This window comes from Colias philodice, chromosome 21, assembly GCF_061535455.1.
Source record: "Colias philodice isolate Cphi_HAF_F1 chromosome 21, ilColPhil1 Martin Lab GWU primary, whole genome shotgun sequence".
Taxonomy (NCBI): Eukaryota; Metazoa; Arthropoda; class Insecta; order Lepidoptera; family Pieridae; genus Colias; species Colias philodice.
Genome location: NC_143106.1, coordinates 8,072,636 through 8,360,993, shown reverse-complemented (window position 1 = coordinate 8,360,993; position 288,358 = coordinate 8,072,636). Strand labels below are relative to the sequence as shown.

General features: G+C 33.1%; 12 protein-coding genes, 2 long non-coding RNA genes and 3 other non-coding genes across 19 annotated transcripts; 6 read left to right on the top strand and 11 right to left on the bottom strand.

Moving 5' to 3' along the window:
• Positions 1-18,603: 18,603 nt before the first annotated feature.
• On the bottom strand, positions 18,604-41,665 carry sand (potassium two pore domain channel sandman). Its single transcript, XM_089708861.1, has 11 exons — positions 41,508-41,665; positions 36,054-36,208; positions 31,230-31,377; positions 30,288-30,424; positions 27,969-28,070; positions 27,497-27,600; positions 26,965-27,083; positions 26,442-26,633; positions 23,600-23,689; positions 22,550-22,679; positions 18,604-18,755 (listed from the first exon to the last, which is right to left on the bottom strand). Exons 2-11 carry the CDS (start codon positions 36,169-36,171, stop codon positions 18,687-18,689), a joined length of 1,209 nt encoding a protein of 402 aa, XP_089564987.1. The 5' UTR covers positions 36,172-36,208; positions 41,508-41,665; the 3' UTR covers positions 18,604-18,686.
• LOC149479089 (uncharacterized) lies at positions 31,912-33,886 on the top strand. The gene is made up of 2 exons (XM_089708873.1): positions 31,912-32,095; positions 33,098-33,886. Exons 1-2 carry the CDS (start codon positions 31,912-31,914, stop codon positions 33,844-33,846), a joined length of 933 nt encoding a protein of 310 aa, XP_089564999.1. The 3' UTR covers positions 33,847-33,886.
• LOC149479088 (uncharacterized) lies at positions 37,352-38,205 on the bottom strand. Its single transcript, XR_016317350.1, has 2 exons — positions 37,846-38,205; positions 37,352-37,592 (listed from the first exon to the last, which is right to left on the bottom strand). It is a non-coding gene; the product is annotated as an uncharacterized LOC149479088 (long non-coding RNA).
• A 12,017-nt stretch (positions 41,666-53,682) lies between the features above and the next one.
• RpLP2 (ribosomal protein LP2) lies at positions 53,683-57,622 on the top strand. Its single transcript, XM_089708897.1, has 5 exons — positions 53,683-53,825; positions 54,033-54,205; positions 55,106-55,198; positions 56,062-56,148; positions 57,529-57,622. The coding sequence occupies exons 2-4, from the start codon at positions 54,034-54,036 to the stop codon at positions 56,133-56,135; spliced, it is 339 nt and encodes a 112-aa protein (XP_089565023.1). The 5' UTR covers positions 53,683-53,825; position 54,033; the 3' UTR covers positions 56,136-56,148; positions 57,529-57,622.
• On the top strand, positions 55,917-55,994 carry LOC149479086 (small nucleolar RNA Me28S-Am982). The gene has a single exon (XR_016317393.1). It is a non-coding gene; the product is annotated as a small nucleolar RNA Me28S-Am982 (small nucleolar RNA).
• Positions 57,623-66,784: 9,162 nt separating the features above from the next.
• Positions 66,785-102,130, bottom strand: LOC149479084 (alpha-tocopherol transfer protein-like). Of its 2 annotated transcripts, none has more exons than XM_089708875.1 (7): positions 101,998-102,130; positions 82,190-82,328; positions 75,230-75,383; positions 72,846-72,950; positions 71,209-71,356; positions 69,211-69,427; positions 66,785-67,011 (listed from the first exon to the last, which is right to left on the bottom strand). In XM_089708875.1, the coding sequence occupies exons 2-7, from the start codon at positions 82,323-82,325 to the stop codon at positions 66,857-66,859; spliced, it is 915 nt and encodes a 304-aa protein (XP_089565001.1). In that variant the 5' UTR covers positions 82,326-82,328; positions 101,998-102,130; the 3' UTR covers positions 66,785-66,856. The 2 variants fall into 2 exon arrangements, with proteins under 2 accessions (XP_089565001.1, XP_089565000.1); XM_089708874.1 differs by lacking the exon at positions 101,998-102,130 and adding an exon at positions 93,122-93,196.
• LOC149479083 (uncharacterized) lies at positions 102,009-105,036 on the bottom strand. Its single transcript, XM_089708887.1, has 2 exons — positions 104,539-105,036; positions 102,009-102,235 (listed from the first exon to the last, which is right to left on the bottom strand). The coding sequence occupies exons 1-2, from the start codon at positions 104,909-104,911 to the stop codon at positions 102,009-102,011; spliced, it is 600 nt and encodes a 199-aa protein (XP_089565013.1). The 5' UTR covers positions 104,912-105,036.
• A 1,880-nt stretch (positions 105,037-106,916) lies between these two features.
• Positions 106,917-116,743, bottom strand: LOC149479081 (alpha-tocopherol transfer protein-like). The gene is made up of 7 exons (XM_089708879.1): positions 116,318-116,743; positions 114,691-114,838; positions 114,147-114,300; positions 113,349-113,453; positions 112,935-113,082; positions 107,697-107,913; positions 106,917-107,093 (listed from the first exon to the last, which is right to left on the bottom strand). Exons 2-7 carry the CDS (start codon positions 114,815-114,817, stop codon positions 106,939-106,941), a joined length of 906 nt encoding a protein of 301 aa, XP_089565005.1. The 5' UTR covers positions 114,818-114,838; positions 116,318-116,743; the 3' UTR covers positions 106,917-106,938.
• Positions 108,003-108,109, top strand: LOC149479082 (U6 spliceosomal RNA). Its single transcript, XR_016317391.1, has one exon. It is a non-coding gene; the product is annotated as a U6 spliceosomal RNA (small nuclear RNA).
• A 3,834-nt stretch (positions 116,744-120,577) lies between the features above and the next one.
• Positions 120,578-129,473, bottom strand: LOC149479080 (alpha-tocopherol transfer protein-like). Its single transcript, XM_089708880.1, has 7 exons — positions 129,417-129,473; positions 128,483-128,630; positions 124,627-124,780; positions 124,246-124,350; positions 123,843-123,990; positions 120,907-121,123; positions 120,578-120,748 (listed from the first exon to the last, which is right to left on the bottom strand). The coding sequence occupies exons 2-7, from the start codon at positions 128,607-128,609 to the stop codon at positions 120,594-120,596; spliced, it is 906 nt and encodes a 301-aa protein (XP_089565006.1). The 5' UTR covers positions 128,610-128,630; positions 129,417-129,473; the 3' UTR covers positions 120,578-120,593.
• A 4,874-nt stretch (positions 129,474-134,347) lies between these two features.
• Positions 134,348-154,254, bottom strand: LOC149479079 (alpha-tocopherol transfer protein-like). Its single transcript, XM_089708877.1, has 7 exons — positions 154,208-154,254; positions 146,844-146,974; positions 145,280-145,433; positions 136,668-136,772; positions 136,146-136,293; positions 135,256-135,472; positions 134,348-134,873 (listed from the first exon to the last, which is right to left on the bottom strand). Coding segments are annotated over exons 1-7 (912 nt in total). The 5' UTR covers positions 154,210-154,254; the 3' UTR covers positions 134,348-134,718.
• A 1,504-nt stretch (positions 154,255-155,758) lies between these two features.
• Positions 155,759-180,455, top strand: LOC149479078 (uncharacterized). The gene is made up of 4 exons (XM_089708550.1): positions 155,759-155,864; positions 177,700-177,892; positions 179,050-179,250; positions 180,130-180,455. The coding sequence occupies exons 2-4, from the start codon at positions 177,700-177,702 to the stop codon at positions 180,291-180,293; spliced, it is 558 nt and encodes a 185-aa protein (XP_089564676.1). The 5' UTR covers positions 155,759-155,864; the 3' UTR covers positions 180,294-180,455.
• A 1,070-nt stretch (positions 180,456-181,525) lies between these two features.
• On the bottom strand, positions 181,526-183,117 carry LOC149479077 (uncharacterized). The gene is made up of 3 exons (XR_016317381.1): positions 183,029-183,117; positions 181,990-182,080; positions 181,526-181,613 (listed from the first exon to the last, which is right to left on the bottom strand). It is a non-coding gene; the product is annotated as an uncharacterized LOC149479077 (long non-coding RNA).
• A 1,935-nt stretch (positions 183,118-185,052) lies between these two features.
• On the bottom strand, positions 185,053-198,807 carry LOC149479076 (clavesin-1-like). Its single transcript, XM_089708878.1, has 7 exons — positions 198,601-198,807; positions 193,825-193,955; positions 190,703-190,856; positions 189,372-189,530; positions 187,625-187,718; positions 186,977-187,193; positions 185,053-185,245 (listed from the first exon to the last, which is right to left on the bottom strand). The coding sequence occupies exons 2-7, from the start codon at positions 193,952-193,954 to the stop codon at positions 185,094-185,096; spliced, it is 906 nt and encodes a 301-aa protein (XP_089565004.1). The 5' UTR covers position 193,955; positions 198,601-198,807; the 3' UTR covers positions 185,053-185,093.
• Positions 198,808-204,167: 5,360 nt separating this feature from the next.
• TRNAV-CAC (transfer RNA valine (anticodon CAC)) lies at positions 204,168-204,240 on the bottom strand. The gene has a single exon. It is a non-coding gene; the product is annotated as a tRNA-Val (tRNA).
• An 11,679-nt stretch (positions 204,241-215,919) lies between these two features.
• Gld (Glucose dehydrogenase) lies at positions 215,920-285,169 on the top strand. 2 transcript variants are annotated; one of them, XM_089708835.1, is made up of 11 exons: positions 215,920-216,074; positions 244,164-244,313; positions 246,745-246,865; positions 254,052-254,197; positions 255,778-256,036; positions 256,883-257,144; positions 257,929-258,164; positions 258,570-258,813; positions 259,761-260,025; positions 264,653-264,793; positions 284,427-285,168. In XM_089708835.1, exons 2-11 carry the CDS (start codon positions 244,164-244,166, stop codon positions 284,511-284,513), a joined length of 1,911 nt encoding a protein of 636 aa, XP_089564961.1. In that variant the 5' UTR covers positions 215,920-216,074; the 3' UTR covers positions 284,514-285,168. The 2 variants fall into 2 exon arrangements, with proteins under 2 accessions (XP_089564961.1, XP_089564962.1); XM_089708836.1 differs by lacking the exon at positions 264,653-264,793 and having other exon boundaries at positions 284,427-285,169.
• On the bottom strand, positions 265,758-269,424 carry LOC149479074 (acetyl-CoA acetyltransferase, mitochondrial-like). The gene is made up of 2 exons (XM_089708865.1): positions 269,168-269,424; positions 265,758-266,881 (listed from the first exon to the last, which is right to left on the bottom strand). Exons 1-2 carry the CDS (start codon positions 269,324-269,326, stop codon positions 265,862-265,864), a joined length of 1,179 nt encoding a protein of 392 aa, XP_089564991.1. The 5' UTR covers positions 269,327-269,424; the 3' UTR covers positions 265,758-265,861.
• Positions 285,170-288,358: the final 3,189 nt, after the last annotated feature.

The following is a 288,358-nucleotide window of genomic DNA, read 5'->3' as shown; positions in this document are numbered from 1 at the left end:
CCGCTTTGTCTAAAACATAATAAATTATATACTGAAACCTTCCTCTTGAATCACTCCATCTATAAAAAAACCGCATCAAAATCCGTTGCGTAGTTTTAAAGATTTAAGCATACATAGGGACATAGAGACAGAGAAAGCGACTTTGTTTTATACTATGTAGTGACAAATGTAAATGTTAGTGCAGGTCTTTTCATATTGTAAAAGTAGGTAAGTTGATTAATTTATAATAGAAAACACAATTGAAAAGGTTATATATTACAATATGAAACTGTAACCTAAATTTAATATAAATGGTACCTATATATCAAATTCAATGCTGAGAACTAGGTTTCCCCATAGACATAGATATACACAGACTGAGAAACAAAACAGTTGTATGTTCGTCATGAATGCTTTTGTTTCCGATATTGCGGGTTCAACATGACCTGAAAACAAATGACTGTGTGTCACGCAGTTTCTAGTAGTTTCTATTTTGCCTTATGTATAGTATGCACGCATGTCTCTTGTTATGGGCTGGAATCCTGGATGAAATGATAAAACATCTCCGTATAGGGTATAGAAGAGTAAACGTCTAATTGTCTGTAATATCAAATCAAATCAAATCAAATCAAATTGTAATATAATTTTGCGATAATTAAGGTAAGAGGTTTGTAACAGTGCTTACATAATATTATGCACACAATATTATATAAAGTGAAATCATGTTACATAAAGACGAATATAAGAACGAATGTTTTTGGATTCATTTTATGTAATTTAGGAGATTATGATTATAGTTAAGCTATTCCAATTATGTTGATTTATGTTGCGTATAGTATGCATCTGCTTTCTGCCAGCGAGAAGTCATTTAACAAATTATATAGGTACTAAAACTTTTCTGGAGAATTTGCTATGCATAGATGAAAACAGAAAGAAAATCGGGGCAGTAGTTTTTGACTTTATCGCGAACAAACAGACAGACAAACGCGGCGGAGGGGACTTAGATAATACTGAAATGTTGAATTAATTCATCTAGAATTCTATGACGATAAGAATAAAAAAAATCTGTTGCGCGTCACACCTTTATAGGTTAACTTAAAATTCTATGTGTACAACAATAGGGAAAAATCTCTTTTATCAACGTTAAACCTCGGGGAAATATCTTCCGCACTATAATTACATAGCTCACCCCTTTCCTTAATCGAGTCTAAATCCGCGGCAATTTTTCACAAGCTGTCAAATGTCAGGAAGCATCTGTCATTTGTCAAATTGTCAGTTGCGACAGTGACGTCACTGACACTATCTTCATGTCACTGAATACAGATACGGTTTTGTGTTTGAGCTTAAATACATTATACTAGCTTCTACATGTGGTTTTACTCGTATGTACGGAACAGTATTAAACTGAGACCCATACTTTGTAAGAAGTGTAACATCATTTGAATACTGCATTTTTGTTTTTACCTTATTTTTAATTCATCAACTATTGTGTTTTTAAAGTATCAATAGTACCAAGTTATTCTATTTTTAATATCTTCATTCCTACTGGTTTATTTGTAATGAGTTTTCCATTACTCGATCATTCTAAGTATATCAGCATTACAATATATAAAAAAAAACAGTTTTTTTATATTTATATTATTCAGTTAACCAAAACCTTTAATCTCGTTCCTGGCAAAACCGAGGGAACTTTCATCCATGGAATAATTCAAAACGTACGACTATACCCCGGTGTATTGTGTTTTCCGGGATGAAATGTTACCTGTCACTCTGTGTCCCATAAACTATTTCATAAAACAATTACCGGTCCGTGTGTTAGAGGATAACAATTTGTTTTTAAAAGGTCGGATTCTGGTCAATTTCGTTAGATTTGCTTTGAATATTAAAAAAGCAAAATAAAAATAATGTAAAATAAATAAAAGTAAAGCACCTTAATTTCTTTTCACTTTCTGGAGCCGAGTCTTCAGATTTGCAGCGTTCTGTCTTGGACACAAACGAAGAACTCCCATAAGGTCGTCTTAGGGCCTTTGGAATCTCCAATTCAAACTAAGTTCTTAAGATTACTTCATTCACATAAATAATCGATCTCCTCAACTTTATACTATACTACTTACAGATAATACAGGGTGTCCCAAAAAGTAGTGATATACTGAAGCTGGGAGGTAGAGGACTTAGAGTGCTATCCGAATCACCCCCATGTGTGTTATGCGATTTTTCGTATTTTCGGAGTTATTACATTTTTTTCAATTTTTCATCTATCGCCGAGTACGATGAGATTTTTATTTATGGTGACGTGAATTATTGCGCTAGATGCTTGATTTTTTTTTGTGTGCTAAGCTGAAAGATAGGCCAATTCAGTATGGTAACATTTACTATCGTTAAATCTTCGAATAGAATAAAAAAAAGAATTAAATGCCAAGAAAGATAAAATTACCCAGTATGTTCATAACTTCAAGGGCCCATAAAAAAATAAAATCACATAAAAAAGGTTTTCCATTTGGCTTTTAAAAACTTGCTCTATCGATCAGGTAGCTACCCTAAAAATTTTATTTTATTATTCTGAAGGCTTCAATCGAAAAATTGAAATCTAAATGTGGTAAGTGGAAAATTTTTATTAACATGATGATCATTAAAACCAATAAATAGGTGTTAAATTACCAGATTTTTTTTAAAATAGCCCCGCTGTTGCTCAATGCAAGTGCGACATCACCGTAAAAAGTTGTTTTTTTAATGTCTGAATGCTCTTTTATCATTTTAAATGGTTTCTTCTGCAACTATGAATTTCCGGGTTATTTCGTCCAAATTGTGGCAGTCTCTCGTCTTTGTAGTATTCCCACGGAAAAAATTCAGTAGGGTTTATGTCCGGAGATCGTGGAGGCCAGGCTAAAGGGCAAAAATACTCTGAAAGATGGATTGGTCGTTGCAGCCTGCGCATGCGCCGGTGATGCCTGCTTTAAAGCCTGGCCTCCACGGTCCCTCGACCTAAACCCCATTGATTTGTTTTAATGGGGATACTAAAAAGACCTTGGCCACTTGAGAGAATGCCACAATTTGGACGAAATAACCCGAAATTCATAGTTGCAGAAGAAACCATTAAAAATGATAAAAGAGCATTCAGACATTAAAAAGACAACTTTTTACGGTGATGTCGCACTTGCATTGAGCAACAGCGGGGCTATTTTAAAAAAATTCTGGTAATTTAACACCTATTTATTGGTTTTAATGATCATCATGTTAATAAAAATTTTCCACTTACCACATTTAGATTTCAATTTTTCGATTGAAGCCTTCAGAATAATAAAATGAAATTTTTAGGGTAGCTACCTGATCGATAGAGCAAGTTTTTAAAAGCCAAATGGAAAACCTTTTTTATGTGATTTTATTTTTTTATGGGCCCTTGAAGTTATGAACATACTGGGTAATTTTATCTTTCTTGGCATTTAATTCTTTTTTTTTATTCCATTCGAAGATCTAACGATAGTAAATGTTACCATACTGAATTAGCCTATCTTTCAGCTTAGCACACAAAAAAAAACAAGCATCTAGCGCAATAATTCACGTCACCATAAATAAAAATCTCATCGTACTCGGCGATAGATGAAAAATTGAAAAAAATGTAATAACTCCGAAAATACGAAAAATCGCATAACACACATGGGGGTGATTCGGATAGCCCTCTTGGTCCTCTACCTTCCAGCTTTCGTTCATCACTACTTTTTGGGACACCCTGTATATTAACAAATATAAGCATAGATTATTATGTACATAGATCACGACAGATGTACCCATTTAAGGCCAGGACACATTAAGTGTCAGCGATCAATATTGCACACATCCTAATCTATTAAGGCAGTGACTTCAATTTAGTGACCAATTAACCGAGTGCTCCTGTTGAATTGCTCTTGATAAACGTTATTACAATTAGTGCTTTTGTTGTAAGATATTAATATTGTAAAAGGGAAGATTTTGTCGTAATGAATAACTGTTAACGTATCAAACTCAAACTTATATGTATGTTTCAAATTAATTGTTTACACTTTGTGCTGACTTTAACGTCCATCAACAATTCAATACAATTTCCTAAATTACCTATTCAGTAAATTGTAAGATTTATAAATAAAATACGAAGAAATCTTTACGGGTTATTTATATTAATCCTGTCTCCCATTATATCAAGCATAACATTTACATCATAACCGCGCAAAGAAAGGCCTTACATAATATCGCAGCGAACACATGAAGTCTTTAAAACACGTATTATCACGCTCTGTAAGCAAGGTTTTTGATTAAAGCATCTATTAATCATTCAGAGGAAGGCTGCACCCGAAACTGGCACAGATTCTCTACATAGCAACGGCCTATATTCCTTTAAGGCCAGCTCGATGCTTGAATAGCAGTCTTGCAACCTTTTCGTTTGAATAGGACGTGTTTCTATGCGTTGTTTGATATTGTACATGCTCTTTACAGGAACATTGGTTGAACAGAGCGTTTTGATCTTCTGAAACGAGGTCTGGACCTTCTTGGTGCTTCTGAAATTATCGTTAGAATTCGTATAATACAGCCCAGAACATACTTAATGCTGTAGTAAAACGCATTGCTGTCAAAAGAACCTCTAAATTACTACACACAGCTGTCACTTAAAAAACTATTCCATTGAAATAACTAACCCGACCGAAATTCTTCCATTACACGTAGCTGGAACATTACCTTCACTTAGAATTACGTAAAACTTCGCGAAATTCCTTCTAATTTACGCTGAAGCTCCTCCAGGCTGTTGAATTATTCAGCAAACGAGCGGAATGCGACGTTCTTGACAAATGTGTGAGGAACTTGTTGATACATGCCTTAGTTTACCGGTTTCAATTCGAAGCATCCGTTGTTTTACGACTTTGTTCTAGATGTATAGACAATAAATTAGCCAATTGTTTGGCAATTTCAATGTAAAACTGGTTATCTTGAGCGTCTCATGATCGTTTAGTTGAATAGTAATGTAGGTATCAAAATTATAAAGAAATTACTACTCGAATTACTATAATGAAGAATACAATAACACTATCAGATCTCATCTGAAGTCTGAATCCAGGATTGCAAATAACTGGTTAAATTAAGATACCTACGTAATAAAGGAACAAAAAGACTACGCTGACCTTTTTCTAGTATCTATAGATATTATTATTTTATCATCTTTAATTCTTTATAACCCTATAATTGTACTCGTAATAGTAAAATGATAAACTACTAAGTTTTATTGTCCTAAAGATAATTTTCCGATACTATTCGGGTTTTTAAGTAAACTTATCAAAAAAGAAGAGCGTGTGTACTGTGTACCGAGCATACGTATCAGAAGTCAAACGTCTTTGACAAAATATATAAGATAACAAAATCGTCGCCTTACTCCATGACGTGACGGTATTGCCATGACCTTGAAATTTTTCTCTCAATGCGCCTAAAGAAGATTTACCTACTTCAAAACATTTGCCATAGCAAAAACTAATAATATATTTTATCTCCACTACACAATTTGGTTACAAATAAAAACTCGGCGTCCTCGTGAAAAGGGTTGACAGTTGACAGTGCTTTTTCATTTTATGTATTAAAGAAAGGTAACCAAGCAAAAACATGTGTCTTGGAAGTATTAACAAGTTACTAACATTGGAACCTTTTGCAGGAATTCTTTTATTTTGTTCGGTCAGTTAGGAGTCTGGACATGGGCAAATAGAGCAAAATGGACTTATTTCAATTGTATTTATATTCGTTCAGCCTTTGCTAGCTTTCGTTTATTTTCTCTTCGTTTTGTTATTGTTATTGTTAAGGAATATTCTCAATGATTTTTTCTTTCTCAATTATCTCTATGACATAAAAAATGTTGTGTGGTTTTATGAAACCACGGTAAAAGTGAAACTGTTCGAACGGTTCCGAACGCTGCCTTCCTCGATAAATGGGCTATCACACCGAAAGAATTTTTCAAATCGGACCAGTAGTTCCCGAGATTAGCGCGTTCAAACAAACAAACAAACAAACTCTTCAGCTTTATAATATTAGTATAGATAAGTATTCAGCTGAATACTCCTAACACCTACACACTAACAATTTTCTCCCTAAAATCTGTACACTGTGTTTACAATATTCGCAACACAGACGGTTATTGTCGGCAATTTACTTCATTACGCTCTAATGTACAAACTTGGTGCTCTAAGAAATCTTGCTTATGACGACAAAATGTTCGGGCACCCTAAAAATGAAAACAAACGAGAAGAGTTAATGGATCCTAAAATCCTTCTATTACACCGAACTTTAGTACATAAAATTGACAAAAGCAGCAGCGATAAAGAAGTTCGATAGCACATTACGGTTACGGTAGTATCTCTTATTATTACCGTACTATTGACAAAGATAAGATCTACCGGTAAGTAACCATTCATTACAGCTTTAATTTGCAGTGAATTTAAAAAAATTGGAAACCAATGCTTACGATTTACATACCTTCATGAAATATGTACATTAGGTAATTGTTTTAAATAATTTTCATCTCTCAACAAGTTTTTGATCTTATGACAGAAGTTCGTCTTCGTACGTCTAGATAACGTAGTGTCTGCTTCTGGTAAATATACATATAACTAAAAGAGTAAATATAATGTCGCTGATTCTATGAATATATTTTATTATTTCCAATATTGTATTATTTTCTTTTATAACGCCCAGTATACTAGTATATATGAGTTTTTTAACAACACGGTGTAAGTGGCAGCCATTTTAATTAGATTCACGTTGTAAATGTATGCCGTAATAAACGCTTTGTCTACTATAACCATATAAATTCGCGGACATCGTGCGACTTTTACCGTTCTTTATTGAACATTATTTATGACTTGGTTTTGTAACTTCGTGTTTGTTCATGTAGTAATTTCACCCGAAAGAGTTTTCAGAATGTTGACAGAATTGCATACATTGAGCGCAGTACACTTGATACTTTCAATTTCAAAGATAGTGTTTTCTGGTGACCAGTTGTTCATATGAAAATATGTAATGTATAAACAGTATGCTTAAAGAATGATTAGGTATTATATTTTATAAATTTATAAGAATGATTATGTTAATTGTCCTCCTCATACTAACAAGCTCAGTTTTGACCTACTTAGACGTTTTAAATGTCCAGTTATATTTATTTTTATTTAAAACTAAAGAAAACGAAATACGAGTACGCTTAAAGTTAATTGTGTAACATTAAACAATTTTACATTTGACAAATAATAAAGATAATATGTATTACAATTTTAAATCTGACTATTATTATAATAATTAACATTAGCTACTCATTACAAACCTGACTAAAGACTAAAACATAGGTATACTGAATTTCCAAATAATAGTCACATTAAACATGATATTGTTTAACTATTTCTAAAAACAGACAAGCCAAAACTCAGATAGACACTGTTATGGCACAAGGAACAGAAATAAAATTGAAATGCCATTTTACCGGTTAGCTAAAGTTGAAATTCATTTATGGGCCAAGGTATACTTTTTTACAACAGAATTCCTCATAGTATTAAAGAGTTTAGTAGTGCTAAATTTAAAAATTATGAAAAAAAACGTATTAGTTCAGAGAGCCTATTACAGAATTAAGGAATATATGGAAGATAAAAACCAATAGAGGGTTGTCGCGTAAAAACCACAGGACAGTTCTTTGGCATATTATGATAATATACAGTTACATATTTTGTAAAATTAAATTGTAATACTGAAATGATTTAAAAGAGCAACTATGGAGTTTCTTGCCGGTTCTTCTCCATAGATACTGCTTTCCAAATTGGTGGTAAATGTTAAAAATATGTATTGACGTTTCAAAAGCGCTTCTCGAAGAAGTCTAATTGAACCAATAAATGTTTGAGTTTGAGTTTGAGTTCAGGTAATTTGATTTGAATGCTTTATCTTCCGTGATATGTACAGTACCGTTACCTGTACAGAAACTTTTGGACAGCACAGTTAAACTGGTGATGTTAATATATGTTTAAGGGATAATTAGCAGACTCGTATGTAAGAGAACAGTTCTGTTGTTTATGTTGTTGTATTTGTAGAAGCTGTGTGCTTAAAGTTTGGTCGTTTCGAAGACAATGATCATTGGGGAGACGTAGCGGGATGCATTAGCAATAAGTCGTGGCTAAACGTTCGTCTTAGGAGAATTATAGTGTGTTTAAGGGAATTCATGGTTGGTGGCAAAATCTATACGAATATTATAAAGCTGAAGAGTTTGTTTGTTTAAACGCGCTAATCTCAGGAACTACGGGAAAAAATATTACGGTGTTAATAGCCATAAAACGCTAAGACCAACAGAAGCCACGCAGGTGAAACCGCGAAGCGCAACTAGTAAGTGTGTAAAACAATATTATATTGGAATGAAGTAGGTCATAGTTTGAGTGCCTAGCATCGACAAAATGAACACTTATAAACGTTTGTTCAAACAACTATTATTAATTTTACATGAAATAAGGAATTCCAATTCCGTTTTCCGCTTTCATCATTGTTTTCCGTATAAAGGATTGAATAGAATACGAAACACTATTGATCCTATTGACTATATATTGAAGACAAGACCAAATATTAAAGTACTTAATTGCATAATAATTATTATAATTTTAGATATATTGCACGCCTCATAAGCGAAGCGTTGAGGTGGGTACTACTGTCACTTCGCGCAAAACATCTGATTTTTCAAACTTAAAATGTCTTTATGTATCATACATTGCACTTGTAAGATAATACATACACACACATATTAAGAAAAAACACTATTTTTAACGTTCATGATATTTTTGATGTCATTTTTGTTATTTAAACTAGTTAAAAAACAGTTTAAAAAAGTTCTGTCTTGGACGTCCGTGTGTCTGTATGTGCGGATCCTTTTTCTTGTTAACACGATAGCGACCGAAATACTTTACTAATCGAGTCTTTTTTTTTCTCTTACGCTTGAGTATGCTCAGGAATAGAACCCTTTCATTTTTCAGGGTCTGATTCGATGTGGTTTAATTGTTATTAAATAAACAAAAATAATACTTAATTAATAAATATTTATTAAAAAAAAATTATGAGGCGTGCACTTTTGGATTTTCCAAATTATTTTTTAATACAATTAAGCAAGCTCCATCGCGAGTGGTTCCCATTAACTTGTTAAAAACAACAATAGCGTCAAGCAATCTGCCCCAAAATTATCATTAATCAATGCTAAACCTAACCCTTTCCATCAAACAAATCCTCAATGATCGGAGGGAAAGGCTTTTCATGAATTATTTATTACTACAAGATTTAAGGGATCTTAAAAGGCAGATGGTTGAGTTCAGGTCTGTTCTCTGTTACCCATAAATCTGAGGGAACGTTAATCATAGTTTTTCGGCAAAGCCCCGAAAAGATTTATCTTAAACGCGGATTAATAAGTTTGTTCAGGCATTATGGTGCCTGTAATACCGGGAAGATTTAATATACAACAAGTTTTATTTATAAAATGAATTATTTTATGAGGTGTTTCGGAACAGAAGATAATTATTTTAGTATCTTAGAGAAAACACCTGCATTGTCGTTGGATTATTATGCTCTTTAATATAAAAGAAAATTCGTATTGGGCGACAATTGAACAATGAAAGTACGCTAATTCGAAAGACTGGCAATCAATCATATCAATTATCACTACATGGTATAAAACAAAATCGATTCCTCTATCCCTATATCCCCTATGTATGCTTAAATCTTTTAAGCTGCCCAACGTTTTTTGATGAGTTTTTTTTTTAATAGATAGAGTGATTCAAAGGCGAAAGTTTGTAAGTATGTATGGATGTTTGTTACTCTTTCACGTAAAAACTACTGAACCGATTACAATGAAATTTAGCACACATATAGAGGGTAACTTGGATTAACACATAGGATAGTTTTTATCCCGGAAATCCCACGGGAATGGGAACTATGCGGGTTTTCCTTTGCAAACGCGGGCGAAGCCGCGGGCGGAAATCTAGTACTATGTAATTTATTAGGTTTTAGACAAAGCGAGCGAAGCCGAAATAGTTAGAAGTAGCTAGTACAATATATTTTGTTCGCCATAGATCATAACTACGCTCAATTATTTAAGATCTGACAGCAAAATATACACATCGTGGAATCGCACTAGGCTGTAGAATTAAAGCATATAAATATAGAGTGCAATGCATCATGTAAATACTGTATGAAACTAATCATCTCAGAACCAACATCTCTTCCACAAACGTACATGGCTTGTGGGAACGCCTTATTTACATCACAAACTGCAGACCGCTGGGTGAGAGGACTATTTAAATAATTCTATTGTAAAACAGCGATGACAACTGTGTGCTCTGTACTGAATTTTGTACAATGTATTTTGAGCTATAGTGTATTTTTAGTGACTTCTAAAACGTAAATTCTAGCTTTGTATTTAGAATTAAAGTTGAATCATTGAATAAAACACGAGAACATTCTATTTTGTGTAGAATTTGTTATTTTTTTCATTAAACTAACTATTGTTATCCGTTTAAATATACGATTGTTGTAATTTCCTATAAGTAAAGAAACATATATTGTTATTATACGATAAGCAATTTTAGTATTAAGAGTTTTTAAATTATGTTTTCTTTGTTGGAAATTCTTAATAAAAATAAATAAATAAATAAATAAATAAATTTTAAATACTTTAAAATACAGAATGTTGTAGAACAGAAAATAGTTTAAGGAGACTGTGAGGTTATGCTTTATGAATTTGTGCATGGAATTTTGAGGCTAGAGACAGTGGCCAGCTTTGTTTGGCCAACATTGCTAAGATTAATAATAAAGTTAAAATTATGCATTTTATATGCAGTTTTAATTTCTTAAAATAAAATTAAATGTAGTGAGTCCTTGAGCGAATTTGAAAAGAAACCATTGTTCCGCACTCAGGAATACACTCAGAAGCTTATAACTTTTTCATAGTTTTTATATATGAAGTGAAAGCTTTAAAAGAGCCCTATGAACTAAAATAAGGATTATCTTATGTAACTCCTGAACATGAGCATATAAAATGTCAGTTAACATACATAAAGAAAATTGAAAAACCTCATCAAATACACATTATGTTTATTTAATTTTGAAATATGAAAGTAACCCTTTGACCCATTTAAATCAGTTATAAGCCCCTATTGTAATATACAATGCAAGTTCCTATTTTTAGCCCTTTGTTGATCACGTAAGGTTCGTATTGTCCCCAAATGTCGAATAATAAGCGACCTAAACGAGACACAAGAATAGACTGATCTTTATTAAAACCTTTTATTGTCATATACAAAAATACATAAAATTGGGGGTGGATTATATTGGTACTTGACTTCAAAGAAGCCAACTCTATTCTTGCAAAAAGATATTTGAATATAAAATATATTAAGGGGAAATACAATATCAGCTGATGATAAATTAATAATATCCATCTTAGTGCGTAAAATCCATACTAATATTATAAATGTGAAAGTAACTCTGTCTGTCTGTCTGTTACTCAATCACGCCTAAACTACTGAACCAATTTGCATGAAATTTGGTATGGAGATATTTTGATACTCGAGAAAGGACACAGGCTACCTTTTATTGTGAAATATGTACCACGGGCGAAGCCAGGGCGGACCTCTAGTAGTTTATAATTTATGCCTCAATATTGTAAAAAGGAGAAACAGCTTCTGCATAATTTAGTGAATTAAAAGATAAATTTTTGAGATAATATCATTGTAATGTATAGCAAGCTGATACAAGCGACTCTACAATCAACATATTATAATGTTAATTTAAGGAAGTTTATAGACTACATATTAAAATAGTGAATTATTGATAAACTCGAAAACTATATAACTGATTAGATTAGTAAAATCTTTCACCATAAAAATGCTATTCCTCAGAGACATAGGCCATCTTCTTATCACAGTTCTTATTCCGGACAGAGTCGGGGCTACAGCCTAGTAATAAATAAAGCCTTACCGTTCAATATACAGATTTACTCTATAGCTTGAAAGACAGATTATTCTCCCAATAGCCAGTACAGGCCATTCTTCGCAAGCTTCTATAAGGCCTGCCGCAGACATAGTTGTTAGGTAACATCCATAAATTGTTTGACAATTTCTAAGCTTCGTATGAAGATACTAAAATAACTCTACTCAAATTATAAATAGATGTCTTGCAAGAGTAATTGTAAAATTAAATTGTAATTAACAAAAAACTTCTAGACTGCAAATTATCCACATCATCACTGTACACAAATCGGTGTATAATAACATATTTAGGAAACCTAAATATCAAAGGAACTAAAGTTTAACATTTTACATACTCGCATTTAGCCTAAAAAAGAACTTTGCTGTGTTTAAAACGCTTTATTGTGTTATCAATACATCAACAATAGGTGCAATAAAAAATTATTGAGTGCTGCAATGAAAATGTGGATGGATATTGATTAAACGAAATGAAGATACCTAGTAACAAAAAACAAGAAATAAAAACTTACCACCACGATCACGTAGCGTAGAGAGACGTAGAAAAAAAACACAATATTTTATCTCACAATTCAACTTTGTAAAATCAAACAGCGCAATAGTAACTGCCATATTTTTTTAAAACCAGGAGTAAAGAATTCCCAATTTTTTAAAGTGCTGCTGTTAGCTTTAATTAAAATAAAAGCCTAGCAAATACTGTGTTGATTAACACGAGGTATATTGTTGTGATCAACTTACAATCAATTCGTTTATTGCATTAATATTATTAACTAAATTATGGCTTTCTTTGTTAAATATTTATAATCTTCTTAGACTAATAAGTATGGCATTCTTTTACATTGTACTTTTAATATTTGGTAGAGAAGCAAAAAAGGTAGATCACAATAGTGAAATTCATTTGCCTCAAACCCCCCAATGACGTCACTATAATACCTAATACACATTCATACATTTACAGATTTACTTTGCATATTATTAACGTGTTTATACCTCTAAATAGTACACTCCAAATTTTACTATACTTACGAACTTACGAATTTAAGTAACCGAAAAGATAACTTAATAAACACCATTATATTTAAAAAAAATAAATTTGGGTGGTTTTATGAAACCACGGTAAAAGTGAAACTGTTCGAACGGTTCCCCACTATATAAAAAAAAGGTATACCTACTCGGCAGCCGCGATACACGCGACATGCGCTACACAGACCAAAAAGTTTGAGACGATGTAATAAAAGTTTCACTTTAATAATTTATATGATTAATCTATAAATTAAAACCCCTAAATAATCCATACATGTACCACAGAACACGAACCATCCATTTAAATAACAGCAGAGAAAATGAACGCAAAAACGTAAAGATGCACTCAAAGGCATTAGCGAAAATTCTCTACAAAAATAGCTTTGTCCTAAAATCTTGTCGGAATGCGGAACTAACTGCGCTCACAAAATGAGATGCATTCAGCTAGTGTCAGAAAGAATTACGTACATTTATTACCTCAGGCTTACTTGCGCTATTTGTTAGAAAACTTCGTCCTAATGAAGGCTGCGATTGAAATATGAGCTAGTTTCAAGCAGATTATTGATTTGGGATGCATTTTGGACGCGTTCGGTATTTTTTTGACATGTTTCAGTAAATCGAAAATTGTACTCGAATGATTGTTTGAATGATGAGTAATCCAGTGTTCTGTAATAAGTATTTGGTGTTCAATTGATTTCGTAAGTAACTGCGAGCATTCGAAGTACCTATGCATTATGCAGAATCTTATAAAAATAAGTACCGTTGCATTCATGAATAGGTTTGGTTTTTTTCAGTAATAATCATGACGTTACATTAATTATTATTTTAAAATAAAAAGATAATAGATTGCGACATTTGTGTTATAATTATAATAAATAAATGATTCAAGATGTATTTGTAATCGTATTTGTAATTGCTTATTTTGAAATATGTCTCGAATAAAATAATAAGAAGTTCAAATATTCTGATGAGATAATGCAAATAATACACTGTTTTGAATATTAAGCCACGGTTTGGAATAAACAAGTCACAGATAATAAATTCAGCAATCTGATCGTTTGAGACAGTTACAGCCGCCCATGTGTCTTCCTTGATATTCCTTATTTATAACTATTCGACTGTCTGTTTTCTTATCTTTTTGGTATAATGAAAAGTTAAATATTGTATGTTAATTTAACGGAGAAAGGTTTTTCATGGAGTTAATAGTAACATAACCATTTTTGATACGACGATCAAAGACTCATTTAAAAAGCTACTTGAAATAAAGGAAAATTCAGCTTTAAATATTTATTATTCGTATTTTTTTTTTCATTTTAACCAGAAAAGCGTTTTCCCTTAACACAATTAAGCTTTTCCCTTAATACAATATGCTTTAATAAGGACATAAAAGAACCTTCTCAACTCAAGGAAAGAAAACCCATAAAATTGAATTATACACATGCCAAGACCCTAAAAACAATTGGTACAGGCTTAACCCGAGTTTCCAACATCCACAATAATATTATGAATGACCGTTTTGAATTGTGGTTCAAATCGTATTCATATAAAAGATTTATTCGGCACATGTCCCCCAATAGGGCCCGCATAAAATTGGTCTTTGCCGGACACGTCAAGTTTTACGGCTACCCTCGTAAATATAAAACGTATTAGAACATCAAATTTGAAATTGGAACGCGATACGTGTCGATTGCAATATGATCGGAATACTGGTAGTATATTAAATGACGACTGGAGGAATGCCATTCTATCGAAAACGGGATTGAAATGTTCCTCTTACATAGAATATGTCTTTTTTTTTTTTAGTGTAAGTCTTACAGCTATGAAACGTTGGAAATGAACGAATGGTATTTAATAATAAGGTAGATAAATTAAAAATTATTGGGTTTGATTTATAATTAACATTTAATATAATTTATAATTAATTGTTAAAGCAAACTTATTAAAAAATTAAAAGAGAAATTATTGCCGCTTTTCTAATGTTTATGTTTTGGTGGATTAAAAATGTTGAATAAATAAGCAACCACCTTCAGTATCTCCTTTGAACTTTATTAAAAATAAATTTACAAAGGATTTTACTTTACTGTCGTAAACACTGAGTAAGGTTGTTGGAAGTTGCAATATTTTCATTAAAATTGTAAATAATATGAATTTTCCTTAATTTTAGAAAGACTGTTATTATTTTTGTTAGTTGTTGTATGTATATGTTATTGTTTGTGAATAAATGTTTGTACGTACCTGTGTCTAAATTTAATAGTTTATTTCAAAAGATCTACTTATTTAGAATGTTAGAGCCTTTAAACTACATACATAAATACTACATACATATTTCGTAAGGGACAAAAATACCCCAAAATAACTCATGGTCACTGTAGTGAGATATTGCGGTAATCTTTATAAGGTGATAACAGATGTGTCACTCAGATTAGGGTCACCTGTTCATTGCAATTCCACATAAAATATGTTTTATTCCTTCGTTCATAAATTCGCGAGGGTATTGAGGAAAGGTTTACATACATTATGAGCCATTGTACGCTTTTGTTGAAGCAAAATTCTGTTGGATTTTGTAAGTTTAAAGTAACGGACTTTGAAAATATTGGTTATGGTTTTTGGACATGTATTTTGTTGGCCGCCAATTGTGCAAAATGTTTGTACCTCATTAATATGACCGCCAATTGTACTACATTTCCTACATTGTTTTGTACAAAGTGGTATAAATAAAATATAAAATAATTAAATGTATTCTTGGAGCAGTAAATGTAATGATTAGCTTATTTTGTTTTCCCTGCGATGGAGAGGAAAGAAGTCAATTGTTATGATTATGGGCTAAAGTTTTGTAAGATTATGGATAGTATTACAGAAAGTATCTGGTTTTAAGGTCAGAATTCACAGTCATGTGCCGGTTAGGTTATATTGCGATATAAGAAAAAAAGAAACAAATAGATTGAACATTTAAATTGAAACTTAGATATGTATACTGTATATCTCTTCAGCTTGCTAAATAAACCCTGTACCATGGCGGCCTTAATAATATTATAGATAAAATTACTTTCAAGTTATTCGTGTCTGTCGTTAAATTCCCATTAATCTTACCTAAACCTTGTCTAGCTCACTGGAAAGTACTAGAACGTCGTAGTTCCAAATCCTTACGGGGAAGTTCTATTATTAGCCATAAGATATCAAGTCCTATTCGAGGTATTACAGAATGATTTACTAGTATAATATCATATTTATAGATATTCTAAAAGAATTAATATAATATTGACTGTCATGGTTTCCTGTTACCTACAATTATGATTTCTTTTAGGAACTCTGCATAAAATATTAAATAGGAGTTAAAGGGAAAATATTATAAAAAAAGTCTTAAAACTATTTTATACAATACGATTCTTTAAGAGGAAAGAGTAATTCTTTCTGCAATTTATTTAGAACAGCAATCCAGGAGCAAATAAAAGGGTTTATTTTGAAAAATTACTGTAAACAAATACGTTCACATTTGTTTTCATATCGGTTTCTTGGCTAATAAATATTTACTTGAAAAAAACTGGCTTTGTAGCAGAAGGTTCATATATTTGAATGTTTTGTTTTATACCGTTCAAATGCTATAAATGAGATTTTTTTAAAGAATATAAAAAATTCTATCACGAGGAAGGATTCGCACCGCGTCTTTGTCGCATGATGTCTCGGCCACCCTTAACAATTTCTCAAAGCAAAGCATATTGTTATGTCAAAACTAATTAAATACAACCTTTCACCTTCGGCACAGAATATACACTATACAGGGTTACTTGTAAAACACCAGCAACCTCGCAGTACAAGATAGCTAAACATCATAAGTAACAACATTATTTTGTTCTACGACTTTTGATAATTTGTTAGATTTTATTTTCGACAAAAATAAGTATTCATTTAATTTTCCGTAAATATACGTAATTTAATAACACAAAAGTTGCTTATAATTAAAAGATTACGTACCTAAACATAGTTTTATTTTAAAATAAATAACAAGAAGAATTCCAAAGCGTATAACGTAAGTGCCTTGTGGATTGCAAACTCGTTTTTTGCCTCGAGTGTTCCTTCTTTCAGAGGATTAGCTACTTCTTGAGTACTACAGCACATCTATTTTCTTCGCGAAATGAATGTGAACAGGGCCGGACTTAGCGGTAGATTTTTGTGATAATCAATATAAGGTAGTTGCAAAAATATCTAAAAAATGTATGCCATTTTATGTGTTTTATTTGAATTATGATTTATCACGAGATTATCGCCTTGTGTAGCGAATAGCGAAGTATTTAATAAAATGAATGAAGAATAATTAGTACAATTATTCTAAACTTGTTTTCATTGGTTTTAGTAGATACTCCTACTTATTTAATTACTTCTGCTTGTTTTATTTGAAAAATAATTTTAATTAATATGTTACATCAATTTAATCTGTAAATATTATGTAAATAAAAATTATAAGAGATAGAAAATTAAGGTTTTAACTGTAACTATTTTGGTTAAATTGATGAACAGAAAATGTTTTTGCTAAGCTTCTCTACCGATTTAATGCTGGAAAAGGATAGAATACTAAGTAAGAGGCTCGGTAGGATTACTCTTGGTAAAGCGATTACAATATTGTCCACAACAGATTCTATTCCGGAATTAACATGTATAATGTATTACAGCCGGAAAAGTAGTATTGTACCCTTAATCGAATTAGTGACAATTAAATCAAATAGCATCTTGTCACATAGAAAGAGTATTATATTTTAATTATGTCATAAGCTTATATCAAACACCGTGTTGCTACAATTTATATTATAGCTTTCCACTTACCCTACTAACTTTTAAATACTCTACGTTAAATCTCCATTTCTTAGAGTATTGTTTATCACTTTAAGCAATGTTCCTGCAAACCTGTTCAAGCTACCATTATACTTATTCTACTAAAATTTAAATACAGTACGTTGAATCACCAAACTCGAATCGTTAATATCATAAAACCTATACAGGTATTAAAAAATAAATCTTTAAAATCCGGTCCTGTGATTGCACGTACAATCTAACTTATCTGTGAACCACGTCCTAACCGCCCGGAAGACAAAGCGGATGTATTGAGTAATTCTCTGTTTTATTTTATTTATTGTGTTTGCAATTCGATTATAGAAACATATTATGTATATAAGCTTTTTAGATTAGTTTGTTATCAACTTTTATTTGTAAACTAGCTTTCCGCCCGCGGATTCACCCGCTTTGTCTAAAACCTAATAAATTATATACTAAAACCTTCCTCTTTAATCACTCTATCTATTACAAAAAACCGCATCAAAATCCGTTGCGCAGTTTTAAAGATTTAAGCATACATAGGAACATAGGGACAGAAAAAGCGACGTTGTTTTATACTATGTAGTGATCAACTTTTCTAAGGTCCCATTAAGGCAAATCGCGTTTATAAAATTTATATTTTTTTACATGATGGCAAATAAAACGCTTTCAATTTCTATCTCTATTTTTCTATTTATTAGTTGTTTGCAGTGTTTGAAATTTAACTTAAAACTTAATTACGGTTCCATTATGGCCATTATTTCGCAGTTCTTTAAAATAAAACAACATAAGCTTTCATAATTCTTATATTAAATGTTAATTCAGTACTCTAAAATTACATAATTATTCTATAATATATTTCAAGTAATGTTGTCATCTTTTACACCGACATATCCTTTTCATAGCTCTTTTTAGACCAGCATAGTAGTGTATTACTTGTTCCTGAAAAATAAAAATTAATTAATATTCTATACAGGGTGTCCCAAAAAGTAGTGATGAACGGAAGCTGGGAGGTAGAGGACCTAGAGGGCTATCCGAATCACCCCCATGTATGTTATGCGATTTTTCGTATTTTCGGAGTTATGACGTTTTTTTCAATTTTTCATTTATCGCTGAGTAGGATGAGATTTTTATTTATGGTGACGTAAATTATTGCGCTAGATGATTGATTTTTTTTGTGTGCTAAGCTGAAAGATAGGCCAATTCAGTATGGTAACATTTACTATCGTTAGATCTTCGAATGGAATAAAAAAAAGAATTAAATGCCAAGAAAGATAAAATTACTCAGTATGTTCACCACTTCAAGGGCCCGTAAAAAATAAAATCACATAAAAAAAGTTTTCCGTTTGTCTTTTAAAAACTTGCTCTATCTATCAGGTAGCTACCCTAAAAATTTCATTTTATTATTCAGAAGGCTTCAATCGAAAAATTGAAATCTAAATGTGGTAAGTGCAAAAATTTTATTAACATGATGATCATTAAAACCAATAAATAGGTGTTTAATTACCAGAAATTTTTAAAATAACCCCGCTGTTGCTGATTGTAAGTGCGACATCACCATAGAAAGTTGTCTTTTAAATGTCTTAATGCCCTTTTATCATTTTTAATGGTTTCTTCTGCTATTATGAATTTCCGGGTTATTTCGTCCAAATTGTGGCATTATCTCAAGTAGCGAGGTCTTTTTAGTATCCCCATTGAAACAAATCAATGGGGTTTAGGTCGAGAGACCGTTAGGCTAGGCTTTAAGGCAGGCGTCACCGGCGCATGCGCAGGCTGCAACGACCAATCCATCTTTCAGGGTATCTTTGCCCTTTAGCCTGGCCTCCACGGTCCCCGGACATAAACCCTATTGATTTTTTTTTCCGTGGGGATAACTACAAAAACGAGAGACTGCCACAATTTGGACGAAATAACCCGGAAATTCATAGTAGCAAAAGAAACCATTAAAAATGATAAAAGGGCATTCAGTCATTTAAAAGATAACTTTTTACGGTGATGTCGCACTTGCACTGAGCAACAGCGGGGTCATTTTAAAAATTTCTGGTAATTAAACACCATGTTATTGGTTTTAATTTGTTTTTATTAATCATCATATTAATTCAATTTTTGCACTTACCACATTTAGATTTCAATTTTTCGATTGAAGCCTTCTGAATAATAAAATGAAATTTTCATGGTAGCTACATGATAGATAGAGGAAGTTTTTAAAAGCTAAACGGAAAACCTTTTTTATGTGATTTTATTTTTTTACGGGCCCTTGAAGTGGTGAACATACTGGGTAATTTTATCTTTCTTGGCATTTAATTCTTTTTTTTATTCCATTCAAAGATCTAACGATAGCAAATGTTACCATACTGAATTGGCCTATCTTTCAGCTTAGCAAGCAAAAAAAATCAAGCATCTAGCGCATTAATTGACGTCACCATGAGTGAAAATATCATCGTACTCGGCGATAGGTGAAAAATTGAAAAAAAACGTCATAACTCCGAAAATACAAAAAATCGCATAACATACATGGGGGTGATTCGGATAGCCCTCTAGGTCCTCTACCTCCCAGCTTCCGTTCATCACTACTTTTTGGGACACCCTGTATACATAATATAATAAGCAAATATAATATATATATATAATAATATAATAAGCAAATATTCTCGTGTCGCAATGTTTATCTGGAAATTCCCCTAAACCGCTTGACCGCTCCATGATTTTTGTGCGGCGTTGCGGAATAATGGATTAAAAGCAGTATTGAAATAGTATGACACAAATGCCGTACAAAATAAAATGACCAAATTTACCCCGGCAATTGTCGGAAAATAAAAATAAATTCCGACTTTGTGGACCACCATTTTTGTACGGCATCTGTGTTATACTATTTCAATACTGCTTTTAATCCATTATTCCGCAACGCCGTACAAAAATCATGGAGACAAGGGGAAAAAATCTCTACCTGTACTTTCGAATTCTCATCTACGGCATAGTGCTGAATCTTATTATTTTATGCTCTTATACAAATTGTATAAATTAAATATATACAATTATATATAAGTAAACGTATAAGTATATATATATATATATATATATATATATATATATATATATATATATATATAATAGTTAAACCAGTAGAAAAATAATATAAAAAAAAGACGGGTTGCACTCCGGGAGTGCCGGCAAAAGTGAAAACTTGATTATTAACGTTCAGCATGTTTGATATTTTGGAATGGTATCCGTCTTACGCATGGAATATAAGGGCTAAAAAAAACCGTCTTAGGCGCGGGACATATACAAGCGGCGCGGCGCGCATCGGGCGCACCGCGGGCGCACTGCCGGCGCGCCGCGGGCGCGCTGTTGGCGTCCGAAAATGATATTTATATAGAGTGGTTAAATGCATTTTCTTCATGCATAATTCAGTAAAATTATGTTTTTTGTGCTAAAAGAGATTAACATTAATTTGAAAGTAACGATTTTGTTTTGATAATTCCTTGTAAGTAAATAGCGAGGATAACCCCACGATTGCAAATATATCTTTGTTGGAAATGTTGGAATTTACTTGGAAAATTTTATAGTACTTTTAACCCATTGACCACCGTAAGCCCCGATCGGGGCGCGACACAATAGATTTTCTATTGTGTCTGTGATTCCGAGGACTGATGGATTAAAGTAATTTTAAAGTAGTACTGGTGTAATGATGGAAGAAAAGAAGGTTAAAATAACACAAAATTTATATTGTACTAGCGGTCCGCCCCGGCTTCGCCCGTGGTACATATTTCGCAATAAAAGGTAGCCTATGTTCTTTCTCAGGGTCTAAAGATTATCTGTGCCAAATTTCATCAAAATCGGTCCAGTACCTAGTTTATGCGTGAAAACCATACATACATACATACATACATACAAACCTTTCCTCTTTATAATATTAGTATAGATAAAATATGGTTTTCAAACACAGGTTTACATTTAAACCATATAAATCTTATCATTAAAATCTCAGTTCAAAAGTATTTACAGTACTGATCATTCCACAATATTATTACAATTACAAATAAATAAAAAACACAATCAAAATCAGGATTATCTTTATTTCTGACATTGTAAATACATGGGAACTTTCATTATGCTCTTCTTCATTTTCACTTTCCCTACTGCCATCACCTGTGTAAATCATTTCATCGATTAATTCAATTCACCTTTAAAAACAAAACGAAGAAGGGTATGTAAAAGCAGCTCTATATAATTCCACACAGAGAGAACACATTTTTGACTGACAGGCTACCGTCTCCTACCACCCGATTTGTTTTTGATTGTGTATGACCGTGAATTGACCTCTATTTGGATGCGATGGGGGAAGCGCGCCTGCGGTACGCCTGCGGTACGCCCGCGGCGCAACCGTGGCGTGCCGCCTCGTCGCCTTTCCAAAATTCTTTCATACAAAATGTATAAGAAGGACGTGGTGCAAAACAGATTCAAGAGGTGCGCTTATGGCACGCCCGCGCCCGCGCCGCTTGTGTTTGACCCGCGCCTTACGCTTTTTCGATCAGGTCACGTGTCCTGACGCGAGTTTAAGATTTTATACCCAACGCCGCTAAAGAAGTTTTCACTTCAAAAAAATTAAAATATGTATTTATATATAGTTCTACATAGGTCACCTGGTGGTTCAAATGACCCATAATTTTTTCAACATGGGCCTGTAATCTATCAATAACAACCAATAACCCAAAATAAACGAAAATGACCCTTACCTGCATTAAATTAAAGCACATAGCGACTAGCGCCATTCCCAGCATCAAATACAGAGAGCAAACTATAAAAGATGTCTCTATACGAGGCGTGTATATTCGCTCGCCGGGAACGAAGTCGCCGAAACCGATGCTATTAAATTAAGAAATAAAATAAATTAATAAAAAAAAGACGGGTTGCACTGGGGGAGTGCCGGCAGAAGTGAAAACTTGATTATTAACGTTGAGCATGTTTGATATTTTGGAATGGTATCCGTCTTACGCTTTTTCGATCAGGTCACGTGTCCTGACGCGAGTTTAAGATTTTATACCCAACGCCGCTAAAGAAGTTTTCACTTCAAAAATTATCAATTAATAAATCTTGTTATATAAAAATTACGTGTCACAATGTTTGTCCTCAATGGACTCCTAAACCACTTAACCGATTATAATAAAATTTTTCATCAAGTTCGATCCAACTTGAGAGATAGGATAGTTTAAACATGTAGGTACCACGGGCGAAGCCGGGGCGGACCGCTAGTTTTTATATATAAAAAGTACATGTAACTTTGTTTGTCCGCGATGGATTCCAAAACTACTGAACTGATTTTAAATTTGATTTGCACCCCATGTGCAGTTTGATCTAACTTAAAAGATAGGATATGTTACATTTCATTTTTTAGTCGCAAAATAATTTGATTTCAAATTTTTATAATTGTCTTTTATTTGACAGTAACAATCATCTGTTAGCTACAAACTATTCTTAGATAATATTATGGCGTCAAGAGCCACAATAATAATAATCACTTATAATACCACAAGAGCTTCAAAATTATCGGGTATTTTCCGATAGGTTCGTTGCAAACAAATGAAGGAGTCAAGTTTTTAGTCAAGGTTAAAAAATCACGAGCGCGAAGCGCGAGTGATTTTTCCTGAAAAACTTGACGACTTTATATGGTGCAATTCTATTGGTCGATATTTGGGTCGGAAAAATAATCTTCAAAAATCATGACATTTTGAATTAAAATGTTGATAACTTTTTTTATTTATATAAAGTACAAAATAAAGACAAACCTGCTTAAAGATATAAAACAGAAGTAAGCACCATCTAACTTGTCCCATCTCTCCCAAAGGCCGAATATCATTGATCCAAACATGAGATATCTGAAAAAAATAAATTTATTACATACTAAAACGTATTATTAATTTATCACCTCTAGAAAAAAGAGCGTATGTGGTGAGCACACATGTCAGAAGTGAAACTTCTTTGGCAACATTCAAAGATACCAAAACCGTCGCCTTACTCCATGACGTGACGGTATTGCCTTGATGCGACCTTGAAATTTTACTCTCAACGCGCTTAAAGAAGTGTCACTTCAAAAACATTAACAAAAAAAGACGTGTCGCACTCTGGGACTGCCGCGGTAAAGCTATTGCATGCTATGCCTTCAAGCCACACCTCCGTGCCCGTCGGAGTGGGGAGCGTGAGGTTTTTTCGTTACGGAATTTCTGGATTCGGTACCCGCGCTCAAGGCCCGGCCGCGATAGAATAGCTTAAAAAATATTTTCTAAAAATTTCTTGATTCCTCTAGCTGTCGTGATAAAATATTTGCTTTATTTTACAAAATTAAGTACAGTGCGACACAAAAGAGATGAAAATAAATGAGGGCGCCACCGTCGCTCATATAGCAACACTGATACTGCGACGCAAGCGATCTTGATACTATAGAATAAAAATCCAAAAATCTATATAATATAGGGCCGATTTTTCAATGCTTGGATAAAACTTATTCGTCGAATAATGTATAAAACTACCATTTTAAAAACGTATTCTAATTGCCCGTATTTGACAGTTTACGTGACATTTTAATATTATCGTGTTATACTTTATTGGACGGATAAGTTTTATCCAAGCATTGAAAAATTGGTCCATAATCTAAAATAAATACCGCGATTTAAACCGTTATAATTTTTCATTGTAGCAATAGTGTAATTTAAGACAAAAATACATTAGTATTTTAATTGACCTACCTAGGTCAAATTTTACTTGAATGTATTTGGAATTAGTTATTTTATAAAAATCGGTCAAGTGTTTAGACTGCAGAGGCGCACATAGAATCAAACATACAAACAAACAAGCATACATGCAGCTCAAACACATTACCCTCTTTCTGGGTCCGTCGGGTAGAAAAAAACAAGGCGATTTGAAAACCACATATTTTTATTTTTTTTGTAGATAAATTTTGTACATTAATATAATTCATCAAAATCTAAATATTCTACTCCTTCAAAGGACTGATCATCACTCTGTTTCGAAGTACTGGCAAGAGGGTACGGGGCATCTTCAGTATCTGTAAATATGATACAGTAAATATGATTTTTTTCTTATGGTTTGATTGATTAATAGATAGATAGCTGTATGAAAACAGTTATCACTATACTATGTAGTAAAATCTAAACTAGGTACTTTATTTGAGGCTGGTTGGATTGGATATAACTTCTTGACTCAAATTGTGCTGGTCGCACTATAAAAACTAGTTTTTGTTTACATACAAATAACCTCAAATTAAATTGCGAAAACGTAATAATCGCCATACATACATACATTAAACACTCGTCACTAATGGAATATTCTATTTTACGTAGTACTGAGCAAAAATAAATGGAATCTCACCGGTATATTCTGCTGTACGTTTGTAAACGTTTTCCAAATCAGTCAATAAATTTCCAGCTTGAAATTCGGACAAACACCGAATAAAAACTGTATACACCACATCACGGACACCGCTACGTTTAACCTTTTTCGTAATGTCTCCTTTTTTATTTAAATTTCTTGTTCTAAATAACAATTTTATCTCAATAATTCTCCACTTCACGAAAAAAACAACAAATTTTTATTCAACTTGACAGCTACATTGCCAATTCAGGGTTGCCAGGTAATGAAAAACGAATTAGTTCCAAAATAATTAATTTCATCTCTTTTATGTCGTACTATAACGTATAAATAATCCTAAAATGTGACGTTGTTAAGAATGTAATTTATTTAAGTATTTAATATAATGTGATGGTACTGAGTTTGAGCTAGATGAATGTATGAAATGTGATTCCCATTAATTAAAATATTTCGTTACATTCGTGGAAATAACTTTGAGGTAAGAACGTTGTAATGTAATAAACATCTTGCTTATACAAGTTGTTTAGGGAATGCTTTATGGAAAGTGTAACGGCTTTTGTATGTATTTTTTTGACGTGACAACGTCTTATAATTCGATAGAGCCGGATGCACGCACGAAAAAACATGACTCATGCGGCGTTACCTATTCCTCTGAGCTCTGAGGCGTTCCATGTAAGGCTTGAAGTGCGAGCGAGAGCGCGGAACGAGCGACAAAGAAGCACAATCGGACGTTGTCGACTTTACAGACAACCTATTTTTTTTTAAATTTGCCAAAATTCGGTGTTTTATTATTCATTCTTATTTACTTAAACACTCATGAAATTATAGTTTCGTGGATGATAACGTGATATCGGCGAAAGCGCATAATATCCATATAGCAACAAACTTCAACAAAAAATATTTTTGACATTTTTTGTGTACATAAGATGAAAGACTTTTCTATAATTTTCAGCACAGATAAAATATAAAACTTACTAAATGGTGACATAGGTGAAGTCGCTATCGCTGCTAACAGTTTGTTGGATGGGTTCCCACATATAACCACAGATAATATAATTAACTAGCTGTTCCCCGCGGTTTCACCCATATTGCTCCGTGATGATATATAGCATATAGCCTTCCTCGATAAATGGGCTATCTAACACCGAAATAATTTTTCAAATTGGACCAGTAGTTCCTGAGATTAGCGCGTTCAAACAAACAAACTCATCTTTATAATATTAGTATAGATTAATAACTTACCCGACCATGAAGAACACGCAAACACTGATGGGCACAGTTATAGACTGTGCATCGAAGGTCACATAAGTGAAGTCACTATCGCTGCTGACAGTTTGTTGGATGGGTTCCCGCAGAGGTTCGGAACAACCCCGTACTTGTAGGGGGTATCTGGAGGGTTGGGGGAGGGTGTTGGGGAGGTAGGGTCTTCTTTCTCTGGAAAAAATGAGAAAAAATTATTTTTTTTGGTAAAAATGGATGAAGAAATGGAAAAGTAAATTGAGAAAAAATAATAAGAACACAAAATTTCATAATAGATGGCAACATACACCTAATGGTAAAGAAAACATAATTTGTAACATAGTTTTTATAAATCTAGTTTTTGGCCTCATTCTTAGCCTACAATATTAATTACAGTACCCATATTATTTATAAAACATAATATGTCGCTCACCAAAAGTCTGGTTTTACAGTATTTTAAAAATTACTAGTGAATAAATCAAATATATTATAATGAAAAATTCACTATTTTATTATTACTTCTCACCTTGGATAATATCCCCTTAAATATGGATCATAAGGTATAGCTACATCAGTGATTTCTGACTCTGAATTGTCAGTCCAACCCGCTGGCCTTTCTATACTTTCTGCTTCGCTTATTTCTAACTGTAATTGTACAAAAAAAAGTAAAATAACTCCTCTATCCATGATAAAATAGTAATAAATTCAATATTCTTTATTTTGCCACAAAAAATTGAGCAACTCAACTCAAACTAGCCAGAAAACAAATTGTGTCAAAGGGAAGCTTTGCTATGTAGTTACATATTTACCTATGGAAAACTTGATTAGGGGTGAAAATGTGAAATAAATCCTGGCAAGATAGAATAACAATGAAAATCTTTATTAAACACAACAAAAATATAATAACTCAAAAATCAAGGAGTAAAAATATTTCTTGAGATTTAAAATAATCTGAGAAAAAGTTCAAGCTCAGGTTATAATTTTTTTGTCCGAAATTAAAGGCTGACAAACTACCAAAAATTATCATCTAATCCAAAAATATAAAAAAATCCATAAACCTGTGATCTAAAATGCACAACTCGTCGTCTAGTGAAGCCGGGACAACCCCGACAAAGGCATATTAGTGCATAGATGCATTTAAACCAGCTGGCTAATAACTCACCTGGGAACAAAATTATTAACTTAAGAAAAAGAAAAAATCATAAAAAAAATATATTTTTTTATCATTAAAATAAAATTCCTATCGACCTATAAGTATTCATGAATCTTAACTGTTATTTTTTAAATTAATATTTACCCACATTAATAAAAAATAATTATGTAATTTTTTTTTCGAATCAAGAGAATCATAAAATTCAGTAAAAATATTTTTTGTTAATATTATGTAGTATGAATTACACAGGTACATAATATTTGTAAGCCCTGATTTTCATTCTAATTTTATAAATCTATTGAATTAAGCAAAAAATGTGTTTTCTACGTTTTATAAGAGATACATATAGATATTTATATTGTATAATAATAACTTACCAACGTTACTCAAATATAGAAGAAAGAGCGGCATACCAAGTAGGGCGTAGAAAATGGTCACTATTTTACCCCATGACGTTCTTGGACTGAGGTGGCCATAACCTGAATAATTTTAAAGAATTAATATAAATCGAATAAATGTAAAAATAACTTTTTAATGACCGTAAAATTATATTTATTTGTTTATTTAAACACTTTAGCTAAGAAAACATTCAATAGGTACAAGAAAAAAAAAAGACGGGTTGCACTCCGGGAGTGCCGGCAGAAGTGAAAACTTGATTATTAACGTTGAGCATGTTTGATATTTTGGAATGGTATCCGTCTTACGCTTTTTCGATCAGGTCACGTGTCCTGACGGGAGTTTAAGATTTTATACCCATTACAGAAAAAGTGCTCAACGCCGCTTAAGAAGTTTTCACTTAAAAAAAATTTTTCACGTATAATAGGAATCAAACACAAAACTTAAATGCACGTATGTACAGGGTTTCCCACTATCGGTATACTAAGCGCGAAGGGACTTGTAGTTTTGCATACACTGATCACGTAAAAAATACTTACACAAAAAATTACGTCAAAAATTTTTTGCTAAATTTTTCCTTAAAATCCATGGTTTCTTCTCTAACTTCGCGCAGCCGGCATTGACCGCTTCGCTAATGTGAGCATTTTGTGAAAACATAGATAATCTTTAAAGAAAGCTCACGTGCGGGTGGCAAAGTTGCTTGTTATGGGTGTACACATAGAGTTTTAAGAATTCATCTATTTGAAAAAAAATGCGTCTGGAATTTTATAAGTATTTTTTACGAACTCAGCGTATGCAAATCTATAACCTCCTTTGAGCTTAGTATACCAACGTTGGGACTTGGGACACCCGGTATAATACGATTGATCGGTTTTGATAATTTTGAGATGAGATTATGTTTATTGCTAAAAACTACTACAGGAGGTTGAAATTTGTTATGCAAATAGATTATCCTGAATTACCATTAATACATTCAATGTGACCTTGAAAGCAAATCTATAGACTGAAGATTAATTATACACCTACATATTAAATTAACATACAATTTCCCATTATATAAACAAACAGTTCCTGTATCTTCAATATAATGAAAATGTATCATCGTATGTAAATCGCAAATGTATTTGGATTGATTAATTACTCTTGATATATTAATAGACTAGCTTCCGCCCACGACTTTGTACGTGCATCCCCGTTTTTCCCCGTTCCCGCAAGAATTTCGGGAAATCCTTTCTTAGCGGATGCCTACGTCCTAACATCTACCTGCATGCCAAATTTCAGCCCGATACGTCTAGTGGTTTGGGCTGTGCGTTGATAGATCACTATATCAGTCACCTTTGAGTTTTATATATATAGATGATTTATGTCTAAGATGCCTGTTGTATATTGTATGTTATATTTATATGTAATATAAATTGCTTTGTTGGCAATGGATTCTAGGTTAAGGACTAACCACTTTTCCCGGCTTCGCCTGTGTTAACAGGAATTTAAATACAGTCGTTACTCGGTATGATGTAAAAGAAGGTAATGGTAAAATAATAATTTTTATAATAGATTTTTATAAAATACTGTTTTTTTAATGAATAAAATATTAATATGTAGGTTGTAGTCTGTCAACTTTGTATTAATTTTTACTTTTTAAGTAGGTACGTATCTAATATTTGGTAGACAAAACACACTATTAACTTAATTAACAAATCAAATCAAAAGAAATAACCGATTTTATATCAATTTTTCTGTTTAAGAAATTCGAAATAAACTCCTCCGAAAATAGAAATTTAATATCACAAAATTACAAGTCCTTTCTATGTTACTCCATTGTAATAAACATTATGAATTTTCGATATTAAATTTTGAAATTGTATGCAATGCGATTTCAATTAAAATTTTACAAATGAAAGGTTTTTCGTACATTGTCAGAGTTTTCATACACCAGTCTTTGAAACTACATATATAATATTTGAGTTTTAGTTTCAGTTTTCAGCTAGCTGCTGCCCGCAACTTCACCAACGATCATAAATTTTCATAGTACAAACTTTCATCTATACGTCAGTCAGTCAGTCATACTTGCATTTTTTAAACTATGATGTTATAGTACGTCTATACTATTATTATAAAGTCCGATTTGAAAAATTATTTCGGTGTTAGATAGCCCATTCATCGAGGAAGACTATAGGCTATATAATATCATCACGCTGCGCTAAGACCAACAGGAGCGGAGCCACGCGGGTGAAACCGCTCCGCAGCTAGTATAATATACTTTTGTGTTTGTGTAGTATCGTGTCGTGTCGTATACTGACCTATAGTAGTGATGACAGTCAAAGAATACAAGAAGGCAGAAGAGAAACTCCATTGCCTGGAGGATCGGCTGCCATCCCACCCGCGGCGGACAGCAAAAACTATCTTACGCTGATAGTGTAGTAGTTCTATACTAATTCTGTAATATAGGTAAGTATGAAAATTAATAAAATAAAAGACGTGTGGCTCTCGGGGACTGCCGCGGTAAAGCTATTGCATGCTATGCCTTCAAGCCACACCTCCGCGCCCGTCGGAGTGGGGAGCGTGAGGTTTTTCGTTACGCAATTTCTCGCGCTCAAGACCCGCGATAGAAGCTATACAATAGCTTAAAAATATATAGTGTGTCGAAAATAAAAATAAAAATGATCACAAAAATGTTGTGTGGTTTTATGAAACCACGGTAAAAGTGAAACTGTTCGAACGGTTCCGAACACTGCTTTGTGTAGCGCATGTCGCGTGGCGGTCATACACGCGGCGATACACGCGACATGCGCTACACAGACCAAAAAGTTTGAGACGATGTAATAAAAGTTTCACTTTAAAAAAAAGCACACGTGTCAGAAGTGAAAATTCTTTGGCAAAATTCAAAGATACTGAAAACGACGTTACTGCCATGACGTGACGATATTGTCATGACGCGACCTTAAAATTTCACTCTCAACTCGGCTAAGCAAGTATCACTTGCAAAATTATGACTTACACTGTAAGTGTAAGCAAAGTTTATCGTTATAAATAATTTAATTATGTTGACATTTTTTTTTAATTTTTACGCCACAATCTATGTATTTGCAAAAGTACCCTCCAATAACTTTGACATGACTTCTTATAGTACAGTAGAATATAACATTATTTTTACTATAAATTTCCAACTGAAAAATACTAAATAGAGATTTTAAACACCGTTTGAATTAAACAAAGATTCTATAGATAAAGCACACACATACCTCTCTTTAAGAGCAGTATCATTGAACAAATTGAGCGTCAACGTGACATTTTGCCACAAATACTGTGCAGTGTTGTCCCTTTCCCTCGCCATATTGTTCACTCTCTCCATCTCGCTCGCACCTTCTATTGCTTGAAACATGAAAGCGCCTGAAATCAAACGAATATATCTCAACACTTATGGCTTTGGCAGATAGAATGCTTTTTAGCACGCGTTAAAGCGCTAACCTGACGCCCCGCTATGACGACGTGTACCTACACGCGTCATTGCCTTTTTTGGGAAGTGCTTCTACAGCTTAACCGGGCTTATATTGGCTTTGTCAGATAGAACGCGTTCTTGGCGCGCGTCAGAGCGTTGTCACTCTGTTTAACAGTATGTCACTGTGTGATCAAACACAATTCCGCGTCATAGCGCGGCATCAAGTTAGAGCGAGGCCACATTAGTACGTTGCGTTGCGCTGCGACGTCGCAGCGTTGACGCTGCGTCATTTTTCATATATTTTTTATGATATGCCACATATGCGTTGCGTCGTCGCATGCGACGTTTCAACGGATCGACGGACAAGCGACGAAGCGGGGGGAGAGTGATGCGCTGCGCTGTCGGAGCTCCGGTGTAATAACGGATAGTGTTTCGCTGCTAGAGGAGCAAGCTAGACGTGCGCAACGATATTTTTTATCTTTATCATGAGTGTGAACGATATCGATATAGATTTTCTCATATCCCTGGTGCAAGAAAGACCGATCATATGGGATAAAGGACATGAACATTTCAGTGATAAATTCCGGAAAGCAAACGAATGGGCAGCTGTTTGTAAAAATTTATTTGAAAATTACGACGAATTTGAGGATGCTAAAAAGAACAAAATTGGTAAGTTATCATATGTCATAATTACTTAGTTATATAATTTGGTACTTATGTTAATTTAAATCTTCTTCAACTGCCATGGTAAAGCGCCTGCGGGACTCATAAAGTAATTAGCAAATTGGTCTCTGATAAAATTTTGAGCTAATGATTCTCCGATGATGTGGGGTCGCAATTGTGGGAACTTACTTATTGTTATCTTGTCTTGTTGCCGTAAACCATCGTGTTCTGTGACAAAATTGTGTAAAACACAACAAGCTTTCACAATATCAATAGTTAAATCATATGCTGTATCGATTGGCCTGTGTAAAATACGCCATTTATTTGCCATGATCCCAAATGCACATTCCACGTATCTACGGGCTCTGCTAAGGCGATAATTATAAATTCTTTGTTTCACATTGAGATTTTGGCCGCCATATGGACGCATAACATGCTTACTTAAACTAAAAGCTTCATCACCGACGAGTACATATGGGATTGGCGGCTCATTACCATGATCATTTACGAGTGGTTGAGCATCGGGCAATGGTAGTTCATTTCTCATTAAAACTTCGTACAGTTTCGAATTTCTAAAAATGGTAGAATCACTTTCTTTTCCATATGCGCCCATGTCGACAAAAACAAACTTATAATTGGAATCTACAACCGCCAGCAAAACAATTGAAAAATAATGTTTATAATTATAAAACAGAGAGCCGCTATTCGCTGGTTTTGTTAAACGTATATGTTTCCCATCAATTGCCCCGAAGCAATGGGGAAAGTTAGCTTTGCGATCAAAATCTAATGCAATATTTTTTAGTTTTTCTTCTGTGATTTCTTCTATGTACTGTGGTCGAAGATATTTCCAGATAGCTTGACAAACGGACGAAATAATAATAGAAATTGTTGACCTTCCACGTTTAAATTTGAAATGCAAGTCCCTCATCGAATTTCCACTGCCCAAATACCTGCAATACAAACAAAGGGTATTATTACCTACCTACATATTTTTTTCTCTCTTTGCAGGTAACGAAGTTGTAAAAAAATGGAGAAGCGTGAAGGACAACTTTTTACGATACGTAAAAAAAATAAAGGATAACAGTTCATCAGGATCAGAGGCAAAACAAATGAAAAAATATCATTATTACAATCAATTGCTGTTTTTGCTGAAAGTTGCTCAAAATAAAACTGACAGTAGCCTTGATAAAGGAGTGGAACGAAACGAAAACACAACATCATCTCCACGTGCGACAAAACAAATGTCATCGTTACCTCCAGGTCCTTCTCGCTACGTACCTGCTAATCGCAAGAGATCAAACCAAGCAATAGATGATGTCGAGGCGCAAATGTTAGAGGCGTTGCAGGAAAAAGAAAATCGCCATCTATCATTTTTTAAAGGTATTCTGCCTTCTTTAAACGACTTTACGGAATTACAAACGTTGACATTTCAAAGCAAAGTTATAAATATCATTACCGAAATGCGGTTCGGGGAACAGACTCAATCAACAACATGGCAGCTACGCGGATATCATACGGGACAACAATATCAATCGACAACAATGCAGTCACGTGGATATCAAACTGGACTACAGGCCCAGTCACCATCGCCATCGGAGTATCAGACAGGACTACAGACCCAGTCCCCATCGCCATCGGGGTATCAAACGGCTGAATTCGAAACTACTTATTTATCAAACACTTCAGTTAGTAACTTTACTGATGATAGTCAAGAAGAAGAATATAACTTTGCTGTAATCTCTAATACTGATCCTTAAATAAAACTGTATTAAAACACAATAAATGAATAACTGATTATTATGTTGTTTCTTTTACTTACCTCAATGTGATACCAATCATTTCAATTGGTTCTATTGGATTCCTGAAATTGGTATACTGCTTCTTTAAATGTGGTTCTAAGGTTATCACCAAATAATTAAAGCTGGCCACACTCATTCTAAAAAATGCGAAAAATTTATCTTCATCTAACAACAACTCTCTATATTCCTGCATAAAAAACTGACCATCACTATTTCTTAATGCAATCACGGGAGATATCCAGAATCTTTTTTGGTTTCTACGTTTGTTTCGGCGGTGGCGTAATAAAAGCAACAAAAGAACACGTTTGTATCGATCCATTGCGAGGGCTGAACTGAGACGCTTCGTCGCCCTTCTGCGTTGCGACGACATGCGTCGACGCAACTCTGGTGTGGCATACAATGCGTTGATCCGTTGCGATGACGCGACGCACCGCAACGCAACGTACTAATGTGGCCTCGCTCTTAGCGCTCTGACGCGCGTTAAGAACGCGGTCTATCTGGCAAAGCCCTGACTGCCTTAAGAATATTAGATATCTGTCGAAAAAGTCCTCAAATAAAGTTCAGAACAAAAACCACTAGAGATCTCCAAGACGTTCCCTCATAATATTTTTAAATTCGAATCTATATTTAGTACGAATTTCAAAGGACCTTTTACAGAAGACCTTCGAAATTAATCTAGCATAATGAAGGCCGACCTTGGCACACGATGACTAGCGAAGCTATTGAAATTCAACCAAGATTAACGCTCCATTTCCCCAAAGACAGGAGCTGAATCTAATCCTATTATTTTCACACAATAATAGAATGAATAATCAATAATTATGTGACGTAATGAATCTTTTCAGAACATTTAATTCAGTCAAATTACAAGTAATGGTTCTAAGGGATAATTATGGTTGCTGACATAACAATCTCTTAATGTATTTTTATTTAGATAAGCATGAGTATAATATTGCATAGTGCCTTCTCCCGGCTTCACCCGAGTAAGAGAAAACTCGAGAAAAATATAGCTCTCAATCTCAATGGCAATTTGTCGAGTAGTTTTTAATTCTTCGCAAGCAACAATCAACTATTACCTCTTTAGAATATTAGTATAGATGTTTTTGTTATAATGTATAATCAATGTTATTTCCGAAAATAAATTGGGATTAGAATCACCCCCTCTCATATTTTCTTCATAAGCTTTTTGCTAGACTGTAATTACTGGCCAAAGACCGAAAAGAATGGAAAAAACATGAGGAGGCCTATACCCGACTATGGGTGAATTAAGGCTTGAAAGAAAGAAGAAATTACTGTCCGAAAACAAGAAATAATTGAAATAAACACGAGGGAAATCAAATACGTATTAACGTGATTATCTATCCAATATCAAGGTTAACATAGTTAATGGTGAAATATTATGTTGACCTTTACGTTATATATTTCTATTTTGACTTTATGTATAATTTCTGAACCAAAGTTTCGAGAGCCGAGAGGCAACTACTTGGTACTTTTAATACATGGTACTTTTAATAAAATTTGTGACTTTTTTTATTTCATCGTTTATTATAAAAATTGTTTATTTATAATGTCAACTCTATAATATTGATACATTCTTAGCACAGCAATATATATAATTATCTAAGAAGATAAATAACACAGAGGAACAAAAGACGCTAATTGTCCAGGCTATCTCGTTTAAAAAAAAAAAACAGAAAAAAATTGTAAAACAATTTCTATTTCAATTTCTTCAAAGACGCAGATTCAATAGGTATAAAGGTAAGGAAAATAAGAACAATTTTAAGCAAATTCAGTTTTATTTGTAGGCATAAAGGCTACGCTCCATTTGGTTATAGCAAAAGGGTGTAAGTTATTTATTATGGGTAATAGAAACCTTACCTGAAGGCAATTCGTGTCACTTTATAAGGCTTTACACCTTGTTATATTTTGTGTTTTACTTCATTCCTATGGCAGCTGTTTGTAAAATAATTTCCTGAAGACGTTAAAATTATTAATTACTGTTTTTTATTGTAATTAATAATTATGGAAACCTTTATTAACAGTAGCTGTGAAAGCTAGCAAAGATACTGGCTAGAGCTTCCTTCCTATCCCATTTTAGCCTGAGTAGCGAAGTCATATTCTATTTCTCACCTCCTACCAACCTATAGAATACAATAAATACCCACCAGCGATAGTATACGCGACCACCAGCACCACGATGCCCACGTTGCTGAAGAGAAAGGCGAGGAAACCGCGCACGTAGTCCCGGAGACGGGACCCGAAGCGGCGCTTACGACGCGCCATCTTGGCTCATCCTGGGGACGCCATTGGCGGGGTGTCACTGTAAGGAAAAATGTCTTATGTGCAGGATAGTTTAATTATATGTATGTTGCAGGCTTTTATATATTTTCTCCGACCTAGTAAATTTTCGAACGATTGTAACTGAGCTTCTTCTTATAAAATATCACAAAATTCTTCATAGATTTTTAAATATTTGATGAAATACAAATTACCCTAGATTTTGTTAAAGTGTGTTTTAACAAGCACACAGATATTAAACAAATTAATTACAAGAATAGGTATCGTTTTTCAAAGATAATATTATTAGAATTACGATGTATATGTATGTACCTATAGATCCAATGAATATTTTAACTTATTAAATTAAATTAAATTTTATAATATTCGATCACCGTTAAATAATAAAAATAAAAATAATATAAAAGTTTACAATACACGGTAGGTAGGTACCGTAGACAGAGAATCCAATAGACACCGGCAATGCGTGTCGCAGAAAGAGATAAAAAAGAATACGTCACAATATTTAGGGTTACCATGTGAGGGAAAATTTACCCCGCAATTTGTAAGATACAAATCTCTCAATATCATTATTCACATAACATAAGTGGATAATAATGAGATATCCACATTACATACTTACATGTTTATACTAATATTATAAAGAGAAAATGTTTGTAATTATGTATGTACATATGTATGTATGGTTTTCGGAGCGCAGCTAGTATATAATAAACATATTACTTTTAGATGGGTAATACATATTATGTATATACACATACCTATATATTATATAATCCATACTATATAATATTATAAATGCGAAAGTAACTCTGTCTGTCTGTCTGTTACTCAATCACGCCTAAACTACTAAAACAATTTGCATGAAATTTGGTATGTAGATATTTTGATACCTGAGAAAGGACATAGGCTATCTTTTATTGCGAAATATGTACCACGGGCGAAGCCGGGGTGGACCACTAGTATATATAGTGTATAATATATATCATTATCATAATCCCATATAAAAATGTGTATGTAATGATAATGTAGATGAAAACTCGATTGTTCATTATTTTTTATAAAATAAAATAAAAAAAATAAAAGAATGTTTATTTTCGTAAGTATTAACAGATACACACGTTAATTATATTGACCGACCCGCGAACGCGCAAGAAAAACGAAATTTACTTAATAATAATTTATTGTAATAAAAAAATTACATTTAAATTATCTCTAACTTAATTAACTACGTCCCTCCGGTTCAATGTTGGAAGTTGGAACCAAGAGTGTCCATTGTCTTCGGCGGGGCAGCGTCGCGGTGGTGGTGATTGCCGTAATACTTTCTAACCTTCGGTTTTGGTTTCCAATCTGTTCATCCTGTAGCTACAATCCAAATTTGTCGTAAATTATCCGGTTCAGGAAAACTGGAACAAGCCATTGAATATTTCAGATATTTAATTAAATACACACTGCAGAATATATATTATTATTTCCCATAATAGTGGGTAACAATTTGTAGAAAAGTTGGCAACACAAAATTTTTTAGGTTAAAATTTATAATTGTTATTTTTGTGGTTTTTAAACAATGTATTCAAGTCAACAGCACGTGATACACAATATATTAACACGCTGAAATATCATGAAGGCCTATAAACTGATAAAGAGTTGTATACTTACGAGTGAAAAGACAATCCAGGCATTTTCGTTCCACTATCACTTTAACACCCTTTAACGCTACACCGCACCATGGTATTATTTTATAAGGTATTAACAGTAAGTCTAAATCATTAAAAACCAAACATACCATGAATTACGTAACTTAGAACATGTAAAAACTATATTTTTAGGGAAGACGATAGTTAGCTGTCAAACTTTGTTTAGCAAAGTAGGTTTCTTTTCTTGAAAAAAGTGGCACGCTGGGTGAAACAAAAAATTTTATCGTTCTCTCTCATTTCTTTACACAACACCGGCATAAGTTGCTCTTTTTCTTGTGTGAATGCGACATAAACTATCAATTTGTCTATTGGTTTCTCTGTCTACGGTAGGTACACTCGCTAGTTTCAAATTCAACAAACATACTGAGATCTTGCATGCTATTTACTTAAATGTAAATTATCTGTGTAATAACTAGAAGCTACAATTGTTTACACAATGCAAGTTATTAATTTTATTTATGTACTGTTTATACAGTAAATCCTCGATATATAAACAACTGCTCTAAGCTGCAATATGCAGTTTGGTATTAACTAAACTAAAATTGCAACCGTTCCTTGTCTGAATATCCAACCCCTGAAACAAGTCTATGTCCTTCGTCAATACTTTTATACAATACAATCTATTGAATTCGAGTTTAGGGAGAGAGAATTTATGTTGGATACAGAAAAGATAAATTAACCCAACAAAAGAATACGTAAAAACTTAACTTTATATTACTATCTCAGTAGATCGAAATTTATCATTTTCATTACCTTTGGCAGTAACAAGTTAAAGTCTTCGCTTTATTTGCATGCTAAACCTAAATAAAATTCTTTTTGCTTGATAATTCAACGTAACTTATAATTCATTATATTATAATATAAATAAATTGTACATTGCTCCCAATATAGCCCTACATGTCGTAATTTACAGTTAAATATTAGAAATATAACCCACTTTTAAAAATACGTTTGCGTTCATAATTATTAATCTTCAATAATAAATGTCATAAACATTTCGCAATGAGCATGAATTTATGATATTTCATACACTCAATTAATTTTATATTTTAAATATTTACAAGAGTTTTGGGCTTTGGCGCCGTTACTTATAATGTGTTTAGGCTGGTTATATACGTGCGACATAAAATTTTAAAGCTTAGCAACGCAGAAATAAATGTTAAATTGCACGTGCATTCAAACTAAACGTGTATTTATAAATTTAAAAGTGAAAAATAATCTGCTGATAGAAAATGGTTTATATTTACATTATTTTTATTAGAACGCATGAAACAGTCAGTAATTGTATCGCTAGTAATATTCATAAAACAATTAATGAAAATTTTATTGAAAAGAAAAGTTATACAATTCTTACTGTGCCCCTATTTTGCTAGGGAATAGATCAATCGATAAACGGAAAATTGGTCTGAAAGAAAGAGTTTCAAGTAATATGTGGGAGTACATTCTCTGATATAAACTCTCATTTCAAATGAATTTTTTACGATTAAAAATATTTTACATTTTTCTTAAAAACGCAGTTATTTATTATTATCATATACAAAAAGTCGCCTTGTTAAACCATGCGACACGACAATCGTACGTTGTTAAAAAGCTTTACATCTACACAGTTCGCGTATAGCAGCAAATCATTTTTATTGTCCAACATCTCCGGTATACGATTAATATCGGGTCGCAACGACGCAGACAATATGTCACGATTTTATTATTTTTATGGTCGTACGATAATTAGATCACCGGATTTCATAGTTTTATGAAAAGCCAAAAATCGATATTAATTTTAACTGCCTAGGTGTACGTGGTTATAAATGAGATGGCTTGGGTTTAATATCGGTAAAATTATGTAAAATAGTAAGTTCTTTTTAAACATGGAACAGGTAATGTTTCTTATTTCTATCCTACATACAGCAAGACATCGATTACAATATAGATAGTAATAAATACAAATATTTCTAAATATTCCAAATAAGGCAAGGTGAAGTGCGAACGTAGATACACTAATATTTTTTGCTCCTAATATCTAGAAGGGCTAAAACTATTATAGTGAATTAAACGAGTTTATCAACAACGAACGCACTCGGAAAAGAAAGTCTCTCGGTTTTCACGTGTCACAACTCACAATGATAAGGGCTTACGTAGAAACGACTCGAAAATGTGGCCTTTTAAAATTACGTTTATCATTATACTAGCGACCCGCCCCGGCTTCGCACGGGTGCAATGCTGATACCTACTAAATACACTACAGAAAAACTGTGAACGTTGTATATAAAAACATAGCGGCCCGCTCCGGCTTCGCATGGGTATAAAATATATTATAGCCGGGCGGCCGGCCGGTACCGCCGCAAACGCTACATCCCGCAATTTTTAAATCTGTAATATCTTTGAAAATATTCACTTAAATCATACGGTGTAACGGGCCATATAGATCTATATTAAATGAACAATGTATTCAAGGTATTTAATTGGTTAAGGATTAATGCTGTATTGGTTAAAATCGCTTCGAAAATTAGCCATTATTTGTCGTAAAAAGTAATTGACAAAAAAAAGTTATTGTGGGTTATCCATAAGAGATAGATATATACCACCGCGGACTTTTCTGTAGACCTGTTCAGTGTGTATAATACTTAGTACATTATTTTGATAAAACTCGTAGGGTTCAGCCTGCGTTTGCAACGTAAGCGGAAAAAATGTAATTTTTTACGACATCACATTAGAAACCTCAAAAATAACAGTACTTCTCCACTATTTGATAGATGTTATTATACATATAAACCTTCCTCTTGAATCACTCTATTTATTAAAAAAAACCGCATCAAAATCCGTTGCGTAGTTTCAAAGATTTAAGCGTACAAAGGGACATAGGGATATAGGGACATAGGGACAGAGAAAGCGACTTTGTTTTATACTATGTAGTGATACGATTTTTCAGTATACAATATTCATAGAGCTACCGCTAGTACAACCGATATCACGAAACAATGGATATACCATTCGAATTTATAAAATAAATTAGGTGTACCTGAACATGAAACGGATATTAAGATCTAAACAATAAATTCAGATAATTAGAGACTGGATAATTACACGTACACCGTTTAGGTTAATGACCTCTTTGTGTACTAAAATATTTTTAACAAAACAAATTTTAGGTAAATAAAATGATTTGATTTTAGAAATAGAAATAGAAATAGAAAACACTTTATTGTACAGTGCACACAAAAACAAAATTTACAGAAACAATTTAGAAAGAAAGAATAAAAGATTAACATTTATTGTTTTTCTCTTATATTGCGATGGAATATATGGATCTAAATATACATCGGAACAGTTTTACGACAGAAATCTGAACTACAATAAAAAAATATGAATCATAAATCTTGCTAAAATAGAAACATTCAATCGATCTCTGCCACGAACATAAAGAGAGACATTTCAATTAGCCTATAAAACGTATAATTAACCATAAACACACGTGATACCAATAATAAAACTATAGCGCATATTATGGCGAACGAAATTCTTCAGTCATATTTAGATTGCCTTTAAATCTTTCACCGCCACTCATAGTTTTACTACAATACATAAAACTTACTCACTTAGAAACCGTAATATTATTTATACACTCACCCACACGAATATACACTGAACACACATTTTACACAACACTAATAAATATCCTGTTCCCAACTTATTGCTATGTCTACATTCATATCACAATTATGTATTATGTTTATATTAAATTTGGTAGAATGAAGCAGAATGCTTGACTTACAATTGAGGACTAACGAGGAGCCAATGGTAAAAAGCATCATAGATAAGGTAATATACAGATGTGCAACAAATAACATGTTTTAGGAATGATACTATCTGGATCTAACTTTTCCATTCTTTACGTCTACCTAAAGGAATTAAGCAGTATGATCTAAACAGACGACATTGCACAAGATGCTAAAGTATGCTATAAAATTTTCCTAAATATAACTCACCATTAACTGACTTTAACCTGTGCTTTAACTCAGTATTTAGCTGTTTCTCTCCTTATTTCTTAACCCCTTGACCACCAAGCGGCCCGATCGGGCCGCGACACAATAGATTTTCTATTGTGTCTGTGATTCCGGGGACTGAACAAACATTTTCAGCACAAGTTGACAAGGATCTCAACGATAAACTACGATAAAGAGGCAGGATAATAGCAACCGTAAGCCGTCAGTACTCATGTTATTTATTTCACTACCCTCTTTCTTTTTAAACTTAAGCTAGCAAATGATTATTTGATATTTTGTTCCATTACACATTAAAGTACAGTATCTGTATTCATAATCTTTGGCAGTCTAGTCTAATATTAGATGCGCGTGCGACGGCGTTCCCGTATCAGTTATAGTTTTTATTGTACCACCGTCCGGTGTATTTCGGGAATGCTTCTAACTGACTGCACTTGTTAATAGTATTGCTGGCCGTTTAACTTGTATATGGATATTTTTATATGGTTTTTTAATCTGTCAAAGATTATACGATTGGTGATTCCAAGACACGATTCTTTGCGTAAATTGGAAACTACTCTATCTCCGAGTACATTAATTAGAACGATTGACTTGTAATTTAGCATTCATTGTTTAATCATCATCTTTTGTGATACAAATATTTTTTTTTGTTTCAAGTAGATTCCTGACTTTTTTTAATTTCCTTCCGTTTGGGACACGTGCATTGAAAATTACAAATGATATTAATGTTAGCTGAATCAATTATATTTAAATACTTACAATCTGTCCTTACAAATCCTTCTTCGTAATCACGTATTAGCTATAACAATAATAATAACTAGCGGTCCGCCCCGGCTTCGCCCGTGGTACATGTTTACGTTTTCTCTACATAAGAACCATCCTCGTACTTCAAGGAATATAATAAAAAAAGAATTATCGAAATCGGTTCAGCCGTTCTCGAGTTATGCGCTTACCAACACATTTTGCGATTCATTTTTATATATAAGACTAGCTTTCCACCCGCGGCATCGCCCGCGCAGTCAAAGAAAAACCCGCATAGTTCCCGTTCCCGTGGGATTTCCGGGATAAAACCTATCCTATGTCCCGGGATAAAAAGTAGCCTATGTCCTTTCTCGGGTATCAAAATATCTCTATACCAAATTTCATGCAAATTGGTTCAGTAGTTAAGGCGTGATTGAGTAACAGACAGACAGACAGACAGAGTTACTTTCGCATTTATAATATTAGTATGGATTAAGAAAAGGACGTATCTAAAATATCACATGACTGAATGATTAGTTACAAATCTCAAATATGCTCTTTGTTTCAAAATAAACTGAAACACGTTGAAAATGTCCCATCCATCACTTGAGATGGCACGTTTTTACATATCTTTGGCCAAGAACCATTATTTCTCTGAAAAATTTAAAGTTTTTCTACTAATTTCTGTAAAACTTTTTAAAAGAATATATCAACACGTCATGTGAACAAGTCTCAAACTAATTTGTAAAGTAAACACATATTTTGTGACATTGGTATGTTTTTCGTGTCGATGACTAGAATGTTGGATTGTAGAATTTTTTATCAGAATTTCAAGAAATAAACATTTTATACAGATTTCGTTGTTGTATTATTTTAAGTTGAATTTAATTAAAACTAATAGAAGAAAAATTACAGTGCAATAAATTCCTAAACGAAGGAAGAAAATTAGGATTGTTAGGAAAAAAACGCAAAGTATACCTAACGTATATTTTTTTTGATCTAAGATGGATAATATCATAATAAGTACCTACACACCTATATAAAAAAAGCAATATCCATCACATTCAATCGTTAGGGCATCGAAACTACTCCATGCGGGGAAAATCAAGGTAAGTACCTAATAAACAACTGCACCGCTGAAAAAGGCAAGTCTTGAAGTTAAATAAAAGCCATAGTACTGCGATCCTGTTGAAAAGGAAGCCATTTACCTAGCAGATTTATATCAATGGCAAAATGCTAACTAAAATAAGTTTTATAAGAGAAATTATAACAAAAACGATTTGAATATCAAATGTTACAAAGACTATTATTTAGTTTCAATTAATTATAATTTCTATTACAATACAGAATGAAAATTATATTCCGCCTACATTTATTGTTTTCAGTAATTTCCATTTAGCTGTAATATGAGAACTATTTAATTAATTAAGGCTATCCAGAAAGTTACTTCTCTAATTAACTTATAAGGATGCGAAACTCACCAAAGTCTATCATAGTTATTTAGTTAAACTGTAATTATTATAGTACATAATATTAGGTAAGTATATCTAGATAATAGATATTATTAATTGTTACGCGTCTTCGCTATTCTATAATTCTATCACATCCTACATCCTTTAATAACATAAACATCATCATTACTTATATCAATAGTTTAAAAACATATTTATTATATTCGCTATATAATTTTGGTATTCGAAAAAATTGTTAATCGTGTTTGAAAATAGAACACACTTTTAAATCTCAACGATTACATGTATCCATAAATATTGCCCTATATAAAAATAATTTCAGGGCAAGACATAAATTTCTATTTATTCTAATGCGTTGAGAGCCATTTCCTCTTAAAACTTGTTGAGAGTTTCATGTAAATATTAAATATACGGTTTTAAAACCTACTATCAAACATACGTTTTGAAATATTCATGTTATATTTATAGGTAAACATTTTTGTGTAATATCAAAGGATTATTCATAGATTAAGGATTGGTCTCCGCGCGCGCGCTACGACTAGATACCGCCCCACCTAAAAACAATAGCTCTGTGAGTGCGGCAACTCATTTCTGTAGTGTGTGTTAGGCAATTTGTAAAGACGCTAGTGTGTGTGAAGAATTGGGCTGCCAGCTACATAAATTTTACCTCATAAATGGGAAATCTGCCATCTTGGAAAGAAGTTTGAAAAATATATTTTTTCATCCTGACCTGGCCGGGAATCGAATCCATGAACGATTTGAGTCGCATGACTCAAATCCACTTGCGACGCTACTATACTATAGTCACAAAGGTTGATTAAAAGTAAAAAAGCGGAAATAAAAAAATAACATACTAAATGAGTCAGTTAAACATGGTTTAACAGAAATAAATTATTGTTATTATACTCTTTTATATATGTATTAGTAATAGTATTGAAAAAAAAAGTTCAAATTATTGCTAAAAGATTTCCTCAACCACGTGTATTTTTTTGGATATGCAATACGGCATGCGACGCTACTATACTATAGTCACAAAGGTTGATTAAAAGTAAAAAAGCGGAAATAAAAAAATAACATACTAAATGAGTCAGTTAAACATGGTTTAACAGAAATAAATTATTGTTATTATACTCTTTTATATATGTATTAGTAATAGTATTGAAAAAAAAAGTTCAAATTATTGCTAAAAGATTTCCTCAACCACGTGTATTTTTTTGGATATGCAATACGGCAACACTGAATGGCGTCGTATTTTCGTAGAAAAAAATTTCGAAGTAAAGGAGAAATTTCGAACCATACGATACTTAGTGATGGTACGTGATCCCAGTGTCTTTCTTATTTTTTGTTGTATTATTTTTAAATAGTTTTATGGCACAAATAGGCATTTTACTTCAGATTTTGTTCAAAATCTTTATAAACTATCGGTTCGCCCTCTCCACACAATGCTTGTGACACGACTGGCTTGGGTACGCCGAATTCGGCGTACTTTTAGTTGCCGCATTTTTCAAATACGCCGGCGGCATCTAGTCGTAGCGCGCGCGCGGAGACCAATCCTTAATCTAAGGGATTATTCTATGAATACATTTTTTGTAGTAGGTTCTTGAACGCAGTCTCGATTATCCGCATTACTAGTTACATACACTTTATTTCACCCGTGGCCGTGATACAAATGATTATTATACTATAATATATATAGCTTTCATAGTCTTCTTATTATAAGTTCACTAGCTTTCCGCCCGCGGCTTCGCCCGCTTTGACTAAAACATAATAAATTATATACTAAAACATACGTAGTATATTATTATTAGTCTGTGCTAAAACCTTCCTCTTGAATCACTCTATCTATTAAAAACCGCATCAAAATCCGTTGCGTAGTTTTAAAGATTTAAGCATACATAGGGACATAGGGACAGAGAAAGCGACTTTGTATTATACTAAGTAGTGATGATAGTGATACTCTATATAGCAGGGGTTCCCAAACTGTGCGCTGCGGCGCCCTGGTGCGCCGTGGAAAGTGAAGAGGGGTGCCGTGAGTCGAGCTGCTTATATTCGCGAGTACCTTTTTTCCTTTTCAAATAGCTAGGTTGGGTGGATAGGGCCCCGGCCGTGACAAAAAACTTAACATGAAACTGCACCGCGAGCTGAAAAAGATTGGGAACCCCTGCTCTATAGACTATAGCATTCAGTAATTTAAAGAATTTTTTAAATCGGCCCAGTTGTTTCGGTTCAAACAAACATACAAAGTTATTTTTCACTAGTTTTAAATTGAGAAAATTTTTAAAATTAATATTTCACGGTAATCAAAGTACCTAACTAGCTTAGATTACTATAGTCGAGCCAATTTAATAGGCAACATTTGACGTCTATCAATTTTATCTTCGAAGAGAGGTAACCTGCTTAAAAACATCGATTAAAGTGAATTAATCGATACGGATTTGAAACATTTGTCAATCGAATTTATTAATTTATGATGATTTTTATTCACAAGTAATCAATGCATTCGATTCTAGATGTCAGATTTCGATTTTTAGAGTAACGTCTCTGGTATTTAAAAAGAAAAAAGGTTTATTGACACAAAATTGTAGCGACGTCAGTTCTTCAATTCAGAAATTGTTTATTATGTTTAGAATGGTTTATCAGTAAAATGAAATCTTAAAATTACTTGTATCGGTCATTATTATTATAAATATGTGATCGTAATTGAAAAAAGTTAAGCAAATGTGCAGTTCTAACAAAACGAAATATCATGTTATTCTATGTTGTCGTTACTAGGTTACGTTGTTGAAGTTTGTTGAACTGTCAAATGTTGCCTATTAAAATGGCTCTACTATAGTCTAAAAATAAAGGAATAGAGAATTGTCATTTTTGGGAATTATTAAAATTTAAAATGAACAGGGAGGCTTGAAGTACGTCGAAGATTAAAAAATGTTTGTAACCAGTGTTTTGTAAAACCAAGAATATGGATACTTAAACTTTTATAAGTACCGTTTTTCTTGGACAAACGACCGCTCTAACCAAAACGTTTAATATGTTAAAAGTTGCAACTTTAGGCTTTTATAAACAACACCATCTGTCGAAACAAAATTAATTCTTTATGGCCTGTCATGAAAATGTGGCAAATTGAAACGAGATTTATTTCTCTCGACCATAAACTAGCTGTTGCATGTGGCTTTGTTCGCTTTTGATTCAATTCAGTTTTGAATTGATAAGTAGATTGATTTAATTCACAATATCCTTGACTTATTTTTGGAATTGTAATTTGTACAGATAAAAATCAAAAATTGATATCCACCTAATAGATACCATTTGGTCAGTGATCTAATTCTGATTTAACTAACTAATTGTTTTAGTTTTTATAGTGAAACTTTTATTACATCGTCTCAAACTTTTTGGTCTGTATAGCGCATGTCGCGTGTATCGCGGCTGCCGAGTAGGTATACCTACGAGTAGGTATATAGGTCTACCAGAATCTGATGGCATATTTATATTTAAAAAATAAAAGATTTTCATGTGGCAACTTTATTTGACAACTATCAAATTGTTTGTCAAATTATTTGTGTTGATGTTTAATTTTTAGGATTTTGTCTTCAAAATCTTCGAAATGTCGATAAAACCGCTGCGATTACAAGCAAGAGGTGTTGTTTACAATGTGTATAGAAAAATATTCGATGAAGAAGGGTCAAACACATCACAATTTTCAATTTTAAAGCACGTGAAAGATTTTATTGCTAAGTTGGACTTACCCGTTTTGATACTTTAAATTAAAAATGTTATAAATAGGTAACTATAATATTGTTTGTTGATTAAAATATAATTTTATGAAAACTTATTACAGGAGTTTCCAATTCGGCTATTTGTCAAGTCTAAGGTGTACAAGTCAATTTTATAATGTGTTAATACTTACGAAAATAAACATGATTTCATTTTATTATTGTTTTATTTTATAAAAAAATATAAATTTTAAACAATCGTTAAATATAGTAAATAAGTTTTGATCTGCATTATATTCATATTTCTCTGCATCCATATTTTTACATGCCATAATGATAAATATATTCAAATATATTATGTATGTATTACCTTTAGAAAAGTAATATGTATATTATACATACAGTAATAAGTACCTACATAATATTACGTGGATATCTCATTATTAAATACATTATTATCCACTTGTGTAATGTGACTAATGATATTGAGGACAAAATAAAAAATACGCAGTATCAAGATCGTTCAGTCCATTTTCCCTAGGGTTGCACACTCAAAATTTTGATTTCCCTAATTGCCATCAGATTCTGGTTTACCTATACCTACTCGGCAGCCGACCGTCACGCGACATGCGCTACACAAAGCAGTGTTCGGAACCGTTCGAACAGTTTCACTTTTACCGTGGTTTCATAAAACCACACAAAAATTTTTTTTATAAGTAAGAAATAAATAAATTCACACCAAGAAAGAAGATCTCTTTTTTGTGAAAGAATTTCTAGAATAATTCTCAATTAAAAATTTTCAAATTGTATGTTGCCATACCTAATATACCTACACATTGTCTACACTCTACAGCTTCGAACTTTTATTAAAATTATTTTTACTAATTTATGAAAGTAAAATATTGCATTTCAGATCATTTTTAGCAGAACAAAAAAAAATGTGAGTTCTTATCGCGTGCAGTTGAGTTCTACAGTTCCTGATACTTTTTAGAAATACTCGCGTAAAATGAAACACTAGAAAATTTATTTATGTCATATTTCATCACGCCGTAGCACCATGCCGTAGCATCACGCCGTAGCATCACGCCGTAGCATCATGCCGTAGCTTCATGCCGTAGCATCATGCCGTAGCATCATGCCGTAGCATCATGCCGTAGCATCATGCCGTAGCTTCATGCCGTAGCATCATGCCCTAGCATCATGCCGTAGCATCATGCCGTAGCATCATGCCGTAGCATCGCGCCGTAGCATTACGCCGTAGCATCACATTCACACCAAGAAAGAAGATCTCTTTTTTGTGAAAGAATTTCTAGAATAATTCTCAATTAAAAATTTTCAAATTGTATGTTGCCATACCTAATATACCTACACGTCATTGTCTACACTCTACAGCTTCGAACTTTTATTAAAATTATTTTTACTAATTTATGAAAGTAAAATATTGCATTTCAACGTGGAAAAACAACAAACACAAGAACACATCTATTTTGGCGTGTACAAATCTTGTACAAATTAATTTATTGTCAGACTTGAAATATTCGTTTGTCAAGATTATCGCGGAGCTAATGTACAGCAATTTATCTTAGGAAGCCGTAAGAAATCTTAATATGTATTATCTCTTTTTATTTGACGTAAAAATACATAAAAAGAACCATGTAGGTATAAGGTAAGTACCCTATCTTGACTCGATATGAAAATCACAAAAACCACGAAAAAAATGTTGATTGCTGAATGGTGGTGACAAAATACGAAATAGGATGACTTTATTTTACTCTTGTTTTACTATTATTCGAATAAAAATAATTTCCTGAAAGGTAAGGTAAGGTAATTTACCGTAAGTACCTAACCTAACTTAGGTTAGGTTAGGTACGATGATTTATATCGACCGGGCAGTGGCATGCATTAGGAAATGTATATTCCTGTGGTATATTCAGTCAAACATACAACCTTTTTTTGAGTTAATAATTAAAAATACTAATATTATACCCTCCAAGCTCCGAGTACGGAGTATCAATTTAATATAATTTTCAAAATTGAGTTATCAGCGATATATCGATAAATTCACCCAACACAAAGTTATAAAATAGGTACCTAATAAAATTATATTCTCAACTAAGTAAAATTATCATCATTCTTAAATTCGATAACTAATAATAATTATATTAAGTATTAATATAGTGCACAGCAGTGCAGTCAGACGAATTACGAATATTATATTGGTATAGCGCCATCTTTGATAAATGTTAAGAACAAACGAAAACGGTGAAAGGTCAAATTTTGGACCGACTACTAGTTACCAGAACATATACTAGATGGCAGTAATTTTAGCAGTTTGAATAAAATGTGAATATTATGTAAACTGTACATTTTAAAATGATTTAATTTATTTAATTATTAAATTTTATTTTCTTACCCCATAATCTTTAATTCGCGCTTCTTGAGGCAGATAGAACAATTTACAATGACCATAGATAATACATTTTTTTATTTTTTTATTGCTCCATAGAAAAAGAACCGAAGAACCTGTGCGAAGAACTTATTATTTTATTTTTTTTGTGGCAAGAAGTTAATATAATGTTAAGTATCTTTGCCAGAGTTCGCTAACCAACTTCCTATCCGATCCAACCAAATTGGAACGTCTGGAAGCTTTGTTCCGACCAAATCGGCTCATTCCATAGAGTAATATAGGTAATTGGCTCATTCACATTCGCAACGCCGCCGGTGTAGGACGTCAACATGAACGCCGAGGGAGTTACGGTCACCGAACGTGACATATTAATAAAATTGCTGGAACTATATAAAGACTTTCCCTGTTTGTGGGACTTAAGTAACAAAGATTACGCAAATAGAGATGCCAGAAATCAAGCGTATTTTATTATGTTAGAAGTATTAAAAAAAATTGACAGTGCGGCTACATTAAAAACCTTAAAAAATAAGTTGTAAGTGCCGCATATGACTGTAATTTTCTCTATTTCTATAGTAGAATTTAGCCCATTCTCTTCGTACTATGGTCAACTGACATATTACTCTATGGTCAACTGACGGCTGGAAGGCCAACCGTCGGACAATCTGTAGCAATGTTGGAATGGTTGCCTTGTCGGTTCCGATATGGTTGGCACCAACCAAATCGGAGCGTCTGTAGATACAAGCCCAGTATGCAGAGCGGATATTATGATAACGTGTTTTCATAGTGCCTAAATCGCCAGACTTTATTTCTTCTTTGACTTTGTATGGTTATTGACATGAAATAAGATTAAAATCCATTTTTGGAAAAATAAATTTTGAGTTTTCGAGAATTATAAACTACAGCGTCTTATTCACGGTCCATCCCCGACGTACGTCGGCTCAAGGCCGCGGTGCTGGATGTATCCTACTGACGATCGTGCGCGCATCAAGCATGGCTAGGGTTGCCAACTTTTATTTGAAAAAATAGAGTATATCTGATTTTAAAGGAGGTAAATAAAGAGTAAATAAATATTTTAAAAAATGTATTTTTTTGTACTTTTTGCAGTACCTAAGAATTTTTCATTATTTTTAAATGAATTATATGAATTCAAACATTCCAAATTTATATATTTCAAGAGCTAATTTTTAATTAATTTTTAATGAAGCTCGGTTTCTCTCTTCCCGCCACATCACATTCATGACCGAAAAGACTCTTTCATGCTAAAGTGGCGGGAACAGAGAGTATATACCTAATCATTTTTTTATAAACAAACAAATTCGACAAGATATTTATTTTAAATAAATTGCCATTTTTCTGCAGTGGACTTTTGCATAAAATAAGTGTTATTCAACAATTCACCTTGGAGTTCTTTTAATATAAACTGTCCATTTGTGTTCCTGTTCTTCTGAATATAAACTGTCCATGTGTACTTTTTAATATTGATTATCATTACTTTTGGATCAACCTATGTAGGTAATAGGTATGTTTAGTCTTCGTAAATTAAGTTTTCCTTCTATAATTTGTTCTAAATTATTAAATTCAATAATATTTTTTAAAGATATTGTATTTAGTGAAGATATAGAGTTATCACTACTAAAATCAAACCATTTTTCTAAATAAATCAAACATTTGTCTTGGGGAATTGGGGATACAGACGATACAGTAAATAGTCGGCTTTTTTGGTTTGCATAATATTACATGACTGGCACTCACTTATAGTAAAAATTGTGTAAAATAGAGTATTTTAGCATTATAGATTATAGAGTATGCCTGCATGATAGTACAATACTCTATTTTATCACAAAAAAATCATATCAATAGGCTTAGAGTATATATATAGTATATAGAGTGCGAACAACCAAGTGGGAACAGTAGGCACAGGTGGGAACAACACGACGTTCCCGCCGCGCGCGCTCGTAGTCGTGGTTGAGTGCTGACGAAGTGCGTTGCTCTGGAATTTTATTCATATTTACGAATAAACATGGTGAAATATGCAGTTCTCTCTTGCAAAAATGATACTATAAAATACACAAAATTGAAATCCATTATCACATTTCATCAGTAAGTCGATTGTTATACTTATTTTTATGAAAATAAATCTAGCATCGCGGGGGTGAAGAGGAGGTGGGAGGCGGACACGCGCAGTCTCGCTCGCGCGCCTTACTGCCGCCACGTGATCGTAGTGATGTGACTTGACCAACGCTGTACTCGATAGTTTACTAGAAGAACTATATTTTAACTTATTATTTATTTTACTTTAAAATTAAAACTCTTCTAGAAATGTAATATAAATAATTTTGTGGTGTGTTTGGTATGATACAATTTCTAATATTATGAATGCGAATGTATTATAGTGTAAATGAAAAGTATGTAATGTTACGATATATGGACCGCTAAATTGATTTTGAAGATTTTGGTAGGTATAGAATGGATAAAATTAAATAAAAAATTATTAATATTATTTATTAGTTATTTCATTTAAAATTATTAATTATTTCTCATTTTAAAACATTATTATTATTGTTCTATTTATTATTGAAAAAATAGCACTAAACCCGATCTTTTATTTTATTAATTTTAATATTTAAGAAGTGCATACGTTTTTCTGATATTCCAATTAAACATATTTTTTTAAAGTACTTATAATTAATACAAAAAAATATTCAAATGGAATAAACACACTTTATTCACTTGGTAAACAAATTTAAAATTACATATTTATACTTTATTCATACATTTCTCCTTTATTATCATATTGAACATAAAATTTACATAATACTAGCGGCCCCCCCGGCTTCGCCCGTGGTACATATGAAAAATAGATGTTGGCCGATTCTCAGACTTACCCGATATGCACAGAATATTTCATGAGAATCGGTCCACCCGTTTCGGAGGAGTATGCAGACTAACATTGTGACACGAGAATTTTATATATAAGATGATACATATTTATTTACATAACTTATCGATAGCTCATCACGCAATGGATATCTATCCATCCCTATTTGTCACACACACATCTATATAGTATCTATAGCTCATCTGCCTACGATGTGCACAAAGCAATTTGTGCAATACACGCGCTCTATACTATATCTATACTCTAAGTCAATAGGCCACGTTTCCAAGTATTTACATTAATTTCTGTTGGCAACACTGATCTGCTGTACGTCCGCGCTATTCACTGTCCATCTGCACGACGTTCGCGGTGGTGGGGGTGCTCGCTGGATGAAAAGTTGGTCGTGCACATCCAGCAAGATAATAATAATAATTATTGACGTACGTCAACACTATTCACTGTCGTTTTGCGTCGTGCATCGTGTATGACCTTGGCGGGACGTACGTCAAGATGGACCGTGAATACGACGCTTACCGTACCTTCAAATAAATGGTAACCCTGCATCCTGCATCTGTCGACTGTCACGGTGTCACCTGTCGGCTGTCACTTTTCAATTAATCAAAAGTCAAAACTCGAAACGAGAGTCGAGAACCCGCCATCTCTCTTTTGCTTTGACATTTCGTTCAAGCAAACGTTTATTTCACGGCAATACACGTTTCGTGTCATAAGACTTAAAGTAAGTGGTATAAATAGAAAATAAATGTGAATTAATGAAATCTACTAATCCAAATACACGTAAATAAGTATAAAAATGTAATAAGTGTTAAAATTTCCAAGATATGTTTGGATTAAAAGTGCGGAGTGTAACATAACCTATGTGTTAAACACCCGTAAGGGTATTTTAACGCGGTGTAGTGTAATTCGAGCATTTTATTACTTTCAGAATGCGTTACGTGGCCGCGTATTTGTTAGCCGTTTTGGGCGGTAAGGCGTCACCAGCTGCTGCTGACATCGAAAAGATCCTCAGCTCAGTCGGTATTGAAGCTGATGGCGAGAAACTAAAGAAGGTTATCGCCGAGCTCAATGGCAAGACCATCGATGACTTGATCGCCGAAGGTACGCACGTGTTCTTTTATTTTGGTAACTTCGACTTATAAAATGCTGACCACGCTTATTTGTTACCGACACGTGGTTAAGGCTATATTTACCTTATAAAATTAGTCATTTTATAGTTACTAGCTGACAGCTGTATAGTTTAGGTACAGGTGCAGTTAGAACTTTCGTTTCTATCGCATCTTTGTTTACCAATATCTAAAAGACATCACATTTGTACACAATAGTGTGTCCTGTCATCTGCAGATAATAACTTATACAGTTCTCCTCAGAACATATTCTCTAAAATGTGAATTTGCATGTTTAAAATATATATTCCATAAAAAAAGCTGTTGATGTGATATTTAAAACAGGTACAATCTGCCTACTTAGGTGTATTTAATCATAGCATTGAGGATATTTTTTATATTTTGACTTCTCAAAACATGAAATACCTATACTTAGGTCTCTTTGTTAGTATTTCACCTTCCCATTAATGTAACTTTATTAATAACATGATGATACAAATCAAACACCATCTTTCGTCTGAACGACATTGCTGTTCCACACCATACTGAAGCACCAAACTGCTCGCTATCCCCACCTACATGTATATCCCACTATAACAATACAAACATTCAGGACACGAGAAGCTCCTACTGCTTAATAAATAAAACGATTGGAATGTACATGGAGGATACGCTTTTATATTTTGACTTCCCAAAACATGAAATTGTGCTACATTTCACCTTCTAGTGAATGAAATAATAGTTTGAATAACATGAAATACTTTTAACATGATGATACAAATCAAACACCATCTTTCGTCTGAACGACATTGCTGTTCCACACCATACTGATGCACCAAACTGCTCGCTATCCCCACCTACATGTGTATCCCATTATAGCAGTACATATATTCAGGTCGCGAGAAGCTCTCGTCAATGCCAGCTGGTGGTGCGGCTCCGGCTGCCGCTGCTGCTGCCGCGCCTGCTGCTGCCGCTGAGGAGAAGAAGGGTAAGGGATATGCTTTAATATTATTGTTTCTTCGTTTGTGATAGTTCTTATGCTGTAGGGATTTAGCTAACACATTTCACAATACTTGTTTATATTATAACTAGCTGCTCCACGCGGTTTCACCCCCGTGGCTCCACTCTTGTTGGTCGTAGAGTGATGATATATAGCCTATAACCTTCCTTGATAAATGGGCTATCTAACAGCGAAAGAATTTTTCAAATCGGACCAGTAGTTCCCGAGATTAGCGCCAAACAAACAAACAAACTCTCCAGCTTTATAATATTAGTATAGATTTATGAGTTTGCAATAATGCTATTGAAGTATAGAGATTCCCTCGTGTGATTTGAGGCAATGAATAAGGAAAATGATTTGATGTTTCATTTTCAATTTGCAGTCATGTGTTTATATTGGAAACGAATTAACGCTACAAAGTAGTAGTTTAGTATCCCCGTCAAGGGGGGACGCCCTTGCGCATGTCGCTACCAGGGTGAACCTTCAGTTAACCCACATGTCTGCGTTAAATTGTTGAAGCCCTTTTGGCTAACATTGAGAGACACCACAAAAAAAAGTATTTTTAGTGGATATTCAGAGTTAAATATTGAATTAAATAAATAATAATGATGAAATGTACCTCTTTATTTAGCATAATATTAAAAAATGTGTTTAGTCTAAATTATTTTCAAAAAACGGTCAATAGTGTAAATGTTTGAAATTCTAATTTATATGATGAATAACTTTATCACCATCTTTCGACTGAGAAACAGTGCTGTTACCAACTTATAAACTGATTATATTGTCATACAATTCTAATGACTAAATCTTATTCTTATAAGTACTAATATGTAATTAATTTATACTTGCAGAAGACAAGAAGGAAGCCAAAAAGGAAGAGTCTGAATCTGAGGATGAAGACATGGGCTTTGGTCTCTTCGATTAAACACATAGCTGTGGTAAGGATTTATTGTTTTTGACGTGACGTCTTATAATTCGACTAGCGACCCGCCCCGGCTTCGCACGGGTGCAATGCTGATACTAAATACACTACAGAAAAACTGTGAACGTTGTATATAAAAACATAGCGACCCGCTCCGGCTTCGCACGGGTATAAAATAGATAGCCGGGCGGCCGGCCGGTACCGCCGCAAACGCTACGTCCCGCAATTTTTAAATCTGTAATATCTTCGAAAATATTCACTTAAATCATACGGTGTAAAGGGCCATATAGATCTATATTAAATGAACAATGTATTCAAGGTATTTAATTTGTTAAGGATTAATGCTGTATTCGTTAAAATCGCATCGAAAATTTGCCATTATTTGTCGTAAAAAGTAAATGACAAAAAAAAGTTATTGTGGGTTATCCATAAGAGATAGACATATACCATCACGGACTTTTCTGTAGATCTTTTCAATGTGTATAATACTTAGTACATTATTTTGATAAAACTCGTAGGGTTTAGCCTGCGTTTGCAATGTAAGCGGAGAAAATGTAATTTTTTACGACATCACATTAGAAATCTCAAAAATAACAGTACTTCTCCACTATTTAATGGATGTTATTATACATATAAACCTTCCTCTTGAATCACTCTATCTATTAAAAAAAACCGCATCAAAATCCGTTGCGTAGTTTCAAAGATTTAAGCGTACAAAGGGACATAGGGACATAGGGACAGGGAAAGCGACTTTGTTTTATACTATGTAGTGATAGAGCCGGCTGCACGCACGAAAAAACATGACTCATGCGGCGTTACCTCGCACTGAGGCGTTCCATGTAAGGCTTGAAGTGCAAGCGAGAGCGCGGAACGAGCGACAAAGAAGCACAATCGGCCGTTGTCACGTTCAACTATCGTCAGTAAACTGACTTTACAGACAACCAATTTTTTATAGGGCATATATTCATATATAGTAATTGTTAGCAACTCCTCAATGTGGATTCAACTTAGGTCTTAGATATTTACCATGAAAACAGCATTAGTATTGTCAATCAAATTAAAAATATGGTTGTCGAAATAAATGAAATTGTGCACAATGCTATTGAAATACTGCACTTTATTTTTGGCAATCATTTATTCAGTGTTTCATAGTTATCATTCTGCTATGAATTTATATAAAATAGTGATCTTTTCTAGTAAAGGGTGCTAATATGAATGGACCCTTATTAGTAATGGTCTTCAAATTAACAATGTCATCATTATTGCAAATATGTAACCTTATATTAGTAGCTAAGGAATATTATTTTTGAATATGATATTGTAGTTTTATCAAATGCTTCATAATTTATTAATACCAAATGTATTAAATTTCTTCTATTTTTTTCTTTTGTTACAGTTGGCGCGGAGTACGCGGTTTTTATTCCAATTTTTGGTATAAGTGTAACGTGACAGCGAGTGTGTTTCTATGAAATATAGCTTGCTATAAACAATTGTTGTTTTTATTTATTATCCTGTTATTTATGTATGTACGTTTGACTAGAGGTCAGAAATGATGAATTGAATAGATTTGATTGGATATTATCTCCATACAACACTCAGAAATTTTGATCATAATTTTTTTTTAATATTAAATATCAACTTCTTTCACACGTTTTCTTTTTTTGATGATGAGTATGAAAATTAACAATTACTATGAAGAAAGAGGCACAATATAATATAACAGTATCCTTATTCAGTTTAAAATTATTTTTTAAATTGTTAAATAGAGGAGGAAGGAATAGTCAACAACCTAACGGCTAACCTCTGAATAGGACTTTACAAATGAATAAATGCTTAGTTGTTCACACCAAAGAAAAAATAAGTAAAAATGTACATATATCAATAACTTGTGCTCTACAGATACCTAGCATCTGTTCTTATCCATAAGGAACACCTACCTACTTGATGATTGACAGCAATAGTTTTTTATATACCCCATTTACAAAAGCGTAACATAGCAATTATATGGAGTTCCTCCATAGATACTGCTTTCCGAATCAGTGGTAATTGTTAAAATATGTATTGACGATTCGAAACTGGTTCTAAAAGAAGTCTAATTGAATAAATAAATGTTTCGATTTTAAGTAATTCTATAATCTATTGAATCATAAGTTTTCAATTATTTTACAAAACGAACTCAAAAAATTACTCCAAATATCTATCAATTTAATTTTTTTTTTCTAAACCGTTCTGAAGCAGCTGGGCAATTTTTTTATTTTGAAGTACATATCAATAAGGTCATAGAATCTACCAACATCTATTTTTCATACCCCAAAATGATGTAAAGTACCTAGAAAGTTTGTGAGCTTGTGTATCAATACAAAGTCCTTTGAGAATTTTAAATATAAAAAAAGTTTTGAAATTAGTTGGTACTAGACCATGTACCAACATCACAATATCCATGAGCAGTGGCAAACAAAGGCACTACCTTATTTAGAAACAGGTTATTAGCTGTTATTATTACATTATAGTGTAATATAAATTTTATGGAATTTTCTCATTGACTGTAGGGTAAATAAAAGCAGGCAATTAACAAATAGTTAATACTTTTATTAAATTCTTAAACACAATTAAAAAAGCTACTTGTACACTGTAAAAATATAACAATTTAAAAAAATATATGTTTTTATAGTGTTAAATAGATATTCTCTTCAAATAAAACATTGGAATAATCTCTTCAAATTAAAGAATGGAATCTTCTTACAATCTTAATTCTTTAACAACATACCATTGTCAGATACAAAGTTGGAACCAGTTATGCCTTTAGCTTTGTCGCTGGCTAAAAACAAAGCAAGATCGGCAATTTCTTCTGGCTCGGATATTCTATCCAAAGCAGTTTTCTTCTGAAAATCATCCCATGTAATAGGAGTTTTTGTATTCTCCAAAATATCTGTCCGCACTGGCCCAGGGCTAATTGTATTAACTCTCACTTTGTGTGGAGCTAATTCTAATGCCACATCTTGAGCAAAATGGTTAACAGCAGCCTTTGAAACACAATACATCATTAAAACTGGTGCCGCTGATGCTCTCTGTCCACCGATTGCAGAAATGTTTATAATATTCCCCTTTGTTTCAATTAAATGAGGTGCCGCCAACTTTGTTAAATGAACAACTGCTTTGAAGTTCACTTTCATAACTTCTTCATACGATTTCAACAAATCACCATAGAGGACACTAGCCAGTACCGAGGTTGCAGCATTGTTTACTAAAATATCAATTTTGCCGTATTTCTTCTTAGTCTCGTCAATAATTCTTACAATGTCTTCATCGTTTCCCAGTTCTGCTTTGATTACAAGAGGGTCTTTGCATCTGGCTGCCACAGCGCTTAGTTTACTTTCGTTTCTTCCAACCATAACTACGTGGGCTCCTTCATTGCTGAATTTTTCAGCAATTGCTGCTCCGATTCCAGAACTTGCACCCGTTACAATAGCAACTTTGTTATTTAGACTCATTTTATCTCTGTAATTTAGAAATGAATTGAAAACGAAACACTAACTCATGCACTTACAATGAATGAATAACTGCCAAACTGATTTAGAGTTGCATCTAAACAATGTTAAAGTTTAAAAGTAATAAGTTAATGATTTCAAATGAATTTATTTAAATTGTTGATAATGACACTGATGAGCGATGTTATGGGTTTGACGCATTTGGTGCACTTCTCAACTTGTACACCATGCTCAAATGGTGAACTTAGCAACTGGTGCACTTCTCAAATGGTACACTTCGCAACTGGTGCACTTCTCAATTGGTGCACTTCGCAAAATGTGCACTTTTTATGATGAGTGGAGATTTGGAAAAATTGTTTAAAAATGAAAGAATCTTTAGTTTTGCGTAGGTTATTTTTAAAAAAAAATATTATCAACCTTTTAAGTAGGTACACTCTTACTTAAACAATTTTCGATGATCATATAAAAATTCACACGAAAGTTTAAAAAAAAAATTGTTTTTATTACTTTCGGGTGACTTTTATATGATCATTGAAAATTATTTGAGTAAGATTGTACCTACCTACTTAAAAGGTTGATAATATTTTTAAAGAAAATAAGCTACGCAAAACAAAAGATTCTTTCATTTTTAAACAATTTTTCCAAATCTCCACTCATCATAAAAAGTGCACATTTTGCGAAGTGCACCAATTGAGAAGTGCACCAGTTGCGAAGTGTACCATTTGAGAAGTGCACCAGTTGCTAAGTTCACCATTTGAGCATGGTGTACAAGTTGAGAAGTGCACCAAATGCGTCAAACCCGATGTTATCTCTTCGTTTTCGTTGACCGCGATAAAGCGTCTTATTTACGGTCCATCTTGACGTACGTCCCGCCAAGGTCATACACGATGCACGACGCAAAACGACAGTGAATAGCGTTGACGTACGTCAATAATTATTATTATTATCTTGCTGGATGTGCACGACCAACTTTTCATCCAGCAAGCACCCCCACCACCGCGAACGTCGTGCAGATGGACAGTGAATAGCGCGGACGTACAGCAGATTAGTGTTGCCAACAGAAATTAATGTAAATACTTGGAAGCGTGGCCTATTGATATGATTTTTTTGTGATAACTTAGTGAGTACATGAGCAAGCAAAAAACGGTTATTTTTGATTTTTATGTACACAGGAAATCCCAATTATCATTACTTTTGGATCAACCTTGTACACATGGACAGTTTATATTCAGAAGTTATTATTTTAAAAGAACTCCAAGGCGAATTGTTGAATAACACAGATTTTATGCAAAAGTCCACTGCAGAAAAATGGCAATTTATTTAAAAAAAATTCTTGACGAATTTGTTTGTTTAAAAAAATGATTAGCTATATACTCTCTGTTCCCGCCACTTCAGCATTTATTGAAAGAGTCTTTTCGGTCATGAATGTGAAGTGGCGAGAAGAGAGAAACCGAGCTTCATTAAAAATTAATTAAAAATGAGCTCTCGAAATATATAAATTTAGATTTGGAATGTTTGGATTCATATAATTCATTTAAAAATAATGAAAAATTTTAGGTACTGCTAAAAGTACAAAAAAATACATTTTTAAAAATATTTATTTACTCTCCTTTAAAATCAGATATACTCTATTTCTTCAAATAAAAGTTGGCAACCCTAGCCATACTTGATGTGCGCACGATCGTCAGTAGGATACATCCAGCACCGCGGCCTTGAGCCGACGTACGTCGGGGATTGACCGTGAATAAGACGCTTCAGTAGGATACATCCAGCACCGCGGCCTTGAGCCGACGTACGTCGGGGATGGACCGTGAATAAGACGCTTAAGATGGTATTCGACAATCGGCGCCAGCGCAGAAATTGCTTTTATTTTCTTTGTCCGCTTTGATTATTATGATACAAATTATTTGTTTATTGCTTAGGTTTATTGCAAGAAGCCTTAGATCATTAAAGCAAAAAGCTTATATCTAATACACTGGAGATTTCAGTATGAACATTAACTTGTAACAAGAAAATATGACCTTGAATGACGCCCGTATGTTTTTTATCCCTTTCACACCTAACTTGGCAAGTGGGTGTGAAAGAGATAAAACTACTTCATTATGGTACCTAATTATTGACGTATAATTTCACTATCATGCATGCATGTTAATACTCTGTGGCAAGTAGTAACAAGACAGTATTTTGGTCTTTACATTCCAGTCCAGTAACCCGATGATAGCGCTGGACTGGTTACCGGAATGGACCGGACTTGCGATATCGTCTACAGTCTACACTCTTGACTCTACAATTTTACACGATTCCAGTCATTTAAAAACTTTTCAAGCGTCTACTGTGACAATGAGTTGTACACGTTATTGATGTTATTATAAAATGTGTTACTTACAATAAGTTATGGATGAGGTTGATATGTAGCTAAAAAAATTTAGTTAATACATTGGATCAGCGAAAGAGATAAAAACAGTAGAGGTAATGCTTTTACAACAACTATGATGGCAGAAGATTCTACTACATATTATTATAGATTAGCCATGAGAAAACGAACTGCTGTCATCAGTTTCTTTTTCATCCTTAACACTTTCTTCGCAATCCTATAATCGGGAAAAACCAAGGAGCTCATGTTTCCTCTACAATTATTTTTCTGATAACATTGGATTGGCCGTTTACATGATTCCAGTAGGGCTGGAATGGCCGTGCTGGATTCAAAAGTTAACCGTCAAAAGAAAAAATTTATATAAATAAACAATCCAATATAGTATCCAGCTGTTACTATATTAGATTGTTTATTTATATAAACTTTTTCCTCTTAGTTAACTTAAATATAAACTAAAATAATTACTAAATAAAACAAACGACGGTCTTATCGCTGAATAGCGATTTTTCCAGACAACCAGACGTACGAAGGAAATTGTTCAATGGATTGAGTGCATTCCAGTCACGGTTTACATTATTCCAATAGTAAACTAGGGCCAGATTCGATCTGGTCTGGGATGCTGGACTGGAATAATGTACTGGCACAGGTACTGGCATTAAACAAACAAGCCGGCACGCACACATTCACACCAGTCAGACCACAATAATTACAGCCGCTCGCCGCGCCATTACCATTATTGTGCCATTATGTACCAATATTATTTGCTCTGAGGCCATTACTACCAATTGCGCCCGCGTGATGTTATTCAAAATAATAAGTAACTAGCAATAAATTAATCATTCTTTAAATATAAGCGAATACTTTATTTAGCACCAAATATACCTATAATTAGGTATACTTACACCAATACAGTATTATCTATGCTTACACCTAAAATAGATATTATTTTTCTTATCTAAAACCGTGCACATTTGAAATAATTTATTATTGTTCCGTTACATAACAATTTTATTATATATTATCTCATAGCGATAAAACATTAACAAACACAGGTAAAAATCCGATAAAAATATGCACTTTATACTCCTACTATCGTAATCATTGCGAACATTGATTATACTTTGAACATCATACCATTATCAGACACAAAGTTAGCACCAGTAATTCCTTTCGCCTTGTCGCTCGCTAAAAACAAGGTAAGATCGGCAATTTCTTCTGGTTCAGAAACTCGATCCAAAAGAGTCTGTTTCTGCAAAGCTTCCCACGTGAAAGGGCTATTAGTATTCTCCAAAATATCAGTTCTTACCGGCCCAGGGCTTATGGTATTGACTCTCACCTTATACGGAGATAATTCTATCGCAACGTCTTGGCCAAAATGATTGAGAGCAGCTTTCGAAATACCGTACATCATAATACCCGGGGATGCTTTCTGGCCAGCGATACTAGATATATTAATAATATTCCCTTTTGTTTCAATCAAATGTGGTGTCGCTAGCTTCGTCAAATGAACTACTGCTCGGAAATTTACTTTCATAACTTCTTCGTATGATTTTAACAAGTCCCCTGTGAGGACACTGCCAGGAAACGATGATCCTGCGTTGTTAACTAAGATATCTATTTTGCCGTATTTGTTTACTGTCTCTTTGACTATTCTTACAATATCTTCATCGTTTCCCAGTTCTGCTTTGATAACAAGAGGGTCTTTGCATCGGGCTGCCACAGCGCTTAGTTTACTTTCGTTTCTTCCAACCATAACTACGTGGGCTCCTTCATTGCTGAATTTTTCAGCAATTGCTGCTCCGATTCCAGAACTTGAACCAGTAACAATAGCCACTTTGTTTTTAAGACTCATTTTCGTGACAAACGTTGACGTGAATGCACTGTAGGTAAGCGAATGATAAGAAGTTGAAATTTTTTATCAGTAGGTACATTATCGTTTTGCATACATTAGCGTACAAATAAAAGCATTTAATTACCTATAGATTCTTTTCTCGACATTACTTTTGGTTAAGTAAAACGAGATCATCATATTTTTATATCATGATGACGAGACACATAAATTAGGTAATTTATAAAATAGCTGTCCCAACGTTGTGCAAACGTTGTTCTGCATTTCTCATATATGTAGGTGTATGAAAAATATTTGTTGTCGGATTCTCAGATCTAGTCGATATGAACATACAAAAAAAAAATTCATGAGATGGTCCTTTCGGAGGAGTCTACAAACACCGCGACACGGAAATTTTTATATATAAGTTAACTTACGTTACACTTTTATTAATAAATCACGACGCAAGGAAATAACCATTTCGAACTCATGCTGCATACAGATTACAGAAAGTAAATAAAAGGGCTTTTTGTCAAGTGACGGAAATTGGGATCCATTTGGACTATACCTTCCAATGGATTGTTGCAAGCAAGGATTAATGTATTAAAGATGAGATGACTTCATAAAGATTAACAACATTATATTATTGAGTTTGGCTCTTAGTGTATGGACAACTTTATATGTAGGTTAAAGGAAGTTGTGTCCTTCAGACATATTTTTATATATAAATGTGTTCAAACATTGATAAGCACACAAACAGAATATTTACCACATTTTCGATAATTTGCTTGCAACAAATTTTAGTATCTAACTTTTGAGTATTGTTTAAGTGTAGGTCATCAATATACCTAACACTGGAGAAACAAGGTTTAAATATATTACTTATTTTAAAACCGCCACTATAGGTACTACGAACGTAATTAGATTATTTAGTATATTAATTATTTACTTATACCATATTATAATTAATTTTAAACACAATACACTGCACTATCTATGAAATTGAATTATCTAAAGTTTTGTATAGTTAGGTACTTAAATATTATTTTTTCAACAATTCTCCATTATCAGCTACAAATACAGAACCAGTGATTCCTATAGCTTTATCGCTGACTAAAAACAACGCAAGTTCTGCAATCTCAACTGCTTCAGATACTCTATTTAGTGCAGTCTGTTTTGGCACGTCCTCCCAGCTTATAGGAGCATTTGTATTTTCCAAAATATCAGTTCGGACCGGTCCAGGGCTTATAACGTTGACTCTTACTTTGTAGGGAGCTAATTCCTTAGCCACGTCTTTAGAAAAATGGTCTAATGCAGCCTTCGAAGCTGAATACATCATTAAAATAGGTACTGGCGATGGTTGCTGAGCGTTTATGCTTGAAATGTTGACTATGGATCCTTTAGTTTTTATCAATTCAGTCGCCGCTAGTTGCGTCAAGTGTACGATGGCACGGAAGTTTATTTTCATCACTTCATCATACGATTTCAAAAGATCTCCGTGTAAAATACTGCCCATTACATTTGTTCCAGCGTTATTGACTAAAATGTCTATTTTATCGAATCTCTTTAGCGTTTCTTTTACGATTCTCACTGTGTCGTCTTCGTTGCCGAGTTCTGCTTTGATTATTAAGGGTTCTTTGCATTTTGCGGCTACAGCAGCGAGTTTCTTTTCGTTTCGTCCAACCATAACAACTTGTGCACCTTTATTGCTGAACTTTTCAGCTATAGCAGCTCCTATGCCAGAACTGGCTCCAGTAACTATAGCAACTTTGTTTATTAAACTCATTTTCCTGCGAGCGTTTACAACAATTACCAAAGTTGAACTGAATTAAGCACAATTGGTATTTGTATGTATGAATTAATACATGTTTCTTCCTTTATGGTTTTGTCAGAAATATAATTGGTCGGCATGCTGCCTACATGAATTGAGTTCAATTGCGGTCAATATTTTCCTATTTCTATCGGTGGTATGTTTCAAAATAATTTTATTTAGGCTTAGAGGAGGTAATGTAATACGTATACTGTGCAACTCAGTGAACGCATTTTTATATATTATCGTTTTAATAAGGTTTGACAAAGTAACTAAGTAATTTAAAAGTAGTCTAGCTGTTTTTAGATGTTTTTCGATATATCTATAGGAATATAATATTATAATCAACAAATGAATATAATCCGTCCAATTGTACCCTAACTATAAATGAGTTTTAATTTCAAGAACGTCGCAATATATTAATAAGTATTGCGACGTTCTATATATGACTATCATCCATTTTTATTTGAAGCAATGAAGATTGACCTGATGCGTAATACATATTTATTAATGCAAGTCTCAAATTATACGTTTGCAGAATATTTACAAGTTCAATAACTAAGCAGTATTTTTAAGAATTTATAATTTGTACGAGTTTTTGGTGGGCTGGAATTTATAATTTTTACATTTCCGACAAAACAGTAAATATTATTATCGTATTAAATATGTGTAAGCATTAATTATATATATTAATACCTATGAATTAGGTGAGGGGCTTGTATAGTGGTGATTTTACGATCTGATAATATTGTACGCCTGCTGCAAAATTATAGCTAGCTGGTGTAACGCATAACATACATTTTGCTCATATTTTTTTGTACGTTTCTTCATGTTATTGTTTAATCTGTATTCTATATAACTAATATCATATAGCTAAAGAATTTGCTTGTCTGTTATTTGGTTGAACGCGCTAATCTTAGGAACCACGCGTCCGATTTGAAAAATTATTTCACCGAGATAGTCAATTTATCGAGGAAGGCAGGCTATAGGTAGTGTTAGCTACTAGATATTATTCTATTACTAGTATTCTGTGCCTATAGGCACAGACTAATAATAATATACTACGTCTATAGGTATATCATCACACTCAGACTAATAGGAGCGGAGGAATGCGATTAAAACCGCGGGACACAGGTAGTAAATAATAAATCATTCAAATTTTGTACTCATTTAATTCCCATACATTTATATTTTATACACAGTATTTTATCACAGACAGTTTCCTTAATCAATATCAAGTTTTTTGAAAGAGCCTTCTAGACCGCCGAATATATCTGAAATTGTTTTCGGTTTTCCAGGCCTTAGTGACTCTACTACTCGTTTCTTATTTTCATTTTCGAAGTAAGATGCGTTGGCTCGAAGTTTTGATATCAGCTCATCTGCAAGAAACAGAGAAAAGTCAATAACGTACAAATTTTTCCTCTATCTATAGGTATTTAAAAATTAATCTGCTTTTTTATGAGCTTGGCTTAAACGATATAAAAATGTACAGATAGCCAAATTATTTTATATACTTAATTCGTTTATATTATAATTATGCATACTGATATTTTTCAGTAGATTATTAACTTACAAAAAATAATTCGTTCAATTGTATATGGTTTGGTTAACACTTTTTCTCAGTTTTTAATCCCTCGAGTTATACAGGGTGTCCCAAAAAGTAGTGATATACTGAAGCTGGGAGGTAGAGGACTTAGAGGGCTATCCGAATCACCCCCATGTGTGTTATGCGATTTTTCGTATTTTCGGAGTTATTACATTTTATTAAATTTTTCATCTATCGCCGAGTACGATGAGATTTTTATTTATGGTGACGTGAATTATTGCGCTAGATGCTTGATTTTTTTTGTATGCTAAGCTGAAAGATAGGTCAATTCAGTATGGTAACATTTACTATCGTTAGATCTTCGAATGGAATAAAAAAAAGAATTAAATGCCAAGAAAGATAAAATTACCCAGTATGTTCATAGCTTCAAGGGCCCATAAAAAAATAAAATCACATAAAAAAGGTTTTCCATTTGGCTTTTAAAAACTTGCTCTATCGATCAGGTAGCTACCCTAAAAATTTCATTTTATTATTCTGAAGGCTTCAATCGAAAAATTGAAATCTAAAAGTGGTAAGTGCAAAATTTTTATTAACATGATGATCATTAAAACCAATAAATAGGTGTTTAATTACCAGAATTTTTTTAAAATAGCCCTGCTGTTGCTCAATGCAAGTGGGACATCGCCGTAAAAAGTTGTCTTTTAAATGTCTGAATGCTCTTTTATCATTTTTAATGGTTTCTTCTGCTACTATGAATTTCCGGGTTATTTCGTCCAAATTGTGGCATTCTCTCAAGTAGCCGAGGTCTTTTTAGTATCCCCATTGAAACAAATCAAGGGGGCTTAGGTCGAGGGACCGTGGAGGCCAGGCTTTAAAGCAGGCGTCACCGGCGCATGCGCAGGCTGCAACGACCTATCCATCTTTCAGGATATTTTTGCCCTTTAGCCTGGCCTCCACGGTCTCCGGACATAAACGCTATTGAATTTTTTCCGTGGGGATACTACAAAGACGAGAGACTGCCACAATTTGGACAAAATAACCCGGAAATTCATAGTAGCAGAAGAAACCATTAAAAATGATAAAAGAGCATTCAGACATTTAAAAGACAACTTTTTACGGTGATGTCGCACTTGCATTGTGCAACAGCGGGGCTATTTCAAAAAAAAATCTGGTAATTAAACACCTATTTATTGGTTTTAATGATCATCATGTTAATAAAAATTTTGCACTTACCACATTTAGATTTCAATTTTTCGATTGAAGCCTTCAGAATAATAAAATGAAATTTTTAGTGTAGCTACCTGATCGATAGAGCAAGTTTTTAAAAGCCAAATGGAAAGCCTTTTTTATGTGATTTTATTTTTTTATGGGCCCTTGAAGCTATGAACATACTGGGTAATTTTATCTTTCTTGGCATTTAATTCTTTTTTTATTCCATTCGAAGATCTAACGATAGTAAATGTTACCATACTGAATTGGCCTATCTTTCAGCTTAGCACACAAAAAAAATCAAGCATCTAGCGCAATAATTCACGTCACCATAAATAAAAATCTCATCGTACTCGGCGATAGATGAAAAATTGAATAAAATGTAATAACTCCGAAAATACGAAAAATCGCATAACACACATGGGGGTGATTCGGATAGCCCTCTAAGTCCTCTACCTCCCAGCTTCAGTATATCACTACTTTTTGGGACACCCTGTATATTATTAACCAACGGTGTTTATGATCTAACAGTGGCATGTATATACTAAATTCTTATCAGGAAGACTCATGATGATGATGATAATTATTAATTAACAAACCAAACTTTTTGAAGTGAAAACTTCTTTAGCGGCGTTAAGCACTTTTTCTGTAATGGGTATAAAATCTTAAACTCGCGTCAGGACACGTGACCTGATCGAAAAAGCGTAAGACGGATACCATTCCAAAATATCAAACATGCTCAACGTTAATAATCAAGTTTTCACTTCTGCTGGCACTCCCGGAGTGCAACCCGTCTTTTTTTTAGTCAATAATGCTTACACACCTCTACATTCCAACGACGACTTATAACTGCCACCAAAATCCTTAGGCAGCGCTTCAATAGGGAAATGCTTCTTAACACTCTCAGAACCAACAGTATGGATGCCGAGGATGTCCATCATCTCCTTCTTTAAGAACGGCTTCATCATCATCACCACTCTGTCGATGAAGGATGGTGCGTTGATGAATTGAAGACCCATTAGTTTGACTAGCATTGCTTCCTGGAAATTGTTTTGTTAGAATAAGTAAAGGAAAGGAAACGATTTTTGAAATATTTGCGTTCATGTACAATTTATCTCTACACTTCATTACATAGTATTTTTATACAAAGTCGCTTTCTCTGTCCCAATGTTCTTAATATGTCCCAATATCTTTAAAACTACGCAACGGACTTTGATACGGTTTTTTATAGATAGTGAATCAAGAGGAAGGTTTTAGTATATATTATATGTATTTATTAGGTTTATTAGGTTTAGTTTATTAGGTTTTAGTCAAAGCGGGCGAAGCCGCAGACGGAAAGCTAGTAAGTTTATATACATATTTGAATGGGCTAATCTCTGGAACTACTTGACCGATTTTATACCGATTACCGACCGATTTCACCGTTTGATATATTATGTAGGTAAGTGAACCTTGAGTGCTATAAGCTATGTATTATTTACCACGGGTGAAGCCGGGGCAGACTGACATAATATAATATTTATGTATTCTATATATTATACGTAGTATATAAATAGTTAAATACATATTTTATGTATATTAATTATTAATATAACCATCCATACAATTACATTTTCGTGATCACCAGTCCATGAAGAAGTCGTAAAGTTTATATATATAACTATGTTTATATATATATTTTTTATTATTTATATGTAAACTTATACATATAGTTAGTTAACTAATTAAAATAATAAATATTTACAAAAAGATAAAATTTAAAATATTACACCAGAAACGTATTAATATTTATTATGTATTTATTTAGTTTAGAACTTTAGATATCATGAAGACTACATAGGTATATGATTAATAAATGATTATTATGTTTTTTCGGTAACGTTTAATTAATCTTTTGCAGTAAAGGTCAGAAGAGATCGAGAATGAAGATAATAATATTTTAGGCATCACGTCCGCATTATTGTGTGATGTGTGTGCAATGAGCCAATGAATGATAATATATAACTAGCGGTCCGCCCCGGCTTCGCCCGTGGTACCTACACGTTTAAGTTTTTTTCATAAGAACCATCCTCGTACTCCAAGGAATAGATTCCGCAGCGCACGCGATGACAGAATTTTTACTAAGGAATTTTTTACACCTTGGGTTACATTATTGCATTTTTGGTAAGGATCTCTAATTTTTTTGATAATGCAATATAGCCTATGTTGCTCAGTGAAGATGCAGCTTTCTAATGGTGAAAGAATTTTTGAAATCGGTCCAGTAGTTTATGCGTGAAAACCATACATACATACATAATTATAAACCTTTCCTCTTTATAATATTAGTATAGATAATCAGTATTTAATGATAGGTAAATAATATTGCAATGCGATGATTGTAAACACATGGAAAAGAGAAGACCATTTTGTAAAAAAAAATCTACTGAATATTCGCATACCTAACAAAAGTATATATCAAATTATTCTATAATCATCATATCTTTAATGTATCCGACTCCTTTCGGCTCTATTTTGACCCGCTTTAAACGGACAGATTTAATTCAAACTTTGTATGTACACTTATCAAGGATCTGTGACGGTACAATTACTTCGTGACTTTAACCGTGTTTCTTTAAGGGCTGATTTTTCAATCCTTGGTTAAAACTTATTCGTCGAATAATGTATAAAACTACCATTTTAAAAACGTATTCTAATTGCCCGTATTTGACAGTTTACGTGACATTTTAATATTATCGTGTAATACTTTATTGGACGGATAAGTTTTATCCAAGCATTGAAAAATCGGCCCTAAGTTAAAACAATTATTTATATATAACCTAACCTGTAAATAGTACAAAAACTGCTGCAGATTGACCAAGTCAATTCTAGTGACATGCCCTAGGGTCATTCCTTCGAAGTCAATCACAAAGGTGATGCCGGGCCACGTTCCTTCCTCGTATTGATAGAAATCCAGTACCATGAGGCATGCTCTGAAAAGAGTTTTTTTTATGATTAGGTACCTATTTTTATATCTGTACAAATAGCACGTTAGAAATTTCTACAGCTTATAGCTATGTAATACTGGTATATGTAGGTATGTACACATCCTTTATATGATAATATGTCCGTACATTCCTATTTTTACCTTTTTATTTTGAAGTCAAACTTCATCAGGCGCGTTAAGAGTAAAATTTCAAGGTCGCGTCATGGAAATACCGTCACGTGGTGGAGTAAGGCGACGATTTTGGTATTTTTGAATCTTGTCAAAGAAGATTCACTTCTGACACGTGTGCTCGGCACACATGCTCTTTTTTGGATTACTAGGATAGGATTTATTAGCCTATTTTATTAGGCACATAATACAGAAGAAGGCATATAATTGAAGGCAGGAATAATGTAAGGGACGAGGAAGACTAGGAAAAGCTTTCGTTGCTAATCCGTGTTCGCGCAAATCTACACTAATATTATAAAGAGGAAAACTTTGTTTGTTTGATTGTAATGAATAGGCTCATAAACTACTGGACCGATTTTAAAAATTCTTTCACCATTCGAAAGCTACATTATCCACGAGTACCTAATATAGGCTATATATCATCATGCTAAGACCCACAGGAGCGGAGTAATGCGGGTGAAACCGCGCGGCACAGCTAGTATATCATAAGTTAAAATTTGACCTTTTGGTTTTTTTCTGGCCGGGCTCGAAAAAGAACAAGGTCGGTTGAGTCTTTAAAATCAACAAAAAGGTCCAAACAGTCAGGCACAGTCTCCTAAACTGTGCCTCAAATCAATAAATAGAGCGTTTCGCTCACACAATGACCCGCCCGTGTTGACGGGCGGCGCTTGAAACCCACTGCAGGGGGCTTCCCGCCCCGAACAGTGTTCCCCACGCAGCCTCCTTGCGGAGGCTGCGTGTGCGAAGATCCCAGTCGTCGCCTTTTGGTTTAAATGGCTTCCACCCTTAGACTTCCACCTGACATGTTTTGCATTTAAATATAGATTCGACAAATCTGCATTGTAATGCAAAAAACAGGTTGTATCTAGGTATTAAATATAATGTATAATCATGGTACGTGGATAGAAAACTCTAAAATACGAAAAGACGATTGATTATTAATACTGTACCATTCTGATTTAGACATGTAGATTATCAAAGGTATGATTTGAAGGATAAAGTATACTAACTTTTCTTCCGCGGCTTCGCCCGCGTTTCCAAAGAAAAACCAGCATAGTTCCCGTTCCCATGGGATTTCCGGGATAAAATCTATCCAATGTGTTAATCCAAGTTGCCGTCTATGTGTGTGCTAAATTACATTGTAATCGGTTCAGTACTATTTGCGTGAAAGAGTAACAAACATACATACACATAGGTACACATCATCCATCCTCACAAAATTTCGCATTTATAATATTATAGTAGGAGTAGGATAGGATAGGATACTAAAACTGAAATTATTGTACCTAGTTTTAAGGTAAACTTACTTGATAGTCTCAGAAAAAACAAATACTTTGGGGTCTGTGTTTAGGAAGTGTGTGTAGAATATAGCATAACCCTCTTTCGTTCTGGTGGGTAGAAGTGTGAGTAATCTGAAACATAACACATACTTAATAAATAATAATTTAAATAGAAATGTTAGTTTGTAATATAGTTTGATTAATTGCCGATTTTTCAATCGTTGGTTAAAATTTATCCGTCCAATAAAGACAACAAAACACGAACATTTTAAAATGTCACCTGTATACTGTCAAATACGGACAAATCTATACTAATATTATAAAGAGGAAAGGTTTGTTTGTATGTATGTATGTATGAATGTATGGTTTTCACGCATAAACTACTGGAGCGATTTTGATGAAATTTGGCACAGATAACCTTTAGACCCTGAGAAAGAACATAGGCTACCTTTTATTGCGAAATATGTACCACGGGCGAAGCCGGAGCGGACTGCTAGTATAATTTATATTTTTTAAATGGTAGTTTAATACGTTATTCGACGAATAAGTATTAACCAAGGATTGAAAAATCAGCCCTAAAAAAATTAAAGATTGATTAAACAATTAAACAATTAAACAATTTATTTATTGTTCAGCATGGCGGTGTGGTCACAATCATTTGGAACTTCCCTTTTAAGTCATATAGACCTGTAGTAGGGAAGTTCCCTCTTCCTTACTGAAATATAGCTACATGCTAACAATACAACACAAAGATTATTTAATTTATATGGTACTAAGTAATAATAAATATATAAATATATTATATAAGTAATAAGTAAATAAATACAATAAATAAAAACAGAATATTTTATATTAAGATATACAATATACATACATATATATAAATAAAATAGAATAATTTATATAAACAAAATCATGTTAATTTTATTATTATTATGTTTCTCTGTTCCATAATACTCGGGTACCACCAGAAGGACGGTACCCGGATCTTTGGAAGGCTTACGTGGGGACAGGGGTCCAACACGCAGAGGCCCTTTCGAGAATTTTAATGTGTTGTGGGACACCAGCCGCAGCCTGCCCATGACTGCACTATAGAGATACAGCCCTAGGCAGTCCGCGGCCGATGTAGGACTATTGCAAGATAAGGGAATAAAATAAACTGGGCTATGGAATGGGATGTTAATGGACCGGAATTAAGGACTATGGAAGACTATGGCACCTGCCTTTCTACTAAGATATAGCAAAAAATTGTTGGCAGGTGGTGACTCGCCCTCTCACTGTATGGGCCCCCGAAATAAGTCGCTGCAATAGTGCGACAAGGGGGCAACATATTGTGAGCAGCTAAGGGTGGAGAGGCGTCCCTGGACTTTAAACTACGATCACGCGCTCCCTGAGGGTCCAGCATCACGTGCCCACTCGCCACTTACGCTTCGCATCCACCCTTCGAGCTAAAAGCTCTCGCGACTCCACTCTGGCCGGCCGGTTAAGGCAAGCCAGAGGTGGGGGTCCTGTCCTCGTCAGGCTTCACTCCGACCGGCCGGTGAAGGCGAGCCGGAGATGAAGACAGGGGCCTCCCCCGGGAGCACTCGGTTCCCGCGGGGTCGCTACTCCCCGACACCCCGCCACAAGGTGTCCTGCGGGTTGACTGATTGCACGGGTGGAATATCTATTGTCACGTAGACAATAGATATTCCAACCGTGGGCGATGGGGTCGTCACATCCCTACGCCCTTATTATTATTATTATTTTTTTTTTTCAATAGCAAATCTCCCGCATCATCATAAGTGATGGTTTTGAGCCATTTATGCACTGTTTTTTTACAGTCTGCAAAGGACATTGAGTATATATTTAGAGTTCTTTTCATTTTGTTATATAATTTAATTGATTGCGAATAAAATTGTCTGGAGGCAAATAGTGTTTTATTATTTATTTGTGGTAGAACGGAGAATGGTATTCTTTTTTTTAGAATGTTTGGGTCGACTTTTATGTTTTTATGAGTTTTAAGTATACATTGCTGAATATATAGTTTTCTTACCGTAAGGACATTTGCTTCTTTATATAGGGTATCGGTTCTATATCTCTTTTTCTTAAATAGCGCAATTTTAATAATAGATGATTACATGATGATTACATGCATGTAGAATGTAGATTGTGGAAGTACCAACTTCCACCAGCAAAATACCTAACTATAGTTTCGTATAATGAATATTTTTGCGTATGTATGTAATTATACGGCTAAACTGATTTCTATGATACTTGCCCTATTGCAAAATTAGAGCCTGGTAACGTTAGGCAATTAGACAATTATATTTTATTAAGGAAATAAAAGGCTTTTTATTTATTTATTTATTTAACGTTAGGCAAACGTAAAAAAATTATAATGATAAATATCTGTATAAAAGTATACTTACAAATTGTTCAAAGTCCGTTCAACGCCAGCGTCGAACTTGCGATCCTTAAAGTATTGTATAAATAGCGTCTTCAATGTTAGGTTTAGATCTAGTACTTGCTTCGTAACACCTGTACTTCTGTTGCAAGAGTGGTAAGCCAGGATGAGGTCCATGTCTGTAATGGTATTTAGTTTTTAAATGACTGCGAATGAAAAGTTTTTGTGATTTTTGTATGATTGCGTGTGAAAGGGTTTTCGTTATATATTACATGTATATAACATGTATATAACACTAGCTGCAACCGCGGTTTCACCCCCATGACTCCGCTTCTGTTGGTCTTAGCGTAATGATATAAAGCCTATAGCCTTCCTCGATAAATGGGCTATCTAACACAGAAAGAATTTTTCAAATCGGACCAGTAGTTCCTGAGATTAGCGCGTTCAAACAAACAAACAAACTCTTCAGCTTCATAATATTAGTATAAGTAGACATAATGTGCATTATAAAATATGATGATAGTACTGTTTCCATGGTTTAATAATTATTGTGTCGTTTAACCCATTGAGCCCCGAACGGCCCGATCGGTCCACGACACAATAGATTTTCTATTGTGTCTGTGATTCCGGGGCCTGAGTTATTAAATTCGTTAAAATTATATCATCTCAATCAAACTAGAGGAGGAAAGCCGAAAAGTTGGATTATCTGTACCTTCATAATGTATAAACTAAACAACTTCCTACTAAATCGATTATGACAATTCTTTCACCAGCAGAAAGCTATATTTTATATCAGATATTAATATTTACTTATATCTGAGTACCAATGTTTCAAACAAAGCGGAGTCGGAGCGAGAAGTTAGTTACTCAATGGATCGTTGACACAATAGTAGTCATTCCTAAAAATTGCAAATGCTTCAATCAAAACAAATTACACACAGATGGTCAGCATAATTGTTCTATAATAAGACATATTACAACACGCTCGTTTGTCCATTTGAATACACGTGGACTACAAAGATGGATAAAATTACTACTAGGTAGGTACCTTCTTACTAAGTCCACAAATAATAATTATGTTATACTAGAGGTCCGCCCCGGCTTCGCAGTTCGCCCGTGGTACATATTTCGCAATAAAAGGTGGCCTATGTCCTTTCTCGGGTATCAAAATATCTCCATACCAAATTTCATGCAAATTGGTTCAGTAGTTTAGGCGTGATTGAGTAACAGACAGACAGACAGAGTTACTTTCGCATTTATAATATTAGTATGGATTAACTGTGCTACTACTTACTAATTCCACAAATAACTACATTGTAAGATGCAATTCGCGTGCGAAAGTTATCGTAAAGAGTAACTACTAAACTAGTACATTTTTGTGTTTCAGGTTTTAAGAAAAATTACCCTACAACAGTTTTCCAGAATATTTTACTTATTTGTATGGCTTAAGTACTGAAGTCGGAGCAGATCGCTTATTGATAGGTATAGTGATGGCACCTAAATAAATACATAAAATCATTGGCTTGATATAAATTTTCAGTTTCATTATTTGCCATTCATAATTTAAAATTGTTATTTTGTCGTTACAAAGGCATGTTAATTTTTATTTCTTTGTTTGTGTCTCCAATAAGGAAATAACTCTTTAATTTATTACCTACACGTGTTTTGAATTCTCCGCTTTTCCTGTTTTGAAATTATAATGATGCATTTAAGATTTTAATGGAATTTAAGATCACTTTGTTTAAAATTAAATAATAATAGTAAATAATAAAATTATACTATCTGTGATAATCTTAGATGATAATAATTAATACTTGAGAGGAGAAAATACTATAAATACTAATATTATAAAGCTGATGAGTTTGTTTGTTTGTTTGAAAATGCTAGTCTCAGGAACTGGTCCGATTGAAAAATTCTTTCGGTGTTAGATAGCCCATTTATCGAGGAAGGCTATATTATAGGCCTTCTTCGTCTATTCTTAATCATAATGTACAACTTGCCTCTACTGTTAAAAATCTTTCTACCATTTCTACTCCTGATTTTCCCCCGTTTATTTTCAAGAAAAGTTCTGTAGATGAAGTTAAGAAGACAATCCTGTCCATATCATCGAATGCCATTGGTACTGACCATATCAGTCGTAATATGATCATTCCTATCCTTGATATCATTATTCCCGTCATAACACATATCCTTAATTTTTCAGTCACCTCCGGTTCTTTTCCTAGTTCCTGGAAGGACGCTCATGTCATTCCCATGCCCAAAAAATCTAATCCTTTGAGTTTACCTGATTTTCGTCCTATCTCCATCTTACCATTCCTTTCTAAAGTACTCGAGCGTCTTATCCACTCCCAGCTTACCAGTTTCCTTAACACTAATAACATCCTTAGTCCTTATCAGTCAGGCTTTCGTCCCGGTCATAGTACGACGACAGCCCTGGTTAAAGTTACCGATGACATTCGTCATGGTATGGACAACAAGCAACTTACTGTTCTAACTCTCTTAGATTTTAGCAATGCTTTTAACACGGTAAATCACAATATCCTTCTGAGTTTGCTACGACTTCTTAACTTTTCATCGACAGTTCTTAACTGGTTTCAAAGTTACCTGGGCGACCGGCGGCAGCGTATCCTGATGGATGACAAACATTCATCTTGGTGTGCAGTACCCGCCGGTGTGCCACAGGGTGGCGTCTTGTCACCTCTCCTATTTGCCATATTTATTAACAATCTCACATCTCAATTAACTTCTCCCTACCATATGTTTGCCGACGATTTACAGATCTACACGCAATCAACCCCTGATAACCTACCTAACGCAGTTCATTCCATCAACAACGAACTAACCAACATAGTAACATGGTGTGATCAATTTGGCCTAAAAATCAATCCGTCGAAAAGCCAGGTCATCGTTATCGGTAGTCCTTACCAAATATCGGAGGTTGATTGGGGTATACTGCCTTCTGTACAGATTCGGGGAGAAATCATACCTTATAGCGAGCACGTCAAAAATTTAGGTGTCTACCTGGATCAGACACTATCTTGGTCGCATCACATTCAGGAACTGAGTCGGAAATTTTATGCTGCTTCCAGTTCATTGCGGCGTCTTCGTAATTTCTTACCCATATCGACCAAAGTTATGCTAGCACAGTCCCTTCTCCTTCCTATTATTGACTACGCTGATGCTTGCTTTCCTGATTTATCAGTCGAGCAGATAGAAAAACTTGAGCGCCTCCAGAACTATGGTATCCGGTTTGTATTTGGTCTTCGCAAATACGACCATGTCTCTTCCTTCCGCAAGAAGCTCAAGTGGCTCCCAGTCCGCTTTCGCCGGAATGTGCATTACTTGCAGTTACTTTATCGTGTCCTTTTTGACCCTAAGACTCCTTCATACCTTAAAAATAAATTTGACTTCCTACACTGTGAAAGCTACTCCCTTCGTTCAGTGGATAGGCTTGTCCTGTGCACACCTTTCCATCGCACGCGCTTTTATGGTGATTCTTTTATTATTACGGCCATTAATCTATGGAATTCCTTACCTATACCCATAAGGCAAGCTCAAACTCTATCTAAATTTAAGAGCCTCATACGTGACCACTTTTTAAATCTTGCGTTTGAATCGATATAGTATTTTGTATTTGTAGTATATTTTATAGTATATTATGTTTATATTTTTATGATGTATTTATATACTATTATATTTATTTTATTTATAGCATTATATTATTATATGTATTGTATATCTTTTGGTATGGTATATTTTATCTTATTTTAGTGTGTATATTATGACTGTATTTTTAGTAACATCTATTTATGTTTAACTTTTTACCTACCTCCGCTGTAGTAATATTGTTTTTCACACAATCTGTTGGTTGCCTGGAAGAGATTACTTGTTAGTAATAAGGCCGCCCTCTGTGTTGTTTGTACTAGTTTAAGTCCTATTGTACCCACTTTTGTTATGTTGGCAGCACAATAAAGTGTATAAAATAAATAAATAAAAATAAATATATTATATCATCGACCAAGAGCGGAGCAATGCGGGTAAAACCGCGGGACACAGCTCTAAACACAGCTATAATCTATGAGCGGCAATAACGAAATATTAGATTCATACAGAATCGAGATAAATAACTAATAATAAATAAATAAATAAATAATAACAACCAAACAGGATTTTGAATGTTATTAATGCTTTTCTATTTCTATTAAGTAATCAAATAATCTATATATTTTGAAAAATTTATATACAGGGTGTCCCACTGTTGGTATACTAAGCTCAAAGGAGGTTATAGTTTTGCATACGCTGAATACGTAAAAAATACTTGTAAAATTCCAGACGCATTTTTTTTCAAAAAGATGAATTCTTAAAACTCTATGTGTACACCCATAACAAGCAACCCGCCCAACTTTGATACAAAATGCTCACATTGGAGAAGCGGTATATGCCGGCTGCGCGAAGCTAGAGAAGAAAACATGGATTTTCAGGAAAAATTTAGCAAAAAAATTTTTGACGTAATTTTGTAGTTTAAGTATTTTTTACGTGATCAGCAATATCAGTATATACAAAACTACAAGTTCCTTCGCGCTTATTATACCAATAGTGGGAAACCCTGTATAGGTATACGTATCAGGTAAGTATATTGCATTGAACGAATATTAGTATATTTTTTTGGGAACTATATTTTCTATCACCAAAATTTATATTTGTCATCAAGTTGTATCACCTAATAAATAGATCTATCACCACGAAATATTTTCGTTCTCAGATAAACAAAAATTGTTCCCAGGTATGAATTATCAAATTAATGTTAATATATGTGTAAAATAAGAGATCGATAACCAATAAAATTATATTGCATTACATGAATATAAACTTCGTTCTTATAATAACAGTTTTGTTACTTAAATAATAGCTCTGTGCTCAGAATGGTAGATCTGTCACCAAATAAATCGATTATCGATCCCTGACTGCGACTCCTTTTTATTTGATATTTTGTCACCAATACAGTAGTAACATTTTATTTCGTTCAGATATTAAATTAATAGTATTCGTTACCAATTTAATACATCAATTTATAATTTTAATGAAAAAATGATCAAAGGGGCGGAGACAAATTGGCGCGCTTAAAATTTGAATAAATATTGATTATTTTAACTTTAATTAAGTGTTTTATCTACTATTCTGCTAGCCATAAGCCAGCTATTTTAAACCAGCGCTGATTGTTCAGTGGTAATTATTTTAAACAATAAATATTGATTATTTTGACTTTAATTGTTTTATTTACTAGTTAGTTACTCTGCTAAAAATGTTATTTAAATATAATTTATACTACCAGTGGAAATTTAGAACCTTGGGAGTCTAGTTAAGTAGCAGAATCTTTTGGTTGAAACGATGATGACAACCCTAATTTTTTATTTGAACTTAATGCAATTTTCTAGCACAGTTTCTAGTAACATAATATGATTTATTGGTGATCTCTTTAAATTAGTTTGCTTAAATACTTATTAGGACACACCTATTATAATACATACAAAAACATTTATTTGGTACTAGACCTTATATCTCAGGATTTTAGGTGATTTATTGTGGAACTGATTTTGCATTGTTTGGTGACTACATTTTGGTGACAGATCTACTATTTTGAGGACAAACCCTATTATTAAAGAAACACAAAAGTAATTAAATTGGTGATAGCTTAAATGATACCCTATTTTTTTAATTCTTATTTAAACGATTCGATCGATATAAGTATACGATTTAAAATTATATTTAATAGAAACAGCCCGCATAGACCGACCTATTTTAACCTTATTTTAACAATACTATATTTTTTTCCCCATACTTGTATCTAATTATAAATAATAAAACAAGGTCATTATCTTATTGTGCCTTATACGTATATAAACACAGTTATTGTGAATATCATAACATCTAATTGTAGAAAAACAACGATTTAAATACATAATGGCTCTTACAAATACCACTTATTACAATTTTCAATGTCGTGCCTTTTTAAATGGGCACTGTATACCTTTTAATTATTTAAATACTGTTTCCCGTGTGTACCTACTGGCAGAATAAACCACGGGCAAAAACATTCATCCGATACTGAAGATTTTTGAAGAAAAGAACCTCCTACTATTTTTGAAGTCGGTTAAAAAATAACGTTCGACCCAGACAATATTTTCGTATTATGTATTTGTATGGATCATTGAAGAATAAAGACTTAAAAATACTTCTATACTCTTTTCACTTTAGCTCATTACATGGAGTTTATGGGTGCATTTACCACTATATTAAATTAAAAAGAATATTAAATTGTCAATTATTAAGCTATTGCATAGCTTCTATCGCGGGCCTTGAGCGCGGGGACCGAATCCAGAAATTCCGTAACGAAAAACCTCACGCTCCCCACTCCGACGGGCGCGGAGGTGGAATACTTATTATGATTTTTTTTTCATAAACAATTATATTAAAACATTTGCAAGATATTTGTCAGAGCATTTTGTGTAATTACTTTTAGTTTTGGTTTTATCTGCGATAAACCACTTTTATCGTGACAAAACCAAACGTTTATCTCGAGAAAAAAAGAGCGCCAAAAGTGGTTTATCGCAGATAAAACCAAAACTAAAAGTAATTACACAAAATGCTCTGACAAATATCTTGCAAATGTTTTAATATAATTGTTTATGAAAAAAAAATCATAATAAGTATTACCATGTCAAGTAGAAAACGTAAAAGTGTGAAAATTAGAGCTAACTTGGTGATTTTTTTTTATCGAGTAAATTTTAATATTTTATGTTTTTGATTAAACAGAATCGTTGAACATATCATCTTGTTTGATATATATTTTATTTTTTAGATTTGGTCTTGAATATTACACGTATCATCTAATAGAAGATTGGTAATTTTGCTTTATACGCACCCTTAAACGCAATCTTCTTTTAACCTCATACACTAGCAAAAGCATGGACTATAGCTAGTATACCTGTAATATGTTCATCAGGTAGATGTGGCTGCGTCTTCAGCCACCGACGCAGTTCCTTCACATCATCAGGGGTGATGCCAGTGTTCTTTTTGTATTCCTCCTCCAAGGGGAACGGTGGAATCTCCCCGGCCACCATTTTCTGAAAGTTTGAATAAGAATTTGTAGTTACTTTATATGAATGAACCCATTCTAGAGAAAAGTCGTAGAGTTAAATATAATTATTCATTCATTATACCTAGGGTCAATAGTGTGTAATTGTGAACAGAGGTGATTGGATACAACTCCACTTACACTTTAAATACCTATTCTAAAAAGCTCTTCTTTTACAAGTGTAAATAATATTTCATTTTATAGATCCGATTCCAGCTTTTAAACGTTTGGACATTCATCTGACTGATTATAGAAAAATATTCTTGTTAGTTGTTTACAATCACCCCTGTTCACACTTCACAATTAGCCACATTGACTATACCTCTATACCTGTATATTGGTGCTTATTTTAAAACCAAACCTAACTAACTCAAACCATAGGCTGCGGGTGCAATTATTATAATAATACTTAGATAGTAGATACCTATAATAACCATATTATACGTATTTACAATATTACTAAACCATTTTACCATCTATTCACTGACCCATGAATGTAGGCATAATTTTATTTAAAGAGAAACTAGGTACTTATACAATTAATTGCTAAGAATTTTTTTTAAATAATAATATAATATATATATATATATATATATACATACATACATTATTTATACAAACAAAATAGATAGTTTAATTCAAATAGTTAAAAACTGGCTTTAATAAGATAAATAGTCATAAAAGTATTTTAATGTCACCGATCCTTGATAAGTGTGCAAAGTTTGAATTAAATATGTCCGTATAAAGTGGTTCAAAATCGACTAAAAGAAACGGTTACATACAAACATACAGGTGAAGCTAATAAAAGCGTGTTCATAGCGAGTATAAAGCGGTTTGACAACACGGAAGTTAAGAGGTCAAATAAAAAAATAATTTGGAAAATCCAAAAGTGCACGCCTCATAATTTTTTTTTAATAAATATTTATTAATTATTATTTTTGTTTATTTAATAACAATTAAACCACATCGAATCAGACCCTGAAAAATGAAAGGGTTCTATTCCTGAGCATACTCAAGCGTAAGAGAAAAAAATAATTTGGAAAATCCAAAAGTGCACGCCTCATAATTTTTTTTTAATTATTATTTTTGTTTATTTAATAACAATTAAACCACATCGAATCAGACCCTGAAAAATGAAAGGGTTCTATTCCTGAGCATACTCAAGCGTAAGAGAAAAAAAAGACTCGATTAGTAAAGTATTTCGGTCGCTATCGTGTTAACAAGAAAAAGGATCCGCACATACAGACACACGGACGTCCAAGACAGAACTTTTTTAAACTGTTTTTTAACTAGTTTAAATAACAAAAATGACATCAAAAATATCATGAACGTTAAAAATAGTGTTTTTTCTTAATATGTGTGTGTATGTATTATCTTACAAGTGCAATGTATGATACATAAAGACATTTTAAGTTTGAAAAATCAGATGTTTTGCGCGAAGTGACAGTAGTACCCACCTCAACGCTTCGCTTATGAGGCGTGCAAAAGACTCGATTAGTAAAGTATTTCGGTCGCTATCGTGTTAACAAGAAAAAGGATCCGCACATACAGACACACGGACGTCCAAGACAGAACTTTTTTAAACTGTTTTTTAACTAGTTTAAATAACAAAAATGACATCAAAAATATCATGAACGTTAAAAATAGTGTTTTTTCTTAATATGTGTGTGTATGTATTATCTTACAAGTGCAATGTATGATACATAAAGACATTTTAAGTTTGAAAAATCAGATGTTTTGCGCTAAGTGACAGTAGTACCCACCTCAACGCTTCGCTTATGAGGCGTGCAAAAATAAGCACTAAATATGAATCAGGAAAACTATATGTGCACTAAAACGAACTTTTAAACTAAAACTTGATTTTAAATGTATATTTCCATAAAAATAACAATACAAAATATAGGCGCAGGCAGGTTGTGTCATTAAATACATAATATTATTAGGTATTTAAATTATATATATCTAACTATAATTATCTTGACATACGTATAATAAAAAATTAAAAATAAATGTGTCGCTATAAAAATAATGACTTGAAGTAGATTGATAAGAGTATCCTTGAAAATTCATAAAAACAAAACAGCAGAACGGATTTTTTATTAGCATTATTCCTTCGTCAGCGTCTATATTTATTTTTACAATATAAAATGTTTACGTTCTGTTGTTAATGCATCAAACAATATATAAAAAATCTGTTTTATAGAAATATGTTACCTACTGTATGCGAGGAGGGTTAAAAGGATATTTTCATAAGTTTTCAGCATTGAAAATATTTTAGAATTTAGATATATATATGTATATGCAGCAAGCAGATCAAAATCATCTACGCAAGCACTGGCTTGTTTGTGAAATTAATTAAAATCAATTCTTTACCAATTGCATTATTATTTATTATATTGGCTGTATTTTGTAAAGTATTGTAGTTAACTAGTAAATATAAATAACTAGCTTACCAGTTACCGCCCGCGGCTTCGCCCGCTTTGTCTAAAACATAATAAATTATATACTAAAACCTTCCTCTTGAATCACTCTATCTATTAAAAAAACCGCATCAAAATCCGTTACGTAGTTTTAAAGATTTAAGCATACATAGGGACATAGGGACATAGGGACAGAGAAAGTGACTTTGTTTTATACTATGTATGTACCTAGTGATATTTATAACGTTACCTATTCTATGAACATAACATAATAATGAAGCTATATTATATTGTGACAAAACTGGTTTTAACTTAAAGTGACTTAACCTTCATAGTTATGGTTTTTTTTGTACTTGTGCCGTATTAAAGCCTATATAATCGACTTTGCCTAAAAGAGGGTTATGTTTTTCGAGTGTATGAAGAGAAGTAGGTAATTTGAATTTTCAGATTAGGTACATAATAGCTATTTATGTTTGGGAACTATATTTTCTATCACCAAAATATATATTTGTCATCAAGTTGTATCACCTAATAAATAGATGTATCACCACGAAATATTTTCGTTCTCAGATAAACAAAAATTGTTCCCAGGTATGAAATTATCAAATTAATGTTAATATATGTGTAAAATAAGAGATCGATAACCAATAAAATTATATTGCATTACATGAATATAAACTTCGTTCTTATAATAACAGTTTTGTTACTTAAATAATAGCTCTGTGCTCAGAATGGTATCTGTCACCAAATAAATCGATTATCGATCCCTGACTGCGACTCCTTTTTATTTGATATTTTGTCACCAATACAGTAGTAACATTTTATTTCGTTCAGATATTAAATTAATAGTATTCGTTACCAATTTAATACATCAATTTATAATTTTAATGAAAAAATGATCAAAAGGGCGGAGACAAATTGGCGCGACAAGCTGATTATTCAGTGGTTATTATTTTTAAGAATAAATATTTATTATTTTAACTTTAATTAAGTGTTTTATCTACTATTCTGCTAGCCATATAAGCCAGCTATTTTAAATCAGCGCTGATTGTTCAGTGGTAATTATTTTAACCAATAAATATTGATTATTTTGACTTTAGTTAATTGTTTTATTTACTACTCTGCTAAAATTTTTATTTAAATATAATTTATACTACCATACCAGTGGAAATTTAGAACCTTGGGAGTCTAGTTAAGTAGCAGAATCTTTTGGTTGAAACGATGATGACAACCCTAATTTTTTATTTGAACTTAATGTAATTTTCTAGTAACATAATAATATGATTTATTGGTGATCTCTTTAAATTAGTTTGCTTAAATACTTATTAGGACACACCTATTATAATACATACAAAAACATTTATTTGGTACTAGACCTTATATCTCAGGATTTTAGGTGATTTATTGTGGAACTGATTTTGCATTGTTTGGTGACTACATTTTGGTGACAGATCTACTATTTTGAGGACAAACCCTATTATTAAAGAAACACAAAACTAATTAAATTGGTGATAGCTTAAATGATACCCTTTATGTTTTATTTAGTTCTCTAACGTTCATAAGAATTAATTTTTGAGTTTAAATTAATTATTTTTTCCATTTTTATTTGCATTTTGCGTGTGAATTGTAGGTAATTAAATTAAAGATAATTAAACAGTACAAAAATTAATACAAAAATCTAAGGTTACAAGTTCTAAGCAAGTTTTTTATAAGTAATAAATTGAATAAAGAATTTGGGAAACATATAATTTTATGCCACAAAAATGATAATTAAAGACACAAAATTTTCAGCTATTTTATAATAACTTGGTTTGGCCATTGTCTAGCACTTAGTCCAAAGATATCACAATTTATTAAACTATATCCTATACTAATATTATAAAGCTGAAGGGTTTGCTTGTTTGAACGCGCTAATCTCAGGAACTACTGGTCCGATTTGAAAAATTATTTCGGTGTTAATCTAAGGGTGTTAGGCTATAGGATGGCTATAGGTATAATATCATCACGCTCAGACCAACTGCAACAGGAGTGGAGCAATGGGGGTAAAATCACGAGGCACAGCTAGTCATGACTAATGACATTATTTATATTATATATTATAAAGGCGAAAGTTTGTAAGGATGTATGGATGTATGGATGTATGGATGTTTGTTACTCTTTCACGTAAAAACTACTGAACCGATTACAATGAAATTTAGCACACATATAGAGGGTAACTTGGATTAACACATAGGATAGGTTTTATCCCGGAAATCCCACGGGAACGGGAACTATGCGGGTTTTCCTTTGAAAACGCGGGCGAAGCCGCGGGCGGAAATCTAGTATCACATAAATCTTGTATTGCGATTGTTATTCAAGTCACAGACAATTGACTAAGTTATGGTTTGTTTATTTACATAATATGTGATCCGAGATTAGCATACAAATGATGTATTATTGAATCACATTTGTATCAGTTACTAGCGGTCCGCCCCGGCTTCGCCCGTGGTACATGTTTACGTTTTCTCTCCATAAGAACCATCCTCGTACTTCAAGGAATATAATAAAAAAAGAATTATCGAAATCGGTTCAGCCGTTCTCGAGTTATGCGCTTACCAACACATTTTGCGATTCATTTTTATATCAGTTACTAGCTGTGCCCGCGACTTCGTCCGCGTGGAATAGTGACTGCATAGTAGGTAGTTACTACTTAACTTTTATTGAATAAACACGTACTACCATAAATAATTAAACGAACTGTTAGTAAAATTTATTACTAAACTGAGCTAAAAAATAAAAATAAATACCTAGTTAATTTTCTACGTAAAATTTATTTTAAATTATGTCATATTATTTTTAGGCACCAGGAGGGAAGGGAGCAAATTTATTTTTCTTCCTTCCTTGTATGGATGTTTTTGACAATATATCGTGCAGCAACTGAGCGCCGAGACAAACGTCAAAACGCAAAGGAATAGAATCCGCTATCGATACTAATTGACATAAGCGTATGATGTTTTGCTAAGGATTTGTTCACCCTACCAACGACGACGACGACCACGAACAAAATTTTCATCCAGTCGCAATTTAACAAAATTGTGCAAAACACAATTAGAATAAAATATTAAAATTTCCTGTCGTTCTGGTGTCAATTTTTTTTTTTGAGATCAATGAATGAAAAAATAGATTTTTCGTAGAAACGGTAAAATTATCTATAAAAAAACTTCAAATACATTGTTTTCTAGGAGCCACCGTTTCTACGAAAAATCTATTTTTTCATTCGTTGATCTCAAAAATAAAAATTCCAATCACCAGAACGACAGGAAATTTTAATAATTTATTTTTAATTGTGTTTTGCACAATTTTGTTAAATTACGACTGGATGAAAATTTTGTTCGTGGTCGTCGTCGTCGTTGGTAAGGTGAACAAATCCTTAGCAAAACATCATACGCTTAAGACAATAATTAGTATCGATAGCGGATTCTATTCCTTTACGTTTTGACGTTTGTCTCAGCGCTCAGATCTTTCCTGTCTCACGCCTGTAGTAACTAAACCGTTTAGACCGTGCAATAAAAATTAAATAAAAAAAAGACCCCAACGCAACGAAGAAAAGTGCATAGAAAAAGGAAAAAATGTTGTGTGGTTTTATGAAACCACGGTAAAAGTGAAACTTAGGCACAAAATTATCGTATTTGTACGATAATGACTCCGAACAGTGCTTTATACCTACTCGGCAGCCGACCGTCACGCGACATGCGCTACACAGACTAAAAAGTTTGAGACGATGTAATAAAAGTTTCACTAATTTTACAAACTTCCCGAAGATCTTTAAAAATAAATACCATTTTAAATATTTATAATAATAAAAAAACAAAGTCATCGGGGCTGCCATACCATCATTATCATATCATATACAATTATATTTTTTTTATAATGGTACTTAATTTTAAAGATCGTCGGGAAGTTTGTAAAATTATTATTTATTCCTTTTCCTTCGTTGCGTTGGGTTTTTCTTTTTAATTTTTAAATTTTTAACTTCGGTTTCTTATTTTCATGTGATATTTTCAAGTGAGCGAGACCTACCTCTACCTCCATATTACATTCCTACATCATATTGATATCTATAAGTTTGTTGCTCCTTGGCATCTTTTAAGTTGGGCCGTAACCGTGCACAAATTGTAATGGATCACAGTGGCAAAAGAAGTGGTATCTTTAGGAAAAAAAATTGCCAAGAGCCAGGCCTATGTGGCTTTGAGTAGAGTTCAAAATTTCCAGGGTGTGGCTATCCTCTCACTCCCATATCCCCCTCTTCTTTTACAGACTTTCAACCCTTCTCTTTCCACACCTAGTAAGCACGACCACACCTAGTAAGCACCTAGTAACCTGGCAGAACCGATTTTGATCTAAACCATATTATCTAATTATACCTATATGTACACGTCATATCCTGTCGTTTGATGCTCCATTTGGTTTATTTATCTAACCACTGTCACCCCTAAATGTAATAAACGGATGAACCGATTTCGATAAAACACGTTGCTCTTTTATATTTTGATACGCCGCTTGAGTATATTATTTGACCACATTCGATTTTTGTTCATTCCCACTTTCACCGCTGTAATCTAATAAATGGATAAACCGAATTGGATAAAAATATAACTAATATTTTTTCCCACATTCCCACTTTTACCTCTATATACCTAGGTATAATAAATGGATGAACCGATTTTGATACACTTTATCTAAGAACCAGCGTCGGAAAATATGCTGCCTAACACGCATCTAATTCGTATTACCTGTTAGCGAGCTACGGTGGCACAAACAGACAAACATAGCGGTCAAACACTTATCACCCATCTTTTTGATGGTTAAAAATGGTTAAAAGGGGTTAAAAATATAATACGACATAATTTAAAGGACATTTTATGTATAAAATTTACCTAGAAGTAAGCATAATTCTAATTTGACCCCTTCCCCCCCCTACTACCTCAGCTTACCCCCCCACCCTTGGGGACTTTCGATATGATCACCTGGACATTTATAAGGAATAATTACTGTAGCGTATAACAAATAACTTACGTTTTATCGTACACTGTACTATAGTGTACAATAGAATGCCTTTGCAAATGTTCGCCGTGAATACTTAAATGGTCATAACTTTTTTATTTACAAACCGATTAACATGAAATAAACACTTAATGTTAAATGAAGATTACCACAATATATTAGTGAAAACCGCATCTAAATCGGATAAGCCGTTTCTGAGATTAGCGTGCACAAACATACAGACAAACAGACAAAAAAATTATAACTACAGTTTTGGGTTTGGGATCGATTTAATAATAACCCCTGCTATTTTTTTACATATTTTCATTGTACAGACATCACTTTTCTAGAATTTTATTATAATATGTATTGAATATTGATTGACCACGCGCAAGGTTACTAATTTCCACTACATCCTCACGCAAATCGTCAATTTTTATGAACATTGAATCTGTAAATAAAAAAAAATCAAAAGATAAGTGTACCTAATTTTAATAAAAAGCTACTAACAAATAAAGTTTTATCAAGAACTAAAGTGACCTTCTTTGGGCGTATAATATTATAGTCTTGTAAAAGTGAAATTGATAAAAATAAAATTTCATCATTTTCTTATTTTGTCATAACTTTAACTAATTAAAAACATGAGTCTAACTATATAATTATAATAAACAATAAATATAAAAGCTACAACTTACCTTTTGTGGAAACGCAAGAAGGCGAAAATTAAAAAAAAGCCGAAGGTTTTTAAAAATGTAACCAATGAACACAATCACTGTTATCTACTATTACCCAAAGAGAATACAAATACTACATCTATTACCTATATAACTGTAACTAACATCAAATAAGAAACATCTACCCTCACTTATAAAAATTTAGTATATTCACATGAAATATAAGCGCACCTGAAATTTACTCTGGGAAGATATGAATTATTTATTAAATTTACAAAAAAAAACAACCTCACCAACATCATAATATTTAAATTATGAATTTCCAAGGAGCGTTAATATTATGTAAATTGATTTAATTTTAATGAAATCTCATAGATGGCGCTGTTTTAAATTTGTCTTTATACTACTAAGATTCATTATACTGTTTCTCTGCCAAAATTACTTAAATGATGTAGTTTTTATAGTGTAAAGGTAGACAATAGCATGGCTTACTCAAAAACAACATTTAAACATGAGTCTTTATATTGTACGCTGTCGTAGTACACGGAATACGTAAGAAAAATAAAGGTTCACAGCTCCTCCCCCGAAGGTGATAGCATGATAATATGTATATAACAGCCTGACCCGACCTGTTAGTAATATTCATGCAAAATTTGAAGTAAATCCGTGCAGTACTTTCTGAGATTAGCCTGGACAAACATACAGACAAACAGACAAACAGACAAACCGACAAACAGACAAACAGACAAAAATTCTAAAAACTATGTTTTTGGCTTCTATATCGATTATAGATCATGGATTATGTATTCTTTTAAAAAAATATTCAATGTACAGTTTTGACTTTCCTACGATTTTATTATATGTATAGATAATATACCTAGTCTATAAATAGATATATCTAAGTACTAAAATTTTATCTCACACAGAGCAAATTTGAATATTTTTTTAAGTTCATATTAGGTAAGTAGGTAGAGATAAACTACGATAACATGGCGCGCCCCTCCAAATTACTGTTTCAATGTGTGTAGTGAAATACAAATATTTAAATATTATATTATTATTATTTATAATAATATAATAATTAAATTATTAATTTTTATTATTATATTATATTATTTATTATGAATTTCACAAATACTTTCAAACGTTTTGAATTTTGGAGGGGCGCGCCATGTTATCGTAGTTTATCTCTACCTATTATGTATCCGTCTCAAATCTCAATGTCAATTAACTTCATGCCACTATTTTCGTAAAGAAGCCTTTCATAATTTTTATCTACCGAAAAACGATTTATAATAGGTATATAATATAGTTACATGGGTAGGTGTAATGTTAAAAAAATAGAGTAGGACTACAAAAATCCGCCTTTTTATGAAGTCGGTTGAAAATATCGTAATCTTATAGGTACCTACTAAATAGCTGGTACAATAATTATTATCGGTTAAATGGTTAAAAAATTAATACAATGGTGTATAAATCAAAGGAATAATAATCCATTTAGTTAATTAAGTACCTATAAACTTTTAATTAGCTTTTTTATGATAAATTAATTCAAATAACACATCTAGTCTATTTGATCTGTTTAACAAATAAGTAGGTATTATAGAGCATCACTAGCTCAGTCTGTGTTTGAAGCATCCGATAATAGAAAAAAATCTAAATATTAGCTAATATTATATAAACTCTCTAAGCAGACATCTACATAGTTCCTAAAGTACATGTTACAGTCAAAAGTCAATGCTGGTCAAGACCAGTTTTGGACAAATTTGTCAAAAACGTTTTTGACTGACTCGAAGCCCTTAGACAAAAAATTTAAAAATTTTTGATGTACTCAATCTATTTTGACTGAGACATAGGCTAGGTATCCCAATGAGATCTGATTATTATGCTATTATCGAGATATTATATATGCTTATTGCTTCGATTGTACTAAACTATTATTTAGTAATTTAAGACTTATCTCCTCTTTCCATACAAATAAGATTATTACCTTTGTTTCTTTATAAAAACTCAATAACAAGGTTATCATAAGTTAAAACGATTAATTGTGTTATTTTTAAAGATTCAATGTTAAAATTAAATCAACGCGAGTACATAGGTACCTACACATTTCGTTGACCTGTAATTTATAAAAAGCAGAATGTAATTAGGCTCTGTGAGTAAATACAATTTAAAAAATGAAATAATATACGAAATTTCCAACATTCCTATAATTGGATAACCAAAAATGAATTAAAATTAAGAGTGGCAGATGTGAGATGATACAAGATTTCATAAAAAATTGATAGACTAAATAAATAAATATTGACTGTTTTAATGAATGTAAGTACCTACATGTTTTATTAATAATTATGAACGATGACTAAAAACATATTTTAAATATCGTGACATTTCAATAAAATTTGTAACTATTGATGGCATTATAAAAAATCATTTTATTAGAAAAACATGTAAATTTTCATAAATAAATGAAAATATTGATTTGTTGAAAAATTGTAGAGATACTTATTATACTCGAGTTGTTTAAAAAAATTGAAAATGTCTAAATAAGAAATTTCATTCACGCATTTAGTTACAATTTCGAATATTTAAAAAACCGTGAACAAATCCCTACTAAACACAAAAAAATCGTAATTTATTATGAAAATAATTTAAAAAATACTTACGTAGTTTTACGGACTGAATTATAATAAGTATTATAATCCGGTTTTTATAACACGACCGCCCGCACTCAGTCACACTGGTTATTTAATTAAACATAAGTACATCCTGAACCAAAATAACCTTGATTAATTGTCTCATTTTTGCTTTACCTTATAGACTGAACTTATTAAAGTTCAGTCTTGATTATGAACCTTCAGTTGTCAGACAGACAGACAGAGTTACTTTCGCATTTATAATATTAGTAGGGATTTCAAATATCATCATCGTATTTTTTTTATCGTCATGAAATATCTAGTTATACCAAAATAATGCATGTAAGTAACAGTGATAGGTACGCTAATTATTTTTTGCCAGCATCCAACATAAAAAATATGATAATTGTTAATTTAACAAGGTTATGATCTCGTACCTACCTGAAAGTTGTTTTAAATTTTGGCTTTTCCTCAATGTTAAACTGTTACTTAAATAAAACAGAGGAAGTATTTTCTCAATGCTGTTTTCTTTAATATAATAATTTCCATTTTCCGCTCGCAATTTCAAAGACAAACCCGCATAGTTCCCGTTCCCGTGGGATTTCCGCCTTTGCAAGGATAGGTATCCTTGCAAAGGCGATGTACTCTCTCATAGTGGACTACGGACGTCTTAGGCAACATAATACAAATTTTATTTTAAGGTAAAATTTAACTAAGTATATATTTTTAATGAAAATAGTTAATTTAGACAACGACCAGAACAGTTTATTTTTCAACTAGAATCTAATAAAAAATCTCTGTGCACTTTGTTTTTGCTTAGAATAAATTTTATAATATTTTGATAAAATATGATACTACTTACTAGCAAATACAAATATGTACATGGCTTGTATATTTTGCCTAGTTAAATAATAATTAATATTTCAGGACATTTTTCACACACGGCACGATCTGATCCCATACTAAGCATTCGCTTGTGTTATCCAGGAAACCAGATGGCTGATAAACATACCTACATAATATATAAGTAATTTTAAATAAATACTTATAAAGATAATTAACACCCAGACACAGAGCAAACATCTATATTATATTATATTATACTGAACCGATTTATAAATTAGAGCAAACCGGGAGCAATTTTTTTGGAAAAAAACACTGTGTGAAAAATTTTTCATTTTACAGGGAAATTAAGTTTTCATTAATTGGTCAGGAATTATACATAAGTAAATCTTAATACTATTATAAAGGCGAAAGTTTGTATGGATGTATGGATGTTTGTTACTCTTTCACGTAAAAACTACTGAACCGATTACAATGAAATTTAGCACACATATAGAGGGTAACTTGGATTAACACATAGGATAGGTTTAATCCCGGAAATCCCACGGGAACGGGAACTATGCGGGTTTTCCTTTGAAAACGCGGGCGAAGCCGCGGGCGGAAATCTAGTAACCTAATAATAATTATTATAGAAGTGGAGCAATTACTGATTCTGAAGGAGCATTTAAATGGCAATATTTTGAGATATTAATAGGTACCTAGTTAATTGAAAAGAAATAAATTTCGGCGCGTTCTTTCGTATATCCACAGAGCATTGTCTCTAACCTATTTTATTCATGAGTGGCATAGGCTAAATTTTATTTATAGCGCATAGGTAGACCAATATATAACAAAACTGGTTCCAAAATTATTCAAATTTGCGTAATCCATTTGATAAAAAACGAGCAAGTTAACACTGCCTGATCTTTAAACATTTAACATACATAAAAGTACCTATAGGAGTTAAAAATTCTAAAACTCGAAATATAATCTGTTGTAACTACGAAGAACGAAGAACGAAAGTTTGAGTAAATATAGCATGCAAATGAATTCAGGTAAAACGAAAAAAATCCTCTAATCTCTATATATAAAACTCAAAGGTGACTGATATAGTGATCTATCAACGCACAGCCCAAACCAGACCACTGGACGTATCGGGCTGAAATTTGGCATGCTGGTAGATGTTAGGACGTAGGTATCCGCTAAGAAAGGATTTCCCGAAATTCTTGCGGGAACGGGGAAAAACGGGGATGCACGTACAAAGTCGTGGGCGGAAGCTAGTTATCATCACTACATAGTATAAAACAAAGTCGCTTTCGCTGTCCCTATGTCCCTTTGTACGCTTAAATCTTTGAAACTATGCAACGGATTTTGATGCGGTTTTTTTAATAGATAGAGTGATTCAAGAGGAAGGTTTATATGTTGGAATTATATGCAAAAATTAATAAATTATTATTGTTGGAATTATATGCAAAAATTAATAAATTATTATGAGTATAGTAACTCATTTGATCTTTTTTGTAAGTATAAAATAACCGCCACCCGTTAATATTTGTTCAGTCCTGTTTTAATTTGTGAACAGTACACAAGTATAATACAGTAAAATAAAAAGTGATAAAGTGAAGTGTAGTATTATTTTATACCCTAACCTCCTACAGGTTATGGGCCCAGATTACGCGAGTGAAAATAATAGTGCAGTGTTTGTGCGGTGAATTGTTAAGTGTTGTTTAAGTTAAGTGCGTATACGTTAATATTTAAAATGGAGAACCAAAAAATGAAGCGAAACATTAAGCCGTTCGATGGCGAAAAATATAGTACGTGGAAATTTCGTATTCGTGCTTTATTGGCCGAAATGGACGTTCTTAAGGTGGTCGACGAGGATCCCATCATTCCGACAAATGAGTGGGAAAAAAACAATAGGATTGCAAAAGGTATTATAGTGGAATATTTGGCGGATTCTTTTCTCGGTTTCGCTAAAGAAGATTCTTCAGCGAGGCAAATTTTCAAAAAATTAGACAACCTATACGAGAGAAAAAGTATGGCTACACAATTGGCTATACGAAAGAAGTTATTGGCGTTAAAACTACAAGGCGATGTACCTCTTATCAAGCATTTTACTACGTTTGATGATTTGATAACGGAGCTCTTAGCTGCAGGCGCTAAATTGGAAGAGACCGATAAAATAGCCCATTTATTTTTGACACTACCCTCATCTTATGATGGAATCGTCACTGCAATTGAGACGTTGACGGAAGACAATCTAACGTTAGCTTTTGTAAAAACGAGACTTTTAGACCACGAGGTGAAGCTGAAGAATGAATCTGGTGACACTAGTATGAAAGTCTTACAGGCTAAAGTTGAGATTCCGAAGAAAAGGAAGTTCAATCGTCATAAAATTAACTACGATAGTCATAAAAGAAAGAAGACATCACATTTCATAAAGTGTCATCATTGTGGGCGTAAAGGACACGTTAAAAATGACTGCTACTATTACAAAAGGAATAATCAGGCATTTAATCAGCATAAAGATTATACCGACAGACAAAAAACGCTACAAGTAGTGGACACAAATCAACCGTCAACTTCAAATTATGTTTCTGGGTTTGTTTTAATGATGGGAAATTATCGAAATGATCCTAGAGGTAACAAATTAACATTTATCTTGGACTCCGGAGCATCGGACCATATAACAAACAGGGAAGATTTGTTTATCAATTGTACTCTTTTAAATTCGCCTGTCAAAATTTCGATTGCTAAAACCGGTCAATTCATCTGTGCAAATAAAAAAGGAGCTTTGCAGGTAACCAGTGATACAGGCATACAGGGAATCTTGGAGAACGTGCTTTACTGTCCTGATGTGCCGTATAATCTCTTGTCCGTGTCGAAAATGCAACAAGCTGGTTACACCATCATTTTCAACCAGTGCGGTGCTCGTGTACTAGATAAGAGTGGTAATGTCATCATGCGAGGTATGTTGAATAATAATTTAATAACTGTTGATTTTATGACTTCGTTACACGAGAGTCACTCTGTTTCTAATATTTGCAATAATAATATTACCAAGTACAAATTATGGCACGAACGTTTGGGCCATATTAGTAAAAATAAATTTTTAGAACTGAAAAATAATAAAATGACAGATGATTTTAATGAAATTGAAACATTGTTGCCAATTAATGAATTTTGCGAAGCCTGTATAAAAGGTAAACAGAGTAGACTACCGTTTAACGACGTCAAGGATAAAAGTTACGTGAAGAGACCTTTATTTATTGTTCATTCGGACGTCTGTGGACCTATCACTCCTCCGACCGTAGATAATAAAAATTATTTTGTGCTTTTTGTTGATCAGTTCACGCATTACGCCGTGGTTTACTTGATAACGTATAAATCGGACGTATTTTCAGTATTTAGGGACTTTGTAGCTAAAAGTGAAAGTAAATTCAATACAAAATTAGTAAATTTATATTGTGATAATGGCCGTGAATACTTATCCACGGATATGAAAAATTACTGTGTTGAGAAGGGTATTACTTACCATTTAACTGTACCTAGGACCCCACAGTTAAACGGCGTCTCAGAAAGAATGGTTAGGACTGTTACTGAGAAAGCCCGCGCTATGATTAACGGCGCTAAATTAAATAAAGTATTTTGGGGTGAAGCGGTATTAACTGCTGTGTTTTTGATTAACTTGACTCCGACTAAAGCGGTGCAATGTCATAAGACACCGTTTGAGATGTGGCATGATAAAAAGCCCCGAATTAAATATTTAAAGGTGTTTGGATCTACTGTGTATGTTCACAATAAAGTTATGAAGTCAAAGTTTGACGACAAATCTTGGAAGGGTATTCTCGTGGGTTATGAACCAAACGGATATAAAGTTTGGAATCCTGAAATTAAAAGGTTTTGTGTTGTTAGAGACGTTATAGTTGACGAGGTCAACTTTATTAAAACTAGGCCTATAGATAATTTTGAAGAGAATGTTCGAAATTCTCATGACCAAACTGATAGTGACTTTATGTCGAAATCAGTGTCAAAGCCTAGAGTCTCTGCAAGTAATAAATCTGATGATAATGAGTGCCCTAGTAAAAAGAGTAAGAACCAAGATGTAAATGATTGTGAACAAACACATGTTGATCTACAGTCTGTTAGTCCGAGTTCAAGTAATAATGAATTAAGGAGGAGTGCTAGGCTTAAAGGGCGTCCGCCTGTGTCATATAAAGAAATTGATGAATGTAATAATGATTACTTAATGTGTGCTCATTCCGTTTTGTATAATATACCCGCCTCTTTTAATGAAATTAAATTTCGGGATGATAAAGTTTATTGGGAACAAGCAATAAAAGATGAATTGAATTCATTAATTATTAATAATACATGGGTTTTAGTTCCTAAACCTGAAAATAGAAATATAGTTGATTGCAAGTGGGTTTTCACTCTGAAGACTGATGAGTTTGGAAAGCCTTTAAGATACAAAGCTCGCCTTGTTGCAAGAGGTTTTAGTCAGGAACATTTAACTGATTATAACGAGACATTTGCCCCCGTTGCAAGAATAGCTAGCTTCCGATTTATTGTTAGTTTTGCTAATCAGTTTAATTTGCTCATTCACCATATGGACGTTAAAACAGCTTTTCTTAACGGTGACTTAAAAGAAGAGATATATATGAAAATACCTGAAGGAGTACAATACAAAGATAATTATGTATGCAAATTAAATAAATCATTGTACGGGTTAAAACAGGCCGCTAGGTGTTGGTTCGAAAAATTCGAACAATGCCTTGTGGAAAAAGGTTTCCAAAACTCTTCTGTAGATAGGTGTATTTACATGTTAGACAAGGGCAGTGTGTATAAAAGTATTTATGTGCTATTGTATGTTGATGATTTAGTAATTGTATGCGCTGATATTAGTGTTATGAATAGTTTTAAAATGTACCTAATGAGCAAATTTAAAATGACCGATTTAAAAGAAATTAAATTATTTCTGGGCATTAAGATTGCAAGATCTAACGATGAAATATTATTAGATCAAAGTGCATATATTAAAACAATTTTACATAAGTTTCAAATGCACGAATGCAATCCCATAAATACTCCTATGGAAGTAAAACTTAATTATGATGCCTTAAACTCAGAAGAAAAGTATAATGCACCTTGTCGTAATGTTTTAGGCTGCTTAATGTACGTAATGTTATGTACTCGGCCAGATTTAAGCTTGTGTGTTAATATACTTAGCAGATATTCTAATAAAAATAATAAAGAGTTATGGCTGTGTTTAAAGAGAGTTCTCAGATATCTTAAGGGTACTATTAATTTAAAATTATGTTATAAACGGTCTGATTATGAAAATATTTTATGTGGATATGTTGACTCTGACTGGGGTGGAAGTGATACAAAGGACAGAAAAAGTACAACTGGCTATATATTTAAATTGTTTGATAATTGTACTATAACTTGGTGTACCAAGAAACAAATGTCGGTGGCAGCCTCTTCGACTGAGGCTGAGTATATGGCACTGTATGAAGCTGTAAGGGAAGCGTTATGGCTAAAATCATTAGCGGCTAGTGTTCATTTAAATATAGATAAACCCATTGTTATATATGAAGATAATAATGGTTGCATAAGTATTGCAAATAACCCCACCAGTCATAAGAGGTCAAAACATATAGACATAAAATATCATTTTTCAAGAGAAAAGGTTGAACAAAATGTAATAAAATTAAATTACATTCCCACAGGTTTGCAGCTAGCAGATGGACTCACAAAGCCATTACCTGTCGTGGCCTTTCAAGCAATGAAGTCCAAATTAGGATTAAAATGAATATGGTTCATTTTAAATGATTCAATTAATTTATTGTGAAAATTATGAATTATGTTTGATTGATACATTTATGAATATTATTATGTATTCCCAGTGTATACTTGTAAACTGTACTGTACTGTGGTAAATGTTAGAAATATGTAATGACGATTCGAAAGTGCTTCTAAAAGAAGTTTTATTGAACAAATAAATGTTTGAGTTTGATTTTGTAAAGATTGATTTAATGATTAATTTTTGAGGGGGCGTGTTGGAATTATATGCAAAAATTAATAAATTATTATTGTTGGAATTATATGCAAAAATTAATAAATTATTATGAGTATAGTAACTCATTTGATCTTTTTTGTAAGTATAAAATAACCGCCACCCGTTAATATTTGTTCAGTCCTGTTTTAATTTGTGAACAGTACACAAGTATAATACAGTAAAATAAAAAGTGATAAAGTGAAGTGTAGTATTATTTTATACCCTAACCTCCTACATTATATGTATAATAACATCCATCAAATAGTGGAGAAGTACTGTTATTTTTGAGGTTTCTAACGTGATGTCGTAAAAAAATGTTGTGTGGTTTTATGAAACCACGGTAAAAGTGAAACTGTTCGAACGGTTCCGAACACTGCTTTGAAAAGTTTGAGACGATTTAATAAAAGTTTCACTTTTTTTCCGCTTACATTGCAAACGCAGGCTGAACCCTACGAATTTTATCAAAATAATGTACTAATTATTATACACATTGAAAAGGTCTACAGAAAAGTCCGCGGTGGTACTTATATGTCTATCTCTTATGGATAACCCACAATTTTTTTTTGTCATTTACTTTTTACGACAAATAATGGCTAATTTTCGAAGCGTTTTTAACCAATACAGCATTAATCCTTAACCAATTAAATACCTTGAATACATTGTTCATTTAATATAGATCTATATGGCCCTTTACACCGTATGATTTAAGATACGTAGTATATTATTATTAGTCTGTGATTTAAGTGAATATTTTCGAAGATATTACAGATTTTTAAAAATTGCGGGACGTATAGCGTTTGCGGCGGCACCGGCCGGCCGCCCGGCTATATATTTTATAGTTTATACCCGTGCGAAGCCGGAGCGGGTCGCTAGTAAAATATAAAACTCATAATGAACAATAAATTTATAGTAACATTGCGAGGTTTACTTCTTCCTTTACAAAAGGCAAATCTAGATTAATGCAAGTAATAGAAACAATATAAATGAAATGGAAACCTACCATACCTGGTTATCATATCCGAATATCCGGGGCACTTTCGTTTGGAGCATCGTAAAGAGTCCTCAAGTAGGAGACCGATAGATGGCGCTATTGCAGTTAATTTCCTTTGAATACGCAGACGACGCGACGCCGCGGTTACTAGCTAGTGTAGCATGGTGTAGAAATATCTTAGCACCCATAAACAATTATTTAATTTAGTTAAACTAAAGTACTGACTGATCTACATCCATACATGTTATTCACCACATGCTGATAATGTTTCTGATAAGGATAACCTTTCAGGAGCATAACTGTCAGATAAAGTTGGTAAAACTTTTAGTTCAAATAGACTACTTATAACTCAAACCTAAACACAACATCCATATAGCATAATAATTATCAAAATTATAGTAGTTGTAAATTTTGTACAGCAAACTTATCTTTTTAATAATAAATGTATTTATTTATTTACATTTTAGTTTAATGGCATATAGCAACATTAACATAAAAATATATTAGATATGAAAATAATAAACATCTATTTGTAAATATAAAACATTTTTACAATAATTTATCTAAATAAACTTCTTCAGCTATAACCAACAGAAAATAATTAATAGTTGATAACTTAAAAACATAATTTCTTAATAACCAACATTAATGGCTAAAATAAAGCATTTTAAATTATTATCATGTGATATGATCGAAATGAAAAATATACTTAATATATATATGCAACAAAAACAGTGAGGCAGTCAAATTTCCTTATACTTCTTACATATTCAAAATAAAAAGAAATGAAGACACATTTTGCTTCTTAACTCCATATGAAAAAAAAACTATAGCTTACAAATTAAAACTAATGCCTACAGCTTGACTGCAACCGCTGTACTGCACCCTAAGTATGTGCGGTGTGGTGCGGTGGGGATCGGGTAAGAAAGAGCTTGAGTTCGAAGTTAGAAAGAAACCGTCAAGCTATAATAAAAACTATATAAAATCAACATGTCCTTAATATAAGAAATGCATTCAAATAAAATTATTTACAATTAAAATTGTTAGGTTTCTCCTAACTCTTTTTTTAATATCTCTATTTTCAGAAGAAGGTGCTGTTTTTCTAATTCATACATCGTCTCTTTATGTTCTAGTTCTTTTTCTAAAAGTTTTCTTTGAATTATTTTTTGTACTAACGCCTCTGTCATTATTTCTTTCTGAATCTTTGCCATTTCGAGGTTTTCATCTTCCAAATCAATTTCAACAAAAGTATTCTCTTCCTTTGGTTTAACTGTAACACAACAGAATATAATGTTATAAATACAAAATCTATAATATTACTAGTGGTCCGCCCCGGCTTCGCCCCGTGGTACCTACATGTTTAAACTATCCTATCTCTCAAGTTGGATCGAACTGCACATGGTGTGCGAATTTTATTATAATCGGTTAAGTGGTTTAGGAGTCCATTGAGGACAAACATTGTGACAGAAGATTTATATTATATATTAAGATTAAGATGTTTCTTGAAAAGTAATCAAGAGTTTATTTGTTTGAATGCACTAATGTCATGAACTACTCGACAATATCTAAAATATTTTCACCAGCAGATACCTAGGGTCATTGCGCCTGTTCGCGTCCACATGCCTATTCGCGTCCATTTTGCGGATATCTTTTAGAAAATTCACGAAAATAAGTATACTTTAAGTAAAATTGTAATAAGAAAAATTTCCGATAATACCTCAATGTATAAGAGACATGCACACATATTCAAAATATGCCTGCGCACCTCCTATCCTATTAAAAAAAAATATTTAATTTTGGCAATTAAACGAGAGAGCTAAAATGCGCGGGATTTTGAGAAAAAAATAGTGCGCAGCGTCGCGTTTGACGGTAAGTATCTTATTGTTAAATGTGAATTTTTGAATATGTAACTGTTTCTTTACTTTGCTAACAAAACATGGAATAGTATGGATTATGAATCAGCTTATTTCTTTTACAATTAATAGCTAAAATAAGGTGGACGCGAATTACTACACCGAATTTGTACAACTTCCATTTTGCGTCCACGGTGGGCGCAAACTATACCTATAGTGCATAACAATAGAACATATTGCGTCCACATTGTTTTTCATTACGTAGCAATTGTTAAAATATGCAATTTAAAATAGATTGTAAATTTTTGACTAAGACTAAAAGTTGATAATTTAAATTTTCATTCAAATTAGCAAATTTTTATGCTATTTTTTCATTTTAAAATGGGTATTCTACGAATGAGACTAGTATCTTTGAGAATGAGAGTCTATAAGTCTGTGGTTAAGAAAATAATATAAACAAAAAAGAAATTTAATTCTAATTTCATTAGAAACTAAAAAATAGGGTAGGTAGGTAATCTTAATAGAACTGATTATTATTTATTTACATAACGTAACTTTGTTTTTTGTTAATTTTTAGTTCTATTAATGATGAGAAGATAAATATAAATAAGTTTTTCCAGTTTCGTTACAGTGAATTATATTAATAATAATGTTGATTTTAGGGTTCCGAACCTCAAAAGGAAAAACCGGAATCCTTGTAGGATCACTTTGATATCCGTCCGTCTGTATGTCCGTCTGCCGGTCTGTATTTCTATCAAGACCCTTTTTCTCAGTAATGCGTGGAGGTATAAAGCTGAAATTTACATTGAATACTCAAGTCTACGGTCCCTTGAAGCAGTTCAAAAATCAAACTTATAAGCCAAAGCAATCAAAAGATACAGCCGTTTATATTGCAAATTTTTGCAAATTTCGACATTCGCAAGGGAATCAAAACCTACAGGGTACTTTACGTGAACACAGACACTTGAAGTTTGGTACGAAGCAACGTCTTATAGCACAAATAAGGGAAACATTGAAAAAATAATCATTTACAGTTAAAACATATGAAAAAAAAAACAGGTTAATACGGAACCCTCGGTGTGCGAGTCCCACTCGCATTTGGCCGGTTTTTATTGTATAACTATATTCGTAAATAAATAATTTATTAAAATCTAATTTTTATTTGCATTTATCTGATAAAATATCACCCAATACACTCTTAATTCCTTTTCTAAGCTGGTGGACGCGAACTGGTCCACGGGTGGACGCAAACTGGAATTTTTGGACGCGAACTGGGTAAAACGCCTAATTCTGCTATTTGTCTAGATAAATAAAAACCACATGATATTTCCAACACAATTGAAAGTAAATCTTAAAATAGACTATGTAATGAACACGTTACATAAATTTTGCGTTGAAATTTTTTCTGGAACATTTTTATTTTCTCCTTCAAACTTACCAACTGCACTAAGTGGACGCGAACTGGCGCAATGACCCTATAATATGTAAATTTGTGATCCCTGAATACTACAGGCTATGTAAAATATATACCTACCAGTTTTTCAAATAGGTAAATGAGAAAGGTTGTACTATGGCAGTGTTCGCTGAAGACAAGAATTAGACCACCTTTTACAACATATTATGTGCTTTGTTTATGAACATATTGATTCATATTAAACCTACTTAATAGCAATATAGAATTTAACTAATTTTGAATACCTATTTATTTCAATAAACTTACTATTATTAGGCAAAGAGAAGTCTGATTCAAATTGATTATCAGTTCCATCTACAGATGGAATAATAATCCTTTTTACTCTTTCTTCCGTAGTCGAGAGCCGGGAAGGTATGGTCATACCGTCACTTGTTCTGAAGCGTTTCCTAGTGTCCCTTTTTATCGCCTCATATTTCAGCTTAAGATGTTTGTGATTCCGAAACACAGAACCATTGAATGCTCGTTCAATATCTTTCCATGCTTCCTTTTTTTCTTGCCAAGTAGTAGCATCACTCTTTTTGTTTTCTATAATGTGTTTTCTCTCCTCTACTAACGATATCAACAGGTCTGTTTCATCTTGAGTGAAGTTAGAACTTCGTTCCCGCTTTTGTTTCTCCATTTAATTTGAACTAAAGTTCAACGTTACTTGAAAAATATAAAATTAATAGTTTTACAGATACTTTCCATGTATTCATTTAGAACTAAAAACACGGTACACCACGAATCGAGATTTGTGATAGATATAATAATAACATTATATTAACAATCATTGACATATTTTGTGATTTGTTATTTTGAAATTTGACAAACCGCTCTATGACTGATGACATTTACGTTTCGTTTCTGTGTATGACATTATCTGTGGACATTATAGTAAACTGTGATAGTAAATATAAATATTTCTTTAATGTTTGTGGCTTAAATAGTATTTGAAATATAAATTTTTATCACAAATAACTTATAACGAAAGCTATTATTATTAATTATTATATTTTCACTAATGTCGATTGCGATAAACAAACTGCTCCGTGCTTCGTGCATGCGTTGCTGATAATGTAGACACCTGTGTAAATTATTATTTATTACTAGCGGTCCGCCCGAATAGATGTTGGCCGATTCTCAGACTTACCCGATATGCACAGAAAATTTCATGAGAATCGGTCCACTCGTTTCGGAGGAGTATGCAGACTAACATTGTGACACGAGAATTTTATATATAAGAAGATTTAAGTATGAGTTTGATAATCAGTAGGTATTTGTAAATCGGAAACAGACTATCCCGGTAGCCCACGTAGCCTTATCAGCACCCATAGTCAGCACCTAAGCTTATTAATAATTAGTAGATAATAATTATTGTACATAATATTTGCGATAACTTACACCTGCGCCTTTATTAATTATAGACAAGTGAAGTCATACTCAAAAGACAAAAATTAGAAAATATACATGCCTGACTCTTGGCCTGACTACACACCTGACACCATAATAATATTACGTTACAAACATGTTACAAAGCAACGTTAGCTGACACTTTTGGAAAATTGCGCGGTTCGCGCTTATAACCATTAAGTTTATTAAATTTTCTTTTTGAAGTGAAACTTCTTTATCGGGGTTGGACAAAAATTTAGTGTAACATTTTTGCGTTACGCCGTACGCGTGACATTTTTGCGTTACGCCGTACGCGTGACATTTTTGCGTTACGCCGTACGCGTGACATTTTTGCGTTTCGCCATACTCGTGACATTTTTAAGGTCATAAAGAAGTTTCACTTCTTACGTGTGTAATTTAGTACACGCATACATTTTTTATTATTATCATGTTTTAGACGAGATGCAACTAAAAATAGAAGTTAAAATTTGTAGCACAGGCTTTTAAACAGTTACTGTATATAGGCTGGTTCTCTCTATGACACAACTATGATGTTGATCCGATTCATAAAATCATGTAGAATTAATTTTGATTCTGTTCGTCGATTGTAGATGTTATTAAATAAGGACTTATCTACTCAGTTTTAAAATAAACTAACATTCCCTACATTATACTATTACATTATTTCCGACAGTCTGTCTGACAGCAGCTGGCAAGTCTACTTGCAGGTGGAAACGGCGGGCTTGCAACTATAACAAGCTGCTGTCAGACAGACTGTCGGACATTTATTGCGGAAGTTATCTTGCAGATGGAAACGCGACCTTACATTATCATAAATTAGATTATGTAATTATATTGTATTGAATTAATTTATTTAACGCCAAAATAGCTACTTATTATACGCAGGAGATAAAAATTTGAATAACCGGTTATGTGGGCTTGATGGTTTTGTGACTGGTTAATTTTATTTAATCATATTATTTCCTGATTTAAATTCAATAGGATATTATATAAGTAATAATTTAAAGTATAAGTTACTAGCTGTGCCCCGCGGTTTTACCTGCATTGCTCCTGTTGGTCTTAGATATTCTTAGCATCATGATATATCGCAATTCGCATATAGCCTTCCTCGATAAATGGGCTAAAAAATCGGACGAGTAGTTCCTGAGATTAGCAAGTTCAAAGAAACTCTACAGCTTTATAATATTAAGTATGAATATAATGAAGGTTTGATATTACGCAGATTAAATAATACCAATTAGTGTTATAAATAATTTACTAATCAATATCAAGTTTTTTAAAAGACCCTTCTACACCCCCAAATATGTCTGTGTAAGTTTTCGGTTTGCCAGGCCTCAGGGACTCCACTACTCTCTTCTTATTTTCATTTTCGAAGAAAGCTTTGTTCGCTCGCAACTTATTTAATACATCATCTGGAAATAAAACGAAATCAAATTACTATTGTTGTAATGTGCCTAAAAATATTTGTTTTATTGTATAAAATTATCGTAATGTAATAAAATGTTAATATTTTTTTTTTAATGTATTTTACCACAGATCAAAGATGTATTTTACTGAGGATGGATTTTATATTATTTTGTCTCATTTGCAATATTATCATACTAGATTTCCGCCCGCGGCTTCGCCCGCGTTTTCAAAGGAAAACCCGCATAGTTCCCGTTCCCGTGGGATTTCCGGGATAAAACCTATCCTATGTATTAATCCAAGTTACCCTCTATATGTGTGCTAAATTTCATTGTAATCGGTACAGTAGTTTTTACGTGAAAGAGTAACACACATCCATACATCCATACTTACAAACTTTCGCCTTTATAATAGTATTAAGATTAAGATATTAAGATTAAGACTAAGAATATCTAACATTTTCTCAGTTTACCTTTATAAATTACATTTCAAATAAACACATTTAAAAATTAGCCATCATTTCTTATTTTTTAAGGATTCGCAAACTCTATTCTCAATTATACCTACAAAACAATAAGTTGACTCAACATTAATCTTTAGTCAATACTTACCAAGTAATTCATCTAGCGGCTTATTATTTCCACCAACTTCCTTTGGGAAGGCTTCAATTGGAATATATTCTTTTAAAGTCTTAAATCCTTCAGAGTGTGGTAGAACAACATGAACTAAGTCATTCGTCACAAATGGCTTCATCATATTCATCAGCCTCTCGATGAATGGCGGCGCATTCAGTAAGTGTATCTTCTTTAGTTTTATTGGTATTGCTTTCTGAAATAAATAAAACTGTATATAAGAATGTGTAAATCTTAGCTGTAAGTTAATTTTGAAAATTCATTAGGTATATATATATATATGATGTACTCGCTTCGGCAGTACATATACTAAAATTGGAACGATACAGAGAAGATTAGCATGGCCCCCGCGCAAGGATGACACGCAAAATCGTGAAGCGTTACTGACGGGTCACGGAAGAATCCTACCATACCCGTGGCCCCGTCGTTGATGCGGCTTGACGGAACACAGTGGGGTTTTGGTCGGTAGGAATCCGACATAACCCACGGCCCCTTCCCCGGAGGCCGTGGGTATCTATGCAAGATTTCCCCACTTAAAAAAAAAGGTATATATATGATAGGTACTTTCAGCTTTATGTATAGGTTACCTAGCAAGGAATAAACGACTCTCTACCGAGAGTTACCTAGGTACCATGAGAACCTTCGATCTTAAAAAACAGCACACACATTTAGGCATCAAAGTAAAAGGCTTATTAGACCACCCAATTTTTAGGGACCCTAACCCTAACTAAGAGTGGTGTAATAAGACTTAGGGAGTTAGTGTCCCGATTTAGGGCGATCGGGTCGGCCCGATCTGCCTAGCTCCCTAAGCGCCCTGCAGATTGGGTGATGTAATAACGTTTAGGGCGGTTAGGGAGCTCAGTTGCCGCGCGACTAGTGCGTGGAGTGGCTGCTTTTGTATGTAAGGTGTCACCAAACTTCCCTACTACAGGTTTATATAACTTAAAAGGGAAGTTCCAAATGTTTGTGATCACACCGCCATGTTAACAAATAAATAAATTGTTTAAATCAATTGTTTATTTAATTGTTTTAAAACTCAACAAGTGTTCAAATTGTTCTGCACCTACTCTAATTAATTCATTAAAACTCCCGGTTCAAGCACGCTTAGTATTTGCATATTTGAAAGCTTTTCACGTAACCGCAAAACTCTTTCACCCAGATCTTTCTCTTCTTTTTTTAATATTTGTTATTGCGTCAACGGTTGCCACTGCTACAGCAACTTTTTGAAGTTTCGATACTGACGGCGGCATAATGTAAAATGCAACAATACGTTTATCTCTCTAGACATTCGCGTATAAACTGAGTTAGGGCCCAATTCGCAGATAAGTGTAATAAGCGCCACACTAACTAGGGAACACGCCCACCCTAGATGCAGGGCCCTTCATATCGGGTAGTGTAATAAGCCTTTTAGATGGCAAGATTTAAATATCGTTATAGCCATTGAGTAACTATGTACTACGTACTAGAGAAGACATTGCTACTACACTATTTGTAACACGAGTTAGAGTCAATCGTCTCAAACAATTTTTTTTTGTTACATTGATTGGTTTTAACTTTTAATTGATAAGTTTTATTCATATTTTTTTAATAAGAAAACAATATTTATTTGTTACATTGATTGGTTTTAATTTATAAATAATAAGAGGCAGAATATAAATCTACAAAGTATATGACTCACTAGCCGCCCCGCGCCGCCGCGGTCGCGCTTGTCGCACAGATTTTGTTCGTGGTGTCCTCTCTATACGTAGTAATTATAATACCTCAATGTCGTTAGCGAGTAAATTCTGGCTAATTGGCTACATTTTGAAACGTGCCGTGCGTAACCTACTTATATACATATTCATAGTTCTACAATATAACAGCTGGTATTTGTATATATAAATTTAAAAGTGGGTGAATCGTGTATCGATATATATGTAAATATTACGACAGTTATTATAATAAAAAAATAATAAACAAGATAATTATTAGATAAGCATTTAAAGATATTTAAATCACCGATTGGTCTATTTTAATATTCCAAGTCCAAATTTTTTTACGGAATGTCAAAACGAGTATCAGTTGACATAGTGGATTTAAAAATATTTGATTTTGATACATTTGTAATGATGTTTGGATATTAATTGCTTCATTAATGCACAAGTAAGGGCCGATTCTCAAACCTTGAATTAAATTTCCAATTTTGTGTAATAACACAATATTACAAATATATCCGACGGCTAACTTTTAACTAATGATTGAAAATATTTATATTACAACTAGCGGTCCGCCCCGGCTTCGCCCGTGGTACATATTTACGTTTTCTCTACATAAGAACCATCCTCGTACTTCAAGGAATATAAAAAAAAAAGAATTATCGAAATCGGTTCAGCCGTTCTCGAGTTATGCGCTTACCAACACATTTTGCGATTCATTTTTATATATAAGAAGACTAGCGGTCCGCCTAGGGCATGCAGAACCGGATCCGGTTCCAAGTTTCTGAAACCCGGTTCCAAATCGAGCTCAGAACCGGGTAGAACCGGGTTACCCGGTTCTTTTATAATACTTCGGAAAAAATACGAAATTAAACAAAAGTAACTGTAAAAGTACCTGATAGGCCTTTTATTTTACGCGGTTTGTGTCTTATTTGATTAAATTAATAAAAAAACAAAATTTCAATACTTCTCTTTATTTATCAGTCTTATAAAAGTACCTTGGCCCTTAGTCAAACGTCAGTATCGCCAAGGAATAGAAATTGCTAAAGCTAATTATTGACATAAGCTCATGATATTTTGGTAATGGTTCGGCCACACTACCAACGACGATGACGACCACGACCAAAATTCAAATCTTGCCAAAATTTATTCAAAATAAAATATTTAAATCTCCCGTCATTACGGTACTCGGAAAAAAATTAATTCGAGGTCAATTAATAAAAAAATAGTTTTTTTTGCGATTTTCGCCGAGACGGTAAGTTTATCATACAATCACCTGGAACCAAAATTGTACATCATAAAATTATCTATAAAAAAGGTTAAATACATTTTTTCCTAGGAGCTACCGTTTCTATGAAAAACCTATTTTTTTATCCATTGATCTCGAAAAAATTGTTTTAATTGTGTTTTGCACAATTTATTTAATTTCGACTGGATGAAAATTTTGTTCGTGGTCGTCGTCGTCGTTGGTAGTGTGACCGAATCCTTAGGCAAAACATCATACGCTTATGTCAATTTGTATCGATAGCGTATTCTATTCCTTAGCGTTTTGACGGTTGTCTCGGCGCTCTTGTTATCATAATATCACATAAAAACATGAAAAGTACCCAGCTGTACGTTTTGAGTCCCACGCGAATGTCGAAATTTGCGAAAATTTTCAGCATTTACGGCTGTATCTTTTGATGCGTTGGCTTGTGAGTTCGACTTTTTCACATAAAAGGGACCGAAGACTTGAGTATTCGATATAAATTTCAGCTTGATACCAAAAACAAAAACATGACTCGATCATTATATGAATCAGTAAAATTAACAGCTTTTCAAATTCACGAGAAATCTAATAAAAATATTTCTGTAGCCTAATTTTTGTCATTTTCGAAGCCTAATTTTTTTTGGCAATACAACCGTAGGAAACTTATAGCATCTAAGGTTAGACAACCAATCGGAGCCACGCTTGAGGCGTGGCACGAAAATTCGCGATGCCCGTGAGTCTGACGTTGCCAGATACAATAAATTTGTTAAAATAATGCAGCAAAATATAAATAATACTTTATATTTTAATATTTTGGTCGGAACCGGGAGAACCGGGTTTCATACTATTCAGACCCGGTTCTCAAGATCATCAAAAAACCCGGGTTTACCCGGGTTTTTCGGAACCGGGTAAACCCGGGTGCATGCCCTAGGTCCGCCCCGGCTTCGCCCGTGGTACATATTTACGTTTTCTCTAGATAAGAACCATCCTCGTACTTCAAGGAATATAATAAAAAAAGAATTATCGAAATCGGTTCAGCCGTTCTCGAGTTATGCGCTTACCAACACATTTTGTTATATATAAGAAGATAAGAAGATAATTTAGTGTTTACTATTTGTAATAATACTCTTATATTACTTAAACGATTTTAATCATGTTTTTTTTTTAGTCTATTCGGAAACGAAAAAGGAGGTCAGTAAATAGGTCGGTAGTATTAGGTAGGTAGATAACTATTTCTAAAAAGTTAAAAGCATATATAATTAACATAAAGCTATTAAAACTATTTTTAACCGACCGGTTCCCAATTCCCACGCAGAATGTTTTTTTTTTAATACTCGATCGAATTTATAACTAATATTCTTTAAAAATTCATGTTTAAAAAGTATTTAGAATAAGAATAAGAATATTCTTATTCTATTCTAAAAAGTATTTGAATGCTATAAAAAATTAAAATAAATTTTATCTATTTGATTATCATAATTCAGCATTTTAACGATGATTTGCCAAATTTTGAAAAACACGTAAAAATTAGCACATTTCTGTCTGGCTTAATAATTATATTATTTTGTCTGTGTTGGCGATACATTTAGCGATTCATTGTTACCAACCTTGAAAAATAAGTTTTTTCCTCAGTACTTATATTATTAATTCAAACTTTTCAGTGTATCGTGAACATTATTGTATGTAATTACTAATTTTATTAACAGTATATTTATTTGTAACTTGTTTATAATATGATAGAATTCGCTGTAAGTAATTAACATTTTTTTATTAGCTACAAGGTTATATAAACAAATACAGTTTAACCTTCATTAAACTCGATTTTGATCCACTTTAAACGGACAAATTAATTTACATTTTGTACAAGTTACGGTGACCATACAATAATTAATTCACGAGTTTATCTTTATTAAAGCGTGTACTTTTAGTTTTTACAATCGATATCTTTATTAAACATAGTCATTGTACCTATGTCTGTCTGACTGAATTTTGTTAGGTAAAATTCAAAGTTTCAAACGACTCATAAAATAGGTAATATGTTCTGCCAATCTATGTTGTTGTCTCTAATGTTGTCTAATCAAAATGTTTATCTAATGTCTAGCTCAGATTTTAGCAACATACTTATCGTTCATCGTATGCACACGTAGGTATGCTAATTAAATCCATTTAAAGTTAAAACATAATAGGTACGAGTTTTGTCTGGGAAAAATTGTGGGAAATACTAAATAGTACAAAGTATAAAATTCTTAGATTAGACATAGAAAGGAAACTAACCTGTACATAATACAAGAACTGCTGTATGTTTTTAAGGTCTATTTTCGGCGCATGGCTCATGTTGTAATTTTCGAAGTTGACCACCAGCTCCAGGCCTGGGGCTGTTCCACATTCGTATTGCCAGAAGTCTATAGTTAAAAAGAATGCCCTAAAATATCCATAAATAATTTATTGATTTAATAAATATAAGCATGACTTTGCCACAAGTATTTAACAAGAATTATTATTATGAAAATGTGAAAATGTGTGCTGTATGGCGTGCCAAAGAGATACACATAAATACATTATATACAAACATACAAGCACATAACTCGAGAACGGCAGAACCGATTTCGTTAATCCTTTGTTTTTTATAAAATTGTGAAGAAAACTTCATGAAAAGTTTTGCCATAAAATTAAAATGTGCATAAAAACCTAAAATTATCAGCGACGTCGAATAAACTTGGGTCAGTATTCAATCCATGAGTGTACAAAATTGTATTACCGTCTCTTGATTTTCCAGGGAGGAATACGAATAATCTGAAAAAATATAAATAAATTTCCTCAATCAAATTAAAAATTATTAAATAACTAGTTAACTATATTTTTTCTTGATTTTTTTGATTTAGAAAATTGTAACGGATTTTTATTTAAATTTTGTAAGTCTTGTAGACCGTACTTTAATTCAAATTCGCTATTGCGGTCAAGATTTTATAGTCATCTATATTCTATACATTATAATATAGTAAATCTGTAGAAGGGTCAATTCTGTAGGTACATTGAAAATATAGAAATATAAATAGGGGGTGTTACTGAGTCGATACCAAACCCAAATATGTGATTAAAAACATTTTTGTCTGTCTAGACAGACGAGACGTGCAGATGTCTTCACATACAGACGTATGTGAAGACATCACGTGAAAACGAACGGTTCGATTTCTGTGAAACTTGGTATAATTAGTATACCTTAATATCCTGGGCATAAAATAGAATACTTTTTATCCCGGAAAAATACGTAGAAAAAAATAAATCTTAATTTTTCTCAATTTTTCCGCGCGGACGGAGTCGCGGGCGGAAGCTAGTTTATAGTTTATACATAATAAAGTCGATCTTTTACTTTACAAAAATATTTAGTAAAATGTATATATAATATATCCGTCTATAAATAATTAGAACAATTACACTTTTTCTCTTTATTTTAAAATATAATATAATAATAATTTCGTTACATACTGTCTTTGTAATATCCCCTCCATTTTGGAGTCAAATACACGATCCTTGAAGTACGATGTGAAGAGAGTTCGTAAAGAATAATTTAGATCCATTAATTGTTTGGCGACTTCAATGCTATTGTTGCAACTGTAATACGCGTGGATGATGTCTAAATCTGAAATGATACACATGGTTACACATATTAAAATACAGATCTTTTAATTCTATTGTAATTATTTTGCCGATCTCTCTTAATTATAATTGAGATCATTTTTTGGTTTTACAGAGCATTGCTCTGATATTTTCTAACCATACATTTATGGTTTTGAGAGAATCAGAGCAAAGCTTTGTAATTTGTACAGATTCAAGTTTATAAACATTTTTTTATAATATGAGTCCTATAAACGATGTTCATGGTAAAGCCCGTAAAGAAGTGATTTTGCAGATTTTAAGAGAATACTAGAGAAGCTTTTTTATTACGACAGAATCTGGTTAAAGTGTTATTTTGGTCATTTTTATTCAGACATTTTGAGAAAGGCAAAATAAAGTAAATAAATATAAATACCTGTAATATATTTTTCTGGTAGATGTGGTTGAGTTTGCAACCACTTCCGAATCTTGGCTACATCGTCAGGAGTGACACCCGTGCCTTTCTTGTATTCTGCTTCTACGGGATATTCTTGGACCTCCATTTTAATACTGATTGTCTAGACCTATTAAAATAAAAGATATATTACTTAATACTGAATGACTAAACCTATTAAAATAAAAAAAATATTACTAGTGAGTAGGTACATAAATAAATAAATTTGCATGTTCGTTGGTGCGTCAGTTTTAATTTTAGGTAAGCATCTAAAGAGTAAATTAAAACTTTTCAGTTATAATATTAAATTAATTATAAATAAACTAATAATTATAGAAGTGGAGCAAATACAGATTCTGATGGAGCATTTAAGGAGCAATTTTTTGAAATATACATTAATTATTAAAAAAAAACTTTCCGCGCTAACTTCCTTCCGGTGAATTCGAATAAATATTATTAAAAGTAAGCGAAATATATAGGTACTATGTTCCTACTTACTATTTGCCTTGTTATAAGATAAAAATAACTGCGTTAAAAACAACCGACTTCATAAACAGAAAAGTAAAAAATAAAAAAGATTTGATATTATTAATTATTTAGATGTGCTATTTATTAAATAGGTTTGATGTCGGTGCACGGGCTTAATACTAGTGTTTGGCACCGACTTCAAACCTATTTAATAAATAGCACATCTAAATAATATGTAGTAATTAATAATATCAAATCTTTTTTATTTTTTACTTTTCTGTTTATGAAGTCGGTTGTTTTTAACGCAGTTATTTTTATTTAATACTTTTTAGTGTATTTATCAACACGAATCAAACGAGCCCAATCTCGATATAATTGAGTCAATATATTACTGAGTTCCTAAGGCCACCTTCCGATTCCATCATCAAATCAGCTCTATGTCTATGATAATTTTTCATCGCTATCCAATTTACATAAGTATACAAAATTTCAGCTCAATCGGTTACCGGGAAGTGAATCAAAGTTACTTGCTACATTTCAATGAAGTCATCGAATACAGACAAAAATGCTCATAAAATAAAAACTACTGGGTTTATCCGAATAAAATTTTTATGGGACCAATTCGACACCATCCCGCATCGAACAAAAAAAGAATCACGTGCATCGGTTAAGAAACCTAGGAGTAATCGGTGTACATACATCCAAAAAAAAAAAAAAAAAATTATACCGGCCGAATTGATAACCTCCTCGTTTTTTTGGAAGTCGGTTAAAAATCGAATAGCGCGAAATAGAGAATCACAATATTTTTAGTTTACCATAGAGCATCTTGATTCTTGTCAGTAGGTAGTTACCCTTACCTGAGTTATATATAATTCATAATTATTCTCGTCACTTGTTGTGTAGAAAATTATAAAAAATATTTTAAAACAAAACTTTGATTGCAACAAGAATGGACTTGAGGGTGTCCACATAATTTTCATTACATATGTGATAAAATATTGTTAATTATACGGTCTACACATATTTGACTTGTTTTATTTTGCGGAATGAATTTTGATTTCATTTGCTATTTAATTTATAAAAAATTGCCATTTCAAATAATAAAAAAAAGAATAGAAATAATTAATATAATTATACAAACCTGGCTAATCAAAAGGTGCAAACTGACATTCGTTCACAATACACGTATTTTCTTAAACACAATATTTTCTGCAATTAATCGAGGTGGAACGTCCTATCCTATCCTATAATTTCAATGATATGTTATCAGAATATTATTATGCAACAATAAAACTGTATTCATGTGTGCGTGTGTCTCGAATTATATTTTTTTAAACCGCATTTAATTTTAAATTCTCATTCAAACTATTCGAACGATCGCTCTGAAGTTGAAGATGATTATCCGTCCATCCCTTTCTATCCCATTCAGGATAATATTTGTATCTCTTTTTGCGGCTAACTTCAGAGCAGTTACTGGTCAAGTGACGATGTAATTTTTATTTTAATTCAATTCAATATTTTAATTTAAGTATGACTATTTATTTTAACAGAGACCTCTAAGCGAGTAGACACTGAAACACGCTTCTAATCGACTAACGAGATTTTATAAGAGCAAATTTTTTATCATCTTAATGGTTTGTGTTTATGAATAATTCAGCGTTTAAATAGCGATTATGTAACAATACACATTTTATTATACACTTTGGTAGAACACTTACGTGAAGATTATGTTGGCGACTATTTTATTTAATGTGTAAACTAAGGTGTAAAAGATTGTTTGATACGAATTGCAATTTTTTGATCCACTGAGATTAGCTCGTTGATCCGTTGTTCAAATACTCGGCTTTGTAATGAATAGGTATTATTTAGGAAAGATATCAATAATGAGTCTAATTTCATCAGCCACGGAAACATTTATAATAATATACTATAGCTGTTGCGCGACTTTACTCGCGTGGTCAAACAAAAATAACAGCTTGCCACACCTTTACATATAATAAAATCGTAGGAAAGTCAAAACTGTGCATACAATATTATATTTTATTTCGATAGAACACTTGGGGTATGATCTACAATCTAAAATATAGTTTTTAGATATTTTGTCTATTTGGCTGTATATGTCCGGGCTTAACTAAAAAAGTACGGCATGGAATTACTTAAAAATTTGCATGAATATTACCATCAGGTCGGGTAATATATTATTATCACACTAAGAGCAAGAGAAGCAGAGTAATGCCGTTAAAACCAGCTAGTTTTTTATAAAGAATCGCCATCTATCAGAATTATTAATCGGAGTGTTACAATTAATGTGCATCATAGTGTATCATATAAAAAAGCCTAAGTGCATTGGGGTAATTCCGGCAACGGGGTAAATACGTATAAGTTCAATTAATACGTAACTAGTTGTTCTAAACTTTTTGCGCCTTATGATTGTTAAAATAATATTTCATGTTAAGCATGTTTGCTACTTTTTTGTAAGGCGTTTAGTAACTATTAATATCAAACCTATATTCATGCCCTTCCTTCACGATACTTACGATAAAGCGATGCTCTGAAGTGGTATTCACAATTTTCTGAAATTACCCCTCAGCCGTATTGCCGTAATTTTTGTTATGAATTAATTTTTAAGGTGTTTAGAGAAGGTTTAGAGTAATAATTACTCTAATGACTAATATATTTTTATACTTTGTGAAGTGAGTTCGATGGGCTCTACCTTTCTTAGATATAGACTGTTCTGTGTTATATGCATTTGTGATGTCTGTTAAATTGATTTTTTGACCAGTCAGGGCCTCGGGCCTCGATCAGATTTAACGGGATGAAAAAAGAAATGTCGTGTGTGCCGAGCACACGTGTCAGAAGTGAAACTGCTTTGGCAAGATTCAAAGATGCCAAAATCGTCACCTTACTCCATGACGTGATGATATTGCCATGACGCGATCTTGAAATTTTTCTCTCAACGTGCGAAGTTTCAATTCAAAATGTTTTCTATCTCGTTCAGGCATATTGTAGACTTTACTTTACGTTTAAGGGGTTTTTGAGTTCTACAATCTCCATACATACGCAGATATATATACATATAAAAAAAAATTCCATTCTATATCTAAATAATATGTCTTTACAAATCTATCAGTATTTGATAACAAAATAATATGTAGGGAAAAGCGGGTTAACCGACTTAAAAAATAGGAGGAGATAGATTTGACTAATTTACGTGATTCTTTTTTTGTTTGATGCGGAATGGTGTTGAATTGGACTAGTAGTTCCTGAGACTAGCAAGTTCAAACAAACAAACTCTTCAGCTTTATAATATTAACCCATTGAGCCCCGAACGGCTGATCGGTCTACGACACAATAGATTTTAACTATTGTGTCTGTGATTCCGGGGCATCACCGGGACATCTCTTTTTGCGGCTTACTTCAGAGTAGTTACTGGTCAAGTGACGAATGACGATGTAATTTTTATTGTAATTCAATTCAATATTTTAATTTATGACTATTTATTTTAACAGAGACCTCTAAGCGAGTAGACACTGACACACGCTTCTAATCGACTAACGAGATTTTATAAGAGCAGATTTTTTATCATCTTAATGGTTTGTGTTTATGAATAATTCAGCGTTTAAATAGCGATTAAATGTAACAATACAAATTTTATTATACACTTTGTTAGAACACTTACGTGAAGATTATGTTGGCGACTATTTTATTTAATGTGCAAACTAAGGTGTAAAAGATTGTTTGATACTAATTGCAATTTTTTGATCCACTGAGATTAGCTCGTTTATCAACAGTTCAAACATTCGGCTTTCAACGATATCAATAATGAGTCTGATTTCATCAGCCACGGTCCACGGAAACATTTATTTTATAATAAGTAATAAATATATTAGCTGTTGCGACTTTACTCGCGTGGTCAAACAAAAAAAAATAGCTGCTAAATAATGTCACACCTTTACATAATTATAATAAAATAGTAGGAAAGTCAAAACTGTGCATTCAATATTAAATTTATTTCGATAGAACACTTGGGGTGTGATCTACAATCTAAAATATAGTTTATAGATATTTTGTCTATTTGGCTGTACGGCATGGAATTACTTCAAAATTTGCATGAATATTACTTACAGGTCGGGTAAAATATTATTATCACGCTAAGAACAAGAGAAGCAGAGTAATGCCGTTAAAACCAGCTAGTTTTTTATAAAGAATCGCCATCTATCAGAATTATTAATCGGAGTGTTACAATTAATGTGCATCATAGTGTATCATATAAAAAAGCCTAAGTGCATTGGGGTAATTCCGGCAACGGGGTAAATACGTATAAGTTCAATTAATACGTAACTAGTTGTTCTAAACTTTTTGCGCCTTATGATTGTTAAAATAATATTTCATGTTAAGCATGTTTGCTACTTTTTTGTAAGGCGTTTAGTAACTATTAATATCAAACCTATATTCATGCCCTTCCTTCACGATACTTACGATAAAGCGATGCTCTGAAGTGGTATTCACAATTTTCTGAAATTACCCCTCAGCCGTATTGCCGTAATTTTTGTTATGAATTAATTTTTAAGGTGTTTAGAGAAGGTTTAGAGTAATAATTACTCTAATGACTAATATATTTTTATACTTTGTGAAGTGAGTTCGATGGGCTCTACCTTTCTTAGATATAGACTGTTCTGTGTTATATGCATTTGTGATGTCTGTTAAATTGATTTTTTGACCAGTCAGGGCCTCGGGCCTCGGTCAGATTTAACGGGATGAAAAAAGAAATGTCGTGTGTGCCGAGCACACGTGTCAGAAGTGAAACTGCTTTGGCAAGATTCAAAGATGCCAAAATCGTCACCTTACTCCATGACGTGATGATATTGCCATGACGCGATCTTGAAATTTTTCTCTCAACGTGCGAAGTTTCAATTCAAAATGTTTTCTATCTCGTTCAGGCATATTGTAGACTTTACTTTACGTTTAAGGGGTTTTTGAGTTCTACAATCTCCATACATACGCAGATATATATACATATAAAAAAAAATTCCATTCTATATCTAAATAATATGTCTTTACAAATCTATCAGTATTTGATAACAAAATAATATGTAGGGAAAAGCGGGTTAACCGACTTAAAAAATAGGAGGAGATAGATTTGACTAATTTACGTGATTCTTTTTTTGTTTGATGCGGAATGGTGTTGAATTGGACTAGTAGTTCCTGAGACTAGCAAGTTCAAACAAACAAACTCTTCAGCTTTATAATATTAACCCATTGAGCCCCGAACGGCTGATCGGTCTACGACACAATAGATTTTAACTATTGTGTCTGTGATTCCGGGGCCTGAGTTATTACGTATAGATAATGAATGTTTTTATATTACCATATATTACGCAGATTAAATAATACCAATTAGTGTTATAAATAATTTACTAATCAATATCAAGTTTTTTAAAAGACCCTTCTACACCCCCAAATATGTCTGTGTAAGTTTTCGGTTTGCCAGGCCTCAGGGACTCCACTACTCTCTTCTTATTTTCATTTTCGAAGAAAGCTTTGTTCGCTCGCAACTTATTTAATACATCATCTGGAAATAAAACGAAATCAATTAATACAAAGATATTAATATATTAAAAATTTAGCAATTTTTTCCTATTTTTTTAAGGATTCGAAAACTCTATTCTCAATTATGCGTGACATGTTTATCCAAAATTTATCTTTATTCAATCATGACTCAATCCTTACCAAGTAATTCATCTAGCGGCTTATTATTTCCCCCAACTTCCTTCGGAAAGGCTTCAATTGGAATATATTCTTTTAAAGTCTTAAATCCCTCGGAGTGTGGTACAACAATATCCATTAGTTCATTTGCGATAAATGGCTTCATGATATTCATCAGTGTCTCGATGAATGGAGGCGAATTCAGTAAGTGTATCATCTTCAATTTTATTGGTATTGCTTTCTGAAATAAGTAAAAGTTGAAACTTTCTTTAAGACTGAGTGTAAATGTTTACGTTTACTATTGTAGTTACGTCAAACGATTTAATTATGTCAACTCATGAGGTACTGCAGAGCTGTGGTAAAAACATTTTGAAAATTCATTTGACGATTCAAAAGTGCTTCTAGAAGAAGTCTAATTGAATAAATGTTTGAATTTGAGTTTATTACTAACAGAACATTAGATCTTCAAAAACTAACTGAAAAATAGTACTCACTTCAGAGTGCTGTCAAACCTTATCACTTGATGAAAAAATGTTGTATATGTATAAAAGTTGTTCCTCGAAAAACAATCTACAAAAATGGTCTAATACCATTTCTTCGTAAAATGATAAATAAAAGTTTTATTGAAATATACAGGGCTACTGGTAATTAGACCGGATCCTTTTAAGAGGTGGTAGGGGAGGTTATTTGCAACAATTTGACTGTACATTGTTATATCCGGAAATGGCTCATTTTTGAGATATTATTTTTTAATATTTTTTAAGGAAAATCCAGTTTCACTACTTTAAAATTAAATAAAAAAAAATTATGAATCGATTTTAATTTTCTTTACAGTTTTAGAGAAACCTTGTTATACCTCTTAATAATAAATTATAATAGCGTACTAATGTGGATGCATCTAGAAACTAGAGGTGGTTTCATATTTTTTGAATAGGTATATGAAAAAAAATATAAAAAATTAATTTAAAGACAAGCGTTGTTAAAAGCAATTTACGCAAACGTATGCGTCTCTGTATTCAAAATAGTGGCTCACATTTTGAAAATAAGCTGTAAAAGTAGTAAATAATACCAATTACAACTTCTAATCTTTTATTAATTCAAAATAAAATAAGTCACATTCAGAAAGTATTTCTTTCATAACAACCTCTCATGGATACCTTTCTTTAGACAAAGTAGCCCTTGTCTCTACTTGCCAATGTCTCTACTTGAATCTTTTGTTATCACATTATTTCTGCAACTGTGCAACAAAGTGCCAATTTTTTTACGTCGTTAGATAGCTGAAGAATTGTAGATGTTTTTTGGAGAAAATAAATGTTTTTGTAAACCAAGTTCCGAAAATTATTAAAAAAAAAAATGAAACCGCCTCTAGTTTCTAGATGGATCCACATTAGTACGCTATTATTATTTATTATTAAGAGGTATAACAAGGTTTCTCTAAAACTGTAAAGAAAATTAAAATCGATTCATAGTTTTTTTTTAAATTTAACTTTAAAGTAGTGAAACTGGATTTTCTTAAAAAAATATTAAAAAAATAATATCTCAAAAATGAGCCATTTCCGGATATAACAATATGCAGTCTAATTGTTGCAAATAACCTCCCCTACCACCTCTTAATAGGATCCGGTCTAATTACCAGTAACCCTGTATAACTAGCTCTAATTTCTGAACATTTTCGCTAATAACTTTTTTATTTATAGATCTACGACAAAAAGTTACTGGAACAAAATTGTAGAGAATTTAATTTGCAACAAATAATGTTAACAATTTTTTTCATCAAATAAATAGTTTAAGAGATTTAGGGCCGATTTTTCAATGCTTGGATAAAACTTATCCGTCTAGTAAAGTATTACACGATAATATTAAAATGTCACGTAAACTGTCAAATACGGGCAATTAGAATACGTTTTTAAAATGGTAGTTTTGTACATTATTCGACGAATAAGTTTTATCCAAGCTTTGAAAAATCGGCCCTTATTGTAAAAACAATTTCAACCGCTATTTTCAAGATGGCGGCCGTGGGACAAGGGTGGCGACCCCACAAACTTGGTTTTAGCTTCACACTGACCCCCCCTACATATCAAAAAAATAAAATTGCGTCCTCTAAAAAACGCAAGGTTAGGCCTAAAAAATGTATCTAACATTTCAATGGACCTAATACTATATTATATATTTCCATGATTATTTTTCCGACCCAAATATCGACCAATAGAATTGCACCATTCGACGTCACGTGGTACAACCTACATGGTATTCTACTGATAATTTTTTGAAAATTTTCTCTGGTAGTTGACGTCAAACTGACAGGTTGAATTCAATTTTGAAATTATTGGCCGACATTTGGGACGGAAAAATAATCCCCCGAATACCACACGAGCTTCAAAATTATCTGGCATTTCCCTCAAGGTTCCCTGCAAACAAATAAAGTCGTCAAGTTTTTTCCGCCCCAAATATCGACCAATAGAATTGCACCATTCGACGTCACGTGGTACAACCTACATGGTATTATACTGATAATTGGTATTGTGTAAATACCACAAGAGAAAAAATTATCAGTGTATAAGTGAAAAACTTGTATAAGTATAAGTGAAAAACTTGACTCCTTCATTTGTTTGCAACGAACCTATCGGAAAATACCCGATAATTTTGAAGCTCTTGTATTATAAGTGAATACTGCCAATATTTTCATACAACAGGTTTCATATAATACACTGAATAGTTTTGACTGATCAAAATGTTTATCTGATTTCTAGCTCATATTTATTATTACTTTTAAGCTACATACTTATCGTTCATCAACATAATATTATGAGTTCTGCCTGGGAAAATTTGTGGGAAATACGAAATAGTCTAGAAATAGTAGATAGAGTAAAAAAATTTCAGTTTTCCGAAATAATGTTATTTTACTTGTACAAAGGTAGAAAGTATAAAATTTTTAGAATAGACATAGAAAAGAAACTAACCTGTACATAATACAAGAACTGCTGTAAGTTTTTAAGGTCCATTTTCGGCGCATGGCTCATGGTGTAATTTTCGAAGTTGACCACCAGCTCCAGGCCTGGGGCTGTTCCACATTCGTATTGCCAGAAGTCTATAGTTAAGAAGAACGCCCTAAAAATATCCGTGAAGTCATTTATAAATTAAAAAAATAAGGATTTGGGTTTGTTTTATTATCATGACTATATGGCTGACTATATTATATTAGAAGAAATATACAAATAAACGATATCCTTCTTAAAGTCAGTTATCAGGGTTAAAAAATTCACCCCAGCAACCGAAGCTTGAAATTTCACAGAGAAATTGTAAGTTTTTCCTTAAAATCAATATCGAAAATAAAATATATGACCTATTAATAATGTTGCTTACTTCATATAATCAGCGACATCAAATAAACTCGGGTCAGTATTCAATCCATGGGTGTACAAAATTGTATTACCGTCTCTTGATTTTCCAGGGAGGAACACGAATAACCTGAAAAAATATTAACAAGTTGAAAATTATTCAAGAGCAATTTTTTTTAGATCTTGTTGTAAGTATAAGAAAATTATTAAATATTCCGATTTAATATACAAATTTTTGAAGACATTTAGCAATATCAAATTGGGGTCCTGAATTCGGTCTTATACTTTCATAAATTTCACTCTGGTAAAACACGAAAACCTTCGTCGTATTAATACTTATTTATTAATACTTATCTAAGATCTTCTGTTTTTTTTGTCTTATTTTAAATTAACTCATAATACATACTGTCTTTGTAAAATCCCCTCCATTTTGGAGTCAAATACACGATCCTTGAAATACGATGTGAAGAGCGTTCGTAAAGAATAATTTAGATCCATTAATTGTTTGGCGACTTCAATGCTATTGTTGCAACTGTAATAGGCATGGATGATGTCTAAATCTGAAATTTTGTTACACATAAATATTGAAATACCGATATTTTGATTCTATTTGTACCTACCTAATTATTTTATCAATCTCGCTCAATTATAATGAGAGCATTTTTGAACCATATAATATCGACGCCCCCCGCGAATAATCCGGTAATGACCTATTACGGGGTTCTTCATGTTATGCGTTTTTCGGCATCTAGAAGTTAAAATACACCATGTAAATTTTTTTCAGAATTTTTCTATCTTTATTTACGAAGATATAAAAAACTACGCGTTTATTCCATAAAGTAACATTAAAATGTATTTGAAACGAATAATATGGTTTTAGATCTTTACGAAAAATAATATCAATATGATTTGACAGTAAACGTTGTTACGATATTATTCAGGTAAAAAGTTTTCTACATTATTTAATTAAGTGCTAGTACAGGCTTATTCGGGGTTTTATTAAGAAATCGATTTCCCGCTACTTTCATTATGGAGTGCAAGTATGCAAGGTATTTTTTTAAACACTCTTTCTATTACTGAGCAAATGATTTACACAGCCTTAGAAAAAATTAAAAGAGATGAAAGTTTGATAGATAAACGAGGCAGGCATCAGAATAGACCACATCGAAACCTTCATCTTCATCTTCATTAGATGCTGGTCGTCCGACTCAGGTTCTACCTGCTGCCCAAAATAAGCCCCCATCAGTATGGCTTCATGCCACAGAGGAGCACCGAGGACGCCCTCTGTAGACTAGGTAGCCACATCAGAAATAAGAGGGAGGAGAAGAAGATTTCTGTTGTGGTATCTCTAGACATAGAGGGAGCCTTCGACAGCGCCTGGTGGCCAGCCATAAAGGTGCGGTTGGCCGAAGTTGGGTGTCCGGGGAACGTAAGGCGGATGATCAGCAGATACCTGAGTGGAAGAGGTATGAAAGTTAGGTATGCGGGTGTGGAAGTGAGTAGAGAGACCAACAAGGGGCGCGTGCAGGGTTCCATAGGTGGGCCGCTCCTGATGCTGGCTCCTCTGCTGTGGATGTTAGAGGAGATGGATGTGTTTTGTCAGGCTTTTGCCGACGACATTGTGCTAGTGTTTGATGGAGATACTGCTTTAGAAGTAGAGACGAAGGCAAACTGCACATTGAGGAAAATTGACGAATGGGGTGTCAGAAATAAACTAAAATTCGCGCCACACAAGACATGTGCCCTGCTCTCGACACGAAAATTAAAATTTGACAGGCCACGACTTGTAATGGGGAGTGTGGACATCCAATATTTCGAAAGTATTAAGATACTGGGCCTTACTATTGATGGCGGCCTGACATTCAACGCCCATGTCGGGAGCGTTTGCAAAAAGGCAATCGCCCCTTATAAGCTATTAGCAAGAGCAGCTAAAGTAAGTTGGGGGCTTAACCCCCAAGTAGTTAAGACTATATATATCGCAGTTATATAACCGACTATATTGTATGCATCAGCAGCGTGGGCACCCAAAGCGGAAAAGATGGGGGTCCAAAAGAGGCTTAACACCGTTCAACGGGGTTTTGCCCAGAAGATCTGCAGAGCATATCGGACTGTCTCCCTGAACTCTGCGATGCTGTTGGCTGGGATTCTCCCTCTTGACCTCAGGATACTCGAAGCTTCGACGCTTTATGAGATCAAGAGGGGTGTGTCGCACCCGGCGGTGTTGAGGGACAGGGAGATGGAACGAATGGCACCCGCGATACGGACCCACATACGGCAGAGCAAGTAGAGCTGGGGTTTGGCTTGATAGATGCCTATGCCGACGTGGTGAACAGCCACGTCTTCAGGGTCTATAGGAACGGCAGCAAGATTGCGGCCGTCGAGTCGGAGCCGCCCTTTCCGGAAATCGGATTACGATCTGTGTCCTGTTTCATTCGTCAAGCGTATTTTGGGACAGGATACGATCAGCGAATGGGACAGGAGATACGATGTAGGAAGAACGGTCGGAGTCGCGAAGCCCTTTTTCCCAAGCGCTGCTGCTGTATACAAGGTAGTCGCGAAAAAGACATCACACACCACACCACACAAGTACTGACTGGTCACGGCGGATTCGCCTTCTGTGAGGTTCTGATGAGGATTCTGATTACATTTTTAACTGTAATAGGACCATAGTATAATTTTCATGACTGTGTAATCATGTGTAATAGTCGTGTTTTCAGTGCAGTGTCTATTTTCTATGATAATAATAACTATCGTGTTTTGTGAAACAATCCAAAGTTGTTTCATTTACTAAAATGTCCTGTATTTCATAAAACATACTATAATAATCATCAAATAATACTTAAGTAAACTATTCGAATAAACAGTAATAGTTATAACAATAAAATGTACGTTACTGTTAAACAATCGAATAACCAAATAATAGATTATTACAAATGTTCAGTATACAAAACAAATAACACGAATATTAGCGCAACAAGATTTTACTGTTGCCGTCCAAAATATAAATTTACACGAACAATATCGTAAGTGACATTACTGACCAGAGCTTGACCTACACTAGTATAGTAAAATGAATCCAGTTAAATTATAACGAAGCCCTTGGGACTACTTAAATTTTGTTGAAATAACCAGATAGCTGAAAAAATTAGCTTCCATATGCGATATTAAAAGTCTCTGATACTTGTTGTTTAATGGAGTTATTAAGGAAAAATGGTTTTTTATTTTTCCTGAACATTTACACTTTTACGATTACCGGATTATTCGCGGGGGGCGTCGATATATGGTTTAGAGTTTAGACCATGCCATATATTTATATTTTATAATAGACTAGCGACCCGCCCCGGCTTCGCACGGGTGCAATGCTGATACTAAATACACTACAGAAAAACTGTGAACGTTGTATATAAAAACATAGCGGCCCGCTCCGGATTCGCACGGGTATAAAATATATAGCCAGGCGGCCGGCCGGTACCGCCGCAAACGCTACGGCCTACGTCCCGCAATTTTTAAATCTGTAATATCTTCGAAAATATTCACTTAAATCATACGGTGTAATGGGCCATATAGGTCTATATTAAATGAACAATGTATTCAAGGTATTTAATTGGTTAAGGATTAATGCTGTATTGGTGAAAATCGCTTCGAAAATTAGCCATTATTGGTCGTAAAAAGTAAACGACTAAAAAAAGTTATTGTGGGTTATCCATAAGAGATAGACATATACCATCGCGGACTTTTCTGTAGACCTTTTCAATGTGTATAATACTTAGTACATTATTTTGATAAAACTCGTAGGGTTCAGCCTGCGTTTGCAATGTAAGCGGCAAAAATGTAATTTTTTACGACATCACATTAGAAACCTCAAAAATAACAGTACTTCTCCACTATTTAATGGATGTTATTATACATATAAACCTTCCTCTTGCATCACTCTATCTATTAAAAAAAACCGCATCAAAATCCGTTGCGTAGTTTCAAAGATTTAAGCGTACAAAGGGACATAGGGACCGAGAAAGCGACTTTGTTTTATACTATGTAGTATGTAGTGATGATGATGTAATTCATTCCTATATACACGATGTTTATGGCAAAGCATGTAAAATAATGGTTTAGCTGATGTTAAGAGAAATTAACTTTTGCACTCAATTTTATTACGATAATATTATGTCTTTACCTAAGTATACCTTAAATGTTTCTTTTTCGTTTTTTTTTATTCTAATAGCTTGAATAAAACATACAGAAGTAAATAAATAAATACTTACCTGTAATATATTTTTCTGGTAGATGTGGTTGAGTTTGCAACCACTTCCGAATCATGGCTACATCTTCAGGAGTGACACCCGTGCCTTTCTTGTATTCTGCTATTACGGGAAACTCTTGGACCTCCATTTTAATACTGAATGACTAAACCTATTAAAATAAAAGATTTATTAGGTACTTATTAAAATAAAAATAAAAATATGTATTACTAGAGAGTAGTAAGTACATAGTGTTTACATAAATTTAAGACTCTTTTGCATGTTGTTTGGTGCGTCAGAGTTTTAATTTTATGTATCTAAACAATAAATTATAACCCTTTTCAGTTATAAAAGGGGGATTCGAAGAAAATATTATTAAAAGTAAGCGAAATAAATGATCGCTACTAAGAATGTTTCTAATTACTATTTGCCTCGAAATAAGAAACTCGAATCGCGCGAAATAGGGAATCGAAGAATGTAGCAAAAACATTTATTGTATTGTACGCAAAACACAACACTTAGATACAATATTATTAGTTTGTCATCTTGTGAACATAATTAATAATCATTGTCGTCACTTGTTGCGTAGCAAATTATTTAAAATAATTATTAAAACTATTTGAAGAAGGGCTTTGATTGAAATAGCCTCAAGTCCACATATTTTTTGTTATTAAAAAAACAATAATACACAAATCACTAGCTATGTTCTTTTAAAATATATAATTATTGTCCTCTAATCTGAGATACAACTAGAAATATTATTTAACTAGGTAAATAATTTATTTTTGCAAAAAGAATTGTGATTGCATATTATGCTATTTTATTTAATGCAATGCAATGCAATAAAAATTCGTTGAAAAAGTGAATTTATCATCTACTGAAAAATACATTGACAACAACCTTGAGCGTCTGAAGCCATGCAAATTAAAAAAGAATAAAAATAAATATAAATACAAACCTGGCAAATCAAAAGGTGCAAACTGACATTTGTACACAATACACGTATTTCTTAACACAATATTTTCTGCTATTAATCGAGGTAGAAGTTAGAACGTCCTATCCTATAATCTCAAAGATATGTTATCAGAATATTATTATGTAACAATAAAACTGTATTCATGAGTGCGTGTGTCTCGAATTATATTTTTTAAAACCGCATTTAATTTTAAATTCTCACTCAAACTATTCGAACGATCGCTCTGAAGTTGAAGATTATCCGTCCATCCCTTTTATCCCATTCAGGATAATATTTGCATCTCTTTTTGCGGCTAACTTCAGAGCAGTTAAGGGTCAAGTAACGATGTAATTTTTATTATAATGCAATTAAATATTTTAATTTATGGCTTTTAATTTTAATAGAGACAGACGACAGTAGACAGTGACATACGCTTCTTATCGACTAACGAGATTTCATAAAAGCAGATTTTTATCATCAATGGACTGAGTTTAAGGCTGCAGTCTAGCAAAATTGCGTTTTCAACAAGTTATTTGACAATTTTTTCCCGGATAATGAAATGATAAACTGAATTTTTTTTTCTTGTTTATCAATAAGTGTTATATACGCAATGCGCGTGAATTTTTTCACATTTATAAAGTTACTTTATGTTACCTTAATCAGGCCTTCAAGATAAGTCTCTTTCCCCCAAAGACATTTCGAGCTAAGTTTGTGCACTCACTACGTTGCAACCGATTACAATTTACACAATCTGATCAGCGCATTATTATCCTTATATAGTCATTATTAAAAACTGCTGAATACAATTGCCGAAAAACTTATGATTTTCTTAATTAGAACGTTATAAATTCATTAAATTTCCCATTTTTTGCCTTACAAAATCTATTGATAAATACTGCTAAAAGTTATTTTTTCCATTAATTTATTCGAGTTGGTTGAAGACCAATGAGTATTAATCCTTTAAAAAATTTTTTTTTTGAATTTTGATAATTCTTTAAATATTAAAAAAATATTTAAAATAATTAGAAAAATCCTAGCGAATTTCTTTAGTCGCGCTCCTTGGGCCGGAGCGTTCTGACGTGTGCTCTACGCTCGATTTTCCTTCATACCGAAGTGAAAGTTGCTCTACTTCATTAAATTTAATATTTTTGTTAATTGATTATTTTTATCTTAGTTTTGTGCAAATATTCGTATTTTTAAACATTTGATTTCGATATGGAAAATAAACGAAAAAAATACGCGTGTAACTACTAGAAAAAAAATTATCTTCGAACATAAAGTTAATGAAACCAAATAGATTGCAAAGGTGATTGGCAACAATTTCTTTATTTTACGGGGTGTCAGTAAAGGGATGTATATTTCTTTAAAACTAAAGTAAGCTCATAAATTTTCTTATAATATAATTTTTTTGAAGTTCCAAAAATGTTTATTTTTCATTTGAGAAATACGAAATATAATATAAACTTGTATTGAGAACTTGAACTTCCCAAGTTCATCCGGGGAAATCCCCATACGGGGAAAATGATTTGTTTACTCCAAAATTGATCCGAGGTGTTTTAATTTTTTCTTCTAGTCATTTTCAACGTAGTGGCATGTTGTTTGATTATTAATTTTGTAACTTAAATACAGGATGTTGGTTTTATATTCTGATCTTACAGACGCGCTGACAAATTTAGTCCGCCATTTCTAGTTTAGTCTACCAACTCTAAGTACCAATATTAAAACGAATGGATTATCATCACATCATCAAAACTCAGATATAATGGAAGATCACAATAACATAGAAAATTCAGTGGGTGTTGAGAACTAAACAAACAGAAGTAACAGAGACGCGAAGAATAAAAAAAGAGGACGAAAACGATAATTCGTTGATGCTTTCCCTTTTCGACGTTATTGTTAGGGTACATCACCAATCTGCAAAAAACAAAACTGATGATTCCCAATTGCTGATTAAAAATGAAAAACAAATAATCGACAACAGTGGTGAAAATTTGCTGATCACAATGAAACATCCTTCAGTGGTAAAATGTATCGGTGAACAGCGTAAAGGAGAGGAGGACAGGAAAACATTATGAATGTGGATGGTGGATTGTATACAGGGTGTAATCGATAAGTATGTGCAGGCGATTATGACGTTATTATTGCAGGTATCAAAAAACTTAAAACTGATATCGAAATTACTTTACCTAATGAGCAAAATGACAATAATAACTTTTTAAAAGTATAACGAGAAATATCTAAAAAAAATTACTTTATACACTCCCATATCAAAAAGGGAAAATGGGACTAGTAGAAGTTAAATGTCTAATTCCGGCAAAAGACATGAATGCGGAAGATGCGGTTAAAACAAATGTAATATTTGAAATACAATGCAAAAAATAACACTTTTAAGAATCATGACTATTTTTTCCAAATTCAGGGACAACTAAACGTTGCAGAAGCAGAAGTCTGCTTATTTGCTGTTTGGACTGGAGTGAATCATTCGTTAAAAATAGAATATATAAAAAAGTATGTAACGTTTAGGCAAAATAAATTGATGGACCATTATCAAGATTTTACATAAATTGCCTACTGTAAGAATTGATTGATTCGAGACTTCAGCATTCGATGCCCATCAAGGACCCATCCTATATCATTCAAGCGATTGAAAAAAAAGAGATAAATCCAGTGCAACCGATAAAGCATCAGAATGCTAGCAAAAGATTTATTAGGTTTATCAATATAAATCTATATCTTCTTTATATATAAAAATGAATCGCAAAATGTGTTGGTAAGCGCATAACTCGAGAACGGCTGAACCGATTTCGATAATTCTTTTTTTATTATATTCCTTGAAGTACGAGGATGGTTTTTACGTAGAGAAAACGTAAATATGTACCACGGGCGAAGCCGGGGCGGACCGCTAGTATTATAATATAATAAAGAAGACTGACATCCGCGCGGACGGAGTCGCGGGCGGAAGCTAGTCAGAAATAAATATCTTTTGTTTTCATATGCGTATTTTTCTATTTTATAATTTTTTAACACAAACATTACATTTTTTTATTCTATACAAAATTTGTTTATCCGTTTTATTAGTTAAACTGAACAACTTTCACTAAGAAACTTAGGTCGAAAAAAATGTATAGAGTTATGCATTTTGTATGGAAAGCTTATTTTTTTTTATATTTCGTCCAAATTTATTTGTAAAAGTTGATCAGTTATATAAACATGAAGTTGAAGATATAATTAGAAAGTATTCGCAAATTTTGTGTACTGATAAAAAAAAATCACCCGGTGTAATTTTCACGAAAATTGTTTCAAATTGTCATTTTTGGTACTTATTGCGAATATTAAATTATACGAATGATTTAATTTTAAAAAATTAAGTGGAGCAACTTTCCCTTAGTACATTTGTATTATTTACATATAGGATGACAGGATGCATTTGTTTGCACTACTAGACCAAGCCCTTAAGAATAATTCAGCGTTTATATAGCGATTATGACGTAAAAATACAAATTTATAAGTACGAATTGCATTTTTTTAATCCATTGAGATTAGCTCGTTCAAACACTCGGCTTTGTAATGAATATTATTTGGAAAAGATGCAAATAATGAGTTAGTTATAAAAAAATGTCGTAGTCTGGTAGGACATAGAAGGCTGATCACATACTTGTCCCTAAAGAAAATCGATCAGTGAAACAGATGTATGCATAATGCCTCTTAAGTCTTACCCAACTTGGGGACATGGGACTTCAAGTCTTTATGTCCGGGCTAAACTTTTTAAAAGATTTTAAATCCAGGACTGACACTATATTTTTCCATTGGCATTTACCCTAAACTATTTAATTCGTGAGCAGAGTCACGAGATTAAAATAGTTAAACATTAAGATCTTATCGTGGCCATTATAAGCGTATCATTCGACATTGATTTGACAAAATTACCTTACATTGTAGTTATCTACAATAGCTAGTAATCAAGTTGTAATCAACTGGATACGTCAGTTCAAGGTTGCTGTATATCTGTAGGTCATGGATTGGAGTTTTTTGTAATTGCAATTAATTTTCTTTATTAATTAATTTTTAAGGTGTTTAGAGTAATAATTACTCTGAAGAGTAATATTTTTTTACTCTTTTTAAAGTGCTTTCGATGGGCTCTTTCTTTCGATATAGACTGTTCTGTGTTCTATGCATTTTTGATTTCTGATTAATAGTTTTTTTTACGCATGCAAATGTTTGGTAAATGTTTTCAATAATGTTTGAACCCAGAATCTTTAGCTAGCTATAGCCACTCGTCTGGGCTTCGTTCAGATTTACCGGGATGAAGAAAAAAATGTCGTGTGTGCCGAGCACACGTATCAGAAGTGAAACTTCTTTGGCAATATTAAAAGATACCAAAATCGTCGCCTTACTCCATGACGTTAGGGTATTGCCATGACGCGACCTTGTTTACTCTCTCAAAAGCACGAAGTTTCAATTCAAAATGTTTCCTATCTCGATCAGGCATATTGTAGCACTACATTTAAGGGATTTTGACTTCTACAATATCTATACGACTATAGTTACATACGAAAATATTATATAAAAAAATGTGTGCGTGTAATAGTGTTGACACGTAAGAAGTGAAACTTCTTTATGACCTTATTTTTCAATAAATAATTTACTATATGTATGCAACTTTACAGAAATACGTCGAATCACGCGTGGTAGGGATAAGAAAAAGATGGCGCGTAACGGAAAAATGTCACGCGTAACGAAAAAATGTTATACTAAATTTTTTTCCAACCCCGATATAGAAGTTTCACTTCAAAAACTTTCCGTTTTATATCTAAATAATAAATATCTTTAGAAACCTATCAGTATTGATAACAAAATAGTAAAAGCGGGTCAAAAAAATAGTGTGATAATAATTCAACGTAATTTAATTATTATAAGTAATTAAGTAGTGTCAATATATGATAAACTTATGTATAATATTAATATAATACAATTTTTTTTGATAACTCGTCACATTAACTTAATAAAATATGATAAATATCTAGTGTAAAATTGGTTATTACATATTTGAACCAATCCTTTTTCCCATAGAAGTTTATTTTGATACCTGTATTTCTTGTCACATGTTATAGCTTGCTAAAGTCTAATAATTATTATAAAAATAATCAATAATTGCCTTTGAATTATAGGTATGATCCCTTGAGGAAAGGAATCAACGGTCAGGAATTAACGGAAATACATTTTTTACGAAATATAATTATCACCAATTTACCTCGTATACATTATGATAACTTTTCTTACATTACTAATTACTATGTATAAATAATTAATCAATTTCCAATTTCTTGAAGGAACCTTCAACTCCACCAAAAATGTCATTAATAGTTTTCGGCTTTCCCGGTCTTTCTGCTTCTATCACTCGCTTTTTCGCCTCTACGTTGAAGTAATGTGTGTTTGCTAGTAGTCTTTCGACGTTTTCCTCTGTAATTAGAAAATATATTTAATAATCTTAGAAAATATTACTAATGAGTTAGTTGTTTGTTATTGATTAGGAAAAATGTTACTTTTATGTTGTTAAGCGCCACCTAGGCAAGCATAATGAAATTTTTGAACCAGACACTGACATAGAAATGAAAAACATCAATTAAAAAAATACTATTTATAAATGAGCATACAACATCCTACCAGGGTAATTAGGCATAAATTATTTGAAGTTAATAATAATTAGTATTTTTTCAATCAAAAAACAACAACAAAATGCTACTGAGAAAAAATACAATCTTGTGTATCTAGTTCATACAAAAATGACAGAAATTAGGAGAATATTGCCAAAAATCCCCAAAAAATCTATAAAAATACTTACGCATAGCGTCATACACGCTCACATACTGTCCACCAGATTCCTTAGGCAAAGCTTCAATGGGGAAAAACTTTTCTATCGATTTGGACCCCACTTGGTGAATGTATAGAATATCCATTAACTCCTTTTTTAAACATGGCCGAATTAGCATAAGCAATTTGTCAACGAAGGAAGGGGCATTCATAAAGTGTATGCCTTTTAGTCTTACTAACATTGCTTCCTGAAAAAAAAAAGTATTTGGTTTAGGGCCTTTAAAATAGTTAAAACTTGTGCCATAGCTACTTCAGTAGGTAAGCTAGTATATTATAAACGCGAAAGTTTGTAAAAATGTGTGATTCTTTCACTCATAAACAGCGGATCTGATCTGTAAGAAATTTGGAAAGTCTGGATTATCACATAGGCTACATCATTCAAGATATAAAATGCCATAAAACAAGCGTTTAATACAAATTTTTTGAATGTGTGAAACTAGATACCTACTTATTATATTATTAATTAATAGGTACCTATATTTTTTCTCATAATTTGTATACTAAGTTATAAGCGGGTAAATACCATATAAGTAATATTATTTTGAATAAACATTAAATTAGTAGTAATTAATTATTCAGTTTTATCTTTTATCTAGTGATATAACTGATTCTAGCTGTTACTATGCCATAAGCTGAGTTTGTTTCTCTGTCTTCACATCGCAACAGTGTGATTTTATCATATGATTAGCAAATATTTTATAGCTTATGTGTTATTCTGATTTATAACCTATATTACTGCGAAGTTTCATCCAAATTCGTACATCAGTTTCTCATGAATGAGTAACAATCATAGTAGGTACATGCATACATCGTCACAAGCTTTCTAGAAAATATTCTATTATTATTATTTTTCTCTCTTACCTGTAAATAATACAAAAACTGTTGTAACGTAAGCAAATCTAATTTTCCAAGATGACTCATACTGACTCCATTCATGTCTACGACTAGTAACATACCCGGAATCGTTCCTATTTCGTACTGTCTGAGATCCATTAACATTAGGGCTGCCCTGAAAAGTTTTTTATATAAAAAAATCTATTTTCTATGTATTTAATTCTAAAATTATGTTCGGTTTATTCCAATTCAAATAGGAGTTTTAAAATACCCTATAAGTTGTAATTAGCAAATATGTTGAACTACATAATCTTTTATTAAAATACTGTAATATTTCCTTTAAAGAGGAAAGACGTTAAACGATTTGGTTAAAAACAATATCTAGGTAATTCTTGACTCAAAACAGATTAAATATACCTACATATTATCTTATTTCACTGCGTTTCTAAAATATTAAAAAAAATACCTACCTAATTCAAACGTAAGTAATTTGAATTTCATTAATTATAAGTAAAATTATGTAAAAAGAAAAATAATAAAAAATCATACTTAATAATATGTCGGAATACAAAATTATTAGTATCAGTGTCAATCACTCGATGGTAGACCACTGTATATCCGTCGTGTGATAGTGTCTGTAGAGGCAGGATCAATCTGAAAATATTTTTTTTATAATATTATTTAACACGGTTTACTTATACATCTGTAAAATAATAGTAACAGAGTAATTATTATTAATTAATTACTCTATTACTTTGTTGTTACTTTTTATTAAAATTTAAAAAATAAAATTAACAAAGTAATTAAGTAATTACCTAAGTTTAGAAATAGCAAAGTAACTTATTGGCCAAATACCTAACAATAAACTTAATAATTAATATCTCCATTCTCCATAATATGTTCCTTCTTGCTTTCTATTTGTGGTCAAAGAGAAACATCAGCTATTATCACAGACTAATAATAATATACTACGTATACAACTATTATCATTTATGATATATTTTTAATATATCGGAATGATTAATTTCGTGAATCAAATGCGTACCTATCATGGGACATGGAACCGACTTCTTAGGCTCAAATTTGACCCACTTTAAACGGACTGATTTAAGGTGATGAATTAATTTTTCTAACATTTACGGCCCTTTTCAAACCTTCGTAATTTTTATATTATTAAAGTTGTCGTGATGAAAATTCTTGACAAGAAAGTTCAATAGTAACACAATACGTCTACCGTTTTAGAAACATGATTCCATGATATTTTCTCGATAGAAAAAAAATACAAAGTTATCATTGTTATTTTTTTTTAATCTCTGGCATCTTCAAAATAACAAACGTAAAGTTACGACTTTTTGGATATTAACTATAAAATATACAACCTATACGTCTACCGTGTTAGAATTTTGAAATATGCGATGGTTTTGAAATAAACAAGAAATACTTGAAATTAGCGCGCGACCAGCCAATATAGCGAGAGCCGCCCTGTACCTTCCTACCCCGATCGCTGCACGAGTCATTCCCGCTACGGCCGTCACACGGGGAGCTTGTGTCGCTCGCGCAATCGTAAAAAAGGGTGACAACACGAAAAGACAAAATGAGACAAATGGGGACAATAAAGAAAATAAGAAGAAGAAACATAAAGGTTGGAGGAAAAAGAATGCTTACAATTGGAACAAATTAATGAAGTAAGTTGGTTTTATTTTAAATTTGATGATAATTGTATTATAGACGATGTTTGATATGTACCCCTGTTTTAAGTACATAACGAATGTGTAAGATTTTTTCATTTATAGCATAAATAATCTGTTCAGAAATCCAGAAGGAAAATAAACCCACTGATTGTTCACAATGTGAATCCACTCCTTCGTAAGTACCTTTATTCAGTCAAAAATGTATGTTATCAAAGCTCTACTGGTTTTATCGCATGATTCCATTTTTAGCAAAAAGCAACAAAGTGCAAAGAAATAAAAAATCATGGTGAACTTAGTGGAAGTATGGCGGACATAATATGGAACAGGAGCTCATTGGAGTAGTATTATATTTAAAAAAAATACGAAATAATTTCAAGAATTACATTTCTTAGAAGGTGGTAGATAAGTATGTTGTATAAAGAATTTGATGTTGATATTTATTTCATTTATACTTACTACACCTGTGCGGGAAATTGCTTAGTAATAAAACAGGTTTATATTCATATTTACATAGTAATGTGAGTTTTCATTTCGAAAAATTTTGTGTAAGTATATTAAACTGAGTTCCTGGGTGATCTGGAAACACAATTGGGCCCGGAAGATGGCGCTGCAGTCACTCCTCCTAATGACATGAACCGATTTGGATGAATATTTGTGTGCACATTTCATTTTTGTGGGATGATTGGTTGATTCGCTTTCACATTAGCTAATATTATGTATTTTTGTTGTTAGAAAGTAAACTTAATTTAATGTTTATAATACATTATTATTGGTATAAATAAGCCAGTGTTCGTCTCACATTGCTGTACCTGCCTACCTACCCTACCAGGGCCTTACTTTGTTCTGGCTATTTTATTTTGATTATTTGTAATGAATAATTACAATTATAATAGAGTGCAAAAAATAAATACATGCGTCAATATATTTTGTGTTTTTTTTAAACAATTTTTTTATTTAAAAAAATATCATTCCGACCGCGGCTTTGCCCGCGTGGAATTAGATTATATCGTGAATCCTGTCTTATCCCACAGAAGTGTTCAGTTCGGATAAAAAGTATCCTATGTGTAAATCCAGGCAATTAGCTATATTTTATCAAAATTGGTAATGTAGTCTTGACGTGATTAAGTAACAACTAACAAAAAAATAGCTGTGTTTTACCTGAAAATAAAACACATATTAAATACTTACCTATATTTGAAGCTTACTTATTGAGAAGGTACCTAGCTTTTTCCGCCTATTTTCCCTCTCTTTCTCGTTGTATATATGCTATCTCTCTCGCACACGGCACACCTCCCACCAGGTGGCGCGGCCGGCGCACGATAATGTGCAGGCGCTTGATCTTCTTCATTGAGTCGAAATCCTCAACAGGTGGACGTTAAGTGTAAGCTTCAAATATAGGTAAGTATTTAATATGTGTTTTATTTTCAGGTAAAACACAGCTATTAAACACTTGACCGTAATTTGAAGCTTACTTATTGAGACCTGTTTGTTACCCACCTGGTGTACAATATATGGACGCCAATGTGAATTTGAATAGGTACATAAGTAATTACTTATTTCTTTATTTGAAAGAGTAAGGTGTGCAGATAGTATACCAATAAATCACACAAATTTTTATATTATTTATATTAACAATCCCAGATGAAAAGTTAATCAAATAAGAACCAAAAAGTTAATCATAATGATTAAAAGTATTAGAACTTATGAGATTGGTTCAAGCGTACCTTAGTTAACCTTTTGGGCTTGAAAAGTTAAAGTTACTACAATTTTCACTATCTTTAGCGTAAATCTGCGAAAGCGCCAGTAACGACTTTCAATTACGCATTTAGATGTTACTTACAAAATGAAGCAACAGCTGATCCCGACGAGGCAAAAATACCTCAAACTCAAACCTTTATTTATTCAATTAGAACTCTGTAGAAGCACAATTGAATCATCTTAACATAGAATTACCACCTGTCTCAACTCACACAGTTTTAACCCAACCTGCTACAAGCGGACAAGAAGAGAACTTGGTCCTTACTTTTGGGGTCAGAAATAAATTTAAAAGGTCACCCCTTGAATAAGGCAATAAAATATCAAAACAGGTAAACGGTTTTAATTATAATACAGATTTTTAACATCCAACCAAACCGTGCGGTATCTATTAATGTTTAGAGCCAACGCCACCAATCATAATCTAAACATGGCTAGTACTTTCAGTACAATGCATGAATTATTTATTTAAAACTGATAGGTCATAAACTCTGTACTGGAAACAAATATACTGAACTTAAGAGACTAAAATGATAAGGAGCTTATCTGTGTCCCAAAACTGCAATTACTACAGCCAAGTACGTTACTTTTAATCAATTCGGTTTTAAGATATAATTATGATTTACATCAGAACTTATATACCGAAAGCCTCGGGACTACATAACGTGACTTATCTTCTTATTCTTATCTTATATATAAAAATGAATCGCAAAATGTGTTGGTAAGCGCATAACTCGAGAACGGCTGAACCGATTTCGATAATTCTTTTTTTTTTTTTTAATTATATTCCTTGAAGTACGAGGATGGTTTTTATGTAGAGAAAACGTAAATATGTACCACGGGCGAAGCCGGGGCGGACCGCTAGTTTATAATAATAGTGTTTGTGCACAACACTAGGCAGTCAACAGCTATATGAACGTCAGATAGGAAAAGAGCCAAATTTATCCAGTCAGTAACAAAGGATTTTAACTATAGTTACTTTATTCTAATTCAACCAACTGCTACTAGCTACTCCGTATGTCTTTTGGATAGACGGAGGCAAATAGGATTTTTATTCCAACTATATCATTTGATATTTTGAAAATGTACTCCACATTTTCATACCGTCAGAGTCATTTTGCAGATTATAGTGGTGCAGCACTGAACACTGTCTATTAGGTGGCTGATGCTGCTGACCGGGCCTTCAGTTCCGCTTTCCAGAATACCTTCACCCTTCTAGGTGTTACTACTACTGAAATAGCGGTACTCTATCGCGTCGTTCAGGTCTCTAACTGACATAATGGCAAGAGAGATTATAAGCTTAACTATGCATTATTATGTTAAGGAATATGGTGGGTTTTGAATACTATCGTCGTCTGAAAGTATCTCCTTTCGATTAACTGCATTAAGGATGCAGATCTGATCCCATCTTTGTTCCGTAGGAATGCTACGACAGTCTAAACGTTACACTGAACAAAGAAAATTGCCCTGAATATAGTCGGTTGTTCCAACATCCGTAATATGGCTAGCCTAAGGTTAGTTATCCCTTGATTGTGACTGCTACCAATGGAGGCATTGCTCTTGTGTTGTCCACAGTTGTGCGAGTGCAAAAATGAAGAACTGAGCTCGTGGGGAGCTATGTCGAATGAATCTGTGTTAAGATTATGACAGTATAGGACAGTTAGCTGTGGATGCGAAGACAGGACATTACTTTATTCATCCGTAAACACGCGAGGCAGCCACGGACAGCGATATAGCAAGAACTAAACTAGCAAAGTTTAGTTCGCTTACCAGACTTTGTCATGTTTTAAATGCAGTATATCCTCTGAATAGCATTGCATTTATGACTATTGATAAACTTAATTCACCCGTAAACACGAGAAGCAGGCACGGATAGCGATATAGCAAGAACTAAACCAGCAAGGTTTAGTTCGATTACCAGACTTATATTTTAAAAGCCGTATAGCCTGTACATTTCATTTATTGCCCCCCCCCCCCCCTCAAAGCAAAGAAATGAGAAGTCATTTGGCAGAGCTTTCTCGTTAAGGGTAGGGGTTCCAAGTAATATCTAATAATAAGAGGCTTTTGTTTGGAAAGATTGACTTTCCGTTATTTATCCTCTATCCTATGTAACTCAACAGTCAGTATTCTCAGCATTCGTTGAGTACTTAAACGTTTTACGTTAATAGTTGTATATAACTTTATTATACAATATAATAATCCTGGTGGGATGACAAAAAACTTGTCTAACAAACGATTATCCTAATCCCTCAGCGATTTATTGTTTGAGCCCCGAAGAAAAGTCTCATGGGTGCAATAATGAGGTCAAATGGGTTGAAAAACGAGTCAAATAAATTGCCTACAAGACCGGGCAACTAAAATAGGCCTATGAGAGGTCAACTATACGTAATCAATCGTCATTTGTTACATTCAATCGCTTTGCGATTAAAAAATCTCTTCCGATGTTTGTATATGAAAATTGGTCGGCTAGTGCCATTTAATTACGATACCAAACATACCGTTGACACAAGGCTTGGTGACAATCCTCGAAACCACCGCCACAAATCATCTGCGAGATGATATTTGATCCGACTCGCCTTCCTTTGTTGTGATTAGGCTTTGCATTGGTAAATACAATTTGTTCAATTCCAATTTCCATAATTGGTAAAACAAATGGTGGTTTCCTGATTCCTGAAGCGTAAACTTTTAGGATACGAAGTATCAATTTCATGCGCCCACTATTTGACGTATCTAACCTTTATTGTATTTATTAGGTCATTTACTATACTGCCCACTGTGAAGTAGATTTCAAAACCTTTTTCTACCTACCTTAGAAGAGTGAAGATCCGATACGGTCATATCCAAAACTTCTTTCGTGGGTCCTCGTTGACAAAAGCAAATATCTATGATCATTTTAATGATCAATCCTTTGTATATTTGCACCAATCGCCATTAAAGCCCCGCGAGGGCTGATATATATTTGCACCATTTCCCCGTGGGGACGGTTGTTATCAAAGCCCCGCGAAGGCTGATATATATTTGCACCATGTCTCCGTGAGGTACTGTTGTAATCAAAGCCCCGCGAGGGCTGATATATATTTGCACCATTTCTCCATGAGGGACGGTTGTAATCAAAGCCCCGCGAGGGCTGATATATATTCGCACCATCTTTTCCGTGAGGGACGATTGTAATCAAAGCCCCGCGAGGGCCGATATATATTTGCACCATTTCCCTGCGAGCGACAGCTGCGCGAGGGATGTTTGTAACTAGAAATAAGTAGGGCCTGCCAAAAAATGCTTAAGAGACACCCTGCGAGGGTGAATTTGACCTGGCTAACCCCTGCGAGGAGTAGTGGCCACATTTATGTATTCTGCTTCGAGCAAGAATACACCTTAGTGCTAATATAAAAATAGCAGTAAATAATCATTTAAATAATATAGCAATTAACAAGGTCCTTTAACTTATTTTCCAATGTTAGCGACATTTAATAAATTCATAATTCAAATCAATTCACTAAATTTTAAAATGAACTTCGATTCATATTTATTTTTGTTCATGCAATCGATGTAACATTTAGTTGCTTTATATCCGTTAACATTCCTTACGAACGCAACCATACCGTCGTAGGACGTTATAATATTTAATTGCACAAAATAATCTCCACTCACCCGCAATTTTTTACTTTTTGTCAAGGTGTACAAGTTTATAATATTATTCTAAAACGTTAGAAGTGAATTGTAAATCCTTTGAAATAAGTGTATCTAAATCTAATTAATTATATTAAGATATCTCGATAATTATTATACGATAACCCTTTCAGCACAAGTTCAGTAAACCAAAGAATTTAATTGTAAAATTTTTGGTACTTACTCGTTTTAACAAAAAAGTTGCATCATTTGAACATAGGAAACGTAATTTTCAATCAAATTAGCCGTGTGTAATATGTCTATTTTCACATAAAAACGGATCAGAATAATACTCATAAAAGGACACGTATAGACTACGGATAGTTTTGAATGTGTGGAACATTCATGGTACGTATCTACTATACATGAGCGAATTCCATCATTATTCAGTTGAGCGGTAACTCCCGTACGATTTATAAAATAATATCACAACGTGTTCTGACATGTCGTGACTTCTTGGAGCTGACTCATCTCGTTCGATAATTTTTAGTAATAAACTATGATAGGAATTCCGAACCGTTCCTAGCGATAACGACAATGTAATAACGTCGTAGCAATGGATTGTATGCCTGTAAAGCTTTGAGTTGGCTCATATCCATACTAAGTATTAATTGTAATTTTTCCACGAAAAATTCACTTGTACCCTTGTAATAAAAACACATTATTAAAAATGAAATAAAATATTAAAAATATCTATATACAAGAGAGGGTATTTGATATATCTAGTAATATCAAATAATCACAAAAGTAATATTAACGATTCGAGTAAAGCCGAACGGTAACACCGTTAAAATAGCTTTACTCACAGTATTAAAAATTCAAATATTAATTAGTACATATTGCATAATGAAATATTTCAAAAGAAAAGTTACTATTTCAAGTAAAATGTAACGGTTGTATCGTTAATTTTAAATATCTTTATTCATGCTATTAAGTATTTAAGCATATTGAAAAATAAACTATTGCTGAAGGATTCATTAAAAACCTCAGCATTTTAAATAAAGTCCAACGATTATACCGTTGACTTTAAAGATTTTTACTCATTTTTAAGTAAAATATTATTAGAATAGATGTAAAAATAACTCACTGTACCGATCCGACGGGATACACTTTTTAACACTTTTAGCACTTGCTTTAAGCAATACTTAATACTTAATAGCACCAAGGTTGTAGTCTTGTAGACAACCTTCTCGCGGCGGAAGCTAGACGCCAATGAAGAAGATCAAGCGCCTGCACATTATCGTGCGCCGGCCGCGCCACCTGGTGGGAGGTGTGCCGTGTGCGAGAGAGATAGCATATATACAACGAGAAAGAGAGGGAAAATAGGCGGAAAAAGCTAGGTACCTTCTCAATAAGTAAGCTTCAAATTACGGTCAAGTGTTTAATATACAAATTAACATCCAAAGTTTCGCATCAGTTTTACTGTATTAGTGATATCTTCCACTCTTGACTTTGACTGAGAAGAATTAGGGTCTATAACTTCTTTCAGAAATATTACCTTTCATTTCTGGGCATGACGTAATATCTACGTCAGCATCAAATTCTATCTAAATCCATTCAGTAGTCCGCGTTATTGAGTACCATTTCATTTTTTCAGAGTAACAATATTTTTTGTTATTTTAAAGATTATTTATAACCTGTATTATTTTGTAATAAAGTAAACATTACGAAATAATAATAATTATTAATAATGTCTAAGTAGTTGTTAAAAAGAAGATTATTTGTTTATAAGCACGAAAATAAAACCAATAAATCAACAATTAAATATATGTATAAGAATATTATAACTGTATGACGACTCCATACATGTTTGTCCCGAGTCGGCCAGCGGCAGCGCGGCGAGTTTGCAAGAATGACTTCGCGCACACCCGCGTTCGCGATAGCGAGCTATTAGACTCCGCCCGCCAAGCAGTAGATTTTTTTTTGTGTATCGTCTTAATACAAACTTTGTAAACTTATCAAGGATCGGTGGCAATACAATAATTTCAAAAGTTTAAGCGGGTGTTTAGTTTTTTGTTTACCTTCTTTTAATATTTAGAGGATACTTACGTAGTATTCAAAGCCGTAATAATCTTGTCATCAACAGCTCTATCCTTGAAGAAGTTAGTAAAATGTGTCTTCAATGTGTAATGGAGGTCGATCACTTGCTTCGTGACGGCCGTGCTTCGGTAGCAACTGTAGTAGCAGAGTAGCAAGTCCAGGTCTGAAATATGTTGATAATTGATATACCTAATGTTAGTAATATCATTATACATAAGCGCTCATATTTAATCAAAGTAGGATGGATCAATGTGAGCCTTTTTAAAAATTCGTCACACAACTCTGCTTCTAAAACAAAACTGTTATTTCTTATAAGGGTTTCCTAAATCAAATAACTCGAAGTCTCAAATATCTTTCCGTGATATTTTCTATCATAAGAGAATATTTACAATAAAAACTACACTGGATTCAAAAAAATTGTATACCTTACTCATTCTTAATACCAAAAATATTTACTAACAACTTCAACATTGATTATAAGTACATACACAGTTACCTTTAAAAAAAATAATACGTTTGCACTCAAAATTTTGCTTTATAAACAGAGCCTACGTAGAATTCAATGTTATTGTTTTTAAGGCATTCAAATGCAATTTTTTTCTACTCTTTATAAATTTATATAGTGCTTACGTAACTTACAGACTCGTCTTCAATCATAATAAATATTAGTATGTAGGAAGTCGATGTCTGAAGGTTATTCACACTTTTTTATCAATCAAAATCTTTATTGTTCTCAAAAGCTTCATACTACAGGCAAATAGAGGATTTCGTGTGCATTTAATTATAATTATAATTAATACTTTCTATAAGTTAAAACACTTTACTTTAGTTAATACTGACAAAATTGTTTTCAGTTTTTATGTTCAAATTTCATACTTTTAGAGTTATAAGTCTTCTGTGTGAATATCAATGTTAACATAGTCTATTCTTATCCTAGTCAACTAGTTCAAAAAGGTGTTAATTCTTGACAAAGCTCTTAAAAATATTATGAAGTCATTCGATCCGGAATTGCGCCTAGAAAATGTATCTTGAGCCTATTACATAATATAATAATAGCACCACAGATAAAATATGTAATACCACAGACTAATCATAATATACTACGTGTAATACTATCGAATTTGTTATATTTGGTTTTATGGCATTCAAATGCTTTATAAATACATATAAATTTATAAAGAATGGTAAAAAAATCTATCATTGTCTCTTAGCTCTGGCGGGTCACGGGTGGCTGAGTTGGTTAGGCATCCGCCCCGGATTGGCGTGAAAGGATGCGGGTTCGAGTCGTGATCGATTTTTTTCTATTCTTTATAAATTTATATAATACTATCGATTCAAAAACCTTTAACATTACGGATATTCTTATGATTGATAAGTTCTAATTATTATTTGAATAAATTATAAGTTCATAAATATAACCCGCGACTTCACGTGCGTTATTTGTAACTTAAAAAATTATACACTAAAAATGGACCACTATATCTTTTAAAAATCTGCATATATCACAGATAGACAGTGACTTTGCTTTATGCTACGTAGTGATAAAGAAATAATCGTAAATTTAGTATGTTACCTGAAATATATTTCGAAGGTAGATGAGGTTGTGTGTCCAGCCATCGCCTCAGAAGTGTGATTTCATCAGGGTTTATACCAGTTTTCTTATATTCCAACTCGATCGGTTGCTCTGAGACTGCTTTTTCACTCCTGAAAAACAAAAGGATTTTAGTTATCATTTGCTTTTAAATCATTTTTGAAGTGAAAACTTCTTTAGCGGCGTTGAGCACTTTTTCTGTAATGGGTATAAAATCTTAAACTCGCGTCAGGAGTTCAGGACACGTGACCTGATCGAAAAAGCGTAGACGGATACCATTCCAAAATATCAAACATGCTCAACGTTAATAATCAAGTTTTCACTTCTGCCGGCACTCCCGGAGTGCAACCCGTCTTTTTTTTAAGTAATGCAGGTAGTTACCTGCTTCATAATTTAGGGAAGCGTGGGTCAATCATTTATTTATTCAATTAGACTTCGTTTAGAAGCGTTTCGTCAAAACAGAAAAATTATAATTTACCACTAGTTAGGGAAATAGAGAAGAGCCGGAAAGAAACTGTCTAGTTGCTCTTTTAAAATTATATCATTGTATTATTATACAATTATTAAAATAATAATACGAAAATATTCCATTGATTACCATCTTCCATAAATTAATAATTATATTATAATAGGCTCTCCGAACTAATACTGTATACATTTTTATTTTGACCTACTAAACTTTTTAATTATCTACTATAAAAGATTTTATTATTCGAAAATGAATATATAACGAAATGGAATACAAATGTTTACATTATGTAAAAACTAAAAAGCTAATGTGTAACCTTGAACTTTTAAACAAAGTAAGATGTCCCAATTAAGTACTCTAAACTTCCGAACGAACATGATTTAGTGACCTTTTCATAAATTATTTTTTTGACTTGCCTACACCAAGAGTAATTAGTAGATCCGAATTATTTTAAAAGGAGGAAATTTGTAATGTTCAAGAGCTTGCCTAAATGCACTATAATTTTTATGCACATTTCCGCATTTTTATATATTTTTAAACGCCGTTTCCGAGGTTACAGTTTACATAGTATGGAAAGTAAACTTACATTTTTCTTTCTATCCTTAATTTGCAACTAGTTGACCCTGCACTTTGTCATGCCAGGACACTCTTATTATTTATAAAACTTTTTCAGAAATAATGATTTGACCTGACAGATTAAAAACCGAATAAAATCTTTTATAATTTCACATTGAACAGTTAAAGGAGCAATGTGAATTGTGATATACATATTACATATCTTAAAATAGAAATATAACTCGAAGGTCACTGACTGACTGACATAGTATTCTATCAACGCACAGCCCAAACCCCTGGACGCATCTAGCTGAAATTTGGCATACAGGTAAATGTTAAGACGTAGGCATAACATCTACCTCTTTTTACGAAAGGATTTTGATCAATTCAACCCCCAAGGGGATAAAATAGGGGATGAAAGTTTACCATGAAAATTTATCTTTTCCACGCAAGCGAAGCTGCGAGCAACAGCTAGTATATATAAACATATACGCACGCATATAAGAATAGATATCACCTTTGACCTCAAAGCCGATACAATAACATGGAAATAAAATAAAACCTTCAGAAACTACAAAAAACAAAAACGTTGCAAAAAATTAGAACCATCAAAACTGGAAATATTAGTTCGATTGTATCCGTTTTGATTTTTTTAAATTATTTTGCTTCTAAACAACAATTGCAGACGACTTTTTATAATAAGATTCATCCATTTTTTATCCAATTACCAGTAAGATTGCTAATTAACATATTAAGTAGGTATCTATTCTTGTAAAATGAAAACTTCAAAGTTTTATGTTTAGTGTTTACTATAAAATGTTTACTAATTATTATTAGTGACGTATTTTTTTTTGCTTGATTTTTAAAAACTCGAATACGGTTTACGGTTTGTGTATAAAACCAGAATACGGTTGTTGAAGTTTACAATTTACATATTTTAAATCTTAATGGCTGTTGCCAAAATTATGATAAGTATTCATATTGCTCTTCCTGACCGATATTTTGTTATTATAATAGCTCTATTTTAAAATAAATATAGCCTAGGAGCTAAAAATCATTCTTACCTATGTTATATTATATTTTAGAAGAGTTTTGAGATCGGTCATGTTTATAGATTTTATGAAGATCGTTTATTGATGTGATTTCTTTTAGAAAAGGCCGGAACTATTGAACTACTTACGCTATATTTTTGTTTTACATACGAATTGATATGCTACTAGGCACATACAATTAATATTAATACATACTTATTTAAAAACATATGATTTTAGATAGTTTGATTGATTCTATAGTTTACGTGTTATTCTGATTAAAATTCTTTATCCATCCAGTACTTCTTGAGCCAATTCGTTACAAACATAGTTACTTAGTTACTTACATACAAATCTTTGTTTTTTATTATAATCCATACTAATATTATAAATGCGAAAGTAACTCTGTCTGTCTGTCTGTTACTCAATCACGCCTAAACTACTGAACCAATTTTCATGAAATTTGGTATGGAGATATTTTGATACCCGAGCTTTCTACATACACTACGACATAGGCTACTTTTTATCCCGGGAAAATGACGCAATCCCGGAAATCCCACGGGAACGGGAACTATGCGGGTTTTTCTTTGACTGCGCGGGCGAAGCCGCGGGCGGAAACCTAGTACTAAATAAATAAATGATATGGCATCAAGGTCAATTTTTAGATTGTCAAATAAAGACGGAATACAAAAATGTATTCTATCAAAAAGCAGATTATTCGCGAAATCTCGATAGTTTCAAGTTTATTGCCAATGTGTGAGAATTTTGGAGGTACCTAATTGAATACACATTTTACTCAGAATATATTTCCGTATTGGCTAAGGTCAAAAACGAATATATTATTTACAATTTAATGCATTTTACATGACTTTAAAAATGTATTTAAAGTTTTTGAGGAAGTTGTACCTACTGTATTTAATTGAAGTGAAACTTCTTTATCGGGTTGAAAAAAAAATTTAGTGTAACATTTTTTCGTTACGCGTGACATTTTTCCGTTACGCGCCATCTTTTTCTTATCGCCACGCGTGATTCGACGTATTTCTGTAATGTTGCATATAGTAAATAATTTTTTGAAAAATAAAGACATAAAGAAGTTTCACTTCTTACGTGTGTACACCTGTACAGTACATTTTTTTTTATACAGTTTTATACAAATTATAGGTAGAGGTCTACGCTTTACAAATAAATGATAAGTGCCTAATAACATAGTACATAAGATGTACCTATACATATATATGTATTTTTTCATACAAGGAAACTATGTAGGTACATTCATGAGTATTCATAATAATATAAAGTAACTACTACAATTTTGGTACACGACTTTTTTTATTTAACAAAATCAATTAATCATTAAGTGCACAAAAACATCACTCATAGGAAGTCATTACACCAATTATTCATTTTTAGAACGATAGAAGTAGGTAGTCTAGGTACATTAAAGATACAGTATGCAAAAAATATAAATAATTTGGAAAATCCAAAAGTGCACGCCTCATAATTTTTTTTAAATAAATATTTATTAATTATTATTTTTGTTCATTTAATAACAATTAAACCACATCGAATCAGACCCTGAAAAATGAAAGGGTTCTATTCCTGAGCATACTCAAGCGTAAGAGAAAAAAAAAGACTCGATTAGTAAAGTATTTCGGTCGCTATCGTGTTAACAAGAAAAAGGATCCGCACATACAGAGTACAGACACACGGACGTCCAAGACAGAACTTTTTTAAACTGTTTTTTAACTAGTTTAAATAACAAAAATGACATCAAAAATATCATGAACGTTAAAAAAAGTGTTTTTTCTTAATATGTGTGTGTATGTATTATCTTACAAGTGCAATGTATGATACATAAAGACATTTAAAGTTTGAAAAATCAGATGTTTTGCGCGAAGTGACAGTAGTAGGGCGCTTGTGCACTACAAGGAATTTTACTGTCCGGCATTCCGATTTTTTACGGTCCGGTGTGGCATGAAAAAACCGATGAATTGCTTGTGCACCTGTCCGTCTTTACTCGGATCAGTGCGATACAGTTCAAGGAAGTTTGGCGGTATAATGCTATCATAAATGATTGTTTTTGCATTTTACAAGAAACGATTAAAAAATATAGAAGGTGAAATATTATATTACTTCGTTATAATAAAAAGTAAAGTTCCGTAAGAGATTTAAAATGCGTGTTTCACTTATTTATTTTAATCGGTGACGAGGAGCTAAAGCTATTCCCACTTGAACTTTAACTTACCAACACTTACTTAGATAATAATTATAGGTCAATGCTTGGGCAATGTATATAAAATAACAATACCGACTTCTCAAATCTCATTGCCAACTAAAAGAAAGTAAAACAAGAGCTTGCTTTTAATTGGCATATGCAGTAAAAACAGTAAAATCCAAGCAAGTGGGCATTCGAAAACAATTATACCTACAGCGACTCGTAGACACAAAAAACCATCCGGAATAGGGAAAAGTAAAATGTCGGACAGTAAAATTACGTATAGTGCACAAGCTAGTATATAGATTAATGGCGTGCCATACCGGACCGTAAAAAATCGGAATGCCGGAACGTAAAATTCCTTGTAGTGGACAAACGCCCGTACCCACCTCAACGCTTCGCTTATGAGGCGTGCAATACACGTATGGAATTGAATAACAATAATTTACAGTTTGACATAATTTAATATTTATATATATATAAGCACAATAAGATTTATATGAAACAAAACTTGTTAATCGTAATTTCCGGGAAAAACCTTTGTAGGTATATATAACAAGTCCAGTATTATCCAATGAAATCGATTCATTCAAATTAATAACTAGCTGTGCCCCGCGGTTTTACCCGCATTGCTTCGCTCCTGTTGGTCTTAGGGTGATCATATTATGTAGCCTATAACCTTCCTCGATAAATGAGCTATCTATTACTGAAAGAATATTTCAAATCGGATCAGTAGTTCCTGAGATTAGCGCGTTCAAACAAACAAACAAACTCTTCAGCTTTATAATATTAGTAAGTAGTAATAGTGATAGGAAGTAGTATAACTTATTCTAGATTTAAATTACTAAATTAACAAATATACGAGCTCGTAGGTAATTTGTACCAAATGTACACGTACAAACTTAAATTACGAGTTCGTACATTAGTTTGTGTGTTAGCTTGATTTAAAAACATTGAAGTGTAGATACCTAAAATAACATGAAGTTTAATTAAATTACCAAAAAAACAAAACATCGAACGCTCAAAAAATATCATTCGTAATTTTTGTTGTAGCCTAATTCATCTTAAATGTACCGGTCAAAAACATATTTTCTGTACCTACTTTGGAATTATGCGTTATCATTATCACAATTAAGACAATTCTAAAAAAAAAATATTAAACTCAATCATCACTGAAGACAAATCGAACGAAAAACTTTAACAAAAACGGATATTTTTTAACTAATCTGCCGGGATTATACCTACTTCTGAAGGTATGTGTACTATTATGTATTAACAAAGTCCATTTGCTAAGTTGAAACATATTGAAGCTTTTTTGTTCGTACCCTTTATGTTACTTTGCTACAATAGCCTTCAAATGTTCGGTATGACTAATTTAATTTTTTGGTTACTTATGTACATAACATATTACATAAGTAGGTAACCAAAAAATTAAATTAGTGTGTAGGTATATTAACATAATATTATCTTACTAACATTATAAATGGGAAAGTTTGTATGTTACATTCACGCAAATAATACTGAATTGTTTTTCATGAAATTTTGCACACATTTGAAGGGTAACTTCTTAGATCATTGGTAACTTAATTACACATAGGGTAGTTTTTATCCCAAAAAATCCAACGGGAACTATGCGGGTTTTCCTTTGTTATGGCGAAACTGCGGGCGAAAAGCTAGTTTTATACATATAACGTTAGTATACTATTATGCGTTTCTCATCTATTTAAATGTCATTCCCACAATGTTAATAAATAAATGTTAAGGTAACTAACTACTTAGATCATTTGAATATTTTATTCAAACACTAAATTTTACATGTTTCAGTGCACAAGATTTATATTGATAAATTAAACAAATAATCCAAGATACTTCACAAAAACTTATTTGAAATACCTAAGGCTTTGCTATGTAAGCATAGCACCTAATAAACATGCTATATCTAACATATTATGTACACGAATCAAACACGAATAGATGCAACTATTCACATGTTTTTCTTTTAATTTTTGCAAATCCGGCTCAGTTCTAGTATGAACCAGTTCGAATTATAAACTTTTGTGTTAGTTGTCTTGAAATACATTAATTTAATAAAAACTTCCTATCTGGTTATTAATAATGATTGAAGAATGTAGGCACCATCTTAAATATTATAAGAAACAATCTTATTATCGACGACACGTGCCGGAAAAATCTCACGTTGAAATTTTTTTCACCAGTTAAAAACTATTTGATTCTTTAGTGACATATAGGTACTTACATAGGTATTTTCTTTTAGTTTTTATTTCAGTTCCATAGGGGTAAAAACAGCGCGTTTAGTATGAGAGTAGGTACCTACATAAGTACCTAAATTTGCAGGTTAACAAATTTCCATGTCTGAAAATCGGCACTATCACGCCTCTAACAGAAAAGCAGAATTCTTTATGACGTTTTCTTATTAAGTTCTATATTTATTATATACCTACTAAGTTTCCGGCCGCGGCTTCGCCCGCGCAGTCAAAGAAAAACCCGCATAGTTCCCGTTCCCGTGGGATTTCCGGGAATGCGTCATTTACCCGGGATAAAAAGTAGTCCTTTCTCGGGTATCAAAATATCTCCATAACAAATTTCATGTAAATTCAAAATTGGTTCAGTAGTTTAGGCGTGATTGAGTAACAGACAGACAGACAGAGTTACTTTCGCATTTACAATATTAGTATGGATGTATAAAATTATCAAGACGAATGGTTATCTAATATGCAATATGTAAATATTAAAATTATTGACAATAAAATCGTGATGATTAAACAGTAAACACGGATGTTGAGAATGAAATACTTATTCGAATTTTTGAAAAATTTTATTCCCAAATAATAGGATAGACTGTATGATAATTAAGAATGCTAAGTATCTATATTTAAAAAAAATTGAAATCAACTACATTTTACATCACTCATATCCACTATTTTATGTACGGAATTAAAAAAATCAATTTATAAATACGTTCGATGTTGATAAATCGCCGTTCTGGATGTAGGTAGTTAATTTAGATACTTAATTATAATATCATAAACTACTAAGTAATAAAATATCAACTCACATTTTTAATGCATAAGGTTTTCACACGTGCGAATATGAACGCAAATCACAACTTTGTGATCAAGCCGTATAGAATGAACATACGAGACGTGAAAAAGGCGCGAAAATGTTGTTTTTTTTTTAATTAAGTTCTTTTAAAAAAGATGATTCGAACGCAGACTGAAAATTTTTAAAAAGGTTTAACTTTAATTTTTTGGAACGTATTTTTTTATTTAAGTTAAAATTTTCATTTTTGTTAAATCAGTATTTTGATTAATCCGTAAATTTATCGTTTGTGATTCCATAATTAATGATTTTTCTGTACCCATTCTTTATTAAAGTGAATACCTTTTCTAATATGTATTTTAACAAAGATAAAAAATATTTGAGTCAATAATTAGCTAATTTTAAGGAATTTTAATGTTTAGTTGATAAAAATTATGTACATTAGAAATCCTTTAAAAATCATGGTACGTCAAAACCTACTTTATTTTTTAAGTATCAAAAAATCTTCTCAGTTAATGTCATTTAGAGGTAGTTGGTCAAAGAAATCTAATTATTACAACTATTTAATTATTACCTATAAGACATACCTTATATAAATAAAATACATGTATCAAATCAACTTATTTTCAATGGCTCGGTTAAAGCCGGTCGAATTCACGTGCGTCAGTTAGAACAAAAAACTTAGTCTTTACATGGACGAATATAATTATAATTATTTGTCTATGGTCTTAATAATATACAAACATAAAAATTGTTACATCATCTCATACTGTTCCCACATATCAATTCACGATATAAAATACAAATATCACATTATTATAAAGTTTGAGAAAGGTTGCATTTTCAATTATCATGATGAGATTGTTACTTTTTTTTCACCGCAATATAGTAATAATTTTTAACAAAATAATAATTAAAAATCTATTGGTACATTAGAATCCATATTATAAAATGATGAATCAATATAATTCCATGTGTACATATCCTTAAAAACCTTTGAATGTTGCTTATAAGAGAATATAAAACATAATTTTTCTTCCCCTATTGAAGATGTGCTTGAGAAACGTATTTATTAATAAATGCTTTACATAAAGTTACAGGCGCAATAAATTACATAACAAAGCATAATATATTTTTAATTTTACTTAACTCTTAAGAAGGACTATGAATAATTTTATTATATTTTCCATTTCAATCCTACGAATAAACAGGATGTTTTTATTAATTTATAATTTATCAGATTAACCGACGACGACCGACGTTTATTTAATTTTGTAGGTATCTTAATGTTTTTATAGCCCAGGAAAATGTATTAAAAAATAATATTGCTTTTAATAATATTATTATTTTCAAAATTTTGGCTCGTTACAATAGTCTGCATTATTTTTAAAACAGCGCCCTCTAGTATTCATAACAAGAATTATCGATTATAACTGTATACAAAAAGTAATATGCAGATTTATTTCTAATTATTAAAATGTGAAACAAAAACAATTTCAAATAAACCGCCATAAAAATTAATTAGGTTATAATAAGACCGAAACTATGTCGATTTTCGATTGGTGCAACAAGACTCATTCGTTCTATCTCATTCCGTTTACCGCTCAGACTAGTTTACCTTCACAGTGTGTGTTGTGATTCTTAACGTGCTGTTCGCGGGTATACCTTCGAATGTAAGTTTTTAATAAATTAGATAAATAATAATATGAGCGTATTTAATTATCTGTAAGTAATGGAACCTCTTTTCTCTCTCTTTTGTTGTGCGTTCGAAATATTGTTTATCTGTGGCTCGTTGCTCGTTCGTTATTTGAATTTTCGAATGTTTTTATTATTACCTATCTGTTATTTTGTAATGTTCTATTCGTATGGTTGATTTATTTTATAATTTTGTTTCTAACGTTTGATTATCTTCATAAATTTATTTTCTAATCAGTTTTGAATATTAGGAAGGTACCTACATCGTTATGTAGTTGCGTGATTAAGTTCGCGGTAATATATTTACATTTTTTATTTGTATTAATTAAGTTTCCTGTTTGTCGGAATATTGATGCCAAGAGCTTTAAATTCGGAGTGTTGTGGTATGTCGTTTTTTATTTATTTTTGTTACAATTTAAAATTATTTAATCAAAATATTTTTTAACAAACGCAGTAAAGGATGAATGAGGACAGTTCTTTGGCATATTATGATATATTATGTAGTTAGATATAAGTTACATATTATGTAATATTGACATGATTTAAAGGAGCAACTATGGAGTTTCTTGCCGATACTTCTCCATAGATACTGCTTTCCGAATCGGTGGTAAAATTTAAAAATACTTATGTAATGACGATTCTAAAGTGCTACTAAATAGTAGTCTACTTGAATAAATGAATGTTTGAGTTTGAGTTTGAAAATATTTTTTATGGTTTAGTAATGTTCTTAAAATCGTCCTTGTGATTGAAAAGGCGGTAATAAAATAATTAAATTATATAAGTATAAAGCAACAATTAACAAGAACAAAAATTATGTGTTTCCTGATATCAACCAGAGCGAAACAAATTTTATTAGTGCATCCGGTAACCAAACACGCGACATCCTGGTTGCTTCTTCTTGCAAATAAAATAGTAACCATTGAGCCATTGGTCTTAGTGGAACCTATCTATTATAAAGCTTAAGAGTTTGTTTGAAGGCGCTAATATCTGGAACTGCTGGTACGATTTGAAAAATTCTTTCGGTGTTAGATAGCCCATTTATCGAGGAAGGCTATAGGGTATACAATATATAATTATAATATCATCACGCTAAGATCAACAGGAGCGGAGCAACGCGGGTGAATCCGCGGGGCGCTTCTAGTAACTAATAAAAATTCTAATACTTATAGGTAATCACACTGATGCCATTATGGAAGATTTTATTTTTTTATTTGTGTAAGTAAAGGTCCCAAAATGTTAAGCCTCAATTAATGCGGTTTGTGACGTATAAAACGTCTGCTGATTCGTAAATTAATTCTTAACAAATAAGGGTCATTGACCACTTTATTTTAAATAATGTTCGTTATAACTTATAACACGAGTGAAGCCGCGTGCTGAAGCTCGCATAACAATAATACCAATTATAACCGGTTCTAATAAAAGCTCCTGTCTAAAAATCATTCAAATCTATAACAAATCCATACTAATATTATAAATGCGAAATGTAACTCTGTCGGTCTGTCTGTTACTCAATCACGCCTTAACTACTGAACCAATTTGCATGAAATTTGGATTGGATAGGTTTTATCCCGGAAATCCTATGGGAACGGGTTTTTCTTTGAAAACGCGGGCGAAGCCGCTGGCGGAAAGCTAGTAGTTAAGTTAACCTACAAGTAATGACGACTAGGTAAACTATTTAAATTAAAAAATAATTATTTTTGACAAAAAAAGTCTCAGAACTGAACTAAATTTAAATGAAACCACGGCCTTACTAATTAAAAAAAAGAATAATCAAAATTGGTTACCCAGTCAAAAGTTACGTCGAATTTAGAGCCGTTTTGAAGTCGGTTGAAAAAAAACTACCCTGTTATTGAAGTTATGTTTTAGGGACTCCTATAAAACATCACAGTATGTATTATTAAATTTGTAACAAGTACATTCTTGCCATATAAAATTAGCAAATTGACGACCGATGATAATTAAACAAGTTAGCAATAAGTACTAAAATAGTTCATTAGGTAACAATATTTCTAAACGACTGTGGAATTTTCATTGCATTTTGCAATTCGCCCTTATTTCTGCGAAAATTCATATTTTAGAACCTTAATTATTATGTTAAACGAGTTTTTTGCCAATTTGAATTTGATATTTTTGGTGTTATGGCATTCAAATGCTTTATAAATATAAATTTATAAATAATAGAAAAATATTCGATCACGAGGCGGGACTCAAACCGCCGCGCCATGCCAATCCGAGGCGGATGCCTGACCAACTCGGCCACCCGTGAGTTGTTTACCAATTTTTTATATAATTTTATCCAGTTTTCTACTATGTACATTGTATGCATACATATTTATAGTCTGGTTCTATGTCATTTTGTGTGAAAAACATATTTTTTTTAATTTTGACTTCGTCGCTACATCTTATTAAATATTAATAGAATTAGATCTTTAAATGTGTAAAACATATTCAACATTATTATGTTGAATATGTTTAATATTTTAAGTAAAAATAAATCTCTAGATATCAGTTAATTTTCCAACTAGGTACCATAAAAGCTAAATATATCGAGCAATAAAGTAGGTACATCATATCGATGCCTCCTAAGTATACTGAGTCAACTAACAAATTTAGGTATTTTCATATTTTTATATAAATGAACATGATAAATCGTGATCTTAACGTTCGTGTTAAAAAAAATTAAAAAAGTACAATAATTACCGAGATAATTTCACGTATACTAAATCAATTTCAACATCAGTTAAAATCGTACATTGTAAACTGATCTAAATAACATTGTACCAGTGTACGCGGGGCGTGAGGGGGGACACAATAAACTTGTATCGATATACAAGTTTATATCGGCTCAGTAGACTATTAATGGCGACAAGTAAGCACGCAATTTTAGGTAATAATTGTTCTTTAACATGTTAAATTAATAATATTAACAGAATGCAATTAAACAGGGCGCGAAAATTTAAAAAAATTACACAGGAATCGATGATATTGATGATTGATATATGATGATTGATGCCATGAATTAATGATATTATGGTTATTGTTTTTTATGGCATCAACAGACAGCAAAGAGAGGCGCTAATGAAATTTCCAGCTGTGTTTTCAACTTTCAAGTTTATAGAAGACACGGTGGGTAATAGTGTCAAAGATTACCGGTTCAGGTCAGACAACTGTGGAGGCCAAAATAGAAACAGAATTGTATTCTTAATGTATTATAATATGTGTAATATTCTATAACAAACTTTGAACTAGCTAGTTGAAAGTTTGTTATAGGTATTAGTCATAGCTTTCTATTAATGGGTCCAAATGAAGGCGACAGTATGCACGCTATAATTGAAAGATAGACGAAAGACAGCTATAGCTTTTAGTTTTGCCAAATCCGATGAAAAGCCATACAAAGTGTCATACTAAAGTGTCTCACTCACTTTAAATAAAAGCTATAACTTATAAACAACTGGACAACTACCAATGATGGATCAAAAATGCCTTTGAATAAAGTAACAGAAGAACTAGTTTAAGCGGATTATCCATATAGGCTGTTATGTAAAACGAGATACCAAGATGTTGTTACAAGTGGATAGAGTGTAAAGATATCAAAAGCTACACGAAATAGAAAAGAGTTAAATATTGACGTAGATAATATTTCTTTAGCTTATCAGATACCCATTCCTATTGACCAAAATAAGCACAAAGATTTGACGGATCTTTGTAAGACACTAGTAATTCCTAAAGAGTATCATTTATTTTATAATAATTTGATTTCAACGAACTCTAATGCAGCTAACGACAGCGATTCTGACTTATGATTATAGATATAAGACTCTAATTTGTTAAAAGTGATATTTTTTGAGCATTAGAAATGTTGATTTGTTTTTACTTGTAGCTTTTAGATAGGCTATAAAGAAATTCGTAATTAATTATAGCGAAAAAGAGAAAAGAGAATTTCATTTATTTTTTAATAAATTAATTGATTTCAACTAATTCTAATGGATCTAACGACTGATTTTTAATTTGTTAAGCATTAGAAATGCCTGGATTACTACGTTATTAATTTCTATAATTTTCACTATTGTTAAACGTAAGTTACCAATTAATATTTTTTAATAGCGATTTGTACGTTGTAGCGTTTAGTAAAGCTTTTATGTTAAAAAGATATTCCTACTTAATTATGGCGAAAAATACATTGTAATTCTTCAAAATGAGTTGTTATTGGTTTCTTATTCATGTTCTTCTTCCTAGCTTTTATTAATCCCACACATCGAAAGGTATTAGAAAAAAAAATCCTAAAAATAAACCTCAGTAAATTACATTGGTCCAGTATACGTTGAGGTTTCAAATGTTAACTTTGTTAATTACTTTCCTAGTATAATGAGTCAAGTGACATAATTTCAGCATTTTATTATATATTGAGATAGACAAACCCGAAAACAAACAAAAGTAAAATTAAATTAATAAAATGACAATCATTCTTTCATTTGATTTTGGTGTTAACGATAGATTTTGATGAACAACGTACATAAATATAACTGGTAGTTAAACCATTTCACTATTGAGTCCCGCCGGCGTATACCCAGCTATCTACAAAAAATTCCATTTAAAAACAAAAATCAGCAAAATCATTTTATACCAAAGGAAGGGCTTACAATTTTTATTAAAAAAACATTTACTTTGTTTCGAATTTTTTTGATTCCATTAAAATATAAATGATTTGCCTTCAAATCACTCTCCTGTAAAATAACTAAAATGTCAGTTGACTCATTATACTTAGGAGGCATCGATATACGATATCGGTTATTACGAGAAGTAAATATGTAATTTAATACATGCAATTAAATAGGCATTTAATACAGATAATCATCAAAGACAAATTAAGCTCAGAATTCCGCGATTTAATTAATTACATACAAATTATCAAATTGTTCAATCTTTTATCGATTCAATGAGCATTTTGCAATAGATAGATAGGAATCATTAAGTGTCAAACTCATAATTCGCAATCTATATTGCTAAGTATTGCGTGACTGTTTATATAATCCGTTTTGACCTGACGTTTGAGAATCTGAATTAATATAGATCTTATTTTAACTTCAGGTGATAAGAAGTAGCCTATATAATATTTTACTTATCTGTCATCATCATCAGCCCATATACGTTCCCACTGCTGGGACACGGCCCTCCTATAATAATACAGGTAATAATCCACCACGCTGGCCAAATGCGGGTTGGCGGATGACACAAGTCGTCGAACTTTTGATTCTTCGACATCTCAGACTAGAGATGTATTTGTGACTATATATTATCAAGATGATTTCAACAGATTTGGCACATGCAAAACTGTCTATGCTAGTTAATAATACAGTTGATAACATTTACTCAATACATTTTGTTGTTGGTATGAATATAACAAGCAAACAAAAGCTCGCGTTATTGCTATAATATTATCTGTGATGTTACTCTTTATTCTTTATTGGTAAAATTACATAAACAAAACCTCCTCCTTTTGAACCCTTTAAAGTTTAAAACATCCATTCTATAAATATCCGTATCATATTTTATTATCTCTACACAAGTATAAGTATACATAGACGAAGATTTCATAATCCATGACCTTTCCTCCAATTTAATAGCACATTTGCTATAATTCGTACGTCAGTCAAGGTTGAATAAGATGAGTTATAAGTGAATTCGCACCTTTCTGTCACGGTGCATTTACATTAAACGAACATAGAGCTAGTTAGAGCAAGAGCATTCGTTCGTGATCTTTTCGTAACTAAACTGTTATTCAGTGTTGTTCAATGTTCAGTATTAGAACATCGCATAGAATAAAAAGGCGTAGAGCATTCTTCCTTGGTTCTTTTCTTAGTGCGTTCGAAATGATTCTATGCGATGTTCTAATACTATTTCTTATCACTTATGCTTTTATCTAAGCAGTTTGCGCCAAGCTGCATGTGCTAATGCAGGTAACAGTAGCTTATTAACACGTTTTTATTAGCTTCACCCGTATCTTTGTATATATATTTATATTGTGTAAATACTACCAAAGTTTCGATTATGACGTGATTATGACCCACTTTATACAGTTCCACAATGGTCTATGAGATACACAAAGTAAGTGGCAGAAATAAGATTGTTTATAAACAAGCCTCTCAAAAAATTGTTAACCTTATAAAAATATAAGGATCTAAATATTCCAATAGAAGTAGTACTTCTATATATTATATAAAACTCAAAGGTGACTGATATAGTGATCTATCAACGCACAGCCCAAACCACTGGACGTATTGGGCTGAAATTTGGCATGTAGATGTTAGGACGTAGGCATCCGCTAAGAAAGGATTTCCCGAAATTCTTGCGGGAACGGAGAAAAACGGATGCACGTACAAAGTCGTGGGCGGAAGCTAGTTATGTATAAAGTTTCTAAAGTTATTATACTCATCAAATTTGAAATTATAGAGCATTCAAGATATTCAGATTTCTATCATAAACGGTAACATTTAGAACTTCGGCTTTAAATTACATGCTATATTAATAAACGTTACTTTGCTGACAGTTTGATTCGATAATAATCCAATTTGCATGATGAAATCCTGAAGGATCTTGCGTAAAAACACGAGTGTGAAAGACGTCTAATAGCTTACATGATTCTTGTAATATCTTATTGCTTTTATCAAACCAGTATCTACCTACTAGTCCCTGTATTATAATGTACTAGATTTCCGCCCGCAGCTTCGCCCGTTTTTTCAAAGAAAACCCCGTACAGTTCCCTCTAGGATTTCCGGGATAAAATGCCTATGTCTCATTCTGGTTCTCCAGCAGATATAGGTAACAAATACAATAGGTTTATAAATTTATAACAACTAACATACCAAATTTCATTGTAATCGGTTCAATAGTATTTGCGTGAAAGAGTAACAAATATTCATCCATCCTCACAAACTTTCGCATTTATAATATTAGTAGGATAGTTACTAGTGTGTATGCAATGAGCTCTTAATTTATTAGAATCCTGTGTATGTACGTATTTGAAGAATATAATAGATTGAAATTCGTATATTCCAATGTTTGTGCATTGTAGGGACACACATATGGAATACGCTGATCAAAGCTATTTGTATATCAATTTGAAGTACTTAACTCATCATAAATTATGCTAGTTATAAAAATATGATAAATGATAATTATTACATTGCTAAAATGATAAATGATAATTATTACATGCTAGTTATAAAAACACAGATGCTATACAGATGATAGTACTAATTGTATTTAAAATTTATCCTTCAATATAAAGCCACATTTCAATATTACATACCTAAGCAGTAAGATACGCATAACCTAGCTTAAATATCTTAGCGATCTGCGATGCCAGATTTTAGCCGTGTTTCGACTCTAAATATGAACGTGTTTTGAGTAGGTATATTATAAATTCAGCCTATGTGGTTCGAGAAACATCTTTTAGCATATTATGTAACAGATTTTATCAATCCTGATATCATTTAAATTATAACAACTAGAAGTCATGTTTAATTCATACAATACATTCGTACCTTTTATTCCTGATTCAAACTTTTTATGAGTGTAATTAATTGATAATTCGTTTTTTTTTCAACTTTCCCTATCTAGGTAATTTAATGCGAAAATGTTTCATTCAATTAAAAAAAAAAAACATCTATCATCTTGACGTTACTAACCATGGAGACGGCTTTTCTTTTTTTATTTACTAGAGCGGCCGCGGCGCAGGGACTCAAAGTGAGTCTTGGCCTCCGACAATAAGAGCCTCCATTTGACTCTATCCTGCGCCTTCTCTTGCCAGTTTTCAATCTGGAGGGTGCGCAGGTCTTTGGCGATTTCGTCTTTCCAGCGGTACATGGGTCGTCCAACCGGACGACGTCCAGATGTTTGTCCCAGGTACGCTCGTTTCGCTGCTCGATCTTCCCCCATTCTTTCCACATGGCCGAGCCATAGGAGTCTTTGTGCTTTAATCTCACCAATAATGTTTGGCTCGGCCATTAGGTCTTGAGGTTCTAGGTTTTTCCTTCTCCTCCGAACCCCTTCTTCTGTTAACCGAACATCTTTCTTAGGATCTTTCTTTCAGTAATTAGGAGCTTGTCTTCTTCTTTTTGAGTCAGTGTCCAATTCTCATAGGCATACATTTCTTTAGTTTATTTACTTTAAATTAATTTATTCTGCTCATTTTCTCAGGTGTAAGCTCTACAAAAAAACTACACGCATTGAGAAAGCTTATAAACAAACAAATATAATACAAATATTTTGTAATCGCACCGCTACCACATTTGGTTAGATGACATTACCGACCAAACATAGGTGTACTAACCTACTTTTTATTAACACATAGTTTTTGGTAGATTTGACAACAGCTGTGACTTGTTTAAAATGTAAATTTTAATATTCTAGGTCATATTTTATCATACCTGTTTAAAAAATGTCACTCTTTTAGGAAGTAGTTGGGAAGTAGGTACTTGGGATGGATGTCGGAAAATGTTAGTCGTATTAAAAATCGTTCGTTTATTTAAAAGCTGATATTTTTTTAAATGACAGTTTTAAAATAAGTAACAAGCTTTTGGCAAGCAATAAATTTAATAGAAAATGGAAAATGAGAACATTACAGAATTTAAATTTTTTGTGTTCTGAAATCTGGGTTATTTTATTAAACTATCAAGAACTTTAACTTTGAGGTACAAAGCATTTTCCTCCGTATAATCTAGAAATGTTCATTTAATAGTTTAATTTAAAACACACATTTGACCTCCTTTCATAAAACTTATTGTTTTAGTTCTAGATGATTTGACATAGGTACGTAATATTACCATTGTGCAAGGAATATAGTGAGATGATGCGTAACTGTATACTATTGTGAATTGTGATACACAATATTAGTAGTTTCATGTGCCTATATTGCGAACGAGAGAACATATAAAGATAATTTTATCTGTAATATATTTTTTTAGAAAGAACAGGAACTATTAAGACTTAACACTACAATCTTGAACTAAGTACTAGGTATTATTGAATAGAAAAAAGAAGATAATTATATTGATTATTTTTATAAATCTTCTTTCTACAGCACACTAAGACCATTCCTGTTCCTTTTCAGTATTTTAAAATTAAACTAAGATGCTCGTTCGATCATGTAGATTCTAGTAGGTTTAATTTGGTAATACGTAGAACATACTCAAAGCTTATTATAAAAACCATTAAATCTTCCTAGTCAAAAAAATTACATACTACTATAGGCGTAGCGTGGAATTCTGATCGAGTCACCAAAAAAACTGTTTGTTGACGGAAGCATTGCGTATTGATGCAAGAATTTAAAGCTCGAAGCGGATGAAGCGCCGCCCAATACTTGACTCACTCTATTGTTTCTGTAACGAAGGTGTTAATTCAATGACAAATTATGTGATTAATTGTAGCTGTAATTTATTGATATTGCAAAGGTTTGATTATTGACTTCTTGTAACTAAGTTTAAAAGAGCAAATACAGAGTTTATTGTCGGCTCTTCTCTGTGGAAACCTCTTTCCGAACCGGTTAAATGGTAGGTACATTATGTTATGACGATTCAAAATTGATTCAAGAAGAAATCTATTTCAATAAATCAATGTTAGAGTTTGAGTTTAGAAATATCTGCCTGATTAGCTACGAATACGATTAATACGCATAAAGAGTTATTGACTTCATATCTTTCGCCTTTTTGACACATTTGGACTGTTAAATTGTTGAATAGGTTTGAATGTTATTTGTAACATGGATTTTTAGATTAGTCTAGGATAGTAAGAGACAAGCTTTTATAGGCGTTCAACTCGATAAGATAACCTTTAACTAAGTACGTTATGATTATTATTTTCAACGTTTGCACTATTGTAACATTCATTTAATATCTGACATAATCCTGCATTCATTGCAACACGATGCACATAATATTATCAGTAATCTCATGCATTTGACGATATAACAACAACGCTTGTATGAAAGCAAAGATCTTATAAGAAAGAAAACATTTCAAAATTCGTGCAGTATTCTGTTGAGGAGAGAAGTAATCGAATAACCGATAAAACCGCGGTTTTTGGTATCATTTACTAAAGCTTGGGAATAACATGTTGTGGTCATAGTCTAGTCTATATTTCAATCACATTTGATAGTTTAAACATTCGGAATCATTGGAGCGTGAAGAATATTAATTTCATTTGAACCAAGGACAACCGAGCCTCGCTAAATTTACCAGATTTACGTTATTAGAACTAGGTACTAGTATAGTAATACTATCCGTGTAAGTACTTAGAAGATACAGCTCTTCAAATCTACTGATACTTCAGTTAAACGATAGGATAATAATTAATAATACCCAAATCTCTTTAAAAACTTCAGTGACCGTTATAACACCTATTTAATTCAAAGCATATTAAATACAAAAGTGATTACTACATTAAAAAGCAGTACAACAGTAAAGCAAGCAGTTCAGACAAATTGTGTTGCATAGTAACGAGAGATGTGGGCCAAAGTCTTGATGAAAGTGATAGTCTCCGGTCAAGGTCGCGTTATATTGACCACTTTTACTTTTTTTTTCTTTAATGATCGTTTTTAGTTCTATTAGTTATTTTATCGCTAATACGAGCGAAATTAAAAGCATTGATTATTGGATTTGTCTTCGGCTTTTTATCAGTAGTCATATTTTATCAAGATGATTCTTACCTATGTTTTATGTAAAGATGATTCCAGAATATTCAGATATTTGTAAATAATGATAGGATTTACACATTTGACATAAGATTTTAAAGTTAATATTTCAGAAGAGTTATTTTTTCATTTTCAATGGATAACCTTTCCTGGATGACTTATTTATCTGGGCTTTTGAAAATGTATTTAGAATTTTATTTAGTTACAAAACATCAAAATATATAACTGTTAAATCAAGTGCTTGCAAATAAGAGATTGCTTAGCGATATCTGAACCTGTCTGCCTAACCGCAGGTAGGCTGGTGGTTGGGTAGAGTCAAATTGATTTAGGCATTATTAAAATTACATATATTTCACATTTTATTATATTTAATAGTATTATTATTTATAATAAAAGGTAGTAAAAAGGTAGGAAAGTAGATGTTCATAATATTTTTCTTAACAAAAACCATGACTCTCTTTGTAGACATTTAAATGAACATTTCAATATTACACATAGCTATTGCACGCCTCATAAGCGAAGCGTTGAGGTGGGTACTACTGTCACTTCGCGCAAAACATCTGATTTTTCAAACTTAAAATGTCTTTATGTATCATACATTGCACTTGTAAGATAATACATACACACACATATTAAGAAAAAACACTATTTTTAACGTTCATGATATTTTTGATGTCATTTTTGTTATTTAAACTAGTTAAAAAACAGTTTAAAAAAGTTCTGTCTTGGACGTCCGTGTGTCTGTATGTGCGGATCCTTTTTCTTGTTAACACGATAGCGACCGAAATACTTTACTAATCGAGTCTTTTTTTTTCTCTTACGCTTGAGTATGCTCAGGAATAGAACCCTTTCATTTTTCAGGGTCTGATTCGATGTGGTTTAATTGTTATTAAATAAACAAAAATAATAATTAATAAATATTTATTAAAAAAAAATTATGAGGCGTGCACTTTTGGATTTTCCAAATTATTTTAAAAATATCCCGTCAACATAATGTCTTTTGGTAGAATTATTTCCGGTGTTGAAAAATCACACAGCTCTAAAGGTATTCTAGTGCCAAAACTTTCCCAGCTGGAAATACATATCTACTTTAAGACATCATCGTCTCTCCGTTAGAACCACAGGAGTTTAAAAGTAGTGTTAAACAGATACATACCTTTAAATATTATAAACTTTAAAATTGTGTGAAACAAACGTCTTTTTCTTTAAATAAAAACTTCTAAATACATTGATAAGACATCTATTATTATCAAACAGTAATTCAGTACATTACCCAAGTACCGTGAGATGTCGGCCAAGGTACGATGAAAGTGATAGTCTGGTCAAGGCTGGACAGACTGACCACTTTTACTTTGTATATACTTGTTTGACTTAGTACTGATTAGAATGTTTTCATTTGATTAATGTATTATTTAATTGAGTAATGAGTTATGACTTAATATGGGTGTCAATTATTATGAATAATTTATCACTTTTCAATTGGTTGTTAGTTTTTTTATACCGTGAAGATGATAGATATAATATAGTTATTACAAATGTTAGGTTTTCTTCTGACTTCGGCTGTATCATGTGCTGAGTTTTATTTTTATAAGTTACCTATGTCAAAACTCAAAATATTACACTTCAGAAAAAAAAAATTCGCAATAGAGTAACCCCCTGGTAATTTTGACGGATTGTAAAATAAAAAGAAGAGTGTGAACATTTTAACTACAGTATAATAATTATTAATATTTTAATGTATTTGTTTGAGTCTTGATTATATTTTACTCTGCTAAGTAAAAGAGAGAATATTTTGTGTTTGAACAGAAATGAAGCTCCTGGGTCTGTTCCACCGCCACTAAAATTCAACTAAGAGGCCATTATTAGAAGAATCGTAATACGTTTGACCCTCAATGCCTACACATCTATCAAATTACAACTTTGGCAGAAGGTTACTATACTTTTACTTTATAATAAGGAAGGCGTTACATTCCTTGAGAAGTATTGCAACAATATTGTTAGGTGGTGGGAACATTCAAACTCAAACTTGTACTCGCAAATATTTTTATAGACGTCAAAATTAACAAGCTTATGAATACGCTTATGAGTACTATTGAATTGTTTGTATTTCTCTCTCACGCAATAACAGCTTATCTAAATAATTCATATGTTATTTAAGATGAGCACATACAACTACTTTGGTACTAGTGAAAAATTATAATATATTATTTGTGACAAAGACAACCTTTTACTCGAGTAAGGGCTTCGGAGTCCAACTATAATAATAAATTATACTACTATTTTTATATCATCTGTGCTTATACATAACTAGCTGCTCCGCGCGGTTTCACCCCCGTGGCTCCACTCCTGTTGGTCGTAGCATGATGATATATAGGGTATAGAACCTTCCTCGATAAATGGGCTATCTAACACCGAAAGAATTTTTCAACTCGGACCAGTAGTTCCCGAGATTAGCGCGTTCAAACAAACAAACAAACTCATCAGCTTTATAATATTAGTATAGATACATAAGGTATAATAAGTATAACGTAGCCATTACCGGGTCGTCAAAATAAATATTGATGTGTGATAAGGAAAACTAAAACAAAAGGTATAAAGACATTTTAAATAATAAGATAGATATAAACATGATGCGGTTGAGTCGTGATGATCGGCCTTATATGATGTCACCTCATACCAGATAATAAATACTAAATCTTATGCGCAATATGGGTTTTTCTGGAAAATTATAATATTTTCAACACGTTCACTAATAAAGAAGAAATAATTATCTTTATGGAATATTGTTTTGAACGCCATCTTGTGGTTATTTATGTTTAAATTGTATCCTGGTTATTCAAGAGCAATAATTTGTGCTAACTTCCTTCAATAAATGTTTGCGGTTGATATTAGATGTTTATTATCTATCGTAGATAATAGAAAACAATAATATCTTTCTTTACCTTGCATAACTATTTCTATGTTCTATCTAATATCTAATATCTAATATCTAATCTAATATATATTATAAAGGCGAAAGTTTGTAAGGATGTATGGATGTATGGATGTATGGATGTTTGTTACTCTTTCACGTAAAAACTACTGAACCGATTACAATGAAATTTAGCACACATATAGAGGGTAACTTGGATTAACACATAGGATAGTTTTTATCCCGGAAATCCCACGGGAACGGGAGCTATGCGGGTTTTCCTTTGCAAACGCGGGCGAAGCCGCGGGCGGAAATCTAGTATATAATAAACAATGTTGTACCTAAAAGTGTGGTAAACCGTAAAAGCTTAAAAATGTTCCATCATAGATAAATGACAGTATTGAACGTTGCATCTAGTAAAAAAAAAATTGGTAAAGTTTCCAATTTTTTTACAATAAAAAATTGGATGACGTCAATCTATATACATAATCAAAATTCAAATTAATTCTATTGGAAATATAAAGAAAAGTGAACAATGTTTTTACATCAAATATCTATTTACACATTTTACGGTCAGCCGGCATTTATCGAGATATTACAGCTAACCTTTTAGCTTACAATCTATTGATCCTCTATAAGTCACGGATGATCTTTGGGGTCACTTACGATGGGGTCATTAAACAAGCGTTAGATTTTTTTTACTATCACGGAATTTTTTTTTTACCTTCGAAGGAAATAAGTTTTTTACTATAGAAGAATAGAATAGCAATGACCTTTATGTATACAGATATCAATCGTAAAATTTGTTTCAAAAAGCTCCGCATCGATTAGCTAACTTAAAGACTATAATTACTTATATGCATAAGGCGGGTCCATACAGAGCGAGCTTCCTCGCGAAGCATTTTCCGTGCGAGGCTATTCGGTCTATGTGTACGTGGTCGAGGAATATGGCAGCACACGCGCACTATAAACCACGCTTCCACGTAATATTGATGACATGATCAAGGCGTGATAGTGAACTTGACTGATCAAGTTTGTATATTAATGTCGTTTTAACAATATCAATTCAAGAACAAATAATATCGAAAATAATCTTTACTTTGTTAAAAATTTAAATTGATACTCAAAAATAAATTTATAATATGAAGAAGTAATAACATATAGTACATTAATATTAACAGTACTATTGAACTATTGGTATATCAAATACCAATACAAATTGTACGTTCACGCGACCTCAGAGTTTTCCAACAAACGCTTCAGCTCAAATTATTACGATATTATTAGTTCCTATTATAAATTAATAAGGTCCAAGTTTGATACATATTTTTTAAGGATAATATCATAAATTTATTTATTATTTAGTGGCTCAGTAACAACCGGAACGCTGACGCAACCCAAAGGTCGTATCAACCTGTTCCAATCACATTCCTGATGCGTAATTTAGACATGCGCCTCATCATGTGTTAAACGGATTTGAACACAGATAAATAATATTTTTGTTCCATAGATTAGGTAATTTTTAAGTGCATAGAGTACAGAGAGGAGATGGAATGAACTTTTGAATAAAAGGCAATCCGCTACTGCTAAATGCTAATTTCACTTTGAAGTTTACAAAGCTAAACCAAAACTAAAAAATAAATACCGAAAAGATTATTTAGATTACCCATGCTAAAGCTTATTATCATCATTCATATTATAATATATAAAGCTACACTACCACTCACTCACTCACTCACTGACATCGGGTTTCTCGGAAACTACGTGGAAAGTGGGGGGGATAACGACGTGATCGTGTAGAGGTGCGCCGAGTGACCAGAGGAAAAATATAGCGATCTCGATCACCTTCGAAAACCGAGTGGACCCCTGGAGGTGCGCAAAAACGGTGGTACTTGGAGGGGGTGTGTCTGAACAAAAAATGCTCAGAACTGGTGGCGATTACCAGGGGTGGTGGAAAAATGGGGATTTTCGCGAAAACAAGATGGCCGCCGTACTTTGGCAAAATCGCCGTTTATGAATCCTTACGTCTCAAATTTGGCACACGTGCTCTGTGCGAGCCGGCGAATCGATCGGTGCCCCGTTCGAGTGGCTCCGGGCCCCAGTTTCCGACTTCCATACAACGTAAAATCCAACGGCCCGCGGAAACGGTGCGAGTTGGGTGGGGGGTGTCGGAACTAAAAATGATCACCACCCTGGGACGCTACCAGGGAGCCGTAGTGGGACGCTCGATTTTGGAATTTTTCCATTTTTGGCGCAAAGATAAAAACGTAAATTTAGACGAGGTGGCGCAACGGAGAAACACACCAATGATGCATTCATACTCGCCCAGCTCCCAGGATATCCAGAAAAATCCGAAATTTTGAACTTTCTCACAGCCCGCGGAGACGGTCAACGGCCCGCGCAAACGGTAGCAGCTACATCTGGGGTGCTCGAACTAAACTTGGAGTAGACCTCGAGCAATTACCACAGATAGTGAAAAAAATTCAAAATGGCGGAAAAAATGGCCGCCGCCATACAAATGCTAAAACGGCCATCGCTGGTCCGATCGCGCTGAAACTTGGCACAGGGGCTTTAATCGAGCCGCACATTAAGTTGGCATACTCATCATCGAGTTTCCATCGCTGGTTTCCGAGTTTCATACAACGCGAAATTCGACGGCTCTCCGAAACGGCGCCAGATAGGTGGGGGGTGTAGAACTAAAAAATGATCAGGAAGATGGGGTGCTACCAGGGCAATTGAGAAATTTCAAATTGGACGTAATTTTTTTTTCAAAAATGGCCGATTTTTCGAGGCAAGATGGTGGCGCCGGTTACTTTACGATCGGTCTGAAAATTGACTTTTGTGCTCTGATCGGCCAGATTTACAAAACTGCATACTCAGAATTTCTCTCCGACCCCCGGTTTCCATTTTCCATACATCACGAAATTCAACGGCTCTCTGAACCGGTGGCAGGTAGGTCGGGGTCGCCGAAGCAAAAAATGCTTCAAAACCTGGTCCGCTTCCAGGCATATAAAATTTTTTGGTAAAATACGAAATTTTTTTTTTCGAAAATTTTGTATGGAAATTTCCATAGTAAGAAGGGTGATTGAATAGCAACGGCAAAAGACGGCGCCGCGGGCTGCTTGCTGCCCGCGCACCGCGCAACCTCGAAGGTCGACAGCCTCCCGGAGTAGAAAATATTTATTAACTTTTGAACTACCGCACGAGCCAAGCGAGCGAAGCGAGCGAATCACGGCAGCGGCTGGCTTAAATATTCAAATAGGTAGCGAGGAGCGACGCGACGAACGAGTTAGGTTAACTTTTGAACTACCGCACTAGCCAAGCGAGCGAAGCGAGCAAGTCACGTCAGCGGCCGGCGTAAATATTCAAAGAAGTAGCGAGGAGCGAAGCGACGAGCGAGTTAGATTAACTTTTGAACTACCGCACTAGCCAAGCGAGCGAAGCGAGCAAGTCACGTTAGCGGCCGGCGTAAATATTCAAAGAAGTAGCGAGGAGCGAAGCGACGAGCGAGTTAGGTTAACTTTTAAACTACTGCACTAGCCAAGCGAGCGAAGCGAGCAAGTCACGTCTGCGGCCGGCGTAAATATTCAAACAAGTAGCGAGGAGCGAAGCGACGAGCGAGTTAGGTTAACTTTTGAACTACCGCACTAGCCAAGCGAGCGAAGCGAGCCAGTCACGTCAGCGGCCGGCGTAAATATTCAAATAGGTAGCGAGGAGCGAAGCGACGAGCGTGTTAAGTAAACTCTTTAACAGTTTATTATGAAAAGTCACTGCCCGCTATCGATTAGACACCTCAAAATGATGAAATTCGGGGATCACATTTCAAGAATTTAACCAATATTTGAATAAGTAATTTATAAACTGTTTCGACTGACTGTAGAATCGCTGTTAGCAGATGTAACAAATGGACAGGAAATTCAAATGCATTTTCAAATGACTGAAGATTTCTGCCCTGGGATGAGCCGCGAGCTGCTTGCAGCTCGCGCACCACGCACCCTCGAAGGTATACAGCCCCCCGGAATAGAAAATACTTGAACGGGAAATTTATAAGCACTTCCGATTGACTGTGGAATCGCTGTTAGCAGATATTAAAAAATTGACGGGGAATTTTTATGCATTTTCAACTGACTGAAGATTTCTGCCCTGGGATGCTTCGCGGGCTGCTTGCAGCCCGCGCACCACGCACCCTCGAAGGTGGGCAGCCTCCCGAAGTGGAAAATACTTGAATGGAGAATTTATAAGCATTACCGACTGACTGTAGAATCGCTGTTAGCAGATGTAACAAATGGACAGGAAATTCGAATGCATTTTCAACTGACTGAAGATTTCTGCCCTGGGATGCTTCGCGGGCTGCTTGCAGCTCGCGCACCACGCACCCTCGAAGGTGGACAGCCCCCCAGAATAGAAAATATTTGAATGGGAAATTTATAAGCATTTCCGATTGACTGTAGAATCGCTGTTAGCAGATGTAACAAATGGACAGGTAATTCGAATGCATTTTCAAATGACTGCCCTATTGCTGTAACCCAGAAGCAAAAGAGGCTCGCGGGCTGCTTGCAGTCCGCGCACCACGCACCCTCGAAGGTCGACAGCATTTCAAAATAGAAAATATTTGAATTGGGAATTTATAAGCACTTCCGATTGACTGTGGAATCGCTGTTGGCAAATAATAACAAATTGACGGGGGATTTTGATGCCTTTTCAAATGACTGCCCTATTGCTTCAACTCAGGGGCAAAAGGGGCTCGCGGGCTGCTTGCAGCCCGCGCACAACGCACCAGCTAGTCATATATATATAAAGCTACACTACCACTCACTCACTGACATCGCTTTTCTCGGAAACTACGTGGAAAGTTGGGGGGATTTCGACGTGATCGTGTAGAGGTGCTCCGATCGACCAGAGGAAAAATATAGCGATCTCGATCACCTTCGAAAACCGAGTGGACCCCTGGAGGTGCGCAAAAACGGTGATACCTGGAGGGGGGGTGTCTGAACAAAAAATGCTCAGAACTGGTGGCGATTACCAGGGGTGGTGGAAAAATGGCGATTTTCGCGAAAACAAGATGGCCGCCGTACTTTGCCAAAATCGCCGTTTATGAATCCTTACGTCTCAAATTTGGCACACGTGCTCTGTTCGAGCCGGCGAATCGATCGGTGCCCCGTTCGAGTGGCTCCGAGCCCCAGTTTCCGACTTTCATACATTGGAAAATCCAACGGCCTGCGGAAACGGTGCGATTAGGGTGGGGGGTCCCGGAACTAAAAATGATCACCACCCTGGGACGCTACCAGGGAGCCATAGTGGGTCGCTCGATTTTGGAATTTTTCCATTTTTGGCGCAAACATAAAAACGTAAATTTAGACGAGGTGGCGCAACGGAGAAACACACCAATGATACATTCATACTCGCCCAGCTCCCAGGATATCCAGAAAAATCCGAAATTTTGAACTTTCTCACAGCCCGCGGAGACGGTCAACGGCCCGCGCAAACGGTAGCAGCTACATCTGGGGTGCTCAAACTAAATGTGTAGTAGGCCTCGAGCAATTACCACAGATAGTGAAAAAAATTCAAAATGGCGGAAAAAATGGCCGCCGCCATACAAATGCTAAAACGGCCATCGCTGGTCCGATCGCGCTGAAACTTGGCACAGGGGCTTTAATCGAGCCGCACATTAAGTTGGCATACTCATCATCGAGTTTCCATCGCTGGTTTCCGAGTTTCATACATCGCGAAATTTGACGGCTCTCCGAAACGGCGCCAGATAGGTGGGGGGTGTAGAACTAAAAAATGATCAGGAAGATGGGGCGCTACCAGGGCAATGGAGAAATTTCAAATTGGACGCAATTTTTTTTTCAAAAATGGCCAATTTTTCAAAGCAAGATGGTGGCGCCGGTTACTTTACGATCAGTCTGAAAATTGACTTCTATGCTCTAATCGGCCAGATTTACAAAACTACATACTCAGAATTCCTCTCCAACCCCCGGTTTCCATTTTCCATACATGACGAAATTCAATGGTTCTCTGAACTGGTGGCAGGTAGGTCGGGGTCGCCGAAGTAAAAAATGCTTCAAAACCTGGTCCGCTTCCAGGGATATAAAAAGTTTTGGTAAATTGCAAAATTTTTTTTTTCGAAAATTTTGTATGGAATTTTCCATAGTAGGAAGGGTAATTGAATAGCAACGGCAAAAGACGGCGCCGCGGGCTGCTTGCTGCCCGCGCACCGCGCAACCTCGAAGGTCGACAGCCTCCCGGAGTAGAAAATATTTATTAACTTTTGAACTACCGCACGAGCCAAGCGAGCGAAGCGAGCGAATCACGGCAGCGGCTGGCGTAAATATTCAAATAGGTAGCGAGGAGCGAAGCGACGAGCGAGTTAGGTTAACTTTTGAACTACCGCACTAGCCAAGCGAGCGAAGCGAGCGAGTCACGTCAGCGGCCGGCGTAAATATTCAAAGAAGTAGCGAGGAGCGAAGCGACGAGCGAGTTAGGTTAACTTTTGAACTACCGCACTAGCCAAGCGAGCGAAGCGAGCAAGTCACGTCAGCGGCCTGCGTAAATATTCAAAGAAGTAGCGAGGAGCGAAGCGACGAGCGAGTTAGGTTAACTTTTGAACTACTGCACTAGCCAAGCGAGCGAAGCGAGCAAGTCACGTCAGCGGCCGGCGTAAATATTCAAAGAAGTAGCGAGGAGCGAAGCGACGAGCGAGTTAGGTTACTTTTGAACTACCGCACTAGCCAAGCGAGCGAAGCGAGCAAGTCACGTCAGCGGCCGGCGTAAATATTCAAAGAAGTAGCGAGGAGCGAAGCGACGAGCGTGTTAAGTAAACTCTTTAACAGTTTATTATGAAAAGTCACTGCCCGCTATCGATTAGACACCTCAAAATGATGAAATTCGGGGATCACGTTTCAAGAATTTAACCAATATTTGAATAAGTAATTTATAAACAGTTTCGACTGACTGTAGAATCGCTGTTAGCAGATGTAACAAATGGACAGGAAATTCAAATGCATTTTCAAATGACTGAAGATTTCTGCCCTGGGATGAGCCGCGAGCTGCTTGCAGCTCGCGCACCACGCACCCTCGAAGGTAGACAGCCCCCCGGAGTAGAAAATATTTGAATGGGAAATTTATAAGCACTTCCGATTGACTGTGGAATCGCTGTTAGCAGATATTAACAAATTGACGGGGAATTTTTATGCATATTCAACTGACTGAAGATTTCTGCCCTGGGATGCTTCGCGGGCTGCTTGCAGCCCGCGCACCACGTACCCTCGAAGGTGGGCAGCCTCCCGAAGTGGAAAATACTTGAATGGGGAATTTATAAGCATTACCGACTGACTGTAGAATCGCTGTTAGCAGATGTAACAAATGGACAGGAAATTCGAATGCATTTTCAAATGACTGCCCTATCGCTTCAACCCAGAGGCAAAAGAGGCTCGCGGGCTGCTTGCAGCCCGCGCACCACGCACCTTCGAAGGTCCACAGCATTTCAAAATAGAAAATATTTGAATTGGGAATTTATAAGCTCTTCCGATTGACTGTGGAATCGCTGTTGGCAAATAATAACAAATTGACGGGGGATTTTGATGCATTTTCAAATGACTGCCCTATTGCTTCAACCCAGGGGCAAAAGGGGCTCGCGGGCTGCTTGCAGCCCGCGCACAACGCACCAGCTAGTCATTATCATAAAGCTGTATCAACTTCAGGTGCTCAAATCAATAAATTTCCAAAATACTCTAATTTTAAGATGCCGAAGCGCGAGCACGACATCTATCGTCAAGTTATTAGAGACAATTAATAAAGTTATATTTTATTTTTATTTTATTCGTATCGTCATAGAAAGCATGACTTAGACATCAATATTACTTACAAATATTTTTTTTCCATTTACGCACGGCAGGGGGGCTTTTTAAATTCCCATTTACATGCTCCCGATGAGGCTTGCCTTGCCTTGTTGGCATGCCTTCCAAGCCGGAGCTCGTGGGTTCGATTCCCACCCGGGGAAAATATTTGTGTGATGAACATAGATGTTTGCTCTGTGTCTGGGGGTTAATTATCTATATAAGTATTTATTTCAAATAAATATTTATCAGCCACCTGGTTTCCTTAACACAAGCGAAAGCTTAGTATGGGATCAGATTCTGATCTGATCCCATACCGTGAAAATTGTCCTGAAATATTTATTTATTTTCTTATGAACCTTTATAATTTTCAGATGCTACTAAATATACTGGTACTCACGGCTTGCGTGGCTCTCACCAGCTGCGATGTATCCCACATCATAGAAGAGACGACAACGCTACCACCACCCCCGAGGCCGTACGCGTTTTCGTATACTGCTGGTCGGTATCCTGGACATACTGACCGGCAGCACGCTGAAGTCAGCGATGGTAGTGGAGTTGTTAGAGGTATGTATTGGTTTGGATAGTTTAAAAGTAAGTTTATTTGAGACAATTTGAAGTTTAACTTTGTTGGTGAAATCAGCTTTGTCTTATGAATTTAACATTTATAACTGACGTAGTCCGTTAAACCCGGAGCGTAATGTTTATTTAGAAAAGAGCTTGGTTTAGTTGAAGATAAGAAAATGGTTCAAATTATAGATTGATGAATTCAGAGGTATGTTATACTTGATTGATGAATGATGGATATCTTAGAAAGAATAGTTTTTGGAGAGCAAATGGTTCGAAAGACAAGACAGGACAAGGTAGTCAGATTTTAATGGATTGGGTCGATGTTCATAAATAATATTTTGAACTGTAGATTAATAATTGTTGATGTAGTAAATGGTTCAAGAATCAAGAGGTAGATTGATCAGCGTTTGGTAATGTGTTTAGCAATATAGCTAGTTTGGTCCTTATTAGAGAGTTTGTCTCCTTTTCTATTACGTTAACCGTCTTAGTTTGTAGGTTTCATATTGAATACTGTGTTTGCATCTATGTGGAATTCTTTCTTTATTATTTTTGAAGTGAAACTTCTTTTGGCTCGTTGAGAGTAGAATTTCAGGGTCGCGTCATGGAGTAAGGCGACGATTTTGGTATCTTTGAATCTTGTCAAAGAAGTTTCACTTCTGACACGTGTTATCGGTACATACGCTCTTTTTATTTGTACCTGGATGTTTTACATACCATGTAGAGCTAATTAAAATAAAACATTATTTATTGTCAAGTATTTTGCGTCTTGGAACGGGTTTTGTATTTCGACTCTTGCATACCTGCCTGAATCTAGTTTTTTCTCCTTTATACGTGAAATATTTTACTCGTTTGACCTTTACAAAATATTTGCGTACATTTGGTTACAATATAAATCGGCATATGACTTGTTCGTATTGATTTGCACAAATTAAAAATAGAATATTTGAAGGTGCGTCAAGTTTAGCCGGATCAAGTTATTTTTCTAAAAAAAAAAATCCAATAACAAAGCCCCCAAACATATTTCTCGGAAAAAGCTTAGCACTTACCAATCAAAAAAGATAAGCTCACAGTCTACACGACAAACCAGATCATAACATTTCCTATTTAGTTTTCTACAAACAACCAATATCTAACAACACTCCATATGATTCCAGGCACCTTCTCCTACGTGGACCCTCGTCAGAAGGTCCGTACAGTGGACTACATAGCGGACAGGGAGGGCTTTCATCCAGTACTGAGCGATCCTCTACCTGAACACCCCAGGGACTCGGAGTCTGTAGCCCAGGCCAAGGATAAGCACTTTGCTTTGTATGCCCAGATTGCGGAGGACCATGCTCACCACCCGCATCCTGATGGTAAGTAACACTAAATGGTATAAATTTTATGGAAATTTGTTCGTTTTTTACAGGTTACAAAACTCAAATACATTCACGCAACGTTGTAAGTTTTGCTTTTGTCGTATGGTGCTAACTGTGGCCCTGGTAAAAGAATCAATTGATAGTTGAAACGTGTCTAAAACTACAATGCTACTGGAAATTATATTTTAATTGTATATGAGAACTGTGAGACATAGATTGAGAAAGACCGTAGATACTCTTACGAAACGGCTGGACCGATTTTCACGAAATTTCGTGTGCCTATTGGGTACATCTGAGAATTGGCGAACATCTATTTTTCATAGCCCTAGTAAAAAAGAACAACGTTTGTCCAGACAGACAGTTGTATATTATGTAAAAAATAATTTCAGTTCAGTTAATAAAACTATATCCGTCCATTTATTTCATGTTATATCTACGGTAGTCAATCATACTACCAATATACCATCCATATCTATACTCTACTAGCAAACCCGGTGCACTCCGTTTCGCCACCAGAGACACCTTTTCTTTGCTAAACCTCACGGAGCCCGAGACCTTTCCAACGAATGCAAAACCGTGGAAATCGGTTCGTGCGTTCTGGAGTTATAGCGTCAGGAAGGAAAACCCGACTTATTTTTATATAGTAGACTAGCTTTCCACCCGCAGCTTCGCCCGCGCAGTCAAAGAAAAATCCCGCATAGTTCCCGTTCCCGTGTGCCTATGTCCTTTCTCTATATAAATATCTCTATACCAAATTTCATGCAAATTGGTTCAGTAGTTAAAGTGTGATTGAGTAACAGACAGACAGAGTTATTTTCGCATTTATAATATTAAGTATGGATTACCCAACTAATATAACCACTTAAACATTTCCAGAAGCATCAGTCCCCCGTCAATCAGAGGCCGTCGCAGCAGCAGCCGCTAAACACGCGCAACTTTTCCGAGTGATTGCTGAACAACATGCAAGAATCGCGGCTGAAAGAGAAGCATTACAACGGGAAGAGGAAGAGAAACAACACTTACAGGACTTGTCACAATAAAGAATTACTACATATATGATGACTTTTGACTATAAACAAAAAAATTATAAGATTGTATAGCTAACTATACATTCTGATGGTTTTTGACGTACTAAAAACTACTCATGATCTTCTTTAAAAATGTCCGATAGCGTTTGACCGACAACTAGACTCATAAAACGTCAGAAATAACCGAACGATGTTGCAAGCTTTCTTTCGAATTTAAACCTTAAAATCGTGGCAGTAAAGCCCCCCTATATAGCTAAACTATCTACAGCCTACGTCAATCTCATACATTCGTAGTCTATTCTATTGAACGCTACGCTAACAGAAAGCCACTTGACTAGGGGGCAGACTATTTTTTTAGCGTAATTATGAGCCTAGTTGTGAGTTGTACTTGTACCTCTTTGACCCAAGTTTTGTATTTTCAAAGTGAAAAAATCTTACGTTTGCTAAGTTTGAATCTCAGAAAAGTTAAAGAAAATATCCATATTATGTTAGTTATGTCGTAACATGTTTTGTGCAATGTATGAAAGTTATGACGGCCACCCGTAAATTAAATTAGTTCTTTGAAATAATATACAATTTACGACTTTAACCTATGCACTTACTAGCTTTGATTTTTAACAGTTTTAACAGTCAAAAGGGCCATCATATAGTTTTTTAGATTAGTGACATTACTGACTAGGCATTTAGGAAACATTTTTGACTCGGCTAACACCAAATAACACTTGGTCCGAAGACTTCATATTTTTATTTGATATTTCAAATAAAATAATTGAGAAAAAAGAGAATAAAACAAACTAATTGTATTTATACGTCAGACTTATGCATTTAAAAATGTAAAATTTTACCTGTATTTATCGATTTCGATGTTGTTTTTCATAAAGTTACCATTTTTTGTAATGATTTTGTATTTTTATATTTTTGTACGACGGCCATATTTAAGTGTTACCTGTAATAAAGTATTTAATACTTTTTTGGTGTTTATGTTTTTTGTAAAATAAGTACCCTACAAAATATATCTATTCTTGTAATGATTAGAAGAAGAATATATAAGAAAAATAGCGTTGTAACTTGTATCTAAGACCTTATATGATTTAGTTTAAATGTGATAAATATTGGTTATAATTTTTTACATGTTTGAATCGAAATTGAAATTGTTTTTTAAAACAATGAGTAAGTAATATTAAATAAATTGAAATAAGTATACAGTTCTTTTGGGAAATTAATGTTGAAATGAAACATCCAAATGCTTTACACTATTTATTCATGGTCCATTGTCGTTAGCAGAAATAAGTTTTTATCCGTCTCGTGGTTCTGGGATTTAGCCTGTGCTATCTGTAATGAGATACAATTAATAGTATTAATTATTAGGAAAAAATATTACACATTTTTAAATGATGATTTCCGTTACAAGTATATTAGTAGAAATTCTAGCATAACAATATTAAACATAATTTTTTAGGATTCATTACTACTTAACTAAAAGTTACTCGAGACTTTTAGCTCTATATTTTTACTTCGTAGCAAAGCTTTACATTTATGAATGCTTAACTTTGTTTTGTAATCTGAATCTAAACATATTATTACTGATAGACTTTGTAGTTACGTATGTAGTCATATTTAAAACCGAAAAGCGCAAACTAAGGTTAGTAGTATAACTAACTATAGGTATTGAACTAAGTAGTAATTAGTACCTACTACAAAAACTTACTGGTAGGGGGCGGTGGTGGTGGTCCTCCGTGACAACCAGCTGGCTTCTCAGGACCATTTAGACCGGCCTTTGGAACCGTGGTCATACCACTCTGAAATATTCAAATATAATTCAAATGGAAAGGCCGGAAAGGTTGTAGGAAGCCTCTGCCAACTGGCAAACAGACATGCAAAGATATACTATATACGCTTATATATATATATAAAAACATACTATATACGCTTATAGAGTTATAGACATGTCTGATCAAAGGCTAATAATAAAAGAATGAGTGAAATCATATTGTATAAATGCTGTAAAATGTTAAAAAGCAAGTGATAAATAATATAATGATATGTCGTGTTTTAAATTATATTTCGTTGTTCATATAGCGTTTCACACTTGAAAACATTTACTGAATAGACTATAAAATAGCTCATTATTTTTCAAGTTTAAATCTCACAACTACTATAATATAAATCGATGCACAGAAATAGAATAATATTATTTAGTCTTATTTTTTGTATATCGATGAAGTATATATATATTTACTCAGATACGTCGTACGCTACTTTTGAAGATACAATACATAATATATTAAATACCTACTCCATTAAAAACATAAGAATTCGCACGTTAAACATACGAAGTTCAAAAATGATTATTTTCAACAGCTGCAGGTTGGATAACTTTTGTAGAGTTTTTATAAAGAGTCCAACTATCGTATGTGAAACTTTAAACTTTTTCCCTAAAATTCACTTAAAGTTACAGTTTATAAATATTCCACAATTTTTTTATTATACTTTACCTTTAAACGACATAATATTAGGTATGTCAAATAAAATATATATATAACTAGCGGTCCGCCCCGGCTTCGCCCGTGGTACATATTTACGTTTTCTCTACATAAAAACCATCCTCGTACTTCAAGGAATATAATAAAAAAAGAATTATCGAAATCGGTTCAGCCGTTCTCGAGTTATGCGCTTACCAACACATTTTGCGATTCATTTTTATATATAAAGATATATATATCTATATGTAAAATAAAAGCACTTACCACGGCTCCAAGAATGATAGCCAGAGCTGCGAACAAGAACAGAAGTATCTTCATTGTGATATTTCTATGAGTACTGCTAAGCCTATTTCACATGTGCTTTATATAGATCGAAACAATAAACATACAATATTTTTGAACAATTTATTATGCCAAACAATAGTCGTCTTAATAGGTACGTGATAGAAGCCACATTGTGTTGAAGCATTTTCTACAATAACATACAGTGGGAAAATATATTATTATTGTAATTGTTGATTTTTATAACCTTTATTTGTGGGCGACAGAGCGTTATAAATATATAATTTCGTTCAAATTGAAATATTTACGCGTTTTCGCAGAATTGTGGCATATTAGTATAGGAGTCATTAGTCGATTTAACTTTATGGTTACAATCAAGGTTGTTCTGCATGAAATTTCAGTTAATATCGCTAGTACAAAAGTTTATTGGAAGCCCAGCAATAAAGACGGACAGACGGTCAGAATTTAGCGTAGTAAAATATATGGTAACGACCAATTTTTTAGGTTACATAGCACATAAGCTTTCCGATTTATATTTTTTACGATTTATTTTAAATGTAGCCATTTTTTTGGAAAATATTTTTTTTTATTTATTACATTTATTTCAGGTGACAGACAATTAATTGTACAGACCCATAGAATAAATACCTTACAGACTAACATACATATATAATAATTTATAACTAAAACTAAGAATATATTCTCTTTTAAATAAAAATATTAAAAGAATCTTGCCATTTTTATGTGATGACTTCAGGCACATTAATTCAGGTAAGTATAAATTTTTTTCATTTATTTGTATACTACCATAAAATAACGTTAAAATATAATTTATAATTATAACATCTCCGAATATACAATTCTCAACTGAATTAATTTAAAACATAAAAACACAAATGTAGTATCCTTGGTAGTATCTAAGGTTACATCATGGAGATTTGTTAAGTGACAGCTTATTACTAGTAACTACGTTTTTGCTCTATCATTTTAGTTTTACCCCTTTTTTGATATAATAAAAGTTCATGTCAGACCCTGTAAGACTGTTGTTTTAAAATTGTATTATCTCATAATATTAGTAATTTTAAACAATTTACAAAAAGTAAACGCTAGAGATACCTAAAGAATAGAAGAAATTTAAAGAAATTCAATTGCGTTGGACTTATACATAGTAGAGGGTAGTACTATATTCTGTGGTAGAGGTCTATATTATGAAGTGCAAAAAATCCTGCATCGAATTCCGCCTTACAATATTCTATTTCTTTTTCTATTAAAGCCTAAGAGCTAATCCAAAGCTTATGGGTCATTCTTGTTTAATTTTTATGAGCTTTATTTTTTTGTGTATAATTTTGCACCTAGGCGGATTAAAATAATATAATTTATAAGATCGTAAAAATCTGCAGATATATTATGAATAATATTAATAAACACTAAATAACATTGCATACTTACTCAATTTAGTTAAGGAAGAGCGGGTCCTCCTGACACAGGTTTTTGTAAACTTACTAGGTCTCATCAATTTTCTGTCATTAAAAAATTGTGTGTATGATATAAATCTATTTTCATTCTCACTCTCACTCTCAATCCCATTCCCACTCCCACTCCCACTTCCACTTCCACTTCTACTCTCACTCTCACTCTCAATCTCACTCTCATTCTCATTTTCATTTTCATTTTCATTGACTCAATCCAGTCAACAAATATGTCGCCATAATATGTCATATTATGTACATAAAAAATCATCAAATTTACTGAAGTCTGAAATGTAATCTATCCTATCTTTCAAGTTAGATCAAACTGCACACGGGGTGCCAATTTAAAATCAGTTCATTAGCTTTGAAGTCCATCGCGGACAAACAAAGTTATATACGTACTTCTTATATTATTTTAAAGAGTATACCTAATACAAAGGTTATTTTACATCTTAATACCTGAAATAGGTAAATTATGAATGTTATTATTTAAATAAGAGATTTGGCCGAATTATGAATGTAAGGAAGAAAATAAAATGCATTTTAAACTAATAATTTATTTCCTCAATCCATACATTTTAATCAATGTCGAGTTTCTTAAAGCTACCTTGTAAACCAAAAATTTCTTCAATAGATGCCTTTTTGCCCTGTCTTAATGCTTCATTCACTCGTCTTTGACTCTCGTTTTTGAAGAAGTCCAAATTATCTTCTATGCGTCGTATTTGTTCCTCTGTAAAATAAATTATTTTCTTGAATTCATTTTATGATACAACTTTACAATGAATAATCCTCATTTGCTCTATATAAAAGTAATAATAACACAATATAGGACACATCTAGATTCGATAGAAAGATACTGGGCGTTGAGTCGTTTGAATTTTTTTGGTCATCACAAAGGCGTAGTATACTACCATAGACTTATATACAAGTGACTAAAAAGTAGCCTTTCCTACAAATGGGCTGTATGAGTAACAAATATTTTTAGAGCTGCTTAAAAATATAAGGATAAATTTATAACTAAAAAAATTGTTGCATTCTTGTATGCATGGTAAAAACTAAAAACTATTCCGTCGACCGTTATTTTCCTTGACAATAACTTTTCTATTCAGGGGTTTATCAGGCGATTAATTTAACTTAAAACTTTTCCTGTTCTTATATTACTTAGATCAAATTATTAACACTCTATTAAGAGACATACTGCGTATCCATATAAGTTTAGTAATTAATATGAGTAAATGAAAAATGTAGTTAGGGTTGAGCAATAGGTATTTGAAATACTTGAATATTGGTACACGTATTTGGTACTTGTTTATCATTTACTTCCCAAAAGATAAAATGTGAATGCCAGCGAGTTATTCTGGTAAGTATTTCAAATACTTGTGGTTTTAATAAATACATAGAGCACTTATTAAGAGAAGCATTCTGCAGAATGTTGCGTACTTGATTATATTTTCGTTGATTCGTGAAGGGGTTATTTTTCCTAGCCTTTATATAATTGTAAAAAATAGCCCGTTTTACAAAACCCTGATTTAATAATGTTAATAACTCTAAATTTTAAGTGAAGATTATTAGAGTAACTAAATTGAAAAATAGATCATCTTCAATTTTGAATTTACAACTCTAATACATAATATCCAACACTACAAGATCTGAATAACCGATAGATACTTGTTCAGATAGGTACACGATATTTAATATAATGATTACTATGATTACTTGTCTTTACATTCTTTACTGAAGCAATGATTTCTTATTTATTTCCACTTCAGTGGCTATGACTGTAATATTAGACTGAACACGTCATGTTTACGCTTGTATGGATATTGCATCATAAAGTATTATGTATTGTATTATTCAAGTTAGAATGGGTATTATGGTATAACTTCGGCAATACGACATTACATGACAAAATTTGGCATCACATGGCCAAGAAATGTGATTTCACGCAATCGATAGGGTATTTTTTGTATTACTATGTGGTACTATAGCTGATTTACTAATTAGGAAGAACTAATTTCCCTTTTGACGTGACAACATCTTATAATTCGATAGAGCTGGTTGCACGCACGAAAAAACATGACTCATGCGGCGTTACCTCGCTCTGAGGCGTTCCATGTAAGGTTTGAAGTGGAAGCGAGAGCGCGGAAAGAGCGACAAAGAAGCACAATCGGACGTTGTCACGTTCAACTATCGTCAGTAAACCGACTTTACTTTTTTTTTTTTTTTTTTTTTTTTACAGACAACCAATTTTTTTTAGGGGGTAAGTACATAATCGTACCAGACTACAGTATACACCAGGATCGAACTCTTCAATCGATCAGATATCGATAACATTAGACAAATTTTTATTGTTAATATGCAGTTAGCCGTTATGTTTTAAGCCCTTGATTAATATCTGGACTTTACCGAGTTTTATTTTTTAATTTACATCAAAATAATATTAGTTAACGTAGTATCTAACCTTTTAGAGTATTCCGACTCTTATACTCCCCTCCATCGTCTTTAGGCAGACTGCTTTTCTCCACAAATTTTTCCAAAGTGTTCGTATCCCGTTGGTGAATCCTGATGATGTCCAGCAGTGCCTTCTTCATGAACGGCTTCAAGAGCATCATCAGCTTATCCATGAAGAACGGTGCGTTCAGAAAATGCACCTCTTTTAATTTTACCAGCATGCATTCCTGGAAGAATGATTTAAAGAATTATATTTTCATGTGATGACCAAGGTGCCCTCTATAAATTTGTGTACAAAGTATTGGACTGTAAGATCTTAAAATGAAAAATTCATCAGAAAAATTCTACTTATGATTTATAACCGACATTTACAGCTATGTTTTATTATTTTTGAATACAGAAAAGAATAGGAATCACTATTTTATATACGTTTCGATTTTTTTTAGAAGTTCTGCATTGCAAAATGGACCACAAACAAGACCACAAACAAAATATTTTCCACCAATAAGGTAAAAGATAGTAATGAGACAATTAAGTAGTATCGAAGGTTAAAATTGTATTATAATTAAAGACACGCACGTCGTTACCTATTATAACTGTTATTTTATAAGTATATTGATTTTAAAGAAACATTTATTATAGAAAAAAAATACTTTACCTGTAAGAAATATAGTGTCTGGCGTACAGTCATAATATCTAACTTCCCCAAATGACTTATAGTTGTTTGGTCCATGTCTATAATGAGGACGAATCTGTAATTAATCATTTTACAAATATTAAATTATAAAAAAAATACTAAAATATTAGTTACGTAAGCAACTAAACTTCTTGTAAACAGAAAACACATGAAATAAGTGAAAGAAGTTTCCCTTTTTTTATGTAGCTAATAATTACTTAAAATACTGGTAGTTGTATACGTAGTATATTATTATTAGTCTGTGCTGGTAGTAAGCTAAAAATGTGAGGATATTCTTAAGTAGGTTAAAAGCTAATTAGTAAAAATCTAAAAAATAATCACTTATAATACCACAAGAGCTTCAAAATTATCGGGTATTTTCCGATAGGTTCGTTGCAAACAAATGAAGGAGTCAAGTTTTTAGTCAAGGTTCAAAAATCACGAGCGCGAAGCGCGAGTGATTTTTCCTGAAAAACTTGACGACTTTATTTGTTTGCAGGGAACCTTGAGAGAAATGCCAGATAATTTTGAAGCTCGTGTGGTATTCGGGGGATTATTTTTCCGTCCCAAATGTATAATAATTTCACAATTGAATTCAACCTGTCAGTTTGACGTCAACGACCAGAGAAAATTTTCAAAAAATTATCAGTATAATACCATGTAGGTTGTACCACGTGACGTCGAATGGTTCAATTCTATTGGTCGATATTTGGGTCGGAAAAATAATCAGAATATTTTAACGTCAACGACACAAAATAATAATGAAACAATTTTTAGAAGTATTTTATATGAATTTATTTAATTAGTTCCCTTAGTAATTAAACTGGTAATTTTTTTAATATTATATTTTAACTAAGAACAATTAAGGTTCTCATAAAATAATGGCTCGTTTATCTTATAAAAAACATTCTTTTATTTTATTCATATATTCATAGCGGTAAATTTAAAAACTCAATAATACAAAAGCATTAAAATCTGTTTAACCGTTCTTTAGGTATAATTGGTGTAAATAACACAACCATAATAGATACAAACTTGACAATGTGTGAAGATTAATTACTATACCTTATTCATCCATCTTTGCCTAATAAGGTAAGCATACTACAAAATACTATGGAAAAGATAAACAGCATTTTTTATATCCTTCTATTGTTATATCGAACTAACTACAATGTACTTAAGTTTTGTCACAGTTCATTCTTATATATCTAGCTGTAGCCCGCGGCTTTACTCGCATTAAAGCGCTTACGTTACTAATTGCACTAATTGCGTATTGAATATATTCTATAAGGTTGCCTGGAAGATATCGCTTCTTAGCCATAAGGCCTATTTGTACTGTTTTGTGTATATTATTTTGTTGTTTTTGTTATCTGTGTGCAATAAAGTGTTTATTTTTATTAACGATACTAATAATACAAAAGCTGAAGAGTTTGTTTGTTTGTACGCGCTAATCTCAGGAACTACTGGTCCGATTTGAAAAGTTATTTCGGTGTTAGATAGCCCATTTATCGAGGAAATAGGCTATAGGCATCACGCTTAGACCAACAGGAGCGGAACAATGCAGGTAAATCCGCGGGGCACAGCTAGTACAATATAAAGCTGAATATGTTTATTTTTTAGAACGCGCTAATCTCAGGAACTAATAGACCGATTTTAAAAATTATTTTTACTGACTGCATAGGGTGCATAGGATATAAATACAAAGAAAAATAATAATAATTATCCTTACCCAGGCCAAGTCCCTTCTTCATACTGGCACAGATCGAACATCATCATGAACAACTTGACCACATCACTGAATATGAAATTTCGGTGATCAGGGCTCAAGAGACGGCCGTATATGACTTTGTAGCCGTGGACAGAAGGTGTCGGAAGCGGAGCTATTAACCTTGAAGAAAAAAATTAACTATTCAAATCTATACTAATATTACAAAACTGAAGAGTTTGTTTGTTTGACCGCGCTAATCTCAGGAACTACTGGTCCGATTTGAAAAATTCTTTCAGTGTTAAATAGCCCATTTATCGAGGAAGGCTATATAATATCATCGTGCAATGACCAACAGGAGCAGGAGGTGAAACGCAGGGCGCGGAGCGCAGCTAGGTATATAGTACCTACCCTATGATGGTTATTAAAATAATAAAAATTCAAAGGGTGAGATCCGCTTTTTTTATTGCAACATACCTATTATCTATCCAACCTGTCTCTTTTCATATTATGTTTATTATGTATACCAATTGTTAAGCTTATTTGTCAGTTAAATTGCCAAAAATGTATGAAAATGAATACAAACGTCATATGCGCTATCAGAGGCTTTATCAGCCAGTCGTAAAACTATCGAAAGATACTTATTTATAGTAGATAAGATGATTGGCGGCACTTATATTATAACACAAAGCCTTATCATCAGGAGAAATAAAGCTAAAAAGTTTTCCTTTAATTACCTACTGTCGTAAATAAATAGAAGCTGATACAATAGTGAGATAATACATCCTAATAATTGGATTATCGCGTGTATGTAATAGTATCCCTATTAATAATAATTAAATAATTCTTTCGCAATTAAAATTATCGTGTGAGAGTAATAGAGTAATAGAGCTCTATATATGTAGAGGTATATAAGTAGCTTTCCGCCCGCGGCTTCGCCCGTATAGTCAATGAAAAACCCGAGTGGTTGGGGCTTGAAGAAGAGACAGACCGACATTTATAATGATAGAAGATTTAATTATTATTCATATATCTTAACTCTTAAGTGTATAGAAACTTATTATTTGCAAATTAACTTGGAGGAAGTTTACTTAACTTTTATGATAAGGAGAACATGTTATGATTTATTTTAAGATTTTTCCTGAAGGTTCGTCTTCAGAGAAACGGCACAACTTAGTTATACAATGACAATAAGCAAAAGGCAAGATTTTTATATGCTAGATGATAGATAGATACATATAATATGTAAAAAAAAAATCTTTATTAATATTAAAAAGTACCTATTTAAAAATTTTCAGGGTTTATTACTAATCTCTAACTACTGTAGATAAAACAAACACCATAGTATAACTTACACAGTATCCAAAGTCATTTGAAGCCGTTGGTCCAGCACACGATTTTGGAAGAGGCCATGGAAGAGATTCCGTAAGGTGAGATGGAGGTCTAACACCTGCTTTGACACTTCGGCACTCCGCTCGCAGCAGTGGTATGTTAGGAGCAGGTCAAGATCTGGAAGTAATTGAAACTTTAACATTGGTTGCTATAGACGACCAATAAAAGTGTTAGGAATAGGTGATATAATCTATACTAATATTATAAAGCTGAAGAGTGTGTATGTTTGAACGCGCTAATCTCAGGAACTACTGGTCCGATTTGAAAAATTCTTTCGGTGTTAGATAGCCCATGTATCGAGGAAGGCTATAGGCTATACATCATCACGCTAAGACCAACAGGAGTGGAGCACTGCGGGTAAAACCGCAGGGCAAAGCTAGTAAAAGGATACTATTATATCAGCTAGGGTGGATGAAATGAAAAGGTTGAAGGAATACCTATGTACAAATTGTAATGTTTATGTATATGACGTGATCATTGTGATAGTTTTGACCATCGACATAAAGTCATACATATTATATCCTAATGCAGGCCATTCACATTCGCACGAAGACGTAAATCCACAAAATATGTAGGACGACATTTGCAGACGTTAATTGCATAGTTTTCGTTGTATGTGTACGAATATTTCAGGTTCGTATTTACACAGAAATTTGCAGGTTCGTATGTACACAGCCCTGCAGTTAACAAAATATTATGTTATAGAGATACTGTTAGTTTTATATGCGACTTCTGATGATATAGCTTATAGATGGTAGGATTCTTTTTTAAAGTTGCAGGAATACCACTTTCCATCCGCCATGATGTATGTCTATAGATGAAAGTACCTAGATATTATGTTTATAAATGGAAAGATACGATACAATAAAATTCTATTCGTTTTTTCTACGCTGTATACATCATGACTGAATGTTGATTATTACTAGAGAAGCGACAAATTTCGTGTCGTGTGACAAGCGTGTTAAAAATATAATCAAAATTGGAGGATATGATGAGGTAGAGAGTTTTCTAAAACTCTATCTCTTCTTTAAGTTGGTACCAATTACCTATGTTTTAGAGCCTACTTCTAACTACAAAAGCGGACAAACAGAATTACGTACATATTTACACTAAATTGGATAATGTTTGTGTCACAGTATCAATACACAGTGTATGCATTGACATCAATGTTTACATTATCATGGTTACCTCGAGTGAGGCGTTGCAATACAAATAGTACCTAGCCTTGATGTTTGGATTAAATTGTATTGCAGTGTAAACTTTATTTAGATTTTTTATTGGGGTGAAAAATAACTGAACTTCACTAAAACATAGAAGAAGAAAATAATATGGCAAATAAAAATTACGATTTACATTGGAAACTAAGATCTATTAGTAGGTACTTTGTAAAAGGATAAAATTTTCATAATCCTTGACCACCGAGCGGCCCGATCGGGCCACGACACAATAGATTTTCTATTGTGTCTGTGATTCCGGGTGCTGAGGGATTGAAGTAATGATTTTTAAATAAGGATGTGTATTTGCTACATAATATGTTTATCTATTAGTTACTTTCAAGGCTGAGATGGGAACGTTGTTTAAAATATTATAGATTAAAGTTTTTAATTAGTAAAGTCATGTCGTCGCTACAATTTAACATTGTTTCTTTTTATTATATTTTACAGCATTATTTTTTGAGGATAACTAATTATATCAATAACATCTTAAAGCCAGCATAGAAGATCACATAAAGTGATCTTTCTAGATTATTCCCAGTGTGAAGTATAAACAAAAAAAAAAAAGCCGGGTTGCACTCCGGGAGTGCCGGCAGAAGTGAAAACTTGATTATTAACGTTGAGCATGTTTGATATTTTGGAATGGTATCCGTCTTACGCTTTTTCGATCAGGTCACGTGTCCTGACGCGAGTTTAAGATTTTATACCCATTACAGAAAAAGTGCTCAACGCCGCTAAAGAAGTTTTCACTTCAAAAAGAAAACTGTTCGATAATTTATTCTTATTTTGACATAAACCTCCTTTAGATCAGATAATTAAACGAAAAAACAGTTCAATCAGTAAAAATACTTTCGGCATTTTAAAGTCAATGAAGCTTCTAATCATCATTAAATTTTACACAGCATCAAGGGAACGTAGACTTGAGTATTCGAATTTCAGCTTGATATCTCCACGCGTTCCCGAGAAAATGAGTGTTGTGAAACACACAGACATACAGCCAGACAACAAAGTGATCCTATAAGGGTTCCGTTTTTTCCTGTTGAGGTTCGAAACTCTACAAAGAAAAAACAAAATGATTATTTGCATTTTGTATTCCATTCAGTCCTATATTACAGAAATATACTTTGTCTAATGATATAATTTAACTAATAACCAGCTTTGAAGTACCGCTTTGAATATTTATGTGGTTATTAGGTACCTATTTTCTCGTTCGTCACAGGTCAAAGCATGAAGAACCTGGACGATCTAATCATATAGTTTATATAATAATTTTAAATACAATGGTACGTAATATTTTTATGTGAAAATAATTTTTTCAAGGATCTTTAAATATGTATTAATTAAGATTGTTTAATGTCTTTGTAGGCTTTATTTTTTTTATTAAAAATCTAATCACAATCAACCTATTTAGCGATTACGTGAACTTAAATAAAGCTTATCTAAATTTTTTGTCAGTTCTTATACTCCAGAATGATATAATCTTAATTATTTATTAATTATTCTGAAGTTTAATGGAATTTTAATTCAAATAGTTATGCTTTTGTTAAACGTGTTTTAGTTAAAAACATCAAAGCGAATTAACCAAATAAGTAATAATAACTATTTTTAAAGTGAAACTTCTTGAGAGTAAAATTTCAAGGTCGCGTCATGTCAATACCGTCACGTCATGGAGTAAGGCGCCGATTTTGGTATCTATAAATCTTGCCAAAGAAGTTTCACTTCTGACGCGTGTGCTTTGCACACACGCTCTTTGTTATACTAAGATAGAAAAACCCTGGGACTTAAATAGATGGGAGATCAACATTAGATGCGTACGTTTGGATGATGATGATTATGATTTTTCGATGATGATGAATAAGAATGATATTTACCCGAAATATGTTCATTTGGTAGATGAGGTTGTGTCTTCAGCCATTCTCGTAGTTTCCTAATGTCTTCTGGAGATATATCTGGGTTCTTCTTGTATTCCTCCTCCATAGAGATTTGTTTTACTTTCGGCATTCTGGAAAGACGAAAAATAGATTTACAGAAATGCATGCATATTTTATCAAAAAATTAAATATGGTATTATGGTTATTTATTTATAACTTCGTTTAAATATAGCATTGAAAATAATTTTTATTAAAAGAGTTCTTCTCGAGTCTGAATAGTAGATTACATAATAATAATAAATATACTAGCTATATATTAATATACTAGCTTTCCGCCCGCAGCTTCGCACGCGTTTTCAAAGAAAAACCCGCATAGTTCCCGTGGGATTTCCGAGATAAAACCTATCATATGTGTTAATCCAAGTTACCCTCTATATTTGTGCTAAATTTCATTGTTCAGTAGTAGGTATTTGCGTGATAGAGTAACAAACATACACACCTAGACATACACATGTCATGTACATCCATCCTCATTCCTCACAAACTTTGGCATTTATAATATTAGTAGGAAATAGGATAGGACTAGTAGAATATGCATTTACAAATGTTAATGAAATTATTATTATTCATTAAAAACTCAGTTCATAACGTGATATGCCGAGACTTGAGAGGCATTATGACAACCTCCGTTTTCTTGGTTTGTATGAAATATTACAAGCTTATTTAGCACAAGGCTGTATGGAAAAAGAAATAGCTAAGTTTAATACAGCCTTACTATGATTATTGTAAAACGACATACGATTTAGTATTCTTTGACAGTACCAAGACATTGCATGTATTTTTTTTTCAGATCGAACGTGAACTCTCCAAGATAAACCCAAAAACGGGGTACTTAACCTCATAACATTCATAACTTATACGTTTTGACAACTAAAGAAAAATTTATGTACGTAACCTAAGTTTCATAACTATGCTTTTTTAATAATTATAATCCCAATTTTTATTAATTACTAGCGGTCCGCCCCGGCTTCGCCCGTGGTACATATTTACGTTTTCTCTACATAAAAACCATCCTCGTACTTTTTGTATATAAGAGAATAAGATTAGCCAAGGAATTTTATCTGATAACATATTCCAGCAGTAGTGATCGAACCTACGCCCTCTGGTACATTGGTCAGGACATATTCTTACCACTGAGTCACATTTTGATGCCACAGTTTTTTATACATTTAGGTAGTATTTGCACCCTTAGATTTTGTCATCTTTATCCCTGCAATATGTCTATTCTCTATTTAATTCCTTAAAATTTATTTTTATATTTCAAACAGTAACTCCATAATTCCCTTTGTAGAGTGGATTTGGAAATTATAGAGTTAAGGTACTGTTACTTTTATGCTGCAGACAGACAGGATAACTTTGTATTTATTATGTAGAGTACACCAAATTGTTGCAGACTAGCTGCTCCTCGCGGTTTCACCCCCGCGGCTCCGCTCCTGTTGGTCTTAGCGTAATGATTTATAGCTTATAGCCTTCCTCGATAAATGGGTTATCTGACACCGAAATCATTTTTCAAATAGGACCAGAGTTCCTGAGATTAGCTCTTTCAAACAAACAAACAAACTCTTCAGCTTTATAATATAAGTATAGATGTATGTATTTAAATAATTACCTAGAATAAATTATAAATGTAATTGTTTTATTTTATTACAATAATAAAAATTATAATATAAATAACAGCTAAAGAGGAAAAAGACTGACATTATTGAACTATGTATAATGCATCCTTCTGTACTTTTAATGGTGGGTTAATAGTTAACAATTAAATTAATAAGAGATAAATATCAGTTAATTGTAACTGTACGCGGAAAATTGTGTTTTGTACTTTTTTAATTGGTCGTTAAAGTGTCAGTGTATTCTGACACTTTTAGTATACAACAATCAGCCATATCTTTAATTTAGGATAATAATATACGAGGTAGTTAACTGCCCACGGTTTCATTAGCATAGACTTCAAGTTCACCCTTCAGCTAAGTAGTTACTAAGTAGGTATAGAAATTCGTTTCGTTCAATGCCTGCTAGAAATTATCATATTTGTCTTATTTTTTATCGTATAATAAATGATATAGAAAGAGCATTTTATTAAATTGATATATTCTTTTCTTTTTACAAATTATTTCACTCTAACAAAAAAATTAATTTCTAAGAACGAAAATCTGAAGAAGAAAGTATAACTAGTTTATGGATATTATTCAATTCTGTGTATGGTTAGCTTTAATGATCTTTGACATGTTTATCACCTGAAGAAATAATTAATATCATAAATATATACAACTAGAGGTCCGCCCCGGCTTCGCCCGTGGTACATATTTCGCAATAAAAGGTAGCCTATGTCCTTTCTCGGGTATCAAAATATCTTCATACCAAATTTCATGCAAATTGGTTCAGTAGTTTAGGCGTGATTGAGTAACAGACAGACAGACAGAGTTACTTTCGCATTTATAATATTATAGTATGGATTAAGATACAATTATGTACTTTTTTAAGTATCTGATTCATTACGTAGAGGTACAGCCATTTAATATTTTGTTGGTTTCTGTTTTTAATCTTTCATTAATTTTCCTTATTTAAGGTCTAAGACCTTTACAAAGGCAATAAAGATCATCGAAACTCATAAGTAATATATAATTTAAATTAATGCATTATGAATGGGGTTTTCTGATTCAGATCGAATAAGGAAGGAAATTGTGATATAATATTAAATTTTATATTGATATCTAATAATAGTGAAAATAATATAAGAGGATACAATTGGAGAAGGAAAATAATATGTTGTTCTTTTGATTGCCATAAAGTTATAATAATTCGGACTGAGATAGTTTGTTAAAAAATATTAGTATTCTTTTAGGTAGGTACCTATCTTTTCTTTTGGATTTACACGGTAGTTGACTGCTTATTTACATATAAAACATATTATAATTATTTAAAAAATATTAAAATCATAATTACAATGTGTAGGTACTAGGTAGTTAACTACTTAATAAATTTACATTTTTAATTTTTTTTATTTGTTGATGGTATCTGAATATTTTTGACCGGGACATCTCATAAAAAAGAAGGCCGAACAAAATATAATATGAACTTAGTGCAAACATTTAAAATAATAACTCTTACAAGAATAATGTAAAAAAGTCGTAAAAGATTCTTCGTAAAATATCTTCTGCATTTTGATGAACAACAATATTTTATTCGTGTGTTTCGATCCTCTTGATTACCTAAAGGTCCTCTATATAAGGTAAATTCCAACATAAAACTTTTTAGTTTATTCACGCTCGTCTAGACTTTTTGTTTAGAAGTCTGAGCCTCTGAGGTCATAACCACTGCGCCACTGAGCAGTGGCTCATACAAAATTAAAAACATTTGATATTGTAATTTTGTTTGGAATCGATGTGGTTCATATTATTATATCTTTCACTAAGAATTATGTTCACATAAAACATATTAAATTTAATCTTTGACTAAAAAATAATCCTATTTTAAGGGCATATTTTGACAATCGATTTGTAATGAAATCTTAATACTATTATAAAGGCGAAAGTTTGTAAGGATGTATGGATGTATGGATGTATGGATGTATGGATGTATGGATGTATGGATGTTTGTTACTCTTTCACGTAAAAACTACTGAACCGATTACAATGAAATTTAACACACATATAGAGGGTAACTTGGATTAACACATAGGATAGGTTTTATCCCGGAAATCCCACGGGAACGGGAACTATGCGGGTTTTCCTTTGAAAACGCGGGCGAAGCCGTGGGCGGAAATCTAGTAATTAAATAAAATAGGTTTCATCGTGAAAATCCTTAGAATGTCATCAATCATGAGAAAAGCCATGAGCATAAAGTAAGTAAATGATATAAAACTAAAGTTAATTGAAATATTTTATTCGTGAAATAAGGTTTCTTAAATCAGCACTTTGAATCTACATAATATTATAAATTATTTATTAAACCATAATAATTAACGTTAGTTGGGAAAGCAGTCTTAAGAAAACCGGTAAGAAACTCAAGTAGTTTTTCGTTTAACTAGAAATATATACCTATTACATAATATATCTATTACTTACTTAATATTATAAAGCTGAAGAGTTTGTTTGTTTGTTTAAACGCACTAATCTCAAGAACTACTGGTCCGATTTGAAAAATTCTTTCGGTGTTGGATAGCCCATTTATAGAGGATTCGTATTATACCTATAGGCTATAATACCTACTTATCATGGGGCTAAGATAAACAGATGCAGAGCTACACGGGTGAAACCGCGGAGCGCAGCTAGTATCTATTTTATAATTAATTTTTTATAGCAATAGTATTGTTTAAACAATACAATATCCTATATTTAATACACACATACAGAAAAAATGGAGAAGCTTATTTTTTTAATTAAAACCATTATATTATATTTATGAAATGTAAAATTTTAGTCAAATTATAATATTTTGCTCTACTTTACGAAGTGGTTTAAATATTCATAACTTTATTACATTATAAAAGAGGATTAATTAAACATATTTTTTTTGTCAGTCTACAAAATCAACTTCCTTGAAATAAAGCTACGTTTACAAATATTAATATCATTTTTTTAATTTTATTTTACAAAATATCACAATTTACTCATTAAAAAATTTATAAAATGTTCGTTAATATTATTAATAAATAATGAAAAATAAATAAAATCTTACTATAATATTTTATGATAATAAGAGAATATCAGTTACCTGCGCGATTGCACCTCAACTTCCAAATAAGTATCTCAGTCGAAAGTCTCCTAATAAAATCGAGATCACTTATAAAGAAACGTATTGTAAATCAATGTAAATGGCGCTTTATCTTATTCATACAATAATAAACGATATTAAATATATCGCAAATACACTTGCGCTTTCGTATAAGGCCGCGGTAAGACTAAAGAAAATATATTTTCAGACAACAAACGTTTTCCTTGGAACAGTCGGAGGTTGTTGGATCGCCAGAGGCGGGTAGAAGTGGTAGAACGTTTGAGGCCCCGCTTTATGAGAGGCCCTTGAACATATTTGAATATTATATCAATTGGATTCGAATTCCAATAATATTTTCATTATCTATACATATAAAAAGTAGGTACCTACATCCCTATATCTATTGATCAAGGCATCACACATGAACAGCTGCAGTGAATTCTTTTTGGTGGTATTTTTCTTATGAAAGAAAATTTCTAGACACGAAGAAACGAACAAAATAATAACATAGATCAAGATTTCAAGATACATTTTCTATAACATAATATTACTGTTCTATGTTTATATGCGTGGAAGAGAGCTTAAATTTCGATGTTTGGGGACTGTGATAAGGCCCAAAACACTTGCATGGCCGTCACTGTAATTGTGTTGAGTCTTTGAACCATGAAAATTAATAAATATTTACTGAGAATGTTTTATATGAAACCGCTTTAAAATTTCTATATACTGTCTTACTTATTACGTATTTTAATGTCTTAATTTAGTATTTTCTCAAATTAATTAAGTAATTCAATTCAAACGAAAACATAATAACAATACGATATAAAAACAAGTATAACTAAAAGGATTTTTAACAAATAAAATATACAATGGTAAGTACTTAATATTCGAAGTATTAGATGTACCTAATACCTATACTTATTTTTGAAGTTAAACATTCAAAAAAGTTCTTTAGGCGCGGTGACAGTAAAATTTCAGGGTCGCGTCATGGCAATACCGTCACGTCATGGAGTAAGGCGACGATTTTGATATTTGAATCTTGCCCAAGAAGTTTCACTTCTGACACGTGTGCTCGGCACAATTTTTTATTACGGCTCTTTTTTATTTTCTTTTAATTTAAAGATATAATTAGTGACTTCGAGGAATAAAGGAATCAAGTTTAAAATACCACCCGTGTTTCTTGGCCAGTTTATGTGTATGTTAATATTCATTACTTACATAATAGTACAAGAAACAGGAATATTATTCCGTACCTTTAAACATTCATTTTTATTGTAAGAAGATTCTCGAATTGTTGAATATTTTAATTAATTAACACCTAAAACACACATTATTAATTATTATCATTACAAAATTCCAATAACCCCGTTCCATTTCTTATAAATATATTAAAATAAATGAACCTTAAAATTAAGATTTATTGCCCAAATTATGTTAAATTTTTAATCGTGTCATTATGAAGTTAAATTAAAGGTAAAGTAAGGACAGAGCGCTGGTGTCTTTTATTCTAATGTCTATACGTTTATAATATAGGTATACTAGCCGTCCGCCCCGGCTTCGCCCGTGGTACCTACATGTTTAAACTATCCTATCTCTCAAGTTGAATCGAACTGCACATGGTGTGCGAATTTTTTTATAATCGGTTAAGTGGTCTAAAGGTAGCATTCGGATCTGGGCTGTCGCGACCCGGCAGCCGCTGCCCCGCAGCCGCGACCGTGGTCGCGAGGCACCGCTTCGTAGGGAATTGTATGCGATAGTGTCCGACGCAAGCGACCGAGCCGCGCGGCCGAGGGGCGTGGCCTGCTCGCGACTTTGGCAGCGCCGCCGGACCGCTCCGGGAGCAGTACGGTCGCGCTGCTGGCGACGTTTACCGATGAAAACGACGAGTTTTTAGTTGAATTAATTGCTAAAAATCCACCACTTTACGATCCTCGACTCAAAACCTATAAGGATAATATTATGATAAAATAAATCGATTTTATTCCTCTTTGATGATAGTAAGACCAACATTATTTGATCGTCCTCTTCTTCGTCCTCTATCAGTCTCTTCACGAGTTCTCGCTTTCGTATATTTGACTATTATTTTGACTGAGTGCTGTTTGACTACTGCGCGTGGCAGTCGCTGCCCGGGTCGCGGACGCTGTTATCCGTAAGCTTCTGGCAGCGCCGCACAGCAGAGACAATTTTCCCGGCTGCAGGGCCGCGGCTGCCAGGTCGCGACAGCCCAGATCCGAATGCTACCTTTAAGGTAGAGTCCATTGAGGACAAACATTGTGACACGAGATTTATATATGTCACGGCTAAAGGTAGGTGAGAACATAAACTTAAGATTAGCCGGCTAAACTTAGGTTTATTTTCGACGAGGTGTTAATGTTAGTTTGTTCTATCTTTAGCCGGCTAAACTTAAGTGTAACCGCAGGCCCGTGGCTAAAAATGTCGGGGTGGGTAGATTTGGTTAGCGCCGGGCCGGTGGAGGGCTTGAGGGGCCCGCACAGTGCCAGAAAACACTCGCCCTGTTCCTTACATGTATTATAGTAACCAAATCTACCCACCCCGACTCAGGGCAGAAAGCTGGTGGCTAGGTTAGGTTAGGTTAGAACTCTTAAGACCCGCACGAGCCGAGCGAGCGCAGCGAGCGTGCTGCGGCAGCAGCCGGCGAAGTGCCAGAAAACACTCGCCCTGTTCCTTACATGTATTATAGTAACCAAATCTACCCACCCCGACATTTTTAGCCACGGGCCTGCGGTTACACTTAAGTTTAGCCGGCTAAAGATAGAACAAACTAACATTAACACCTCGTCGAATATAAACCTAAGTTTAGCCGGCTAATCTTAAGTTTATGTTCTCACCTACCTTTAGCCGTAACATATATATAAAGATTAATTAAGGCGGTCAAAAATCAAAATAAACAATATAATATTATGTAGAATGTTTAATATTAAATTTGCTGAAAAGAAGTATTTAAAAAGCATGCTATTTTATATATTACTAGCGGTCCGCCCCGGCTTCGCCCGTGGTACATATGAAAAATAGATGTTGGCCGATTCTCAGACTTACCCGATATGCACAGAAAATTTCATGAGAATCGGTCCACCCGTTTCGGAGGAGTATGCAGACTAACATTGTGACACGAGAATTTTATATATAAGACTAGCGGTCCGCCCCGGCTTCGCCCGTGGTACATATGAAAAATAGATGTTGGCCGATTCTCAGACTTACCCGATATGCACAGAAAATTTCATGAAAATCGGTCCACCCGTTTCGGAGGAGTATGCAGACTAACATTGTGACACGAGAATTTTATATATCTATTTATTTTATTTATTTTTTATGAACGATAGTATTGACCACGATCTTGTCTGCTGATGCTAGCGAGGTGTGGTCTAAGATGGTATACGCTTTGCTAGAACTTAGAAGGTAGCTGTTCACTCTGCGTTTGAGGACCTGCAGATTGTACCCGTCAGGGAACTCGAACACAGATTCAAGAAGATTCCAGTCACGGGGTGTTCTAATAGAGTGGTGCTTGTCCGGGTACATGGAACGGCCACCATGTAGCGGTAGCTAGCTACTAGTTATTATTCTGTGGTAGCGGTGCCTAGTGTGATTGTAAAACATAATAATTATGATTATATTTTATTTATTTATTTATTAAGCCAAACCAACAGTGAATACATACAAATCTTGCTAGCAATATTTTATTTATTAAATTTTATGAGGAATTGAAAATGATTTATTAAGTATATAGGTACACTGAATGTTAAAGAAATCATATCCGATATCATAAAGAGAAAGAATAGATTTTTTGACTAATCAATGCTTTAGGCGCAGGTCAAACACAAGCGGCGCGGGCGCGGGCGTGCCATAAGCGCACCTCATCAACCTGTTTTGCACCACGTCCTTCTTCTACATTTTGTATGAAAGAACTTTGGAAATAGCCAATAGCGCACCCGATGCACGCCGGCAGTGCGCCCGATGCGCGCCGCGCCGCTTGTGTCTGTCCCGCGCCTAATAAAAAATTGGTTGTCTGTAAAGTCGGTTTACTGACGATAGTTGAACAGGTTGAACGTGACAACGTCCGATTGTGCTTCTTTGTCGCTCGTTCCGCGCTCTCGCTTGCACTTCAAGCCACATAGGGAACGCCTCAGAGCGAGATAACGCCGCATGAGTCATGTTTTTTCGTGCGTGCAGCTGGCCCTACTGAATTATAAGACGTTGTCACGTCAAAAAAAAAAAATATATTTGCAAGAGATCAACACTCATTTTATTACTAGAGTTCTTCGCCCGTAGATTCACCCGCGTGGTAGCAAAAGAAAAACCCGCTTATTTCCCGTTCGGCAATTCGGGATAAATGCTTTCCTATGTTTTAATCCAAATTATCCTCTATGTGTGTGCCAAATTTTATGAAAATCGGTTCAGCAGTTTTGCATGAAGGAGTAACAAACAAAGGTAAATACAAACTTTGAAATTTATAATATTAGTCGGAAAATATTGGAGGACAGGAGCAGGACACACGTCGTATTGTATGTTGTTGCAAGATAACACAAATTTCTACGCCTTACATTAATTTAACACAGTTTTAGATTTCAGTCATAAATGCTATTAAAAATTCGGAGGCGTTCTTAAAATGCCGTTTTCATAATATTGACGATTACGTAGAGAATGGATATTGTAGATTTATTTATAGATGGATGGACGTAACAGATTTCGACTTTTAAAATAACAATTGCAAATTATCTAAAATATATAAAATTTTCTATTCATAAAACCATTGTATTTATCACTACATAGTATAAAACAAACTACAAAGTCGCTTTCCCTGTCCCTATGTCCCTATGTCCCTTTGTACGCTTAAATCTTTGAAACTACGCAATGGATTTTGATGCGGTTTTTTTTAATAGATAGAGTGATTCAAGAGGAAGGTTTATATGTATAATAAGATCCATTAAGTAGTGGAGAAGTACTGTTATTTTTGAGGTTTCTAATGTGATGTCGTAAAAAATTACATTTATTCCGCTTACATTGCAAACGCAGGCTGAACCCTACGAGTTTTATCAAAATAATGTACTAAGTATTATACACATTGAAAAGGTCTACAGAAAAGTCCGCGATGGTATATGTCTATCTCTTATGGATAACCCACAATAACTTTTTTTTGTCATTTACTTTTTACGACAAATAATGGCTAATTTTCGAAGCGATTTTAACCAATACAGCATTAATCCTTAACCAATTAAATACCATGGATACATTGTTCATTTAATATAGATCTATAAGGCCCTTTACACCGTATGATTTAAGTGAATATTTTCGAAGATATTACAGATTTAAAAATTGCGGGACGTAGCGTTTGCGGCCGCCCGGCTATGTAGGTATTTTATACCCGTGCGATGCCGCGGCCGGAGCGGGCCGCTATATTTTTATACCTATACAACGTTCACAATTTTTCTGTAGTGTATTTAGTATCAGCATTGCACCCGTGCGAAGCCGGGGCGGGTCGCTAGTACTATAATATTCTTTATCTTATCAATAAAATTAATTTGAAAGCATAATGCAAAAATTAAAAGCACTGTTTCCGCCCGGGATCGAACCGGGGACCTTGTGCGTGTGAAGCACACGTGATAACCGCTACACTACGGAAACTTGAAAGAGTTGTTCGAAATTATCGAATAGTTTTATGGTCTTGTTTTATCCATTTATATTATGTTTTTGATAACCTTTTAAAAAAAGTTGTGTCAGTTTCACCACTCTAAGACTACCCGGACAGAGCCGGGTCAAGCAGCTTGTTTAAACTTAAATAAAGTTTATGATGTTTAGTAGCATTTAATTATATACTTACAATTTCAAACATTTGATGAAAAATCCATAGTAAACAAAAATACTGTTCGTGTCTTTTTGCTTAATTTCTGAAAATTTGTGATGAATGTATCTACTTATTCTTTTGTTTTTCCCACCCTCTTGACCTAAATAAGTATCTATGTATTATGATGTTTGTGTTATTATTGCTGTAAATTAGCAAGATAATTCATAATTATTATAATCATAATTAAGATGTGAATAAGGAAGACATTTATATTTTGAATATAAAATTATTTAAATTGTACTTACTGCTTCAGGTTAATAAATAAGCTTTTAATGAACGCCCTTCCTACAATAGAAATATTATTAACGGATAGGAGTTAAAATTAGGTAACACAAAATGTGTGCATCTAATATGGATTTTTTTTTGTGAATAAACTTCCAGAAGTTAGCTGCCTGTTTTTTGTCAAACTAATAACAACACTGTCTTATAATTGTTTCCACTAATAAGTCAATTTACTTATTTATAAAAGCAGTGAATCATATTTTAAAAGGAAATCATGAAAAATAATGATTTATTATAATACTCTAATAACTAGTAACTTATCGTTCAACAACCTTTGAGTATTTTTATCGACATTGGAATTTGGACCATCACTTAATTATATTTTAATTACAATTTATGCAATTGTATTACTGCGTAAACTGCGAAACAAGGTCTTAATTCACGACGTAATAACAAAAGTTCACTTACACTAGAGTTCAGCTAGTTGAACTAGATAATTATACTAGTGTTGGCGGGAAACTATCGATTAAATAAAGAAATAAATATATAGTATGGACTTATAGTGATTGAAGCCTAATTAAACCCTAATTAATTGATGATTTACTCTAGAAAACCGAGCAAATCTTTATGTAAATTACATATATTTATATTGTTGTGCCTACTTATTTTTTTTTTGTATCTCATCAAAATTGTATAAGCAGAATACCATAGTGTTTATAATTGAATGATCTTTTCTTTCTTATTAATCGAAGAAGTGTTATCATGGTAGGTATTAACTATTAATACATGATAATAGTTTTTTTATTGTTTTCATATAAGGAAGAAAGTGTAATCGAGAACGTTATACTTAATGTCACCTAACTAACTTGTGTCTATAAATATTTAATGGTAGGTAGCTACTTTTTATTTAAATTATAGTGCTTATGAGTTATTTTATACGTTTCATTTGCATTGAAAATTATCTAGACTAGAAAGTATTATTGTTATACAACGAAGTGAGATTTTTCGAGCGATTTAAAAAAAATCAAAGCAGTTAATTAGATACCATCTAACATTATATTTTAGTACGAACGTATAACATTTCATTAAATTGGTTACAAAAATTGAGGTACCGTATGCAGTTTCCTGAGCATTAAACACTATTAAAGTATATTGACGTGAAAATACGCTTTATTAACAGCTATTCGTTCTAATAATATGATGATATCACATAGGTCTTGATTTACTTTATAAAATAACAAGTTTTGTATTTAGTTTATACAAAAACTAGCGACCCGCCCCGGCTTCGCACGGGTGCAATGCTGATACTACACTACAGAAAAACTGTGAACGTTGTATATAAAAACAAAACGGCCCGCTCCGGCTTCGCACAGGTATAAAATAGATAGCCGCTACGTCCCGTAATTTTTAAATCTGTAATATCTTCGAAAATATTCACTTAAATCATACGGTGTAAAGGGCCATATATATCTATATTAAATGAACAATGTATTCAAGGTATTTAATTGGTTAAGGATTAATGCTGTATTGGTTAAAATCGCATCGAAAATTAGCCATTATTTGTCGTAAAAAGTAAATGACAAAAAAAAGTTATTGTGGGTTATCCATAAGACTTTTCTGTAGACCTTTTCAATGTGTATAATACTTAGTACATTATTTTGATAAAACTCGTAGGGTTCAGCCTGCGTTTGCAATGTAAGCGGAAAAAATGTCATTTTTTACGACATCACATTAGAAACCTCAAAAATAACAGTACTTCTCCACTATTCAATGGATGTTATTATACATATAAACGTTCCTCTTGAATCACTCTATCTATTAAAAAAAACCGCATCAAAATCCGTTGCGTAGTTTCAAAGATTTAAGCGTACGAAGGGACATAGGGACAGGGAAAGGGACTTTGTTTTATACTATGTAGTGATGAAGTCCCAAAAGAGGAAGTTCAAAAAGATGGTTTATATCGATAAGAAGCACAACACTAAATCGTGATCACCTCGCGAAACCGAAAGTGATGTGCCGTGGGAAGCTGCTACGGATGGTTTTGTTGAAGATTCCTATTAACTTTACTGCACTTTAATGTTCGCGTTTTGAAATAATTGGGTTACTATGGTAACCTTAAATGTTGTGCCCTTGTATATAATTTTTGTTTCAATTTGGTTTCAATTTGGTTTCAATGATCGATTATTATACGTGGAATAAACAGATTAAGTATAAGCTTTGTGAGTTGCCAACATGTGAATCTTATTTTAGCTCTATATCTAGCGCTAGCGTATCAGACTGTGTTCGAGATGAATTTAGCATCTATTTAATGATCGATGAGTGATCTCTATAAATTTGTTACTGTTCAATACTCTTTAATATGATGTGATAATAATAAATTATTTCATTATACGAGCACTCTGGAAATGAAACTCTAAAAGTTATCTTGGTTTAATAAAAATAATTTTATCCACTTTTTTTAAACATATAAGTTATAAATATGATTTCCTCATTAAGGTCAGAAAAAACCAGTAAAGCCTTTATAAAAATGCAGTTAAAAAAATAGGGAGTAAAACTGTAAAGTATTAAATTTTTGATCAATTTAATGAAGTACACAACAGGCATTTCAAAGATGTAAACTGGTTGCAAATTATAAAATTAAAACATCTTTTAGCTACACAAAGCACTTCATGGTTATGAAACACAATACTCTAGTCTGAAATTGTTCTATCTGTTAGTAAACTTCTGACCCATAGAAAACAGATACATCTAATATCTATCCCAACAAAAACATAAATGTAAAAATTGGAGCCAAGTTCAACCGTCGACTTGCCGAAAAAAGAATTGAGATCTAAATGTGTGCCAAGTTCTGTAGACAGTCCAGAAATTTATTTACTAAGATGTATAAAATTCTTAGGTGAACTGAAAACTCAATTGTTTTATTTTCCCTTATAGAACAATGTTTATTCAAAATATGATTTTTTTTAATTTTAATAAAAGAATTATTTACACATAGCAAACAACTAATGACCTACTGAACCTCATAATTTAACCAGGCTAGTTTTTAGGTACTGTTTATCTATATAATATCTTCTCAAATTGCTGATATTGAACGTTATTATTTTAGAAACTTGTAAAAACTAGCCAAGTCAAATTATGAGGTTCAGTAGGTCATTAGTTGTTTGCTATGTGTAAATAATTCTTTTAATAAAATTAAAAAAAATCATATTTTGAATAAACATTGTTCTATAAGGGAAAATAAAACAATTGAGTTTTCAGTTCACCTAAGAATTTTATACATCTTAGTAAATAAATTTCTGGACTGTCTACAGAACTTGGCACACATTTAGATCTCAATTCTTTTTTCGGCAAGTCGACGGTTGAACTTGGCTCCAATTTTTACATTTATGTTTTTGTTGGGATATCATTACTTTTTGTACAGAAAATTACTTTGCAAATTTGATTTAATTTATGTATTTAATGCTTTTTATAAACGATTTTTTTTTATTTTTTCTTGCGTTTTCGCTGTATGGTTTTTTTAACATTATTTTCTATATTTTCCTGTACGTTAGAAATGTCAGCGCGCATTGCCCATTCATTATCTGCAATTTTTTTAACTCGTTTTCTGCTTATGCTAAGTCTAGCTAAGTCAGGACGATACATCGTCCGCAAGCGATTGTACTCCACTATAGCGCTCTCTTGTGCTTTAATTTGACTGGGATCTAAATTTAGAATATGTACCCCATCTAGAGTTTTAACTCTAGATAGTGCAACGTAAGCCTGCCCTTTGCAAAATACTGAACAGCCGATATCAAGAAGAGCACTGTCAAGACTAAGGCCTTGTGATTTGTGAATGGTAATAGCATATGCTAAGCAAATTGGGAATTGTTCTCGGTGAACATATGCATTACTTAATATCTGGAACTTAGTCTTGACACGCTCTAGCTCGTAAGTTAAGTTGTGATTAAATTTTATGACAATTTTACGTGCAGTATTGTTGCTGTCGACGTCCCAGTTTATTTTTTCTATTATTCCAATAGAGCCGTTTACTAAACCTTTACTTACGTCAATGTTTCTACGTAACATCACCCGTGCACCTATTTTAATATTAACTACATTTTCTAAGCCTGCGGTAAGTGAAGAATCGTCCTCGTACTTTTTCAAGACTTCCCTTGCTCGTTTGTTTAAGAAACGAGGGCAATCAATTTCATCTATAGAATTAAGTTTAATTTCTGGTCGATCGATACTTTCTAACATTGCGTTATATATTATTTTTAACTGTATGAGCAATATTTTTATTACAATTTTCTTTTATTTTACGTTTAATAACAGTTTTGAATAAAGAAATCATGCAAGAAGTAATCTGCCCTAGCGATACTAGCGCGAGTGAGTGTGATGTCAGGGTGACAAATCAACATCGAGCTATGCTGCGCTGTACTGCGCTGTGCTGTGTTTGGTCAACTCGCTCGTCTAATATTTTAATGAGGATACAAACAAACCATGCTGTGCTGCGCTGTGTGAGGCTACGCTCTGTTTAAAAACGCAGCAGTCTCGAGCGAGGCGCGCTACCCGCCATGCTGAGCCGAGCTGTGCCGAACTGTGCTATGTTTTTATGGAGCTCTGCCATGCTGCGCTGTGTCGAGCTTATCACTACATAGTATAAAACAAAGTCGCTTTCTCTGTCCCTATGTCCCTATGTCCCTTTGTACGCTTAAATCTTTGAAACTACGCAACGGATTTTGATGCAGTTTTTTTTAGGGTTCCGTACCTCAAAAGGAAAAAACGGAACCCTTAGGATCACTTTGTTGTCCGTCTGTCCGTCCGTCCGTCTGTCAAGACTCTTAAATTTATACTTGAAATTTATATCAATTACTCAGGTCTACTGTCCCTTGAAGCTGTGAAAAAATCAAACTTCTAAGCCAACGCAATCAAAAGATACAGCCGTTTATGCCGCAAATTTTCAACACTTGCAAGGGAATCAAAACCTACAGGGTGCTTCCCGTGAACTCAGAATCTTGAAATTTGGTACGAAGCAACGTCTTATAGCATAGATAAAGGAAAAATTACGAAAACCATAAATTTTTAGTTACATCACATAATATATTTTTTTTTAATAATTTTAAACTTATTTGTACGGAACCCTCGGTGCGCGAGTCCGACTCGCACTTGGCCGGTTATTTATTAATAGATAGAGTGATTCAAGAGGAAGGTTTATATGTACTAGGTTGATCCAAAAGTAATGATAATTGGGTATTTCCTGTGTACATAAAAATATAAAATAACTATTTTTTGCTTGCTCATGTACTCACTAAGTTATCACAAAAAAATCATATCAATAGGTCACGTTTCCAAGTATTTACATTAATTTGAATGTGAACCGTGCGTGCCAGAATTTTTGCCGACAAAAAGAAGAAACAACAATTCGACATTTAGAGGGTGAATTTCTAAATTTTTAATGAGATCAGGATGATTTTTTGGCACGATTTGTGACCATGGTTGTTACCCGGGTTCACCATGTTTATGCTGAAACCAAGAAACAATCAATGGCCTGGATGCGAGCTTCCAAAGTGACGATGAAGAAATTCAAAGTGAAAATTAGTGGGATAGATTAAAGCGGCAGTTTTTTGGGGCGCCGAAGGAATAATTTTGGTGGAATATTTTAAGAAGGTAGCCACTATGTTGGGCTCTTACTACACAGACCATATTAAAAGATTGCGGTAGGTTAGTAAGGAAAAGAGACATGGCAAACTGCGGGCTTGAATGTTGTTTCACCAAGACCACGCACCAGATCACAAAGCGTCAGTTGCAATGGCTGCCATTCGAAAATCGGCATTCCAAATGCTTAAACACCCACCCTGTTTGTTAGATCTAGCTCCTAGTTATTTCTATCTCTTTCCTCGGCACAAGAAACACCGTCTTAGCAAAAAATTTTAAGACGACAGCGAAGTGATGGCCGCGTTGAGGGGTTTTTACGGATGAAGTCAAAGTTTTTTTTTTTCTAAGTTTTGGAAAAAAAATATCGAAGTATATTATCTAGTTAGAAGACTATATAGCGAAATACATAAATATTTCAACTGTAATGACCTTGTTTAATATTGATTATCATTACTTTTGGATCAACCCATGTATAATAACATCCATTAAATAGTGGAGAAGTACTGTTATTTTTGAGGTCTCTAATGTGATGTCGTAAAAATTACATTTATTTGAGACGATGTAATAAAAGTTTCACTTTAAAAACAGAACTTCTTTCTCAAAACAAAATAAACTTCTAAGTTATAATAATAAACATATCAAAGCACATATTTATCTATGTTTGGCTTAGTTTTGAGCCTTGTCTGTCCATCTTTTCCCAAGTAAAAATCACGGGAACTTCAGATATCTCTTCATTGTCATCGTCTTGCTCGGTGTCGTATGTCTTTTCTTGTACCTCCACGTTGTCTTCCACCTCACTGTCATTTTCGTCTTCATAGCAGAACCAGAACTTGTTTCTTCCAGCAGCAATCTGATTTGATCATCGTTCATTTTGACATGAAGTATGGCCTAAAAAATTGGTCAAAATGTAATTTAGAGCAACATTCATACATATATTTTACTATACATACTTCATAAAGTATTCAGTCTTAAAAAATATATAAATGTACAAAATATATAATATTAATACTTACACAAAAACTTGCACCTATACTCGCGTCGGTCTCATGGACCGATTGGCGCCAAATGACACGACGATATGACACGTGAACTTCTGCCGACCACGCGACCTGCACTAAAATGAAGTTAGCCCCAAATCCGGAAACTAGCAAGGAACTCGACTTCACAGGATTTACCTGCATAAAAATAATTACGAAAATGTGTTTCGTCGGTCTCACAGAACAACGCGCGAGTATAGGAAGGTTAAAAAACGTAGCTTAAGAAACACAGCACAGCACAGCGCAGTACAGCGCAGCATCGTTTAATTGTTAAAAAAACGTAGCTTAAGAAACACAGCACAGCACAGCGCAGTACAGCGCAGCATAGCTCGATGTTGATTTGTCACCCTCAGAGGCGCATCGAATCCACAGCTGATGTTTCGCGCTAAAATATGTAAACTTCAATAATCTATATCTCAGTCATTTATTGATGGATTTCAATTTTTTTTTCTGCCACTGATTAGTTTTGATCTATATTTTAACACTATTATGGTGAATATAATATTTTCTATTTTTATAAACTTTTCCATTTTTCCATACAAATAAAATTAATGTCATTGAAAAAAAAATTAAATACAGATAAATTCAGTATTTTCTGATTTTTTCCTTTGTACACTCACTATTACCTAGTTGATTACAAAATTTGAACTTTCTAGGTCATCTGGAAGTGGGTTAGGTTTTGTATATGTCTATAAGTCAGTCAGTCTTAAAAATTGCGATTTTTGGACATTAATATCTACGCAACTGTTTAATCTATATTTATGAAATTTAAGGTTCTTGTTTATCTCGAGGTACTCTTGATATGTACCAAATTTGGTTTATTTAACTTAAATAGTTTTCGAGTTATAAGGGGGTGAAAAGTGGCTCGAAATGGTTCGTGTAAATATACACACGGCCGCTGCTCGCCAGTTCTCTTCGCTTGAACTTGGCTTGACACGCTGCCGCGTGTCTAGATTATAAAGGCGAAAGTTTGTATGGATGTATGGATGTATGGATGTTTGTTACTCTTTCACGTAAAAACTACTGAACCGATAACAATGAAATTTAGCACACATATAGAGGGTAACTTGGGTTAACACATAGGATAGTTTTTATCCCGGAAACGGGAACAATGCGGGTTTTCCTTTGCAAACGCGGGCGAAGCCGCGGGCGGAAATCTAGTATCAACTATTTATCCAATACAATGTCCTTCTAAAAAATATCTCCTCAACAATTACGTATTAGTAATATGATAATATATCTATTGTGTAAGAGTTTAAACTGGTATCATGTATAGCTCTAGATACGCCTATTACTGATCATAGGTGAACCCCTGAGGCTGGACAAAGATAAGGCTGTTTACTAGCTGACGGTTTACCCGTCGACATATTGTATTTTTCATACTTTAGTCAAAAAAATGTTCAATGCTGTGTGACAAAGGAAATGACAAAAATGCAATACAATCTATACTAAGCTAGCTATAGCGACCTAAAGGATATGTATGTATATCGTCACTCTGCAACGTCTTGAAAACAATTGCTTAAAATGGTAATGCAGCAAATAAAACTTTGAAACTTTTAGGAGTACTTGACCACAATCTCGCCTGATTTTAAGTTAAGCTGAGATGTGGTCGAAGATGGTAGGTACGCGCTTCCCTAGAAGGTTCACTATTTATAGGTAAGTTCATCAAATAATTTATTTCTATTCCGATTAATCAGCGTCTATACCGTCTAGATATGAAAAGCCTTATAAGCGGTTTACCTTATGTCAATCAGTGAAGCCGGTTCAATCATAAAAGTGCGATTTTTCTAATAATATCATAGCGATCTAGTTTAATTCTATATGTCCCTTCACTTTTATATCCGTAAGGCAAATTACCGTTACAAAATAGGTAAAATATTCTAATATTAATAATTTACAACAATTAACTACATGATATTAATTTTATGTAGCAAAAAATTAAATTTAGAGCTTTATGAACATGTCCTTGGAAACTTGAAAGTATCAATTACGAAATAATGAATTAAAGGCCTAAAATACTTTTTGCTTTATCTATCTCTCTTTCTCTTTTTCAGTTTTACAATGTCTATAAAATTGTTCTACAAAACACTATACTACAAAAATTGCCGAAAAACACACAAAAATAGACGAATTTTTTTGCTATCATCAAAGAACTGCAAAATGTAAAATTACGTAAATTCTATTGTTGATTTCCCAATAAAATGAATTACCTATTGATGAAAGTGGATCAAAATAGCGATTGCTGTATTGATTTCTATACATACAATATAATATTATATTGAATTTCCAATCAATTCCAATTAGTTAAGTAGGTATCATGTTTCTTCAATATAAAAATATTAAAAGTGTATAGTATTAATTATGATCGACTTTCGCAACATATAAAAGCGATGCACTAATGTTTTTAGCATTTAACTGTATTAATGTCATGGCTACGATGACATTTCTTAAAAGGATTTGGTTAATCTTTGTTTGATATTACTAAGAAGGAGAGCTTAGTGTTAGCAGAATGACGGTTTATGTTCCTGCACCGAAAATCTATACTAATATTAGGTATAAAGCCGAAGAGTTTGTTTGTTTGAACGCGCTAATCTCAGGAAGCAAGAACATTCTTTCATGATCTTTTAGTGTAAAAAAATAGTAGGATTTTTTCAGATATTTTCATTCTCATTCTTCATTACATTGCGTTAGATACAGATATTACATCCAACATATTTTTTTCTTTTATACATAATAAGTTCTAAAATTGACAATATAATTAATCTATATACATACATATATAAAACTCAAAGGTGACTGATATAGTGATCTATGAACGTACAGCCCAAACCACTGGTCGTATCGGGCTGAAATTTGGCATGCAGGTCTACCTGCATGCCTACGTCCTAACATCTATGTAGGACGTAGGCATCCGCTAAGAAAGGATTTACCGAAATTCTTGTGGGAACGGGGAAAAACGGGGATGCACGTACAAAGTCGTGGGCGGAAGCTAGTTAATATTATTATTATTATTTATTATTTTTTAACTATTTTATGTACCAATACATTACATAATATTAAAAGAAATGGAAAACATGCATAGCACATAAGGCAACCTTATCGCTTATCAGCGATCTCTACCAGGCTGCCCAAGGTAAAGGATAATGAATTAATGATTTATAGGTACACGGGCGGCAATAAAAGTAAAGATAATAGAGAATAAACTAAATACATATTATATGAAAAAGAAGAGGGAATATAATACATACATACATATTTATTTAGAAGGAAAAGCTAAATTAGAGAAATATTTATATAAAAGAGTTTTAAAGGAAGTTTTCGAGGAAGCTCGTCTAACAGCAATAGGCAAAGAATTCCAAAGTCTGATAGCGGTTATGACAAAGGATTTACCAAGGAAACTAGTGTGGTGAGAAGGAAAACTAAGGAGAAGGTTATCAGCGGAACGGAGAGTATAAACACCTGAATCAAGGAACTTAAATTGTTTTTTTAAATAGGAGGGAGAATTGGGATCGAAGAGGATGGAAAATAACAGCTTCAACGCATTTATAAAGATCGTAATTTTAATTTACAAATTAAAGCTGAAATTCAAATAACAATGATTCTCCTTCAATGTCGTGATTTTACAATAATATTAATTAACCTTGTTCATATAAACAAACAATTCTTAGAATCTTTTGTTTTTAAATTAAAAAAAAGTGACCATAGACATAGATATTTTTACCTTAGATATTTTTTTTATCACCAACAAGGCTTATAATAACATGGTGAACATAGGCTACCTTCATGGTTTATTACCATAGAGGTTAGCTTATTTATTATATTAGATAATTACGCTACAATGCATTTAATTTTTTGCAACAATTTAAACAGTAATTAATTATTGTCATGTTATTTAATACTATAGATTTATTTTTTTGCAATAATTTAAACAGTAATTAATTATTGTAATGTTATTTAATACTATAGATAATAGTATTTTTTGTGTTAAGTGTAAATTTTATTTAGTTATTAAATGAATGATTTTAATGTCCTCTTCTTCACATAGTGGGTTGCCTGGAAGAGATCACAAGTGTTAAAAAATGTTTTATAGGCAATTATTATGATTAAAGATCGTAAGAAAATTTCTTTATTAGATTAAAATATAACATAATATATTGTTCGCTCATCGTTTTATAAATATAAATATGAATTCATAAATTTTGAAACTCTTTATTGCCACCACAATCATACAAACCTCATAAATCTATGTCCTTCAAAAATAGCATTAAAATTAAAACTAAATATGTACATTCAAACACACATTATTTTATTTAAAAACCAGCTTTCCACCCGAAGCTTCGTCCGCATTTTCAAAGAAAAACCGGCATAGTTCCCGTTCCTGTGGGATTTCAAAGATAAAACATATCCTATGTGTTAATATAAGTTACCCTCTATGTGTGTGCCAAATTGCATCGTAATCTATTCAGTAAAATTTGCGTGTAAGAGTAACAAACATACACACACATACACATGCATCCATCCTCACAAACTTTCGCATTTATACTATTAGTAGGACAAGCATCTTTGCAAAGTTGGAGCCTTCGCCCCTGGGGCTTTGCCCCCAGGTCCTACCTCGTAACCCGAGTGACCTGGTCCGTTCCACGCAGTCTGTGACAAACGCGCGCGCGCACCGCACGCAAAGTGCATTCGAAAGTGAACTTTATATCTGGACTGGTGTTAAGGTGCGTAATATTAAATTATATAATAATTAGTAGTATTCAGGTGATTAGATGCTTGGTTAATTTTGAAGTGTGTGCATTATACAATTTTTCTTAATTTAAGATAAATAAATAACTTATTTGTGATGATTTAAAGCTACTAAAAAATTTTGATATTGTTTAGTTTTTCTAATAGGCAAAAAAGAGATAAATTAATCAGAGAGATATTATTGATTTATGTATGATTAATTGAAATTTAATAATCATTTTAATTACTATAATATCTAACAGAAGAAAGCACGTCACTTTCAAATAAGTACCGAACTTACCTACCTCAAAGCTCTTGAAATTTTTACGAACTTCGATTTAGAACGTAGTGTAGCGCGTTGAAATCTTTATCATTACCAATACGTTAGAGTTTAGACAAATTACCGGACTTATAATAAACAAATAAATATTGTTTTTACTTGATATTATGCTCTATTTTTAGCAACATCAGAAACTAGGTCAAACTATAAGTCGAGATCGTGCGTTTCTTTTGAACTTTATGTAATTAATAAACCAAAGAAAATGTTATAGACATTATTATTTTATTGTATACAACAATGGACTTAAAAAAAACCATCCATACAATGAAAAATTTAGACAAAAGGTGGGTAATAATCTACGAATTTATTTTTTGAGAAGAAAACCCCAGGAACTACAGCTTCTGAATAATTTTTGTTTATAATAATCAATCATTCAGGAAGATAATAATATCATGTTAAAAATACTCATCACCATTATCAATGTAATAAAAATTATATTAAAAAAAACCTTTTGAGAACAGACGAAGCAGCGTGGATCAACTATCTTCTACATGTTATAAACGATATGTGCCGTAACGAATGCGCTAAGTTATTTGTAACAACGATTATAGCATTGCAAGTGTGATCAATCTATTCCATCAAAAGTAGTTATTAGGTATGTAGGGTGTCCCTGTGTGGAAGTTTTAATCAATCTATGGCCTAGGCATTTGAAAAAATGTATAGTTTTTTTTTCTCTTAGATTTATTGATTCTTTTACGTTATCATTCGGTTTGAATGATAACACTAAACAATAATAAAGAACACTTAATATTAAACATATTAAGGCACAATTAGGTGGCCTTATCGCTAAAACAGCGATCTCTTCCAGGCAACGAATTATGATTCTGTATAATTTTGTAATAAACAAATTTTATGTCTCTACCATAGAAACACACGTTATATAGATATGTATTACGCGTGTTTCTATGGTAGGTCTCTTGCTTCTAAATAATCTATTGAGTTATAATTCATTACAATATTTATTGAATATAAAACAATACACTAATCCATAAAATCTAATATGCTACCAAGAGAAACATAAAAGCTCAAAAATGGCGTAACTAAAGTGTACGATAATTGTGATATTTGTACGTCACGACAGACGACTCGGACCTTGGGAAGAACCTTTCTATTTTAATTCATCCCATTCACAAAATATACTAAGCAAAGATGCATATTATATTTCATGGTAAATATATTTTAAGCAACGTTTCAAGACAAGTTTTTTAAATTTTGTAAACAAGTAGTGTTATTCTATAGTTATTATTAGCTAATGCATTTGAGTTAGGATATTACAAATTTGATGAAACCCTATTAACTTGAATCGTGAATATAAGAAATGCCAAAATATAATAATTATACGAAGAATAATATACATATATTTTTATTGTCAGGTATTTTGTTTAAAATTATACATATTATAATCATAATACAATCGACATGTGTAATAAAAGTGATTTACACAATAAATGAAGTGCACAAACAACTAAAACACAACACAGATTGTATCTCCAACATCATTAAGGTTCATCCATCCATACAAGAAAGACTAACACAACAAAATAATACCAACATCAATAAACCCACTTAAACAAAATACTACAGATTCCAATCAATGATAATAACACAAATTCAATCTCCAAGATGATAATCCAACATTCACACTTATTGTCTCTCTTGTGTATAATGTAATAAAGGTTATCCAAGACATTGATAATCCCCTATTGTTCGTTCAAGCTTCATCCATTGTTCCGAATAGTTGACCCCGTACGGGCCTTTCAAAATATATTTGAAGATAAATATATTTAAATACAGTGAAACTTGGTTAAGTGGGACCTGGATAAGTGAGAAACCTCCATAACTGGAACTCATGCTGAGGTCCCAACACTTTGGCACTGAATTACCTCTGTTAGTGGGACGAGTTAAACCTCTATATCTGGGATTTGTTCTTTCGATTTATCATCATAGTTACCTCTATAACTGAGACAGCGAGTAAATTTTATATGCATAAACCTCTGTAACTGAGACAACATTGTTTGTTTACTCATTCTTATTCTACCCACAAATTCCACACGTAATTCCAAGTACGTAAGTACAAATTTTGAGCTTCAATTACCTTCAGTTTTAGTTTCGCTTTACTATCATACAGATGTTTATTTGAAAAATGTCAAAACAAAAGCTACAATCGTTATCACCCCTCTGTAAATGAGACAGATATTTATTTATACCTGTATATCTGAGACACTGGGTAAGTGGAATACCTCTATAAGTGAAACGACATTGCAGGTCCCTTGATGTCTCACTTAACCAGGTTTCACTGTATATAGAAGCAAAGAGTATGGAGGTTAATGATGGTACTGTTAACGAACTAAGAAGTCTTGTTAGTAAACAGTATGATAAACAGTTATATATACATTTATATAATACTACGTATATCTGTTGCAAAAATATTGATCCTGATGTAGACTTCAAAATATGATGTTCTTGAATAGCACAGTTTGTGGTCACTAATTAGAGAAATTGTTATTAAATTAAGTTTGTGATTAGGCACTAATTAAAGATAAGGGCATTGAAAAAAATTGAGTGTTGTTTTTGAAATTTATAATATTTTGAATTGATTATGATATGAATTGTTACTTTTATTTGTATACGTAGTATATTATTATTAGTCTGTGCTTTTATCCTTACTTTTCACGTCAATCGTCGAAATAATGGTTCGTATTGGTTGAGATAGTTCATTATTATCTCAATAGATGGTGTGCAGTGTGTCCCTTAGACATATAAAACCGAAACGAGAGAATAAATTCGATTGCACTGGAGGGATCACGGGTGGCTGAATTGGTCAGGCGTCAACCCCGGATTGGCGTGAAATACGCGGGTTCGAATCCCGCCTCGTAATCAATTTTTTTCTATTCTTTATAAATTTATAATAATGTATGCAAAAAACAGGTTTTATATTATAGTTTCCAAGATTTGATATTATTCACTGTAAGTTCTACTCTTTAATATTATATTAATACATATTAATTACATACGTAATTATAAATCTTTACTAATCAGCTTATTTTCAATGAGATAATAAATCAAAAAAACCTTCGCTAATGCTGAGTGACAACAAAATAGACTTATGTGAAATATCCAGGTTTGCGATTGTGTAAATCTGATTCATTAATTTCCTTAATGAATGGAGTTTTCATAGTACATGCGTGTTCTGAATTTAACTTAGTATTTTAGTTTAGTTTCTCAATAATACAGAGTGCAATAATATCACTTTATCCTTCTTAGTAGCTTCAGTTGTAAGCCTATGCTTAAATTTCTTTGGTTGTGTTGTTAGAGGTGTACTCAGTTACAATTATGTATTGGCATGACAGCTAAAACAGTAAACACGCATCAGGAAGGCTTTACAAAATACTTTACTTTGTAGTATTATTAAGTCAATGAGTTTAATAAGAAAGGTGCGTGTGTGCCGAGCACGTGTCAGAAGTGAAACTTCTTTGGCAAGATTCAAAGATACCAAAGTCTTCGCCTTACTCCATGATGTGACGGTATTGCCACAATATGTATTGCCATGACGCGACCTTGAAAATTTACTCTCGACGCAAATAAAGAAAAGGCTGTCTTGTTTTAAGACACCAGTGTAATATAATTTATGAAATAAAATGAAATATTTATATTGCAAAAAATGTGGAAAATTTGCAGATGTTACATAGTTCATTGTTCAGCACAAATCGCCAATTGATTGGTATGCAAAAATTAACAATAGAATGTCAATGCCATTATAAATCTGACCCGTCCGACTAGGGCCCTTCCGGCCTCTTCCACTCAAGCGACAGCCCAAGCCGAGGTTCGAGATCCCCGTGGCAGGGGGACGCCCTCGCGCATGTCGCTACTAGGGTGAACCTTCAGTTCACCCACGCGTCCGCGTTAAAATGTAGAAGCCCTTCTGTCTAACATTGAGAAACACCACACAAAAAAAAATACATAAATCTGAAATTATTCACTATTTTTTACAATAATGTGTTTACTGTGCAAAATGCTAGTCTTGATCAAAATAGGCCGCTTTGGACCATAATCGTTATTGTTATAATGAACCTTAGCCGTATCTAAACAGAATTAATTTTGTTATAATTCGATCCACGGCAAATAATACGTTTTTTTTAGAAAAAATGAAATTGAATAACTTATAAATAATTAAAAGGTATGAGATAAATAGTTTAAAAATAACTAAATATCTATTGACCAGGGAATTCCCACAAGATCTATTTTAAACTATCGACGCAAATAGGTAATTCCAATATGATCTGCTTAAGATATCCAATCTTGATAGACCCATTATCAAGCTCTCAAAAATAATCGCAAATATCTATAAGTATATCACAAATCATAAGTGATACTAGAGCTGCGTGCAACAAAAAAATAAAAGATGTCGGTCAGATTTATTGCGTGAGCGACGAAGTTATATAACCGTTACCGATTGGCGGTATTGTCCCATCATTCCAATTTGCAATATTGAAATCTGATAGTTTTATTGTTTTTATTAAGTTAGTTTTATTCAATTTTCTGTTATTTACTTGATTTTTGTGTCTAATAACCCATAAGTACCTACCCATCATTTTTAATATATTATTATTCGTGATATCTATCTACACTGTATACTATTTAAGAGAGGAAAGATTTGATTTTTTATTTGAATTAGAATATATCGAATAGAATATAATATTATATTATAGAATTGATTCCCGGGTCAACCCAGGCGTAGCCGGGACGAGCAGCTAGTTAAAAATAAATAGCTATCAAATATCTTTGTTTCGTAACATTTCAATAAATGTAATAAACATTTTAATTATGAACTTTTATTTCCATATATTTTAATTAAAAATAAAAATATCAAGGTTTTATAAATATCTACCAGTTAAAAATATTATGGTGCTTGGACTGAATACTAAATATGTTTCCGCGATTACCGTAATTCTATAGTAAATCTGTAGTTTTTTACAATTACAAAATAATTTCCGTTTTTTTATCGATTGCACAAAAATGCATTAGTGTAGGACTAGGGTTGTCAATACACAGTTAATGTTGTTTTTCATTATTTAAATAAATAGGTACTGAGCTTAGAGTATATAATATTACAAGTATACTGAGTAATCTTGACCTTGTGATTATATAATTTACGGAAGTAGTAAAATCGAAACTTTTTTGTATTTTATACATGTCCAGCATTGTGGTTGATGTTTTGATTTATGTATTATGCAATTTTAATTGGATTGCATTTTTGTTACTCTTGCGCTTTCGGATACTTCGATATGAATTTAATTAATTGTATCTACATGCTCGATAAGTACCTTTCAGTAATTTGCCTACATTATGTCGTATTTCTTAAAACTTTGTCGTATTTCTCAGTCTTTGATTCAAGATTATGAGAATTGAAACTCTATCTAAATTATTGAATATACTTATTTCATTATTTAAGCTCAATTTACTATCGTGAGTATACTCTTGCGCCCGCGGTTTTGCTCGCGTGCCTTACATGATACAAACAAAAAATCTCCTAAATTATCGCATTAAATATTTTCTTATTAAAATTTTAATTAATTACAAAATTCATTCACAAAAATAAATTACCGCCAGCATAATACTGATATTTATGGAGTGTAAATTATAAATTATTTTTAAGTTATTGCATAGCTTCTATCGCGGGCCATGAGCGCGGCGACCAAATGTAAAAATTCCGTAACGAAAAAACCTAACACCCCCTTTTTTTTTTTTTTTTTTTTATAGTGGAGAATGCATTTAGGCATACCCAGGGCACTCGGGGGAAGAGCCCTGGGTTATGTCGGACTCACCCTGCTGAGTGCAGGGTCCTACCGACTAAACTCCACTCTGTTCCGCCGTGCCGCTTTATTGACGGGGCCGCGGGTATTCGGTAGAACCGCATCCGCAGACCCGTCACCCCTACTACAACCGGCACAGCGATGCAATGCTATGCAATAGCTTTACCACGGCAGCCTTCGAGTGCAACACGTATTTTTTTGTATATTTGGTTAGCATAATTCGTAACGTACGTGGCAACTGGCAACCCTATCTATCTTCTAATGCTAGGAAAAACCAAGTACATGGTGTGTGAAAGGCAAATCCTGTATACATTAGAGGAATGTCATATTGCAACTTAATTCCGATTCAGAAAAACGTTTATTACTAGCAAACCATTTTTAAGAGTATTTAAGGGCTATTCAAATTAAATTAATATTTCAAATATAGGTAAGCTATTTAGCTATCAATAGGTTATCAATTATCATAGTAAATAATTGTAATATAACAAAAAAAATATAATAAATCTCTCCATTGGAGTAACTAGTAATGTGATCAAATAAAAATGATATTAGAAGATAGAGCATGGAGCACATATTATTCAAAATTAAATTATTGTCATTTGAAAAACGTTGTTCGAGGATTTAGAATTATCTTTGTGAACAGAAGAGCTATAAATTGATTATATCATAAATATTAAGACACTCCAATATGTACATGACTACGTGGTACCTTCATGGTACTACATAAATTTCTATTTACATTGACATTACATCGTTCTTAGGACGAAGAGAAAGTTCCCGATGTTCAAACAAAGGTATTTCGAATAGGTACAGTTTCCTGCCACGTGGTCTAGAATTTATTTCAAACTAGCGGTCCGCCCTAGCTTCGCCCGTTGAATAAAAGCCCTTAAATATTATGGGGCCCATACAATTACTTAACGCGTTTTTTTTTTCATTTTTTAAACGTGATTTTCTATAGGTAATGGTAATACGTACGGAACCCTTCGTGCGTTCCGACTCGCACTTGGCCGGTTTTTATTATAAAGATATCGTGTGACTAACATCGCTTTTATCTTATCTTCAGTGGGCGAAAAAATCCTTACTAAATTACTGATAAGTGAAAACCAAACAAGCCAACTAATCAGATCTAACTGATCAGATCTTGTATTCTCTGGCGAGAAAGGAGTAACTTTGATAAAGTTACTCCTTTAGCATTTATTTTATACACTTAAATTATTCTTGGTTTCTTAATATACCGTAATACAAAATTCATTATAATATCGGTAACAATCATTAATATTTACCAGTACTATATGAAGTAATCACTAACTGTACCCCGCGGTTTTACCCGCATTGCTCCGCTCCTGCTGGCCTTAGCGTTTGATAATATGTATATATAGCCTTCCTCGATAAATGGGCTATCTTACACCGAAATAATTTTTCAAATCGGACTAATAGTTCCTAAGATTACTGCATTCAAACAAGCTTTATAATATTAAGTAAAGTCATAGATTAAATGTATTATATATAATGAATGAATGAATGAATATTATATAATGTGTAGTTGTAATACATGCATAAAACATTCAAATGAAGGCATTCTTAGGATTCCTAAACACACCCACACAAAATACAATATAATTGAGACATTAGATACCTAATTTACGAAATTACGCTTAATTCATAAACTAATCACAAATGACTACCTTTTCATACAATATTGTGCTTAAAGGTATTATCTATGTAAGATTCCACCGTCACAAATTATTTAATAAATAAAATAGAAACTATCACAATATCAGGAAACATATTTTTTTATAGAAACACGTATCGCTTCTAAACGCTGCAGCTGTTTAAAAAATATTTTATTTCATCTCTATTTTTCAGTTTTTTTGCATCCAACTCTACATTAAATGTTACATCAATTACTGTACGAGAGAAAATTAATTAATCATAATAGATGAACAGTATTTTAATCTTAATACTATTATAAAGGCGAAAGTTTGTATGGACGTATGGATGTATGGATGTTTGTTACTCTTTCACGTAAAAACTACTGAACCGATTACATTTAATGAAATTTAGCACACATATAGAGGGTAACTTGGATTAACACATAGGATAGGTTTTATCCCGGAAATCCCACGGGAACGGGAACTATGCGGGTTTTCCTTTGAAAACGCGGGCGAAGCCGCGGGCGGAAATCTAGTTTAATAATATGGCTGTGATATAATAACAAAGAGAACCTTAATCTCTATAAAGAGCATTTTATGTTAGTTTTCGCTTTCTTTTCGGCAGATTTAGGTACTTAATACAAATAAACGTTTATTTATTCCATGTATAGTTAATTCTATAAACATCTAAACCATACAGAACAACATTTCATCCTTATTTCATAGATCCTAACGAACTTCCGATACTACCAATTTGGAACCAAGCCAATTAACGAGAGATAGTTACGAAGGCGCATATTGTATGCAACAAGTAGTGTTGCACTTTCTATGTTTTCACCTTCTGATGACACGAAAGATTCAAATGAAGATAGTGTTTCAGGACGACGTGACTTAGAATATCCTTAAACATGATATTGTAAAAGATATGACTTTATTTAATTTTTGACGTCATACAATAATTATCTACATACATGCAATTATCTACATAACTGAATTGGCCAAGTTAACTGGGCTAGGATCAAAATTTTATTGAAAATATCATAAAATTATTTACTAGCTGTGTCTTGCGGTTTTACCCGCAGTGCTCCACTCCTGTTGGTCTTAGTATGATGATAATATAATATATGTATATAGCCTATAGCCTTCCTCGAGAAATGGGCTATCTAACACTGAAATAATTTTTCATATCGGACCAGTAGTTTCTGAGATTAGCGCGGTTAAATAAACAAACAAGCAAACTCTCTATACATTCGTATTTCATAATATTTAATAATAATTGAGTAATTCATATTTATTTAAATGTCTATACTTAGTACTGTATAGGATTCATGACCCCGAATTTGTATAAGATTAAATCTCCTATTGTTTGGCAAATATCTATAACAATAATCGAAATTACAAGGTCTGCCATTAATAATAATTAAGCTCTACCATGAAACAACCATTAAAATTTATCTCAAAACACAGATAAGATAATACCATACTAGTACTCAAACTATCTCATACCGCTTCGTCTGCATTAAAGATTTTTTGATGGCAACATAAATGTTAAAAATATATAGTTACACAGTACATATAGGTATACACAATGTACAGTATACTGTATAATTGTCTACGAATTGAGAACTTTTGGCCGATTTGAAAACAAAAATTGGTCTAGACTCTAGTCTATACTCAAAAGGTCTAACCATTTCAAATTACAGACGTACAGATAGACCATTTAAAATTCCTGTATGAGTTGTACTTATAATTATTTAACATAGAGGTACAATATCATATTTTGTAGATTAAGTACAACACTAACAGACAGACCCAAAAGAAACATTTATTCAATAGATAACATAGATAACAGTTCAAGGCAAAACAAATGAATCTTTGTATCTTTACAATCATTAATTATTATGAGTCATAGTGCCGCAAGCAGTCTTACCAAACGGTATATAGTAGACCCGCGTTACACCGGCCCCTGGCCTATCCGTCGCCCCCTGTAATCCGACATGTCTAAAATTGCTGAATTTTTTGACAATTTTTACGTCGCTCAAGCATGATTTAACAGTGTACAACCTGTACATAAAAAAGTTCCACCACTATTGTGCTCTACTCGAAGATATTGTTTCAATTCCAAAATACACAATGAAGCATGATTTGTAGCTATGTACTTCTGAATCAGAAGTACCTATAACATCTTATCTTATTACTAGCTTCCGCCCACGACTTTGTACGTGCATCCCCGTTTTTCCCCGTTCCCGCAAGAATTTCGGGAAATCCTTTCTTAGCGGATGCCTACGTCCTAACATCTACCTGCATGCCAAATTTCAGCCCGATACATCCAGTGGTTTGGGCTGTGCGTTGATAGATCACTATATCAGTCACCTTTGAGTTTTATATAATACTGCGTTTTTACGTTTTCTCTACATAAAAATTAAAAACCATCCTCGTACTTCAAGAAATATGTATAATAAAAAAAGAATTATCGAAATCGGTTCAGCCGTTCTCGAGTTATGCGCTTACCAACACATTTTGCGATTCATTTTTATATATAAGAAGATATAGATTATGTCCGTTATTTGTCGAATTACAAGGTACTCTGCATGAAAAAGTCCGGACTATAGGGGGATCTCTAGGCAGCACCCTATAATCCGACAAATTCGATACTTCGACAAGGCCCTACAAAACGATTGTCGGAATAACGCGGGTCTACTGTATTAGTCATTCACGATATTACGTAAACAAAGTACTATTGTAGTATAATGTCATTGCCACAGTACGTTTGAACCTTGTACAAACCGGATAGGTCTTTTAGGGACCTTTTATCGGTCGTGATTAGTTTTTGCACTAATATTATAAAACTTTAATATTTTGTTTATATATCCGTAGCATTATTGTGAATGTTTAATGTTTATTGTTTGGCGGTAAATCCCCGAATCATATAAAATTATGTCCTAAACTTAATTATTAAAGTGAAACTTTTATTACATCGTCTCAAACTTTTTGGTCTGTGTAGCGCATGTCGCGTGTATTGCGGCTGCCGAGTAGGTATACCTACTCGGCAGCTGACCGTCACGCGACATGCGCTACACAAAGCAGTGTTCGGAACCGTTCGAACAGTTTCACTTTTACCGTGGTTTCATAAAACCACACAACATTTTTACTAGTTAACGTTTGTTTTTTGTAGATTGCTCAAAAATAAATCCTTATTTATTTGATAATATAATATAGCCACACTAAATAGATATAAAATTAAGATATCTAGGTATATCTATCGATTAAATTAAGTTTAAATGTAACATTAATAGTTTATTGGTAACATTAAAATTACATGTTCATTGACCTTGTAATAACATACATTGCAATTTAAGTACAAAATGTCATGTATGAACAACTTATTTACTTAATTTAGCTAAATTTATAACAGAAGCAATATACTTATTAAATATTTATAAATAAGAACTATTTAACTTGACCTAATATTATATTAATAGAAACTACATTAACCCAAGCAACATAATAAATTAATAATATACAAATTACTTATTATTTGCAAATTATTTCCTATCAATCAATGTACCAACTCTACCGAATAATTTAATTTCCTCTCAAAAGTAACTGAATTGTAACGAATTATACATCTATTAGACATTAATGTTAGACTGAAGTTCAGTTTAATAAGTCGGTAGTATATATTATACATAATAGTTTAAAATACTATTTGTTTAGATAATAAGATGGAAATTTGAATTAATTACAATACGCATCAGTATAGGTATACCCACAATAAACAGATACAACCAGTAGGGAAACTTCATCACTCATGTTTACGAGTATCGAAAGGATATTATTGCAAGGAATATCATTACGATTCTCGTATACCCGCTAGCTTGTGTGTGTGAGCCATTTCGAACGTGTTTTGAAGTTTCCCTACTGTTTGTATCTGTACATTGTGGTATAACTGTGGTATTACGTTAATTTTGATGACAAAGAAATAGTAAAAGTCGATCTATGCAGATTTCCTGCGACAATTAAAATAAGTGTTCCAATAACGGCCAACGTCAGGAAGCTATTAAATGTCATTATACTGTTAAAAAATAAATTATCTACTGAGTTAAAGACCTTGGTAATTTTGTATCTGTGATATCGTCTCTTGTTTTATTATCGCGATTCTATTGACGAATTTGATGTTTTGTATGAGGAAGTGTTTTTCTTTTTATTGTATTAGTTCAAGAGGGTCACACAGAGAGGCTTATAAAGTTTTTCTTTTCAGATCGAAATACTTTTGAAAAGCTTTATTACGAAAAGTTAAATTTTTGGACTCAAAATTAATTAATTGATGATAAATCTATACTGTAAATTCAATTCAATCGACAGCGCATACGCGGTTGGAAAAATGTTGAACATTGTCTGTACAACATCAAAATCAGATTTTTTGACTAAGCCAAACAATATTATTGCCTTTTAATTTTCATATATACCTACATCATACATGATCACTTTTACTCTTCCAAAGAATTCTATATAAGATCATATTGACATTAAGCAATACATTTTCCACCTCATTTCAATTTAATTTCTTACAACACAGTGATAAATGATATACTAACGTATTAGATCCACTCTGCTGTCATCAAAATAAATTGCAAGATAACTTGAGTACATTTAATAACGTTAATACAACTTATAGCTCTGCTAGATAGAACGCGTTATTAGCGCGCGTCAGAACGCTAATCTGCCCCCCTAGTCAAGTGGCTTTCTGTTAGCGTAGCGTTCAATAGAATAGACTACGAATGTATGAGATTGACGTAGGCTGTAGATAAACGTATCTACAGCCCCCCTAGTCAAGTGGCTTTCTGTTAGCGTAGCGTTCAATAGAATAGACTACGAATGTATGAGATTGACGTAAGCTGTAGATACGTTTATCTACAGCCTACGTCAATCTCATACATTCGTAGTCTATTCTATTGAACGCTACGCTAACAGAAAGCCACTTGACTAGGGGGGCAGATGCCTGCGTTATGACGCCAAGATGAAGGGTGCTTTTACACCAATAATGAGTGAGGATGTGTGGCGAGGAATGAGTTTGTAAATAACCAATATTATCGGTTCGAACGCTAAACGCTTCAAACTTCAAGCTAAATGAAGGGATATGATTGGTTATTTATATTTACAAACACATAGCTTACACATCTTCTAACATTATTGGTGGAATAGTACCGTATTGTACAGTGTAGTGTGTACTATGCGCTATTGGCTTTTTTACACAGTTAGTATTGGCATACATTTATTTATTTATTTAGGTCTACCAACGTTTGTTTACGTTACAGAATTATAAGGCCAATGTAGCGCGACAGAGCGTCCGCGCTCTGTTTGACGGTATGTTACCGCATTATACAACACGATTCAGCGTCATAGCGATGTGTCAAGTTAGCGCTCTGACGCGCTCAGTTGGTACGCGTTCTATCCGACAAAGCCAGATATTCTAGATTAGTTTCTCACTTATTTATGCCAATAATAACTGTGTGCTGCGACATCGCCTGTGTAAAAAAGTATAATCACAACTAATAAGTTTACTCTCGTCTCTCACTCATTATAAGACTAAACGAATGATTGACATGACAAAAGACATGCATGTAGCGTAATTGATAACCTTTTTTCAACTCGGTTAAAAACATGTGAATTCATTAATTAGGTGCGATATCACAAACTTTCGTCTTACAGAGTTGTAAAATAATAAAAAGCAAGATAATGAATGGGATTAATTGCCAATGCTTTCAATATTTGCGTGCGTTGTGGAGGACTTTTTTATATACGTAATATGTAGCGACATAATATTATGTAATATTTGTTAAAAAGTATATTTGATGTTAGTATCTATACTAATAATATAAAGCTGAAGAGTTTGTTTGTTTAAACGCGCTAATCTCCGGCACTACTGGTCCGATTTGAAAAATTCTTTTCGGCGGAGAAATGCGGTAAAACCACGTAGTACAGCTATTAAAATATAATAATTTCACTCAGTGTGTACCTACAAATATATCTAGCGACCACAAGATGTGAAATTCAAGAACAACTTAAAAGATAAAATAATAAGGTCAATATATTCCAAATAAGTCAAGTCGATATTTTTAAACTTTATTTATTGATTAAATTTGGGCAAATAAAATGAAATGTTTGCATATCGTCACCACAGGAGAAATTGCATCAGCAAATAATCTTGAACTACATCTTGAAAGACACCATTAAAATAAAAATATTATTATAGAGCAAGTTTTATTTTAACATGGTGGCTAATAAAATTATATTCATACATGATAATATTATAATCCATGTTTAACTCGCGTTCAAGGAATATTTACTGTTTTAATCTATAATATTATAAAGCTGAAGAATTTGTTTGTTTGTTTGTTTGTTTGAACGCACTAATCTCGGGAACTACTGGTCCGATTTGAAAAACTCTTTCGGTGTTAGATAGCCCATTTATCGAGGAAGGTTAAGGGCTATATTTCATCACGCTACGGGCAACAGGAGTGGAGCCACGGGGGTGAAACCGCGCGGAGCAGCTAGTTATTTGATACGCCGACTTTTATAAAATTCGAAGCTTTATGCATATTATTTATACATATTAAACTAGTTATAATATACTACTATTCTTCATAATATACATATGTACTAGTAAAAATAAATCCTTATTTCCCTTGGACACGGCATCACGCGTGAACGGGTGGACCGTTTTTGATAATTCTTATTTTATATTATTCCTTGAAGTACGAGGATTGTTCTTATGGAGAAAACGTAAACATGTAAGTAGGTACCACGGGCGAAGCCGGAGCAGACCGCTAGTATAATAATCAAAATGATAATAATATTATGAAATGTGTTGTGTAATATCAAATGTGTTGCTAAGCGCATATCTCGAGAACAGCTAAAGCGATTTCGTTAATTCTTTCTTTTTTTATATTCCCTGAAGTACGTGGATGATTTTTATACAGAGGAAACATGTACGTACCACGGGCAAAGCCGGGGCGAACCCATAGGATATAACTAATTTATGTCTGATTTCACCATTCAGTGAAATCTCACATGAAAATTGTTGTTTATCTATGTAGTTATCATATAGGTAAGTACTAACAGATACTTTTTTATGCGGAGGGTCAAGGTGGATGCTTGATAATAAGTATATCAATCAAATAAAAAAAAAACAATATTATTAGGAATAAAAATATAACTTGTTTTGGAAGTTCGTGAAAATTATCAAGAGCGGTTTCACGAGCAAGTGAGAGGTGTCGTGAAGTCGTGTTATGTCAAGGTATATGCTAGTAGCCATCCTCTGTTTGGTATATTTGATAATGGAGGTCACACACGGTGAAGATACTATAATATTTTTTGTTAAGATTCTATAATATAAAATATTACAGTATCTTAAGGTATCCGGTATCAGCGTTCTGACCATCATTTTTCTTTTTGTCAATGCGTACTAAGACAACTGTAGAACCGCCATCCTGTTACAAATGACCCGAAATTTTGTGTCAGTGTTTCGGGTCATTAATTGTATCTTCACCGTGTGTGACGCGCTTAAGATTATTGTTAATATTATGTGTTGATATTGTCGATATAATTTTAGTGAAAGGTTGATTTGTTTTGTTCGGGAACAACTTCCTATACCTATATAGGTACTTGCATCTAAGGTGTCTGTTATAGGGAGTCGTCTAAAATTAGCACCTGATAGATTTGTTATTTTATTTAACAAGTGTGTTAAGAATTTTATATGACCGTAATGTTACAAAAACGGGAAGGTTTTTCTTTAGGCAGCAATATTAAACTTAAAATTGTTTGCAGGTTTAAAGCATCACTGAATCAATATCTTTTCCTTCACAGGCTCATATTTGGCCTCTCACATACTTGTGATTTTCTAAAATAGAAGCCAAATTATTATATATTTCAGTATATCTCAATAACGAGCAGTCGAATTCAATTGCTCCTTGACATTCCGCGGTGCATCGCCACTCACTTGCTCTTGAAATAATCTATTTTTGTGATATTAATGTATTTAATCTTTATAAAAAAAATACTAGCAAAATTCGTTTATTGAAAGCTCGAGGTTACCTATTCATTAACTTTAATGTGTGGACAGGAAAATCATCACGTGTGTTACACTTACAGAATCTAAAATCTATACTAATACATATTATAAAGCTGAAGAGTTTATTTGAACGCGCTAATCTCAGGAACTACTGGTCCGATTTGAAAAATACTTTTAGTGTTAGATAGCCCATTTATCGAGGAAGGCTATATCCATACTAATATTATAAATGCGAAAGTAACTCTGTCTGTCTGTCTGTTACTCAATCACGCCTTAACTACTTACTGAACCAATTTGCATGAAATTTGGTATAGAGATATTTTGATACCCGAGAAAGGACATAGGCTACTTTTTACCCCGGGACATAGGATAGGTTTTATTCCGGGAACTATGCGGGTTTTTCTTTGACTGCGCGGGCGATGCCGCCGCGCGGGTGGAAAGCTAGTAGGCTATATATTATCATCTCGCTAAGACCAACAGGAGCCGAGCACTGCGGGTAAAACCGCGGAGCACAGCTAGTGTAATATAAAGTGTAGTATGTTTACGTAGTATTTAGTAAACTGACTGCTGATTAAAATTATGTTGCTTATGAATATAAGCCAGTTTGAACTTGTAGAGACGATCATTTATTTTGCTATCAACATATTTACTAAGGTAATCTTATCGTTAGTAAAATATACGATACGAATTGAGATCCTACGAGGTTCTGAGAACGTTGGTTAAAAAATAATCCTCGTTTATCTTGTTTCTTGAAAACGACTTTACAAATTGCATTAATTCAGTTTTTTTGCCGTCACCCTATACAATGTATAGTATACATTATTTACTAAAGAAATTTCTTATTTGAAAACAAATATAAATGTAATGTATTCGACTCAAAGGTATGGCAAATTGTACAGAATAATATGTAGTATCTATTTAACCATATAGAGTTTTCCTCATAATAACTTCAAATGAACTTTCCTCACAGGCAAGTATCTAGTCCAGCATTATATAATAGTACTTTGACATATGTGCCCGACCCGGTTTCCTCTTGATTTCTATATACATCAACACGTAACTAGTGATTTATTTATATAAGCGTTTAATTGCAACTTGAATTACTGGCCTAGTATTGTCAACTAGAGATTCTAATTCTAAAGATTTTTGCCCTTACATTGACTAATTTTTACAAGTTCCATATATTCGGAATGTCGCGTATAACGTTTTAATTTTTAATCGATTCATGATAGCCCTTCCCTTTTAAATTCTATCCATATTAGTTGAATATACAAAATCCAAAATATTAACTCTGAAAATGATACACCGTAGTTATATGATAACATTACGAAAAAAAAAAACAACTTTAAAAATCGAAAATCCATGTCAGCGAAAAGGCCTAGGCGACTAGGTCCTACAATTAATATTATGAATGCAAAAGTTTGTGTGGATGGATGTATGTGTATGTATGTTTGTTACTCTTTCACCCAAATACTACAACCGTTTACAATAAAATTTAGCACACATATAGAGGGTAATAAGGGATTAATACATAGAATAGGTTTGATCCTGGAAATCTCACGGGAACGAGAACTATGCGGGATTTTCTTTGAAAACGCGGTTGAAGCCTGCGTATGAAAACGGTCATCCAGCAGTGGTTATAATATATTGCTTATATAATAACACCTTGGGTATTTATACACACTGTTTATCACCCGTGGGAACCAGGTTGGGAACTCAATGTAAGAAACAATCGTCTATTTTTTTGGTTTATAATATTGGGTTCTCTTAATTGTTTCGTTACTTAAGATTCAAGATTCTACTTGATATTTGTGTCGAGCGAGATAAAGTATAATAGCACCTCGTTCCCACTATATGGTTTACCTATAAGGTACTATATTACTATTATAATATATTCTGTGGTACTATGTAAAATAAAGTACTTACCTATTAAAATACACCAAGAAGTGAAGTCCCATGTCCCCTAGTGGGGTAAGTGGCAGATGCATTGTGCATACATCTGTTTCACTGATCGATTTTCTTTAGGGAAAAGTAAGTGATCAGCCTTCTGGGTGCTGCCAGACCAAGACATTTTTTTTCTTCTTTTTTTACTTCGTCACCAACGGGAATCGAACCTAGGACCTCTCGGTTCTACGCTCACGCGTCAACCATTGTACCAAGGGGGCGGCCTAAAAAATACACCAAACACATACCTAAATGTACAAATAGGACGATTTTAATGGCCCTTTGTTTGAATGTAATGAATATTATAAAATTTAAACGCAGTAAATAAGTAGATAAACTTAGTCGTGTTGATTAAAATATCGATAATCATAATATTTGAGTTACTATTATTAAAACATGTTAATGATATAGGTATACCTAATAAATATGGGGGCACAGAATACTTAATACATAGTAGCTCACACTAATGAGGGCTAAAAATAAGAAATTACGCTTCTAATTACCAACCTTGGTAATTTTTCAAGGTTTAATAAGAGATGTCCTTTTAATGTATTATTAACTAAATATGGTGTTGTGTGTCTTTTATTAGAAGTTACATTTAAATATTCCGTACATGTAATATGTACATTGTACATATAATACGTATGTGTAATATGTATACCTAATAAATACCTACTTCGCACGTCAGTCGTAAAAATTATCATCTATACATATAATAAAATCGTAGGAAAGTCAAAACTGTACATTGAATATTTTTTTAAAAGAATACATAATCCATGATCTATAATCGATATAGAAGCCAAAAATATAGTTTTTAGAATTTTTGTCTGTTTGTCTGTTTGTCTGTTTGTCTGTTTGTCTGTTTGTCTGTTTGTCTGTATGTTTGTCCGAGCTAATCTCGAAAAGTACTGCATAGATTGACTTCAAATTTTGCATGAATATTACTAACAGGTCGTGTGAGGTTTTTTTAAACATATTATCATGCTATCACCTCCGGGGGAGGAGCTGTGAACCTTTACTTTTCTTACGTATTCCGTGTACTACGACAGCGTACAATCTAAAGACTCATGTTTAAATGTTGTTTTTGAGTAAGCCATGCTATAATCTAGCTTTACACTATAAAAACTACGTCATTTACGTAATTTGGGCAGAGAAACTGTTTAATGAATCTTAGTACTATAAAGACAAATTTGATTCAGCGCCATCTATGAGATTTCGTAAAAATCAAATCAATTTACATGTTAACACTACTGAACACAATGTTAAAAATTAATAATTTAAATATAATTATGTTATTTATTTATTTAACTCTTTAACCCATAATAAATCTTCCCTTCCCTATAAGGTGCGCTTATATAATTCGTGTGAATATACTACATTTTTAAAAGTGAGGGTAGATGTATATTATTTTAAGTCAAACTAGACACCATTACAGTTAATCTAATATTGATTGTGTTCATTGGTTACATTTTTAAAAATCTTCGTGTTTTAATAATTCGATCACGAGGCGGGACTCTAATACAAAAAGGTTAGTTCGTTGATAATTATTATTCCTTCATCATTTACATGTTGTTAGTAAAAATATACTTTGACTGTTAATACTTTTGTTCAGTATTTATCTGTATGATTATTGCTTGGTAATTAATATATTTTCATGTCGTATACCTAATCATAAACATAAGTGTGATGTGAAACTAGCTGGATTTATTTTTACACACTCACAGTCTTATATTTTGTGTTAATGTTAAAATAGTATTAATAGTGTAAACTGTAAATCATAATATTTTTTCAAAGTTAAAAATATTTCCTTTTTTCTGATGGTGTTGCCATCGAATTAAACCGCGCTGTCGTTTCGTTCACAAAAAGTCATGTTATTAGGACCGAATATGTAGCCGCCTCAACTTACGGAAACGAGAGTAACCTGCGTTGTCTGTTAGTTATTATATAGTCGAATTTAACGTTACATGGAAATTGGAATCTAAATATATGTATACCTACTTATATTAAATCTGTAGAGGTCAATTCTGCACATGAAATATATTTCCTAAATAACTATCACGAGGTGATTAGAGATCGACATCGACGTCAAAAATGTTTGTCCGTCTGTCTGTCTGTATAACCGTTATAGAAACAAAAACTACTCGACGGATTTAAACGAAACTTGGTACAATTATTTTTCATATTCGTGAGCAGAGCAGCAACTCCATTTTTAAGCTTTCGTCGCGTGTGCGTTCTTAATGCGTGTATCTTAATGGTTAAAGCTACACAGAAATCAAGTATGAAAGAAATGTTCTCCATATTATATAAAAAATATCTCCCGACATCATAAATGTCTATCTTTTATGGTTGAGCTTAGGAGTTCAAAGCTTTCTGATTATATTTGTCTACTAGCTGTCCCCGCGACTTCGTTCGCGTGGAATAGTGACTATGGGACCTATGACCATGGGCTCAGGGTGGGGCAACAATAAAAAATCATTTTTATTTTCATGCTCCCACTCCCGCGCCCACTCGCACTCCCACGCCATATGCCACGTTCAGTCCCAATCCCACGCCCACGCCCACTCCCCTTCACAATTAGTACCTACCAGATCAAAGCCAGGGTAAGCGCCCCACCCAGCCCCACCGTGGCTACGCCCATGCTGAATTACTACTTAACATACAATTATTGAGTAAATACGTACAACCATACTGTACTGTTGTACTACCATAAATAATTAAAAGAATTGTTATTAAAATTTCTTACTAAACTGAGCTAAAAAACTTACGTACCAAATTATTAAAGAAAATCAAGAAATGAAATGCCTAACCTATACCAAATAGTTACTACATATTGTAATTAAAAATTATGATTAGTATATAATATCGAAAATCAAAAAAGAAATGCCTAACTAATTCTACGTAAAATTTCTTTTAAATTATGTCATATTATTTTTTAGGAACCATGGGGGGGGGGGGAGAGGAGCAAATTCTATTTCCTTCCTTTCTTAAACGGATGTTTTTAATAATCTATGGTGTAGCCAGTAGCCACTGATCAGCTTAATCGATACTCAGTTTTTATCAAATCCAGAAACAAATCCAAATTAGATCTTTCCTGTCTCACGCACGTAACTAAAGGCTGAAGAGAGAGAGAGCACGTAACTAAACCGTTTAGACGAAGAAAAGTGTATAGAAAAAGGAATAAATAATTTCATAAACTTCCCGACGATCTTTAAAAATAAATTATAACTTTCATTTTTTTCATTCCCACTTTTACCCCTATGTAGGTATAATAAGTGGATGAACCAATTTTGATACACTTTATCTAAGAACCAGCGTCGGAAAATATTCTGCCTAACAAAAAAAACCGCATCTAATTCGGTTTACCTGTTAGCCAGCTACGGTGCCATAGACAGACACACACACACAGAAATACATAGCGGTCAAACACATAACACCAGTCTTTTTGCGTCGGGGGTTAAAAATATAATACGACATAATTTAAAGGACATTTTATGTGGAAAATTTACCTATACACCAGGGTAGATAATTTTTGAAACAAAAAAAAATCGCAGTAGGATGAAACCCATTAGAAAAGGATATGATAAAAATGTAAGGAAAAATAAATTACGGTCAATCGGAGTTCGGGAAGTGGGAGGGGGGGAGCTTTTAAGAGAAAAAAATGGTTTCTCTCGATTTCTCGATAATAATAACACCTGCTAATTTTTTTCTACATATTTTAATTGTACAGACATCACTTTTCCACAATTTTATTATATGTATTGGATGATGATTGAGATTATAACACTCTTAGTCCGTTTTAATTTTTATTCACCCGCATCAGTGCCACCTAAAAAATCTTTATATATCGAAATTCGAGCAAAGTTAAGAAAATGAGAAATAAGAGTTCTCAAGGATCGTTAGAGATAAGAGGCTTACTATTGACCGAAAACAATAGTAAGCCTCTTAACATGACCGAAAACGTGTTATGCCGAACCTGAAACCGCTTCACAACGAGAATTGCGGCTCACAGCTGACCGCGAACGGCATGTACTATCCTGTGAGACCGAAACCTTCACTGAAAGTATATATAACGTCTCACAGCTGATCGCAAATGGCATATTGTACTATCCCGTAAGACCGAAACCCTCACTGAGAGGGAATTACGTCTCACAGCTGATCACGATCGTCATATTTTATCTCGAGAATTCTGAAACTTTTACTCAATATGAAGACCGTTTGACAAATAATAGGGTGCACCATAATATTATTCGATCTCTCGAAGATGAACATGAGCATAAGCAATGACTAGAGTAGGGACGCGAATATTACCATTATTTGAGACAAGAACGATTAATAAGTTTGTTTAATGAAAGATTAAGAATTGAAACTATTGGTCTCTTTAAACGGACGAATAGCGAGAGGCCCGTCTTATTGCAGACAGATTTCGACATAGTCTTAATGACTTAGAGGTAAACATAGAAGATCAATCTACAAATTCGGTGGTGTGGTCCGACAAAATAATATAAAAGTGGGTTTGCTTATAACCTCACAATTGATTACAGATCATCTTCTGTATAGGCGATATTAACGTAGTATGTTCTTTTTGTAATGCTTTAAAGTGGAGTAAGGAGTCGGCTTTCGTTTGAAGATACGCCGGAACCTTTGAAATCACTACTTTTAAGTTTTAGAGGAACATGTGCAATCTAAACAGTTCTTAGACAATATTAGCTCTTATAGTATTGCGTTTTAAATGATCCTTTGGTGCTCAACAATTATCAGATGCTCCTTTCATTCTTACTTTTAAGATACAAGGTCAAGTTTATCATTTGATAGGATCCCTTTTGCCTGAAGGCCAACCTAAGTTTCTTTAAATATATTTTGTATTCGACTACGACGAATAATCGAATACAAGAAATCAATATTTCTCGAATTTAAAACTGAACTCATTTCACAATTTTAGAACATGTTAATTCATCAGGTTAATCCGTATATATGCATTTTAAATCGACATTAGAAGCTTTTCCTTAAGATGGTGATATTAATATAAAATTGGTATAAATGCCGATAGACGGAAGTCTATCAGCACTCAGGAATTCCCTGAGCGTGTTATAACGCCCAGGCCGCAGTATTACAATTTTTCCTACAGTAGGGCGACGAATGTATTTTCGCATAGCAACGGAGGGGAACTCGTGGGGGGTAAAGTGACGCGGGCCACGTACCACAAACATGTTTAGTTTGTGGTACCGAGCGCGAAAGAAAGTCATCGTGTTTTTAGTAAAGTTACTATGTAAACTAACGTAATTTATTACTTAGGTACATATTCTATAATGGTGCGCTCAAACTGTTAATCTACATTTAATTTAGATTATTATTTTAATTACTAAGAAATGTAGAATTTAAATCACATTCATTCATGTTTTCCTCAGATATTCGATGTCTATGATTTTCGATGATTTTAAGATTTTCTTATCAGAGTATTCAATTTTAATGTAGTTAAATTTTATAAGAGACAATTAAGAACATTCAAAAATAAAGTGTCACGTATTTTTTTTAAACGACGAATGACGAAAAACGACCGAATCGCGGACGAAGTCGCGGGCAACAGCTAGTAATATAATGAATAAGTAGGTACCTACCTAAATAATTTTGTTTTATTGTCAATGACACATTATTAAATTAATAATCAAACATAAGACGCATTGCAAGAGGCAAAAAATTGATTAATACCAAAAATATAAGACATAGAGTCGTGTAGAAAAGTCATTTAGATATAAATATTATTTTAAAATATGCTTTATTTTTACTTATTTTTACGAGAAAATAAATTTGCATTTCAACATAATATTATGTTACTTACTCGTTGCAAAGAAATTTGGAAACAGCTTCATTAACTTAACCCTAATTTCAAATCCATAGTCCATACTAATATTATAAATGCGAAAGTAACTCTGTCTGTCTGTCTGTTACCTAATCACGCGTAAACTACTGAACCAATTTTCATGAAATTTGGTATGTACCTCCATATTTTGATACCCGAGAAAGGACATAGGCTACTTTTTATCCCGGGAAAATGACGCAATCCCGGAAATCCTACGGGAACGTGAACTATGCGGGTTTTTCTTTAACTGCGCGGGCGAAGCCGCGAGTGGAAACCTAGTTAGCCATATTTTATATTCAGCCGCCACATGTCAACGTACCACGGTCACTGTGGCACCACTCCAGCCCCCCTAGACAAGTGGCTTTCTATTAGCGTAAAGTTGAATAGAATAGATTATGAATGTATGTGATTGACGTAATCAATCGTCGTCGTCGTCGTAATCAAACGTCAATCTCATACATTCATAATCTATTCTATTCAACTTTACGCTAATAGCAAGCCACTTGTCTAGGGGGGCAGGAACGCTTTAATACCCTATCTACACATTTTTAACCGATTTCAAAAAATGAGGAGGTTCTCAATTCGGCTGGTATATTTTATTTTACATAATACATTGACTTAACAATATAATATTTTAACAAGACACTTTTGAAATCAAAAATGCCTCGTTTGTACTTTCCCTCACGAAGACTACATGTCTTAACAATTGTGTTTGTTCACGACGGATGCTATCTTGATTTCCTCGTTTTAATTGCGAAAAATTACTATCGCGTTTCCATGTAATATGATATCTGTCATATTTATATAAGTATTTTCCTATAAGAGTAGGTAGGTATTTTATTTCTGACAGGAGAATGTGTTTGACGTATTTATTAAATATTAACTATCGCTAAGGTTATGTGTAACTTTATGTCACGTCTATTGTCTATGTAGTAACTATGTACCTATGTTTTGAAATTTTAAGCTATTTTCACTTGCATAGATTTTATGTCAGACTTTGAGCGTGGCGACTGAATGTAAAAATTCCGTAACGAAAAAACCTAACACCCCCCACTCCAACCGGCACAGCGATGCGAATTGCGATGCTCTGCAATAGCTTTAACGCGGCAGTCCTCAAGTGCCACATGTATTTTTTTTTGTTACCGCCACGTTACCGCCAGCAAAGATGTTCAATTCTTATGCGCTTGTCATTATAGGATTTATCTAGTGTATTATGAAATCTTTCTCCACCTATGTAAATAACAAATTAATTAAACATAATTAAGTAAGTTTTTCAATAATCTAAATCGGTGATTTAATAAAATGCTATACTTTCATTTACATTTAGATATTAAAAAGTTTATCGTTACTACAGAAACTTTATTGTCATCTAAATGCAAATTATTTACCGTCCATGAAAAGTTGCATAACGCAAACATTTCTTCACGACCAAACACGCTTTAATTTGAATAATTTAACGTCCTTACAAGTTTGATTGCGACTGTAGCAGTACGTATATGAAGCTAATGTGTTAGTTGACAAACAGGTTGGCTGATAAGACTCCACCCCATGTGTGAGCCAAATCTACTTTCACTGTGTGCCATAAACTATAGTGTCCATTGACACACGACTTTATTTTTTATTTTTATGTGTTTTTTTTTGTATTTGGTGTGTCTTTATTTAGATGTAAGACAGTTTGAATATTAGGAAACCACAACACAGATTTGGCGGAAATATTCAAAGTAAAAAATATGTAAGTACCTAAATCTGATGATATCTGAACGATACTCTTGCCATCATTGAATTAAATAGCTGAGACTGCAAATGAAACGGCTGATTCAACCATTTACGCAATATTTTTGTTTAAATAAAACATATTAAAAACTAAAATCGCTTCCATTATCATAATTTTACGTAAAATATAAAACTTATTTTCAGATTTATTAAAATATATATTATGTAGTTACATTAATAAATAATAATTACAAAAAATTGTAATCAATATTATAACTACGTGTTCTTTATTTTGGCAAAAATTAAAGTAAGTAATTAATAATTATAAATAAAAAAACCGTACCGTACGACAACGGAAGCATATGAGGTGATTTGTAGATTCGATCTACACTCATACTGTACCGCTCCCGTTTTGGTATGATCGCAGTACTTAGTAAATAATTGCATCCAATTGATATTTTGAGCATTTCCAATGTTCATGAATCATTAAAAATTAAATAAGTAACCTAAATTCTAAGTGTAGTATTTTTTATCGCAGATCTCTATGTTTTTATACATTTGGTACAAAATTAATTCATACTATCTCTATTAGAACTCTAATGTTTCAATGTCGCTGAATGTAGCAAATAAATAATATTTAACTTTTCTTCTGCGTATTTTGTGGAGACCCAAAATCTCTCTCTTAGGTCACACCAAAAGCTCTAAATTTATTCGAACGGGAATTAAAAAGAAATCAAATTCAAAAATGGAACAAGTGTTGTCGCGCTCTAAAGGCGCGCTCTCAAACGTAGTTCAAATAGTAAATTCGCGACGATACGGATTCCACCACGAAAAACGTAAGTTTGTATAATATCTTTATGATGCAAGTTGCGTTAAAAATAATTCGCTTGAGTAACTGCCAATTCGTAATGGATTAAATTATTAATTCAGTTATGAGAGCAGTGTTTTACGATTTTTATTACATAACAAAGAATTTGGTGCGGTTATAAGGGTCGTTGTAAGTACGCATTTACTGGCTTATAACTGAGATAATAGAAAAATGGTTATGGTTTTATATTTTTATTATACCGACCTTCTAGGCCTTGGCGTGGCGTTGTAAAAATGTTATGATAGTTTGTTATCTAAGGATGAAATATTGCAGCAATTTGGAACGTAAATAATGTTTTTGGATTTAAAAGCAAATAATAATAAAAACTTACCAGATATTATCGAGTTCACTTTTAGAATTATTGTAAGAAAACAATTTGTCATAATTTTAATTTGGTTCTGGTCTAAGCACATAATTATATAAGTAGGTATGAAGAATTAATAACGTTTTCATTGTCTACCAACATTATTGATTTATTTTCTTAAATTTTCTGTATATCTGTTGGGAGTCTTCCTAAAGTTGAGGAAAAGAGATAACTTCTAAGTGACCTTATTTTTTTTAATTTCATAATATGTTGTAATACTGTTTATCAGTAAGGTCAATACGTCACAATTTTTGTGAACAAAGTAAATATTGACGGAAATTGTGTCGTAAATGTAAAAAAATTTGGTCGCTTTAAAAAAACAGTTATTTTTATGAGCGATCTTATAAGTACTACGTGACCAAGCCAACTAGACCCTTTTCAACTGTGACGTCACCCGCCCATGTCTCGGGTAAAGATAGCAAAAAAAATATATTAATAATATCACTGTTCGCTCTCCGCTATGAATAGTCTTATTTTTCCCCATTTCGAGGGCTGTCTATGAATGAAAGGAAAGGGTAAAAACTTAAACAAATAACAACAAAAAACTTAACAGTCAAAAACAAGATTTAACGATTTAACAATAAAAAGTACAAAAATAACTAGCGATGCGAAACGTAGATGCGTCGATGCTGCGAACAGTACTAAGGCGAACGCGGTACCTGAGGCGGTAAGCGGGCGGGGAGGTCGCATTCCACCCGAGCGTCTAGTTGGCTTGGTCGAATAATAGGCGTTATTAGTAGATATTTAATGTAATTGTCTTCAATATGATATTGCGCAAGCCCAATTTAATTTTCGGCTAGTAATGAACAGTCTATAATTTCAAGGATTGCCAAAATAATCGACTTAACTAGATCATGTATTTCTAACCCTTGACATCATATATGTATGTAACCGGTTTTCACCGGTTCTAATCTGTCAATTTGACAGTACTTTCGAAAGAACCTTGCAAATATACAGGTGAAGGTAACACGAACTTTGATCTAGAAAGCTTGGTTTTTTAACACGCTTTAATAGCTTCTATATGTTTGTATAACTAACTTTAGACTCGATTTTGATCCAATTTAATGGAGTAATTTACTTCTAACTTTAGACACTTATCTAGAGACGGTTACGATGCAAGAATTTCATGAAATTATCTTTAACTACTAGAAGGGGATAACGATTTTTTTGCAGAATAGCGCAGAAATTTGTTTTTATCGTTTTTTGTTGTAATAAAATCCGAAACATTGTTCGTAATATGTGAAGTAGGTAGTTTTATTGTCTGCACTTTTATTAATGGACCAAGAAATCTCTATAGATTTTTGTTCTACCAATATAAAGTGTATTTTTATTTCCAGACAGCTATCCGCCAACCCACACTTGTCTAGCGTGTTGGTTTATGGCCTGTATCCTTAGCAGTGCCCCAGCAGTGGGAACGTATATGGGCTGATGATGATGATGATGATGATTCTAATTTCCAGATGGCCATAACCTGCGACTGTCCGATGTCGCAGCCGGGCCCCACGCTCGCGGCGACTTGCGGTGGGGGCGCCTTCATGCTTTTCATGGGGCTGCTTGAAGTGTTCTTGAGGAGTCAATGTGACTTGGAGGACCCTTGTGGGAGGACACAGGTATGATTTTACGCAATTATATATTAAGGAAGACCTTTAACAGCTTTTAAATGTGATTTATATATTGTGAAGTATCAAACACTGACAGAGAGCGTCGCGTGGTTACTGGGAGACGTATTTTAATAAATCAGGCCCCGGAATCATATACACAATAGAAAATCTATTGTGTCGTGGACCGATCAGACCGTTCGGGGCTCGCGAAATGGAATGTATTTAGTTAATTATATAATAGTAATGTATAATAAAATGATTAGAGAATAATACGTTGGATCTACTTTTACGCGATGTTTTTGTAATTTCTTATTTCACCCAAAACAGCAATTTGGATTCTGTTATTACGATGTTCACGTTAATCGTTAAATTTATGTGTTTAATAGTCAATTTCATTTTTAAATCGATGCATTCTGGTTGTGCTATAAATTTTAACTTCCATTCCAATTAGCAAATTTCTTGGGTACCTACAATGGTACCTACCTATTATATCCTTTAATAAAAGATTGCTTACATCTCACTTATGTCTTATTGTTACACAATATGCAATAATAATACTGCATACTTCCAATACCTACCTAGTTTACAAAATGTTTTATTAACATAAAATCGTGAACTATTGTATTGTTAGCTATCCTTGAGTACAAGGTATAAATGAAATCAATCCCTTTAAATCAAAATCAATAAGTAACAAATATGTATACAGGTGAAACTAATAAAAGCATGTCAAATGCCCAAACACAATCTCCTAAATGTTCGTAATAAAATACGAATTTCTCTCAATCATTGCACAACACGAAGTCATAACTGTATCACAATGATTCTTTGGTACGACCGCAGCCTGCGGGTCTCAACCTTTGCCATGATCGTATTGTAATCGACAATCGTGGCTTAGTAACGTGAACTATGGAAAACGTTACGTAAATCTCTAAAAATGGCTGCAATGAGAGAGAATGATCTAGAAGAAAATTTGGAGTCAACAGTGCGTTTCTTGCTATCCTATATATTAGCATAATAATAAGTACTGACGATAAGCTTTCAGCTTAGATCTAAACTATAAAACAGCCCACTATATGTAATTGAGTATTATTGGTTGATTTTGTGAGCATGGCGAGATGTTTGCAACTCTATCACACGAAAAAAGCGGATCTAATTAGAATTAGGCAGAGGTAGATTCTGAATATAATTAATGACTTATTTATATTTATAAATACTTTATTGCACTTAAATTTTTGTCCAACCCCGATAAAGAAGTTTCACTTCAACAAGAAATACAAACTCTTAAAATAATATAACTTACACTAAGTACAATTGGTGGTCTTATCGCTTAGAGCGATTTCTTCCAGACAACCTTCGGTGCAATAGAGGAATAAATACATAAATAATTATTATTTATTAAGTACTCTTTTACTTTCAGAGTTCTTATTACCAATAAATAATGTGAACAATCTGCATGTCCGTTGATTACAATTTACATTGTAAACTTATCTTCCGTTATATCCTAAATAAACGGAAATAGTTAACACGAAAATGCACTCAAGACCAAATTAGAGGTGAAATCCTTGTTAGTTCCAGCTGCATTGAAAGCTCTAAAATTTGCACGGTTTTGATAGTTTCCTATATCTATTATAGCATCGTTTTTTGACTTATTACTATGAAAAAGCATTGCTAATAGAATAATATGTCAAATAATATTTCTCACCACTGCATCTAATGTATATTTAGCCTCTATGATATTTAGCCATTTTTTGCGTTGCTTCGAAATGGATGCCATTAGACTGTATTTAGTTACCAAATATGGACCTTTGAACTACATTGCAAAACTTATTCCTTTTAATGATCTTCTATGTAGTAATAAAGAAGAAATCTTTGTAATCTGTATTTTGAAATAATTTATTTAAAGCGACAGCAAAAAAGAACAGGGAAACCGTTTCTGTTTTTATTTTGTTTGAAAAATTATTTATCATTCATCTTGTGTTGAACCTTACTTTTTTAAATACATGCATTATTACATTTATTATTCACAATTTTTTAAATCTATCTATGCTTATAATTTAAAGCTAAAGCCGTTGTTTGAACGCGCTAGTCTCTGAAACTAATTACTTCATCGCATCGTAATAAAGCCCATTTTTTTTATTAATTTAGCATAGAATTTGGATTTCGCAGATCCATTTGTTAGTACAAAATATGTGTTTTAAATTTTAATGTTGTTCAAGAGGAGAGTGAACAGGTACATTCTAGGGAAGCGCGCTCCATCTTAGGCCACATCTCAGCTTACCATCAGGCGAGATCGTGGCCAAGCGCTCCCCTATTGTAGCATAAAAAAAATGTTAGTAATTACATCTAAAACTAAAAGTAAGTCTAAGTCCAAGTCCACAACATACACAACTTATGCAAGAAGGGAGAGCTAGTTAACTAAATAAATTATTTCTTCTTACAGTACCGTCGTCACATGGACTCCGTATACGACTTTATCGTGGTAGGAGGAGGATCTGCCGGGTCTGTGGTGGCAGCCAGATTGTCAGAAGTGCCTGAATGGAGAGTTCTGTTGTTAGAAGCAGGTAATTATGACGTCACTATCAATAAAATGTTTTTATTTATTAAGCTATTGCATAGCTTCTATCGCGGGCCTTGAGCGCGGGGACCGAATTGAGAAATTCCGTAACGAAAAAACCTCACGCTCCCCACTCCGACGGGCGCGGAGGTGTGGCTTGAAGGCATAGCATGCAATAATAGCTTTACCGCGGCAGTCCCCGAGTGCCACACGTCTTTTATTTTTTATTTGTTTTATTTATGGAATACACAACAATAAATGTAGATACACATTAAATTAAAATTTATAGGAAGACATTATCTAATTAAAATACCTACGTATCTAATGTATTTATTAATTAGGTGTACACAACATTCGCATTAATAACATACAATTAAACAAACGAAAGAAAAACATAATTAATATAATATACCATTTTTTATTTGCTACTGGAAAAACTGTGAAACTGTTTTGTGGAAGATAAATTATTATTTAATTAGTTACCTTATCTATACTAATATTATAAAGAGGAAAAGTTTGTAAGTATGTATGTATGTATGTATGTATGTATGGTTTTCACGCAAAAACTACTGGACCGATTTCAAAAATTCTTTCACCATTAGAAAGCTGCATCTTTACTGAGCAACATAGGCTATATTGCGTTTTCAAAAAAATTAGAGATCCTTACCAAAAATGCAATAATGTAACCCAAGGTGTAAAAAAATCTATACATATAATAAAATCGTAGGAAAGTCAAAACTGTACATTGAATATTTTTTTAAAAGAATACATAATCCATGATCTATAATCGATATAGAAGCCAAAAATATAGTTTTTAGAATTTTTGTCTGTTTGTCTGTTTGTCTGTTTGTCTGTTTGTCTGTTTGTCTGTTTGTCTGTATGTTTGTCCGAGCTAATCTCGAAAAGTACTGCATAGATTGACTTCAAATTTTGCATGAATATTACTAACAGGTCGTGTGAGGTTTTTTTAAACATATTATCATGCTATCACCTCCGGGGGAGGAGCTGTGAACCTTTACTTTTCTTACGTATTCCGTGTACTACGACAGCGTACAATCTAAAGACTCATGTTTAAATGTTGTTTTTGAGTAAGCCATGCTATAATCTAGCTTTACACTATAAAAACTACGTCATTTACGTAATTTGGGCAGAGAAACTGTTTAATGAATCTTAGTACTATAAAGACAAATTTGATTCAGCGCCATCTATGAGATTTCGTAAAAATCAAATCAATTTACATGTTAACACTACTGAACACAATGTTAAAAATTAATAATTTAAATATAATTATGTTATTTATTTATTTAACTCTTTAACCCATAATAAATCTTCCCTTCCCTATAAGGTGCGCTTATATAATTCGTGTGAATATACTACATTTTTAAAAGTGAGGGTAGATGTATATTATTTTAAGTCAAACTAGACACCATTACAGTTAATCTAATATTGATTGTGTTCATTGGTTACATTTTTAAAAATCTTCGTGTTTTAATAATTCGATCACGAGGCGGGACTCTAATACAAAAAGGTTAGTTCGTTGATAATTATTATTCCTTCATCATTTACATGTTGTTAGTAAAAATATACTTTGACTGTTAATACTTTTGTTCAGTATTTATCTGTATGATTATTGCTTGGTAATTAATATATTTTCATGTCGTATACCTAATCATAAACATAAGTGTGATGTGAAACTAGCTGGATTTATTTTTACACACTCACAGTCTTATATTTTGTGTTAATGTTAAAATAGTATTAATAGTGTAAACTGTAAATCATAATATTTTTTCAAAGTTAAAAATATTTCCTTTTTTCTGATGGTGTTGCCATCGAATTAAACCGCGCTGTCGTTTCGTTCACAAAAAGTCATGTTATTAGGACCGAATATGTAGCCGCCTCAACTTACGGAAACGAGAGTAACCTGCGTTGTCTGTTAGTTATTATATAGTCGAATTTAACGTTACATGGAAATTGGAATCTAAATATATGTATACCTACTTATATTAAATCTGTAGAGGTCAATTCTGCACATGAAATATATTTCCTAAATAACTATCACGAGGTGATTAGAGATCGACATCGACGTCAAAAATGTTTGTCCGTCTGTCTGTCTGTATAACCGTTATAGAAACAAAAACTACTCGACGGATTTAAACGAAACTTGGTACAATTATTTTTCATATTCGTGAGCAGAGCAGCAACTCCATTTTTAAGCTTTCGTCGCGTGTGCGTTCTTAATGCGTGTATCTTAATGGTTAAAGCTACACAGAAATCAAGTATGAAAGAAATGTTCTCCATATTATATAAAAAATATCTCCCGACATCATAAATGTCTATCTTTTATGGTTGAGCTTAGGAGTTCAAAGCTTTCTGATTATATTTGTCTACTAGCTGTCCCCGCGACTTCGTTCGCGTGGAATAGTGACTATGGGACCTATGACCATGGGCTCAGGGTGGGGCAACAATAAAAAATCATTTTTATTTTCATGCTCCCACTCCCGCGCCCACTCGCACTCCCACGCCATATGCCACGTTCAGTCCCAATCCCACGCCCACGCCCACTCCCCTTCACAATTAGTACCTACCAGATCAAAGCCAGGGTAAGCGCCCCACCCAGCCCCACCGTGGCTACGCCCATGCTGAATTACTACTTAACATACAATTATTGAGTAAATACGTACAACCATACTGTACTGTTGTACTACCATAAATAATTAAAAGAATTGTTATTAAAATTTCTTACTAAACTGAGCTAAAAAACTTACGTACCAAATTATTAAAGAAAATCAAGAAATGAAATGCCTAACCTATACCAAATAGTTACTACATATTGTAATTAAAAATTATGATTAGTATATAATATCGAAAATCAAAAAAGAAATGCCTAACTAATTCTACGTAAAATTTCTTTTAAATTATGTCATATTATTTTTTAGGAACCATGGGGGGGGGGGGAGAGGAGCAAATTCTATTTCCTTCCTTTCTTAAACGGATGTTTTTAATAATCTATGGTGTAGCCAGTAGCCACTGATCAGCTTAATCGATACTCAGTTTTTATCAAATCCAGAAACAAATCCAAATTAGATCTTTCCTGTCTCACGCACGTAACTAAAGGCTGAAGAGAGAGAGAGCACGTAACTAAACCGTTTAGACGAAGAAAAGTGTATAGAAAAAGGAATAAATAATTTCATAAACTTCCCGACGATCTTTAAAAATAAATTATAACTTTCATTTTTTTCATTCCCACTTTTACCCCTATGTAGGTATAATAAGTGGATGAACCAATTTTGATACACTTTATCTAAGAACCAGCGTCGGAAAATATTCTGCCTAACAAAAAAAACCGCATCTAATTCGGTTTACCTGTTAGCCAGCTACGGTGCCATAGACAGACACACACACACAGAAATACATAGCGGTCAAACACATAACACCAGTCTTTTTGCGTCGGGGGTTAAAAATATAATACGACATAATTTAAAGGACATTTTATGTGGAAAATTTACCTATACACCAGGGTAGATAATTTTTGAAACAAAAAAAAATCGCAGTAGGATGAAACCCATTAGAAAAGGATATGATAAAAATGTAAGGAAAAATAAATTACGGTCAATCGGAGTTCGGGAAGTGGGAGGGGGGGAGCTTTTAAGAGAAAAAAATGGTTTCTCTCGATTTCTCGATAATAATAACACCTGCTAATTTTTTTCTACATATTTTAATTGTACAGACATCACTTTTCCACAATTTTATTATATGTATTGGATGATGATTGAGATTATAACACTCTTAGTCCGTTTTAATTTTTATTCACCCGCATCAGTGCCACCTAAAAAATCTTTATATATCGAAATTCGAGCAAAGTTAAGAAAATGAGAAATAAGAGTTCTCAAGGATCGTTAGAGATAAGAGGCTTACTATTGACCGAAAACAATAGTAAGCCTCTTAACATGACCGAAAACGTGTTATGCCGAACCTGAAACCGCTTCACAACGAGAATTGCGGCTCACAGCTGACCGCGAACGGCATGTACTATCCTGTGAGACCGAAACCTTCACTGAAAGTATATATAACGTCTCACAGCTGATCGCAAATGGCATATTGTACTATCCCGTAAGACCGAAACCCTCACTGAGAGGGAATTACGTCTCACAGCTGATCACGATCGTCATATTTTATCTCGAGAATTCTGAAACTTTTACTCAATATGAAGACCGTTTGACAAATAATAGGGTGCACCATAATATTATTCGATCTCTCGAAGATGAACATGAGCATAAGCAATGACTAGAGTAGGGACGCGAATATTACCATTATTTGAGACAAGAACGATTAATAAGTTTGTTTAATGAAAGATTAAGAATTGAAACTATTGGTCTCTTTAAACGGACGAATAGCGAGAGGCCCGTCTTATTGCAGACAGATTTCGACATAGTCTTAATGACTTAGAGGTAAACATAGAAGATCAATCTACAAATTCGGTGGTGTGGTCCGACAAAATAATATAAAAGTGGGTTTGCTTATAACCTCACAATTGATTACAGATCATCTTCTGTATAGGCGATATTAACGTAGTATGTTCTTTTTGTAATGCTTTAAAGTGGAGTAAGGAGTCGGCTTTCGTTTGAAGATACGCCGGAACCTTTGAAATCACTACTTTTAAGTTTTAGAGGAACATGTGCAATCTAAACAGTTCTTAGACAATATTAGCTCTTATAGTATTGCGTTTTAAATGATCCTTTGGTGCTCAACAATTATCAGATGCTCCTTTCATTCTTACTTTTAAGATACAAGGTCAAGTTTATCATTTGATAGGATCCCTTTTGCCTGAAGGCCAACCTAAGTTTCTTTAAATATATTTTGTATTCGACTACGACGAATAATCGAATACAAGAAATCAATATTTCTCGAATTTAAAACTGAACTCATTTCACAATTTTAGAACATGTTAATTCATCAGGTTAATCCGTATATATGCATTTTAAATCGACATTAGAAGCTTTTCCTTAAGATGGTGATATTAATATAAAATTGGTATAAATGCCGATAGACGGAAGTCTATCAGCACTCAGGAATTCCCTGAGCGTGTTATAACGCCCAGGCCGCAGTATTACAATTTTTCCTACAGTAGGGCGACGAATGTATTTTCGCATAGCAACGGAGGGGAACTCGTGGGGGGTAAAGTGACGCGGGCCACGTACCACAAACATGTTTAGTTTGTGGTACCGAGCGCGAAAGAAAGTCATCGTGTTTTTAGTAAAGTTACTATGTAAACTAACGTAATTTATTACTTAGGTACATATTCTATAATGGTGCGCTCAAACTGTTAATCTACATTTAATTTAGATTATTATTTTAATTACTAAGAAATGTAGAATTTAAATCACATTCATTCATGTTTTCCTCAGATATTCGATGTCTATGATTTTCGATGATTTTAAGATTTTCTTATCAGAGTATTCAATTTTAATGTAGTTAAATTTTATAAGAGACAATTAAGAACATTCAAAAATAAAGTGTCACGTATTTTTTTTAAACGACGAATGACGAAAAACGACCGAATCGCGGACGAAGTCGCGGGCAACAGCTAGTCCTCAATAAAACTTCTGTCATCGCGTGCGCTGCGGAATCTATTGAAGATAGAACAAAAAAATGTTCTACGGTATTATAGAATGGATCAATATCTACAAGAAAGTCCGCGATACCATATGTCCATCTTCAGTAGTTATGTTACTACAACAACTTTTTTACGTTTTCAAAGTAAATAGAAATGCCGACAGTAATCAAACCATGTTATCCATACACATATATTAATCCTTATCCCATTAAATGATGTTTTATTATAGACTGTTTCAATACCAGCAAAATACTTTTTAAATGAAAAGAATTGGATATTCCATTCAAAAGATATACTTAACGAATTTTTAAAAGTGTCAATCTACAGAAAATAGTAGGTATACTGTTCGAGCAGGCCGTAGTGCGGGGGTCACGGAGGAATTCTACCAATATGCGTCTTGACGGAACACAGTGGGGTTTTGGTCGGTAGGAATCCGACATAACCCACGGCACCTCCCCCGGAGGCCGTGGGTATCTATGAAAGATTTCCCCACTAAAACAAAAAAAAGGCCGTAGTGCAGGACGGGGTAAAGGTGATTTTCATGTGATTAAAAATTAAACCTATAGTCCGACCTATAGTAGACTTTTCACTGTAACGATATCGCTATCTATGCGGGTGAAACCGCAGGGCATTGCTAGTCTTAAAATAATTTTAGTATGAGACGGTTTTATAAACAAAGTGTAGTTATATAAAGCGTAAGTACTGTAATATTGAATTTTAACCTAATATCAACAGACAAGAGAGACAATTAATAATCCTCCATTTAATCAAAGGATTTGGTTCACATTAAAAAAATCTTATACCTGCAATTAAGCCATCTGCAATCTGAAAAGAATGCAAAGGATCATGTAAAATTATTCGACTTCAGAAAACATTGGTCAATTAATATTTATGGTATTCACACACAATCGAATTGATATAAGGTCACGGTCACCAGTTCAAAGAGAACACGGTTAAATAATCGAGACAGGAAACAATGAAACACGATACACGATTAATTATTTCAATTTATTATTAGAATTATGATAAGCAATATTAATATTAATATATTCTACCAAAAAAGTTGGATTTTAAACGCTGGAGTTTACCTAAATTGCTGGATTTTTAACGGCTATCCGGTTGGCTTGGTTGGACCCTGCCCCTTCAAGGAATATAACCCTCCCAGAGCATATAATATTTGTGTGATGCACATCGATGTTTGCTCTGTGTATCTATATAAGTATTTATTTAAAACTAGCGGTCCGCCCCGGCTTCGCCCGTGGTACATATTTACGTTTTCTCTACATAAAAACCATCCTCGTACTTCAAGGAATATAATAAAAAAAGAATTATCGAAATCGGTTAAGCCGTTCTCGAGTTATGCGCTTACCAACACATTTTGCGATTCATTTTTATATATAAGAAGATTATATAATAAGTATGTTTATCAGCCATTTGGTTTCCACTTTCCATAACACAAGCGAAAGCTTAGTATGGGCTCAGATCGTGCCGTGTGTGAAAAATGTCCTGAAATATTTATTTATTTATAAATGTATCTATCAAATAAATTGTACCTACATAAAATATCTGTTTTTTTTAGGATTTGATGAACCCACTGGAACTCAAGTACCGTCAATGTTTTTAAACTTCATCGGATCGAGTATAGACTGGGGATACCATACGGAACCAGAGCAGGCCGCTTGTCTTGGGGAAAAAGAGAGGAAATGCTATTGGCCGAGGGGAAAAGTAAGTGATAATATCTATTGTTTTAGCTTTTACGGTTGTTTCTGTCATCTATACTAATATTATAAAGCTAAAGAGTTCTTTTGTTTGTTTGAACGCGCTAATTTCGGGAACTTACTGGTCCTATTTAAAAAATTCTTTCGGTGTTAGATAGCCCATTTATCGAGGAAGGCTATAGGCTGTATATCATCACGCTAAAACCATCAGAGCTAGTATTTTATGTCTTGATATTACAAGCTGTTGGTATAATGCTTGCCCATGTCCTAATCAGTAAGTCAATAATTCCACAAAAAATATTATGTTATTTTTAGTAAACGATAAAAATGATTGCAACGTTTCGATTTCGTTTTTATGGATTACCTAAGTATACATGAAAAATATAACTTCTGGTTTTACAATTCTTCTAAACTTGTCTGAACGTATTCTTATCAACAACCTTGTTCATTACTTCCCATTTTACATGAGCGACGTGCACTCAAGTATTGTTTGTGTAATTTTATTATCTTATCATCACTTATCATTTTAAACTGTCATTACACAATCAGGGGGGTTAAAATGTGTGGAAAAATTACAGAAATGATTAAAGGACATCATGGAGCAGGTAATAATAATAAGACATCATGATACGAGGCCGATCTTGAATTGGATGATACGTGTAATATTTAAGACTAAATCTACAAAATAAAACATAATACCACAGACTAATAATAATATACTACGTATATAATACATATATCAAACTAGATAATATTTTCGAGGATTTTATTTGATCAAAAACATAAAATATTACAATTGGCTCGATAAAAAAAATCTCGAAGTTACCTTTTGCACGCCTCATAAGCGAAGCGTTTAGGTGGGTACTACTGTCACTTCGCGCAAAACATCTGATTTTTCAAACTTAAAATGTCTTTATGTATCATACATTGCACTTGTAAGATAATACATACACACACATATTAAGAAAAAACACTATTTTTAACGTTCATGATATTTTTGATGTCATTTTTGTTATTTAAACTAGTTAAAAACAGTTTAAAAAGGTTCTGTCTTGGACGTCCGTGTGTCTGTATGTGCGGATCCTTTTTCTTGTTAACACGATAGCGACCGAAATACTTTGCTAATCGAGTCTTTTTTTTTCTCTTACGCTTGAGTATGCTCAGGAATAGAACCCTTTCATTTTTCAGGGTCTGATTCGATGTGGTTTAATTGTTATTAAATAAACAAAAATAATAATTAATAAATATTTATTAAAAAAAAATTATGAGGCGTGCACTTTTGGATTTTCCAAATTTTTTTAGATTTGGTCTTGAATATTACACGTATCATCTACTAGCTGCGCTCCGCGGTTTCACCCGCGTGGCTCCGCTCCTGTTGGTCTTAGCGTGATGATATATAGCCTATAGCCTTCCTAGATAAATGGGCTATCTAAAGCCGAAAGAATTTTTCAAATCGGACCAGTAGTTCCTGAGATTAGCGCGTTCAAACAAACAAACAAACAAACTTTTCAGCTTTATAATATTAGTATAGATTAGAAGGTTGGTTATTTTGCTTTATACCCCCTCTTAAACGATAACAATTTACAGGTGCTAGGTGGTACATCAGTAATGAACGGTATGATGTACATTCGAGGATCAAGACATGACTATGACGAATGGGCAGCTCTAGGTAATGAAGGATGGTCGTACGAAGATGTGCTTCCATACTTCATGAAGTCAGAAGACAATAAGCAAGTTGAGGAAATGGATCAGGGGTATCATGGTACTGGTGGTCCGCTGACTGTGTCACAGTTTCCTTATCACCCACCGCTCAGTCAGAGCTTGTTGAAGGCTGGAGAGGAAATGGGTAAGTTTTTATGTATTAAGTTGGTACAAACTGTGTTTTATACAGCGTTATTGTAATGGAAGATGTCTATCAAATGCTATATGAGATCGAATGAACCCCTTTTTTATCATGGTAACATTCAATATAGAATAGAAAAAAATTTCTAAAAATAAATGCGTCACATACTGTTGGCATAGCATGTTCTCGCGAGTACAATCGAATAGATTATTTATGAGTATTCTGACGAAAAGTACCACTTTACGCACACTTAAAAATTTACAACAAAAACGCTATTCAGTTAAGAAAACTGTTGCGAAATGCCATTTCGAATGTAAACCGACCATTTTCCACTTTTATACTTACTATCTACTGGAAAGACTGCGATGGAAAACTTCTCAATCGTGAATGAAGCAGTTCCTTTCTCGCTCACTTTTGCACTGTCTACTGCTTTAGTCATATTTATTAACCGACTTCAAAAAAAAGGAGGAGGTTATCAATTCGGCCGGTATGTTTTTTTTTTTTTTTTTTTTTTTTATGTATGTACACCGATTACTCCGTGGTTTCTGAACCGATTTACGTGATTCTTTTTTTGTTCGATGCGGGATGGTGTCGAATTGGTCCCATAAAAATTTTATTCGGATAGGCCCAGTAGTTTTTATTTTATGAGCATTTTTGTCTGTATTTGTAAATGTTGCAAGTGCAAGTTTGAAGTCGGTTGTTTTTAACGCAGTTATTGACTTGTTCTATCAATCTCGATATAACCCGCCTAATTTTGCAGAATCCCCTACTTTACAATCAGTTCCTAACCTTTTTCCTAACCTACTTAATTTCGAGCTACCTCCAATAATAGTAAATCATTTTAAACAGGTTACCAAGTCCGTGACCTAAACGGCGAGATCCACACGGGCTTCTCGATCGCCCAAACGACCAATCGCAACGGTTCCCGGCTCAGTGTGGCCCGAGCCTTCCTCCGACCAGCTCGACACCGCTCCAACTTGCATGTGATGCTGAATGCTACTGTTACCAGGGTTCTGATCAACCAGACAACCAGACAGGCATATGCTGTAGAAGTGAGGAACAGCTTTGGGGGGACTGAAGTTATATTTGCAAATAATGAAATTATATTGAGGTAAATATATACTTACTAACATTATAAAGCTGGAGAATTTGTTTGTTTGAACGCGCCAATCTCAGGAACTATAGGTCCGATTTGAAAAATTATTTCGGTGTTAGATAGCCCATTTATCGAGGAAGGCTATAGGCTATATATCATCAAGCTAAGACCAACAGGAGCGGAGCAATGCGGGTGAAACCGCGGAGCACACCTAGTCATTAAATATGTTATTATAATTAGATTAGATGATTTGAATTTTGATATGTGTTTCATTTTTTAACTTGATCATAATCTAGTGTTAATAACAGTAATTATTTAATTAGGTAATGTGGCACTTGTATGCCGAAAGTAAACATTGGAAATGTTTTCGTGTTTACTTTATTCATTATATAGGTACACTTCCTTCTAAATGACCTTAAAATAGATATTATCAAATAACTGTTTAAAGATATCATTTTTGAAATATGGTTTTGAATGGAAAAAAATGCTAGTTGGCAAAGTAGAAATTACAAAAGAGCACATCAAAATCTACTCACTCATTTCAAAACTCCCTGATTCTTGGCAAAACTACCAGATAAGAACATCAGTGAAATAAAGAAACTTCGTCTTCAAATCAGTTTCACCTTCAATCTAAATATTCAATTTTATACAAATACCATGGCAATTTAATAACATAGCCTATTGTGCAATTTATGTGTATTTCATTTTATATGATGTCTATAATTATGGTGTGCTCAATAAAGCTCTCATTCATTCATTCATTAATTAATTCATTCATTCATTATCTAACTTTGTGTAGTGGTGGTGCAGTAGCGACCCCTCAGATCCTCCAGCTCAGTGGTGTAGGAGACCCCGAGGTATTATCTCGAGCTGGAGTTCCACTTGTTCACAAACTGCCCGGAGTGGGACAGAATCTGCACAACCATGTTACACATTTCCTGAGCTTCACTATGAATGATAATAATACCGCGCCTTTGAACTGGGCGACTGCTATGGAGTATCTGCTGTTCAGAGATGGGCTTATGTCTGGGACAGGTTCGTTTTCTGTACTTTTAATACAATTTAAGGATATTTTTGATATTTAGAACTATTTTCGTAGTAAGAAAAACAAGAAATTATTTTGTTAGGTATGTAAAATTTTTTAGGCAATTGACTATAAGTAATAATTTTATAATGCCACTTTTTCAATCGACCATATTTTAGAAATAAATCCTTTAGTTAACGTAATTACAATTTATGTGATAACTTAAATCACAAAACAGAAAGCTGGTTAAGATACTATTCAAGCGAAACCAGTGGCATTGTCTTAACTTTCATCACATAAGAAAGGGTATGGAGAAAAGATAAATAACTAAAAGCAGAGAAGTTTATTTTATTACATTTTAAAGTTATCATAGTAACATTAAGTTTATATATTTATTTATTAATTTTATTCTACAGGGATATCCGAAGTGACAGGATTCATAAACACCAAATACGCGAACCCAAAAGAAGACAACCCAGATATCCAAATGTTCTTCGGAGGTTTCCTCGCAGATTGTGCCAAAACTGGCATGGTCGGGGAGAAACTTGGAGATGGTTCTAGAAACATCCAGATGTTTCCAGCAGTTCTGAGACCAAAGAGCAGAGGCAGGATTGAGATAGCCAGTGCTGATCCGTTCGCCCATCCCAAGATTTATGCCAAGTAGGTTATTTTTTGAAGTGAAAACTTCTTTAGCGGCGTTGAGCACTTTTTCTGTAATGGGTATAAAATCTTAAACTCGCGTCAGGACACGTGACCTGATCGAAAAAGCGTAAGACGTAATATCAAACATGCTCAACGTTGATAATCAAGTTTTCACTTCTGCCGGCACTCCCGGAGTGCAACCCGTCTTTTTTTTTAATATTTTACTTTATGATGATGATAAAAGAAAGATCACTTGTTCTGACGATCGTCAGTTATTTTTAAGATAGTAGTTGAACCAACTATTAGGTCATTGTAAAATATTGTTCATTTATAAGCTTCGAAACTACTAAACGCTTTCTTTATTTTGTTAAAATTATTAAATGAAATTTTGCAATATTCGGAATCATTTTTTTTAACTAACGATTCTTATCTTCTATTCAAGCTTTATTATTAATGTATCCAAATAGCATCAATTCTACTTTTGACCTTGAAAACCGCCAAATCTTTGAGCTGTTGACAACGCAATGCAAAGTAATAACCGGACACAATGTCAAATGCACAGTCAAATGTGAGCAATTGCAGATTATAACAATTGAGCAATTGACGAGCAATTGGGAGCGTTTAAGGAATATTGCCAATTGTTATAGTTCTATGCCAACTATTTTTGGGTGACAATATATCATAAAAAGTATTTATAGGATAAAATAGGTATATTATTTACTAATAAACAAATACAAACATGTAATTCTAATCAATATTTGAATATCAGAAACTAGGGATGGCATAGAGCAGTTGTGCATATTTCAATTATTTTCCTGATTTCAATCATTTCATCTCATATTTAATTTATCTACTGACAATATCTCTTATAACAGAATTCATTACATTCATGATTTCAATTCATTAACTATTTCATTAGAAAATCGCTTTAAAATCAGCGGTATTTTAATTCGTAATATTTTCAGCTACCTCACCCACCCGGACGATGTAAAAGTCCTCATCGAGGGCATAAAATTCGCGATCAAGTTATCCGAAACAAAAGCGCTCAAGAGCTACGGCATGAAATTGGACAAGACGCCGGTGAAAGGTTGTGAGGGGTACAGATTCGGTTGTGACGCGTACTGGGAGTGCGCGGTCCGTGTCCGCACCGGGCCCGAGAACCACCAAGCGGGGTCCTGTCGTATGGGGCCGAGGGGCGATCCGATGGCCTGTGTTGATCCGTTGTTACAGGTAGGGTTTATGTTTGACTATTTGAATTTTGAGGTTATTTTTGTGATTAATGTTTGTTTAGCTCAATCTTTTGCAGGTTTTAACAGAAAACGTAGTCTTTTAATAGTATTTTTCGAATGCTGGCGTTAGATTTTTAAACGTGTCGTTATTTATTATTTTGTTCTTTATCAGCAAATATTATGTCATTCACTCATTTCTGTGACATGAATCATACAAGCACGAGTTCAGCATCAAACACTAGGGTGCTTTTCCAACAAAGATGTGGGATTAAGATGCGTTGCGGGGGATGTGTATCTCTGGTGGAAACCTTAAGCTTTGTACGCGGCTTATGTTTTACTGTACCATTTATATTGTCTTGACCTCTATCTCAATAATTGGATCATCCACTACAGACTAAATATAATTATTTCTGTTTATTATATACTAGATTTCTGTTAGAAATAAGTTCTGTTGTATCTGTTGTAACAAAATAGCATTTATTATCTATGAGCATAAACTGGTCACACTGTCTGTGTATTGTGTAATGAATTAATAAAGTTAGTCTATTCCATATATATAAAAGTACTCTGTGGTCTATTCCAAGATGTCTTCCTAGTTTTATTAGGTTATGGACCCAGTCACATATTTGCGAGTTTTTCTAGTAGTTTTATCGTGTAAAAGTAATAATGTCGATGTCAGGCTATTTAGTAAATGTGCCAAAGTTAAAAGGACGCGAAAATTACGATGATTGGGCGTTCGCGGCAAGTAATTTTCTTAGAATCGCCATTAGCGCTGACGTCATAAAAACGAAATTACTTGATATGTGTTCGGAGGTTGGTACAACTGGAGCGGATACTGCTTTTTTGTCAAAACATCAGCGGGGAAAAAGTAGCAACACTAACCGCAAGCAAAAATCAACGTCAATGTCATACAATGACGCTTCAACCAGCAGTAAACAAATAAAGTGTTATAATTGCAAGAAAATAGGTCACTACAAAAGCAAGTGTCCAGAATTAAAAGCAAATAAACAAGTAAATGCTTTTAGTGCGGCGTTTTTCAACGGTTGTTATAGCACAGAAGACTGGTACGTCGATTCGGGCGCAAGCGCGCACATGACGTCGAATCAGAAATGTTTACTCCAACCACGACCGGTGCACGATAACAGAGAAATCGTAGTGGCAAATCAAACGACGGTGCCTGTAGTAAGTGTTGGTGAAACACAGATAACGACATGCGTGAATAATTCTCAGTACAATGTGATTGTGAAGAATGTATTGTACATACCGAAGCTCACGACAAACTTATTGTCAGTAAGCCAACTTATAGTTAATGGCAATAGAGTTGTGTTCAAAAAGGATGTCTGTTTAATATACAATCAAGTGAATAAGCTTATTGGTACAGCAGATTTGATTAATGGCGTGTACAAGTTAAACACAAGAAAATTAGAGAATTCATTATCGGCAATGTCAACCTGGCATAAGAGGTTAGGACATGTAAACAGTAAGTCCTTACAAAAAATGAATGAAGGTGCTGTGATAGGTGTTTCTTTTGAAGAGAAAGCTGACATTCAGATACAGAATTGTGAAGTGTGCTGTGAGGGGAAACAGTCACGTCTACCCTTCCCATCAGCCAACCATAGAAGTGAAAACCTACTGGATGTAGTACACTCAGATTTGTGCGGGCCGATGGAGACCAAGTCAATTGGTAATTCAAAGTATTTTCTTCTGTTTGTGGATGATGCCAGCAGAATGACTTTTGTCTACTTCTTAAAGGAAAAGAACCAGGTGTTTCAGCATTTCAAAGAATTTCGAGGTTTAGTTGAGAATCAAACAGGAAACAAGATAAAGAAGCTGAGAACCGACAATGGAGGTGAATTTTGCTCACATGAGATGGAGAATTACTTGAAACAAGTCGGTATAGTTCATCAGAAGACCAATCCTCACACTCCGGAGCAGAATGGACTCTCAGAAAGGTTCAACAGAACTATAGTTGAACGAGCAAGATGCTTGTTGTTTGAAGCTGACCTTGACAAAAGTTTTTGGGGTGAAGCAGTTAATACTGCAGTATACTTAAAGAATAGGACACCAGCCGCCAGTTTAGGCATGATGACCCCATTTGAGAGGTGGACAGGTGAGAAACCAGACCTAAGCAATGTTAGAATTTTTGGCAGTAAGGTAATGACACATGTTCCCAAAGCACAAAGACAAAAATGGGATAAAAATGCTGATAAATTGATATTAGTTAGATATCCAGATAATGTTAAAGGATACAGATTGTATAACCCAAAAACTAGAAAGATCACTACGAGCAGAGATGTCATAGTCATGGAGAAGACAGAATCAGACAAAGCTCAGATAGTAGTAAATAATAGTGAAGAAAAGTTAGAGAACAATGAAAACTTAGAAGAAGAAGAATGTTCATCAGATAGCCTAGTCTCAAATCCTAATGACCCAACTTATGTTAATGATACATCCACATCCCAAGATGATTCTTATCAATCAGTAGCCGATGAAGACTCTGTCATAGATGAAGAAGTTCAGGTACAGCAAGTTAGGAAACGTGAGAGAAAGCCAGTAGAAAGATATGGTATGACTAATCTATGTATTCTGGAAAACCTGGAAACTTATGAAGAACTGAGTTATGAATCTGCGATGAATGGACCAGATCAGGAACAGTGGAGACAAGCGATGATGGATGAATTGAAAGCTTTCAGTGACAATGAAGCATGGACATTTGTAGACAGGAGTGAAGCTGATAGAATAGTGCAGTGTAAGTGGGTGTTTAAGAAAAAAATGTGATAATAGTGGTAAAGTGCGGTACAGAGCTCGACTAGTAGCTAAGGGCTTCTCCCAGATTAAAGGTATGGATTATAATGAAACTTTTTCACCTGTATTGCGTTATTCTACTTTAAGACTACTTTTTGCTTTAAGTGTTAAACAAAATTTAAAAATGAATCACTTGGATGTACCAACAGCATTTTTAAATGGTAATATTGATGAATGTGTATTTATGGAAATACCAGAATATTCTAATTTCATAAATTGTGATAATAAAGTTTTAAAATTAAAAAAGGCTATATATGGACTTAAACAGTCGGCTAGAGCTTGGTACATGAAAGTGGAATCTAGTTTGTTAAAGTTAGGTTTCAAGAAATCTAAATATGAACCCTGTTTATTTATTAAATGTCATGATAATGTAAAGATTTATGTAGCTATATTTGTTGATGATTTTTTTGTTTTTTATAACTGTGTAAATTCTTACAAAAAGTTAAGAAGTGTATTAGAAGCAGATTTCAAGATTAAAGATTTAGGTCAAATAAAAAATTGTCTAGGCATGAATGTAAAAGTTCAAAAAGATTGTGTAACTTTGGACCAACAGCAATTTATTGATAATATTTTAAATAAATTTAATATGATTAATTGCAAAATTTCAGATACTCCAATGGAATTGAATCTTAAATTAGAAAAAGCTGTAAACGACAGTTGTAATAACTCTTATCCTTATCAACAACTTATTGGTTCACTGATGTATCTTGCGGTTCTAACAAGGCCAGATATTTCTTATAGTGTTAGCTTTCTAAGTCAATATAACACATGTTTTAATGGAACACATTGGAAACATTTGAAAAGATTATTAAGATATTTGCAAAAAACTAAACATTTTGGATTAATTTTTAAGAAAACTGAAACTGATTTAATTGGTTTTGTTGATGCTGACTGGGCATCTTGTAACATTGATAGAAGGTCTTACACAGGATATTGTTTTGTATTATCAGGTTGTGTAATAAGTTATGAGTCTCGAAAGCAAAGGACAGTTGCCTTATCTAGTACAGAGGCTGAGTATATGGCACTTGCAGAGGCTTGCAAAGAGGCCATTTATTTAAAAAATTTAATGTTAGAACTTAATATATGTAATAAAAATAAACCTTTGGACTTGTACACTGACAGTCAAAGTTCTTTAAAATTGGCTTCTAATCCAATGTTTCACAAACGTACTAAGCATATTGATGTACGCCATCATTTTGCTAGAGAATGTGTTGATAATAACCAAATTAAAGTTAACTATTTAGAAACTTCTTCTATGCCAGCAGATGTATTTACTAAGTCACTTTGTGTTAATAAACATTATAAATTCATAGAACAAATGGGAATAGGGGAAGTAAATTAAAATAAATATGTAGTTTTTCAATTGATTGTTTTTATTGTTGAAGCATTTGTAACGTTTAGTTATTGTAGCAAAAGATGTAATTTTGTCAGAGTATTTTGTTAAGAGAGGGTGTTAGAAATAAGTTCTGTTGTATCTGTTGTAACAAAATAGCATTTATTATCTATGAGCATAAACTGGTCACACTGTCTGTGTATTGTGTAATGAATTAATAAAGTTAGTCTATTCCAAGATGTCTTCCTAGTTTTATTAATTTCCGCCCGCGGCTTCGCCCACGTTTTCAAAGGAAAACCCGCATAGTTCCCGTTCCCGTGGGATTTCCGGGATAAAACCTATCCTATGTGTTAATCCAAGTTACCCTCTATATGTGTGCTGCATTTTATTGTAATCGGTTTAGTAGTTTTTACGTGAAAGAGTAACAAACATCCATACATCCATACTTACAAACTTTCGCCTTTATAAAGATTTATTTCTTATTACCCAGGTGCAAGGTATAGACCGTCTGCGTGTAGCGGACGCAAGTGTAATGCCGCGCGCCCCGTCCGGCAACACGAACGCGCCGGCCGTCATGGTCGGCGAGCGCGCTGCGGACTTCATCAAGCGGCGCTGGCTCGGACAGCATCGGGTGAGTTAAGCGCGTCACACACGGTGAAGATACTATAATATTTTACCACCATTTTTCTTTTTGTCATTGCGTACTAAGACCCCTTTTTATAGTGGGGAAATCTTCCAATTCCAAACCTAGTATCCATATAATTGAAGTAAATCTGTCTGTCTGTCTGTTACTCAATCACGCCAAAACTACTGAACCCATTTGCATGAAATTTGGTATGGAGATATTTTGATGCCAGAGAAAGAACATAGGCTACCTTTTATTGCGAAATATGTACCACGGGCGAAGCCGGGGCGGACCACTAGTGCTTTATAAATATAAATTTTTAAAGAATGTTAAAAATTCGATCCCGCGTCTTTCCACAAAGCTTCTTTCGTCTTTGGAATTTATTTTTCTTCTATTCTAAAAAATTATAAAATTCGAAGATACCAAAATCATCGCCCATGACGTGACGGTATTGCCATGACCTTGAAATTTAACTCTCAATGCGCCTAAAGAAGTTTCACTTCAAAAACCCAATAATTTAATTTGTACAAATTATGTATTATGTTCCATTATGTAACCCAAACACGCTTCGGTCTACCGTCTACCATACAGTTACAGAATACTTAATAATAGCTAACGCTGTACAGTGTACAGGTATGCGTAAATCATATTTAATCAACTGATCATACTAGATAGGCTCAAAAAAAACTGCATAGGTCTGTGGTAACACACGTGTATGGTAAGGGCGGCAAAAGTGGCGCATTGGTCGTTTTTTTCTAAAAGAATTTATCAAATAACTACGAATTTGAAAAAAAATGATAATAATTAGTAAAACATGAAAATAATGTTATTTAGAAAAAACTAAAACGAAAAAAAACGAGTTGATAAATTGAATGATATTTAAAGTAATTACAGCATATTACAATAAGCAGCAAAAATTATACGTGTGAAAGTATAATAATACCCAGGATAATTAAAAAAAAACTCCCACTTTCGACAATGTTATATTATAATTTGTGTAAGAGGCTATTACTACAATGTACTTTAAAATGAGATAGGTACAAGAAGAATTCGTCATAATTTAAGTTATACCATTTACAATTTTTCAATCATAATGGCAGAAGCACCGCCACCACCATTACAAGTAGTAGCTACACCTTTCTGTCCTTTCTTCATAACATGACATAAATGTCCAACCAATCTGGATCCAGACATTCCAATCGGATGTCCTAAGCTCACAGCACTTCCGTGAATATTAACTTTTTCTGAATCAATTCCTAAGATTCTTCCATTTGCAATAGCTACTACGCTAAACGGTTCATTGATTTCCCAGAGGTCCACTTCGCTCACTTTAACTCCAGTCTTTTTTAAGAGGTTAGAAATAGCAATCGATGGCGCTATTGGGAATTCAATAGGGTCGCATTCTCCGTCAGCATATCCAATGACACGAGCGAGAGGTTTTACTTGTAATCTTTTTGCGGCATCACTTGTCATCATAACAAGGGCAGCTCCTCCATCGTTTAACCCTGCCGCATTACCAGCTGTTATCGTCCCATTTTCCTTTTCGAATGCAGGCTTTAAGTTTTTGAACGTGTCGTAGTTTATTTTTTTGTGTTCTTCATCTTCAGCAAATATTATATCGTTCCCTCGTTTTTGTGGCACACTTACAGGCACGAGTTCAGCATCAAAAGCCTTGGCTTTGTATGCGGCTTCTGTTTTTCTGTAACTGTTCATCGCGTGCTCGTCTTGTTCTTCTTTAGAGATGTTGAATTTTTTGACGATGTGTTCACCGCAATTTCCCATGTGTATGTGATTGTACACATCAGTCAGTCCGTCGTATAAAATTCCATCTTCTAATTGCATGCCTCCGTAAGCCGTTTCTCCTCTTTTTAAATAGAAAGGAATGTTTGACATGGATTCCATGCCACCAGCAATCACGACGTCTTGAGTTCCAGTTTGCAAGCTTTGGGTAGCGAATAATACAGATTTTAAGCCTGATGAGCAAACTTTATTGATCGTCGTACAAATTGTACTTGTGGGTAGACCTCCAAATATAGCTGCTTGTCTTGCTGGTGCTTGTTGAAGGCGAGCAGAACAAACATTTCCCATGATAACCTGGAAAATTGAAACGGTTATAGTTAAAAAAAAGAAAACAAAATATTTTTTATATTTATAAACACAATATTTTTTTAAATCTTTACGTAAAAAATATTATGCGAGATATCGTGCGAGAATGAGATAAATAAATATATCTACGAGTAATGATAATTTAATCTAAGATTACGTTTACATCTGTGATTAAATTAATAATTTGATTTTAACTATTAAATTAAGTACTTTTATAGGCGAATAATAAAATGAGCGACTAAAAAAACTAAGCGACTGATGATAAGATACTGTTTTAATAGCTTGAGCGTTATGATTTCGAGTAGGTAAGCGACGAATATGGGTTGATAATAAAAAACAGATTGAGCGCACTAAAAGTGGATTGTGATTAGGTAATCCATTTGAGATATTAAATTTCTTGGTAGCGACTTTACTAGGTCAACGACTAGAAATACGTAATATAATAGAGACATTGTTTGATTTAATTAGCTTTTAATGAATAAAATTTATTTGCTTATAGTATTTCTTCAAATAGTTAGTTGATAAATAAAAAAAATGTTGTGTGGTTTTATGAAACCACGGTAAAAGTGAAACTTTCCGAACACTGCTTTATACCTACTCGGCAGCCGACCGTCACGCGACATGCGCTACACAGACCAAAAAGTTTGAGACGATGTAATAAAAGTTTCACTTTAAAAAATCGACCTCTGCCCATAGATACCTATAGTATTTTTCATAATAATAATTTTAATACGCTTTTATGAACTTCACCTGTCGATTAATCTCGATTTTGACTCACTTTAATACGTTAATAGGATAGATTTAATTCAAAAAGGATTCTTGATTAGTTTACGAAACACTAATCAAGAATCGGTGACAATACTATAATTTTATGGGTTCACGCATAAACTCATCAAATTATTGTTTTTTTTTTTTTAGTTTCTCAGGAACGCGTGGAGATCAAACTGAAATTTATATCTCATACTCAAATCTACGGTTCCTTGATGCTGTGAAAAAATCAAACTTTAACGCAATCAAAAGATACAGCCGTAAATGCTAAAAATTTTCGCAAATTTCGACATTCGCAATGGAATCAAAACCTACGGGGTATTTCCCGTAAAGACAGAGTCTTGAAATTTGGTAAAAATTAAGGTTTCATAGCACAGTTATAGGAAAAATTGCTAAAAGCTTAAATTTAAAGTAACAGCATAATAAAAAAACAGGTTTGTTCTTCTACATCCCATGAACACAGAGTCATGAAATTTAATTAAAAGCAACGTCTTATATAATACAGATATAGGAATAATTGCGAAAAAATAAAATTTTGGAATTACAACATAATAAAAATTAAGTTTATTCGGAGCCCTCGATACGCGAGTTCGACTCGCACTTGGCCGGTTTTATTTTTAAACTACATATTCCTTATCTTTTGTGATATAAAAATTAAACAAACAATTTGTTGCTAAGCGCAAATATCAAGAACAGACGAACCGATTTCGTTACTTCTTTTTTTTATGATATTCCTTGAAGTTCGAGGCAACCATTAATCATTTATGGAGAGAAAACTTTAACATGTAACCACGGGCAAAGTCAGAGCGAACAGCTAGTATATAATAATAAAAATAAATCGCCAAATGTATTGCTAAGCGCAAAAATCGAGAACGGCTGAACCGATTTCGTTAATTATTTCTTTGTAAAATATTCCTTCAAGGACGAGGATGGTTCTTAGATTAGGGGGAGAAAATAACAATAAGGGGCAATAGGGAAGAAGAACATCTACCGGGGCAGCTAGTTTAAGATATAATGCTCTAAATAAATCATAATATGCCAGCTAAGGAAAATAATGCACGACGTAATGTTGACACTCAAACAATAATTATTAGTTAGTCGTTCAAATATTAGGAAGCTGCTCATTTTGTATTTTAGTAATAACTCAAATTAATGTTTGTTTGACGCTGTTCTTTTCATTTTTCATACCAATATATATAATACATATTTTAACTATGAGCCCAATTAATTATTTTTGTCACGTAAACCTTTAATTTTCTTTCACTCGTTTAAGTACATGCTACCCTTTTTACAAGTAACATCTACAAGAGAGATTCTTGTAGAATGTAAAAATCGTATCTTATTGTAAATGCATAGACTTCGACCTTACTTTATTTTTAACTTCTAAAAGCCGGTTTGTTGTTGGTTGATAGTTTTTTATGATATAACCGGCTCGCACCGGTTTTTCTGTAGTTTAGTTAAATCATTTTCGTCTATTAAATGATAAATGATATCCAAAAGACTCACCTCTTTAACTTCCTCTTTCGGTATACCAGCCCTTTCTACTGCTGCTTTCACAGCTATACCACCTAATTCTGTGGCTGACACATTAGCTAGACTTCCTCTAAAAGACCCTATGGGTGTTCTCACTGCTGATACTATCACTACCTCATTTAGAGACAACATTTTTGATATTTTAATTGAAAAATACGCCCAACACGATTATATCGTAATTGTGTTTGTATGAGAGTGAACCGGCGCCGACCACGGAACGATGACAAATAAACTTGTACAGACGTTATATAGACTAGGAATGATGTAATCAAGATTGTGTTGTGTTTACATGCGAGATTAAATTAATAAAAAAATTGATTTTTAAATCTGTATTTAGTTATTTAACGTGATAAGTTGTATACTGTTATACGACCAAATATGTACAGATTTAACAATAATGTTTCTTTTTATTTTATTAGTAAAAGAGTGCGGTCTTGCACTATTATCTTTTATTATTTTTTCAAATATTATTGCCATTTACATACCTACATACTTAAACTAAGTAACTAACTCTAGCTAACTTTAAATGTTCATGTCACTATCACTTTCTTAAGTTATAAGTGGTTTAATTAAAACGATTTTCTTTTATATTTGTAGAAGGTAAAAAGATACCTATATGGGACATCCTTACAATTTAAAAGTAGATATCTTTATTTCATACTAATTAATTAGACTTGAAATAATATACAACAAGGTATACAGATACATAAGATGCAAAGTAGTTAATAATAGCACAGATAATATAATTCAATTAACATACGCTCGCGCGTGTGTACGGTGCCTAATAATCCAGAGGTATTTTTATTGTAATTGCGCCATCGCTTATCAGCATTCAGCTCCCTATGATGGCCCCAAATTGTCATTTGTCCTTACAAACATAATATTTTTCATGTTATTATGGTAAACAGTATTTTTTTAACGGATGTATCATTTAGTAAAGTTTAATATTTCAATTTTAAGATAAAAAATTTACGTAATAATCCTTGCCTATAAAAAAAAATTTCATTCGGACCCCAAATTATGACACGCCTGTATTTTGGGGGTCCACCTTCCTGTATAAACAACAATAATTATAAATAGTAAGTAACTTAAATAATCAATAATGGTCTATGAACTTAACTTTTGCTTCAATATAAGATTATGTACCTACTACCATGTCTGGTGCACTACATACAAAAGACGATTAATGCCATCCGTCTACCAATAGATGCCGCTAAGTGTATCATTTTAACCAGCAAAAAATAAAATTAGATTTAATTGCAATTTCATTGCTTTTTATAATTTTTTACATACTTTTGTAAATGGAACCTACCTATTTAATTTAATTTTCACTCGATTTTAACTAATTTTACAGAAAAGTTTATATTCAAAACAACGCCATCTCATGAAACTACTATAAACAAGTTATTCTCCTCCGATTTGGCGATGCTAAACGAATACTAGATGGCACTACAGACGTTTTTACGTTACTTTTCACGTTTTTAACACAGACTAATAATAATATCACAGACCACAGACTAATAATAATATGTACTACGTTTTTAATACATAACCTCATTGCCTTTGCAGTACCTATAAAAAATATTGTAAATGGGTTAAAGCCGTTATTAATTATTACTAACTGCGTTCCTGTAGCGGCTTATATTTGGTAGGTACCTAGTGTATTGATCGTTTTCATACGAAAAATGAATTGTCGGAAAACTTGCGAGATTGTGTGAATATTTGATTGCAAGATCTCATTACAAAATAATATACATAATACAACCTATACTTAAACCGTAGTAAGTATATTATTTCTAGTCACATTTAATTATAAGTATATAAATTAAATAAATATTAAAGGACAATATTACACAAATCGACCTAGTCCCACAGTAATCTCAATTAAGGCTTATGTTGTGGGTACTAGACGACGATAAATATAATTTAATATTTTATAAATACATATATAGATAACACCCAGACCCAAAAACAAATAATCAAGTTCATCACACAAATATTTGCCCTGACCGGGGATCGAACCCGGGACCGTCAGCTCAGTAGGCAGTTACTTTACCTCTGCGCCAACCGCGTCGTTAACACGTTCACTGCGGCACCTAAAATGCCAAACTTACCGTTGGTGCGGCATGTCTTCAATACTTCACATCGGCAAGTTCACCACTGTGCGTCATGAGCCATTTTTATCACATCGCACCTACTGACTTTGAAGGTTAATAATTTCATGAAATTTCAAGATATTTCAAAAAATTTTTTTTCGGATAATAGTATATATAGTCTTGTATATACCGCATAAATAGCTTTTAGTTTGACTCAATAGTTTAAAAGATATGAGGGAAAATGTAAACCCCTGATTTTGTGAAAAATTATTTGCCATCCCGCACTGCGTTGATACGGCATGTTTACAGTAATAGCGATGGGAAACACTGTAAAATAAAACATCGATATCGATATAAATCAATTTTGTATATTTCAGTCTGTTTGTTAACAGATAACGAGATCGTCGATACAAAAAAAAAACACATATAAAACAAGGTACTTGATAGAGTACTATCAGGAAATTGTTCAGTAACTTTTGTTTTAATGTTTTATATTATTTTCACAACTGTCATCACATTTTTGCATTTATGCTACGAAATAAAAGAAAGTAAAAAAAACTAAAGCCTCTAAGGTATCATTGTCATTTAAAAATTTGATAACGACGCGTGCGGTCCTGGTACATCACTATGCGAGATTGACACGCGGCGCGCTCGCAGTACAGTGCGGCATGAGGTGCTTGTCCATGGCAAAATATTTGACATGCCGCACACAAAAGAAACGGTTTCTTTTCTATGCGTGTGTCCAATATTTTGCCATACGATTTTTAAACGAAATTGAGTCCTACTTCAAACTGTGATCACAAAAATATATTTGTCTCTTTTCTAGTCATTCATTAACATATAAAAAACCTCGCCGCACCACGGTGAAAACTGCGATTTTGGGCGCCGCACTGTGGTGTAGTCGCTGATGGCCCGATACTGGACATGCCGCAGTGAACGTGTTAAGAATATCAAGAATTCATAATGAAAACATCATAACGATAATAAATCGAAACTAAAGTTAAATACCTACCTACGTCATCTTGTTTTATTTTCTAAATAATCCTATCAGATTACCTTTATAATTTATATGAAGTATGAACCAAAAAGTTTTGAGATTTAAACCGTAGAAAAGGTTTTGAATGATCCTTTGCGTTTTTTTTCTTTATGCGCCTAAAATGAAATATTTCGACATCGATTCCCATAAGAATGAAGTATTTTCCCGTTATAAAAAGTAGCCTATGTTCATCAGGTAGGTATAATTTTTGCTTCGAATGGTGAAATAATTTTTCAAATCAATCCAGTAGTTTCGGATCCTATCCAATACAAACAAACAAACAATCAAATCATTTCTGTTTTGTAGATAAATACGAAAGTTACTCCGTCATAGTAGGACAAAATAGAAAATAGTGGGACCACAAGAAAATAGGTATTCCCGCACGCGTCTGAACCGATTTTGACGGAAATTTCGATATACATACACGGTACATAGGTACCTACGTTGAAAAAGGACATCTCAATTTTGTTGCATAAATAGGATTCAAGGTGTAGGAACAGGGATTGAATAAGGCACACGGTTGAAGCCGTAGAATGAAAGTTGGTAATTTATAAGATTAATTTATTGTAAAATAAACTACTTCATTTTACTTAAACATATTCTATTTATCATTCATTGACTTATCATAAACTTTTGAGTCTAGTTAGGTACTAGTACCTATTATGTGAAAATTTTGAAAAAAATGTTTTCTTTAGGAAATTATTAGCATTAATTACCTTGTCTTGTCATTAATTTATTTACCTACTTGGTAATAATCGGTCGAACACTTGTTTAAAGTTTATTTTCCTTGTCTTTTCCAGGTAATCTAAATTATTTAATTTTTGCAGTAGGTAATTAATTCATTTCGGCTTGAACAGACAAGGCCATTAGGTGAAGCGAGATTGCCAAATATGGGTGATCTGTAGATTGCCGTCCTGCTGTCGAGCGTTCGCGGTACGGACGCCGCGCTGTTGCCGCACTGTGCATTTTGTATGAAAACAAACGACCGGCCGTGCGCCGTACGACAAACGCACAGCTTCGGCACTGTAGCGACTAGCGGTCCGATACGAAACGCATAAATTGAAAGAGCCATAAGTGTTGGAACAACATTCCACCACCATTTAACCAGTTTGACAAATATTAATAATTTTCGTTTCCAATACCGGAGACATATTTTAAAATCCTGTTCTAACCCTGCATTTGTATCGAATTACAGTTTACACATAAACTTTAATTAAATATTTATCTGGGGGCACGGCAGTGCCCCCGCCAAGTCGAGCAAAAAAAAAGCGGCACGGCCGTACCATCCTTTTCTCGAAGCAATTCGGGCCTTTTTCGACCCCCTATAATTCGGTTGTGGATAAAGCAAGAAACCTGAATCTTCAGTAACTAATCCGGCATTGTATAAACACGGAATATTTAAAATTTCAGTCAATTTGAACCAGTAGTTTAAGAATGACAACTTGTTAAAGTTTCTAAATTTTGTCACTCACTGACTCACCGATCATCAAAAGTCCAAGGCACTTCTAGCAGACTTAGAAGCTTCATATTTGGAATACATATAGAGTTTAGTGTCTTAATCATGGGAAAACTTAAATATTTTGTAATTTCGGTCCAGTTTTCCAAATACACCAACTGCATCAATAACTTTGTAATCCCATATAAATATATGGGATTACAAAGTTATTTATGTATTATGTATATGTATTATATATCGCGAACAATTTCCCATATGTATAGCCTATGCTATAACTATACATAAAAGTCAGGGCCTAAGCCTAAGTAATGCGCTGATGGATATAGGTTCTGCAGTGTTCACATCCGGTCAAGCTTACGTGGCACTTTCGAGAGTTACAAGTCTGGGCGGTTTAACATCTCATTAATGTCGACTTTGGAAGTATTAAAGCGCAGGAATCATCAATTTGTGAATACAACAGATTAAGAAGTATTTACCGTCCAGACTTGTCAAAAATTGAGACATCAAAGCCTCCGAGAAAAGCCCATAGAGACAGGGAGTGGGCTTCGAGAAAAACTGTGGCTGAAGCTCAAGAAGTAGTACCGGAAAAGAAAAAGAGGAAGACTACATATAAAAATAAGAAAATATCATAAGACCTTTAACAAAATTCGTTAGAAGTAGATGGTATCAAAAAGAAAGGCTCTACAAAAAGAAGTGAGATCCCATCAAAAACATCCTGTAAAAAACCCAAGTCTCGCAGCTCAGTCTTTCTACCGTCAAAAGTTGTGAGATCCATGTAATACCAAGTCGGTTAATCTATTTAGTGTCTACTTGAAGGACCTTCTGTCTTAAGTTATTACATAAGTTATTATCATGCCAATATTAAAAATATTTAACGTTTTAAACAAATAGATCGACTTGGACATCGCATGAAAACAAAATGAATATTACAATATTATATTAGATTCTTTAGTCTCTCGCGCCTCACGCGATTGAAACTCTCGTTCCTGTTGGTCGCTGGCCCGTCGCGTCGTGCTGTGTAGTGTGATACATACTAATAATCAAATCAAGCGATGTCCAAGTCGATCTATTTGTTTAAAACGTTAAATATTTTTAATATTGGCATGATAATAACTTATGTAATAACTTAAGACAGAAGGTCCTTCAAGTAGACACTAAATAGATTAACCGACTTGGTATTACATGGATCTCACAACTTTTGACGGTAGAAAGACTGAGCTGCGAGACTTGGGTTTTTTACAGGATGTTTTTGATGGGATTTTATTTACTGGTTATAATATAACATAACATTATATAGACCGTTATTTTCTGCCTATTTATCATTATAATTATAAACATTGTAAGTATATGTTAACGGAAATGTATGTAATCCGTCATTGTATAAAATTCCCAGGAAATGTATGTAATTCCTAAAATCGCATGGAAATGTGTGAAATAAATTATTTTATAGTACACATTTCCTAGGAAATCCATATATTACCTAACTAACAGTCGGAAATGTAAAACATCTAAGATATTGGAAGGTACGCGGGACGAGGGGTATGTATGTCGCAATCGGATTGTATAATCCGCCGAATTACAAACGGCCGGCATTTTGTAATATGCCGAAAATTCGTAATCAGAAATTTTTGGTTTGGATAAGGGGGTGGGTTAGGTTAGGTTCGTGTTTTTTAGAACTATACAGAAATAGGAGCCCCACGAAGTGGGGCTCCGTCGGCTCGCGACCGTCTTTTTGTAGAATGTTTGAAAAAGACGAATTTCGGCATATTACAAAATGCCGGCCGTTTGTAATACGGCGGATTATACAATCCAACTGCGACATGTACACGGGGACAGCAGGACGAGGGGACTGATTACCTTAAGGACGCTGTCACAAATCTGCGTTATAGTCCGGGATACATCGTCCATTTTTGCAAGTGATTACTATCAAGCTAATTTTTCGTGAGTAGCTTTATTTTGATGAGATGCCCAATAATTTCATGTACGAAACTCTCGTTTGTCGTAGCTACCAGAGGAAACAAGGATAAAATATTTTGATTTGATGGTTCTCAAATATTAATTACCAACTGAATGTTTTTTTTTGTTCAATCTCAAGATTATTATCTAAATTATTCGAAAAAATATTTGTCCTACAAAATCTATGGTTTGATCAAAGAGTCCCCCTTTCCAATGTGTATCGATAACGAAGTCATCATAAATGATTACTAACCAGCTGATTTTTTTATTTTCACTTATTTAATACTTGTATAATTCAACAGACATATTGTCCTACAAATTGCGTAATAAATATTTGGGTACCGTCAAATCAAAAATTTTTATCCTTGTTACCTCTGTAAGCTACCACAATCGAGAGTTTCGTACATGAAATTATTGGGCATCTCATCAAAATAAAGCTACTCACGAAAAATTAGCTTGATAATAATCACTTGCAAAAATGGACGATGTATCCCGGACTATTACTCAAATTTAGGTATATTTAACGTCGCAACGTGGTTCGCGGGACATCACGCTCACGTAAACATAGCGCAATCCATTTTATAGACCATCTTCATACTTGATATTTTTTTTTTATATTTTTATTGAAATTGATTCCAGAAGATTACTGGGAACTTTAAAAAATTCATTTTGTTACTTTTATTAGTAGGTACGATCCTTATAAGTATTTTAGTGTATTCAACCAACTTAAAAAAGTGGGACTATTTTACAAAAATTTGAATATGAATTGTATTATTGTATACAATATCGAAGCTTTTTAAGAAATGTATAAAATACTTTTTTAAGGACGCTGTCACAAATCTGCGCTACTCAAATTTAGGTATTTAACGTCGCAACGTGGTTCGCGGGACATCACGCTCACGTAAACATAGCGCATTCCATTTTATAGACCATATTCATACTTGATATTATTTTTTTTATATTTTTATTGAAATTGATTCCAGAAGATTACTGGGAACTTTAAAAATTCATTTTGTTACTTTTATTAGTAGGTACGATCCTTCTGTGTATTTTAGTGAATTCAACCAACTTAAAAAAGTGTGACTATTTTACAACAATTTGAATATGAATTGTATTATTGTATATTGTGTACATATTATTCATATATCGAAGCTTTTTAAGAAATGTATCTATAAAATACTTTAAGAATTATTATCATACATAATATTATGTTACCGGCAATATATTAAACCCGGCATTGTATTTGTATGCAATTCTTAGTAAATGTATGTTATTCCGAGAAACAGTCGGAATGCAATAAATTAAATTCGTCACATTACCTATATCTTTAAATCTGAACTTTTCCTAAGTAGCAAACACATTTGCAAATTTGGGTGGTTTTTGGGGTAGCTATTAACCAATATGAGGTCAAAACTAAAATCCAAGATGGCGCCGACGAAAATTTGAAATCTTTTCGTCATGGGTGTCATTTTCAAGGAGTTGGAGTAGCTATTAATCAATATGAGGTCAAATTTAAAATCCAAAATGGCGCCGACGAAAATTTGACATCATTTCGTCATGGGTGTCATTTTCAAAGTTTTTGGGGTAGCTATTAACGAATATGAGGTCAAAACTGAAATCCAAGATGGCGCTGACGAAAATTGTACATCTTTTCGTCATGGGTGTCATTTTCACGGTTATTAGGGTATCTATTAACCAATATGAGGTCAAAACTAAAATCTAAGATGGCGCCGACGAAAATTTTACATCTTTTCGTCATGGGTGTCATTTTCATGGTAATTGGGGTATCTATTAACCAATATGAGGTCAAAACTAAAATCCAAGATGGCGCCGACGAAAATTTTACATCTTTTCGACACGGGTGTCATTTTCATGGTTTTTGGGGTAGCTATTAACCAATATGAGGTCAAAACTAAAATCCAAGATGGCGCGGACGAAAATTTTACATATTTTCGTCATGGGTGTCATTTTCATGGTTTTTGGGGTAGCTATTAACGAATATGAGGTCAAAACTAAAATCCAAGATGGCGCCGACGAAAAATTTGACATATTTTCGTCATGGGTGTCATTTTCATGGTTTTTGGGGTAGCTATTAACGAATATGAGGTCAAAACTAAAATCCAAGATGGCGCCGACGAAAAATTTGACATATTTTCGTCATGGGTGTCATTTTCATGGTTTTTGGGGTAGCTATGTAGGTATTATCAAATCCCCAATGTAACCGTCGATAAATAGGTATATTTTTCTTACTCCTTTAAAGTAAACTTAAATAAAATAACAAAAACGTAAACAACTACAGTTTTGTAGAAAGTCTTAAAAAAACAAATTTAAAGAACATTGAAATGCATATTTAGAATTTAGAAATGTAATATAAAACGCAACTCTGTGGCAATCATCATCTGTGTTTATATTCTGACAGATATTATTAACTTTAAATATATTCGCTAAACTATATTTAAAATATAGTTTATCTAAAACATTTAAACGAAGAGAATAAAATAAAAAAGAACGTGTGTGCCGAAAAAAGTGGCAGGAGTGAATTTTCTTTGGCGAGATTCATAGATACCAAAATCGCCGCCTTGCTCCATAACGCGACAGTATTACCATGACGCGATCTTGAAATTCGATGACCATCTTGGATTTTAGGTTTGGCCTCATATTCGTTAATAGCTACCCCAAAAACCATGAAAATGACACCCGTCACGAAAAAAGTCTAATTTTCGTCAGCGCCATCTTGGATTATAGTTTTGACCTCATGTTGGTTAATAGCTACCCCAAAAACCATGAAAATGACACCCATGACGAAAAGATGTACAATTTTCGTCGGCGCCATCTTGGATTTTAGTTTTGACCTCATATTCGTTAATAGCTACCCCAAAAACCATGAAAATGACACCCATGACGAAAATATGTAAAAGTTTTCGTCGGCGCCATCTTGGATTTTAGTTTTGACCTCATGTTGGTTAATAGCTACCCCAAAAACCATGAAAATGACACCCATGACGAAAAGATGTACAATTTTCGTCGGCGCCATCTTGGATTTTAGTTTTGACCTCATATTGGTTAATAGCTACCCCAAAAACCATTAAAATGACATGACACCCATGACGAAAAGATGTACAATTTTCGTCAGCGCCATCTTGGATTTCAGTTTTGACCTCATATTCGTTAATAGCTACCCCAAAAACTTTGAAAATGACACCCATCACGAAAAAAAAGTCAAATTTTCGTCGACGCCATCTTGAATTGTTTCACCCCACCAATCTATTCAACAACCCATAAAAAAGAGCATCTCAGGCAAGGTCATTTTTAAAACATAATTTAAAATTACAAATAATTGGAATATGAAAGATAAACAGTTTACTCTTATAAAGTATCAAATATTTCAAATCGCGAAAACGACAGTGCACGCACAGTAATCTTTTTCTAATTCGTTTTATTTTTGGGACGAGGAGCGATACACCCGTCCTTCCAAGAGCGCTTCTGAGCGCGGTCTGACGACCCGCGAGAGCAAAATGTATGAAGAAATCGACAAGTATTTTTAATTTAGCTAATTAGACTGGGGTAGAAGCCTTTGAAAATAATGAAAAGATAAAAAAAATCGCAGTCGGATGAAACCCATTAGAAAAGGAGGGGAATATGATAAAAATGTAAGGAAAAATAAATTACGGTCAATCCGAGTTCGGGAAGCGGGAGGGGGGAGCTTTTAAGAGAAAAAAATAGTTTCTCTCGATTTCCGACAAAACTACAAGTCCTATAAAAAAAAGTTCAATGGCAAAGTTGTAGGTAATTAAAAGTTCTACAACTTTGGATTCACAATTTTTTCACATAACCTAAAAATTTAGGTGAAAAATTCAAAAAACCAAGTTTTTGGTCTTTTATTTCTATCTACTTCAAAATTTATTTTTTTTCTACAAAATTTGGTGGAAACTTACTTTATTATGTCCCAAATACACTGTAATTTATTTGATTGAAAATATTTATTTTTTCGCCTTATTTTGAATTAATACCAAAAAAACAACCTAATTTTCAATCGAAAAGTCACCCGTCAAAATATTAGTTTTTTTCAAAAACTTGGGGTGCCTTTTATTTATTGAAATCTCTACTTTCATATGGTGTAAAAAAAAATAAACACCACTATAGTAAATGTTCTCAGGAAATGCATACAAACAGTGTGATAATGAGCTTTTACTAAATCAGGCACACTTCTTGAACTCTATATCTTCTCTTGTATCGGCTTTTCGGTAATATTTCAAAAGAAAAATAATTATCTGTTCTAAGTTTAATATTTTACAGCATATTCAAAAGCAAAATGATGTCGATAAAAACATTTCAGGTAGTTCGAGAAGTGTGCCTGATTTAGTAAAAGCTAATTTTCAGACTGTTTGTATGCATTTCCTGAGAACATTTACTATGGTGGTGTTTATTTTTTTACACCATATGAAAGTAGAGATTTCAATGAATAAAAGGCACCCCAAGTTCTTGAAAAAAGCTGATATTTTGACGGGTGACTTTTCGATTGAAAATTAGGTTGTTTTTTTGGTATTAATTCAAAATAAGGCGAAAAAATAAATATTTTCAATCAAATAAATTACAGTGTATTTGGGACATAATGAAGTAAGTTTCCACCAAATTTCGTACAAAAAAAAATAAATTTTGAAGTAGATAGAAATAAAAGACCAAAAACTTGGTTTTTTGAATTTTTCACCTAAATTTTTAGGTTATGTGAAAAAATTGTGAATACAAAAGTTGTAGAACTTTTAATTACCTACACTTTTGCCATTGAACTTTTTTCTATAGGACTTATAGTTTTGTCGGAAATCGAGAGAAACCATTTTTTTCTCTTAAAAGCTCCCCCCTCCCGCTTCCCGAACTCGGATTGACCGTAATTTATTTTTCCTTACATTTTTATCATATTCCCCTCCTTTTCTAATGGGTTTCATCCGACTGCGATTTTTTTTTGTTTCAAAAATTATCTACTCTAGTCTAAATAATTGAAATAAAATTTTGATTTAGATACAAAAAAATTATCAGAATCTATAAAGGACTATATGTATATCCCTCAATAATTTATAGGTAAGAAGATAGATTAGGCTTTTAATTTTCTTAAAATTGTACCGTTTTAGACCCCATTTTTTTGCATTTTATGCGATCATTGTGCTGGGAAAATCGTATTTCAGCGACAATTTTGTATGACGTCGTACAATTTTTATAAGATGATCGTAGATCTGAATATATTATCTTTAAATTAAGATATTACTTTGTTCTCACGTGTAATTGCTTTGAGTTAAAATGGTACCGTAAAATAGCGTTTTTTGTTAAAAATCGGTAATAGCACCCTTAAATACTTAAATGAAAATTTGATTTGATTGAATATAAGTTGATTTAAGAAATGTTAATTAGTAAGATAATATGAACATATTATTATTATTTTACGGTAAGACTGTTACCGGATTGTCTCAATAAGTGCTATAATAAAAAAAATAACAACGTGTTTTATTACAGAAATCATTTACTTTATATACATTTCCTAATACGATATTGGAATTATATATAATTCCAAGGAAGATTATACATTTACTAGGATATGTATGCATTAAATAGTTTATTAAACAATATTTTATACATTTCCCAAGTGGCATCGGCATTGTACACATTTCCTATTAGTTTGAGACCCATTCGTTAAAAAGTCTTCAAATAACGTTTGTTTTATTATCTCGAAACTGCAATTAATAAAAAATGAAAATATTTTTTTTTTAATAATTAATAAAAAATATCCTGTCCAGGATTTTTCCAGTCAAACCATTTTTAATACACTTAATTTATTATAAAATTGGTCTCATTCTATTATCACGCCGTTGCATTTCGACTTATATTCGGATCTTAGACCACTAGGATTTGTATACAATTCCTTGATTTCATACATTTCCGGTAACATATACATAATTTAATTTTATTTATTTACATTAAGTATATACATAATTACATACTGATATTATATCTACCTATACATAATATATATATGTATATATATGTATATCATGTTTTAACTGATGTATTTATTTATTAGTATTTATCATATTAATAGAAATATATCTTTCACATAATATACTCATGTTAAATTATCATTATATACAATTCTAGACTGAAACTCCAATAGTCACTTGGGGTCACTGAAAATCAGTGGTGGTGAGGTATTAATCACCTTGCCATCATATACTGAGTTGGCTCCATTTGTCAGGTCACTCACTGCCACATTACAGTTCTTAGGAATAAGATTATTTTTATTTAATTATTTTTCTTTTTATTTCTTTTTGTTTTTCCTTCGTTTATAAATGTATCTCGTGTTGTGATCTTGACAATAAATGTGTTTTATTTATTTATTTATTTAATGTCCCTTACTGCATGCTTTTCATGCAGTTGTCCGCACCATATGTATTGTGGTCTTTGTCCATACACACTTTCTCCAAAGCCCTGCTTTGGTCTTGTTTGATGTATAAGCTCCTGTATATTAGTAAAAGTTAATCAAATATTTAATTCTTATTTCTTGAAATTTGGTATAGTATTCTTTGTGTGATACAAATCAAAACCAACAGTCAGGTTAGGTAGACTACAATTTACAAAACTGGCAGGGTTGCCATGCAATGGTTGGTGGTTAATGAAACACTTGACTCGACTGTAAGCTTGTATTGAACTGCTTAAACTGTAGAACAACAGGACTATATATTCTAGACGCACACATACAATAGATTACACACTACACTGTAAACTGTAGAATTAATATTAAAGACATAGTTCACTATATATTTTGTAGTCTTTGATTATTTATACAACAGACTAGAAATAAATACTATGTATGCGATTATACCAGCTATTCTAGCCATCCATTTTAGTGTTCCTTAAAATTAAGTACATCTTAGTCAAAGGACAACTTATTGTGCCCTTGCCCGTAATGCACTCATAATAATTTTAAGTTGAATGTTTGTCATTCTTTATGTACCAAACACAGTCACGGCCACGGCGCTCATTCCATTTTACTGGTATTAAAACAGATGAAATCCTTCATGATCACATATCCTTCTTAGTAGCAAATGTAGAAATCCCTTTCTTGTGTCTACAATGTTTTTGTGGAGAATCGTATTTACATTTAAAAATCCGAGTAGGTACAAAATATTATGTTGACAGTTGACGTTGACACTTGACGCCAAAGACTTGAAAATAAAAGGTACGTGTACATATATTTACATTAGTGCCATCTAGTGGCTCTGGAAGGAAAAGAACATCAAGTCTGTGTTTAACGTGCCATCTAGTGTGTTAAAAGCAAAAGACTAAGAGATATAATCGAACACGTAGTACGTTATTTCCCCACTGGCGCTTTAATTGCGTAAATTCATAGTGCAACTTTTTTTGTATGGAGTGCACCGTCTGTTGTATACGTAGTATATTATTATTAGTCTGTGCTACTACTAAGTAGGTATATTACTATACTATACTACTATTATATTCAAAATTAAATCTATGTATTTAAAACATTAATATTCATAACTATTAAAACATTGTAACTAAGGTAGGCTTATAGTAACAAAAGTTATTAAAATGATAATGATTATTGTTCAAATGTTTGCATAACTTATAATCGGCCAAGTGTGAGACTCGCGCACTGAGGCTTCCGAACAAACCTGTATTTTTTTATTATGTTATTTTAAATTTAAGCTTTTATCAATTTTTCCTATAACTGTGCTATAAAACCTTGCTTTTTACCAAATTTTAAGACTCTGTGTTCACGGGAAGTACCCTGTAGGTTTTAATTCCCTAATTTGCGAAAATTTGCAGCATACACGGTTGTATCTTTTGATTGCGTTCGCTTATAAGTTTGATTTTTTCACCGCTTCAAGGGACCGTAGACTTGAGTATATTATAATAATTATAAATTCAGCTTCATGCCTTTGTAACTCACACTTTCATGAGAGAAAGGGTCTTGACAGACAGACGGACAACAGAGTGATCATAGAAGGTTTCCGTTTTTTTCCTTTTGAGGTTCGGAATAGAGCTGAAAATAGCGAAAGAAATTCATTTCACAACTTTGTTTCCAGTAAAATACATGGAATAAAATACCTACATTTAGGGCTATTTGAAAAATATGAATTAACATATTGTATTATAGTTATGTGTTATAATTAGGTATACGTGTATTTCTCAAAAATTAAAATGGATGAAAAAACAAATAAAAATTACTTAATAAAAAGTACTTTTATTTACAAAAAAATGTACAATTCAATATCTCTATTCCAATCGCCAACTTGAACGTCGTCTGGTTTACAAATCAGTGATTTTAAGTTATTTTTGATTGTAATAATATGTAAATTAGAAACCTGATTTAACCATAAAATTATTTAATTTTATTAGTTCTACAAAAACAGCGAAAAATACAATGTTTTAAAATAATTTTCCGATTTTTCATCTAAAAAAATGGAAACTTGCGTAAGATATAATCGTAAGAACTCATTGAAAGTTTCTGTATTTTATTGAAAAACACATTGTATTTTATTGAGAATTATAGGTTCTGAAACAAAAAAAAAAACATATTTTTAATAAAGTACTGTATGTTTTTTTCATCTTATAGATATTTTATCATTATTTCACCATCATTTCATCATTATTTCATCTAAAAATACTTTATCTTTTCAGATACCTTATCAAGCTGACCAAGGAGGAATATCAAATATTCTTAGTGTTAGCGAAAGCAGATATCCCGGCTGGCAACCATGGCGATAACTCACATATTATATAAATAAATTTGGAAAATCAAAAAGTGCACGGATCATAATGCTCATTCCTTCGAAGAAAAGAAGAATAAATTTTAGTTTTTCGTTCTATTACACAACGCTAAAATATGATAATAATATTATGTACCATTTTCAATATACCAATCTCCACATCTAAAGCTAATAAAAAATAAGAGGTATGGGGCGATTTTTCAATCCTTAGTTAAAATTTATTCGCTGAATAACACCACCATTATAAAAATGCGTTCTATTGCCCGACTATAAGTTTTCCATGTGACTTTTTTATATTATGATTGTGTAATACTTTATTGGACGGATAATTTTTAACCAATTGAAAAATTGAAAGATTGAAAAATCGTCCCGAAATTAATTAAGTTCTGTACATCTTGTTACAACCGAAAAAAGTGTTGATTGACGGGAATTTTCTTTTGTAGAAATAGTCTACATTTCTTGGATTAATTTTCTTGAATCAATTTTTACCAGTTTTTTTATTGTGAACAAAATGATGAGGTTTATACGTGGAATACCAATCATGTAATGTAATATTTAATATATTAGGAGCGGAATTAAGACAAAACAAAGTATCGATAGAGCTCTGGCCACTGTGTTGTGCAATAACTAACAAAACCCTAAACCTGTAGATAATTACATAAAAAAATGTTGTGTGGTTTTATGAAACCACGGTAAAAGTGAAACTGTTCGAACGGTTCCGAACACTGCTTTGTGTAGCGCATGTCGCGTGACGGTCGGCTGCCGAGTAGGTATACCTACTCGGCAGCCGCGATACACGCGACATGCGCTACACAGACCAAAAAGTTTGAGACGATGTAATAAAAGTTTCACTTTAATATGGGAAAAAGTATAAATAGAACTTATCGGAAATCCTGTTAGGAGTCGCTTCATAAAGATGTATTTAGTCAAGTGAATAAATGGCATACGTAAGATTTCTAGACAGATTTATTTTCAAACTCAAACATTTATTTATTCAATTAGACTTCTTCTAGAAGCACTTTTGAAACGTAATTACATATTTTTAACATTTACCACCACTTCGGAAAGCAGTATTTCAAATCTTACATATCCTATTTATTAACGTGACAAGGAAATTCAAATATTTTATTAGAATAATTTCACAACACAGCCTTATTATTGTAAGTTAAAATTAGAGATGATTATGAGATGTAATGTAAATGCTTGTACAAATACTCGATAGAAGTAGGATATTTATCTATGTTTTAGTGTAAGAAGGTACTTTAGGAATAGAGTAAGTATATAGATTATTATAATAATACGTGCTATAACATTTGTATATTATGTGAATAAGGAATTCATAATTATTTTATGTGTTTTATTTAATGCGGGTCTAAACCTACCATTAGAAATTAATAGTTATCGAATTGAATTTAAATGGACAGAGGGAAGAAAGGAAATCTCGTATTTCATTATAATGATAGGCGTACCTTAAAAAGTAGTACTTAACTACCTACCTGTAGTTTTTTGATTGTGAATAAAATGATTTTAGATAGGTAAATTAAGCTAGATTTGTGTTACCGCACCTGTGTTATTTTTAATAAATATTATAGTGACTAAGTACTTTTGTATTATTTTCCTTCTAATCTTATGTATTAGGTACCTACTTACCTCTAAAAGAAATTTTTTCTCCTTTTCTTCTTCTTCATTAACTGTTTGAGGCAATACAATTATGTATTATGAATTCACCATGATTTTTTTAACACATTATTTTTTAATTAATTATTAGTCACTCATATTACATACTTAGATCATATTATTAGATTAATATTTTTTTTTACCCAAATACCTATTTAAACTTTGCAAAGGTTAAATTATACGGTCTACATTATGCCACCTTTCCATAATAATTAAACTTGTACAACTTATAATTTAAAAGAAATACTTAGTTAGTGCATAGGTACCTAATATTAAAACAAAAAGTTTGTTTTAGTTCTAATCTTCTCTTTTTCGTCTTTTCTTTCTTAGTCGTAGTCCTAGAGTTCAAAAAAGTAAAATTAACATAATAATGGTATTTTTGTTTTAGTTAGGTACATAATACATACTTATCTCAGGTACCTTGGTACCTACTTAACTATGATAGATTTATTTTTTCAGAATAGCATAATAATAATATTAAGCTGTTTCAAGCTTATCCACAGTCACAGATTAAGTATTAGATACGTAGTATATTATTATTAGTCTGTGGTATTAGTTACCTACTACGTAAATCTCAGTTCAATACTTTTTCATGGGACTTATTTTGTGGCAATTACTCTACATAACAAACTTGCTTACAAACTACTTACTAATAATAATTATTGACTCTTTGCAAATTATTTAAGCATAGTGAAGTCCCGTGTCCCCTAGTGGGGTAAGGGGCAGATGCATTATTCATACATCTGTTTCACTGACCGATTTTCTTTTGGGACAAGTAGGTGATCAGCCTTCTGTGTCCTGCCAAACCGAGACATTTTTTTTTCTTCGTCTCCACCGGGAATCGAACCCAGGACCCCTCGGTTCTACGCTCACGCGTCAACCATTGTACCAAGGAGGCGGAATTTAAACATATAGATAATATAATTTAGGTAACGTGAAAATTACTGAGATAATAAAATTTGCTAATAATAATTATTAAGCACCTCAATCATATTTTACGAAAGTTACAATAAATGATTTTGAATTTCACTATTGGTTAACAACACTTATACATATTACAACCAATACTAATTTAACCTTAGATCATTAAGTAATGCATAACACTCACAGGCGCTTCCCCTTTTGCCGGAGTATAAGATTATTCGAATCGAAAAGTCTTATGCTTTCATAAAAACTACTTGCGTAATCGATTACAAACACTCTGCGTATTCGTAAAACATCGAAAGGACGTCTGCGAGTGCTCCGCTAAAAATGCCGTTTTGTGCAGTCAAATCTTGCAGAAACAAGTCAAACACATCAAATATTAAAAAAGATGGAATAACCTTTCATTTGTAAGTATTTTTTTATTTTTTTTACGTAAATATCAATTGAAATGCAATTTCTAATAATCGTCGATGTATCGTTTAGCGATATGATCAAGACAAATAATCGAGTCATGTGTTTACTCGATCATTGATGCGGCTTCACGAGACTATCATGGAAAGAAAATATACAAATTTAATCTTTATGATCTAAGAGATAAAGTTGAATTTAAAACGCGATATTGAACCGCATTCCCCACGAGACTATATTTTAAAGAAATACAAATGTAGCGAGACTATCTTGAAAAGAAATACAAATTTAATCTTTATGAACTAAGCGATAAAGTTGAATTTAGAACGCGATATTGAACCGCACTCCCCACGAGACTATAAAGCGATGTAGCGAGACTATCTCGAAGAGAAATTCAAATTTAATCTATAAGAACTTAGTGATAGAGTTGAATTTAAAAACTCGTCGCTTAAAAGGTCGTAAATTTTTACGACTTTCTTAGTGACGGACTGCTTTTAACTTGAACGTCGATAAAAAAATATTTTTCTAAGTATAATTTGAAATGAGATGAGAATTAATCTTTATTATATTACAATTTTACACAACTACATAAAAAGGAGTAACATGTTTATTTTGTAAATCTTGTATATATTTATTGAAATTTACGCTCGGTTACTTTTAACTGGCAGAACATTTTAATGGTACGGAACCCTTCGTGCGCGAGTCCGACTCGCACTTAGCCGTTTTTTTGTAATGTTAATCTTGTAACCTTTCTATTATGTAATTTGTTTATATGTATGTATTAATATTGCGTATTTCAGATTTACAAAAAATCGAATTACAATTTTTATTATA

Coding starts and splice junctions, on each gene's coding strand:
- LOC149479089 (XM_089708873.1), top strand. CDS start 31,912: ATGAGTGTGAACGATATCGATATAGATTTTCTCATATCCCTGGTGCAA. Junction 32,096..33,097: donor TGCTAAAAAGAACAAAATTG/GTAAGTTATCAT, acceptor CTCTCTTTGCAG/GTAACGAAGTTGTAAAAAAA.
- sand (XM_089708861.1), bottom strand. CDS start 36,171: ATGGCGCGTCGTAAGCGCCGCTTCGGGTCCCGTCTCCGGGACTACGTG. Junction 27,601..27,968: donor TCTATATTTGAGTAACGTTG/GTAAGTTATTAT, acceptor TTTTGTTCCCAG/GTGAGTTATTAGCCAGCTGG. Junction 22,680..23,599: donor TGTTTTATATCTTTAAGCAG/GTTTGTCTTTAT, acceptor TTAATTTAATAG/CATCGGTTTCGGCGACTTCG.
- RpLP2 (XM_089708897.1), top strand. CDS start 54,034: ATGCGTTACGTGGCCGCGTATTTGTTAGCCGTTTTGGGCGGTAAGGCG. Junction 54,206..55,105: donor CGATGACTTGATCGCCGAAG/GTACGCACGTGT, acceptor ACATATATTCAG/GTCGCGAGAAGCTCTCGTCA. Junction 55,199..56,061: donor TGCCGCTGAGGAGAAGAAGG/GTAAGGGATATG, acceptor TTATACTTGCAG/AAGACAAGAAGGAAGCCAAA.
- LOC149479084 (XM_089708875.1), bottom strand. CDS start 82,325: ATGGTGGCCGGGGAGATTCCACCGTTCCCCTTGGAGGAGGAATACAAA. Junction 72,951..75,229: donor GAACGGACTTTGAACAATTT/GTAAGTATACTT, acceptor GTTATGTTTCAG/ATTACTCACACTTCTACCCA. Junction 71,357..72,845: donor GTTTTTTCTGAGACTATCAA/GTAAGTTTACCT, acceptor AACTCTTTTCAG/AGCATGCCTCATGGTACTGG.
- LOC149479083 (XM_089708887.1), bottom strand. CDS start 104,911: ATGGAGAAACAAAAGCGGGAACGAAGTTCTAACTTCACTCAAGATGAA. Junction 102,236..104,538: donor CTTCTCTTTGCCTAATAATA/GTAAGTTTATTG, acceptor GTTGTGTTACAG/TTAAACCAAAGGAAGAGAAT.
- LOC149479081 (XM_089708879.1), bottom strand. CDS start 114,817: ATGGAGGTCCAAGAATATCCCGTAGAAGCAGAATACAAGAAAGGCACG. Junction 114,301..114,690: donor ACCAGAAAAATATATTACAG/GTATTTATATTT, acceptor GTATCATTTCAG/ATTTAGACATCATCCACGCG. Junction 113,454..114,146: donor GAGGGGATATTACAAAGACA/GTATGTAACGAA, acceptor ATATTTTTTCAG/ATTATTCGTATTCCTCCCTG.
- LOC149479080 (XM_089708880.1), bottom strand. CDS start 128,609: ATGGAGGTCCAAGAGTTTCCCGTAATAGCAGAATACAAGAAAGGCACG. Junction 124,351..124,626: donor GAGGGGATTTTACAAAGACA/GTATGTATTATG, acceptor ATATTTTTTCAG/GTTATTCGTGTTCCTCCCTG. Junction 123,991..124,245: donor GATGTCGCTGATTATATGAA/GTAAGCAACATT, acceptor GGATATTTTTAG/GGCGTTCTTCTTAACTATAG.
- LOC149479079 (XM_089708877.1), bottom strand. Junction 136,294..136,667: donor GTATTCCGACATATTATTAA/GTATGATTTTTT, acceptor AAAACTTTTCAG/GGCAGCCCTAATGTTAATGG. Junction 135,473..136,145: donor AGTTTTTGTATTATTTACAG/GTAAGAGAGAAA, acceptor TTTTTTTTTCAG/GAAGCAATGTTAGTAAGACT.
- LOC149479078 (XM_089708550.1), top strand. CDS start 177,700: ATGCTACTAAATATACTGGTACTCACGGCTTGCGTGGCTCTCACCAGC. Junction 177,893..179,049: donor TGGTAGTGGAGTTGTTAGAG/GTATGTATTGGT, acceptor ATATGATTCCAG/GCACCTTCTCCTACGTGGAC. Junction 179,251..180,129: donor TCACCACCCGCATCCTGATG/GTAAGTAACACT, acceptor AAACATTTCCAG/AAGCATCAGTCCCCCGTCAA.
- LOC149479076 (XM_089708878.1), bottom strand. CDS start 193,954: ATGCCGAAAGTAAAACAAATCTCTATGGAGGAGGAATACAAGAAGAAC. Junction 190,857..193,824: donor ACCAAATGAACATATTTCGG/GTAAATATCATT, acceptor AATTACTTCCAG/ATCTTGACCTGCTCCTAACA. Junction 189,531..190,702: donor CAAATGACTTTGGATACTGT/GTAAGTTATACT, acceptor TTTTTCTTCAAG/GTTAATAGCTCCGCTTCCGA.
- Gld (XM_089708835.1), top strand. CDS start 244,164: ATGGCCATAACCTGCGACTGTCCGATGTCGCAGCCGGGCCCCACGCTC. Junction 246,866..254,051: donor AGTTCTGTTGTTAGAAGCAG/GTAATTATGACG, acceptor TGTTTTTTTTAG/GATTTGATGAACCCACTGGA. Junction 260,026..264,652: donor GTGTTGATCCGTTGTTACAG/GTAGGGTTTATG, acceptor CTTATTACCCAG/GTGCAAGGTATAGACCGTCT.
- LOC149479074 (XM_089708865.1), bottom strand. CDS start 269,326: ATGTTGTCTCTAAATGAGGTAGTGATAGTATCAGCAGTGAGAACACCC. Junction 266,882..269,167: donor CGAAAGAGGAAGTTAAAGAG/GTGAGTCTTTTG, acceptor TCAATTTTCCAG/GTTATCATGGGAAATGTTTG.